General features: G+C 42.6%; 1 protein-coding gene, 1 long non-coding RNA gene and 1 pseudogene across 45 annotated transcripts; 2 read left to right on the forward strand and 1 right to left on the reverse strand.

Annotated features, from left to right (window-relative positions):
• Positions 1–15,846: 15,846 nt before the first annotated feature.
• On the reverse strand, positions 15,847–179,014 carry SLC23A2 (solute carrier family 23 member 2). Of its 44 annotated transcripts, none has more exons than XR_014831808.1 (18): positions 178,893–178,991; positions 148,381–148,482; positions 113,189–113,450; positions 82,799–82,897; positions 69,880–69,996; positions 67,247–67,404; positions 50,726–50,814; positions 49,651–49,721; positions 48,394–48,575; positions 39,380–39,500; positions 38,633–38,789; positions 34,280–34,427; positions 33,059–33,164; positions 26,606–26,735; positions 25,843–25,980; positions 22,637–22,732; positions 18,324–20,889; positions 15,847–17,452 (listed from the first exon to the last, which is right to left on the reverse strand). XR_014831808.1 is itself a non-coding variant. In NM_001435313.1 (17 exon segments), coding segments are annotated over 15 exon segments (1,953 nt in total). In that variant the 5' UTR covers positions 113,297–113,450; positions 148,361–148,482; positions 178,893–179,014; the 3' UTR covers positions 15,847–20,656.
• LOC146395165 (uncharacterized) lies at positions 110,444–118,049 on the forward strand. The gene is made up of 3 exons (XR_014832780.1): positions 110,444–112,464; positions 113,645–116,349; positions 116,617–118,049. It is a non-coding gene; the product is annotated as an uncharacterized LOC146395165 (long non-coding RNA).
• LOC110257433 (small ribosomal subunit protein eS1-like) lies at positions 155,257–158,979 on the forward strand (annotated as a pseudogene).
• Positions 179,015–288,358: the final 109,344 nt, after the last annotated feature.

The raw sequence follows: 288,358 nt of genomic DNA on the forward strand, positions 1-288,358 counted from the left end.
AGGGATCGAGTCAGGTCCAGAAAGCGTCTGGGAGGCATGGGGACCTGGGAGAGAGCCACACCCCAGAGAGGAACATGGAAGTCAGATGCAGGAAAGCTGAGGGACAGGAGAGAATCTCACAACTGGAACAAGAGGACCCACTGTGTCTCGGCCATGCCAGGGACACAAGGGAACTCAGACATCATCCTGCGGGAGCCAGGGTGGGAGGATGCTATACACAGAACCTGCATTACACTCACCTAGGCCCCCATGTCACCTCCCACCCACCCCCAGTTGCCAAGATGCCTCATAAGCCCACTGCCACCAGCAAAACTGAGATGAGACCCTAGGGTCAAAGTGGGGGTGGGGCGGGCAGAAAGGAAATTTTCAGAATTAGCTGACTTTAACCAGAAATGGCTGAGTTTATCAGAAATTAAGCAACGGGTTTTCTGCTATTGGCCAAATAGGGGCTCAAAATAGAGACTAAATTGTCCTTAAGAGAAAAATTTCATGTGTAGCATATCAGAGCATTTGACTTAAAAGTCCAGGTGAGAGAATGAGATAAATGCTTTCCACCGCTGCAGCTCCAAGGGTGGGCCGTGGACCAGGCAGCTCTGACATCACCTGGGATTTTGTTATAAACACAGAGCCAGGCTTCAGGCCGTACACAAGTTCAACATTGAGGCCAGATGCTCTGTGTGCAGGCTAATGATGGAGCCCTCTGCTTTAATCGTCTCAGGTGCTCTGTGGAAGCAGCCCGGAATGCAGGACTAGGTGGATAGGAGAAGTGGCATCTGGGTGGAATTGTAAAGGGTGAGTAGTTCCTTAGATGGAGAAGGACATTCCTGGCTGAGCTACAGCAAGTTCAAAGCCATGAAAAGCCTTGGCAAGTCTGAGAACAGTGTGTGGTCCAGTGTAGCTGGAACAGAAGGTGGGGGTGAGAGGTATTTTATGTTCCACTTAAGCAGCCAAGAAATAACATTCAAGATACTCCTGATTCCTGTGGTGTTTTAGGAACACAGCTCCCTTCTCCCTCCATAGGAGCATCGTCCAAACTGAAGGGCTTGAGGTGAGCCGACGCCACTGCTCTCGTGGAGATGCAGACTGCCCGGGAGGCGTCTGCGGGGCGAGGTTTCTTGGAGAACAGATGTGCTTCCTCTGCCAAGACACATCTAGAAAGAGCCAAGGAGGGGCAGGCAGAAGAGCCCAGCCATCATCCCATGTAAGATGCTGATCCTCTGGCCAGAGCTGGCCAAATCTCCGCGGTGAAAACCAACTTTCAGGACTTTCATCGCTTTGGGGTCTTGACCACCCCTCCTTCCTGTCTCTGCCACCCCTGTCCCCTCCTCCAGGCTGGGCTAAAGAGAGACCCCCTCTTCCATGCTCTGCCTAATTTCTTCATTAGGAGACTTCCCAACCCAGCCAGCAGCCCCACGCCTTCCTGCGGTGCCCCTGATTGAGAACAGGCCTGGACTGGCCAGGGCTTCCAGCAGCCTTAACCTCTTCCTCCCCAGACGCTGGCCATCAGGGAAGGGGGTGAGAGAAGGGCTTTGAAGGAGCTAAAGACTGGACAGAGAATGTTCATTCCAACGTCTAGCCTGTTGGCTCTTGTTCTGAGGGAATGATGAGACTGGTGCCCAGGCACATAGGCGGGAAGGTGCAGGGAGACGGGCACAAGATGAGGTGGGAGTGGAGTTCCCGTTGTGGCACGGCAGAAATAAATCCGACTAGGAACCATGAGGTTGTGGGTTCAAGGCCAGGCAAGTTCCCTTGCCTTGCTCAGTGGGTTATGGATCTGGCGTTGCTGTGAGTGTGGTGTAGGTCACAGATGCGGCTTGGATCCAGCACTGCTGAGGCTGTGGTGTGGGCCGGCAGCTGTAGCTCCGGTTGGACCCCTAGCCTGGGAACATCCATATGCCACAGGTGCAGCCCTCAAAAGCAAAAAAAAAAAAAAAAAAAAAAAAAAAGATGAGGTGGGAGAGGCCAGCTCATGCCTGCTGGTAGTGTAAGCCACCATGAATAGTTTGGGTTTCATGCATATTGCAATGGGTTGTGCATATTGCAACCAGGCTGTGTAGTGAAAGCCTCAAGAGCTCAGGAGCACACTTCATTTTTTTAATTTTTAATTTATTTTAATTAATTAATTTACTTAAATCGTGGGTTTACTTTAGAGATTAGACCTTACATCCTGATGGGAGAAGCTGGTGAGGTAACATCCATAAAAGGATCACTGGGAGATCAGAAAAAAGTACAAACCAGGAACCACAAACACCGTGCCTCTGTGATCAGTGGTAAGCCTGGGTCAGCCAGTGTGGGCTGAAAATAAAAGCTGGACCCAAAGTGAGGGGTGTGGAGTTGGAGAAAGGACAGATCTTCCATGGCATCACAGGCTGTGACCCCAAAAATACACTTCATAAAGCCCTCTGGTAGGCTTTGATAAACTGATGACTGGCCATTCTAAACCTGGTGTCCAAGTTCCAGCCCCTAAAGCCAACTGCTTACTTGACACCAGCATGGGCCATGGGTGCGGCCCTAAAGAGAAAAAAAAAAATTTTTTTTTACATCATGAAAGTATTTTAAAGTTAATTCTCTAAAAAATATGAATATCTTACCATTTAATCCCAATTATAAGTATGTGATTTTTATTTATTTATTTATTTATTTTTTGTCTTTTTGCCTTTTCTAGGGCCGCTCCCGTGGCATGTGGAGGTTCCCAGGCTAGGGGTCCAATCGGAGCTGTAGCCACTGGCCTACACCAGGGCCACAGCAACGCTGGATCCGAGCCACGTCTGTGGCCTACACCACAGCTCACGGCAATGCCCAGATCCTTAACCCAATGAGCAAGGCCAGGGATCAAACCCTCAACCTCACGGTTCCTAGTCAGAGTCGTTAACCACTGAGCCACCAGTATGTGATTTTTTTAAATTAAAATATTAAGTAAATGAAGGATGGCCAATGTTAGGACTCATAAGAAAGAATTTACACAGGAAAAAATGATCAAACTGGCACCAGACCTTTAATCTGAAACACAGGGAGTGAATAAACTGTGGAATAACATACTGATTAAAAAAAAAACACAGCAACTCAAAAAAACCTCTGTTCAACAAAGATATCACTGACATGTGAGGGTAAAAGAAAGATACTTACGGATATGACAGGCATCAGAATGTCCCGCATCTTAGGCAAACTTTCAAGAAAGAACTCTGTCCAAAAACAAATGACTCAGAAAAGACATTTCAGGAAGAGGAAATAGTGGTGAGCAATGGACCTTTCAAAATGCACACTGTTAAATCTAACAAAATAACGTATTGTGTGAAATCGTGTAATATAAATACTCAAGAAGGATTTACAAATACAAGAGACTTACTGCAAGAAAAATTCAAGTAATCAGCTAGGATGAAGAGTATTAGGCTTACAGGGTGGCAGCATTTCAAAAGTAAAAGCTTTGTAAATATTTAATCTGGGAAGATGGGGAAATGGGAAGATGGGGAAATTATGTTTGTCTCAATTTAGGAGAGAGGAGGGGAGTGGTGAAAGGAATGATTAGCGTCTTGTTTTCATAACAGAATTGTACTTGTTTAATTATGAAATATGGGAAAAGTTTAATGATATTCTTATACAACTGGACAAAGAAGGGGTAAAAATAAGGAAATTAGCACAGTTTTATCAACAATTTTTTATTAACTTTTTTTTTTTTTTTTTTAGGGTCACACCTTCAGCATATGGAAGTTCCCAGGCTAGGGGTTGAATTGGAGCTGCAGCTGCCTGCCTACACCACAGCCACATCAATGCAGGATCCAAGCCACATCTGCAACGTACACCACAGCTCACAGCAATGCCAGATCCTTAAACCACTGTGCAAGGCCGGGGATTGAACCCACATCCTCCTGGATACTAGTCAGGTTCATAAGCCACTGAGCTTAAACAAAATTTAAAGGTAAAGTAGATACAGTGAAGTAAGTAATAAACAAAATGAAGAAATAATAAAATTATGAACATCAGTTAATACAATAAGTTCGAGCAGAATGAATTATCTTAAGAAGGTCAGAAAGAGTTAATATGTAAAACCTAGCTATATAGACACAGTTGAAATATAACGACAATGACTAATGATAGAAGGATGGACAAAGAGACACAAAGTAGATACAAATACTTCTCCTCATCCTATTGAGAAAGTCTGCTAATTGTGATATGAAACATCACGAAATTTAAAATTAAAAGCACTAAATAGAATAAGGAGGATCATCATGATACAAGTCACACTTTCTAAAGAAGATATTCGGCTGCAACTCACTTTCTAAAGAAGCTATACAGCTATAAACATGTAAGCACCAAACAACATGGAAACTAAATATATAATACAAAAACTACTAGAAATTCGAGAAGAGTTCCATTTAAAAATCATTGTTAGAACCTGAATAGACATTTCTCCAAAGAAGATATACAGATGGCCAACAAACACATGAAAAAATGCTCAACATCTCTGATTATAAGAGAAATGCAAATCAAAACTACCATGAGATACCACCTCACACCAGTCAGAATGGCCATCATTAATAAATCCACAAATAACAAGTGCTGGAGGGGTGTGGAGAAAAGGGAACCCTCCTGCACTGTTGGTGGGAATGTAAACTGGTACAGCCACTATGGAGAACAGTTTGGAGATGCCTTAGAAATCTATACATAGAACTTCCATATGACCCCACAATCCCACTCTTGGGCATCTATCCGGACAAAACTCTATTTAAAAGAAACACATGCACCTGCATGTTCATTGCAACACTATTCGCAATAGCCAGGACATGGAAACAACCTAAATGTCCATCAACAGATGATTGGATTCAGAAGATGTGGTATATATACACAATGGAATACTACTCAGCCATAAAAAAGAATGACATAATGCCATTTGCAGCAACATGGATGGAACTAGAGACTCTCATCCTGAGTGAAATGAGTCAGAAAGACAAAGACAAATACCATATGATATCACTTATAACTGGAATCTAATATCCAGCACAAATGAACATCTCCTCAGAAAAGAAAATCATGGACTTGGAGAAGAGACTTGTGGTTGCCTGATGGGAGGGGGAGGGAGTGGGAGGGCTCGGGAGCTTGGGCTTATCAGACACAACTTAAAATAGATTTACAAGGAGATCCTGCTGAATAGCATTGAGAACTTTGTCTAGATACTCATGTTGCAACAGAAGAAAGGGTGGGGGAAAAATGTAATTGTAATGTAAAATGTAATTGTAATGTAAAAATGTAATTGTAACATGTAAGGATAACCTGACCCCCTTGCTGTACAGTGGGAAAATTTAAAAAAATATATATATAAAAAAATCATTGTTAGAGGAGTTGCCCCTGTGGTGCAACAGGATTGGCAGCATCCCTAGAGCATCAGGACAGTTTCTATCCCCAGTCAGCCTAGTGAGTTAGGGACCCAGCGTTGCCACAGCTGCAGCATCAGTTGCAACTGAGGCTCAGATCTGATCCTGGCCCAGGAACTCTATATGCTGCAGGGTGGCCAAAATAGATATTTTTTAAAATTATTGTTAGAGATTTAAATACAACTCTTTTTCACTTTTCCTTTTTAAAACATTTATTAATTTTTTAAAAAGTAAAACAATTTTATTGGAGTATCCTTGACTTACAGCATTGTATTAATTTCAAGTGTACCACAAAGTGAATCAGTTATACATATTAATATATCCATTCTCTTTTCCCATGCAGTTATTACAAACTATTGAGTAGATTTTCCTGTGCTATACAGTAGGTTCTTTTTAATCACCTATTTTATATAGTAGTAAGTATATATTATTCCCACCCTGCCAATTCCTCCCTCCCCACAATGGTTTCTCACCTATGGTAACCAGAAGATTGGTTTTGAACTCTGTTTGTTTCCATTTTAGAAATGTTACTTTATATAATTTTTTATTAGATTCCACGTATAAGTGGATATCATATGATATTTGTCTTTGTCTGACTTACTTGACTCAGTTGTTGCAAATGGCATTATTTCATTCTTTTTTATGGCTGAATAATATTCCTATATATATATACACACACAAATATATGTGTATATGACATATAATATATATACACACATATATGTGTATATGATTGATCTATATGATATATATGTGTATGTGATACATATAATGTGATATATTATATATATACCACATCTTCTTTATCCATTCCTCTGTTGATGGATATTTAGGTTGCTTCCATGTCTTGGCTATTGTGGATAGTGCTGCAATGAACATTGGAGTGCTCTATATCTTAACCCCTATGCTGCTTTCTAATGCTCTGGATGAGTATCACTACCATTTTAAAGAGATGAAAACAGAGGACCAGAATTTAAGCAACACGCTGAAGCCTATATAACGGATCCTTTGTTAGGTTGAAGCTTATGAATTGCGAGTCTAATTTTAATTGTTTCTTTCACTCTCTTTTTTTGTTTTTGTAAAATAAACATAACATTAAATTTACCATTGTAACCATTTTAAGTGTACATTAAGTGGCATTAAGTACATTCACATAGTCCCATCCATTTCCAGAAATTTTTCATCTTCCCAAATTGAAACACTGCCCCTATTACCACTCTTTTTAAAAATGTATAACGTGGAGTCCCCCTGTGGTATAGGAGGGTAAGGATCAGGCATTTTCACTGCAGCAGCTGCAGTGCAGGTTGGATCCCTAACCTGGGAACTTCCATAGGCCACAGATGCAGCCAAAAAATAAAAATAAAAAAATTTTAATTAAAAATTTTAAAAAAGATAAAACATACATCAATCTTTGTTGACATAATTGACATACCATACAATAAATCCATTTTAAGATATGGAATCCAACAGTTTTTCTGTATGTTCATAGAATTGTACAACTATGACTATAATACATTTTAAAACATTTTTGTTAGCCCCCAAAGAAACCCTGTATCCATTAACAGTCACTCCCCAACTCCCCCAGCCCCTAATCTACTTTCTCTCTTTAGATTTGCCTGGAATGATATGATAGGTGTCTAATAATTTTTGTTTTGCTTTGTTTTGTTTTCTTTAGGGCTGCACCCTCAGCCCATGGAAGTTCCCAGGCTAGAGGCAGAATCAGAGCTGCAGGTGCCGGCCTAGGCCACAGCCACAGCAACTCAGGATCTAAGCCGTGTCTGCAACCTACCTCATAGCTCATTGCAACACAGGATACTTAACCCACTGAGGGAAGCCAGGGATCAAACCCACATCCTCATGGATACTGGTCACAATGGGAACTCCAGTGTCCAATAACTTTAGATTATTTTTGATCTATAAAATCTCTAATACGTAGGACATAGTTTTGGGCTGCTGCAATAGAGGCCCAAGTAATAATGGTTTAAACAAGTGTATTTCTCATGACAATGCTTGGGCTGCTCTCTGTCATCCTAGGTACAGGCCCCTCCTTTCATATTTTCCTGCTCTCCTAGGTGTTGGCCTTGTCTTAATGGACCAAGTCAGCTGGCCACTACTTCTGCTTTCCAGTAATGGGAAGGAGGAGAAAGAGTGAGGATGAGGGTAAACACCTACCCTTTAAGAACGCAAACCTGAGGCAGCACCTGCAGCCTTGTTGAGAGCTCACTGGTCAGATCCCGGTCACACTCAGTTATAAAAGCAAGGCTAGGAAGTGTAGTCTTGCACCTTTCTGAAATTCCATGATCACGGAAGGATGGTCTCTGCTGCAGTGGGAAGAGGGTTTTCCAAGATCTGAGTGTGGATCTGTCTACCTGCAAAGCTCATGATCTCCTCACTGAACCACAATAAACATGACTGGGATGCTGCTTGAGGTGAAATATTTTAATTTTTCTAACAGTCTTCTAGTGGGCAAGAAGCTTATTCCTAGGAGGGCCTCTCTGAAGGTCATTCTTTCTGCTTCAAACTTGAGGCCACAATGGATCACGTGCTGTCCAAGAGGTAAAATATAACAAATAAATGATGTGTATGTGTTCGTGTGTACACACACACACACACACACACACACACACCCCTTTATAAAAGGACCTCTGTTATCTTTGCATCTCCAAAGACAGTTGCCTTTTAGGTGATACAAATTGATATTTTTGAGGCCCTGTGTCTTTGTAGGGTTGGGAGGTTGGGACAGCAATGGAAGTAAAATTGTCTTGTCCCTTAACCTAGGCCTATGTCCAGAGGTAGCATTGACCCAATTCAGGCAAAGGCTGCCTTGGTGTCTGTGTGTTGGGGGGAAGGGAGCAGTGACAGGGTGGTCACTATAGACTTCTGGGCACAACTCAATGGCAGAGGCCTAATCTCACCATCTGAGTCTTTCCTCACTGTGGTTATGTTTCCTCCTATGGACTGAATATTCTGGAAGATTTCATACAACAAACCATGTCATTTATTAGGTAAAACCTTCCTATATAGGACAAAAGGTGGTAAAAACATATGTATTAGCTTTAGCATTTTCATGTTTTTACTGAGACATATTTGGCCACATGGTTATTTTAATGTCAAGTACAATTTGAGGAAGCGCAATGTTTTATATTAGTGTTAGAGGAGTACAGAGACTTTCCCATTTCTTAAACTGTGATATTACTGAATACAATTAAAACACAATTTTAACTAGCCAGCCATAAAAGAATGAAGTTTTGCCATTTGGAACAACATGGATGGATAGACTTGGAGGGTATTTTGTTAAGTAAAATTAAGTCAGAGAAAGACAAATACTGTATAATTTATATGCTGAATCTAAAAAAACACAACAAACTAGCAAATACAGTCAAAAAGCAGATTCACAGATATGGAGAACAATCTAGTGGTTACCTGGGGGGAGAGAAAAGAAGGGAAGGGCAGAGTCGGAGCAGCGGCTTAAGAGGCACAAACTATTAGATATAACATAAGCTACAAGGACATATTGTACAACACAGGGAACTCTGCCAATATATTATACTTTATAATACGTTTTATGTTATAATAACTGTAAATGGAGTATAACGTTTAAAAATTGTGAATCACTGTATTATATACCTGTAACATATAATACTGTTCAACCATACATCAATAAAAATGATTATAATGCAATTTTCATATTTTTTGAAAAAGCATTTATGAAAGTAACTTGCTTTTTTTTTTTTTTTTTTGTCTTTTTGCCATTTCTTGGGCCGCTCCCGTGGCATATGGAGGTTTCCAGGCTAGGGATCAAATCAGAGCTGTAGCCACCAGCCTACACCAGGGCCACAGCAACTCGGGATCCGAGCTGTGTCTGTGACCTACACCACAGCTCATGGCAACACCAGATCCTTAACCCACTGGGCAAGGCCAGGGATCGAACCTGCAACCTCATGGTTCCTAGTCGGATTTGTTAACCACTGAGACACGACAGGAACTCCTGAAAGTAATTTGTATTTAAAAGTTAGAAAATATGAAGTTCCTGTCATGGCTCAGTGGAAATTAATCTGACCAGCATCCACAAGGATGCAGGTTTGATCCCTGGCCTCACTCAGTGGGTTAAGGATCTGGCATTGCCGTGAGCTGTGGTGTAGGTTGCAGATGCGGCTTGGATCCCATTATTACTGTGGCTGTGGTGTAGGCTGGCAGCTGCATCTCTGATTGAACCCCTAGCCTGGGAACTTCTCTATGCCGCGGGTGCAGTCAGAAAAAGCAAAACAAAACAAAACAAAAACCCAAAACAAACAAACAAAAAAAACAAATGGCAAAAAAGGGCCTTCTGAAGAATTGAAAGAAACACTTCTCAACAAAACAAACATGACATGGGAGAAAACTTTTAAGTAAAGTCCCTAAGATACATTTTCAGCAGACTTGAGAGGTTATTGCATCTATGAAAAGACCACATGGTGGAATATTGTGTTTTAATTTGAAATACAATTACAAAGCCAATTAACAAAATTTTTAATTACTCAATGAATTTATTACATTTATAGTTGTACAATGATCATCACAATCCAATTTTATAAGATTTCCATCCCACAACCCCAGCACATCCCCCTACCCCCTGAACTGTCTCCTTTGGAAACCATAAGATTTTCCAAAGTCTGTGAGTCAGTATCTGTTTGCAAAGATGTTCATTCTGTCCTTTTTTCAGATTCCACATGTCTGTGAAAGCATTTGATGTTGGTGTCTCATTGTCTGACTGACTTCACTTAGTATGATAATTTCTAGGTCCATCCATGTTGCTAAAAATGCCAGTCTTTTGTTCCTTTTAATGGCTGAGTAATATTCCATTGTGTATATGTACCACCTCTTCTTGATCCACTCCTCTGTCAATGGGCATTTAGGTTGTTTCCATGTGTCGGCTATTGCAAATAGTGCTGTAGTGAACATCGGAGTACATGTGTCTTTGAGACTCATGGTTTTCTCTGGATAGATGCCCAGGAGTGGGATTGCTGGGTCAAATGGGAGTTCTATTTTTAGTTTTCTGAGGAATCTCCATACTGTTTTCCACAGTGGTTGCACCAATTTACAATCCCACCAACAGTGTAACAGGGTTCCTTTTTCTCCACACCCTCTCCAGCCCTTATTGTTTGTAGACTTTTTGATGATGGCCATTCTGGCTGGTGTAAGGTGGTACCTCATCGTGGTTTTGATTTGCATTTCTCTGATAATGAGTGATGTTGAACATCTTTTCATGCGTCTTTTGGCCATCTGTATATCTTCTTTGGAGAATTGTCTGTTTAGATCTTCTGCCTATTTTTTGATGGGGTTGTTTGTTTTTTTGGTATGAAGTGGCAGGAGGTGTTTATAAATTTTGGAGATTAATCCCTTGTCAGTTGAATCATTTTCAAAGATTTTCTCCCATTCTGTGGGTTGTCTTTTTGTGTTGTTTAGGGTTTCCTTTGCTGTGCAGAAATTTTGAAGTTTGATTAGGTCCCATTTGTTTATTTTTGTTTTTATTGTCAATACTCTAAGAGGTGGATCCGAGAAGATGTTGCTGTCATTTATGTCAGAGAGTGTTTGGCCTCTGTTTTCCTCTAGGAGTTTGATAGTGTCTGGTGTTATATCTAGGTCTTTAATCCATTTTGAGTTGATGTTTGTGTATGGTGTTAGGGAGTGTTCTGATTTCATTCTTTTCCATGTGGCTGTCCAGTTCTCCCAGCGCCACTTATGGAAGAGGCTGTCTTTTCTCCATTGTATATTCTTGCCTCCTTTGTCATAGGTTAGTTGGCTGTAGGTGCGTGGGTTTAATTCTGGGCTTTCTATCCTGTTCCACTGATCTATATTTCTGTCTAACAAAGCCAAATTTAAAAAGGCAACAACCCCAAATGAAGTACCGGATCTGGGAATTGAGCTTTTGTGGCTGTAAACATCACAAAAGGAGAGACCACCTGCTCCCTGATAGAAGGACAGACACACAGTCAATTATAAAGTAGTGCTTCCCTCACCCAGGCAAAGGAATATGTTCAAAGGGATGCACACAGCATCTCCTGTAGGAAACTGCAGGACAAATAAATTGCTCAACAAATAAACGGCAAAGAAGAAAGAGAGAAAGAAAGTGTGAGAGAGCAAGAGAGACTTATCAATCAATACCAGTGGCGATGTGTGGACATTATGTGGATCCCACCTCAAACATGCATGAGACAACTAGAAATTTGAACACTAAATATTTTATCGTATTAAATAAACACTTAATTAAGGTAATTTTTGGCTTTTAAAGAACTATCTTTTAGTAGTAACTACTGAAATGTTTATAGATGACGTCTAGAATGTGAGCAAAGCAATGGGGGAGGGAAAATTGAGGGGTGTAGATGAAATAAGATTGGTAAGCAGTTGATACTTGTTAAGCCGAGTGATGGGCACATGGGGGGCTATTATGCCATTCTCTACTTTCGTGTATGTTTGAAAATTACCAGAGTTCCCATTGTGGCTCAGCAGTAATGAATCCGACTCGTATCCATGAAGATGAGGGTTTGATTCCTGGCCTTGCTCAGTGGATTGGGGATCTAGCATTGCCATGAGCTGTGGTGTAGGTTGAAGTTGTGGCTTGGATCTGGAGTTTCTGTGGCTGTGGTGTATGCTGGCAGCTACAGCTCTGATTCGACCTGAGAATTTCCATATGCCACAGGTGTGGCCCTAAAAAGACCAAAAAAAAAAAAAAAAGGAAAATTACCAAAATACATTGTTTAAAAATTGCTCTAATATACACAATGGAATACTACTCAGCCATAAAAAAGGATGACATAATGCCATTTGCAGCAACATGGATGGAACTAGAGAATCTCATACTGAGTGAAATGAGCCAGAAAGACAAAGACAAATACCATATGATATCACTTATCACTGGAATCTAATATCCAAAACAAATGAACATCTCCTCAGAAAAGAAAATCATGGACTTGGAGAAGAGACTTGTGGCTGCCTGATGGGAGGGGGAGGGAGTGGGAGGGATCGGGAGCTTGGGCTTATCAGACACAACTTAGAATAGATTTACAAGGAGATCCTGCTGAATAGCATTGAGAACTATGTCTAGATACTCATGTTGCAACAGAAGAAAGGGTGGGGGAAAAACTGTAATTGTAATGTATACATGTAAGGATAACCTGACCCCCTTGCTGTACAGTGGGAAAATAATAAAAAAAAATTGCTCTAGAAACATGAGCAAGAGGTTGGGTATTCCAGTAAGTTAGATCACTGCACAAGAAATTCTCCCAGAACTTAGAGGAAATGGAAAAACATGGGAGTGAAACTATTTGAAAGGTAGGGATACCTAGTGGATGCAGTGTGAATATAAAGTCAGAATTCCAGAAGAACAGAACCCACAGAGGACAAACAATAAACTTCATTAAGGAACATTTCCATTGCTGGTTTCTTCTCCAACCAACAAGCTATTTAGCAATATTTAATACATCCGAATACACAGATTTTTCATTTATTATTAACTTCTAACTAATTGTGTATCGTTTGGGAACATGTTCCATATGATACCTATTTTTGAAAAAAACCTGAGGCTTGCTTTAGTGCCTAGAGCAGCTTTTAGAAACATCCCCGTGCACTTGTGAGGAACGTGTGTTCTTTAACTGTTGGATGCAGAACTCTGAACACGCCCTTTGACCAACTTAACCTTGCTGTTTTGGTCTGCCTGACTGATTGAAAGGAAGTGCTGGCGTTTCCCAGTGGGAGGTGGACCTGTCCATTTCATCCTGCAGTTCCATCCATTTATACTACATGAATTTTGAGGCTATCTGATTAGGTGCATGTGTTTAAAATCGACTCCTCTTTGTAAAGTGAACCTCCCTACCCTTACCAATTTTTGTCTTAGAATTTATTTTGTCTGAAAATAATATAATAGTGGCTAGTATCTGTCCCATGTGATTTTTTCCCATCTTTTTACTTTCAATTTTGCACATTCTTATGTAAACCAGTCTCTTGTAAATAGTACTTCTAAACGTATCTGTGGTAAAGGATCATTTTTTCCCCCAATCCATTATTGGTTAAGACTTTTGTAAAATATAAACCCCATATTAATAAATTTCTAGAATTAAAGACATGCAAAATACAAACCAAGACAGTTTAGTATTAAATTCAACACATATAAAACGATTGCCAAATCGCTTAGAAACTTTCATAAAGTTTCTAAGACACAATCAACTTTTGAATATGTTGTTGCCACCTTCAACAATCCACACTTTTTTTTTTTTTTTTTTTTGTCTTTTTGCTATTTCTTGGGCCACTCCCGCGGCATATGGAGGTTCCCAGGCTAGGGGTTGAATCGGAGCTGTAGCCACCGGCCTACGCCAGAGCCACAGCAACTCGGGATCCGAGCCGCATCTGCAACCTACACCACAGCTCATGGCAACACTGGATCCTTAACCCACTGAGCAAGGCCAGGGATCGAACCCGCAACCTCATGGTTCCTAGTCGGATTCGTTAACCACTGCACCACGACGGGAACTCCCACAGCCGCACTTTTGAACACAATAAACCCGGTGAATATAAGGATTTTGCTCTGTTATCTGGTCTAATAATCTATTTAATCGGCAAGTCTGTTTATGGTTATCGGTACATTTGGGCATGTTTCTGTCATCTCTGTAAGTCTCTGCTCTTCTCCCATCACCAAGTAGATACGGCCTGGAATTATAATTCAAGCACATTATGTATATTTCTTTCTTTCCTTTGGCCTTTGCTACATTTTAATGACTATTTGTGTCCCCTCAAATTCATATGTTGAAACCTAATAAACAGGGCCGTCAGAGGTGATTAGGTCATGAGGTTGAAGGCCTCATGAATGGCAATAATGCCCTCATAAGAGACCTCAAAGAGCTTGGTCTTTTGCCTCCTCTACCAAGTGAAGACACAGGGAGAAGACAGCTGTCTCTGAACGAGGAAGCAGATCCTCACCAGATACGGAATCTGCCACGCCATGACGTCCAGCCTCTAAAAACTGTGAGAAATGTTTACTGTTTCTAAACCACCCAGTCTATGGTTTTCTCTGAGAGCAGCCAGAATGGATCAAGACACTGAATTTACCCAGATCCTAACTGCTTAGCTTTCCCTCAGTTATCTCCTACAAGCCCTCTAGGTTGGTTTCTCCTCAAATTTAAGCACTTCATCCAAAATATTTAAATGGGGACCTTCAAGTGGCTAGACATAAAACTCTTAAGTTCTTTTTCTTCAATCCTTAAAAACGTAACTCTGCAAACTGGGTTGCTGCTGGAAAATCTGGCACCCATGAAACACCAGCTCTTAAGGGCTTTGCTTTTGCTCATTCTCTCTGGAGCTTTCGGAATGATCATTGTCTTTGTTACTCGTAGATTTTAAAATTCAGTGAAGATGAATGGACTACATTACAGTTATGTACCAGTATGAAGGAATTTCACAATAGCTAGTGAAATGGGACAATACATACACTTTTTACATAATGTCCAAGAACATGCAAAACTAAAACTAAACAGTAAATTATTATGAGGTACCACTTCATACCAGTCAGAATGGCAAAGTCCACAAATAACAAGTGCTGGAGGGGGTGTGGAGAAAAGGGAACCCTCCTGTACTGTTGGTGGGAATGTAAGTTGGTACAACCACTATGAAAAACAGTATGGAGATACCTTAGAAAACTATACATAAAACTACCGTATGACCCAGCAATCCCACTCTTGGGCATATATCTGGACAAAACTTTCCTTGAAAAAGACACATGACCCACGTGTTCATTGCAGCACTATTCACAATAGCCAAGACATAGAAACAACCGAAATGTCCATCGACAGAAGATTGGATTAGGAAGATGTGGTGTATATATACACAATGGAATACTACTCAGCCATGAAAAATAAAACAATGCCATTTGCAGCAACATGGATGGAACTAGATTCTCATACTGAATGAAGTCAGTAAGAGAAAGACAAATACCATGATAACACTTATATCTGGAATCTAATATATGGCACAAATGAACCTTTCCACAGAAAAGGAAATCATGGACTTAGAGAATAGACTTGTGGTTGCCAAGGGGGAGGGGGAGGGAGTGGGATGGATTGGGAACTTGGGGTTAATGGATACAGACTGTTGCCTTTGGAATGGATAGGCAATGAGATCCTGCTGTATAGCACTGGGAACTATATCTAGTCACTTATGATGGAGCATGATAATGTGAGGAAAAAAAGATTGTATATTTGTATGTGTAATTGGGTCACCATGCTGTACAATAGAAAACTGACAAAACACTACAAACCAGCTATAATAAAAAAAAAAAATATATATATATATATATATATATATATATATATATATACACATATGACCTGACAAAGGTGAACTTGCTGGACTAAAATTTGTATTAGCTGATTTCCCTCGCCAGTGATGACTTTTAATTAGTGACAGGTGTCTTAAAAACCACCCAAAGAAGGCACGTGAACAGCAGAAATGCATCCAGAAGAGCTTTTATTTGTACGGAACAGTTTTAAAAATACAGAATAAAATAGCTTTATCTCTACTATTATTCACAACATCTGGTCCAAATATTACATATTTTTAAAATACTTAAACGTTTAATGAAGCCATGTTAGAAAAACAATATGAAAAGTCTTTTTAAAAACTCCATAAAAGAATTACACATCTCAAAAAACAACCCCACCCCAATACCCTCGGTATGCAAAATAAAAATAACAAACAAAATCCCAGAAAGGTATATAGCCCGTAGGTCACAAAACCTTAAGGAAAATATAGGTATCCCCACTGTTTTAAGAACAGTCAGAAATCTATTAACATGTTAAACAGAGGTTGTTACGAACGAACAAAAAAGGTAACTTGACTGTCAGTAAGACGCCCCACTTACTGGGAAGCGTGTTCTAGTGCTGGGAAACACAGAGAGCAATTCTAAGGAGGTTGGCTGTTACTTGTGTGGAGTGACGACGAGGCACAGTTGAGAACAACCTCAAGGGACAGGAATGTGTGTGAGGCTGCTGAAAAGGGATCCTCAATGCTTCACGGGTCCATGGGCAGAAGCTGAACGCTGGCAAAGACGGGCAGTCTTCTAGCACCACTCCACTCGCAACTGTAGAGGCGTGCAGGCTGGGGGCAGTCCTATTCTGTGTTGGAAACTTAAGCACATGAGGCCCCAGGAGATTCCCTAAAACCAAGGGGCGGCACCCTAAAGAAGGAAACCCTATGTGGGCTCAGGCTGCCACAGGGCCTGGGGGCACAGCTAGGTGTGCACTCCAGGGCCAGGACTAGCCACGCCTGGCCTGCTGCCTGCAGCTGAGTGCACGCCAGGCTGCAGGGTGAGTGTGCAGAATGCTGCCTTTCCTAGAGCCAGACAGGTTCTGGAATGAGGCTTCTGCTGCAGCTCCTTATTCGTCTCCTATCTGGCCTGGCCACTCTTGTGGCATCAACATTATGGAACTTCATGTCTAAATTGCTAGTACCAATATTTCAGCAGGGACATGAATTAAAGAAATAACAACTTAGCTCATGGTCATAAAACATATGTGTGGGTAAATAAAGTATACACACATACTAGAGATTCATCAATGGAGAAATTCTATCATCACATGACATTGTCATGAAAATTATCATTCCCTCCCTGGAAAACAGTGACTATTATCCTGGGTAGAAATGTTATTTTACTATATGGAAATACTGCAATATTCATGCATAAACCAGGTTGTCATCATGAAAGTCAGTATTCTACAGTATGAAGCAAATCCTGTGTATGAATTTGTTACCATGAAAACGGGAAACCATCAGGACCCATGGTTAAGCCACTTCCCTTGCCTTGATCAATCATAAGAAACTTACTACAACCTAAAATGTGAAACCCTCTTAAGAAAGATTCTGTATCAATGAATCTGTTTAATTCCCGAGAGAATGAGAATGAAAAGTGCCTATAAAGATTGGGGCCATTTCCCATTATTCTGTGAACTACATTAAATATTTTTTTCCAGAGCAGTGGTGGGTTCTCCCCTGCCCCAGCAGTGATACAGCAGCATCTACTGTCCTTTTTCTTTTTTTTTTTTTTTAAAGGGCCACACCTGTGGCATATGGAAGTTCCCAGGCTAGGGGTCGAATCGGGGCTGCAGCTGCCAGCCTACACCACAGCAAAGCCAGATCTGAGCTGCGTCTGTGACCTACACTGGCAGCTCATGGCAATGCCGAATCCTCAACCTACCGAGCAAGGCCAGGGATCAAACCCGCATCTTCATGGATACCAGTCAGGTTCACTACCACTGAACTACAACAGGAACTCCTACTGTCCTTATAAATAGTTTCTACTGGAGTTCCTGTTGTGGCGGAGCAGAAACAAATCCGGCTAGTATCCATGAGGATGTGAGTTTGATCCCCGCCTTCGCTCATTGGGTTGGGGATCTGGTGTTGTTTTGAGCTGTGGTGTAGGTTACAGAAGTGGCTCAGATCCCGAGTTGCTGTGGCTGCGGCTGCGGTTAGCAGCCGTAGCTCTGATTCGACCCCTAGCCTGGGAACATCTATATGCCACAGGTGCGGCCTAAAAAGTGAAAACAAAAAACAAAAAACAACAAAAAAAAAAACACCCAAAAAAACAGTTTCTACCTTCCACATCAGGATCACCAATGTCAATGTGAAGGTGGTGGGCAGGTGTTCACTGTAGAAAATTGGAGACTGAATGCCCTGCACAAGGCATTACACTCAAAACATTTTAAAACATTCTACTTGCCAAAGCATGGTGGGTATGTGGCTCCAGCAATGCAAGTGGAAGAAATACAGGCACAGGCTACGCAGGGTCACTGTGTCTCCCCAAACCTTCCCTTCAGGTGTGTGCTTAAACATAAGAAGCAGGCGAATATATTTTTCTTTCAATTACAGACTCCTTTGGTAGCATATCTTCTTGTCCCTTCCCCCACCATGGACAGAGAATCTAAAGTTGGCCCCTGTGGAATGAGAATGGTGAAAACCCTCTTTCTCAAGGGAGGTGGGGGCACAGGGCTTCTTTGCATATTTGAAGGCTTACAGAAAACATCCTGCCAGACAAGCAGATTTGAAACCTCCCAATAACCCAGAAGGATTTTCAGAAGGGATTGGGTTTCTAGACGTTTGAAGCACATAGCCTTAGTGTTATCCACTGGGAGGAGGGATGCCTGGGTCACGTTAAGCTGAAGGGAACTTGCTCCTGAATTACCAGTGGTTCAGAAGCTTTCATTTGGATGTTTGGTCCTTCTGCTAGAGAGCTAGAATCCTGCAAATCTCTGGGATGTTTAACAGTTTTCCCCATTGTTTAGAGGAGAGAAATTGGAGATGCTGAGTGAAATACAAATAGAAGAAACTAAGAGCAACCAAGGTGACAACGAGTCTGTCAGCCTCGAAGGCTAACAAGAAAATCATTAGCCAGTGTGCTTCTGGAATAACTATGTACCAAATACACTTCAAGAAAACATGCCATACAAATTTAAATTTAGAATCTAAGTTCTTTACTTAATCTGCAATAGGTCTTGGCGAAACAATGCAGTGGCTATGAAATGTTCTTGCCAGAATAGGCCTTAAAGCCCCAAACTTTCCAGGAGTCGAGGAGGCTGCAGTGACATGATAACGTTGCCAGAAACATCCCATTGTGCTGAAGCAGAGCCAGTTTTGGAGACAGAAAATTTACCGTGTGGACACAAGGCTGCCGAGAACCATGTTGTTGGATACAAGAATGCCCACTGCCATCCAAAGCTCAACCAGGTAAACAAACACTTAAGAAGCACAACCTCGTGAAGCAAGGTCACTCAGGCTTTCCCTCTGGTTGGAAAATTTCAAACCAAATTCAGTAAGTCATTTTTGTCACAAAGAACTATTATTAATTAGAACTCAATAGAAGGGGCCTGCCAGTTGCTTTTCTCAATACCTTCAATAACTCAAGAAAGGCAGCATTTGGCCAGTGGATCTAATCTTCCCCTCTGCGAAATCAAGATCCAGTACACATTCAATATGGCAACCCACAGAAAGTCTCCTTAAGCCTTAACTGTCAGATAGGAACAGCAAGAGAACTGCAGCGATTAATTTATCATGGTGCCAGACCATTCAATATGGCGGCTCAGTTTGTCACCTGCCCTGGCTTCCCTTCTTCACAAAACAAATTCACGTTTAACTTAACCCATGGTTTCTGGGCTCTGGTCCAGTAGTCAGTTTTGATAAATAGGTTACGCATTACAGTATCTACACTTTCATGGTATCAAGCAATACAAAACACAACCACAATAATGGTTACTGGCCTTCAAGAGCCATGACAACAAGCTTCCCTGATGGTGTCCACAGCTTGACAAATGCTGGTTCTTTCCTTAATTGGGGATAGAAAGTGAGGGACAGGTAATAGGGATGTAAGGTAAGAGGGTCACATGGGAAAACACTGATTCCAAAAATCTGCTAGAGTCAATAACATTAAATAGGAATAAAGTCTTATAATTATAGACACGCACAACAATAACTGACATCCACATGACAGCAGAGCCAAGACTCCCATAAACATATGCTTGGTGCCGTGTGTGGCATTCTATACCCATCACACCTGCCAGGAGTGATAAATGCCAGATAGAGTGTCTCAGCTACTAGTAAAAAAGAGGCCAGTATGAGATGTGTTGGCCCAGCTTGGGCCAGGGTGGCACCAAGAAAGTGCAGTTGAGAATCAGATACTGATTTCAAGGTCCTTTCCCTTCCTGTCCAAGCCCCCAACTTCCATTCTAATAAAATATATGTGCAGATTTGGGCATAGGGCAAGCACATCACTGTTTTCAATTGGCCCACTGCCACTTCCTACAGGAGTATCAGGGAACCAGTGAGTTGTGACAATGCAAGGATAGTGGTGCCCCTTGACCAGAGGTCTCTGTAGGTACAGTTCCTGGTGCTTCCAGAGACAGAAAGCGCTGGACCCTGGAGGTGGCTTTTAAGAAAGCTAGCACATGGTGTTAGAATGGGAGTGAAAACAAGGAATCACCATGGATTTCAAACATCCACTCCCCCAGAAGGACAGGAATTTCAAATTTAGTGGCCACTGCCAGCAATGGATGCTCTCCACGGCAAAGGGTCAAGGGCTTAAATAAGAAGAGAGATGAGACACCATATTAGACATGATCACAACCCACGACAAAAAAAGCTATTTGTAATCAGCCTTAGCTCTGGGGCGGAGAATGTAAATGCAGATATACAAACATATATGTTACTGCTTGTTACTCAACAAGGAACTAGATTCATGCCTCACTGCGGCCGGGCCACAGGGCAAGCTCCGGCTATACTGTAGCCTGTGAGTCTTCATCTGAACTCCTGCCACTGGCGCTCTTCCCGAGGCCTTTCCATGTGTAGCCGGCAAAGGTTGGGCTGATGGGTAAGTAGCTGAAGCATTTATATTTTTTAATAACGTTCATGCCAAATGGCAAGTCATAGGATTCCATGCCATCGAGAGACTTGCTCCCTTTGCCTACGCCCTTCTTCCATTTCCTGATTCCTCTTTCTTCTGGAGTACCTGCAGAACGCATACACAGAAAAACAAAAACAAACCAATGGAACGTTTGGTTAAACAGTTCAAGTGTTGAGATTCTCCACCACTGCTCTCTTGCAGATCGAACCCAATGGAGTGACAGCAAAGAGCACTTGAGGAGTAGTTGATGCCAAACCAGAAATCTAAGAATCACTAACCTCTCAGCACAACTCCACTCCAAAATGCAAATCTGACCTTGTAAAATGGGGCCCAGAGTCCTTATTACAGCTCACAAGGCCTTCACCACTTGGTTGTTGCAAATCCTTTCACCCCCATCCAGACACACCACTCTTTATACTGCTTTGCTTCACTCAAGAGGAGGTTGGGCAGGGTGCACTTATCACATATTCCCCTCTTGTGCTCCTATGAGGATGAACTTGCTCTGGCCTAACACCCCTAGCGATGCTATACCCTGATAGATGAGCTGTGGAGAAAGGTTTGGTCCTACAGCATTCAGCAACTCCTGAACTCCTCTTCACAAATCCCTGTGCAGAGAGGAGACCTGGCATTTGCTTAAATGCTAAAGCTACAAAGGAACCCTAACAATATACTTCTCTGCCTGAGCCTGGGTGATAAGTTTAGTTCTCTAGTGCGGTGCTTAGGAAACCTCTTGTTATTTTCTTACATATAAGCTATGCCCTCCCATGGGCATTGCAGTAATAAAACTGACTTTAATTTCCATCTGCCTGACTCCTCTTCCTCTCTCAATTAGAGCTGACTTAGGAGAGAAGGTGGATGTTACTGACCTCCCACAAATCTAATACCTTCCATCTAGTCATGCATGTGATTCCTTCTGCCAGCAGCCCTAATTTCCCCAGTAACCTCTTCCTGATTGAGGCTTTTTGGAGAGAGATTAAGGGAAACATCTCAATAAAATCTTCAAGCCCAAGAATAAACATCACCTTTCCCTAACAGAGTCTACCAGTGAGCCCACAGCAGCACTTTGCAACAATTACAAAGTACCTCAAGGAAGCTGGGAAGGCCACAGGCAGGGCCCACATCACATCCTAGGCCATCACCCAGCACTTGGCATAGAATGCACCCCGCTGTGAGACAAGGGGTATAGGTGTTGGAGAGAGAGCTGCCTCCACACACTTCTTGGGCACTAGTCCTGGCAATGGTCTGTCTTCAGAACAACTTGTTGAAGGACAGGCTCCACAAGAAGGAGGAGTGTGGCTTGCTGTCAGTAGCTGGCTCAGGAGTGTGTGAACAAGTCAACAAAAGCCAAGCTGTAGGGCCCCCGGGCAAGGCTAGGAGGGAAAGCAGGCAGCTGGAGTGTGTTCAAGGCATCCTGCTGTCATTTCACCATATGCAAGGAATTCACCTGCTTTCTTTTAAAAGTAATTCAGCAGGAAGGAGAAAAAAAAAAAACAAAACAACTAAGTGTATTAGCAAAAAAGTAATTCATGAAAGGTGGTTGAATGTGTCATCTTAACCACTTTAGAAAACAGTTTTCACAGAGAACTATATCCGATCACTTGTGATAGAACATGATGGAGGATAATATGAGAAAAAGAAAGTGTTTATATGTATAACTGGGTCACTTTGCTGTACAGTAGAAATTGACAGAACGCTATAAATAAAATACAATTTAAAAAACTTAAAAAAAAAGGCAAGACAAGACAGTTTTAACTAGTGATAGCTCTGAACTGATTCACTCTTCCTGCTTCCCATGTTTATTTGGCAAAAAAGTCATAACATAGCATAAGCGTACTTGATATATACCACATACCTGGGATGGTGTTATCCAAAATAAAAGCCACACAGCCTCCTACAAACATAGCAGTTGTGAGAAGAACGTTCAACACCTGATCGACTCCTGTTATCCCTAAAAACGACATAGCAACAGGTCACTACCAGTCGGACAGACCTGCCCCTGACTTAGACAGGAACAGTGGGGTGGACACCAATCACCAATCAATGCAGTGTATGAAAGTGTAAATTTCTGTTATGTGTGTGTAGATAAATGTTTGCTGGTAACATTTTAAACTACTGGAACACTTTTCAACAATAATTGAAAGTTATCTTCCTAAGAACAATACTTAACAATGGTTCACAGAAGATAAATCTAATAGAGTGAAGTTCATCCTATAATGAACTATGAAGCCTGGCAGGGGAGTGTTGTTTGCAGATTAAAAAAAAAAAAAGTCAGGCGTTCCTATTGCGGCTCAGTGGCTTAAGAATTCGACTAGTATCCATAAGGATACAGGTTTGATCACTGACCTTGCTCAGTGGGTTAAGGGCATTGCCACACTGCAGTGTAGGTCACAGATGTGGCTCAGATCCTGCGTTGCTGTGGCTGTGGTATAGGCTGGCAGCTGCAGCTCTGATTAGACCCCTAGCCTGGGAACTTCCATATGCCACAGGTGCGGCCTTGAAAAGACCAAAAAAGGGGAAAAAAAAGAAAGGAATAAAAATCAATATGAAAGATGGCTGCTCTAAGGCTGAAAAGTTTACAAAGTGAGTAACAAGAGGACAAAAATATCTACGGGATCAGCAATCAAATGAAGGACCTCAGAATTCTGAGTTACTAATTAATGCTTAGCTGGTTTAAACTAGGGGCAACGTGATTTATAAAGATGTCATCACATGAATGAATAACATTAAGATGTAAAGTTCAAGAATCTTCTTGCTATTAGAAGTTCACACCCTTTCTATATTTAAAAATACAATGATCCCCAGTAGGAAGATAACAAATGTATTTAATGAGATCGTGAAGAAAGAGAAATCACTGGAGTTCCTGCTGTGGCACAGTGGGTTAAGAATCTGACTGCAGTGGCTTGGGTTGCTGTGGAGGTGAGTTTTATTCCCAGTCTGATGCCAGTGGGTTAAAGGATCCTGCATTGCTGCAGCTGTGGCACAGGTCACAGCTGCGGCTCGGACTCAGTCCCTGGCCCAGAAGCTTCCCTCTGTCGTGACTGTGGCCATAAAAAAATAATAATGGTATAAAGAAATCACTGTGTCCCCCATACCTGTGGAAAATGTAAAATGGTTCACCTGCTATGGAAAACAGGTGGTTCCTCAAAAAGTTAAACAGAGAATGACCATATGACCCAGCAATCCTACTCCTAGGCACATACTCAAAAGAACTGAAAAGAGGTACTCAGTCAGTCCTGGTTACTGGGCAGATTCTGTTATTTGTGAATTTACCTACATACTAGAATTTATTTGTAAACTCAAAATGAATACTGTGGTGCTGTCAGTTATTCACAGGCCTGCACAGAACTCTGAAAAATTTAAGCTGCCCAACACAAATGTTCCCAAGAGAGGTCAAACAAGGTAATGAGGGAGTTCCTGCTGCTACACAGCAGAAACGAATCTGACAGGTATCCATGGGGATACAGGTTTGACCCCTGGCCTTGCTCAGAGGGTCAGGGATCTGGTGTTGCCATGGGTTGTGGTGTAAGTCAAAGATGCAGCTCAGATCCTGCATTGCTGTGGCTGTGGTGCAGGCCAGCAGCTGTAGCTCCGATTTGACCCCTAGCCTGGGAACTTCCATATGCTGCAGGTGTGGCCCTAAAAAAACAAAACAAAAAACAAACCACCACCTTCATGTTTCAGCTCTCACACTGTAGATGTCCTTTTAACAGTCTACGTAATACCACATTTTTGCATTTTTGCGCTTTTTCATTAGTTATCTCGCTATTTAAAATGCCCCCCTTGCAGTGAGCTGAAGTGCTGTCTGGGGTTGCTAAGGGCAAAATGCCATGGATGTGCCTAATGGAGAAAATATGTTAGATGAGCACCATTCAGACATGAGTTCCAGTGCCACTGGCTATGCCTGCCCAGGAGCAATGATTCAGTTCATATTCACTGTGACTTTACAGAATATAACTACCGTGAGTGAGAACTGACTGTACTTGTATACCCATGTCCTATAACAGTCAACAGGTGGAAACAACCCAGCCATCCATCAATGGAAAAATGGATAAGTAGGTTACAGTAGAGACATACAATGGAATATTATAAAAAGGAGTAAAATACTTATATATGCTGTAATATGGATGAATCTTGAAAACACTTTGCCAAGTCAAAGAAGCCAGACACAAAAGGTCACATTTGTGTGATTCCATTATATGAAATATCCAGTACATGTAAATCTATAGCAACAGAAAGCAGATTGGTGGTTGCCTGCCAGGGGCTGAGAGAATGGGGATGATGGGGATTAACTGCTTGATGGGCATGCAATTTTACTTGGGGGTGACGGAATGCTTTTGAAACTAGACAGAGGTGGTAGTTACACAGTGTTGTGAATGTACTAAAATGCCACTGAACTGTTTACTTTAAAATGATTGGTTTTATGCTATGTGAATTTCACCTGAAAAAATACATAAACATTCATATATATACATACAATGGTCCCAAATTCTGCATATAATGTCAGCAGCAAAAGCTGTTTCTTAAGATGTTTCCCATTTGTTCATCCTTCACGACATTTGGGTATTAAAAAATAATTAAAAATATCTGTAATCCCAGTTGAAAAACATGTACAGCAAAGTATACAAAGTTGAATTTTTAAAAATTATACATTTTAATATAGCATTAGTTGAAAAATCAAATTTACAGAGGCATTCTCCCAAAGGAAAGGGTTCTGGTTAAAAAAAACAAAAAAGAAGGAGAAGAAGGATGGAAGGAAGGGGAGGGGTAGAAAAGAGAAGAAAAACAACAAAGAGAAGAGGGAGGAAGGGACGGAGGGAGGGAGAGAGGGACCATGTTGTGCACATCAGTTACGTGCACGCACCACCTCACGTGGAGAGTGGTGCAAAGGGCTTCCAGATAAAACTCTGACCAATTGGGATTTAGATGAAATACATAGGTGAACATTTACCAAAACGATTCCCAAAGTTCCAAAATCCTCTCTAATTGGTGATGAGCTCTTAGTGAATGAGTAGTCACCAATCCCAATTCCCCCACAAGATTCAAGCCTGTTTTCCCTACCTGTGACGAGAGGGTTCTGTCTGAGGTAACTTGGAAGGACAAGCCCAAAGAAGATGGAAAATCCAAGCACGAAGAGGTTCCGGGAGGAATTTAAATCAATGAACTGCAGGTTAGAGAGTCCAACAGCTGTGATCATTCCTGGAGAAAAAAACATTCGACCCCAAGTTCATTAGCTCACCCATGGCAAGGATGCTGGGCACTCAGGCTGTCCCTCCAACGTCCTTTCTCTGTCCCAAGTCAGGAGACCAGTGTAGAGGCAGGACAGGGATCGGAATGTGACTACCTGGGTCTCTAATCCAAATAACTCCGGCCTAAGCACTACTTGGGCTTATTCGGGGGCATAAACATCACACTACGGCAGAAAACTAAGGACACTGGTTCTCCCTTAAAAAATCTATTCAGTTATTTCAATTACATGGGGAAACCCACCCAAATATCAGCTCCCTTATTACTACAGCTGAATGGCACAGAGATCAAATTGAGTCCCACCATAAAAATGGTCAGTTTTAAAAGGCCCAAAGAGAAAGGTATATGAGCTTAAATCAATCTGAAATGCTGACTAGAGCGACTAAAATTTAACCTGATCTTTTCCCAATTATTCTACCCAACATCAATTCAACTCAAAAAGTGACATGAGTTTTTAAGGTATATCTTTTGCATTTTAAGATAGAAATTCAATCTCATGAAAGGGATTCCTTCGTAAATGGGAAGGAAGAAAAGGCACCTGAGAAGGAAGCTGGCTATCAAGGAAAGGGAATTTTACCAAAGAGAGTACAGAAGAGGGCGCCAAGCACCGGATCTGGGAGGGAGGCGAAGAGGGCGCTGAACTTTCCGATCATGCCCAGCGCGAGCATGAGGGCTGCGCCGTACTGGATCACCCGACGACTGCCAACCTGCAGGGCAGACAAAGGGCAGAGAGAGCCGTTCACCTGTAGGTTCTCCAGCAGCACACACTTCTAGTCAGGCCACCAGGGCAAATGCGACAAAACTGAAGACAAAATCTGTATTACTCTTAACACTTTTGATTAAGAGGGATCAGTCTCATTTCACAATGAGGACAGATTCCAACACGTAATTACCACAAACGCAGCCAGAGTAAAAAGATTCCCACCGCCTTTCCTCGTTCCCTTTCCATCTGGGTCTTGCTGGAAGCTGATGCCTCTGCTCCCCTTGACTATGGGGTGGCCCAGGGCTTGGCCTTTGGGCCTCCAAGCCATGGGTAACGTCGCCTCACTGTGCACCTGCTCTTGTGCTCTGGTCCTGGGTCTCTAATGCCCACAGTCAATGGCCAGGATGACCTTCTCGAGTCTCAAATAAATACAAAAACTACACTTTGCTCCTGTTCCTCTTCTGGGTTCTGGCACCTAAATCAGACACCCCCCCACCCCCCCGCCGCCGCCCGAGCATTTCAGGAACTTCCTCTCCTCTGGGTGTCCCATGAGAGGTGGCAGAGCCTGAAGGCCAGCGTACAGGATTCTAGGGCCCAGCTCTCCGACTCCCTGCTCATTTCTAACCAGGTGATGGGCATTAGAATCTCTGGGTGGCAGAAGCCTCATCTCTGTAACAATGGCCCATGTGCTGCCGCTTTGAGGATTAAACTAAACACATGTAAAATAATCTGAACAGAGCCTGGCAAGCACTAGGGTATTTGATAGCTTCCTACCTGGGCTTGCTGCCTCTGGCCTTCCTCTGCCTACCTGGCCTTTCCACTGTGATGGAGTGACTCTTCCCTGGCCCCTCCCCATTTTTTTCTTTTTTTGGCCGCCCTGCAGCATAATGGAGTTCCCGGGCCAGGGATCAAATCTGAGCCGCAGCTGTGATCTTTAACACACTGCATTGGGCTGGGGATCTAACCCATGTCGTCCCTGCTGCTGCAGAAAGTGTCCATCCTGCTGCACCATAGCAGGAACTCTGAGTGACCTCTTTTACCACTGTGTTCGCTGTTTTAACACTGTCAGTCCCCTGCCTTTGGCATGCGTCCCCTTCTGGCCAGTTCTGACACATCCTTCTAAATACTACCCAAATGCTACCTCTTCTGCCAAAACTCCTTTGATTCCAAGGCTTGGTTCTCCCAACTTAGGACTTCGTCAGCACCATGTCCAAAGCATTTCCCATGTGGTCTCAAATTTGTTAAGCCTTATTTCTGCCTTCTAGAATTTTCCATGTAACCCACTGTCACCCAGGTAATGAGAGATGGAGCTAGCTATGGGCTCAAGAATCCTGCACTGGAGTTCCCATTGTGGCGCAGTGGTAATGAAACTGACTAGTATCCATGAGGATGCAGGTTCGATCCCTGGCCTTGCTCTCAGTGGGTTAAGGACCTGGCGTGGCAGTGAACTGCAGCATAGGTTGCAAACACGGCTTGGATCCTGTGTTGCTGTGGCTGTGGCATAAGCTGGCAGATGCAGCTCCAATTCAACCCCTAGCCTAGGAACTTCCATATGCTATACATAGGGCCCTAGAAAGCTACCCCCCCGCAAAAAAAAAAAAAGATCATGTACTGTTGGCCCCTGCTCTGGGCTGCCTCTTCCAGGGAAACATCCTGAGGACATCAACTGAATAAAAGGTTTCAGAAATGGCTGAGGTAGTGTCCATAGGGCTTTATATATGACTTATAGTGAGGAAAAGATGGCTATGTAACTAATTAAAATAAAATGAGTTCCTGGTGTGGCACAGCAGGTTAAGGATCCAGCGTTGTCTCTGTGGTGGCATAGGTTCAATGTCTGGCCTGGGAGCTTCCACATTCGGCAGGTGCGCCCCCCTCCCCCGCCCGCTCCCCGCGCGCCAAAGAAAGTAAAATTCAGTCCCTTAGTGTGGGGGCTGCCACAGGGTATAGTGCAGGTACAGAAACATTCCCACTAACTGCACAATGTTCTCCTGGATGATGTTGGGCTAGACCATCCAAAAGCTTCTCAATGGCCCAAGGGTTCAGGATAAGAGTCACCTTTACTGAGGTGACCAGCTAGAATCAGTCACAGCTGACAGAAGAGCCCAGCTTCCATTATTCTAATTTACAGCTCCTCCCATTATACCACCAAGTGCAGGAAAGTAGTGAAAACCCTCACGCAAACTGGCAAATAAGGCAAAAACGACTTATGCTTTCAGTACTACATGATAGGGAAGCCTTTCATTTACAAACAGCTCGTTTTTCAGCAAACATTTTTAAGGAACTGCTGTGTGACCAGCACTTACTAGACTTGGCGGGGGTGGGGGGGACAGTGGTGGATATAAAGTTGAGCAATGATCAAATAATCGTACTGCTGCAATTGTTATGTTGTATGGGAGTCCAGTGGGAAGAGGAAACTCTGAAAAGTTGAAGAGGGTTCCCTGGAGACGGTCTTGAGGGATGAGTATGAGTTCACTAGAGGAAGAGCAACCAGACAGAGCAAACCACCTCCCAGCAGGGTCAGCCCTGTTCGATATGCAGTGGGGAGGGCTGGGTTGGCCCCAAGGATGTCTGAAACAACCAGTCTTTTATGAAAACCATGCATAGAAGGCTGATCTGCCTTAGATGCTATCCAAAAAAAGCAAGCAAGCCATTCTTCTGTTCAACAGATATTAACCAAGTGCCTATTACACATTTCTGTTCCAAACACCAGAGACACAGCCCTAAAGTCTCTGCCCTCCTGATGTTACACAGAGCCTCACATCTCCTTTCCTGCTGCCTACTCTCTGGAATTGCCTCTCTGACTCCCTTCTAATCTCCTTTCTGAACTGTGGTTCTGCTTCTAGCGCCACCGAAAAATTAAGTGTTCAGCGGGGTGATACGCTGCAGAGAAGAAATGACCTCCCTCTGGATGCCATCAAAGAGATAGTACAGCCAGCGGGGATCATGTCTACCTGTCCTAGAAATAAACGTAGGGCTAAATATCACACAATAATATCTCTTGTTTGCTGTGTTTCTAACCATGTGCTGAGACTCTCTGCTAAGTGCTTTACATCAAGTGATTAATTCCCAAAACCTTGCAAGCTATCTTTACAGACCAACACATAGAAACTTGGAGAAGTGACATAACCTACCCACGGTTACTTACTTAGAGAGGAAGTGATGGAGCCAGGGCTGAATTCAAAGCAGCCACCTCTCTACTATGCCATGCTGCCCCTCTCTGTGGGACAGGCAACGGCACACACTCTGCAGAGAAGTCCTGCATATGGAATCCAACCCATTCGACTCTCAGAACTTTAGAACACACAAAAGGGTAGGCAGCCTCAATTCTGATCAAAGAGTTAGAACGTCCATGTTTGTCCATGGAATGCCGTTAACTAGACAAAGGATAGCAAATAGAAGACTTGCCAGGAAATGGAGGCAGAGTCTTTGGAAAGGCCCCAGATCACCCTCCTTCCACATGTTGTAGAAATCTGATACAATGGTCCAGACCACTGCTGTCTGGGAGAATTGCATATAATGATGGAAATGTTTTATCTATGCTTTCCTTTGGCAGCCACCAGCCATATGTGATCACTGAACCCTTGAAAATGTGCCTTCTGAGACTGAAGAACTGAATTTTTCATTTTAACTAATTTAAATAGCCACGTGGCTACTGAATATCAAAATGAACAACACATATCTAGATCTAGAATTGTCAGATTTCAGACCTGAGTTCTAATCAGAAAAGCCAATGTCTCAAGTCCTTCAGCTGGACAAGGGGCAGAATACAGCCTACAACTTGTGCTTCTTTTTTCCTGGGCAGAAATCTTCCATCAGCCACATGGCTCAGGCCAGAGAAATTTCTGCTGCAAGTCCTATTTTCCCACCCCAGAGCACCTGTGTAGATGGAGCAATTATACCCCTTGGTGAGTCAGGGCAATGGAAACCAATTCTAAGGTTGTTACTGCCCTCAAACAGACAAGACCTGGGGAAAGAGGGTTCAAAGGGATTCAGAGGGAAGATCAATTGGTTCAATTAAAAAATGCTGGCAGGGTGCCTTTTCAGAATAAGCTGACACCATCCAAATTATAATAATTATTCCCCGGACCATCTTAGTCATGTTTCAGAAGAAATCTTAATGACAGCACCACTTATTCCCTCCAAGAACCCTGGTTAAATTATGTGAATGATATGTTTTGAAGGGGTGCATAAAGGAAGCTGGCTTGTTAAAACTGTTTTCCCAAGAGTCCATCTACGATAATTTTATCTCTGTGTTATTCTGGATTGGTTACATGCCGTTACAGGTTCATGGCAGCAAACTGGCTTAAGAGTGAATGGCTTATGCCTTATTTGGTGCCCATATGACCTTCCCTTAGCTCTGTGTGCTCAGCATTGGCTCTTACGACAGGCAGCAACAGGATCCAGGGATCCTGGAGGAAGTGCCCCTCAAGCAGCCCTTACATGTCACGTGCCAGGACCAACAGGCAGCAGGTGGGGTCACCAGCACACCTAACGCTAAGCTCTTTAATGGCCTGGCCAACTTACATATATGTTTCTACCACATATGCCCTGCTACCTCTCACCTGGATCTGCAGTTTTAATTAACCAAACTAAGTATTTGGTTTCCTTTTATCTGGTTATATAATCTTGCAGAGAGCTAGAGGAAGATTTCTAATTTTAAAGAGATCAAACAGTTCTAAAAGGCTCCAGAGCTCACCCCCAAGTTTTCAAGATACAGGGTTCAGGAGAGGGAGACCTGTGCCATATGCAGGTCATTCCAGATGGTGAGCCAGTTCTAACAGTACCCAGCTGCACGGCATACGATGCCCAGGGCCAAGCTGCATTCCTCAACACTCGGGGCAAACAGCAACTTGCACTCTTTGGCCCAAAGCAATTGGGATATAAAATGTATCTGTTAGTAAATTTGAAAGGCCAAGGAGCAGCCTCCTTTTTTACTGAAGCTGAACTGTGTGGTGCCTGTGTTTGGAGCAGAGTGGGGAGGAGAGACAAATGGGTAGCACTCCAGACCCAGGTACTGCTTCAACCTGAGTGACTCACTGTGGCTTGTTTTGTCCACTAAGTACACAACATAGTTCATCTGGAAGAGAATAATGATGCTGCTGCAGTTTGAAAACTGAGTCAATTCTTTACTGTACGATTGACTGAAACAAGTTAATATTGTCTCTCATCTAGAATCAGTGCTATATCTTAACTGGTCTGTTTCCACTGCCTCCCTTGCATACACCACCCCCACCCCCATAGTGGTCTACTTTCATCATAGCAGCCACAGTGATCCTTAAACAAACAAACAAAAAAATGGAGTTCCCGTCGTGGCTCAGTGGTTAACGAATCTGATTAGTATCCACGAGGATGCAGGTTTGATCCTCCGCCTCACTCAATGGGTTAAGGATCCAGTGTTGCCATGAGCTGTGATGTAGGTCACAGACACGGGCTCAGATCCTGAGTTGCTGCAGCTGTTGGCGTAAGCTGGCAGGTGCAGCTCCGTCTTGATCCCCTAGCCTGGAAACTTCCATATGCCATGGGTGTGGCCCTTAAAAAAAAAAACCCAAAAACAAAAACAAAAAATCAGATGGAGTCACTCCCTGGAGGACTACACTACCCCTTCCACTCCACCTGTGACAGCCTTTAGGGTCTGCACGACCTGGTCCTCAGTTACCTCAGGAACCCCATCTGTTCTTCCTGGACCCACCCCCCGACTCTCAACTCTGCTCCTGGGCCACTGGCCTCCTTGCTGACCTGTGGCATGCCAGCCTGCCCCTGTGACATGGCACTGCACTGCCAGTGTCCCCTGCCTGAATGAATGCTTCTTCCCCAGGTACCTGTGCAGTTCCTCCCTCAGCTCTGTCAGGTCTTTGCTCAAGGTCATCTTCTCAGTGAGGCTTCGCCTGTTCACTCTATCTAATACTCACTCTCCGGATCCCCTCACCCTACCCCATATTTCTGTCATAGTTACTATGTTTACTGTTTATTGCTTGTCTTCCTCTGCTAGAATGTATACTCCATAAATAATGAGGATATTTTCGTTACTATTTATTGATCTATCCCAAGTGCCTGGAACAGCAGCCTGGCAAAGGGTCAGTGCTTAATAAAAATGTGTAGAATGTATGAAGGAAGAGCACCTAGGTGCCTGCCTACCCAGGCCAGCCAAAGGAAAAAGAGACCTCTACTAGCCTTCCAAAATCCCATCAGTGAAAAAATAACAGAGATGGGGGAAGAGATGATCTCAGAAAGGGAGGCCTTCCTTTCGGAACTCATAATGGCCAGACCAATCAATGAAATGGATCAACACTTAGAGACCCAACCATTTAATTAGAAAAATATTTGTACCTTAGTAATTCCCAAAACTCCAATGTTGGGACTGGATGAAGTAGAGCCATTCCCAGTACCAAATATGCCATCGAGAACACAGGAGAGACCCTCCACGAAAATCCCCCTAAAATGTAAAAGAATGGGGGAAAGAAAAATGTTCATTCAATGGGGGAAATACTCTGAAATGCATTCTAAATGGTTGTGACCCTGAGGCAGGCTCCACACTCCCCAGGAGGCATGTGCAATACAGAATCTCAGGCCCTACCCTAGGCCTGTTGAGGCAGAACCTACATTTTAACAGGATTCTCCACGCTCATTCAACATTGAGAAGCATGTCTTTGAACCACATATCAGACATACATTGTTTAAAAATTAATCCAAATTAAAAGATTACAGCCAGAAAACAGAGTCATTTGCTGGGATCTAAGACAAACATGGGCCATCTGCTGATTTGCTTACTTTACTATTAATAAAGAAATGGTTTGTAATTTTGTAAACACTGAAACTTAAAAGAATCAATATATAAGTAATTTAATCATATGCAACAGCTCCACCAGAGAAAGATGTAAAAATTAGGACCCTAAATTCCAATAGAACCCATACAAGAGATGCTAAGACACCAGTCCACTGGATCTCGTCACATATAATCCCTTCTGGAAGGGCAGCAGCTGGCTGGGAAAGAGGGAGTGACCTGGGCTATCTTCTCTTCTCTGGAGCTTCCAGAGGGTCCAATTTGCCCCCAGCATCCAGAAACCTGGTGTACTGAGAAAAGAGAACCCACGGCTTATAAATGTCTAGATTCTACAGACTTCATTTATTCCTGCTCTTGTCTCTCTGTATGAATTGTAATTGTGAACAGATGACTCAGCATCTACTCCTAAGAACAGCTGTGAAAACAAGAAATCAAAGGAGACATACATCCATGATCCCAAACCAAAGAACAGTAGCAGTGTTCAGCAATGAATTTGGTGAGTTTAAGGTCTGAAGTGGTCTCACAAAGAACATCTTGCGTAATTGTCACCATGAGGAAGAAGGGTAGGAATTCTGTTCCATATATGGATGAGGAAAAACGAGAGCGAAACAGGGGGAGACTTAGCCAAAACAAACAGCCAACAAAGAGCCCTGATGTTTGGTTACTTCATGCTGAAACTCTTGGTTTCTACTCTAAGATTATCCAAACCAAAAAGCAAAGTATGAGGCACTGGGCCCAATGAAGAGCTCATTTTTTCAGGAACGCACCTGTTTATTGCATGGATGGGGGGCGGTGGGGCACAGGACAGCCTTGCACAGGCGTAGTAGTCCCCGATAGACTCGATAATACTGGCAACAACCGCACTGAGCATGCCGATGACACCAGCCGCAGAGACGGTGGGCAGTCCCCACTGAACTAAGGAAGGAAAACAAGCATGAAAGCCTCATAAACTTTCTTAGCGGGCAGGCAGAAGTTATCAGGACATTGAGTCATTCAGTATCTCAGAGGACTCTACACAACCCACTCACATTTTGAAGCTCATATTTTTACACCTAAGTCATCAGTTGCACTAGATGACTGGGGATAGTTCCACCGGATGAAACAGCCATAACCAGGATTGGTCTGCTTTACTTAAAAAAAGAAAGTGGGAGTTCCTGCCGTGGCACAGCAGTTAATGAACCCGACTAGCATCCATGAGGACAGAGGTTCAATCCCTGGCCTCGCTCAGTGGGTTAAGGATCTGGTGTTGCCGTGAGCTATGGTGTAGGACGCAGATGCAGCTTGGATCCTGTGTTGCTGTGGCTGTGGTATAGGCCGGCAGCTACAGATCCGACTGGACCCCTAGCCTGGGGAACCTCCATATGCTGTGGGTGTGGCCCTAAAAAAAAAAAAAAAAAAAAGAAAGAAAGAAAGAAAAAGAAAACAAGAAGGAGAAAGTGTTTAGCTAGAAGAGGCAGGTGCTACTCTTTTTGTTTCACAGCCACACTCAGTGTCCACTAAATTAAAATTTAACACAGCAAAAATGCTGTGTTGAATAGGATTTGCATGACCAGGATTTTAGCCCTACTGTGCAAAGCATATTACAAAACAGTACTCCTGCCCAGGGGGTGGCATCAAATGAAAACACAGTGAAAAGTCACCAGCTAAATTTAAATCCCAACAGTATAGCATGGCACAAAATACAGATAACACCTCCCTAATATAATACTAGCACTTTTTGTTTTGTTTTGTGAAAATTAAAGAGTTTCCTTCAAGAAAGCAAAGCAAAATCCCCAGGTAGCTTCATTTTGAATATCCAGATTTAGTTTTTATTGGAGATTTTTTTTTTCTTTAAAAGTATATCTGGAGTTCCCATCGTGGCGCAGTGATTAACGAATCCGACTAGGAACCATGAGGTTGCGGGTTCGATCCCTGCCCTTGCTCAGTGGGTTAACGATCCGGCGTTGCAGTGAGCTGTGGTGTAGGTCGCAGACGCGGCTTGGTTCCCGTGTTGCTGTGGCTCTGGCATAGGCTGGCAGCTACAGCTCCGACTGGACCCCTAGCCTGGGAACCTCCATATGCCGTGGGAGCGGCCCAAGAAATGGCAAAAAGACAAAAGTAAATAAATAAATAAAAAATAAAAGTATATCTATTTGGGAGTTCCCATCGTGGTTCAGTGGTTAACGAATTCGATCAGGAACCATGAGGTTGTGGGTTCGATCCCTGTCCTTGCTCAGTGGGTTAAGGATCTGGCGTTGCCGTGAGTTGTGGTGTAGGTTGCAGAGGAGGCTCACATCCCACGTTGCTGTGGCTCTGGCGTAGGCCAGTGGCTACAGCTCCAATTCGACCCCCAGCCTGGTAATCTCCATATGCCAAGGCATCAGCCCACAAAATGGCAAAAAGACCAAAAAAAAAAAAAAAAAAAAAGTATATCTATTTGGACATTGAAAGCCACTGATCTTATTTAATAAAAACAACCTGAGGAACTTTCACTGTTAGAATGAATAGACTTGCATGATGAAGTACCTAGACCTTCCTTCCTTGAACCATTACTTATAATAGAGCCACCAAGTAGAAAGCACAATGAAAAAGAAATGTATAACATTCAGGGGCCAACAATGTCCTGAAGGATCAGGACACTGAAAGATCTAGGAACAGTGCAATGGTTTGACTTCAAATGAAGGCAACCCAACTCAGGTCACAATGAGTACCAGTTAGGACATCAGGAAATGGCACAGTCCCTTCCCAAGAAGGGTCTGGAGAGCAGGAGATGGGTGGAGAGGGTGTTCTGGGCGGACAGCAGCCTGGGCATCAGTGGATGGGCAGAGATGGGCAGGAATAAACTAGCGCTCATTAGAGGCAGCATGTGGCAGGGGACAGGCAAGTTTGGAATGGCTTGACTAGCTGCCTAGAGGGTTTGGCCTCAGGTACCAGGGGCAATCACAAGTTTGGGAAAAGAAAGATGACACATAAAATAAGATATGCAGAATAGGCCGAGAGAGAGAGAGAGAGAGAGAGAGAGAGAGAGAGAGAGAGAGAGAGAGAAAGTGTGTGTGGGTGGGTGGGTGTGTGTGGACAGCACTTCTCCTGCCTGGAGCTGCCACACCCCCAGGGAGGTCACCAAGGGGCGCAAAGGCAGCCCCGTGGTCAGAGCCACTAGCAACTGGCTTGGTCAGCATCTGTCTCTGGACTGGTTTGGAAGGGACTCTTCTCGTGCAGATGATTTCCTTATCAAGCAACATTTTCTAAGTAATCTTTTATACAGTTACCTTTACTGATGTAGCACCATGGTTTCAAGACACTAAAATGTGTCTTGATTTTGGGGGCACAGTTCTTATTTTATTTTACCATTTATTATTTTTCAGAAATTATCTTCTCAGTCTTTTTACTTTCCCTGCTTTCTTATTTTCCCCCTTTAGCCTGAAGTCCTAATTTTTGAAATCTTTATTCTGTTTTCCTCAACATCTCAAATTTGTAATCTTAATTTTTGGTCCCTTTCCTGCAGACTATTTATTTAAATATTATTTTAATTTAAAATCTGTTGCCTTCCTGTCATTTCATCTTTCCTCTTACCTAGAACCCTTATTTTGTTACTTCATAGCAGTGTTTCTCAACTTGGAATTGTTGACATTTTGGACCAGAAACATATCTGTATTTTATCAATCAAGTGATGCTTAGCATATTCAAGACTAAGAATATGCTAGGTATCTAGACATACAAAAACCTGTCTCTGGATTAAGCCAAACCATCCAGACTACATGAGACGGTTCTGGCTCCGGTATCCTTCTGGCTCCGGGAGTACCTCTTTATCTAGGGGAGCTGGCAATAGGAGCTGGCTGCAGTCAAGGGCTGTGGGAAGAGGAGCCGGAGAGCACTCTGCAGAGGACACTAAGGCCTACTAGTCCACTCAGTTACGCCTCCTTGTGGTGGGCCCCATGGTCCCTGGGGAAAATCTCTCTGGTCTCTCAACACAGGCACAGCTGCTTCTCGTGGACATCCCACCCTGTGTTTCTATTTGTACTCATCTTGGGAGCCGCATGAACAGGCAGAGAGGACCACCCTGCATGTGGCATGGGGGTTTCCTCCTACCTACCCTCCCACACCTCCCTCCTGACTCCCTCACCAAATGACTTTTAAATGCATTTTACCTCAGATTATATGTATATTTATGAACCATGTATTTGGGGGGGGGGATGGGTATACATAAATATGTACTTAGACCATATGATCTCAGAACGTTATTTCAGAAAGACTAAGCTTTTTATAGCATTTGCAAATGTGTCAAGAACAGACGGAACAACTTTATCACCATCACTGAACACGCTTAGAACAGTTATCTTTGACCCAATCTTGGCTTTTCCTCCTTGTCATAAAATATGAAAATGTGACTGCTGAACAGAGAAGCAGACTGGCACAACTCGACTAAGCTCAGGCTTCAATATTATCTAATAAAACCCCTAAATGCCAGGAGCAGAGTCTTCACAATACAACAAGAAGCATGTAATAACCACTGAGTTCACACAAATCACTTCTGGGGTTGGGGTCCAGAAAGCAATACACGTGAATCCATGTGACACCTCAGCTGGGGGTCATATGCCCGTGCCACTGTGCCAAGAGTTACCCAACAGTTAAATTATAACTTAAGATCCATCTTTAACCCGTTTGTGAGTATCAGTTTACCTGACAGCTGTGACCAAATAAAAGATTATAGCTACCCATTAAAAGATTATACAAATTTCATCATGCTTGGGCAGCCTGCTAATCTCCTGGGGCTCCCACCCTTCTGTTCATTTTGGCAGCTTGGTGCTGTGCAGCTCTGCACTTGACCTTTTAAGTGGCTCCCTTAAGTCCTGGCCACCAGACTCAAACTTGGCAAGAGACCCCTGGTGTCTGGGATTTCATCCTACTGGAACCGAAAGAACTAACCAGTTTATCTGAGAAGGGAGCTGGTTAGTCTCTGTGGGTAACAGTGGCCCTCTGGCAACAGCACCTCCCACCTCTGCTCTCTAATTCTCTAAGGGCCAGAACCTTAAGTCTGCCAAAGACAAAGAAGGCCTTGTAGAGACTCCTGCTAACTTCCAAATTCTCTAAGCTCAGACCCCTGTGGGATCCTGATCCCTCCTGGCTACCAAAATACTTACATGGGTATGGGACCTTAAACCACGGGGCTACCAGAAGTACCCCCTGCCTGGCATCAGTTCGAGCATAGAAGCCATACTTCGTGCTGTCAGGAGGGAAGACATCTGTTACTGTGAAGATGAAGCAGAGCAGCCAGGACACGAGGATGGCCAGGATGATCTGAAGAGGTCAAAGAAAAAAGCTGTCAGGACAACAGAGGTGGTGGTTGGCAAAACATAGGCGCCTTCCTACAGTCTGCATATCACACCCCTAAACCATCACTGTCATTACTTCGCAGAAAAACACGTAAGGGATAGGATGGAAACCTACTCCTTGAATGGAGTAACACTTAGAGAGAGTAATTTTATGCTGATAAGGTTATTTAGCCTTAAGCCTGGCTAGTAAAATGAAAATAATGGACAATGTACCTCAAGAGGCCACATGGATTTAGACCTCCCTCAGTTCCAAGGACAATCAATGCCCTCTCACGTGCTGTTAAAAGGGTTCCAGAATTGGAACCTTCTCCAGCTTTTAAACTTTAGGTCCCTGGTCATTTGGGTGGTCATTAGTACCCTGATGCCACCACACAGACATGGTCTCCCAGGAGGACCTGCTTAAAACTCCTCTCCTCACATTTTAACAGTATGAACCAAAGTCAATATAATCTCTCTCTCTCTCTCTTTCTCTCTCACAAACGCAGACACACAGACACACAGACACACAGACACACACACACACACACAGACACACACACAGAGGTGACTACTCACAGGGAACATTTTGAAAAGCTGTAACTTGTATGCAGTCCATCCTTTCTTAGATTTGTAAATTGGGAGAGGAAATTTAACATTTCTGGCATATTGAGAAAACAGTAATACTAGGAAAATTGTCCTGAGGAGAGAAAAAAAAATAAACTAGGTTAAAAGCTGTATGTCTGTGTTAAAAATAACAGTCAAAGCTTCAATGGCCAAATTGACTACATGTGCTCATTTCTCTAGAGCTACTAGTTCTCTATTATTTGGGAAATCTTATCTTTTGGAAAATGGCATTTTGAGATATTGGAACTCTTTTTCTTAGCGTTTCTAGATACAGAAATAAAATTGCCACATAAATGCTTTAACTGAATATTCCTTAATAGAATACAAAAACCTCAAAGGATGTACACGCTGATAAGAAAAGCTCATACTATGTAAGGGTAAAAGACAAAATGACTGATACAACATAATGCACAATATAATTACAACTACATATTAACTGGAAAAAAAAAAGCAACTACCACACAAGAGCATGTACACACACATGCATGCGTATATGCAAACAGGTAAGGATAGGATCCAAAATGCTCACGGGGATTATTAGCTTCAGGTGGCATTATAATTTGTGAAATTTTCCCCCATTTTCTGATTTACATTTAAGAAATATAAATTACTTTTACAAAGCAAAAAGTAAAGCTTCAGTATTTAAGAAAGCTATACACAACAGAATTCATTATTAATAATAATCCTGAGAGGTTTCCATGTGTCAGACATTGCAGAGTCTCCCTGCCTATCACCCCAGCCTTCTACAGAGGTGTCTACAATCATCCACCCACCTTACAGAGGGACAAAGCCAGCAGTCTAAGACCATGTGGCTGGAGTCTGCTGGGTAGGTGGGCAGGGGCGTAGCTCTACTGCCTGGGCTCTGACTCCTTTGCCACACTGTCTGTGAGGGCAGGGATGCCTGAGCTAGCGCCAAAGTTCCTCGACCCACATTCCTGACCCAGGAACACTGAGTGCTGCAGGACATAGCATTGGCCGGTGACCTCCCTGCAGTGGGATTCAGCACATCCTCATCCACCTGGTACCCTGTGTGTGGCAGGTGTGCGATGGCTTACCATCACTGAAACAACAGACGTACAACAACACGCCTCATCACCCACAGGGACTCACTCTTTCCCTTACAACCTGAGGTAGAGCTGGCAGAAAGAGTGGATTCTCAGTCAAGGCTAAGCTAAATTGTGCCTGGGCACAGTCCTAAGTGCTGAGAAGAATTACCAGCTCCACTGTCACATTCCAAATGAGGTGCAGACTGCAGCCAGCTGGAGAACAGGCCTGTGCCACCCTACCATCTCCCCACCTACACAGGCACTTCGCTGTACCTACCACAAAGTCACCAGACCAGCACCAGTTCAAGGATGAAAACACACACAGTGCCCAAGTTATTCCAACTCCCCCAGGGTGGTGAAGTTTAACAAAAAACAATGTGGCAAAGAGCAATACTAAAACATGTGCTTTAAACTTAGACCAACATAAAATTTTCCTGTTTTAAAAAACGTCACTGATTTTTTTTCCATTTGTATGCTGATATGCAAAAAAAGCCCCACAACTGCTATTATTGTTATTATTGCAAGTGACAACTCACCCAACAGTTACACCTGCACTGTGGTGTTCACTTTTCAAAGCACATTTAAAAAGGGAAGGGGGAAGTTCCTGCTGTGGTGCAGTAAGTTAAGGATCTGCTGTTCTCTCTGCAGTGGTTCGGGCTGCTGCTGAGGCATGGTTTTGATCCCAGCCCAGTGGGTTAAAGATCTTGCGTTGCTGCAGCTGTGGCTCAGATTTGATCCCTGATCCAGGAACTTCCATGTGCCACGGTGCAAGGCCAGAAAAAAAAGCGGGGGGGGGGGGGGAATACACACAACAAGTCCCAATTTCAGGCCCCAATTTGGCAACTGAAATTGAATAGGTGGACTGGGCAGAAGAACATTACTTTTCTATTTTTATCCTCAAGTACATCTGTGGGGCAGGTAAGACAGGCCATTGCAGAGGCAGCAGCAGAGGCTAAGAGGTGGGAGACATGCCTGAGTTCACAAGCCTTGGCCCAGGAGAGAAGGGACAGGTTCCCGGCCCCAGTTCTCAGGCCAGGGTTCTATCCACCACACCAGAAGCCTGCCATTTCATGTTCCATTTTGCTTGTTTTAACCTTTCAGATATTATGCAAGTGATGCATGCTGCAGGTGTAGAAAAATTACCAAAGGCAGATAAGCACAAAGAAAGAGGAAAAAATCTGAAGACTGCTCATCACCCCACATTAAGTGACAAGCATGCAGCATTCTGGTCTACTGATTCCAAATGGTTTCCATTCCTAGGGTTTTTTAGGGCATTTCTCTGGGTCCTGGGCACTGGGATTAGAGAGGAAGACAGGACTCTCTGACGTCATCCTTGTCCTCAGAGCAGGTCATCACCTGGCCCAAATTGGAATCATATTTACATGCTGTTTTATACTTTATATGCTGTTTCCCAGCTAAGTGTAGCCCCTGTAAATGCCATGATCTCAACAGATGGGAACCTGAGTCAGCACCTTAGTGGCTTTTTAGCATTCCACCTGGTGGATGTACCACATCTTGTTTAGCAAGCCCCTTGCAGTATGGCACTGGGAGCAACAGACACAACTGCAATGGATTGTCCCTCCCTGGCACTAGTATGGATTATCTCCTTATGACAAATTGCTAGGACAAGAACAGATCTTATCAGTGAATGCTTGATTACACAGTGTTTGATACAAACTGCAAAATAAACAGAGAAAGTATGGTTGAATTTACAATCCACCCACAGACCAAGAATGTTCATTTGCTACTCACTGCAGAACAGGATCTTATATACTTTTAAATCCCTACCAATTTCATCAATTAAAAAAAAAACCTGTATCATCATCTATTTTTTGTTTGTTTGTTTTGTTTTGCTTTATCTAGGGCCACTCCCACGGCATGTGGAGGTTCCCAGGCTAGGGGTCGAATCAGAGCTGTAGCCACCGGCCTACGCCAGAGCCATAGCAACGTAGGATCCGAGCCGCATCTGCAACCTACACCACAGCTCACGGCAATGCTGGATCCTTTAACCTACTGAGCAAGGCCAGGGATCGAACCTGCAACCTCATGGTTCCTAGTCAGATTCGTTAACCACTGTGCCACAACGGGAACTCCCATCATCTATTTTAATATTAATTCTTTTTTTTTTTTTTTTTTTGTTGTTGTTGTTGTTGTTGTTGTTGCTATTTCTTGTTTCTTGGGCCGCTCCCGCGGCATATGGAGGTTCCCAGGCTAGGGGTCGAATCGGAGCTGTAGCCACCGGCCTACGCCAGAGCCACAGCAACGCAGGATCCGAGCCGCGTCTGCAACCTACACCACAGCTCACGGCAACGCCGGATCGTTAACCCACTGAGCAAGGGCAGGGACCGAACCCGCAACCTCATGGTTCCTAGTCGGATTCGTTAACCACTGCGCCACGACGGGAACTCCTAATATTAATTCTTTAAACATGAGAATAGGTTTGTCAGAACTGTTTGCATCAGCAAATATTTTAGACAACATGAATATGAAGTGGGGAACAGTTTAATAAATTATATACTATTTCATATTACTTAACACTGTGCAGTTTTACAAAGAATGAAACAGATCTAAACGGACTGTATTGGATTATAAAACATAATGGTAAAGCTGTATAGGTGCATGTGTTTATATTTCTGCATCACAATATAAATTATGGAAGGATAAACATATTTTTAAAAGCACTAATTTGTTATTTGTATTTTCCTTTCATGGCTGTTCATATTATATTCTTCATTCATTACTCCATCAGTACTCTCTCCCCTTTAACACTCTAGGGAGTTCCCTTGTGGTGCAGCAGGTTAAGGATTTAACACTGTCACTGCAGGACTAGGGTTGCTGCTGTGGTGCTGGTTCAGTGCCTGGCCCAGGCACTTACACATGCCATGGGCATGGTCAAAAAAAAAAAAATAATAATAATTGGTGACACACTATAAATTGGGAACATTAGCCTTTCTTGCAGAATTTGCAATAAATATTTCCTCAGATTCATTTATAATTTAGTTTCACAGGGTTTTGATATGAGTTTTAAACTCATTGGTAGTAAAATCACCCTTTCTCTTTTCATATCTGCTTTGTCTTATCTATTTTACGATTAATTATATTATGTAGGTTTTTTTCTACTAGCACTTTTATGGTTTTATTTTCTATATTTAAGTTTTTAATTCAACTGAAATAGAAATGGATATAAGCCAGAAATCTAACTATTTTCCAAATAACTATCTAATTTTTCCTACACAGTTCTTCCACTCCCACTGATTTCAAACATGACTGCCATCATATACTGTCTATGAATTTTTTATTGGTTCTGTTTCTTTCCTTCCTATTCTGGTCTACCAATGTCTCTATCCTGTCCTAGGTCACAATATTTTTTGTTAAATTTTGGAATGTATTTTAATTATTGTTAATGGCAAATCACCATTCCTTTCTCCCTGCCCTTTACTGTACTGATCCATATTATTTTATTTCCGTCTTAAACATTGCTTAGCTCATCCAGAACAAGTTTAAATGATACTGATGATAATAAACATGCTCAATCTCAGTTTCTAATTTCAACAGGCAGGCCTGATTTAAGTCTTTCACCATTAAAGTATAGGGCATTAACAAATCTTATTTATTGCTGCTTACAATCCACAGTAGAGATATAGGTTGAACTTGATCAATTTTTTAAAATTTGTCACGTGGTTTTTATCAATAAAATCTACCATGGACCTATAATGAATTTTATTAACAAGTTTTCTAATATTTAATCATCCTTGAGTTCTTGAAATGATAAATACATTGTCCTTTTATTGTATTATCTGAAGCAGCATTTTCCGAAATCATGTTCCAAGGAACATTCTTTTCAGATATTTATAGATGTAGAACTTAAAAAATTAAGCATGTGCAGGGCTATTCACTAAGGTCCTTTTCTCAAAGTTTTCTACACACTTGCATCTTACAGATTCCAAGGAGCCCTACAGTAGAGAAAGATGCTGATCTTTATACTTGAACATATTTGCTCAGGGTTTTACACAACCCCAGGAAGGAAACGCTGGTCCAGGATCTCCCTTTTGCATTAGCTCTGTCAGGATTTGCCATTAAGATAAAATTATGATGTTTCCTTCCCTTCTTTCTCAAAGCTCTAGAACAGTTTTAACAATGTAGGAAGTCTCTCTTCCTTGGAGGTGCAATACACTGTCTAACCAATGAAGCACATTCTTTAAGAATAAAAGTCCTTGGAGAATAGACTTGTGGTTGCCAAGGGGGAAGGGGAGAGAGTGGGAGGGACTGGGAGCTTGGGGTAAATAGATGCAGAATGTTGCCTTCGGGATGGATTAGCAATGGGATCCTGCTGTGTAGCACTAGGAACTCTGTCTAGTCACTTATGATGGAACACGTAATGTGAGAAAAAATAATGTATGCATGTATATGTAACTGGATCACCATGCTGTACAGTAGAAAAAAATATATATATAAATAAATAATTTAAAAAAAGAGAGAGAGAATAAAAGTCCTTCCACAATACTCTTGACTTTTCTTCTCAGCGTCAAAGGTATTCATGTATTCACAGTGTACTCACCAAAGCACCTGCTCTGGGTCAGCTGGTGAGCCCGGTGCTGAGGGTGCCATGCAAAGCTGACACCCCAAGCACAAAAGAAGAGTTCTGGAAACTAAAAAACAGGAGAGTAGAAATGAAAAGCTTTACAGAAGGAGTTATAGATAAAGGTGAGTAAAATTCCTGTGAATAGAGGGAAAAAAAGATGAAGAAATTCAAGACAGGAGAGGAAAATAGGAGGACAAGTTTGGAAGGACCAACTTCCAAACTTTCAGAAGTGTCAGAAAGAGACAAGAAGGAATGGAGGAGAGGGGAGGCATCTGTGAAATAATGCAAGATCATTTCCTATGAACACCTGAGATTCCCAAGTGAAAAGGTCCAGAGTGTCAAGCCTGAGACGTAAACAGACAACCAAGGGGGCAGCAGGCAAAGTTTCAGACATTGTGATGATAAGAAGACCTAAAAGCTTCCAGAATTCTAGCCTGTGTCTTATTGGAGGAGAAAGGCTAAGAGGCCTTGAAGAGATAATGGCCAAGCATTTCATAGGACTGAAAATGGACAGGAAGGGAGCAAAAAAAGGAGCTGGAGACCAGTTTAGAAGTGGTAGCTGAGGGTGGTAGCAATGAAGACCCAGAGGACAGCCACAGGATTTATTCTGGAGGTAGGAGAGAATGATGGGCTGTAAGTGGAGCATGAGGAAAAGTGAAGAATGAAAGATGACTACAGGGCTTCTGGCTTAAGTACCTGGGCATGTGGCTGTGTCACTGAGGATGACAAAGAAGGAACTGGTTTGGGGGGCAAGGAGGGAATCAAAAGTTTGGAGCTTTCTTCTTTTGAAGTTTGAGATGTGTGTGTAACAGCAAATGCAGAGGGTGAGTCGGAGGTTGGATCTGTAAATCTGAGTTCAGAGGTCTGGGCCACAGGTCCCTATGGAAGTCAGCAGCGTAATGCACGTCTGTTGATGCCATGAACTGGCTGAGATGTCCCAGGGGAGAGCATGTGGGACAGAAGGAGGCCCAGGACCAAGCTCTGAGTAGCCCCAACATCCAGAAGTCAGGGTGAGGAGGGGTCAGTTTTGAGTATTTGTCAAGTAAAATAACTGAGAAACTACCTATTTTTGGTTTTTTTGTTTTTGTTTTTTTAATTTGGAGGAAGGAAACACAGATTTTTTTTTTCCCCTTTTGCTTTTTAGGGGTGCATCCGTGGCATATGGAAGTTCGCAGGCTAGGGGCTGAACAGGAGCTATAGCTGCCGGCTTACACCACAGGCACAGCAAAGCCAGATCAGAGCTGTGTCTCTACCTACACCACAGCTCATGGCAGTGCCGGATCCCTTACCAACTGAGCGAGGCCAGGGATCAAACCCGCATCCACATGGATCCCAGTCAGAGTTGTTACTGCTGCGCCACAAAGGGAACTCCAGGAAACACAGATTTAACTCATCCTTTTTGGAGCTGCAGCTCTATCCCTCCTTGTGCAATCATCCCTTCTCATCTTAATTAGAAGATGCCAGAAGTCTGTTCTATCTGTTTGCCATTCTCCAAAGAACCAGCTTTGAGAAGTATCACTTCTATTTGCTTCATGTTTTTGTATCTTTACCAATTCTTTCCCTGCTTTCTCTGGGCTCATTTTTCATCCTGTTTTTCTAGTTTCTGGAGATAAGCTCTTCGTGTACTTAACTTGCCTTTAAGGTTACGGCTTCTTGAAAACAAATGACTATTCTGGAAGTGTGACGAGTGCCCTTATCATCATCATTTTATAGATTATAGCAATCATGAGGTTTTGATTTCCTTTCTACACGTTCTCTTATAACAGTGCTTTCTTGCTTCCAAGTGGTTTGGGGGTTTTGTTCACTCTCTTGTTATTAGTCCCTAAGTTTACTGCATGATGATAAATACAATTTCTCCTTTTTGGAACTTACTGGATTTCACTGAGTGAACATTCTTACAGCCTTCTACATATCTATCCTGGTGTGGAGAATACTGACCAACCTTCGGTGAAATGATAAATTAAGAACAACACTGTATATTTTCCCACACCTTAATTTATAATGATATGTGGATTATAATTATGCAAGGATTCACTTTATTTGTAAAATATCTTCTAACACAGAGCACAGAATTAATTGTTTTGGGCGATGTTCTAGTCAGACTATTTGGGTTTAAAAAACCATCTTGGCCACTTACTGGCTGTGTGACCCTGGGCAATTAACTTTGCATCTTTGTCCCTTGATTTGTTTAGCTGTTAAACAGGGATAACTCTAACATTTACCTTAATTTATAATATATACAAACAGTGTTATGTAAAGCACTGATGCATAGGCTCAGTAAGTACTGCTTGTTACTGAATAATTACAGAATATTTCACAAAGCAAAATAAAAACAAGTGGAAATCTTCTTTTTTTTAGAAATTTTACTGGTTGGTAAAATTCTAAAGTCTTAGAACAATTTCCCTATGATATGGTCAACTCCTACCTATTCTATAGATACATGCAGAGAATGTGGGGTCTATCTGTGGTATACAGAATTCTGTGGCTCTAAGGACCAATATTATAAAGTCCTAGATGTCTTTACTGACATTACTTAAAAGGGGGTAAGTGGCATCTTTAGTGAACTTGAAATACTGTGCAAAGGGACTGGCATTGACTATCAGGATTGTGGCAGAATTGAGCCTCCTGACAGGAGTCACATCGCCTTCAATACCAACACACCTCCTGCAACATCTCTATCTCCTGCTAGTCTGGAAGTATTTTTGAGTCTCATCTAAAGGATTCAGATTCTCAGTATTTTATACAACTCATTTGCATGAGACTTGGCATAACCTCAAAAGTCAAGAGCTAATTGTACCGTCATCTTACTCTCTTCCCAAATTTTAAAACCCTACAACCCTCCCTCTATACATCAGTGCCAAATCTGTCTCCAGAAGACCTTGAGTGTATGTCACTTCAGGAATTCCCTGGCATAAAGCAAATAAATTTTAATGTATCAGGATAATCTTATATATATATATATATATATTTGTTTTTTTTTTTCCTTTTTTACGACCGTACCTGCAGCGTATGGAAGTTCCTGGACCAATGACCTAAACGGAACTGCAGCTAAGGCCTACACCGCAGTCACGGCCACAATGGATCTGAGCCACATATGCAACCTACACTGAAGATTATGACAATGCCAGACCCTTAACCCTTTGAGAGAGATCATGGATGGAACCCACATCCTCACAGAGACAATGTTGGGTCCTTAAGCCTCTGAGCTACAATGGAAACTCGCAGACTAATCTATTTTAAAAGTCTCCTAAAGTTTGTGTCAGTGCTCAAGACATTCACAGAGGCTGTCCCTTAGGGAGATTTTTACTGTCCGTTTCTGAGTGGTACTGGACACTTACAGCATGGCGATGCCCCAGTGCTTCCCTGCTCTCTCCCCCGCAGCCTGGAAACCAGAGAGGCCAATGAGGGCCACCGTAGGCGTGATGGTCAGGGGTCCGATGTATTTCAGCAGAGCCCCAGGCAGGCCCAGGAGGCCAATGACTACTTCTATCAGTGAAGACATGATGATGGCTCCCTGGATCTGGAACAAAAGAGGACACAGGCATGAGAGCAAGCTGCTTATACCTCACACACTCCAAATGTCACCTGCAACCACAACTGATAATCCTGGAGAGCACCAAGTTATTAACAGGCATGACATCGCAGGGAAATTCCTGGGAAACCCCAAAATAAATCAGTGGGGATGATTGGGACCTAGCAAACCTAAGTATGACCTGACTGATGTAAGAGGATTACAGAAATGGGCATTGGACACAAAGTCAGCTTATACTGATTGAGACAGACATAATTTATAATTCTCATTTAAGACACACAACATTCAAATACAAGTCTTAGAGAAACAATGCAGTCCAAAGAGTCTTTTTTTTTTTTTTTTTTCCCTGCACCCATGGGATGCAGAAGTTCCCAGGCCAGGGATGGAACCCGAGCCACAGAAGTGACAACACTGGATTCTTAATTGCTAGGCCATCAAGGAACTCCCCAAAGATTCTTGACTTTTAAAAAGTGAGCCCCTGCAGAACACTTAAAAGATAGTGTTATTGACAAAAATTCTAAAGGCATGTTTCTATTGTGCAGAATGGTCACATCTGTATTAATTCTGAACTAACAGCAAATGATCTTATAGGTTTTTGGGAGATCTGGATAAAAACTGTCCATTGTTCTTCATCCTATGCCCTGTTCTATTCAAGTGCACTGTAGCAGACAAGTGTCTTTAATTCTTTCCACCATTATAGGCAAACAATGAGGCCAAAATGAACATTTTTACAACCTATCAACACCATGGCTCCTCTCAAAGGGAGCCACGCCTCGGTTGGTTGAGCCGCAGGGTATAAGAGCACAGGTCTGCGGGTACACAGGAGAAAGGAAGACAGAAAAGAGGACATGAGACAATACGGTTGGGTCCCATAAAGCATTTCTGCATGCTTTATTTTATAGTGGTGCCTTAATTTAGTTTAACATCAGAAATGAACATGTCAGTAGCTGAAAAAGTAAAGGAGAGCTTAGTGCAAGCAACTGCAATTTACTGGGCACAACAAAAACACTGAAGCCAAGAAGAAACACAAAAAAGCCATAAGCAGACAATGCTTATCTTTTACCTCACGTATCCGGGGATACCAGATGTGTTCCGTGTGTAACAGCTCTGTTGTTCCATTTGCAACCGAAACATCTTGAAAACAAAAACAAAAGACCAAATTTTTCTTGGAGTGATACTGATGCTTCCTGGGACATTCATTTTATTCTTTTAAAGAAGAATTTCCTCCCTGTTCTATTTGTATAAATATCCATCCCTAAAATCCAAGTTACAACAGTTCACCATATTATACTGAAAGGTGGAGTCTCCATCATTAATTTAACCAACAACTGAGAGCTCCTGGCTTCTGAATAGCTGAGTGAACTAATGATACACATCGTTAGTCCCGGTCTCATAAAAAGACCAACCCTTGCAAAGCAGCTCATTGAAACCATAGCAAGGTTGCCTGACTGAGATTTTAAAAACCTAGATAAAACAAAGGCCCCTTTCCAGTTCCTAAATCAAGTCAGTGGTCACAAAGTAACTCCTAGGAGCAGGGAAGGAAATGAGGGCTGGAAAACTCTGCTCCTAGAACCTAAAAATTTAACAGTATTTTGAGAATACAACATGTCTATCTGAGTTCCTCCAATCCATTATCTGATCTTTTCCTGACCTTACTGAGTTACTTAAGGATCTTCGCAATCACTATTAGGGGGATGTGAGGGGAGACAAAAGTCATTTGCAGAAAACCAAAGCATCTGGATCCTTAAAAAGCAGAGATGTTTCAGAGAAGGGATGCTGATGCAGCAAAGAGAGTGATTATTACTGGTGGTTCATAAAATCCACTGAAAGAAAGAAGCAGAAAAATAGCACAAATATTTTTCTATTCTGTTCCCATATGTATCAATTTCATTAGCACAGAGAAGTGAGGTCCTTTTCTGGTCCTTACTTGCTTTGGGGTTAGGGATGAACGAGTGGATAGAGAGAGAGACAGAAACATGATCCACAGTTTGGAGCATTCTTAGCTGTTTGCTGATTTGTGTTTTTTGTGCCTGATTCCAGAAAGGATTCAAAGCTGCTGGGGGCAGCATGTCCAGGCCTCCCTTCCATCACCTGCATTAAAGGACCCCAATGACATATGTGGAAATAACTGCAATTACCTGTGGTGTTACATTTCCATTTATCTAAAGACAGGATGGCTCGAGCAGGGGCCAGAAATGCAAAAGCACTGGCCTGAAACAGGGGTAACCTAAAAGAAACGAGACCAAAACCATGATCACGGCATCAGGAACTACCGAGGTAGTTCACTATTTGATAGCTTAACAGTCTTTTCCATAGACAAACAGCATATGAGTAAATGCAGACACACCTGGAAGAAAGAGCCCCCGTCTGCAAGGATCTCCGCTGCCACACAGCCAGGGACACTGCTTCACCGTTCTCCCCTCCTTTCTGCTCTCCCCCTAGACAAGCCCAGAGTGGACCTCTGGGAACCCTATGGTCAGTGCTAGCACCCCAACCTGCCCCTGCCATCGCCACCTTTCCCCTTGGGGGTGGGGGATGTGGGCATACGGGTCTTGCTGAGCTTGTGAGCTCCTTACTGAACATCAGTGCAACGTCTTCTATTGTACCACTCTTCTCCGTCTCTTCCTCCTCCCTTTCAAATTTTTATTGGTTATCATAGGAAAAAAAAAACCCATTTTTGCATTTTGTAAGTCAAAAACTGCCCTGTATCACTAAGCATTAGGCATTAAAATCATGTTAGTGATCTATCTATTGAGGAAAAGGAAAGCTGTGAGTTACAAATCAACAGTAGATACAGTGTTCTGCTTAATCATATAAAATACTCAAAAGTGCTCAAACCCTTATTTTTAAAGACCCAGAAAGCTTGCAGACTTAAATTTCCTACCAATATTGTCAAACTGAATGCAGAGATCTTCAGATGCCATCATTCAATTACATTTTAGATATTTCATATTGACTTTATAAGCACTGGTGCTACTCAAATGCAAAAGATTTTGTCATTTATTATTAGAGATATACAATACAGCATTTCCACTGGAGCTGTATTTGGTGGCTCTGTGCACTAACATGGCAACTCTTTAATATTACTCTGGGGGTGAAATATGAAACTGGCTCCTTCGGTTTGCAGGGTTAAGAACTCCCAGATGTCCATATCATTCTTAAGTACTCCCAAGCAGCCTGGCATCACAGTCCTGGCCAGCAGAATGGGAACCCAGCAGTCTCCTCTGAGCTGACAGTTATGTCCTGCCGCAAGTGTCACAGAGACTGGATTGAGAAACGGCAGCTCTGGCTGTAGAACACATAGCCGCTTTATGAGTCTAGAGCATGAACATACCATTCTGAGACAGATAAGAGTCAAATATTTTGTTCTCCTGGCCATTTTCATCCTGCAATGAAGTCAACTGAGAGTAGGCAGGACAGTGGCTTTAAGACACAGAGGCAGGCTGCACAGCACAAACCAGATGCAAGCTGGTGGCTATCCCCATGGCCATGCCCTCCACAACCATTCATTAATAATTGCCTGTTGAAGGGGCCTGGTGCACAGCACTATCAAAAGTGGAAGTAAAGGTCTGCTGAAGTGCAAATGTATCATTAGAGGAAAACACTGCTTGCTCTACAAAACTTCATTAAGCACAATTTCTCAGAAATGTACTCAAAAGGCAAAGGGAGGTCAGCATCTTATCAGACATGGATGTCCCTTCAAATGGTCCAAATGGTGTTTGTTTTACTATCATTTCAGATTTCAATCAATGCCTTCGAGGGCAATACAATGTGGACTGCATTTAGAGATCTCATCTTTAGGCCCACTGCAATCAACCCTGCACAGGTGACGCACTGGATGTGTCAAAGTGAAGACTGGTTCTGGGTTCTACTCCTGGTGACATAAGCCTCAGTTCGAATCTGACCATTGCCTGGGCACCTTTCAGGGCAAGCATTTTACGGCTTCACCACAACCAAAGGCCTCGAGAGCACAGCTACAAAGAAATTCACTCACTTTCACACAACCTGAGTTCCTCTGAAAGTGGGTGCTAACAGAAAATTCCCACATGTGCTACCCCAAAACCTCCCAAGATGACCTGAGAAAGGATGCGCACACGGGCTCATGTATGTGTTCAGTGCGCAGCCACGCACCCTGCCTCCCATAGGCAGTCTTGGCTGAAGGACAAGCAGCCGCTTTACAGTAAGTATGTGTCCCAGCAGTGAAGTGTGGCTCCGCAACTGGCAGGGTAATTCACTGGCTTGACTGAATATTCTTAGGGAAAGTTGCCACGAGAGCACATTACTTCATTAAATAAGAGCTTATCTAAATCAAAGTCAACAAAGCCAATTTTCCAAGAAAGCGACTGAGGATAATAAAGCATTTGTTATTCTCATCCAATAAAAGTGCCTTTTCGGGCACTTCCTCAGCATGAAGCTGGTCAATCCTGGGGCTCTTCACTTGCACGATCACCTACACCTCAGATCCCTGGGCTCCCCCGCAGACAGGACTGTCTGCTCTATTTTGTACTGATGACTGGAAAGTAAACAAATTAGACCATGCTTTTCTTTACACCAGAGGTTGGCAAACTGATCCAAGAGCCAAATCCGGCATGCTACCTGCTTTTGTGAGTAAAGTTTCACTGGGACACAACACCCCCCCACACTCATTCAGGAGTTGTCCACACCTGCTGCCATGGGGCAACAGCTGAGCTGATTAGTCGCAATAGAAAACACAGAGCCTAAAGTATTTACTGGTTGTCTCTCTACAGGAAAAAAAGAAAAAAAAAAAAAAAAAAAAAGACTATGTTAAAAAGTGTATCTTAAATATGGGAAGATCTCCCCCAAAGAGATCTTTGCAGAAAAAAGTTTTTTAAAGTTAATAGTGTTACTAGATGTCATTAAGAAAAAAATCTGGAAATTCCTGTCGTGGCTCAGTGGTAATGAATCCCACAGTTATCTATGAGGATGTGGGTTCGATCACTGGCTTTGCTCAGTGGGTTAAGGATCCAGTGCAGCTGTGGCTGTGGCCAGCAGCTGCAGTTCTGATTCATCCCCTAGCCTGGAAACTTCCATCTGCCTCAGGTACAGCCCTAAAAGGAAAAAAGAAAAATTCTGAGGAGTTCCTTCTGTGACGCAGTTGGATAAGGGTCCAGTGTTGCCACAGCTGTGGTGTAGGTTGCAGCTGTGGCTCAGATTCAATCTACGGCCTGGGAACTTCCATATGCTGTGGGTGCAGCCAAAAGGAAAAAAGAGTCTGAGCAGACAGACACCTTTGTAGTTACATGTTTCCATGTCAGGCTCTAGCCCCAGAACAGCAAGAGAACCTAACCAGCCCCAGAAAAGTTCTTACTTTGTTCAAAACTCTGCTGGAGGTACCCCATTTCTTCCCTGGCATCCAGGTGATCTGAACCCTTTCTCCAGCCTAGTCTCCCACTAGCCACTTTACATACCACACTCCAGGCAAGCAGTCTACACTCTTGCCTCTGAGCCACTGCTCTTCTAGTCTGTTCTCAATTCATTTCTTTATATATATATATATATATATATTTTCCCCCCACTGTACAGCAAGGGGGTCAGGTTATCCTTACATGTATACATTGCAATTACAGTTTTTCCCCCACCCTTTCTTCTGTTGCAACATGAGTATCTAGACATAGTTCTCAAATCAATTCATTTCTAATACTCTATTTTTATTCACCATTTAAGGCACAATGAAAACAGCACTTCCTCCAGGCAATATTCCCAGCTGGCCTTAGAATTTGTAATGTATTCCCCTATAACTTAGAACTTCTGGCCATGATTTCTACAAGTCACTCCCCAAGTCACCAGGAAACTGCTTTATGATTCCCAGGGAGGGCTGGTTTAAAATGAAGATTTCAGGAGGTTCTGTTTTGGCTCAGTGGGGCACAAGCCGGACTAGTAATGCATGAGGATGTGGCATAGATCCCTGGCTTCGCTCAGTGGGCTAAGGATCCATCATTACTTCAAGCTGCAGTGTATGCTGCAGATGTGGTACAGATCCCGAGTTGCTGTGGCTGTGGCATAGGCCACATAGGCAGCTGCAGCTCTGATTTGACCCCTGACCTAGGAACTTCCATATGCCCTAGGTGTGGCCCTAAAAAGCAAAATAAAATAAAATAAAATAAAATGAAGGTTTCTGCAAGTCACACAGTCCTGGTTAATCAGAGTCTCAGGTGAGGTCCCTGTATCTGCGTTTTGAATAATCCCTTCTGGGAGAGACTGAGGCACCAGGCAACAAAGGTGACAACCCCATGCCAGGTAAAGGGATTTATTATTTTGGCCACTTGATAAACATTTCTTGGATGTCTGCTTGACTCAGGCACAATAATAAACAGATATGACAACAGAAAAAACTACTTCTGGATCCTTGAGGGGTTTCTGTTGTGTGAAAAAGATACCTATCACGGCTATACATGAAGGGTGGTGATCTAGTCCTACAAGATACCATCCAAGTTTGTAGCTGCTTAAAGAAAGAGAAGTGCTTCAGCCCATATGAAAGAGGTTAGTAGTTCAGACAGAGAGAAGAGCAAATGAATGCCACACAACAGACCCAGAAATCTTTGAAGAATTGCAGATACTTTACAATGGGTGAGAACTGATTTGGGAAAGGTCACAAGAGACCTACATTCTTCCTGCAGGCAAGAGGAAAACTGCTGAAGAAACTTGTTCTAAAAGGACCACTTTGGGGGGACAGGGGGATGCGAAAGCTGACCTTAACCCTAAAATTATTCTCAGAAGGCATTCTGACAGGTTGTGGCATGGCCCTTGTTTGTGGTGTCAGCTCAGATGACTAGCCTTCCCAGGTCATGTCTGCACACAGCTCAGCCTCTATGGACTCCCTTCAATAGCACTGAAGCATCTGTGACAAGCTCCTGGCTGCCAACGTGCTCATCTCCCCAGAGGGCTGGAATCTCCCTGACAGTAGAAACTGAGCCTGTCATACTCATCACTGGACTTCTAGCACCAACTCTCACTTAGTAATTAATAAATTGAAGTTGCTATTTACAAATATCCTTTGAGAAGAATTTTATTAGACTAGAAATGAGAGGTTAAGTCTTTCTGCCACATTGATTTTAACTGCAATTTTGGGAGAGGATGTTCTTTTTAAGATTAAAAGCACTGTGCATGGACTTTCAAGATAAAACCAGATTATTGCCCCCCCCCCCCCATCCAGGCCTCAGGGGCTGGCATTTCTCTTTGGTGCCATCAAGGAAAGGGTTTTTAAAAGTTTAAAAGGCAATGGCTCTATGAGCCTATGAGCAGCACCATGAAGGTATGAAATACATCTGTCCCAAACCAAAACATTTAATGAAAATGAAAACAAACACATAATTCATCAGCACAGAGAGAACACTCTGTCTGCGGCTTCCACCACCTACCAAGAAAGCAATCAAGCTGGCACAAAACCTTTCATTGCCAAATAAGCATTTACTGGAGTCCAAACTGCAGCACAATTTTAAAACATAAAGCAAGTTTGGCCTTAAAAAAACCACAGTTTTAATACTGAATCTGCCATCAGGAATGTGTGTCCCAAGTGCCTTTTTTAAAAAAGCAAAGAACTTTCAAAGAAAAGTCTTAATTGGTAACATTTCCCTTTTGTTTACTCTATATATGTACCTATCAACTGGACTGCTGGAAAGTAGCTTATAGATCTGGTATCCTTTACTCAAACAAACACTTTAGCGGGCATATCTTAAGATAAACTTATCCTTCCACATCATTGCCTGAGTTACCACACCTGAGAGGTGACATTAATTTTAATAATGTAATCTAATATTCAGGTCACACTTAAATTTCTCTAATTGGTTATAAAATTTCTTATAGCCAATCAGAGTTCCTAATTCCATCTGATGTTTAAAGCCAGGCTAAACATTCTCAGTAAGGAGACTGCTCAGACTTCTTATAGCATCACATCAGGAGGCCTGTCACATCAAGCTGTTCCACGAGGTAGGAAAGCCAGGTTAGGGTAGTGACTGCTGGAACTCTCCATTTTAAAAGTACCTTTTCTGGAGTTCCAGTTGTGGCTAAGCGGAAACAAAACCTGACTCATATGCAGGAGGATGAAGGTTCAATCCCTGGCCTCGCTCAGTGGGTTAAAGATCCGGTGTTACCGCGGGCTGTGGTGCAAGTGGTAGACGTGGCTTGGATCTGGTGCTGCTGTGGCTGTGGTGTAGGCCAGCAGCTGTAGGTCCAATTTGACCCCTCACCTGGGAACTTCCATATGCTGAAGGTATAGCCCTAAAAAGCAAAAAATTTTTAAAAAGCATCTTTTCTCTTTTGTAATGAATAAATTCTCTACAGGGTGATTCTTAGATTGTACAAATATTATATTCCCACTAGTTTATTAGCATTCTTACACAGTGGACTTAAAAATTATGGTTTTTCAATTTTATCATTCTATCTATATTCATTCATTAGTGTCCTTTTGTAAAGCCACTTTTTTTAGAAGTGTTTTTATTTACTTATTTTTAAAAATTTATCTATTTATTTGTTTTCCACTGTACAGCATGGGGCCCAAGTTACACATACATGTATACATAATTTTTCCTCCCATTGTCATGTTGCGATCTAAGTATCTAGACATAGTTCTCAGTGCTACACAGCAGGATCTCATTGTAAATCCACTCCAAAAGCAATAGTTTGCATCCGTTAACCCCAAGCTCCCAATCCATCCCATTCCCTCCCCCTCCCTCTCCCTCCCCCTGGGCAACCACAAGTCTATTCTCCAAGACCGTGATTTTCTTTTCTGTGGAAAGGTTCATTTGTGCTGTATATTAGATTCCAGTTATAGGTGATATCATATGGTATTTGTCTTTCTCTTTCTGACTTATTTCACTCAGTATGAGAGTCTCTAGTTCCATCCATGTTGCTGCAAATGGCATTATGTTGTTCTTTTTTATGGCTGAGTAGTATTCCATTGTGTATATATACCACATCTTCCTTTAAAGATTTTCTCTTTTTTTTTTTCAGAGTTATCTAAGAAATATTTTATTTTTTGTTTTTTCCTGCTGTACAGCATGGGGATCAAGTTATTCTTACATGTATACATTCTTCCCCCCACCCTTTGTTCTATTGCAATATGAGTATCTAGACATAGTTCTCAATGCTGCTCAGCAGGATCTCCTTGTAAATCTATCCTAAGTTGTATCTGATAACCCCAAGCTCCCGATCCCTCCTACACCCTCCCTCTCCCGTCGGGCAGCCACAAGTCTATTCTCCAAGTCCATGATTTTTAAAGCCACTTTTTTTGAGGAACATCACTGTAAATGTACAGGTTTGTTTTTAATTCAGTTTAATAATACACTTTCATGACGATTCCTTTTAATAATTAGATAGTCCTAAACTTGCCCAAAGCAGCTTGTTCAAGCCAGGTTCCCATTCTTTTGTCATAGCTCCCCAATACCCCTGCCTTATTCTTTAAGCAGTTCCTTGCTTTCTGACACGAGATGTTCCAGGCTTAACTTTCACTTTTCTCAGCCCTAACCCTGGAGTCAACCACTTCTCCAAGGAGTCCTGATTCATTTCAGTGGAGAATGGTATTTAGATACCAAGATCTGAGGACTAGGTGGGCTCACCATTGCTGGGATGGCATTCAATCAGCAAACAGAGAAACAACTCATTTTTTCAATCATGGGGTCATAATGATACCTCCAGTTCAAGTCAATACTACTGGATTTCTTTCTTTCTTTCCATATTTATACCTCTCCTTCTACTATACTGAGAATCCTGATTTCCAACACCAACGGAGTCAATCATATGTTCAATATGTAATACCATACAGCATAGTTCCAGAATTATACCAATATCACTACTAAGACGACCTCTAAATTCAAGATTTCTCCTTTGTTTTGTTTTTTGTCTTTAGAATATATATCCCATTCAGAGTATGCAAATTACCATACTCTAAAGTCTGTGAATTAATTCTTTTCCCTACGTGGCCAGCAATATAACATATAATTAGGTTTACTTGTTTCTGTGTGTATTCAATTTTAGGGTTTGCTTTTCTTCATCCTTAGATTTTGTTTTGCAAATACTGAATGTTTCTATAGTTAAAAAAAAAAAAATCAAACCATATAAAGAGATATACCAGGAAAGTCTCACTGCCATTCCTATCCCCTCCATCCCCAAATCACACTCATCCATCACTGCTAACCATTCCTTTTTTTTTTTTTTTTTTTTTTTTTTTTGCTTTTTAGGGCCACACCCACAGCACATGGAGGTTCCCATGCTAGGGGTCTAATCGGAGCTGCAGCTGCTGGCCTACACCACAGCCATAGCAACACCAGATCTGAGCTGCATCTGCGACCTACACCACAGCTCACAGAAACTCCAGATCCAAAACCTATTAAGCGAGGCCAGGGATCAAACCCTCTACCTTATGGTTCCTAGTCAGATTCATTTCTGCTGCACCATGATGGGAACTCCCAACTATTTCTATTAATTTCTAACCTATTCTTATTTCTCTAAACACACAAACACTTTTTTGCAACTTGCTCTTTCAATATATCTTAGAACTTACTCTATATCAGTTCATAGAGATGTTTCTTATTCTTTCTCAGGGCTACATAGTAATTCATTATATATGACTGTAGTCAGTCTCCTACATATGGGCATTTAAATTGTATTAAATATTTTGACATTACAAATTATACAACAATAAAAAAAACTTGTGTTTATTTTGCATTTGTGAGATTACAGCTACAGGGTAAATTTCTAGAAGTGGGATGGATTGCTGATAAATGTGTATGTACTCTAGATACTATAACATTCTTCTTCATAGGGACTGAACTACTTTCACTCCTGATGACACTGTGTAATAATAGCCATTCTTCCACAGCTTTGCCATCAGAGGGCTTGTCAAAATTACTTTCTGTCAGTCTGACAAAGGAGAGAAATGGTATCTCAGGGTAGCTTCAGTTTGTATTTCTCTTATTGTAAGTCAATTTGATGACCCCTTCATATGGAATAGGGCCATTTTATAACTTTTTTGTGAACTGTCTATTCATGTCTTATGCCCTTTTTTCTTATCTTGGTCCCACCCACAGTATGTGGAAGTTCCTGGGTCAGGGAATGAACCCATGCCATAGCAGCAACCTAAGCTGCTACAGTGATAATGCAAGGTTCTTTTGCCCTGCGAGGTTCATTTGCCCTTTTTTTCCATACAGTTTTTTGGTATTTTTAAACTCTGACTTTTAAGAGTTCTTTCTATATTAGAACTTATCTATGATATGTTACAGATATTTTTCTCTTTTATCTGTTTCTGCTATATTTCTACAATATAAAGCTTAAAATTTTTTAAATATTTAATGACATCAAATTCATCACCCTTTTTGTTTCTAGACTTTGAATCCTAGTTTAAAAGCTTTTTTCAACTGCTAGTTATAAAGGAATTCACCCTTATTTTATTCTAATGGTTATATAGTTTTATTTTTCTTATATTTGGATCTCTAATCCATTTTGAGTTGATTCAAAGAAAAGTTTTAACTAAAGTCAAGTGTAACTTTTATCTTCAAGTCTATGATATTCTGGTCTTACAGGTATGTATCAAAATTACATGGACTATTTCAGTCAGTACTTCTAATCAGACACACTCCTGGGGTACCTCAGTAGAAAGCAGCCCACTAGCATCTCTCCCGGTTCCCAAGAGGAGGCCTTGTTCAGACAGAGCACAGAAATTTTGGAGGGTACAATTTTGATAACCTTCTTTTCAAGCATGATAGTATCAATGATTTCATGTCAAGAGTTTATTACTTAAAAATCTAGCCAGTCACAGAGAAGCATGAGGGGATTCTTTGGGGGTGTGGAATGCTCTGTGGGTTGTGGTGGTGATTAAGTGTACACAGTCACTTAATCATCTAAGCATATACATGAAAAGGGACAAATTTTACTGAATGTCAATTACCCCTCAATAGATATGACTTTAAAAAATTGTATCTATGAAGTGTCTTTCTGGCAGGGGAAATGGGAAGAAGATAACACATTCCTTAAAATACTAGTTATGTCAAATAGATACCAAAAAACACAAAAATTTTAAAAAAATAAAGAGTTTCCCTCTGGGTGTTTGACGAGAGCTTTATCCTCTGCTTCTGGGTGGTGCTGCTTTATCCCTGTACAACTTTTGCCAGGCAGTCACCTGCCTGAAAAGGAAGGATAAAAGGGTGAACCAGTGGGCCATGGGGAAGAAAATGAGCATTTTATAGAACATGTGGGAACATGTGTGGTAAGAGGTGACAGTCAAAGAAAAAATATTTGGGGGAAGTAAATTAATCCCACATATACTAAGAAGACTTAGTCTCCTAGTCTCCCTGAAGCCTCAGAAATACTAGCAAACAGAGAAACAGCATGTTAACTGAAGGGGGAGGCCACCTAGAAAAGCTACGGCAGTGTGGCCAAAGAGCACACCCGACACCTGCCATGTCATCAAGGACAGGCTGCTCCACCTGGGGTCCCAGCCCTTGCCCACTGCACTCCCCTGCCTCCTTCCCTTCAGGAGAGTCCACTACAATAAAGAGCACCAACAGGTGGGTATGGACAGGTATTAGTCATTATCTTATTTGATGCTAACAATTTTATTATTATTATCATTTTACAAGCAATGGAAGGGGGTTTTGAGATCAGGCAATTAGCCCAGAGTCATACGGCTGGTAAATGGTAGAATGAGAGTGACTCTGAAGCCAAAGCTCCCTGATACAGCTGGTGAGGGGAGTGAGGCAAAGCTCCCCATCCTAGGTCATTACCTCTAGGTTCTCCCTTGCTCCAGTGTCTTTTATGTACTACCTAAAATTCTTCGAGTTAAAGGAACGGTAATTATTTTATGTGGGGGTTGTGGGGGGAACTGCTGAAAAAACCTACAACTTGCTATTAAGAGCCTGCTTAACCTGACAGGCTCCCTATTATCTACATAATAATTCTGGCAAAAACCTTCACCCTGAACCCATGCCTTTGGCTCCATCTCCCAGTTTACAACAAATGGGGGGCTGTGGAACAAATCAAATACCAGCACAAAGACAGACAAATTCAGACAACGAGACGACTGGCCTGGACTCTAAAAAGAAGATGATGTGGAAGAAAAAGGTAGGGGCTATTTATTATTAGACCAAAAGAAACACAAACAAATGCAACACATGAACCTGAAAGGATCCTGGTTCAGAGAGGTGGAGGGAACAGCCATAAAAGATATTTTAGGGACAGCTAGGGAAATTTAACATAGACTGCATATTAGATGACATGACTAAACTTCCGCAGGTATGTAACTGGTTACACAGGAGACCTTTATTCCCAGGAGAATGTTTAGGGGTGAGCCACCAGCATGCTACCTGCAACTCTCAAGTAATTTAAGAAAATGCACATACAATACCTCTCCCCATACAAATAGACATACAGAAAAAGAATGAAGGGGGAAATCCCAGTCTCCCTCATCTAAGCAGCACATCCCTTCATTCTTCTACATTTTATCAACAGTTAAGAGTTCAAAGCTCCAGACTTAAGACCTTAAAATATCCTGGAGCTGCTCCCTATACTTAGTGAGCAGACAACATGTACAACATGGCTCCATAAGAACCCAAGGAGATGCAAGACAGGGAAGTGTTCTCAGGAAAGGAAGGTTTTGTTTTCTACAGCAGGCCTGTGACGAGGAGAGGCTCCCAAGGAAGGGGCCACTTCACCTGCAGCTTTTTTTTTCACTGGAGAGGCCTCCAAGAGGCACTTGGAACAAAAGGCTGGATGTGGTCCCCTAAACACAGCACCTGCACACTTCAGGGAAGATCAGAGGTCAGCATGCTGTACAATGGGCAGGGTCCTGGAGGGCCCTCCTTCATACCCAGAGTCAAGGGTGGGGATTCTGGGAAGCTCAGAGCTGCTACCAAGGCTAGGTCTCTGATAGAAAAGACAATGGCAGTCAAGATGATACATTAACTGAGTCCTCCCCAGAGCCAGGGAGGTGTGGCTGCTGTGGGCAGGCTAACACCCAGGTTAGGAAGACTCTGCCCTACTCTTGGAATTTTAAAGGCTTCGTACTAATTCCTGGAAAGAGTCCAAGGGATAAGAGGGATTGACATCACAAACCAACTAGAATGAGGAGAACTGTGAAACCTCACTCAAGGGCGCTTAGCAATAAAGACCTCGTTGAAAGCAAAGGTCAAGGTCAAAGGGAAAAGGAGAGAAGGAAAACGTCAGGAGGGAGGAGAGGAATGGAGGATGCAGCTGTCACAAAACCCACCCATTCCCAACAAGCAGAGACTCTGCAAATCACTAAAGCCACAGAAGTCACACAACTGGGGCTGAGACACTGACCTCCACTTCAGAACAAGCCATGGTCTCTTGACAAAAGAAAACCACGTTCAGGCTTGGGAAGATGTGCAGTGAAGGAAGGAGGGCGGCATCAGACACCATCTGTATGGCCTGAGCCAGCCCAGCTTGTGGAAAACATGCCCCCAAAGGAGTGTTTATGACCCGGCATCCTAGAGCCGGCACTCTGAGCTTGCAAAGGCACACATCTGTTTCACCCTCACTGCTTCCATAACAATTTTGGTTATTTTTATGGAATGAAACAGCTTTCCAGGAAGAGCACGCTGCTCTTCACCAGAGTGCCCAGGAAATTCAGAGCAGGGATGATCTGGCCACCACCCACAGGATGGGAATGCTCACACAATCCTTCCTTCTGCTCTAGACCCACAAGTGTCGTCTCGGCTTCCTCACAACACCAGACCCACCCCTCAGAGGCATGGACAACAGCAGGTCTCCAGGTCCCATGCACCCACTACAGCCAATGCAGGGGACTATGTCTTAGGCAGAATACACAAGGAAATGCACAGAACTCAGACACAATGTGGTAAACCACTCAGTTGGAAAAGTGAAAATCTGTCCTAGAAATCATGAAAGCTGAACATGAACAGTCTTTCCTTCTGCAGCTCTCCACCTACAAAAATGAGTGTGAACTGTGAACAAACACACAACCCATCTGCAAATCCCTATGGCTGCGACACTGGGAATAAACCCCACTCTTGGCCACATTAGCCTTTCTCTCCCACACTGTCCCACCCTTATATTCCCTCTGACCCACTGCTTTATCTGTTTGTTTGACTCAGGTGTGATCAGGAAGTAAATGCACAAGGCTGCTAAGATGATAATTCACGAAAGTCTAAGATGAGGGTGTATGTCAGCAATAGCAGAACTAAAAGGCTTTTCATATTATTCATACTTTATAACTTTTCAAACATATTTTAGGCAGAAGTTTACATAATCTACAAAAACACAAGGATGGCAAACATAATCCACAGGACACCTTAGGAAGAGCCTCCTCTCATTTTCACAGAAGGAAACTGGGAGCTGGAGAGGCCCTCTGTCCAAGAGTCATAAGGCTCGCTAACCTCTAAAGCTCAACCTCTCATGCTCTCTTGCACTCCTGCAAGCTTGAAGGAAGAAGCAGCCGTCATTTACCACATGGCATAAGCTAACACTTGCCTGTGAACTACAGATTCTGAGTGCCCGTGGGATTACAGTTTATCATCACAATATTCAACTACTGGATTTTAACTAACACTGGCAATGCTGCTGCTCTGACAGTATGACCCTGTTCGGAGTACGTACTGTGTATCCGAGTACCAGAGGTGAGTCTCCATTCCTCTGAGGTTAGAGTGACAGCCCTGCTCTATTGGAAATCCTAGGGGAGTGGGATATTTGGCTTTAAATATTTGCTCTTTTCTTATGAAACCCACAGGAAACCGGGGGGCAAGGCTATGAGAAGTGGTTCAGCTGGAGGGGAAGCCCTGCCTCTTGGGGCACAGTGAAAGGAGGAGAATTTGAAGAAAGAGGTGTCAGAGTTTTAACGGGAAGGAGTAAGAGACAGGGAGATGCAGAGAGTGGGGTAGATGGGATAAATGAATACACAGACATGCCAAACAAACCCCAGAGGAAGTGACCAACCAGGTGAGGGGGAGATGCCTCTCACCTACCTCAGCATCTGGGTTCACTTTCACACAGCAGACCCTCAAACACATGCTGGACAAAACGGAAAAGAACATATCAATGACAGCTTCAAGCTGAGAGGAGTTGGAAACCATGCCACTGGTTGCGTTCTTGCTGTTCTCCTACCCGAAGGGAGCTGGAGGCAAGTATCCCAGACAAGAAAAAGGTGCTTTTAGCACAAAGAGGGAAGAAAAACAAAAATTAACTATGGGCCAGAAGCATGAGGGGGAGGGAGTGACATCACTGGGTGGGTGGTGCTCTGCCCTCTCCCCAGTCCAAAAGGCAGTTGTTCAAATACACTCAATCATAGAGATTCTTTAAGACAAAAAAGGCACACTCAAGGCTCTTCTTTCTGTCTAAGTATCAAAAGCAGAAACTGACAGAATGGCCACCATTAATAACAAATGCTGGAGAGGGTGTAGAGAAAAGAGAATCCTCCTGCACTGTTGGTGGCAATGTAAATTGGTACATCCACTATGGAAAACAGTATGGAGGTTCCTCAGAAAACTAAATGGAGAACTACCATATGACCCAGCAATCCCACTCCTGGGCATATATATGGCCAAAATATTCATTGAAAAAGACACATGCACCCCTATGTTCACTGCAGCACTATTCACAATAGCCAGGACATGGAAACAACCTAAATGTCCATCAGCGGATGAATGGATTAAGATGATGTGTGGTACATATACACAATGGAAGACTACTCACCCATAAAAAGAATGAAATAATGCCACTTGCAGCAACATGGATGCAACGAGAAATTCTCATACTGAGATAAGTCATAAAGAGACAGATATCATATCACATCACTTACATGTGGAATCTAAAATATGTCACAGATGAACCTATCTACAAAACAGAAACAGATTCACAGACATAGAGAACATACTTGTGGTTGCCAAGGTGGAGAGAGGAGGGAGCGGGATGGACTGGGAGTTTGGGATCAGTAACTGCAAACTATTACATTTAGAATGGATAAGCAATGAGGTCCTACTGCACAGCACAGGGAACCACATCCAATTTCTCGGGATAGACCATGATGGAGGATAATATAAGAAAAGAAATGCATATATATGTCAAACTGGGTCACACTGCTATACAACAGAAATTGGCACAACACTGTAAATCAACTATACTTTAATAATGACAACAACAAACATCCAGAATGTGGGCTGGAGCTGAATTCATCACTCAGACACACTTCAATTCCCAAACATACACACACACTCTCTCTCTCTCTCCCCCCTTGGCTACCTTTCCCACACAGTAGAGTTCTGTGGATTCTGCTTCTCTATCTCCCCTAACAGCTCCTTTCTGTCCCCACTCCAGAATCCTTGCCTGGGTCCTTGTCACCTTTCTCTTGGATTTCCCTAATCCCTGAACTGAGTTTTGAGAACTTCAGGAGCTGGCCAGCCCTCACAGCCTTCCTTCCATCAGTAGACCCTCAGGGGAGCTGCCCTACCCCTTCTGAGGACACTGCCTATGCCTCCAGCCAGAATGCCCTAACACTGTTCTCCCCATATTCTCCTGTCCCCCCAAGTAAAGTTAACCCTGAGGATTCTGACTCATTGGAAGATAGTCCATGATTCCCAAGCTGCTTCCGTTGCCCTCTGCCTTCACTCCCACTCCTCTAGCAGGGAAGGCAGACTGCCTGTAATGAAGTGAGAGACAGAACTTGCATGTTTACTCTGCTGTCCTTCTGAGGGCAGTCCTGTCCCCACAGGCTCCACCCCTTGAGTAGGGCCCTAGGGTAAATGAAAAGGCTAACTGCGAAGGGGGTGGAAGAAGGGGACAGGAGAGGACAAAGCAAGCCTTCAGGAGGAGGTAAGACAGGATAGTTCTCTTGCTGCCTATGCCAGGTCCACACCCATTTAAGCTGGGGACTGGGGATGCAAAGTGGAGCCCTGGCATCAAGGAGGGAAGCACACATCAGTGGGAAAAGACAAAACAAAAAATGACAAAGTGAAGTAAGAGCCAAATTAGAAGAACATATACAAGATGCAGGTATGGGAATTCAGATGATAGAACAGAGGCTTTGGGGAGTCAGGGATGCTTCACAAGAGGGGAGGGACAAGCCAGGACTGGAAGTCTGCAAGGGAGCACAAAGGATGGCAAGACAGCAGGGTGGGCCGGGGAGGAGCTCACCCCAGGGTGAGCACAGGGAAGGGGATGCAGGTCTCAGGGACATGGCTGGAAGGGTGGTAGGACAGAAAAACAAGGGAGAAGCCTCCAGGGTGGGCACATCCCAGTTTTTAAACAGAGTAGAGCTGTAGCCTGGCAGCACCTAGGAAGAGGCGAACACTGAATGATGGCATTGGGTAGCACACAGAGCAGGACAGAGGAGAGCAGCCCTGGGGCAGGGAAACCAACCAGGAACACAGCAAAACACAGGCCAGGCCTGCACTTCAGGAATGGGCACGGGAAGGGGGTGCTGGAGAGAACCTGCTCTGGCAGCTGTGGGATGGAAGGGGCCAAGTGACTCTGAGTTTTCAGCCTGCACAACTAGGTGGGAAATGGTGTCACCCACCTAGAGAAGACACACAGTAGGGCTGGGAGGAGGCAGGCAAATGCCACAAGCACACACCTCCCCACAGTCTTGTCAGTCCTTCTAAGCAGCCCTAGGTGGATGGCAGTGCTCGATGCCTCATGGGCACTTCAGCATCCCCAGTTTAGTACTCCAATCTCACCTGCATCCAAAAGTTGTCTGCAACAAAGTTGTGATTCCCACACAGAAGAAAATGGTCCCAATGAGCTGGCTGGTGGCCCACTGGTCGTACCCCACACACATGGCGTCGGCCAGCAGAAAGGGCACCGCGATTGTGCCGCTGAAGCAGGTCAGGTAGTGCTGTGAGTGACAGGAGACAGCAGGAGAAAGAGTAAACCTTTCTTTGTATTTTTTTCTGCCTTTACCCTAAACTTTGCCCCCTCCACACACACCCCATTGTTTTTAGAAAGTAGTCCACATGAAGAATTTCTATTTTTTTAGGTATAATCTCCTACATGTCAAATCATCTCTCTTTTCCAGCGTTTCTCCTTTCCATTACATTTTCTTGTCTTACTACTCACATGAATCCAGGCCAGCACAAAGGAAGTACTCAGTAAAAACACTGGTGAAGTTTTACTTACATAATTCTTACTGGGAATATTTACTTTTTAAAAACACTTTTCAAGAATTTTTTTTTTTTGGTCTTTTCTGTCTTTTTAGGGCTGCACCCTTGGCATATGGAGGTTCCCAGGCTAGGGGTCAAATCAGAGCTGTAGCCACCAGCCTACACCAGAGCCACAGCAACTCGGGATCCGAACCGCGTTTGCAACCTACACCCCAGCTCACGGCCACGCCGGATCCTTAAGCCACTGAGCAAGGCCAGGGATCGAACCCGCAACCTCACGGTTCTTAGTCGGATTTGTTAACCACTTGTGCCACGACAGGAACTCCCTCAAGAACATTTTTTAAAGGAGTGTATACGTATATGTATGAACGGAATCACAGTGCTGTACAGCAGAAATTAACACATTATAAATCAATTATACTTCAATTTAAAAAATTATAAAAATTTTTTTGAAGTTAAAAAAATAAAATGCATGTCAGCATCAATCGCTAAAATCATAGGTCCTTTCTCCTCTAATCTGTTAATACAGACTGTGTTGTACTGAACCATTCTTGAAACAAAACCCTAGTTAGTCATGCTATGTTTTTCTTCTGGGATTTGACTTGGCAATATTTTACATAGAATTTTACATACATGTTCTTGAGATAATTAATCTACTCTAAAAAAAAAATTCTTTCAGGTCTAGGGATTGAATTTATACAAACTTCATTGCACAAGGCGTTTTCCATCTTTTTCCATGGTCTGCCACTGTTAACCAGCAAGCAGGGAATGCTAAGGACACACAGGAGCTGTGGGACTCCTCCACAGAGCCCAGTCCACTCATCCTTTAGGGCTCCTCCCCCATGCCTTGTGGCCCTGGCAGGACATTCCAGCCCTTACAGCTCACCTCTCTTCTTTCCAGAAGCCGGCCTGTTCAGTTCCAACTTCTTTTCTGCAAACCTCCTACTTTTCTTCCCAATAGTTCCCCATCTCTGCTCATGTTTGCCAAAGTGTGCTGCTTTAGCCCATAAAGCCCAATCGTGTAACACTAAGAGGGGTTTGTTTGGTGAGGGGAACAGAGCAATTCCATCTAGGACTTCCCAGGGCTGCTCACCAGTTTAGGAAGAATGCACACTGTCCAGAAGGGCATGATGCACACAGGGTTTCCCAGTCCTACCTGAACAAGAAAGACTACTTCTAGAAATATCTATAATATCAACATTTCAAAAAATATGTTTTCTGAACCTGCCTTGAGATACTCAGCCCAAGGGAAATTATTTGCTAAGATCATTCAGCTCCTTTGATTATACTTTTTTCTTTTTTAGATACCCTTCCGTCTAGGTTACCAAGTACTTTGATACCTGAGGTGGGGGAGGGGCCTGGAAACTGGACCAAAGCATCAGCTGTCAGCAGGTACAGCCTACCTCCGAGTGAATAAACCTGTCTGGGCAATGGGACTGATTTTTCTCAGCATGAACTGATCATTCAAACTTGAGAAAGTAAGAATGGAAAGTAAGACCTCAAAACCAAGGCAAACTCAGTCCAGTGGTGTGTGTCTGGGCTAAGAGCCTTCCAGGGCACCCTCTTTCTCCTAAAGCCCCCACTTCAATCTCTAAGTGGGGAAGGAGAAGGGAGGTGAGCACCAAAGATGCAGCAGTCCTGCATCAGCTTGTGTTACCACCACCACCCCCATCCTCTCATCCCCTCCTCTGGCAGCTTCCCTACTCTGCTCCCATTGGAAGCTACGGCAGACAAAGCAGCCACCACCAATGCAAAGTCTGCCTTCCTTTAAAAACAGAACTGAAGCCTCCACATTTATGTCCTGACCAACATCACACCTCTCAGTATCACCCATATTTCATGGCAGTGTTGACAGTGACTGTGGCTTAGTTAACTAGGATTGGTGAACCCTTTTTTTCTCTCTTCTTTTACCTTTCTCTTCCCTCTATTCTCCCCTTTCCATTATCTACAACCCTTTCTCCTTCCTTCCATGTCATTTCTCTTGCTTATTCCCCGAACATTTTCCTTCTTTCATTCCATGATTAACCTACTCCTCCTGTTTTCTACCTTTCACTGCAATAAAATTCAGGTTAACAATCTCCATTCATCATTCTTAAGAGTAATTTACAACAAAGTCATCAATAGATAAAAATAAAAGTTGAATTTAAAAAAAATCCAGACAGACAATTCAAGCATCTGTTGGTGGTAACATTCCAAAGGAACCATCTTACCTGCAACCCTAGAAATATGCACAGGTACCAGGGAGGAACATCTTCTATGGTATAAATCATGTCCGATCTCTGGGGGTCTAAACTACCAGTGCTATCCAAGGTCTCAGCGAGAGAGCTCTGTGAGGGAGAGGAAGACAAATTGTTGTTTAATAAAAGTAAGGACTAAAGTTAACTCAGAATAGACCACTGTTACTGAAAAACAACTTCATAAAGGGGCTGTCACTCTCCTATAAAATTAAGCGTTGGTTATCTTTGACATAGTCTCAAGCACACTCATTTAGTGGGACAATCTGTCTTCAGGGTTTGGGGGTTCAGTATTCTAAGAGCACCCAGCTATTCAGAACTTCTCCCCAGGCCTGGGCAACCTCCTGTATGGAGAGGGATGCTCCCGAGGTTGAGACCACAGAATAATACCTTGGCATGAGCCATCCTTGGGTGGTGCCCTAAATGAAGAAATGTTACAAAATGCTAGCTACTTTCAAACAGAGTACTAATTTGCCCCTCCAACACCATCCCATCCCTGGAAGGAAGGAAGGAAGGAAGGAAAGGGAAGGAAGAAATGGAACTAATGCAAATGTCCACAAATGGTATTAGGAAAAAGTAGGGAACTGTGTGGTCAAGGGGATAAGTGAACGCTATCAGACAAAAGCGGCACTGCATCTTCCTGAGATAGACAGAGCATGTTTGGTCATGGAGGACCACGGTACTGCATTCTGTTATCACTGCATGAACAATAAAACCCACTTTAAATCTGCAAAAACAAAAAACTTAAACAGCAAGTTTTCTTTAAAAGATGACTATATTAATACTTTGATGATGTCATCTTGAATAGACTTTTTCATATTATTCTATGGTCTAAAATAATCTAAAAAGAAAGGGGGATAGTTCTCATTGTGGCTCAGTGCAAACCCATCTAGCATCCATGAGGACAAGGGTTTAATCCCTGGCCTCACTCAGTGGGTTAAAGATCCAGCACCACAGTGAGCTGTGGTGTAGGCTGGTAGCTGCAGCTCCAATTTGACCCCTATCCTGGGAACTTTCATATGCTGTGGGTGTGGGCCTAAAAAGACCAAAAAAAAAAAAAAAAAAAAAAAAAAGGCAAATTACCTGTCCTTCAAAGATTAGTGAGCTCAGAAATCAGCTTTCTTGTTGGCGCCCAAACCTTTTCAATTTCTCCTATGGTTACTTACCTAGTCTAGCACTTTTAGTCAAGTGCAATCTCTTTTTCTTTAGGAAATCATTTCCCCTACAGCAGGAGTCAGCAAACTCTTTCTTTAAAAGGCTAAGGAGTAAACATTTTAGGCTTTGTGGGCCACGTGGTTCTGTCACAACTACTCAGCTCTGCTACTACACAGCAGAAGAGCATTAGACAATATGCAAACAAATGGGAAGAGCTGTGTTCCATTTAAACTTTATTTGTAGAAGTAAGTGTTGGGCCAGATTTGGTTTGCAGCATGCAGCTTGCCAACCCCTGCTACAGTGTTTCAAACTGATTATCATAAAGTTGCAGTTAATATTATCCTATACATTTTTACACCTCTTTTCACATTGCTAATGTATATTTGTGCTTTCTCATTCTTTACTTTAATTAGGTCCACCAAAATTTAATTTCATTTACCAGAACTGGCTTTTGAGTTCTGGTAAAACACGGTAGCCTAACCACTCTGTCATCTCCTCTAACTCTGAAAAACACTTAGAAAGAATAAATATGACACGAGCCTACAAGGTCGAAGAAAACAGGAAAAAGAGAAATGAGATTAACATATTTCTGGAATACATAAAAACATCTGTAGGAATTATGACTCATTTGTGAGAGAAAAGGAATCTACAACATTGGTGCCTAAAGAAGAAAGGTATAAAGAAGCGAGCTGGCTGACCAACAGAAGCCCAGGAAAGTTCTATGTTTGGAAGCACAAGACAGAGTGGAAATGGAAAGAATATATGGGCTTTAACTCTGCAAACCAATCAACAGACACCCTGTTGCCTACTGCTATCCTCATCCTTCAAGACACAAAAATGTATTGTTTGAAGAATACAAAGACTAAGGAATACTACCCGGGATTAAATGCAAGCTGAAAAGGGGGATCCTCATCTGCTTCCAGAACGGCAAAAGCCAGGTTATAGAATCCAGGCTTACAACCACAAGAAGAGACCACAGGATTTCTTTCTAGAGGAACTGATCACCCCCAGAGACAAGCCATCTGCGAATTCCCCAGTGACAAGACAGCTTTCCTACTCAGTGGCAAGGCCGACTAGTTGACAAAATTCCTTCACACAAAACAACTCTACAATCATATTTTTTATTGCCTCACATTCCTCCCAAAATAAGAACCATACAAAGAGAGGAAATAGGGTCCATGTAATAGAAAGAAAACATACTGGGGGTAGGGTTAAGAAACCTGTATCTTCACAGAAATTTTTTTTTTTTTTTTTTTTTTGTCTTTTTTGTCTTGTTCTTGTTGTTGTTGTTGCTATTTCTTGGGCCGCTCCCGCGGCATATGGAGGTTCCCAGGCTAGGGGTTGAATCGGAGCTGTAGCCACCGGCCTACGCCAGAGCCACAGCAACGCAGGATCCGAGCCGCGTCTGCAACCTACACCACAGCTCACGGCAACGCCAGATCGTTAACCCACTGAGCAAGGCCAGGGACCGAACCCGCAACCTCATGGTTCCTAGTTGGATTCGTTAACCACTGCGCCACGATGGGAACTCCCAGCTTTTTTTTTTTTTGAGGGCTGCATGTGCAGCATATGGAAATTCCCAGGCTAGGAGTCAAATCAGAGCTACAACTGAGGCCTATGCCAGTCACAACCCAAGATGGGAGCACATCTGGGATCTACACCACAGCTCACAGCTACGCCGGGTACTTAACACACTGAGCAAGGCCAGGGATCGAACTTGCATCCTCATGGATACTAACTAGTTGGGTTCATAACCACTGAGTCACACTGGGAACTCCCAAAGATTCAGATATTTTGAAAACAATAAAACAATCAACTATATTAAGGAAGACCTTAAAATAGAAACCTAAGGACAAAGGGAAATAAAACATGACAGAATCTGATAAAATTTGGATAGAATTTGGATAAAAGAGAAAAAAAGAGAAATGAAAGGGGTAGGAACACAAGAGAGAACAGACATGGAAAAAATGTAAGAGGGAAAAAATATGAAAGTAATAGAGAAGGCAGACAAAGGAGATCCAAAATATGCTTAATTGAAGCCCCCAAATAAGAAAACCAAATAAGACTGGAACAAAAAATAAAGATATAATTCAAGATAGCATTCCTGAAGTAACAGGAGCCTTGAAGCTAAATATTGAAAGTGCCAGGAAAAACTGACCCAGAAGGTCAGCATCAAAACTCATGATATGATTATTATTATATGACATTCAGTAAAGTTACTAAATACCAAAGACAAATAAAGGATTCGTAAAAAAGGCAAAAAAAATCAAGATACTGATACAAAGGAAAAAAAAAAGACCAGCCTGAGATTTCATTACAATGTTCAATAGGAAAATGGAAGAACAGCAAACTATAAGATATGATTTAATTATTTCCTTAACATTGTATTATATAATTTTTCAAACATATACAAAGATAGAAGGAATATAAGACGCTTGCGTTTTATCTATTCCAGCTTCAAAATTTATCAACCCTATGTTCTTATTTAATCTATTCCCCATCCCATTCCAACTTTATTGGGGTAAGGGGATGGATTATTTTAAACCAAATCCTCAAAATACATAAATTTGTCCATAAACATGTTTGTCTCTTAAAAAAGAACCATAATACCATTACATACTAATCAAATGCACAATTTCTTCCTATCAACTAATACCCAATGCAATGTTTTCATATTGTGTCAAAACTTTGTTACAGGTGACTTATTTATTTCATCAGGTTCCAAAAAAAGTCCCAAGGATTTTACATCCAGCTGAACTCTCCTTCAAGCCTAAATGCCATAGATAAATTCCCATCCAAAACTATTCCCATGATCCAGCCCTTCTCTTCGAAACTAACACCATTGTTCTACTTCTCTAACTTCAGCGAACACATGAATCACACAGAAATTGTATGAAAATGGCATGTTCTGATTCAGCAGGTCGTGGTTGGGGCAGATATTCTGCATTCTAACAAAACTTGTAGGTAATGATGCTAGTGATGCTAGTCCATGGAGACTATACTTTGAATATCAAGGGTCTAAAGGAATAACTTTAGTCAACCAGGAAGTTACTGGGAAAACCAGTAAAAGGCCTGACTCAAATTAACTGTAGAAATAAAACTAAAAGTTAGGATTAGGTTGCCAGAATATACAAATGTCACGTGCACCAAAAATATTACATTACAATTAATAAAACGTGAGAGGGAAAAGGAAAAAGGTAAGCAGTAAAGTTAATTGTCATAACACTTAAATCTGATAAATCAATTACAATGATGAGCAGAAATAACATTTCTGACCAAATTCAGATAATAGAGAAAAGAGCAAGAGGCTGGAAGGAAACACACACCAATTTTGTTACTATTCATAGCAGGAAACTGAAGGACAATGAAATAAAGGATTAGGTAGTTATGATTATACAGGTGTCCATCAGAATAAAAGCACAAAGATTTTAAATGTCACAACACAAAAATAAAACAGAAAGAAATAAATGTAAATAGGCTAGGAGTTCCCGTCATGGCTCAGCGGTTAACGAATCTGACTAGCATTCATGAGGACGCAGGTTCAATCCCCGGCCTTGCTCAGTGGGTTAAGGATCCAGCGTTGCCAGGAGCTGTGGTGTAGGTCACAGATGTGACTCAGATCCCACATTGCTGTGGCTGTGGTGCAGGCCGGCAGCTGTAGCTCTGATATGACCCCTAGTCTGAGAACCTCCATATGCCACAGGTGTAGCCCTAAAAAGCAAAAAAAGTAAATAAATAAAATAAAATAAAATAAAATAAATGGAAAGAGGCTAAACTCAACTATTAAAGGAACAAATTTTAAGACTTTCTCAGAGTTCCTGTCATGGCGCAGCGGAAATGAATCCAACTAGGAACCATGAGGTTTCGTGTTCGATCCCTGGCCTCACTCAGCGGATTAAGGATCCAGTGTTGCCGTGAGCAGTGGTGTAGGTCACACACTTGGCTTGGATCTGGTGTGGCTGCAGCGTAGGCTGGCAGCTACACCTCCGATTAGACCCCTAGCCTGGGAACCTCCATATACTGCAGGTGTGGCCCTAAAAAGACAAAACACACACAAAAAAAACTTTCTCAAAGCAAAACTCAACTCTATACCAAATATAAAAGATACACCTAAAGCAAAGTGATTCAGAAAGGTTGAAAAGAATTGGTAAAGTATATAACAAAAATGCAAATAAAATCTTAATTATCTTCAAACAAGGTAAAGAGTGATAACCAAGACAATTATGAGCATGTTTTAAATAATAAAGGGTACAATTTACTATAAACATGTTATAAGTAATTTATGTACAAATAAGAGAATCATATAAAAAAATCTAAGAAATAATAGGAGAAATCTGAAAAATACGAGTAATGGGAAATCAATCTCTCAATTTATGGCAGATCAGATAGCAGGCAAAAGACACAACACAACAAGATACAAAATATAACCCATAAATATGTAACTCTTTTCAACTATCTGGAACACAAAAATTCACAAAAAAATATTCACAGAAATATAAGAAGCATTTTAATGTATTCCAAAAAGGAATACAAGTAACACTTTCTGATCATAATGCAACGAAACTGGAAATTTATAACATAAACAATCAAAAGCTCTCAATCTGTTAATTTTAAAAGCCCCTTAAAGGGCAAAGGGCAAAGAAGACATACAGTCCAAAATAGTAAACTGTTTAGAAAATACAAATTTGGGACAACTAGGTTAAGTAGAAGGCAGTGAAGAATGCAATAACTTGGAGGAAACGTTTTGATATACAAAGTTCCCAATTGAAGGAATTATTTAATAAGTAAAAGCTAAGAAATTTCTTTGAAATCACAAAGCAGTTTAAAAATAAATTGGTTGGAGTTCCCGTCGTGGTGCAGTGGTTAACGAATCTGACTAGGAACCATGAGGTTGCGGGTTCGATCCCTGCCCTTGATCAGTGGGTTAACAATCCGGCGTTGCCATGAACTGTGGTATAGGTTGCAGACATGGATCCTGCATTGCTGTGGCTCTGGCATAGGCTGGCAGCTACAGCTCGGATTCGACCCCTAGCCTGGGAACCTCCATATGCCGCAGGAGCGGCCCAAGAAATAGCAAAAAGACAAAAATAAATAAATAAATAAATAAAAATAATAAAAATAAATTGGTTAAAATAACTGTACTACCTAAAAGAGAATTATTCAACCAAGTGGAGAGTCAAGTGAATATTAACTGTTTCTTGGGTTAGTAACAGTTTATTTGTAACCTTGATTCTGCTGAAAGACAACTTTCTGTTAAAAGACAACTTTCTGCTGAAAGACAATGTTCTGTATTAATAAAAATGAAAAAAATTTAAAAAACAAACTAAACAAAACAAATTTGGGAGTTCCCACCGTGGCTCAGTTAATGAACCCGACTAGTACCCATGACGACACGGGTTCGATTCCTGGCCTTGCTAGGGATCCGGCATTGCCATGAGCTGTGGTGTAGGTTGCAGATGCAGCTCGGATTACGTGTTGCTGTGGCTGTGGTATAGGCCAGCAGCTACAGCTCCAATTGGACCCCTAGCCTGGGAACTTGCATATGCTGTGGATGCAGCCCTGGGGAAAAAAAAAAAAATACAATTTTATTTAGAATTACACATGAAAACCCACTGCTAAAGCAGTGCTTAACAGAAAATCACACTTACAGCAAACTAAGCCTCAAAAGATAATAGAAAAATAACAGGAAAACTCGATAAATAAAAAACCAGATACATTAGAAAACAAAATGCAGTTGCACTAAATAAAATTTTGTTCCTTTTTTTGTCTTTATAGATGCAAATGTGGAAATTCCCGGGCCAGGGACAGAACCCGTACAGCAGTTGTGACTTGCACCACAGCTGCAGCAACACCAGATCCTTAAACTCACTGCACCACAGGGGAATTTCCTAAAATTTAGTTCTTTTAAATTAAAAAAGACAACAACTAGCTAATCCAGGGAAATAAAAATGGAGCAATATGGTAGAAGAAAAGATAAATATACAAAATCAAAAACAAGGTAGAAATAATCACAGAAATAAAGGAATTAAAAAGCATAAAAATCCATCTTGAGCAAGAACTGAGCAGTTCTATGTATATAACTTGAAAATTGGAATGAGTCAATTTTTTAGAAAAACTACTTTACCAAAAGTGACTCCAGAAAAAAATAAGCTCAATTTGACTGATTCCCAAAGTAAAAACAGAAATTCTGAAGGGTATGTCAAAACATCTGCAACTCAAATCAAAAAGGGTGAATCTCTCCTAGAAGTCAGTAAAAAGACCGAGAGCCAATTCTAAAATTGCACAAAAGATAAGTCAGACAATATACAGAAAGGGATATCAAGTGGCTCTTAAGCATGTGAAATAGAGATGCAATCTCAGCAATGAAAAACACAAGATAAAACTACAGCATGAAAACCAAATTGAGAGACATACTACAAAATAAACTGGCCCATACTCCAAGGTAAAGAAAGACAAACAACACTGACAAGCTGTTCCAGATCAAAGGAAACTAAAGATGCACATAACAATTAAATGCACTAAGTGATACCTATTTGGATCATGGAACTAAACTTTATCTATTTATTATTTAGCTATAAGGGACATTATTGGGACAGCTGAGGAAATTCAAACGAAAATTATTAAGCTTCATTTTTAAACTGAAATTAATGAAATCAACTAATTATCAACAATAGTATCAATGTGAATATCCTGATGTCTTTGTTTTTAGGAAATATGCAATGAAGAATTTAGGGATAAAAGAGCACTGTGTCTGTAACTTACCTTTGAATAGTTCAGAATTAATATACAGAGAGAGAGAATGATTAAGCAAATGTAGTAAAATGTCAACATTTGTGCACTCTGGATGGCCGATATACAGGAATAGTTCACATTATTTTTAGAACTTTTCTATAAGTCTGAAATTATTTCACAATAAAAAGTTTAAACAGTATTTAAAAAACTATCTTGACGCTTTTCATTTACATTGGCAAAAATTCTTAAGTTTGATAACAAAATCTCTGTAAAGTTGTAGAGAAACTTGCTCTCTCATATATCCACTGAAGAATAAACTGGTGTAACCCCATGGAAGACAATTTGGTAAAGTCTATATAAATCACAAATTCATATGTTCTTTCCTCCAGCATTCTATCTTTAGAAATTGTTCTAGACTTATGTGTATGAGAAAGGACCTGTGTATAAGGCTGTTCACTGTAGCACTGATAACAACAGCAAGAAGACACAAATCCCCATGCCTACTCCCTGTCCCCCCCAAAAAGAATGCCAATCTACAGGAGACTAAATTATGGGAAGTCACTATGCAGCGTAAAAATATTAATAAAAGGCAAAAGAGATCTCTTTGTAAGTGGTAGGGAAAGATCTCAGGACATATGGTAGGCAAATAAAAAAAGACAATGCAATGTACATATAGTATTTATGGGGGGAAGAAGAACAGAAAAAACACAGATTCAAAATTGCTTATACATGAATCAAGTGCCTTAAAAAAAACCCAATAAACTAATAATAGTGATAAATTTTTTAAATAGGGGAGTGTGGGACTGGATGGATAGGAAACATGATGGAAAGGAAACTTAACTATGTACCTCCTACATGTTGATTATTTAAACCACAAGATTATCTATTTAAGATACTTAAATTAATTAAAAAAAACTTCCATATTCATTCACTAACCTGGTGAGATATACATTATGTAGGTAGGGGAGGGGGAGACTAGAGTAGCTCACATCTTTGGTACAACACTCCACTCGTGTGTGTGCATGAGTGGAGAAGGATGTGAAAAACAAACACAAGACTGCCAGCTGCCAGTTATGCTGCATAGACCAAGAACGGAGGCAGCACATTTTAAACTGTTTAATACAATTTTGGAGTGTTTACGTAAAACAAGCATGCTCAAGAGAACTTTGTTTTTCAAGAACAGCTGGTACTTGAATAAAAGGTAGCTTAAAGAGAATCTGCAAGGATCACAAAATCAAAAAAAGTTTAAAACTTTTAACTTAAAAATGTATCTCTGAGCTTCCACTGTGGCTCAGTGGAAATGAATCTGACTAGAATCCAAGACGATATGGGTGTGATCCCTGGCCTCGCTCATTAGGTCAGGGATCTGGTGTTGCTGTGAGCTGTGGAGTAGGTCGCAGATGAAGCTCGGATTCCACGTTTTGCTGCGGCTGTGGTGTAGGCTAGCAGCTGTAGTCGACTTCTAGCCTAGGAACTTCCATGTGAGGCAGGTACGGCTCTATGAAGCAAAAAATAAAATAAAAATTTGTATGTATCTCAAAATTATGAAATAAGTTTATCTTATCCTATATTTAACAAACATTGTGATAACTGCAACTGTATGGTTGAAACAATGGACAGAAAAGGACAAATAGCAGCCAAGGCAGCATAGTCAAGTGGAGACTGTAACTAGTTTACTTCCAACTATTTTCACATTTTGACAATCTCTGCTCCCTAAAAGACTTGTGCTATTTTATACACTCTGTCATTTACTTTTCACAATGGCCCTGGAAAGTTCTATGTTGTTATGACCCTATCTGGCAGAGGAGGAGCTGGTGACTCTAAGAAGAAGGTGAGTGTGGCTGAACAGACTGTCACCAAAGGCTACATCTGCCACCATGTGACACAGCCGCCCAAAAAGAAACAGAGTTGCTTTTTAGAAGTCATCAGAAACAACTGATTTTCTGAAATTATGATTAATAATGATTTGCTTCACCACCGTAACTATTTCACATACTTCTGTAAATAAATTTTGTGAAGATCTGTTCTGTAAAACAATAAAATAGCAACATTTCAATAGGACTATCTAAGCCTCCTACTTCATTGTTTAGTTTTTGTCCCAAATATCCTCATTCTCATGAAATTCAATTCCCTCAACACCCCTAATTTAAGAATCACAATATACTGAGGTCCATACTGAGTATTGGACATGAGTCCCAACATCATCCTATGGACTCATGACTGATGATTTGAGGCATCGCCCTTTCAATCTTTTCAGAAAAAAGTCCTTTTGAGAAAATTGCAAGATGTGTCTTAGAGCTAATACCATATTAACCAGCATTTACCATAAGAAGTTCTCAACACAAGAAAAGTCAAGTTTGTTTTGTTTTGTTTGCTTTTTAGGGCTTCACCTGCAGCACACGGAGGTTCCCAGGCTAGGGGTGGAATGGGAGCTGCAGTTACTGGCCTACTCCACAGCCACAGCCACATGGGATCGGAGCCAAGTCTGCAACCTGCACCACAGCTCAAGGCAATGCTGGATCCTTAACCCACTGATGGAGGCAAGAAATCGAACCCGCAACCTCATGGTTCCTAGTTGGATTTGTTTCTGCTACGCCACAATGGGAACTCCCAGTCAAGTTCTTGATGATTCAAGGAAATACATCACAATGCATAGCTCAATATAATGAAGAAATCCTATGAATATGGAGAACACACAGGACAGCCTCTTGCTCCCCTTGAACAGTCCTTTCTTATTTCACAGTGAGGTGAGCTCTCTGAACGAGAGCCTTTCAATGCCACTTGAAAAGCAAGATGGCAAAGGGCAGCATCCTCTGGTGAGAGGTTTTCTTTGTACAAATTTAAGACAGCAAAGGACCTAAATATTCATTTTCTTCACCTTTTTAACAGGGATAGTGAAAGCACCTTTCTAACAGTGTTGCTATAGGACTAAACATGACAGGTTGCTTAAAGCACACAGCCAAGGGTCTGGGACCTTAGCACTGTTCAACACACCATAACTCTTTCTCACCATCTTCACCACTTCATAAGAGAAGAAAAACGACCAGTAAAATAGGTAGATAACCTATTTCACTAGTATTCAAGGAAATACACATGTATCAATGTTTAAATGATGAAAAAAAAGTTCACCCAAAGAATAAACGTCCAGCATAAATGTGCTAACATTAGTATACTAGACATCTTTCCTGCCAACTTTCCTGCCAACAGATCAGGAAAATGTACAGATGTTTAAAAACCTGAAGAATTAATGCTCCCTACTATTCATTTCAAAAGACAGTCATCAATTCCTAGACAGTAAACACCTAAATTATGACAGCCTATAGCCTGGAAATTCTAGTGCTGCTTTGATTAAGGACCAAGTACCTGAGGACTGGATGCAGCCCAACAAGTGAGAAGCATGTGCCTCCTGGATATTGAAACCCAAGCTGGACCGGCAGTAGACCCTGCCCAGATACTGCCCTGTGGGATTTGTCCCCGCTATAGACCGTAGGCATCGAGCCACATGCCAACCATGGATGCTCCCATCTCTGTGCTCCAAGGAGCAACTCTGCAGAAATGAACATTTCAGCATGAATCTACCGTCCACAAAACTTATAACAGCTTGACCAAATAACAGCAATACTGGTCAAGACAGCCTAAAACGAAATGTCCATCTCCCAACTGGAAAAGGAAGAGAGAGAGAAAGAGAAAAAGAAAGAAATCACACTGATTATTCAAGAATTTCAATATAACTTCTTTCATTTTTTTATCACTTCAGTGATACCAGTGTAAACTTACTGCCCTGATACCCAAGCTAGGTACTATGTTTGTGCACATCAACTTCTTAGTGCCTGTTATGAGAATATGTAGTATACACTGTCTACAGTGTAATACAGTGGAGTGCTTCTAGAATATAATGCCTCATTATATAAGGTGACTAGTAAATTTTCATAGTAAAAATAAAATCTGTTTTAAACATTTGTTCAATGAAGTGCAAATGAAATTGAGAAGTCTTAAGGCTATGCTGCAGTCTGGAAATGCCATGTTATCAAAAACTTTTCAAATGTGTTAGGCACAGTGGCATACATACACACACAAAGAGAAGAGTTAATCAAGGTATCTGAACCCTCTCTGGGCAGTTCTCTCCAGGCCTCTATGAATGTGGTCTCACAGACTGACCTGACAAGAAAATAAGATGAGGGAGAAAAAAAGATTCTCCTACTTTAGTGTATGATTTCTACTACTTTGGTCAAAGATCTTTGTCCAAGGGGTTTTAACAGTATAACCTAACTACCGGTTTCACTTATTTACTGTACGCATAATATATGCACCAGGCATAATGCTAGCAATTTTATATATATTATTTCATTTAATCCTCAGAAATGCTAATATTTTTATACCCACTGTACTTTTTAATTTTTTTTTAGGGCTGCATCTGTGGCACATGCAAGTTTCTGGGCTAGGGGCCAAACGGGAGCTGCAGCTGTAGGCCTACATTACAGCCACAGCAACACTGGATCCAAGCTGCATCTCTGACCTATGCCGCAGCTTGCAGCAACACTGAATCCTTACCCCACTGAGCAAGGCCAGGGATTGAATCCACATCCTCATGGACACTATGTTGGGTTCTTAACTCTCTAAGCCACAGTGGGAACTCCCTATACCCACTTTAGAGATGAGGCAATTGATGCCTGGAGAGCTTAAGTAATTCCCTCAGGTCTGAGTCACATTAATACCCAGACCAAGCTCTTAACCGCTTCCCTATGGCATCCAGGCTGAGGTTTTCAAAAATATATAGGTAAGGGCCTCTACATGGTTCTCACATTAACTGCCATTAAAACAATTAAAAATTAGTAACTTCTATTCCTCACCACTTGTTCTATTGCCTTTATAAAGAGAACACACATACACACACATAAGTGCATGTGCATCTGCCCACTCGGGAGGTTAGAGACAAAACCCAAGAAGGGTGTACAGAATTTGGGACAGCAGTGGTGGGTGCATGGGCAGGGCCAAGGGAAGGGGGTACCTTTTCTGCAATGCCATTTTCTGTCGTGTATATTGCCATGAGTTCAGTGTCTTCATTGTCCTGTTCTCCACTGGACGTGGCACCTCCATTGATCACCACCTGAAGAGAAACACTTCATTTAGAGGCTTTTTTCACCCTTCACCACTCTGTTGTATGAAAACATTTTTCCCCAAATTAAAAAAACAAAACACATTTTTCACTTATCCAATTAATTAGCCAAGTTTTAAGTTTTCTTAAATGAAACTCGCGACAAGCGTGTGCTACACCAGTGACCATAATGTGTTTTTGATGGAGAAACATACCACATGTCCTATAGAGTGAAGCTACATGAATGTGTGTGTGTGTGTGTGTGTGTTTTCAGCTGAAGGAGACCAGAAAGGGGACATCCAAAAGAACTACAGAAACAGGAACCCCAGCACCCTCCAGGGGCAAGGGAGGCTTGACTGAGAGAACAGATTGCATCTCAGTGTGTGAGCTGCCTTGCTTAAGACCCTTCCCAAGTAAGGCCTGGTAACAACTGCTGTGTCCCTACAGGGAAAAAAAACATGCCAGTTAAGAGCAACTGACACCACAGCCCACTGGTGTGTGCACTTCCTTGTGGCACTGGGGCAGGAGCTGTCTACATCTGCAAAATCCAGTTTCTGGGCCCTCAAGGTAAAGACTAGAAGTTATCGTGAGACTCAAAAGAAAACACCTGGACAGCCAGCAGGTCATGACACCACTTCATGTCTATGCTTGGTGAGATGCAACAGAGTCACTTTAGGTCCTGGCTACTGCAGCAACAACCTTAAAATATGTTCAGTCTTTAACCTAATGACTCCATTTTTAAGAATATATCTTCAAAAAATAATAATGAAAATAATGGATAATAGCACTTTTTTTTTTTTTTTTTTTTTTTTTTTAATGGCTGCACCTATGGCATATGAACGTTCCCAGGCAAGGGATCAAATTGGAGCTGCAGCTGTTGGCCTACACCACAGCCACAGCAATGCCAGTTCTGAGTCGCATTTGTGACCTACACCACAGCTCACAGCAATGCTGGATCCTTAACCCACCGAGTGAGGCCAGGGATTGAACCCACATCCTCGTGGATACTAGTGGAGTTCATTACCGCTGAGCCACAATGGGAACTCCCGCATTTTTTTTTTTTAAATGGCCTCACCCACAACATATGAAAGTTCCTGGGCCAGGGACTGTATCTGAGACGCTGCGGCAATGCTGGATCCTTTAACCCACTGCACCTGGGCCAGGTATTGAACCTGCACATCTGCAGTGACCTAAGCCGCTACAAGTTGGATTGTTAATCCACTGCACCAGAGCAGGAACTCCCACGATTACATTTCTTAAGTGCAGAGGAAAAAAAAAAAATACATAAAAAGTGCAATTGCAATTCTGGTGTTTTAAACACAATAAGAAAAGTAAAAGGTGAGAGACAGCTTAAGAGAAAATACAGTACAACACATAACAGATGATAGGTTTCAGTAATTCAAAGGGAATATCTGAAAATCTGTACATACAAATAACCCAATAGATAGGGGTCTCTGATCCACAGAAAAGTAAAAATATTTATACCATAAGACACACAAAAAGTTGTTCAACCTCACTTAAAATTATAGAAATGAAAATATAATTTTATTTTTAACATTAATTAGGGGAATTTTTTTTTTTTTTTTTTTTTTTTTTTTTGCCTTTTTGCAGTTGTCTTTGATCAATGGGGCCATTTTTACCCATTTTCCCTTCACCTATTTTGGTAATTTTCTATAATGAGAACAATTTATTTTTACAACAGGGAATTAATTTTAAAAAACTAAAGACTAAGGCAGTCCGGAGAGATTTCTATCCACTTATTTTTTAATTGAGGAAATCAGGCCAGAGAAAATTTTAGTTTCTTATTCAAGGTCACATAAATTATATAATCCAAGTCTGAAGCCAGTTTTAAGGTATCTCAAAAATCTCAATTAACAGTACATAATTCCTACAGGATAAAATATGCTTATTTCAAACAGAGTTGCTTTTAAAACTATCTCTAAGTCATGCTATATAGCTTTTTACACAAGCCAATTGGGTTTGTGGCATTTGCCTACAAAACTAGGTGCCAGCAGGATATACATTCCCAGCCAAGTGCAAGTCTTTGTCACAAAATTCTAACTATCAGAACCATATTACAAGTCATATCACAGCAGCACTCACCCACTGAGAAGCCAAGAGGTACACACACTCAGGATGAACTGTCTTAAAACAACTCACAGACATAGAGAATAGCCTTGTGGTTGTCAAGGGAGAGAGGGGTGGGGGAATGGATTAGAAGTCTGAAACTAGCAGATGCAAACTATTACTTATAGAATAGTTTAACAGAATAGATAAACAACAAGGTCCTACTGTATAGCACAGGAAACCATATTCAATATCCTGTGATAAACCATAACAGAAAAGAATATGAAAAAGAATATGTGTGTGTATGTATGTATGTATGTATGTGTGTGTGTGTGTGTGTGTGTGTGTATATATATAAATAAATATATAAAACAATCACTTTGCTGTACAGCAGAAATCAACACGATAAATCAACTATGCTATAAAGTAAAAAAAAAGTTTATTACTAAGTCATGAGGAAAACCTAGATCTGATTTAAAGTCCTACCCCAGCTAAAACTAACCATCTACATTCATCGCCAGTTGCTGCAGAGGGAAAAACTGCTTCATGGGTATGGGATTTCCTTTTGGAGTAGCCAATATTTTGGAACGAGACAGAGATGATGGTTGTACAACACTGTGACTGAATTAGATATCGCTGAATTGTTCACTTTTAAATTATTAATTTCGCTGTATGAACTTCACCTCAATAATTTTTTTTAATCCAAAAAGTAGAATCTTGCAGGAGTTAGCAAAACCCACTCTTCCCCTGATTTAACCCATTCTCACACACACACAATTAAATAAACAGGTACTATAAAATACTGCAGATGCTCCCCAGCCTAAAACAATGCTCACACATTGATTCAACAAACCCTGTTTGAGCATCTGCTGTACCCAGCCTATCAGGATACAGTCCTGACACCCCCCAGGAGCTCACAAACAGGGTTCAACAAACCCTGTTTGAGCATCTGCTGTATCCAGGCTACCAGGATACAGTCCTGACACCCCCCAGGAGCAGTATCAGGTTAAGGACTCAACACAGGATGCAGCATAGAGTCTGAAAGGTGTGGTCAGGACAGGTGTGCCATGATCCAGTGCAGGCTTTGGATGACCATGCCGACTACAGCAGGAAAGTGGAAGTAAAGGGGATGATGATGGGAACAGAGGCAGACAGACCCTTTATGAGGTTACTCCCAGACAAGAAGGGATGTGGCCTGGACTAAGGTTTTAACACTGTTCTGGGAAAGGTGGTCTGGTTCAAGAGCAAGGATGCTTAATGCTGCCTGGGAACTGCCCAAACAGGAGCCGCAGCACCACAGCTCTACAAAGTGAGTGCAGGAGAGATACCACGTTACTTTGGCCACGCCCCAGCCCTGGACTGGGTTTTGGAGGCAGAAAAGTAAACCATCCAAGCCACTGTCCAGTTCCCTCACCTGGGCAGCGGAACAGATGGGTGGAGATGCTGGTCCCCAAAAAAATTGTGCAGAGTGACAAATTGGTACAACGGAAGTTTACAAGCCAGTTCCAAATGTGTGGATCCAGAGAAATCATCCCATAAAGCACGTTTACTTTCCCAGAGCAGCGTGGGAAGTTTATTTAACTATAGGTCATAGTATTATTGACCTATGATTTCTAACATATTTCCATAGGTAAAGCCACCCCTGGGGACCTCGGAGCCCATCTTCCACCCCAGAAGCCTAATGTTCCACAACTGAGCCACTGCCTCTCTCCAAGCCACTCTCACTCCTAAAAGGAAAATGTGCACCTTCTTCCCAGGCCCCTGCTCCAGCAGTCCATCTGCACTCCAACTGGGAATGGGAACAAACACGGAAAGTGAGAGGTTCTCAAACAAATGAGAGAGGAAATAGGTTTTTACTGAAGGGAGAGGGGGATTCACCACCAGAGAGGGAAGCTCACTGGGGCTGCCTGTCTGACCTGCTGTGTCTCCTGTGCTTAATGTACAGAGAGTAACTAAACAAGGCTGAAAGAGTAAGAGTAAAGCACTAGTTGTTGTACTAATATTTTCCCTTTTGTTTATTAAATTAGCTAATTTAATGGTCCATTTAAAAAACATGAAATTTAATTCTAAAAATTAAATCAGTTCTTCAGGAAAAACGGAGCTTTTTTAAAAAAAGATTAAAATGTTGCTGATACTATGAAAGTTCCACATTTTAGAACTTCTAAATATTATTTCAACTGGGAAATGTCTTGGAAAGCTTGCTAAACTTAATAAAAATGGATTTTCTTTTGGCATCTCAGAAATCTTCGTGTCTTTCATCTCAGGAAATTAATCAAGTTTTTATTAAGAAAATATATATCAGGAGATTATTTTAAAATGCTTCAAGAACAATGACCTTTCTCCTCCCAAAACTATTTGAAATCAAACTTGTGGCTTTAAGTTTTTTCCCCTAAACTAATAGTATACAATCACTCAATCAGAAAAGCGGGTTCTCTCTGTCTAAATTTGTCCAGTTGACTCTGTCTCCAACATGCAGGGCTAAGCTGCCTTTGCTGGGGGTGCGAGAATGTGCCTAGTGCTCAATAAATTTTGTCTTTCTTGCTTTTATTTCTACTAAGCTACAACAATGTTAAACTAATTGTTGCTGAACAGTAATTCTGATATGGTCAAATGTACAGGAAGCAAGAGCGACAGGCGTGATAGCCCAGGAATCCCATGCTGAGCATAATTATGACCACAATGCCGGTTTAAACTGATAGCTGAATGAGCCTGTGGTTACTCAAACAAAAGCAGAAGGATACGGGTACAGGCATGGGGAAACCGTGCCTTTGACCAGAGGGTTCAGGACTCAATTTATCACCTATTGGGCATCTGGTAAAATTCACCCACCACTGACTACCATGTGTCTGGTAGTCAAGTGAGCCATTTTATACTAAAATAATCATTTTTCAGAGTAGTAATGATGTTTCCCGAATTACTCAGAGCTTTCTAATAAAAAGGTAACATGTATTACCCCCCACCAACACAAACACATACAATTATTTCTTCTGATATCTATATTTATATACTATAATTAAAACGTGTTTTAGGAGTTCCCACTGTGTCTCAGTGGTTAACAAACCCAACTAGTATTCTTAAGAATATGGGTTCAGGGAGATGGGATTAAGATGGCGGAATAGAAGGACTGGAGCTCAACTTCTCTCAGAAAAACAACAAAATTCACAACTAAAGACTGAGCAATCTCCACCCAAATGGACCGGAAACCCATACCCTCCTCCAGAAGAAAAAGAGGAGGCCACATCCACAGGTAGGAGGGGTGATTTCGTGATATAAAAAACCCATACCTCCCGGGTGGGAAGCTCCACAGACTGAAAACTAACTGGCTCACAGAGACTCACCTTCAGGAGTGAGAGTTCTGAGCCCCACATCAAACCCTCACATGCTGGGATCTGTCACCGGGAGAAAGAGCCCCTGGAGCATCTGGCATTGAAGGCCAGTGGGGCTTGTGCGCAGGAGCTCCACAGGGCTGGGGGAAACGGAGACCCCATTCTTAAAAGGCACACACGGACTTTCACGTGCACTGGGTCCCAGGGTAGAGAGAGGTCTCCACAGGAACCTAGGTCAAACCTGACTGCAGTTCTTGGAGGACATCATGGGAAAACAGGGGTGAATGCGGCTTGTGAGGGAAGGACATTGAAGGCAAAGCTCTCAGGAATATTCAGCAGTTGCCTTTCTCTGGAGGAGGCCATTTGGGGAAAATCTGGCCCCACCTGTCAGTCAGTGCTGAGAAGCCCCAGGGCAAACAACAACCCAGGTGGGATCACAGCCCCACCCCTCAGTAAACAGGCTACCTAAAGAGCCTCAGGCACACAGAAGCCCCTAATCCCCACCCACCAGAGGGATTAGAATCGGCTCCACCTACCAGTGGGCAGGCATCAGCCCCTTCCATCAGGAAGCCTACAGCAAGCCCCCCATACTGACTTCAGCCACAAGGGGGGCAGACACCAGGAGTAAGAGAGACTACAACTCTATTATCTCTTAAAAGGTCACCACACCAAAAACCTATAAAAAGGAAAAGACAGAGAACTACAACTCAGATGAGGGAGAAAGGAAAAACCCCAGAAAATCAGCTAAGCGAGGAGGAGATTCTCAGCCTCCAGGAAAAAGACTTTAGACTGTGGATGCTGAAGATGATGCAAGACATTGGAAATAAACTGGAGGCAAAGACGGATAACTTACAGCAAACACTAACCAAAGAGATACAAGATATAAAACAAACAAGAAGAGATGCAAAATACAATAACTGAAATAAAACATCCACTAGAAGCAGCTACCAGCAGAATACAGGAGGCAGAAGAACGAATAAGCGAGGTGGAGGACAGATTAGAAGAAATTATGGATGCAGAACAGAAAAGAGAAAAAAGATTGAAAAAAAAATGAAGAGAGTCTCAGGGAATTCTGGGATGTTAAACGCACCAACATCAGTATTATAGGGGTGCCAGAAGGAGAAGAGAGAGAGAAGGGGGCAGATAAAATATTCCAAGAGATAATAGCCGAAAATTTCCCTAACATGGGAAAGGAACCACTCACTCAAATACAGGAAGCACAACGAGTACCATATAAAATAAACCCAAGGAGGAACACACTGAGACACATAATAATCAAACTGACCAAAATTAAAGACAAAGAGAAAATCTTGAAAGCCAGCTAGGGAAAAGAAACAAGTAACATACAAAGGAACCCCAATAAGGTTATTGGCAGATTTTTCAGCAGAAACTCTGCAGTCCAGAAAGGAGTGGCATGATATACTTAACGTGATGAAAGGAAAAAACCTCCAACCAAGAATACTCTACCCAGCAAGGCTCTCATTCAGATTTGAAGGAGAAATCAAAACCTTCTCAGATAAGCAAAAGCTGAGAGAATTCAGCAACACTAAACCAGCCTTACAACAAATACTAAAGGAACATCTCTAGGTAGGAAAGAAAAGATCAGCAACAGGAAACAAAAATGCCACAAATGACAAGGCTCACCAATAAAGGTATATATATAGCAAAGATACGAAATCATCCATGCACAATTATACCATCAAAATCAGAAATCATGAGAAGAGGTGGGTACAAATGCGGGACACCAGAGATGAACTTGCAATTAAGAGAACAACAACTTAAAACAATCTCATACACATATAGACTCTTACATCAAAACTTCAGAATAACTGCAAACAAAAAATCTACAATTGATACACAAACAAGGAATCTCTGGAGAAGAAATATATCTCATAGTAAATAAGTGCATAATCCACCATGAAGGGGGTCATTTGACATCATTCTTGGAATGCTGAAGTCTTCTTGGATCTGATTCTGATTTCCTCTCCATCAAAGAACTTATGATAATTATAATTAAATAATGCCCCTGTACAATTAAATAATACAGTTCTACAATTGTATTTTTTTTTTTTTTGGTCTTTTTGTCTTTTGTTGTTGCTATTTCTTGGGCCGCTCCCGCGGCATATGGAGGTTCCCAGGCTAGGGGTTGAATCGGAGCTGTAGCCACCGGCCTACGCCAGAGCCACAGCAACGCAGGATCCGAGCCGCGTCTGCAACCTACACCACAGCTCATGGCAACGCCGGATCGTTAACCCACTGAGCAAGGGCAGGGACCGAACCCGCAACCTCATGGTTCCTAGTCGGATTCGTTAACCACTGCGCCACGACGGGAACTCCTACAATTGTATTATTAATAACCATTTCTCTCCATGGTACAATGTAAAGTCTATAATGTCTTGTTTATCACATCACCTAGAATGGTGTAATGCCTTTATTGAAGAATCAATGAGATGGAACAAATTGTGAGGACATATTTATATAGTTACACTGTTTTTTTAACCAATTTATGCATTTTATATTTTACTTATTTTCAGAGGGTGTATTATTTTTGTTATGCTTACCAGTTAAGTTATTCTTTTTACTATGCTATATAAAATATTTAATGGTATATAAGGCTTTCTTCTTTATAAATTTTAGTTGCATAATATAACAATTTAATATAATGCTAATTTTTAAAGAAAAATTGAAATGTAATAGATAAAACTAAGTAGTAAAGATGAAAGCCATAAAATTCGGATAAAGTATAGAATAAATTTCCTATTTGTCTCAGCATATCTTCCATTCCACTTCTCCAGTGGGAGTCACTTAATCTGTTTCTTAAGATCCATGCTATAAAAATCTGAGTGAATGTAACTGTGTGTAAATATATGTATTTTATTCTGTAAAAAAATAAAAAGAATATGGGTTCGATCCCTGACCTCGCTCAGTGGGTTAAGGATCAGGCGTTGCTGTGAGCTGTGGTGAGGTCATAGGCACAGTCGGATCTGGCGTTGCCGTGCTTTGGTGTAGGCCAGCAGCTGCAGCTCCGATTCGATTCGACCCTTAGCCTGGGAACTTCCATATGCTGTGGATGCGGCCCTAAAAAGAAAAAAGGAAAAAAAAAAAAAAAAAAGAATCAGTGGTGGTTGATTTAAAAAATGAATAAATAAATAAAATACACATTTCTTTAAAAAAGCGTTTTAAATGAAAAAGATGATACCAAGATTAGTGTTTCACAGCCTTTACCCCAAGCCCCCCTTTAATTAACATAATAAAAAGATTCCACCTATCTTCAACATTATTTGAAGATTAACTATCACGAAAAATAAATCAAAATGAATATAATGCAACATATGCAAACCTCCAGAGCCCATCAATCTTAGGTTATGACTCCCCAAAAGATCTAGCTGGTAAATCTAATATAACTCTACCAACTCTAAAGCTGGCAGAGGCAGCAAAGCCCATAATCTTGTTTCCATTGCTTCTTCAAACACAGTAGCCACCTGTGACACTCTCCGCGAATGGTGCAAGCAAAACCATCAGGAGCAACCAATACTGTAGCCAAAAAGCTGGCCTCCTTGCCTTGCACTTCCCAGCTCAGGTCTTCTTAGGGCAGCTCTGATTTTCTTCAGCCTTCCCTATAAAGTCTCTGGGACCACAACAGCCAGATAATCCCTCAGAGTTTCAGGTGTGTCCCACCTGTCTCCCAGCATCAGCTGTCCTTCAAGAGGAGCCAGAAGGTGTCTCATGTCTCTCTAATGACAGTCCCTAAACCAAAGGCCTGTGTGGACTGATATGCCGTCACTGGCCCACACTAAGACCCGCTGTGCTCCTGCCCCTACATATACCCCACAACCATGGTCATCGTGAAAGCTAATGCTTCTGGGCACCGATTCATGCCAAGCACTGGGCTAGGCACTTCACCAAATAATCTTCCCTTCAAAGAGATGTTTGCAAGAGCTTAATTAAGTATGTCCCTTAGACACCCCCATCCTCTGACTCTAGCACAAATCCCAAGAGCATCTATCCAGCAGGTTATAGGCGCACCATCTAAAAGGGGCCACTGTCTTTCACTCTTCTCAGCTGCTAACACTTTATAGACAACAAGCTAAATTCTCTGATATGTAGTATGTAAGGGCTACAAACCAGCAAGAAAAAGGAGAACATTCCAATAGGAAAATAAGGAAACATAAATGGTTCCTGAACATTTGAAAAGATGTTCAACCTTATTCATGAGATGCAAATTAAAACTGTAAAGGAAAACTTTTCATCTATTAAACTGGCCAAGGCCCAATCCAGACTGACCCACTGGCAAGCCTGCAGGAAAAGAGTAACACTGCAAATGAAGATGAAAGGACCTCAACAGAGGTAGCTGTAGCCCTCAAATTACCAAGACACAAGTTCCCTGCCCCAACAATCCCACTCTTGGAAATGTGTCCTCCTAATACCCCTGAGTGAAATATCTTATGTGCAAGGATTCACTGTAGTGCAAATTCTAATAACAAAATATTAGAAACAATCTAGGTATCTAACAACAGGAAACACTTAAATAAATTACGATATATCCATTACTAAAGAATGCCCTGCAGTTATGAAAAGCATGAGGGCGCACTTTATATTCTGACATAGGTACGTACAGAACATTATCCACAATATATGTGAGTAAAGCAAGAGCAAAGCTCTAGACACAGATGTTTAGATGCACACATATGTGTGAAAGTTGATTAACAAACTATTCCTATATACAAACATATTCACAAACTATTTCTTAAAATGTAGTGTGTAGGGGGAAGTGGGGTATGCAAGACAGGGAAAGAGGCCTTTTCACTTATACCCTTTGTACTCCTAAATTTTGAATCATATAAATATATTACCTAATGTTTAAAAAATAAGTTTAAAAAAATTTAAAACTAGGACTTCCTTTGAGAACCAGTTAAAATTATGGTACAGCTACTAAGTTAAATACACGTAGTTGATATGGAGGAGGAGGCAAATCCATTTGAAGTACCACCTGTCCGCAAGCAAACACAATCACAAGGCAAGGATACTCCTTGCTTTACAACCATGTATAAAGGTGGGCCCTTTTCCTGACCTTCACCACCGGTTCCAGCATGAGAGCAAGACTCCTTCCATCTGGACCACTTTCCTTCCTGGTTTCTATGAATATGGCTACAAGGACGATCCTTCAAGGAAATGGAACAGGGCAAAGAAAGATCCTCCCCGACCTCAGTGTGACTTTCAGTGTTTTGGTCAAAAAACTTTGTCAAAGTATTTTGAACTTTTAACTAAAATACCCTCTAGTTTCTTCTTATCCTCTTATTTAAATGCACATTTCATATATGTCAGGTGCCACTGAGGCAGAATGATAACTCAGGTAGTCAGTGCAGGAGCATGGGCTTTGATGCATTCTTTGATGTGGCTATTGATTTGTGGCTTAAGGGCTCCAGGGAGTAACATTCCCCCACAGGGCTTGTTTACTATGGGGAGTGTACCTACGCCCAGATGGACATTAATGTCTGATCCTCTGTGACTCAGTCTATGGGAAGAGAAGGGCAAAGAAACCATGAGACTTATGGGACATTTCCACTCCTAAGACCCCTATTGGACAAGGACTGATACAGGTAACTGGGCAAGGCCAATGGGAGAAAACCACATCTTTCTGGACCCCAAGTTGGTAACCCCCATCTTTAAGGGATAAAAACCCCTATAGGACAATAGAGAGGGGGACTCTTCTTTCCCCTCCCAATCTATCCTGGGAGCTGTTCGTTTTCATGTAATAAAGACTTTACTTGCTTGCTGCCTGTGTGTTCGTGAAGTTCATTCTTCGGCTGCATGAACAAAAACCCGAATTCGGTAACATCTTTCCGACATGACCATGTTAAAAAATTTACATATATTTTCTCATTTTATCCTGAGGCAGATGCTATTTTTATTCCCATTTTACAGATTACACAACTGATGCCCAGAGAGTTTAAGTCATTCTTTTAGGGTCTGAGTCAAATTTGCAATGCAGACATTACTCCAGACCTCAAGCTTTTCTCCTCAATATCCTGGCTGAGACTTTAAAAATATCTAGATAACCACTCTGACATGCCTACCCTCCCTTGGCCCAGATACCTGTGTAGGCCTCTGAAGAAGCCTACTAGACAAGGACTGTTTCCCAAACCAGTTAACATCTATAAAACCATCAAGGGCCTGAGTCCCCTTTCAGACCCCCACCTGCCAGTCTGCAGGCTGTTCTCGGGTGTAAGGAGCACAGAGGAGGTGGAGGGGGGAGTGGAACAAACATTTAGTAATGGCGTATTTTGTCTATGATCTGATATTGCAAGGTGTAATCCCATTTACTTTTCAAATATCCCAGATTCAGAAAAAGAGGCTGTGGCTTCAAGGATAAGTACGGTTCTTACAGGTATCAAGAGGTAAACTGAGAGTTACACTTAAGGTCCCAAAGCCCCATCTCCCCACACAGATAGCTACTCCTACACAGATGGAACCAAATGGGCTCTCTCCCTCCTACCCTGGGGCTATGGGTGTTGACCAGCACAACTCTGGATGGCAATGCTACAGGTTCTCCCTTCAAATGCTACTGCTTGAGGCAACTGTAACTTTTAATAGCCTTGGGTTAATAGACAGCTCAACAGAGATAAAAGCGATGGGGTGGGGTGGAAAAGACAGACATTTACAAAGAATATAAATGGCTAAGAACAGGGAGGAAAAGTGTTCCACCTTATCATAATTCAAAACTAAAGCAAGGACCACATTGGAAAGGAAGAAGTAAAACTATCACTATTTGCAGATGACATGATACTATACCTAGAGCATCCTAAAGACTCGACCAGAAAACTGTTAGAGCTCATCCATGAAGTTGGCAAAGTCGCAGGATACAAAATTAATACACAGAAATCAACGGCATTTCTACACACTAACAATGAAAGAGCGGAAAGAGAAATTAGGGAAGCAATCCCGTTTACTCTCACATCCAAAAGAATAAAAATACCTAGGAGTAAACCTACCTAAAGAGACAAAAGACCTGCACTCTGAAAACTATATATGACACTGATGAAAGAAATCAAAGATGACACAAATAGATGGAAAGACATACCATGCTCTTGGATCGGAACAGCCAATATGATCAAAATGACTATACTTCCCAAGGCAATCTACAGATTCAATGCAATCCCTATCAAAGTACCAAGGACATTTTTCACAGAACTCAAACAAAATATTTTAACGTTTGTTTGGAAGCACAAAACACCCAGAATAGCCAAAGACATCCTGAACAAGAAAAATGGAGCTGGAGGAATCAGACTCCCGGACTTCAGACTATACTACAAAGCAACAGTCCTCAAAACTGCATGGTACTGGCACAAAGACAGAAATATAGATCAGTGGAAGAGCATAGAAAGCCCAGAATTAAACCCACGCACCTACAGCCAACTAATCTATGACAATCTAGTCTATGACAAAGGAGGCAAGAATATACAAGGGAGAAAAGACAGCCTCTTCCATAAGTGGCGCTGGGAGAACTGGACAGCCACATGGAAAAGAATGAAATTAGAACACTCCCTAACACCATACACAAACATCAACTCAAAATGGATTAAAGACCTAGATATAACACCAGACACTATCAAACTCTTAGAGGAAAACAGAGGCCAAACACTCTCTGACATAAACGACAGCAACATCTTCTCAGATTCACCTATCAGAGTAATGACAATAAAAACAAAAATTAACAAATGGGACCTAATCAAACTTTAAAGTTTCTGCACAGCAAAGGAAACCCTAAACAACACAAAAAGACAACCCACAGAATGGGAGAAAATCTTTGCAAATGAATCAACTGACATGGGATTCATCTCCAAAATTTATAAACACCTCCTACCACTCCATACCAAAAAAACAAACAACCCCATCAAAAAATAGGCAGATCTAAACAGACAGTTCTCCGAAGAAGACATACAGATGGCCAAAAGACACATGAAAAGATGTTCAACATCACTCATTATTAGAGAGATGCAAATCAAAACCACAATGAGGTACCACCTTACACCAGCCAGAATGGCCATCATCCAAAAGTCTACAAACAATAAGGGCTGGAGAGGGTGTGGAGAAAAAGGAACCCTGTTACACTGTTGGTGGGATTGTAAACTGGTGCAACCACTGTCAAAAACAGTATGGAGATTTCTCAGAAAACTAAAAATAGAACTCCCATTTGATCCAGCAATCCCACTCCTGGGCATCTATCCAGAGAAAACCATGAGTCGCAAAGACACCTGTACTCCAATGTTCACTGCAGGACTACTTGCAATAGCCAAGACATGGAAACAACCTAAATGTCCATCGACAGAGGAGTGGATCCAGAAGATGTGGTACATATATGCAATGGAATATTACTCAGCCATTAAAAGGAACAAAAGACTGGCATTTTTAGCAACATGGATGGACCTAGAAATTATCATGCTGAATGAAGTCAGTCAGACAATGCGACACCAACATGAAATGCTTTCACAGACATGTGGAATCTGAAAAAAGGACAGAATGAACGTCTTTGCGTAAGAGATACTGACTCACAGACTTTGAAAAACTTACGGTTTCCAAAGGAGGCAGTTCAGGGGGTGGGGGGATGTGCTGGGGTTGTGGGATGGAAATCCTATACAACTGGATTGTGATGAGCATTGCACAACTATAAATGTAATAAAGTCATTGAGTAATTAAAAATAAATAAATAAAAAACTAAAGCAATGAGATTTAACTTATGGATTTGTTGATGTTTATTTTTTTTATTTTATTTTTTTGTCTTTTTTGCCATTTCTTGGGCTGCTCCCGCGGCATATGGAGGTTCCCAGGCTAGGGGTTGAATCGGAGCTGTAGCCACCAGCCTATGCCAGAGCCACCTACACCACAGCTCACAGCAATGTCGGATCGTTAACCCACTGAGCAAGGGCAGGGACCGAACCCGCAACCTCATGGTTCCTAGTCGGATTCGTTAACCACTGCACCACGACGGGAACTCCGGATTTGTTGATGTTTAAATCTAACATCCTAGCACTGGCCTGTGTGCATATGCTGGGGGTGGGGGAGGTGCTCTCACACAGATGGTAAAAGTATAAACTGCCACCATAAGGTTAACATACTCCAGGCTATCATTTATTACAGCAAAGAATCAGAAGCAACCAGGGTCCCAATGTAAGCTTATAAGTTTAGGTCTATGATTTGCTATTATGTCACAATTTGAAAGTATGGGTTTCAATGACACTAATAAGCCAGGATATAAAGGACTTTATAAAGTTGTGTGTGTGTGTGTGTGTGTGTGTGTGAGAGAGAGAGAGAGAGAGAGAGAGAGAGAGAGAGAGAGAGAGAGAGAGAGAGAGAGAGAGAGAGAGAGAGAATTCGATAAGACTACCCAAATATTTGTTTCAAATCTCTGGAAAGAAAGACACCAAATTATTAGCGTGTAGTTTTTCTGGCTGATGGGAATTTATAAACAATTTGGTTATGTTTTCTAAATTTTCTGTGGTGAACATATTTCTTTTGTAAATAAGTTGTACAAATAATAAACTGACAGAAAAGAAACATACACGAATTAGAAAAAAGATACGGTGAAAAGAATATATTGGTTTTCATACTACTTCCATTTCTTTCCAACAACATACTTTATACCACAAAGCCTGGGAAGAAATATGTAAAACTTAAAAGAAGGAGGAGGAATGACCAGGTAATTACTACCACACAATCTCCCACAGCCTATTTTCTTCCTTAAGTACTTTATGAAATCCTAACAGGAAATTGGCTTTTTTTCCAACAGGATTTAAGGCTTAGACTGTGGTAAACAATTTACCACAGTCTAAGATATCTAAGATATCTTACTTCTAATCATTAAAGCTCAGGAGACTGCCTACCTATCTTGGGTGAATACAGCTAAGAAGGGAATAAAGATTTAGAGGTAGGGGTTCAGCAGGTATAAACACCTAGAAGAAAAAGAACTCTAAACTAGAGTAGGAATGCAAAATACACAGGCAGGAATGACAAAGAGGGGTGGGAAAGGAAACCAGCCAGGAGGCAGGGAGACCAGAGGGAGGCTGTCCTGGTGATCCAGGCAAGAAATAATGAAGACTCTTAGACGAATACCATATGCTATCATTTATATGTGGCATCTAAACTATGACACAAATTGGAGTTCCCGCTGTGGTGCAGTGGGTTTAAAGCATCTGGCGTTGCCAAGGATGCAGTGTAGGTCGCAGATGCGTCTCCGATTCAATCCCTGGCCCAGGAACTTCCATATGCATCAGGTATAGCTATAAAAAAATAAAATATGACACAAATGAACTTATCTAGGAAACAGAGGTAGATTCACAGACATAGAGAACAGATTTGTTGTTGCCAAAGGGAACGGGTGGGAGCAGGACGGACTGGGAGTTCGGGATTAGCAGATGCAAACTATTATACATAGAATGGATAAATAACAAGGCCCTACTATATAGCACAGGGAACTATATTCGATATCCTGTGATAAATGGATAAAGGAAAAGAATATGAAAAATAATAGATATGCATAACTAAATCACTTGACTATAGAGTGATTGTAAAGCAACTATACTTCAATAAATTTTTAAAAAATACCAACAAAGGACCCAAATAAAGGAGCAGCCGCAGGGACGGTGCTGATGGTGGACCTTATAGGGTAGGAAAGGCAGAAGGCTTGTGCTCCTACTTCTGTTCATTTTTGTCGCATCTGATATAGCTTAGATCAACTCTGTTAAACTGCTCGAGGCGATGACTACAGCAACTCTTATTTTATGATAGTTCATACCAAATTGTATATGTGTCCCAACTACTAGATGGGCCTTTTGTGTTACTAACACCTCTCATTTCATATAAAACTACCAAAACTCGATTCAAATTAAAAACTGCAGGGAATTCTCTTGTGGTACAGTGGGTTAAGTAAGGATCCTGCTTTGTCAGCGGCTTGGGTCGCTGCTGTGGGTGGGTTTGCAATATAAGAAACTATTGGAAACTTCAAAACCAAAGCAAAAAAATTAATTTTTAAAATATCAAAAACTCTACAAAGAAAGAAGGGGTAAGGAAAAGAATCTCTTTAACATACATAAAAACCTTCATTTGCATCCCAACTTTTCAATGCTTTTATTTCAAAGCATGTATTGATTGGCATAGTCCCTTCCTAAAATTAAAAAAAAAATTCCACACTCATATACATTTTTTTTTTCTTTTTAGGGGTCACTCCCGTGGCATACAGAAGTTCCCTGGCTAGGTGTTTAATCGGAGCCACAGCAATGCTAGATCCAAGCTGCATCTGTGACATACACCACCATTTGCAGCAACGTGGGATTCTTAATCCATTGAGCGAGGCCAGGGATGGAACCCACAGCCTCACAGAGACAATGTAGAGTTCTTAACCTGCTGAGCCACAGTAGGAATTGCCCCCTTCATACATTTTCAAACAGAAAAGGCTGCTAATTGTGGCTATTCAATTTTGACCTGTCAACATTCTCTTCCCTAAACCATGGCCAGCCATTATGCAGTAGATCCAAACTCTGACAGAGGAGAATTAAACCAATTCTCTGGGCTGGCTCCAGGAAATACAGAGTCTCTCCATCTTTTTCTTAGAAACACAAGCTCTCAATCTCAATTTCTTACTATTCTTAAAGACACAGAACAATTTCAAGACAACTATTATTATCAGCTGAGACTTTCAATTTTAAGACCTAACAACTCTGAACTCTATTTAGGAATGTATAAGAAGGAACTCCATGGCATCTGTTCATAAGAACAAGGACATGTTCCAAGCTACCTTATTCTTTTTTTTTCTTTTTTCTTTTTTGTCTTTTTGTCTTTTTGTTGTTGTTGTTGTTGCTATTTCTTGGGCCGCTCCCGCGGCATATGGAGGTTCCCAGGCTAGGGGTCCAATCGGAGCTGTAGCCACCGGCCTATGCCAGAGCCACAGCAACGCGGGATCCGAGCCGCGTCTGCAACCTACACCACAGCTCACGGCAACGCCAGATCGTTAACCCACTGAGCAAGGGCAGGGACCGAACCCACAACCTCATGGTTCCTAGTCGGGATTCGTTAACCACTGCACCACGACGGGAACTCCTCTTTTTTTCTTTTTTGGCTACAGCATGCAGTGGCTTGATGTAGGATCTCAGTTCCCAAAGACCAAGGACTGAAAATGCGCTGCAATGCTGAAAGCACCAAGTCCTAATCACTAGACTGCTAGAGAACTCCTATTTATACACTTTTGAAAAAGGACTGTTTATACCAAAAAATCTTGTGCCTTCTTTTCACTGCTGAGAATGGGCACATTCAAACCTGTCATCACAGAGTAAAGGGCCCAGGGGAATCAAAGATGAGGTTATCAAGAGGACGTGACCATTGGTTGACCCTCAAGCTGGACTCGGACAACTGGAGGCTACTCACCCCCTCCCCTGTCCTTGGAATGGACATTCTGCCCACCCCCTTCCCAAGTGGAAGCTGTTCCAAGGACACAGCCTTGAGAGAGCATGTGTTGTTGGGACCATCTGGATGAGATAAGCGACTGAACCTTTTGAGGCCTCTGCCTAAAGTTTAGGATTCTGCTGGGTGGGTGGATCTACTCCTCTTGAGGCCACCCAAGACATGCCTCCCAGGTAAGGCCCCTTGCTTATTAAATCTGCCGTCTACTGGTCTGGAGTGCTCCGGCTCTTTCTTTGGTCTCTCCCTGCCCTGCATGTTTGTGAACTAACAGCATTACATGGGTTTTTCCACCCACCCCTCCTCATGTATGCCAAGGTCACTTCTCTTACAAGAAGAAAAGAAAAGAAGTAAAGGGAAAGAAAGGAGATGGAAAGGAGAGGAAGTAGAGGGACCAGACAAGAAAAAGGAAAGGAGCATCTGTCTCCCAAACATGAGCACAACCCTGAGCTGCTTGCCAACCCCCTACAGTACACCCATCCGGCCACCACCCTAGGTCTCAAGTCTCTTCCAAGGTAGCTCACCCTCCTTCTTTTTTTTTTTTTTTTTTTTTTTTTTTTGTCTTTTGTCTTTTTGTCTTTTTTGTTGTTGTTGTTGTTGCTATTTCTTGGGCCGCTCCCGCGGCATATGGAGGTTCCCAGGCTAGGGGTCCAATCGGAGCTGTAGCCACCGGCCTACGCCAGAGGCACAGCAACGCAGGATCCGAGCCGCGTCTGCAACCTACACCACAGCTCACAGCAACACCGGATCGTTAACCCACTGAGCAAGGGCAGGGACCGAACCCGCAACCTCATGGTTCCTAGTCGGGATTCGTTAACCACTGTGCCACGACGGGAACTCCAACCCCCCTTCTTTTTAAAGCTTCTGGCCACCCCTCCCCAACAACCCCCCCGCCCCCAAGAGCTTTTTTTCATATATTTTCTTGTGCCTGGACCAGGCCTCTTTCTCTGACTTCTGTTATTATCTTCTTCCTTTTCTTTACAGACTTTCTCACATCATCCACTTTCTGCCATTAACTACCGCTGTTGGTTTAAACTCATTCCTTCATCTGAAAGACAGGAGCAATGTCTTTACTGATTGATGCTGACAAAATAGCAAAAAGGGAACGCCCTCCACTTCTCTGGCTGCTAGATTATAAAAGTGATATAATATGGCACAAGAGCATATTTACAGGGAGTTTCCACTGTGGGCGCAGAGGGTTAAAAATCTGGGCGGTGGCTCAGGTCACTGTAGAGGGACGGGTTAGATCCCTGGACCAGCACACTGGGTTAAGGATCCAACATTACCAATTCTATAATCATCCAATGCAAACATATCCTTATCTTTTAAATACTTTACTGTAGTTTCCAAATTTCCTAATGTAAGCGTAGATCACTTTTACAATCAGAGAAGGGCTTTTTTGTGTATGTCTAATAAGATATATAACTTTTGAAAAGTTCTCAAGAGCCAAATATGTCTTCAGCTATTTCATACATTTAAGTTTATTTGTAATTAAGGTGACCATGTATCATCCAAACCAGGACCGCTGTGAGCATAAACGGGAACTGTACCAACAAGAATGGACAGAAGTTCCCATTGTAGCTCAACAGTAATAAACCCAACTAGTATCCATGAGGATGCTGGCCTCACTCGGTAGGTTAAGGATCTAGCATTGCCATGAGCTGCAGTGTAGGTCACAGATATAGCTTAAATGCTGTGTTGTCACGGCTGTAGCACAGGCTGGCAGCTGCAGCTCCAAATCACTAGCCTGGGAACTTCCATATGCTGCGAGTGTGGCCCTAAAAAGCAAGAAAAAGAAGAAAAAAAAAAAAGGTATGGACAATAGACAGAAACCAGGCCTGCCCAGCAAACCCAAATGTTATAATGCCTGCATGTGTGCATGTGATCTCTTTACAACCCTCTTCCTAATTGTGAATCAGAAAACTATTTTCTGTGCTAAAAGATGTCAATGTAAATAAATAGCATTCAGATCTGATTTCAGCTGACCATTCTCAGCAAAAGCAGACCCACTTCTTGGCTAACTGACAAAAGATCTCAGATGCAAAGTAATCACTATTTTCCTGACTGTAAATGAACACAAAGCATCATAAAAGAATATAGAATTAAAGATTCTGCTCTATTAATTCATTACTTCCCTGTGCCAACTTAAAAAGAAACAAACAAAGCACCCTGTGCTCTGTTTGTGTGTATTCCACAGACCGGTGCCACCACACACCCAGGTGTCCTATACCAACCCCTTCTTGATTTCCTAGTGTATCTCACCATCTACATCCAACCCAACACCGAATTTGATCACATCTCCTTCTTTAGCATTTCTCACAGCTGCTTGTTCCTCGTCTACCTAGCTTTCTTCCTAGGTGCCCCAAGAACCCCAGTTCTCAGTTTCTTGACCTCAGCAGTTTGCCAAACCCTTTACCCAAATGCCTTTTCAACATCTCGAGCCCCAGAGACCCTGCATAAGCCTCCTCTCCCTCCGTTTCCCGCACTAGGGACCAAGCATATCACCATAATCACTCCTATACAAACCCTCACTGTCCTCTCAGGTACTCACCTGGCTTAAATCATGCAACAATCCTTACTCTTCATCCAGCTCACTCTTGCAAAGCCTTCCTCACTCGCTGCTTATATATGCAAGGAGGAAGCCATTCTCCTGCTCAATGACCTCTCTTGGGGTCTTCCCCTCCCTCCCATCTCAGCCACCACTCCTTACCTGTCCCTCTTGCCGGCACTCCTCAGCCTCCAAACCGCCAAATACTGCATCTTCTCATGACACAGCTCTTCTCCATTAGGGACACCTACCCCAGGTGATACCATCCAGTTCCTTGAGTTTAAATATCATCTCCACACTGCTAACCCTCAGTGAGTAACTCCAGCTCACACTGCTTCCCATACCAGCTTTCCACAGCCAACACCGAACTCACGGCTCCCTCCACATTGCTCCATCTCAGTACTTGGCCAATTCATCTCCCAGATGCCCAGGGGGGAGCCTGAAACCATCCCTGTCCCCCTCTCTTGCTCCTACCTCATCTAGTCCATTGGCATTCAGGTCAACTCTCCTCCAATGCCTGACCACTTGTCACCACCATCCCCAGAGCTGGCACCCTGGCTGGAGCCATGTCAGCTCACCAGCTCTGTGGCATTTGCCTCCTGACTGTGTTTCTGCTTCCCACTTCAATCAGCTTCCCACTCAGCAGCCAGAGTTAAAAAAACAAAATAAGGAGTTCCCGTCATGGCTCATCGGTTAACGAATCTAACTAGCATCCATGAGGACGCAGGTTCCATCCCTGGCCTTGCTCATTGGGTTAAGGATCCAGTGTTACCGTGAGCTGTGGTGTAGGTCACAGATGTGGCTCAGATCCTGTGTTGTGGTGTGGTGTAGGCCAGCAGCTACAGCTCTGATTCAACCCCTAACCTGGGAACCTCCATATGCTATGGGTGCAGCCTTAAAAAGCAAAAAAATTAAAAAAAAAAAAAAGTTTAAAAAAAAACAAAACAAAAACTAGACAGAACATGTCACATCTCTGCTCAAAACCCACTAACAGCTTTTCATCTAACTGGAGAAAAGCCAAAATCCTTACCTGGGCCAGGAAGCCTACATAGTCTATTGACCTCAATACACCCTCTGTCCAGCCACACCACCTCTTCAGGGACCCTCAATTGTATCAGAGTCCTCCCGCCTCAGTGCCTTTGCACTTGCTGCTCACACACTGTCGTGACAGGCTCCCCTCAACTCCTTCAGGCCTTTACTCAAATGCCATCTTCTAGGGCAACCTTTCCTGGCCGCCTGATTTTAACACACCACCCCTGGCAGTGTCTACCCCTCTTCCTGGTTTTATCTTTCCCTCGGTATTTATCAGTATCTAGCATCTACAGACTTGACTTCTTTGCAGTATACACTGCACATCTCCCCTGCCAGAATGAAAGCTCTGTGAGGTCGGGGCGGGGGGTACTATTTAATTCACTGCTGTTCCCTAGAGACTTAAACCTGCGGGAAGTACTCAGCACATTTTTAAAGGGATAAATTAATCAATGGTCTGCAAGTCAGAATGACCCCTACCTGATTTCATGTTCTATACCTCTTCTTTGATTTATTTACTTTCTTCACAGAACTTGTCACCAGCAGCAACACAATGCTTCTGCTTAGTTATTTATTACCTGTCTCCTTTCACCACCACCACATCAATTTCATGAGTAGGAACCTGTGTTCTCAGAGCCTCACATGAAGCAGGCACCCAACACATCTGCTGAAGGATGTGTATTCCTACCTTCCCACATCAGCTCATGATCGGGTCCTACCTGAACTGCTCTGAAACCCTAACTCCCCTTCCAGTCTCCAACCCATGCACTCCTGCTGTATTAGAAAAACTATTTGGTCTACCTCCTGCAGCTGTCTGTCCTTTACTACTCACATGGAATACTTCCCTTCTGACACTCCTGCCACCAAATGCGTAGGGATTTTCCTCACACCAAGCAATTCTCCACAACATCATCTAGGTGTTCTACAACTGAACTCAACTCTGACACTGTCTGCCTAGAGAGAGTGTCAGATCCTACAGGCGAAGGGCTCAGTCCCACACCACTGCTCCCACCCAACTTCAGATGCCAATTGCAAGCAGTAGGTCCCCAGCCTCACCCACAACTTCTGTCCAATCTGGCTACAAACTTGAGGTTCCCATGATCTCTTCTTAAGGCTTAATTTGCCAGAGCCCACAAAATTCAGGGAAGCACAGGCTTACCAGATTCTTAAAGAATATAATAAAGGATACGGATGATGGGGAGGGGCCCAAGCACAGGAGCTTCTGTCCATGTGGAGCTGATGTGCATCACCCTCTTAGCGTTATCAACCTGGAAGCTCTCCAAACCCTCTACTATTGGTTTTTATGGAGGCTTGCTCACATAGGCATGATCAATCAATAACTCCATTTCCAGCCCCCTCTCTCCTCTCTAGAGGACAGGAGTGTGGGTGGGGCTGAAAATTCCAAGCTTCAAATCATGGCTTGATCTTTCTGGTGACCAGTCCTCAAGGAGCATCCAGAATTACCTCATTAGAAGAGGAAGCTCCCGGAGTTCCCGTCGTGGCGCAGTGGTTAACGAATCCGACTAGGAACCATGAGGTTGCGGGTTCGGTCCCTGCCCTTGCTCAGTGGGTTAACGATCCGGCGTTGCCGTGAGCTGTGGTGTAGGTTGCAGACGCGGCTCGGATCTTGCGTTGCTGTGGCTCTGGCGTAGGCTGGTGGCTACAGCTCCGATTGGACCCCTAGCCTGGGAACCTCCATATGCCGCGGGAGCGGCCCAAGAAATAGCAACAACAACAACAACAAAAGACAAAAAAAGACAACAAAAAAAAAAAAAAAAAAAAAAAAAAAGAAGCAGAAGAGGAAGCTCCCAGTGCTCTTATCACTTAGGAAATTATAAGAGTTTTAGGAGTTCTGTGTTAGGAATCAAAGGCAAAAACCAGAGAGAAGCAGTGCAATATATATTTAATTACCTCACACCCTTACTGGGCTATAAGCAGCTTGTTACCAACTTTGTGTAGTGCCCACCAAGTTGGGGGCACTATGGGTTCTTAATATCGTAAAGCTCTGAAGACAGTACATGAGAGGAATCTGAAACAAATAATGGATTTGTATGAACACTGATGAATATTTCTCCCATGAAAAACTGAGCTTAATAAAGCTACTCCTCAGGCCATCTCCTTAATGTCTCCAGACTGAATGATCTACTCTTGGCCCCTAAGAGAGAAGATTCAAATATTCACTCAGAGCCTATTAGAAAGAGAAAAAACAGAAACATAGGGCACCCTAACCCTGGCCTAGAGCTGGGCAGTGGAATGATATGGTAAAACATCAGACCGTATTACAGATGGGCCTCTGTCCACAGTAAGTTCAAGCTATTCACTTTGTTTTCCCTGGACCCCCTTCCAGGTTCAGAAGATATAGGAGCTACCACCACAGGAGAACTGAAGAGCAACACACGACCTTTTCCTGGCTGTGCTTCTTGGCCGGTGTTGTTACAGTATGGTTTTAAGACTTTTTTTGTTTTTCTGGCTCTGATTTCTTGCCAGGCTACATTCACCCATTTCCTAGCTTCCCTCAAAAGCACACAAACTTGCCTAATAAGATTCCCATGAGATAAGGAGATTTTTTGCTATCTTCCTCCTATTTAATATCATCTCTGATCTAATTTCTATGAACCTTGAGGCTTTGCAGGTCTCTTGTTCTCTTCATTATTCTCCCTCTAATCTTTTTCTTTTTAAGTTACTGCCATAGGTTTTTGTTTTGTATAATGAAATTCTGATTTCCTCCATAGGAGTTTTTAAAAAATCAGCACTTGTGACATTTGTAGAAACAGTTATCTAACACAGGATGCCCAAATGAGACCCTTGAACACTCTCGCCTCCCAGCAACCCACTCCAGCGACCCTCCCCAAACATGGTACTGAGAACAGCCCACTTTGGTCCCCGCTGTCCCACCTTCCTGCTTCCAGCATCTGTCCTAGGTATCTTTGCAGCAGCCAGAGACCCAGCTTCTGACTCCAAAGCATACAAGGAAATAAGAGTTCAGGAAGGTCCTGACCATCAAGGGTTTTTTTGTCCTTTAGGGCCACACCCACAGCATATGGAATTTCCAGGCTAGGGGTCGATACAGAGCTGTAGCTGCTGGCCTACACCACAGCCACAGCATTGCAAGATCCAAGCCACCTCTGCGACCTACACCACAGCTCAGAGCAAAGCTGGATCCTTCAACCCACTGAGCGAGGCCAGAGATCAAACATGCGTTCTCATGGATACTGGCTACTAGTCAGGTTCGTTACTGCTGAGCTGCAACAAGAACTCCCTGACCACCAAGAAAAAAAGGAAGACTAGGGCAATTGAGGAACTGGATTTTAGATGGTATTTAATTTTATGAATTTACATTTAAATAGCCACATGTGGCTAGTGGCCATTGTGCTGGTAGCAGTAGAGCTAGATAATCTAGAGGTAGCACAGATCTAGGGAAAAAGACAAAGACATAGCTGCCCTATTGGTTACTCTTCGTGTTTACATTTTGGAAAGCCAGGATGAAGTAAGGCCTTAGCAGGCAGTGATGTCCTGGCCCCAGTGCATGTTGGCATCTCCAACAGTGAGGTCCTCAACCCTCCTTTCTTTCTATGCCAGTCTCCCCTGGCAGCCACATCCTCCTCTATGGGTTATTCCCCTGGTCAAAATTCTTGGAGAGCTTTTTTATCGATAGACTAGAAACATCTAAATTTCTTAGCCAATCATTCAGGAACCACCCAAAATCCAGGCTCCAAACCCACTGTTTTAGCACCATCCCTCCACACCTTTCCTCTTCTGCCCTGAGTTGGCTCCGGTGGACCCCTGCCTAGGCACTGACCTTCCCACTACCCTACCATGTTCCAACACTGCCTGCTTTCACTTTAAGTTCCATTTCAGCTGCCACTGCCTCCAGAGCCCAACACAGTCAGAGGTCCTCTCCTCACCTCAACACCTCCTGCCTCTACCCATACCTCTCTTTCTCTAGAGGAATCATATTTTCCATGGAAGATGTGTTTTGAGTCAGCAAAAAAGAAAAGAAAAGAAAATCACCCATATTTGAAACTACCCTAGAGAATCTCTTAGGAGTACTAACCCCATAATCCAAAATACCATTTCTCAAATGCACTGAGGGGCCATTTTATAGGGAAAAGAAAACAAAAACACAATCAGAACCACTAAGTCAGTAGGATGCTCACACTGACAAGCAGCTGGAAGAAACCAGACCTAACCTCATTTTTCACTACTACTCCCATTTTTCAGCTGGTAGCATCAACTATAGCAGTTAAATCACCATCACTCCTAAGACCATCCCCAAGAATATCTGTGATACTCAGACCTGCCATTAGGGTTACTTATGTGCAGCTCCCGTCTTGCTCACCTGGCTGTGAATGTGAACTCCTAGGGTACAAGAGCCTGTGTCATCCAACTGATATCAACTTTACTTAACTAACACATCATAAGAGCCCGGATGCTTTGGGCAAATAAATACCTGCATTTCACCTTCCCACAGAACTACGAGGAGAGTTCTAAAGCTACTTTCACCCCTAAAGATATCAGATTCTAAGAAATTAATGCATAGACCTTGTGGTTCCTGAATGAAGAACAGGGAGGGACAGATGTACGTCCTAAAAGCAGAGAGGCAGGAACCAAAACAATCCTACCAATTGCACAGCTCTAACCTAGGCCCCTACCTCTGTCTTGTCAACAAGCAAATCATTTAAAATGCTCTTCTCTCTTATTTTTCAAGTTTTCTTAAGTAGTGATTTCACTAGTGATTAAATAGGAGCAGGATAGTGTTCCTATTTTTATATTACAAAATAGTTTCTAACAAAACTTTCTACAACCCCAAATTCTATTACATGAATCATTTCTTTATAAGCATTCTTTTCTTTCTTTCCTTTACTTTTTTTCTTTTTTTTCTTTTTAGGGCTGCACCTGAGGCATACAGAAGTTTCCAGGATCAGGGTCAAGTTGGAAGTCAGAGCTGCAGCTGCCGGCCTACACTACAGCTCACCGCAACGTCAGATCCTTAACCCCCTGAGCAAGGCCAGGGAATGAACCTGAGTCCTCATAGGTACTAGTTGGGTTCGTTACCACTGAACCACAATGGGAACTCCTTTATAAAGTGTCTTTAATAGGTTTTTGTTTTCACCACTGTCTTATCTGTTTTTTCTACCTTCTCACAAGTTCTGAGGGAGCCCCAGCTAACACACTTCTCATCGTCCTTGTTCTAACTCATCCTGGTGCTTCATGTGATAACCTTTACAGCCTCTCCCCTTGATATTTCTCTCAACTCCCAGTAGCTCAATCCCATGATTCCAACTCTATAACTCCTTTTATTCTTCTCCCCCCCTTTTTTTTTTAATTTTTAGGGCCACACCCGCAGCATATGGAGCTGTAGCCACCAGCCTACACCACAGCCACAGCAACGCAGGATCCAAGCCACATCTGTGACCTACAACTCACAGCAACACCAGATCCTTAACCCACTGAGCGAGGCCAGGGATTGAACCCATGACCTCATGAATGCTGGTCGGGTTTGTTAACCGCTGAGCCATGATGGGAACTCCTCTTCTCCCTTTTTAATACTTACACATTACATTTATGTTTAACTACATATTATATCCACAGTTAGCTCCCATATACTTGTACTCCTGGTAAAGATAGTTCTGGAAATTAATGCTCTGAGGAACACTCCCTCCCAACATCACCCCTAAATAACAATTGAGTTGGGAAAGCCCCAAAATAGTCAAGGCTAAAAACAGACAAGCCTTTTAGAATACAAGAAACATAAAACAATGAATGGGTGGACACTGGGACCCACAAGGCTCTCAGCCTGGAAAACCTTAGTCAGGCAGGCTTCAGTTCTAGTGGGGAAACAGGGACTCAGGGGTCCCCACACAAGAGAGGACCAGAACCAGGTTCAGTGCTCAGGCCAGCAGGTCTCCTCACTCCTTTGTGCCATGGTCTGTACCACTGCAGGAAGAGAGGAAGTTTTCCACTGTAAGACCAGGTTCTGGACTGGATGCAGGAAGTGAAAATGCAAAACTATAGACAGAGAAGCAGGGAGAGAGAAGAAAATCCCAAAAGAAACAGAAGGATTTCACACCAGATCAAAGTAGAAAAATGGGAAAAATACTTCAAGGGCATTAGAGTCCTCAATAATTTAAATGTACCAGTATTTTTTTTTCTTTTTTCTTTTTTCTCCTTTTAGGGCCATACCCGAAGCATGTGGAAGTTACCAGGCTAGGGATTGAATCGGAGGTACAACTGCCAGCCTACACAGAGCAACTCGAGATGCGAGCTGCATCTGCAACCTACACCATAGCTCATGGGAACGCCAGATCCTTAACCCACTCAACAAGGCCAGGGATCGAACCCAAACCCTCATGGATACTAGTCAGGTTCGTTACCACTGAGCCACAATGGAACTCTTAAATGTGCCAACATTTTTAAACACATACAGGGAATTCCTAGTAGCCTAGCAGTTAAGGATGCAGCATTGTCACTGCCGTGGCACAGGTTCAATCCCTGGCCCGGGAACTTCCACATGCTGCAGGCAAGGCCAAAAATAAATAAATAAAAATAAAACAAACACATACATATGAGAAATTAAGAAACAAAAATCGGTTGATGTGAACCAAATAGAAATTTTAGAAATAATAAATACAATAATTGCAATAAAAATTCAACACAAACACATGACTATACACAAAGATTTAGTAAATTGGAAAATAACACTGGGAAATCTATCCAGAAGGTAGCACTAGAAAAAGATATACAAATTATGAGAAAGCAGTTAAAGAGAGATGGAGACTAACTACGAGGCTCTAACGTATAATTAACAAAGTTCTCTTATAGCAGATATTGACAGGACATTGTAAATCACCTATAATAAAAATTTTTTTAAAAAAGGTTCACTCAAGAGTTGACAGCAGGAATTCCTGTTGTGGCTCAGGGGTAATGAACCCAACTAGTATCCATGAGGACTCGGGTTCAATCCCTGCCCTCGATCAGTGGTTTAAGGATCTAGCATTGCTGTGAGCTGTGATGTAGGTCCCAGACATGGCTTGGATCCCACATTGCTGTGGCTGTGATGTAGGCTGGCTGCTGCAGTTCCAGTTCAACCCCTGGCCTGGGAACTTCCATATGCCATGGGTACAGCCCTAAAAAGCAGAAGAAAAAAAAAGAGGGAGAGTGGAGAGCAAAATATAGTTATTTTCAGATGTGCAAAGATAAAGGCAGTGACCCCTTATAGACCCTTGGTGTAGTTTAAAAGAAAAGTTAACAAAGAGGGAAGGAGAGAGATGTAAGAAGCCGCAGTGGATGTAAAAACTGATAACATGTGCTGGCGAATTTAACTGCTAATGCTACAATACCATAATTCAAATGCTAAAATAAGCCTAAAACTCCAGGCCGTAATGACAAGGCAGGTGGGTATACACGAGTTTTTGTCTCTCAGGTGAAGGAAGGTGAAGGTGAGTGGTCTCCTGGGCAAACGTCAACACTCAGGCACGGGAGCTCCTGCTGCATCCAACTGCAGCAGCTTGGGTCGCTGCAGAGGCGCAGGTTTGATCTCCAGCCTGGCACAGTGGATTAAAGGATCTGGTGTTGCCACAGCTGTGGCACAGACTATAGCACAGATTCAATTCAATCCCTGGCTCAGGAACTTCCATATGCTGAGACTGGAGCCATTAAAAAAAAAAAAAAAGGTCAACACCTAGGCATGAACGTCTCACTTTTCAAACATGCTCTAATTTAAAATTGGAAACCTAATTTGTTTCTTCCTCTAGAGAATCTGGGTCAACCTTAAGCCTTCAGTATAACAGAAAATTCAGTTTCAAAATTTTACTTTATAGGAAGAGAACAGTAGTGCCAGTTGTAAAGTCACTGGAACAGCTCTCCAAATTTGCAGAGTAAAAATCAAAATGTGACTGTAAATCAGGTCAACTAATGTGCTTAAAGATGTTGTGTTCACATCTTTCTTACTTGGTAATGTTGCAGTAATGAAGCAAATTCCAGGACCATATTTTAAGGAACCCTAGAATGGTATTCTCGACATTAACCTCATTTCCAATATTAATGGAGAAACACCTGAGGCAAGTTTCCCCTAAAGAGCTTTTTTCTTTTTAAACTACTTTAGGAGTTCCTTTTGTGGCTCAGCAGTAACAAATCCAACTAATACCACGAGGACGCAGGTTCGATCCCTGGCCTCGCTCAGTGGGTTAAGGATCCAGCATTGCCATGAGCTGTGGTGTAGGTCGAAGACAAAGCACAAATCTGACGCTGCTGTGGTGTAGGCTGGTGGTTACTGCTCCAATTGGACCCCTAGCCTGGGAACATTCATATGCCACAGGTGCAGCCCTTAAAAAAAAAAAGACAAAAAATACTAAAGTAACACTTTAGGTAACTTTATACACATAAATCTGAAAAAATAATAGCACTGAATATAATGAATGTGTATCTGACTGATATCACTTGTTCAGGTGAAATACCTCTATCTTGGACGCTACTGCCATAATATAAGGCATGGACACCTGGGTTCCGAACAATGTCATTCATTCTTTCTCTCATCTTGAAAGACAAGTCTGAAGTCAGGTCACGGGTTATTTTATAAGAACACATTTTGAGAGATAAAATTAAGACTTTAACATCCTCCAGCACACAGTAAGCACTGGGCCAGTTTTACAACATTTACAGAAAGGCACTCTTCCTTCTTGGAGTTAATCCCATCAGGTGACTCTAGGGCGGGGGAACAGGCCAAAACCATTGTCAGCCAACAGAGTTCCCAGATGACCCACGTGAAAAGCATTTGGTTTTCAAATGCTTTAACCTTCAGTGAAAACTGAAGTATTAAACTAATCCTATTCAATAAAGAAACTGCTTTAGAGTAACTTAAGAAAGGACAGGGAATGCTGTTACCGGAAGAGTAAAGAAAGTGGGGTGCTTTGCTTCATCTTCATATTTGCCTTCAGCTGAACTTCCGGCCTCCATGGATTTAGACGTAGTGTTCTTACCAATACCCATCATCAAGAGAAAACGAGAAGCTTGGCCTTTGGACTGAAGTGGCTGGAAGTTAAGGCTTGTTCAAGCAAGCAGTCCAGGATCAGAGTTGGCTCTTCCAGTGCTTGGAGCACCCAATTCTCAGGCAGAGATGAGCCCCATAAGTGCCATCTCTTAGCACCTAAAAAAAAAAAAAAAACAGAAAGCAGACAAATCATGTCAAGTACACAAACAGCACAGGACACACTGACACCATGTTTCCTGCATGGGAATGTCAGAGCACAAGTTATTGCCAAACATCAAAAAACCTCATTACTGGAGTTCCCATTGTGGTTCAGCAGGTTAAGAACCTGACCAGTATCCATGAGGATGCAGGTTCAATCCCTGGCCTCACTCAGTGGGTTAAGAATCTGGTCTTGCCACAAGATGCAGAATATATCACAGATGCGGCTTAGATCTGGCATTGCTGTGGCTGTGGTGTAGGCCAGGAGCTATAGCTCCGATTCGACCAGAAGCCTCGGAACTTATACATGATGCAGGTACAGCCCTAAAAAGAGAAAAAAAAGAAAAGAGAGAAAAAAAGCAAGCTCATTACTTAATTATACTGTTCAAGTACCCATCCACCTTCATTTGTAGTCATTCAGATTCTGAACTGCCATCTGGAGAGGGGACCACAAACCTGCACCATCAAAAATATCAGACTATGGTTTTATGGTATTTATCGTATAGCCCCAGCACGATCCAAGAGAACTTTCTGCAATGGCGGAAATGTTCTACATCTGTCTTGTCCAATATAGTCATCACTGGTCTCAGGCTATTGAGCGTTTGAAATGTGACTAGTGCAATAGAGAAACTGAAACTTTAACTCCACCGAATTTAAGTTTAAATAGCCACTTGCGACTAGTGGTGATCATACTAGACAGCTCAGCCAATTTACTATGACTGTATGATATTAAAATAATTCTGAATTCCCCACAGGTACCCAAATAAATGCTGGAAAGACATGCAAAAGCATAAAGAATAGGAGATAAAACCAACCGAGGATTAAATGGCCACACAGAATTCTAGGAAGGTGGCAAGGTAAGCTTTAAATGAGCTAGAATGCCACACAAAAAACAAAGCCAAAATATTTGAAATCAAATCAAATGACAACATCAACCTAAAAAGGAAATCCAAACCCACAAAGAGGGGCTGAAAGGAAGAATAAGAGATAACAAAGGGGCAGGAGGATCAAAACCATTAGCCCCAACGTGGATCTGACATACTCAGAGGATCTCAGAAAATCTGCACAGTGCTCTGCACAATGCTTTCTAAGAGAAAATCGAAGTGAGTCAAAAGCAGGAAGCTACTCAAACCTGTGTAGTTAAGTTTGGGGGAAGCAGAAGAAAATTAAAAACTCAATCTCAAACAAGTAACTCATGACTTGAACAATAAAAGAGATCCACCCAAAGATTAAGAGCATTCAGAGGTTTTTGGCCTGAAGAATGAGAGGGTACTAAGAATCCCTCCCGAGATGGACGCCCATAAAATAAAACATGCTTTGGTGTTCCTACAATTTTCACAATAAAGAAAAAAATGCCACGAGCAGGTAGGGGTGAAAAGAGACAGAGAACATTCACTGGCACTCAGATCAGAAGACGTCAGATCTTAGCACAAATTCACTTCCCACAGAAAATGAATAACGCATATAAGGTAACCTACAACTGTGAAGGCAGACCGGCAAGAAGTTTGGAAAGACAAGCAGGAAACCTTCTGTTTAAGGAATTCTCTTAGGGACACTTTTCATTCAACAAATGCATTAGATGAGCCAGAGGGAAAACTTAAATATAAACAAATAAGAAAAAAGAACAAATTAGACAAAATTTGAGAGATCAATATCCAGAGGGCAAAAAGGAACAATAAAAGAAATATGGCCAGAACATCAGGTTGCCTCAATAGAATAGATCTAAGTGCACACATCAAATTTTTTTGAGGTGGCTCTTTTGGTTTAAAATGTTCAAGTATGTTTTGCATTCTTCTTCAAATCACAGCTAAGTCTCTTTAAAGCAGTTGCTCTCAAGGAGGAGAGATATTTCCTTCAGAGGACTCCTTCAGAGGACACCTACCACTATCTGGAGGCATTTTTGGTCATCACAGCTGGGAGGGGAGCTACCGGTAATTAACGGGGGAGGCTGGGAGTAGTGCTGAACACCCTACAGTGCACAAGACAGATAATAATTCTTTGTTATGTTTGACACAACTATCTTATCCCAGGTTTTTGTTTGCTCATGAATTCTGTGAATGATCATTTAGAATTGTTTTCATTTTTATGTAATCAAATCCATTAATCTTCTACACTATAATTTAGCTACTGCTATCCATCAGCTTCCCAAGACTTGAAAAAAAAAATTTTTCAATGTGATAACAAATAAACCTAAATACAAAATCTTCCTGAAGTAGCCCTGACAAACGTTTACCTTGACCAGGAGTATGTGTCTTCCAGAAGGTAGGACAGGCAAAGATGACAGTAAAATACTCTTAGATTCTTACAATGCCATGTGCCACAGTCCTACTCAGAGGAACCAATAAGCTCCTTGTTCTACATCCAGCCACACTATCAGCAGAACTGTCAAATCCACACTTATCCACATTAACTTGGGGGGAAAATGACAGGACTTTAATGGAGATACATTTACCCCACAAGGTTAATTTTATCCTTGTGTTTCAGGCATCTATATCAACTGCAGCAGCCGACCCGCCCCATTATCCCCACCACCAGGAACAAAGGTGGACAAGTTCCATCCTGACAAGACCTCTTTTCATCAAGTACTCCATGTTCCATTTCTCTAGCAAACATGTAACTGACCCTCATAAGCTACAATGAGAGATTCATCCCTTGGCCTGTCTCTTATGGAACAGCAGCCTTCAAAGAGTCCTAAAGACAGAGACCCAAGGGAGCATGAGGTTTGGGGGCCAAAGAAAGTACCAGGCAGGAAGCTCTGAGAAAGGGCTGCAAAGCCTGAGAAGGGTGGACAAATGGAGGGAAAAAGAAGAAGGGGAGAAGACAGTGAGCATGGAAAACAGAAACATATCCTTGAAAAGTCCCAAAATAGTTGTTCCTGTCATGGCGCAGTGGAAATAGAATCGACTAGGAATCATGAGGTTGCTGGTTTGATCCCTGGCCTCACTCAGTGGGTTAAGGATACAGCATTGCCGTGAGCTATGATGTAGGTCACAGACACGGCTCAGATCCTGCGTTGCTGTGGCTGTGGCACAGGCCAGCAGCGGTAGTTCCAATTAGCCCCCTAGCCTGGGATCCTCCATATGCTGTGGGTATGGCCCTGAAAAGCCAAAAAAAAAAAAAAAAGTCCCAAAATAACAGAGCCCTGGACAGCCAAGTACTCAAGAGTGATGAAGACAGCCTCAAGGCCAGAAACCACGCACCAATTTGAAATCAAGTGTTTTATGCACTGAGCTGAACTTTTGTGTGGGGAAATGCCAAGGCCAAAAAGCAAATGCAGCAAAAAATAAAAGAGAGTGAGGTGAGGGATGAAGTTTAGAGTGTGTGCTAGAATTTGTGTTAAAACAAAAGGCAGAATCTCCAGGGAATCTGAAACAGGGCAAAGTCTGTTTGCCCACAGTGCCCAAGACCTCTCTTCCTACTCCTTACAAAAGAAAGAGATTAAGCAAGGTCAATGCTACCTTGCCCCTGATCACATGACAAGGGGAAAGGAGGGGCTGAGGAATAAAAGATCAGATTCTCCAATAATGAAAACAATAGTAATGACAGCAATTTTCCAGCTAAGCACTTACGTGTGTCAGACACGTCACCTCTCATTATATAAATGGCAATGATTTCTCCCTTGTAAACACAGTGTTACTTGATTTACACACTATCTTCACAAAAGCAGAAACAGAGCTTCAGAGAAGTTAATTAACTTGCCAAAGCACACAGAGCTATAAATTGTGGAGCGGGATTTAAACTTTAATCAGGGAAGTTCCTGTTGTGGCATAGCGGAAACAAATCCGACTAATATCCATGAGGATGGATGCAGGTTCGATCCCTGGCCTGGGTTCGGCAGGTCGGGGATCCGGCATTGCCATGAGAAGTGGTGTAGGTCGCAGACATGGTTCAGATCCCGAGTTGCTGTGGCTGGCAGTTGTGGCCCCAATTCGACCCCCAGCCTGGGAACTTCCAATATGCCACAGATGTGGCCCTAAAAAGCAACTAAATAAATAAATAAATAAACTTTAATCAGTATTCCCATCTTAACAATGTCTATACAAACAAAACATAAAACTATCCTCATTTTACAGCCAACCTTCCTGAGTGAACAGGGTCCAGCCCAGCTGGCCTTAAGCACCATCTCCACATGACTTGCTGTGTGGTTTCCGTCCTCCTTGCGATTTTTGATAGAGCTCTGAGGGGTAGAGATGTCCAAACTCCTTTCTCCAAGGCTGAAGCCTACCCTCCTCAGACCAGGAACTCCCAAATCTGTGTACTTCTGGCCACTCTGCAGCACAAGAGCCTCTTGTTTCATTTTCTCGTTCCATCTTGATGGCTTGTTTGCAGCAGGCACCTCCATGCTACAGAAACTTCCATGCCCTTAGATAGCATCCCAATTAGTCAGAGAATGACACCCAAATTCCTTAACTAGGCTGTGGGTCTGCCGTGAAGACCCCTCCCTGTGCTGGGGTTTCCAGCTTTCAGTTCCTTGGAGGTACGTGACCTCTTCTAGCCCTCAGGCCCTTGCACATTCTGTCTCTCCAAAACAGGCACCCTGCATTTTGCCCCTTCCCCTGGGGGTACCTCCCACTGGTGCTGCCTCTGAGCACCACACCTCGACATGTCTGTCCAGGAACCACAAAGATGGTTATGATACAGCAAGATAATGTCTACCTGCTTAGCCAGACAGATGTTGGACTAGAGGCAGTATCCCCAGTGTTGAACTCGGCACCTGTATTAAAGGCTCCTCAAATTTGTAGAATGAATAAATAATGCTTAAAAAAATAAAGGTACCTAATATAATGTAACAGTCATTCTTACTCAAAATTCTTACTTAATCTTGGAAAAGGAAATTAATAACCAACATCAAACATATCTACCATACAACAGATATATTAATGTCAAGGACAAACCAGGCTGTCGACATCACTGCTATCATTCAACTGACAGAGAAAGATGAAGGGAAGTGCTTGAAAGGAAAAGACTGGATTATAACTTCATAATATTAAGAGATATGAGGAGTTCCCACTGTGGTGAAGTGGGTTAGGAATCTGACCACAGCCACTTTTGCTGCTGTGGAGGTGCGCGTTTAATCCTCAGTCCTGCACAGGAGGTTAAAGGAACTGGTGTTGCTGCAGCTGCACCATGGGTCACAGCTGTGGCTCAGATTCAATCCCTGGCCCAAGAACTTACACATGCCTTGGGTGCCATGGTAAAATGAAAACAAACCAAAAAAGAGATATGAAAATGGGAGAGAGTCTATGTGTAGATGACTAGGTACAAACACATGAGCAAAGCTCCTTCAGTGTGGACTGATTCAAACACTTCCCAGATGCCTGCAGTAAGCATCTAGATCAGAAGCTAGCAAACCACTGCCTGGCCTGCTTTGGTGTGGTCCTCTATGAATGGCTATGAAAGGCTTTCACATTTTTATTTACTTATTTAATTATGATTATGATTATGATTTTGCTTTTTAAAGGGCTGTGAGGCTCCCAGGCTAGGGGCTGAATTAGAGCTGTAGCTGGTGGCCTACACCACAGCAATACCAGATCCGAGCCGTGTCTGCAACCTACACCACAGCTCACAGCAATGCTGGATCATTAACCCACTGAGTGAGGCCAGGGATCAAACCCACAACCTTACGGTTCCTAATCAGATTTGTTTCCACTGAGTCACGACAGGAGCTCCAGCTTTCACATTTTTAAAGGAAGGAACACTGAGGAAGAACATATGGCAAAGGCCATCTGGTCCACAAAACCTGATATTTACAGAAAAGTCTGCTAGTCCCAAAAGATAAGAGGATGAAGGAATCCTGTTTACACTGGCAACAATAGCATTAAATACTTGTAAATTAAACAAAAAATGAGCATGGCCTTTACAAATAAAGCTATAATATATTACTAAGAGCCATAAAAGAGATTTGAATAACCAGAGAAACCGATTATATTCTTGGGTAACAGAGATACCATAGGGTATATATTTTCCTATAAACATAAAGTATATAAATTTAATTTTTTTTTAAAAATCAATGAATACCCTAAAGAAGGAGAAAAGGATCTTGCTAAAATTCCTATAGAAGAATAAGCAAAAGTAGCCACAAACATTTGACAGAAGATTAAGAACATGCTTCATCAGATAGGGACCCTAAAGTTGTGGTCAACAGAGGAATTTAACACAAGTATAAAAAGAGACAAATAGATCATACAACAGGAAGCCCACAAACTGACAAATATGTGATGTGAGAAGCACTTTAAACCTTAAGATAAAGTATGGATTTTTCAATACAACATGCCAAGACAACCCGTTCACTACTAAGAAAATCCAGAAAAAGTAAGACCTATGGTTAAAAAAATAGTAACAGGAGTTTGCTTGCAGTGCAGCTGGTTAAGAATCTGGCCTTGTCACTGAAGCAGCTTGGGTCACTGCGGTGGCACAGGTTCGATCCTTGACCTGGGAACTTCTATGTGCTGTAGGCGCAGCCAAAAAAGATAAAACTAAACAGAAAATAATAGTAACAAAGCCACAAAATGATTACATAATGTTAGGGTAGGGTAGTGGACTCCTTTTTTAGCATATCATTAAAGATGAAAAAGAGATGGAGGCTAACAGATTTTACAATATAAATTTTTTTAGATTTCTATACGGACAAAAATCCAACCAAATCAAAAGGCAAAATAAAGCATAGGTAAGATATTATGTGTTGACATCTTTACTATTTGAAGGGCTCTTGCAAGTCAATGAACAGAAACAAAAATCCTGAATATAAAAATGGGCAAAATATATGCGCTTCTAATTACCCATTCCCCCACAAAAACAAATGGCAAAATCAATGTTCAAGGCTTGTTTAAAATCAAAAGTACACTGAAATAAGGTACACTTTTTTTAACCTACATTGTCTACAATACCATTACTGTAAAGTGGTAGAGAAATAGACAAACACTCCTACTGAAAAATAAATTTGCTAATGAGAAGGCAATTTGGTTATATGTATCATCAATCATAAATATTCACACTCACCTCTAGTATGTCCTGGCTAAATGCTACTTCTAGGAATGTATTCTAAGGCAGTAATTACAACATATAAACATTTAGTTACAAAATCATGCATGTCAACACTGTTAATAGGACTAAATGTCAAGAAAAATCTAATATCTACTAGGGAATTGAACAGTAAAAACTATGGTATGTTCACACAAAGGAATGCCACTGTAGCCGTTAGAAAGATGGCACAGAATTATTTATTGACATGGAAAAAATGTTTTCCTGGTGTTATATAAGGAAACAGACTTTTTCATATGTAAAAAGTACAATAGCATATTTAGTAAAGAAAGCCAGTGACAGGACAAATACTACATGATTCCACTTATATAAGGTATCTGAAACAGTCACTCATGGAAGCAGAGGAGGATGGTGGTTGACAGGGGCTGGTGGGGAGTTGCTTTGCAGCAAGCAGGTATGAAGTTTATTATGCAAGATGAATAGGTTCTAGACATCTGCTGTTCAATATCATGTCTATAGTTAATAACACTATTGTTCACTAAAAAGTTTAAGAGGGTAGATCTCAGTAAAAATAATAGAAAATAATAAGAAAGACGTCAATTTTCTAAAATGATGCAATGAGTGAAAAGAATTAAAGGCAATTTGTACAAAGAAAAAAAGCACTAGGTACAACAATTACCCACTGCTGGGAGTTCCCATCATGGCTCAGGGGTTAACGAATCCGACTAGCAACGATGAGGTTGTGGGTTCAATCCCTGGCCTTGCTCAGTGGGTTAAGGATCTGGCATTGCCATGAGCTGTGGTGTAGGTGGCAGACACGGCTGCAGCTCTGATTAGACCCCTAGCCTGGGAACCTCCATATGCTACAGGAACGGCCCTAGAAAAGGCAAAAAGACCAAAAAAACAATAACCCGCTGCTTATGTGTAAGTGTGCCACACATATACACACACCAAAATGCTAACCAAAATGTTTGGTGGGACAGCAAAGGACTTATTTTTTCCCTTTTATTCCTATATTACTAAAGTTACTTGACAATGAAAGCTATGCTCACTTTCTCCCCTAAGAGCCTAATGGTATCTACATCAGCACCTAGTTTTTTCTCACTGTTCAGAATCAAATCCAGAGAAGTGATCAGTTCCCCTTAACAAGGGGACACAAAGCAGTTCAGTTCTGTCTGTGAAGAGATCAGGATAAAGCTCTACAGTCACAAGGCAGTGTGGAGTAAACTTCTCATGTCTAAAAGTGAAAGTAATTTTTGTTGTCTGAAGAGAATGAGAATGGAGAAAAGTCAAGATTTTGTAAATGATATTTAGCAGGTGAAGGAGGGAAATGACAATAAAAGAAGCATACCAATAACCAAGGCTGCTCCAAGAAGTGGTCCTCAACTGTGACTCCATGTTGGAACCAGCTAAGAAAAATACTACTTAAAAATACTACTGTCTAGGTTCCCCACTCAGAGAGTCTATTGAATAGGACTATATAGCCTGAGCACCTAGATTTTATAAAGCTCTCCTACAACCAGAGTTAAAAATCACTACCTTAGAACAAGCAAGAAATCATTACAGACTCAAAAAATAATAAACTCAATAAATGTAAGCCTGACACAGCGGGGGAAAACAGCAATTTTGGAAATTCTGCCAGGAGTAAACAGAAAAGTAAAATATTCAGATCTTAAACAAGTCCTTCAATTCCCTAATGACTGATCCACCAGCAATCTAGCTACCAATAATCATGCACAAATACAGAATAACAACTCTTAATTAGTGCTTATTCCATCTGCTGTTTGGTCAGTGATCATTTCTTCTGCACTGAATTTTATCTGACCATTTCTCCCCTGTCCAGGAATCAGTGTCAACTCTTTCAACAGTGGCTTACCATGGCCACTGTATGTAGTATGATGATACCATCCAAGCAGAGGATTTAAGGGCCAAACTGCTCCTGGCATCTAATCCCAAGATCTTTTGTGTTTCCTGGAAGCACAATCAAATCCTAAGAAAATGCATCTTCTCATCAAGAGCACCCAGCAGTCCCTGGCACACAACAAAGCATTCAATGGCTAAACGAATTAATCCTAAGAGTCCTCCAAAGAATAGGACCACCCTGTGTACATTTCATCTTTATATCCAGTTCTTACAACAGAACTCAACAAATGTTGATGACACACATTTACACCAAATAGATAGCACTGAATGAGTACTTCATTGAAAACACAGCTGCACAGCAAATCCACCACTTGACCTAGATACAAAAACCTACAGTTCTCCAAAATCACAAGGCATTAGAAAGAAAAAAGTATATAAGACTCAGTGGTTCATATGCCCAAGACTAAACACACAGATGTTTTTCCACATAAATACCTGTAGAAAAATATTCAAAACTGTTTTTATTATACCAGTCCCAAATGCTAGACAAAGAAAGGTCCATCAACAAGTGGTGGGTCCATACAAAGAGATGCTCAACAGTTAGAAAGAAGCAACTACTGAGGTACCTAAAAACATGGAGAAATTGCACTAAGAGTAAGTATATAGAGTGAAAGACACAAGACAAGCTGCCCGATTCCCTACAGGCAAATCTAATCTTTGGTGGCAGGAAGCACACAGTGGCAACCTACAGTAGCAATGATGGAAGAAAGGACCCCAAAGGCAGAGGAAGGAATGAGTGACAGAAATGGTCCATATCTTAGCTACACGCTGGGGTCTCCATTTGCATGCATATCCATTTACTGTACGTAAACGAGGGCTCAGAAAAGCTGATTTTAGAAGAAAAAAAAATTTAATACTCATAACCCCACCAACTTTAAAAAAATATCCCTTTCCCCAAATTCTGATTCCGCAGACCTGCACTGGAACCTGGGAACTTACGTACAAATGTTCTGATGCTAGTGGTACTCAGATCAACACTTTGGATGGGCAACCTGGGGTAGGATAAAGCTATTTTCTGTACTTGCAGAAACCTATCTAGACATGTGACAGTATATGACCAAGAAGTAAAACTATGGGCTAAGGAAACTCAAAACCTCAATTTGCCAAGTGGTAGTCTGGTGCTTCTCAAGACACAAACAAGAATTGTCAGATTCAATGATACAGCACATTTTAAAAGTCATCTATGGCTCTCTGCTTTAAATCCCATCATTAGGGGATTATAGTTGAACTGTAGTTGCTCCATTAAATTCTGTTAAATGCTGACATTTGACCTAAGCACTTTTGATTCAAGCCAAAAGACAGATTATTGGAACAATTATCCTCAACTTGTACATGGTGAAACTCCCTTGAAATGAAATGACTTAAATGAGTACCTAAAACATAGAGTCTTATTTTGAGGCATTTAGAATTCTGACACTGAGCATAGCTAGCTATCATTATTCCATTTAAGCAGTAATGAAATGAACCTGTAAGAAGTGGTTATTATTTGATCTTATGATTACAGTTATGCTCACAGGGTATAACTGAAGGAAAAAAAATCATCCTACAGCTTTTTCCAAAACACTTTAAGAATGCTTGTTCTTATTCTTCAAACTACAAGTCACTACCCACTAGTGAGCCATGAAATCAACTTAGAATCTCAACCAGAATTTGTAGAACAATGAAATTTTAGCAGAATAAAAAAATTCAGAGCACATCTCACATGATAATGGTAACCCAGAGTTTTATGGTAAAATACTTTATATTGTGGGTCAGTCAAAAACAACCTACAAGTCAGTGATGTAAACTAAAACTCTGCCAAGTGATACAAAAGGCAAATTTCAAGTGCCCAATTTAAATCAGGTTGTTTGCTGAACTGAAGCTAGCACATTCACAGAAATATTTGCCAAGTGGTACAAGATGACAACTCTGACAAAACATAACATCCCCTTACCACAATGACGGAGGAAATACCCAGAATCATGGTCCCCTAGTGTGGTCTTTCTTTAAAACCAAAGCCCTAAGCCAAACCACTTCAGTGAATGCAATTAAGACAATCTCTGCAGCACCCCAATGAGCAGTATAAGCTTCTGTCACTGTCTTGGTTTGTTGACTTAATTCTCTTAAGAAGATAATTTTTAAAAGTCAGGTAAAACCTGAATTTCTGAAGGGGAGATAGGGTTGGCTGCCTGTTCCACCTCACAAATCACCTGCTGAGAACCTCAGGAGGTGGCAGGAGAAGCCGCAGCCCAGAGGCCTATGAGGTATCCTTGGCAAGAAACCTGCTTGCAAGGAAGGATAGGGCCTGAGAGCCAATGCTGCTTAGGAATCACCTAAAAATGGAGATGAGGTCCTCAACAGTGGACCAGAGAGGACACAAAGCCATTAGAGAAACACAGCAAATACTTCTGGAACACTTGTGGGGTGAGGTGGATGGAGAATACCATTCCTAATTGAAAGCAAATATTTTTGGAGCACAAGATGAAATGTATATAACTGATAAAATGAAACAAAAGATGTTAAAGAATATGCTCTGGATATGAGGTCCTGCTGTACAGCACAGAGAACTATATCCAATTGCTTGTGATAGACCTGATGGAAGATAATATGAGAAAAAGAATGTACATATATGTGCAACTGGAATGCACATACACATATGTATGTTGAATTGGAGCTGTAGCTGCTGGCCACAGCCACAGTAACACAAGATCCACGCCACATCTGCAACCTACACCACAGCTCACTGTTGTTCCTAGTCAGATTCGTTTCTGCTGTGCCAGGACGGGAACTCAAAGAAGCATTCTTGAGTTAGCTGTCTTTCACTTCCATGTTTCCATGGCAAACAGCTTCTTGGGCCACCTCCCCATGCGTCCACCATGTGAAAGGCATTTAAATACTAGGAGAAAACTTGGCCATTTTTCCATGGGCCAGTTAGTCCTACCACCAAAGCAAAACTTAATCCCTGCCCTCCAGATTCATTCAAGGAAACCATATGGCTGAGACAGGAGAGGAGAGACGGTGTGGGAGAGGTAGTGGAGCAAAAGGTATAGCCTGTGGGCCTGAATTAAAATATAAACAGATATTTGATGGAGTTTCCGTCGTGGTTCAGTGGTTAACGAATCCAACTAGGAACCATGAGGTCGTGGGTTCAATCCCTGGCCTTGCTCAGTGGGTTAAGGATCCGGCGTTGCCGTGAGCTGTGGTGTAGGTCGCAGACTCGGCTGGGATCCTACAATGCTGTGGCTGTGGTGTAGGCCAGTGGCTACACCTCTGATTAGACCCCTAACCTGGGAACCTCCATATGCCGTGGGTGTGGCCCTAAAAAGACAAAAAACAAAAAAAGAAAAAGGAAAAAAAAAGAAAATATAAACAGATATTTGAGAAAACTCAAGCAGAATCAAGGCAGAATTTATTGCATTTATTTCCACTGTGTAATTTAATATACCACTTTTTATACAAATGATGTGTTTTTACTGAAATACTTTTTAATGTATTGACACTATTTTTAATGTACAGGGGCCACTGAAAAGCTAATTTTATCTGGAATATTAACGGCAAGATAAAACATGTGCAAAATTGACTGCCTACCATATCCAAGATATAAACATGATTTCATTTGATCCTTATATAAAATTCCCAGAGGGGTTGTTATTATCTCTAGAGTTTAAAAAAACTGAGGAGCTCTCTTGTGGCGCAGTAGGTTAAGGATCTGATGTTGTAACTGTAGCAGCTTGTGGCACAGGTTCGACTCCTGGCCTGGGAACTTCCACATGCTGCAGGCAGGGCCAAAATAAAAAAAAAAAAAAAAAAAAAAAACGAAAAGAAAAGAAAACCCAAGCACAGACAGGTTGATATATGCTTGGACAAAATCCAAGGGCAAGTGGCAAACACAGCAATCATCGAGAGCATGAGAGCTGCGCCTATTCCCTCACAGACTAACAGAACAAGGCTCTGACGATGAACAGCCAGAAAAGGCCTGAGATGTTATGTCTGAAGGTCATCTTGGAGGAAGTGGAGGAAAGCCCCTAGTTACCATCAGGAATAGGAAGAAAGACCACCTTCACGTCTTCCACATCTCCAAGTGACCTTTGCCATTTGGTGCCTCCCCCACCTTTCCAACGTAACATCAGCCTCGCACGCTCAAGTAACTTTCAGGGAATGACTTTGCCCTGCCAACCCGGTGCCCCCTTGGTACCACCCCAGCTCCCCATCATCCTCCCTTTCCAGCACAGCTGATAACTCATCTGTCACCTCTAGCTACTACTGCCACTGCTGCTGGAGAAGAGAAGGCACTTCACATGTGCTCGAAGAAGCAGTTCAATGCCTCAAGCTCAATGGAATTATTAGCTTCCTCCCTGAAATACACTTCAAACCATACCATTCCTCTCTGGAATGTCTCACACTTCCTCGGTCCCAAGTGCCAAAACTAAACTTCTTTCTCTCACCTGCAGAGACAGGACAAGCTCCACCTTTCCCTAATTTCCTGCACACATTTCCAGCAAAACTTACCAGGTATAATGCGTGCACATTTCCTTAGTTCTCCCAACCACCTGCTTTCTTCCTACAGTCTGGAAGAAATCCCATTTGCAAATCTCTTCTGCAATATCTTTTTTCTTCATCAAACCCCACCCCACCCCTCTCCACCCCTGCTGCCCCCTAATCTAGCTCACCAAGAGTTCTGTCTCCTCCCCACAGTCTCTCCGAAGATAAGAAAGGAGTGCTCTGTAATTTCACCTGATGGATTACCTGATAACTGAATAGTGCACTGCAATTACCTGGGGCTGGGACACTGTAATTCTTCTCCAGGCTAAAACCAAGTTCACAGTGATTGAAAATAGCTTTTCCTTGACCTTTAATAAATGGGAACATTTCCCCTGACCCTTAATACCTCACACCTGTGAGTATGCTCTACATCTTTTTTTCTGAAAAAGGAGCACGTTCCTTCTAATCCATAAAAACACATACATTCAAGACAGACTGCAGTTACTTAGAATCCTATGTCACAGACGTATTGCTCTTTTTGCTGTCTAAATCAGACATTTGTACAACCCCAAACCTTAAAAGGATTAAAAATAGATGTATTCAGCTATAAAAGACTACAGTTCTCCTTGAAACTTGTTTAATATAGTTCCTTGTTGCTTGAGTATTTACTTTTCCTCAAACCCCTAAAATTCTGTATGAAAGCAAGCATAAAAGAGCACATAGGGCCTTGGAAGTCTCAGGACTGGATCTACCCAGAGAATAAGGTACATGAGTACATGAAAAAACAGTGAACCCAACATTTTAATTGTTGCAAATCATATTTTTATTGTCACCCTCACATATTTAATGACAGGCACTGCCTTCTAAGAGTGGCGTAAATGCTAATGTTCAGTATTAATATTTAAATAATGTCTGACAGCACCAAAAGACTTTGGAGATTTTCTGATAACCCAACTGGGTATATTTGAACCATAGGCTCCTCACTCACTTACAAAGACATACACACACATAGCGATATACCTGCCCAAAAAAACCCACACACACGGACAGTCACAGACAGGAGAACACAAGGTCACAAATGCACACACGTGTAAAAAGACAACTGTGGACCCAGATGCACAGACACAGGCACTATTTCTCCAAAGCAAAGCTTATGTACCAAGAAATGGTCTTACCTGCAGAAGGAAATCTTACCTTATCCCTCAAAAATATTTTGTATTCAGTGCCCCACCCACCAATTCTGCACTGGGGTCTGTTCAAGGCTAGGATCGCTCTGGTGCTCAGCATGCGATGCTTCAGATGCTGAAGGAATTTCAGCTTTTATAACCCACACAGGATCACCAAAATTGTATAACCACACCACCTAGTCAGAAATGCTATCTACTTTGTATTACACAACAGCCACCACCTGGTTACACACGGTTACTGCATGTCTCTAGTACAGTCTGTTTACCATCAATCTGGAGCAGGTTTCTAAATGGCAGGCTGGATACTCTATTGTGGAAACCAAGCAGCTGCTGGGATTATATATCTCAAACCAACACAAATAAGGAAAATTAAAACCTATCTTTCCAAATCATTCCATTCAGACGAACAAGTCCACCCACACTGCTTTCAGGGTAGTGAAAAGGGAGATTAGTTTTACTTCCTGGTGATTTTTCATTTCCCCAGTCAGAAGCCCAAAGACAACTGTTTTCAAAGCTCAAAGACTTTCAGAGATTAAAAATAGGTCTGAGGGTATGACTTCTTCATTAAATGACAGGCAGGGCCAACAATAACTGTGACACTGAAAGCTAACTGCTGGAGCCCAGCTGCAGAGGACCCTCTAGACAGGGGAAGCGCTCATGAAGACACAGAAAAGGGCAAACCAATGCTTTCACTCTAGTACCAGTAAGAGGGAAGAAGTCACGGCTACAGCCAGACTTTGTCCTGACTCCAGGTGAGGGCCTACCAGAAACCTGGGCAATGGCACCTGAAGATAAATACCTGCCTCCACCTCCCCAACAACAGACTGGACTTCCCAAATCCAGACAGAAACCATGAAACTCAGAGGAGAAACAGCCAGGCAGAAGGTTTATCTACCAGTAGCAAAGCACATTTTGGAAGATGGGATTTCTGAGATAAAGGCAGAATAAGAACCAGGACAAGGCCTAGAGAAAAGCAGCTCTAAGTGTTACTTATTCAAGAATAATCTTAAGGAAATCAGCAGTAAGCATTAGAGGAGGATGCCACCAGGGGAAGAGATACAATGGAGGCGAGGAGAAAGTTGGAAACCAAGCACCTTAACTGTTCGGGGACAAGAGATTCACAAGCACCAGTCCCCAGAACAGGTCATGCATGACACAACCAACCCATCACATCAACACGCCCAGTAAGTCCCTTGCTCCAAGGTGAGCTAACTCAGTGCACAGCCTACGGATAAAACACTCCAGTTTCTGTATCCTGCATATGAGAACTGTGCTCAGGATATTCTGTGAAGATGCAAGCCTCAAAAAGGTTCTACTTCAGGAAGCAAAATAAAAATTCAATTTGGAAAAAAAAAGAAAAGAATAAAAAAACAGAGACAGCTGTGCATCAAAAAGAGGAAACAGGATCAGACAACTATATGAAGAAAATGGGCAAAGACCAAGAACACAGTAGACTGGGATGGGAAAGAATTGTGAGGAAACAAAAAGACAAAATTAGCTTAGAAGCAATAAAGAGAAGTGAAACTGAAGAAAACAGCAGAAAACTGAAAGGTGGAGGACAAGCTTGAGAAACTCCTAGAAACAAGGATAAGTCCAGAAAAGAAATAACAATTCAAAGATGAGAACCATGGAGGAAAAAAGCAAAGAGCAGAGCCAAGAAATGAATAATCCAGTGCTTTTTAAATGGACTTGAAAACAAAAAACAAAGAAGCTAGTCATGCTGTAGGATTCCATTTATAGGAAATGCCCCACGTAGGCAAATCTATAAAGACATAAAGGGTGTAGCAGAAAGAAACAGAGAGAAAAAGAAAAACCCAGGAAGAAGAAAACGTTTGGTTTACTTAAATAAGAGCAGTAATCAAGATTAGCCCCAGATTTTCCAGAAAATATAGATCTATATTGAAGTGAAGAAAAGGTTTCTCAAACAATTTTATAACCAAACAAGTTGCCTTTATGTGTGAAAGCCAAAATTTTAATCTCAGATATTCATGGGCTGAGAGAGAAAGAGAAAAAGCAAAAAGCCTGAGGCTATATTCCAACCACAAAATAGGCAAAATTCAGTGAGGCTACTAACAGGGCTGCCAACTATGTATGCCAACCAAAACCATCAAGACATAAGACTAGCTATAAAATTGAATGCATACATCAAATTATTCTAAGCATATGCAAATTAATGTTAAAATATAATTAAAAACAAAGCAGACTGAACATGGAAATGAGAAGTTGCTAAAGCCATTCTCCCAAACAAATAGGAATGGAAAAATACCTTTAAATCTTAGCTATGACAACTGGAGAAAGTTTTTAATTTTTTTTACTCAAAGGAAAGCACTATTAAAATTTGAAAGAGACTACAGACTAAAATTAAACTTGTAAATTAGTTAAATTATAATTAAAAATATTTCCAGGTATGTCAAAAAAAAATGCCTAAGATTGACCTTAAACAAAGTGAAACAAAAATAAAGCAACACTGGAGTTCCCATTGTGGCTCAGCAGATAAGAACCTGACTAGTATCCATGAGGATGCAGGTGTGATCCCTGGCCTTGCTTAGTGGGTTAAGGATCCAGCACTGCTGTAAGCTTCAGCACAGGTCTCGAACGCAGCTGAGATCGGGCATTGCTATGGCTGTGGCACAGGCCAGCGGCTGAAGCTCTGATTCAATCCCTAGCCTGAGAAATTCCATATGCTAAGAGGACAAGTAATAATAATAATAAAGCAACATTAATGCTGCTTTATTGTTATTTTTAAATGTCAGATATAATGGAATTCATGCCAGAAAGTATTAAGAAGGGAAAAGGGAGGCATACATTGTTAAATTATAAAATTCACAATAGAAATATTATGTCAACTTCTATGTTCTGAACATTATTTCACTAAAATAAGGTCTACAGTGGTTAGCAATATAGAAGAAGGACCAATACTTTATAAACATATCTGTCTCCTAGAAGATAGGGGGCAAGAAGGTAGAGGCGTAATGAGCACAAGCTTGATCTCATGTTAATTTTATTTTTTATCAGAGTTCCCACTGTGGCTCAGTGGTAATGAACCCAACTAGTACCCATGAGGATGCGGGTTTGATCCCTGGTCTCGTTCTATGGGTTAAAGGATCTGGTGTTGCCGTGAGCTGTAGTGTAGGTCACAGATGCAATTCGGATCCCATGTTGTTGTGGCTGTGGTGTAGGTTGGCAGCCACAGCTCCGATTCAACCCCTAGCCTGGGAACTTCCATGTGCTGTGGGTGCAGCCCTAAAAAGACAAACAAAAAACCTTAAAAGTAAACAAAAAAAGCAGCAAAATAGTCTAAAGAGGAGTTCCCATTTTGATTTATCAGGTTAAGAACCCAACAGTCTCTGTTAGGATGTGGCTTCAATCCCTGACCTCACTCAGTGGGTTAAGGATCCAGCTCTGCTGCAAGCTGTGGTGAAGGTCACAAATGTGGCTCAAACCGAGTGTTGCTGTGACACAGGCCTCAGCTGCAGCTCCAATTTGATCCCTAGCCTGGGAAATTCCATATGCTTCAGCTGCATGTGGGAAAGGAAGAAGGAAGGAAGGAAAGAAAGAAGCCCTATCTTGTGCCAAAATCCAATGAGATACTTAGGCTGAAAAACCCAGAAAGGGCACATTAAAGCCAAAACCAGAAGGGAATTTGATGACCTCCATTATAGAAGACTGTACTGGAAGTTCCAACTCATACAGTAAAAACTTTTTCAAGTTCAAATAACAGAAGAGGGAGAATAAGAGAATTATCGACAGGTAATGGATACGTTTACCAAGACAATAAGTTAAAAGGTGTAGGGGAGAGGTGGGGGTGCCAGAATAAGATACTTCAGAAAGGGAGCCATTCATAAATGAACACAGGAAAAAAACTATCCCATGCACTAGCATTATCACACGATGGGCCCCTTTTAAAATAATGTATACATACATGTGCAAGTGGTTATCTACATAAAGTGGGATTATAACTGTCTTACTTTATAGAAAACTTTATGTCTTAGTTTTGTCCCTCCCAATGTATTAGAAGGCAAAATTAGCAGTAGCTCAATTCTTAGCAATTACATAAGGTTAGTAAATTTAGGACAAAAAATTAGGCAAAACAAACAAAAAGTTAAACTTGGCCAAATACTGAAAAAAAATAATTTATTCTTCAGAAATAATGCAGTATTTGAAAACATCTATTTAAATGATGTAACTCTGAATTATATTTTCCTATTAGGGACAAACAAACAATTTTTTTAAACCTAACGTATTTGGTTATTATCTGTTTCTGCCTTTCTAAATAAATGTTACGTACCAACATTTGAGTATGTAACAGTGTCCCTACTGTTGTAAAACTGAGTAAAACAACAAATGAAATTTAGAATTACTAACTTGACAATATCTACTCCAATTCTGTAATAAGATGGGGGGGAGGTTCTGTAAACACTAAAAGCAAATATATTAGTGGTATCCTCTAGTACTGTAACATTTAAATGACATCTAGCTAAGATAAGAAATTTAAAACTTACAATTTTTTTAATATTTTGGAAAATTTAATACAGAAAAGTAGATAGAACTATAAAATACATTTTAACTTCATAATCAACTGATTTCTGACTAGGTATTGTTTTGATTTATGTGGCAACTTCTCTACTTCTAAGTATTAGATTAGGAGTTCCTGCCACGGTGCAATGGAATCAGTGGTGTCCCTGCAGTGCCAGAACACAGGTTTGATCGCCTCCCCAGCACAGTGGGTTAAAGGATCTGGTTTTTACGCTGCTGTGGTCACAACTAAGGCTCAGATCTGATCCCTGGCCTGGGAACTTCATAGGCCTAGGGGTGGCAAAAAAGAAGAAAAGAAAAGAAAAGAAAAGAAAAGAGAAGAGAAGAGAAGAGAAAAGAAAAGAAAAGAAAAGAAAAGAAAAGAAAAGAAAAGAAGAAAGTGTTAGATTACCAGATGAATCCTCTGTCATTCAATTGATAACTAGTAAGAAGCATTGATTTTAAGCTGAGCACAAAATCAACTAAATTCAGGCAACATTTCCCAGCCTCTCTTGCAGCCAGATTTGGCCTTGTGACTATTTTTGGCCAACTGGCTGTGAGTTAAAGTAAACATGTCCTCTCCTTTCGCTCCTCCCACTGGTTGCAGGAACTACCTTGAGCCAACCTTGAACAGATTAATCAACACCCTAGGAATGGTGAAACTATTGGAAAAAAAAAAGAGTCAGATTATGTGAGAAAGAAGCAATTTCACATTTGGGTATATTAGAACAGAACTACACCCCCTCAAAAAAACAAAACAACCCACCTCACACACACACACACACAAACCCACACAACCCACGTGTAGAGAGGCAAGACAACACATTTGGAATAACCACAAACTTCTCAATAGGAAATAAATCAGCACATACTTCAAACCTAGCTGAATATAATTTTTCTTTAGAGGGACCAATTGGAAGCATCACAATAAAGGGTACACATTTGTGTGAGATAAATTCATTGTGCAACTTGACTATCAAAGGCTTGTTAAGTTAGCTTCTCTGGCAGAAGCTTAAATCTGGCCTTTCATTCATAACCTCAGAGCACAACTCGGAATGTGTGCTGATGGCACATGCCAGAATTCACTAATAAAAGTAAAAACAAGCTTATCCAACTCTGAAAGTAAATCCATCGTAAAGACTGCATCCTTCAAACTCAAGACTCATGTTGCAATGTATTCTGGTCAATACCCTGAAGTAGAATAGAAGGGATGGGGGGAAAACAGCACTTACTGAGAATCCAGAAGCCCATGCTATAGACCATGCATGGTGGTACAGACTATGTATGATGGTGTAAGTGCAGTAAAGTCATTATCCAGTGGGCTTCAAATGTCTTGCTCTGTAAAATAAGGGTGCTGGCCTATGTCTGTGGTTTTTGCACTTGTGGTTTTACTACTGGAACAGGTATCCTCAAAATGAATCTTATTCAAAGTTGGGAAAGAGAGCGTTTTACACAAGCAGGTGGATGATGTCATTAAACTGAGGACTCAATACGCTTTGCTGTAAAGTTTTAGTCCATACTTTGCAGAAATAAAACAAAACAACAACAAAAAAAGTCCATCCAGTAAATCAGATTCCATAACCATAGGACAGCAGAAAGAAAAATATTTACCACACCCAAATACATACAACAAATACAAATAGACGTGAAAGGAGACACTGAAGGGAACACAATAATAGGATTCTTTAATACCCCACTTACATCAACAGATAGATCCTCTAGACAGAAAATCAATGAGGCAACACAGACCCTAAATGACACAATAGACTTCATTGATATTTTCAGGACTATATACCCAAAAAAATCAGAATATACATTGTTTTCAAGTGCCCATGGAACATTCTCAAGAATTGGCCACATCCTGGGGCACAAAACTAACCTCAACACATTTAGGAGTATAGAAATTATTTCAAGTAACTTCTCTGACCACAATGGCATGAAACTAGAAATCAACCACAGAAAAAGAGAAAAAACCAAGTACATGGAGACTAAATAACATGCTACTAAAAAACCAATGGGTCAATGAGGAAATCAAAAGGGAAATTTAAACATACTTCAAGACAAATGATAATGAAAACACAACCACTCAAAATCTAAGGGATGCTGCAAAAGCAGTTCTTAGAAGGAAGTTCACAGTGAAATAGGCCTTCCTCAGAAAAGAAGAAAAACCTCAAATCAACAACTTAACACAACACCTGAAATAATTAGAAAAAGAACAACAAACAAAACCTAAAGTCAGCAAAGGAAGGAAATCATAAAGATCAGAGAGGAAATCAATAAAACAGAGATTCAAAAAACAATGAGTTCCCATTGTGGCTCAGCGGAAACAAAACTGACTAGCATCCATGAGGATGCAGGTTTAATCCCTAGCTTTGCTCAGTGGGTTAAGGATCCAACATTGCCATGAGCTGCGGTGAAGGTCTGATTTGGCATTGCTGTGGCTGTGGTATAGGCCGGCAGCTGCAGCTCGGATTCAACCCATAGCCTGGGAACCTCCATATGCTGTGGGTGCAGCCCTAAAAAAAAAAAAAAAAAAAAAAAAATCAATAAAGCCAAGAGCTGATTTCTTGAAAGGGTAAACAAAACTGTCAAAACCTCTGGCCAGACTCACCAAGAAGAGTAGAGAAAACTCAAATAAACAAAATAAGAACTAAAAAGGAGAAATCTCAACAGATACCACAGAAATAAAAAAATCTCAGGAGAATATTATCCCACGAATTTAACATCCTACAAGAAATTGAAAACTTTTCTAGAGACATATAGCCCACCAAGAAAGAATTAAGAAGAAACAGATCAAATGAACAGACTGATTACCAGAAATGAAATTCAATTTGTAAGAAAAACACTTCCTACGAACAGAAGTTCAGGACCTAGTAGATGGCCTCACAGGCAAATTCTACAAAACAAAGAACATATAGCCATCCTTCTTAAAGTTTTCTAAAAGGTGGAAAAAGAAGGAACACTCCCAAAGACATTCAATGAAGCCACCATCACCCTAATATCAAAACCAGACAAAGTTACTGCCGAAAAAAGAAAATTATAGACCAATCAATATCTTTGATGAATGTACCACACAAATTCTCAGCAAAATTTTAGCAAACTGAATACAACAACATATAAAAAAGACCATACACCACCACCAAGTGGAATTCAACCCAAGTTCACAAGGATGGTTCAACATGTGCAAATCAATCACACCATACATTAACAAAAGAAAAGTCAAAAACCACATGATCATCTCAAGAGATGCAGAAAAAGTATTTGACAAAGGCCAACATCCATTCATGATAAAAACTCTTACCAAAGTGGGTATAGAGGGAACATACCTTAACGTAACTAAAGCCATTTATGACAAAACCCAGAGCCAAAAGAATACTCAACGGAGAAAAGCTGAAAGCTTCCCACTAAAATCTGGAACAAAATAAGGATACCCATTCTCAGCACTTTTACTCAAACATAGTTTCGCAAGTCCTAGCCACAACAGTCAGAGAAGAAATAGAAATAAAAGGAATCCAAATTGGAAAGGAAGGAGTAAAACTATCACTATTTGCAGATGACATGATACTATACCTAGAGCATCCTAAAGACTCGACCAGAAAACTGTTAGAGCTCATCCATGAAGTTGGCAAAGTCGCAGGATACAAAATTAATACACAGAAATCAACGGCATTTCTACACACTAACAATGAAAGAGCGGAAAGAGAAATTAGGGAAGCAATCCCGTTTACTCTCACATCCAAAAGAATAAAAATACCTAGGAGTAAACCTACCTAAAGAGACAAAAGACCTGCACTCTGAAAACTATATATGACACTGATGAAAGAAATCAAAGATGACACAAATAGATGGAAAGACATACCATGCTCTTGGATCGGAACAGCCAATATGATCAAAATGACTATACTTCCCAAGGCAATCTACAGATTCAATGCAATCCCTATCAAAGTACCAAGGACATTTTTCACAGAACTCAAACAAAATATTTTAACGTTTGTTTGGAAGCACAAAACACCCAGAATAGCCAAAGACATCCTGAACAAGAAAAATGGAGCTGGAGGAATCAGACTCCCGGACTTCAGACTATACTACAAAGCAACAGTCCTCAAAACTGCATGGTACTGGCACAAAGACAGAAATATAGATCAGTGGAAGAGCATAGAAAGCCCAGAATTAAACCCATGCACCTACAGCCAACTAATCTATGACAAAGGAGGCAAGAATATACAAGGGAGAAAAGACAGCCTCTTCCATAAGTGGCGCTGGGAGAACTGGACAGCCACATGGAAAAGAATGAAATCAGAACACTCCCTAACACCATACACAAACATCAACTCAAAATGGATTAAAGACCTAGATATAACACCAGACACTATCAAACTCCTAGAGGAAAACGGAGGCCAAACACTCTCTGACATAAACGACAGCAACATCTTCTCGGATTCACCTCTTAGAGTAATGACAATAAAAACAAAAATTAACAAATGGGACCTAATCAAACTTTAAAGTTTCTGCACAGCAAAGGAAACCCTAAACAACACAAAAAGACAACCCACAGAATGGGAGAAAATCTTTGCAAATGAATCAACTGACATGGGATTCATCTCCAAAATTTATAAACACCTCCTACCACTCCATACCAAAACACAAACAACCCCATCAAAAAATGGGCAGAAGATCTAAACAGACAGTTCTCCAAAGAAGACATATGGATGGCCAAGAAACACATGAAAAGATGTTCCACATCACTCATTATTAGAGAGATGCAAATCAAAACCACTCTGAGGTACCACCTTACACCAGCCAGAATGGCCATCATCCAAAAGTCTACAAACAATAAGGGCTGGAGAGGGTGTGGAGAAAAAGGAACCCTCCTTCACCGTTGGTGGAAATGTAACTTGGTGCAACCACTGTGCAAAACAGTATGAAGATTCCTCAGAAAACTAAAAATAGAACTCCCATTTGATCCAGCAATCCCACTCCTGGGCATCTATCCAGAGAAAACCATGAGTCGCAAAGACACCTGTACTCCAATGTTCATTGCAGGACTACTTGCAATAGCCAAGACATGGAAACAACCTAAATGTCCATCGACAGAGGAGTGGATCCAGAAGATGTGGTACATATACACAATGGAATATTACTCTGCCATTAAAAGGAACAAAATACCGGCATTTTCAGCAACATGGATGGACCTAGAAATTATCATGCTGAATGAAGTCAGCCATACCATGAGACACCAACATCAAATGCTTTCACAGACATGTGGAATCTGAAAAAAGGATAGAATGAACGTCTTTGCATAAGAGATACTGACTCACAGACTTTGAAAAACTTACGGTTTCCAAAGGAGGCAGTTCAGGGGGTGGGGGGATGCGCTGGGGTTGTGTGATGGAAATCCTGTAAAATTGGACTGTGATGATCATTGTACTACAATAAGTGTAATAAATTATTTAAGTAATAAAAATGTCATAAAGGTCTAAAAAGAAAAAGATTAAAAGTTAAAAAAAAATTTTTAAATAAACCTATCTGTGAAAGAGAAACAGACTCATGGACAGGGAGAAGAGACTTGCTGCTACCAAGGGAGAGGGGGAGGGAGTGGGATGAACTGGGAGTTTGGGATTAGTAGACACAAACTATTGCATTTGGAGTGGATAAGCAATGAGGTCCTGCTGTATAGCACAAGAGACTATATCTAATCACTTGTAATGGATCATGATGGAGGATAATGTGAGAAAAAGAATGTGTGTGTGTGTGTGTGTGTGTGTGTATAAAACTGGTCACTTTGCTGTACAACACAAATTGACAGAACATTATAAATCGAGTATAAGAAAAAAATTTTTTAAAAAAGAAAAATACATTTATCAAAGCTTTCCAGCAGTAGCCTGCAAATGTTATGCTATACTATGCTATCTCTTTATCATTATTTGGGTACCCTAACACAGTACTTTGATTTTTTTTTTTTTTTTTTTTTTTTGTCTTTTCAGGGCCGCACCCCAGACATAGAGGTTCCCAGGCTAGGGGTCAAATCAGAACTGTAGCTGCTGGCCTACCACAGCAACGCCAGATCTGAGGTGTGTCTGCGACCAAGGCCTGGGATGGAACCATGGTTACTAGTCAGGTCCGTTAACCACTGAGCCAGGACAGGAACTTCAGTCCTCTGATTTTGTTTTTGTTTAGCTGCTCCTTTGACATGTAAGTTCTCCAACCAGAGATGGAACCCACCCACAGCAACTACTGGAGAAGCTGCAGTGACACCCCCCAGATCTTTAACCTGCTATGCCACAACATGGAACTCCACAATACTTTCATTTTTAATTAAAGGAAGAAAAAGATCATGCAAGTCAAAGGAAGGCAAAAACTAATTACTTTAAATCATTTAAAAACATAATCTGTTTATGGAGTTCCCATCGTGACGCAGCAGAAACAAATCTGACTAGGAACCATGAGGTTGCAGGTTCCATCCCTGGCCTTGCTCATTGGGTTAAGGATCTGGCATTGCCATGAGCTGTGGTATAAGTCGCAGACAAGGCTCAGAGCAGCTTGAATCTGGCACTGCTGTGGCTGTGGTGTAGGCCGGCAGCTACAGCTCCGATTAGACCCCTAGCCTGGGAACCTCCATGTGCCGCAGGTGTGGCACTAAAAAGACAAAAGCCAAAACAAAACAAACAAACTATATATATATATATATATATATATATATATATATATATATGTACATATATATATATATATATAAAATCTGTTTTCTATATTTCTTTGGGTTCAAAAATATGACATTCCTATTAGAATGGCTCAAAACACAAAGAAACAGATACAATATTGCCAGGTTCTAATAAAGGCACAGAAAAACTGGAACTCTCAAACACTCCTGATGGGTTGGTAAAACGGCACAACTACTCTGGAAAATAGTTTGGCCATTTCTCATAATGTTAACACATGCACTTACTCTAAGACCCAGCAATATACTTCTAGGTATCTACCCAGAGAAATGACCACTTTTGCTCAAACAAAAATCTATACGTAAAGGTTTAGACTGGCTTTATTTACAATAGCCCTAACCTGGAAACATTCACCTTTAACTAGTGAATGGATATACAAACCATGGCATATGCCTATTAAAATGAGAAATCATTTCATACCTATCAGATAATGCAGAAATAAAAGAGTTTAATAACACCAAGTGTTCGCAAGGCTTTGGATAAACAGGAGTTTTCCCACTGTTGCCATAAATGTAAATTGATTCAAATACTTGGGAGAACATGGAGCAGGTTGAAGATGTGTGTGCACTATGATCCAGTAATGCCTCTTCTCAGAATACTCAACCCCATTTTCACAGCACACAACCAACATATCAATAGGAGAACATAAAACTAAATTCTGGTATATTTAAACAGCAGAATAAAACAGAGCACTTAAAGCAAATGAACTCTAGCCACTTGTATCAACATGGCTTGAAAATATACCTGAATGAGCAAGCACGCTGAAGAATATATAAACATGGGATCTTTTATTAAGATCTTAAACCATTCGGAGTTCCCGTCATGGCTCAGCGGTTAACAAATTCGACCCGGAACCATGAGGTTGCGGGTTGGATCCCTGGTCTTGCTCAGTGGGTTAAGGATCCGGCGTTGCTGTGAGCTGTGGTGTAGGTTGCAGACAAGGCTCGGATCCCTCTGGTGTAGGCTGGTGGCTACAGCTCCGATTCAATCCCTAGCCTGGGAACCTCCACATGCCGCAGGAGTGGCCCAAGAAATGGCACACACACACACAAAAAAAGATCTTAAACCATTCAGTCAACAATGTACATGGGCTTATAGATATAGGAAAAAGTATGTAAAAGCAAAATTTTAGACTGCAAATTACCTCTTTTTTAAATACAAAAAGGGTATTTAAAATGTTTTACGTTCTTATTTTAAAATCAAAACAAAACAAAAAACCGACCCTAAAGCAAAGACAATATGTTTAGACTTATTAGATCTGAGTACCTGACATATGAGGGTCCATTCTTTCAATTTCTTTATATTTGAAAGTTCCCAATTAAAAACAAAGTTTTAGCAAAGAACCTCTAGAAGAATATACAAAACACACACAAAAATTGGTAAAAGTAGTTTCCTCCAGAGAGGGAAATCAGATCAGACAGCAGGGAGTCTTACTGTCCACATCTGTCTTCATGTACTTTTTGAATTCTGACTCATATATATCAATTTATTTATTTATTTTGGTCTTTTTGCCATTTCTTGGGCCGCTCCCACAGCATATGGAGGTTCCCAGGCTAGGGGTCAAATCAGAGCTGTAGCCCCCAGCCTAAGCCAGAGCCACAGCAAGGCAGGATCCGAGCTGCGTCTGCAACCTACACCACAGCTCACGGCAACGCCGGATCGTTAACCCACTGAGCAAGGGCAGGGATCGAGCCCGCAACCTCATGGTTCCCAGTCAGATTCGTTAACCACTGCGCCACAAAGGGAACTCCTCAATTATTTTTTAATTACAAATAAATTTGATCTATTCTTCACCTCTAGTCCCATCCCTCTCCAAGGGAAAAGAAATCTAAATATTTTTATTTTGAATATGGAAAAGGCCACTATGGGCGATTCCATCCCAGACAGTGCCATGAATGAGCTCTGTTATCTTGGGAGATTATTTAATCTGCACCTCTCCAAGACTTGTGCCACTTCTAAAATCATATCTTCTGTGAAAACACAAACACCTCTCCATAAAACAGAGATCAGAAGTTCGAAGTACACCAACAGGAGCAAAAAGCAGTTTTCCTATAACTCTGAGTGGAAAACTTTTAAAATCTGTTACGACAGGTCCAGATAAACCATCTGTAGTAATTGCCTCATGTTCTCTGTGGAATAAAGTGGGCAGAAATGTATACAGATAGTCACTATTACTCAACTCAATGAAGCAGGAAGTTGGGAGCTATTATCTGATGACTTATTTTCTTAATGAACTAAGGAAGAGAGGTCATGGTGAAGTAGAAAGAAACCAAGGATGAAATCTGGGAAAAGGATAAGTAAAATGACTGACAAAAAGGAAAAAAAAAAAAAAAGTCAAGGATCTAGCTGAGGCCAAAACTTATACATATATAAAGGAGAAAGTCACACTGTTATCTTATTTCTTCCAGCAGAGAGCAACAAAAAAACACAGAAAAATTACTTAATTAGGACTGTGCCACTGAGTAAAGTTGGCAAGTTCAGAACATAAGAAAATCAAAATGTCTGTGACATGAAAGTCCTGCGACTCCCTGGAGTCTACAGCAGGTAAGATGGGTCAGGAAGGCCAGAGGAAGCCACAGAACACAAAGCGCCCAAGGAACAAGGCCACTGGAGACCGAAGGAGAGCCAGGAAGGGCAGGGTATGTGCAGACAGGTTACTCCCCAAGCTCAAGGTTCCAAGGTGCCATCTGGGAGATGGCAAGGCCCAGGAAAGCTGAAGTGAACTGGAAGTACAACTGCTTGGAAAAGATAATGTAAAGGGAGGGCAAGGTTTGGAGGCTAGACGAGCCAAACCACTTAGAGATGATGTTAGAAGACACAGTGGAAAGAAACACAGCAAGCCAGGAGCCAACATACAAGGCACATAATGGCCAATAAATTGGCAGAGGATGGCAAAAAAGTAAAGGGAGGGTGGTACCACAGATTAGTGTGAACTTCAGAACTGACAGGCATTGCTGAATTGAGTCTGGAGCACACACCCTGCTAGTCTCACTATCTGGAATGCTATGCCATCTGGAGAATTCCTATTCATACTTCAGATTGCTGTTTAAATGAATAATTCTTCAGCAAACCCTTTCCAGACCTCTCAAAATGCAAATTAAATTGTTTACCTCTCTTCACTATTCCCTCCAAAAACAATGACCACAATTCATGCCAAGTAGTAGCCTTCTTTATCCAAAAGTATCTCTTCTTGAGTTCATGTAGCAAGGAATCCACATTTCCTGAATCTATTTGATTCTCTAAGTGTGTGCTAGAAAAATATAAGATTTCAGAGAGGGAAGGGCATACCCAAAAATTTATCCAGAGCTGCCAGGTCAGGAAGGCAGCTTCTCTGGCATACTAGCTTTAGGAAAACTTAGCCACACACAATTAAAAGTAGTCTACTTAGGAGTTCCCATCGTGGCTCAGTGGTTAACGAAATCTGACCAGCATCCATGAGAACACAGGTTCGATCCCCGGCCTCACTCAGTGGATTAAGGATCTGGCATTGCCATCATCTGTGGTATAGGTCACAGACACGGCTCAGATCCTGCATTGCTGTGGCTCTGGTGTATTCTTAGCTATAAGAATTCCTAATACTAAAAAGATTCCTTTTTTATTTTAATGTTTCTCACTAAATTTATGATGAGAATATAATCATGTGTAAGCTTTCTCATGAAAAACGTGAGAAATCCAAAAGAACATAAATAAAATGTATTATTTATAATTCCTTCCAATCATAATTACTAAACAATTTTTTAATGTTCCTTATTCAGGCAAGCACTTTGGATATACTGCTAGAGGGAGTAATAAGCGGCTTTAACATTTCTAGATGGCCATTTAATAACATCAATTAAATTCTCCAAAAATAAACATAGCCTTCGTCCCAACAATTCTACTCTTAAGGAATTTATCATAACAATTAAAATAGGATCAACTTTTTCATTATGGGAATGTTCACTAAAATAGTGCTCAGAATAATCCAGAACTGGAGAGGGAAATATTAATATCTAAAAATAGAAAACTGGTTGGTTAAAGTATAGATACAGTATTAGAATATTGTGGGCAGAGTTCCCCTTGTGGTGCAACAGAAACTAATCTAACTAGTACCCATGAGAATGTGGGTTCAATCCCTGGCCTCGTTCAGTGGGGCGGGGATCCGGTGTTGCTGGGAGCTGTGGTGTAGGTCATAGACTGGGCTCGGATCCTGCGTTCCTGTGGCTGTGGTGTAGGTTGGTGGCTACAACTCCAATTTGACCCCTAGCCTAGGAACCTCCATATGCCACAGGTGCGGCCCTACAAAAACTAAATAAATAAATAAATGTTTTTCTCCTCAAACCAGGGAATAAATGGATTAACATCTAGAAATACTGCTTAGCGATCAATCTACTTGTAGAATTGGCTAAGAAACATTTTCTGGGCAATGGGAAACCCCCCTATTTGACAGAAAAAAAAGAATGAGAAAGGGGAGTTTGACAGAAACATCACTAAACTATATTTTATTTATGCAGTCCTTGAATGGAAGATATCATAGTACACACACTACATATTACATACTACACACACACCCAAATCAAATACCCCCAAATCAAAAAGCTTACTTCTTGACAACTCAGTAGTACATAAAGCAATGTGGTCTTAAGCTGTGCCACCCAATGACACCTGCCCCATGTGACTGCTGAGCACTAGCAATGTGGTCAGTCCAATTAAGATGTGCTCTAAGTGTAAAATACACACCAGACTTCAAAGAGTTACCATGAATAAAACAGTAAATACCTCATTTTTATATGGATTACATGAGGTGATGATATTTTTATATCAGGTTATAAAATATGTTACTAAAAAATAAATTTTACCTGTTTTTAACTTTATTCAATGTAGCTACTAGAAAATTTTACACATTTGACCCCCATTATAACTGTAATGGACAGCATCAGTCATCTAAAGAAAGTGGGTATTAGCTGTTTTATAGTATACAACCATGGTAATTACAATCAGATCCCATTCAAAGAGTGTGTTTTGACACTTTTTCGCAAATACACATATACCCAGGCATGGGTATATACCTTAGTCCAAAGACCAAAGCCAATCCTACATCATATCCTACATAATCAACTTTGCAGCCTGCATTGTGACAGAGGGAAGCAGGTGGCATAACCTAATTTCTCACACTCACAGGACTGGGAGGAGGGAGAGAGACAGACGTGAAAAAAAGCCAAAGCAGAAATCCATGTGGTAATGAGCACAAAGGGGAGCCGGGGGCTGCTCTTGAGAAGCTCAGAACCAGCATAAGAAATCTAAATAAAACACAAGGTCCATCCAAGGGTAAACACTATTCAAATCCAAAGGGGCTGAATTGCAGGTTCTGGCTTTGCATGGTAAACATAAAACAAAACACACGTATTTAAAAGGAATTATCATTAGAGGGAATGGGACAAATGCATTGATGAGATTTTTCCACACCAAACAGAAAGTCAGCAAGCAACCAAACTTAAGACAATTTACAGGCAGCCGGTCTTAATCCTATACTAACACGCTGATTTTAAAACCTGAAAAAGCCAGAGGTGTTCTAGTACGCTTGGAATCTCTTTCATACAACCATTACACAACTCTTCCATCTTCCTTCCTTACCTTCTTATGCAAGCTCTGTAATCATCAGTGTTTATATAGGTTTTTGAAACTACCCAATTTCTCCGGTAAATATTTACTTCTCTTGTTGCTGCTGATCAAACTATAAACATAGCATTTTTATATAACATGTTTAGTAATGGGAAAGTAGGACATTGACGTCAACAGCATGCAGAGCCTGTAACCCGAAAACACCACAATTACCAGACACAGTGAGGCCTCTTGGAAATCATCCTCCAATAAAACAGAAATTTCCCCTCCTTGCTCAGTTTTTGATCCAGTTTATATCCAAGTCCCTTCACATCGGTGGTAGTTCAATCAACTTCTAAAATGCACCTGGGAGTTCCCATTTTGGCACAGCGGAAACAAATCTGACTAGGAACCATGAGGTTGCAGGTTCAATTCCTAGCCTTACTCAGTGGGTTAAGGATCCAGCATTGCCATGAGCTGCGGTTCAGGTAGCAGACGTGGCTCGGATCTGGCATTGCTGTGGCTCTGGTGTAGGCCAGCAGCTACAGCTCCAATTAGACCCCCTAGCCTGGGAACCTCCATGTGCCACGGGTGCAGCCCTAAAAAGACAAAAAAAAAAAAAAAAAGACATAAAATGCACCTGAATCAGCACCCAGTCTCCAGGCTCCAAGAACTGGACAGAGCTGGTACTCTCAGCTGTGCAGTGTACTGTCACTTGTATGCTCTTGCTAACAATGATGAAACATACTATCAACCCTTCTCTTTGAGTAAGTAAGAGCTTAATATTTTAGCATCTGTACTAAAGTCTCAAAGAAAATAGAATAAACCAATTGCTAGAAGTTCCTGCTATGGCTCAAGAGGATCAGTAGCATCTTTGCAGTGTTAGAACACAGGTTCGATCCCCAGCCTGGCAGAGTGGGTTAAAGGATCTGGCATTGCTGCAGGTGTAGTGTAGGTCGAAACTGCAGCTCAGATCTGATTCCTGGCCTGAGAATTCCATATACTGTGGGGCAGCCAAAATAGGAAAGGAAAAAGAAAAAAAAACAACTGCTGGGCTAGCTTCCTGAACTGCCACAATGGTCTAACACTGAGTGGAAATAGAGCAATCTACCATTTAACTGGACAGACTGCAACTAAGGAACCCAGCAGGAAAGCTCAGGAAAAAAAAGGAACTCAACAGGGCTTGAAACTGTCATGAATGACTTGGGAAGTGGAACTTGGGGCCAGCCTTGAAGGATGGAGAGTCCTGAGCAAGAAGCCTCCATGGATCCCAGAGGTAAGCATGAAAACAGGCTAACCAGGGAACACTGTGGGAAATGGAGGAAGAAAACCCCTCACCAGAGTCTTTGAAGTCCAATGCGAATGCAACACAGCTCTCTGATACATGAGCTTCTGGGCAGGTAGTGAGAGTACAAAGAATCCTCCACCGGATAATCAAGACAGGAGATTAAGAAGCTATTGTGTTAATCTAAGTATACTGATTTTGGCAAGTGGGACAGTGGAAGGAACAGGAAAAAGAGGGATGGATAGAGGGGGCAACTTCAAAGGAAAAAGAAAATCTAAGACTTGGTATCAAAGATGACCTCCAGGAAAACAAGAATGTCCCTCCTTTAAAAATAAGTAAGGAAATGTACTTGACAAAGCAAGTTATGAAAGAGGTATGGACATGTTGAATTTGAGGTGGCAGTAGCATGTACATTTGGCAAGTGTCCACCATAAGCCACCAGAAATTGAGAGAAACTCTGTGAAAAAACAGAGCAGAGAAAGATATTTGTGAATTGAAATATAAACACGGTAACCGAAACACTGGGAGTTGGGAGACCATTTATTTTGCAGATATCCCCAGACAGAAACTGACTTGCCCTCATCTCCCTCATGATTTACTAAGAAAACAGGGAGTTCCAGTTGTAGCGCAGTGCTAACCAACCCGCTGATCCATGAGGATGTATGTGGGTTAAGGATCTAGTGTTGCTGTGAGCTGTGGTATAGATTTCAGACACAGCTTGGATCTGGCATTGCTGTGGCTGCGGTGTAGGTCAGCAGCTGTAGTTCTGATTCAACCCCTAGCCTGGGAACTTCCACAGGCTGCAGGTCTGGCCATTAACAACAACAACAATGACAAAACACATACAATTTAATGATGATGGCTTAAGGGAAAAAACTACACAAAGAAAACTAAAAAAATGAAAGCCATACACAAAAATGTTCACAATGGTGTCATTAAGTAGAGGAGCAAGGAGATTTTCTTCTTCCTAATTTTTGTTCTTTCCCAAGTCTTATTTAATTTTTAAATAGCAAGCACAGACTTATATCAGAAAATGAAAAATGTTTTAAAATGATCAATCCCCTCGACATTTTTGAAAGTTCTTATAACTGTACACCTAGTGAATTTACTTATAAAAGTAAATAAATAAAAATACCATAATTTTACATCCACCATACCGAATAAATTTAGTTTTGACTAAAAAGGTGAGAGAATGTTTTATCTGTAAGAGTATAAATTCTTTTTCTAATTTTTTTTTTTTTTTTTTTTTTGCTTTTGCTTTTTAGGGCCACACCCTTGGCACGTGGCAGTTCCCAGGCTAGGGGTTGAATTGGAGCTATAGCCACCAGCCTATGCCACAGCAACGCAGGATCTGAGCTTTATCTTCGACCTATGCCACAGCTCATGGCAGCGCCTAATCCTTAGCCCCCTGAGCAAGTCCACGGATGGAACCTTCAACTTCATGGTTACTAGTCAGATTCACTTCCGCTGCACCACAGTGGGGACTCCAAGAGTTTAAGTTCTTGCAGCTTCTAAATTCTCAATTTGCCAGTATCTATCAAAATTTAAAAACTGGAAAATCTTATGCACTATGCCAAACAATTTAATTGCTAGAAATTTTACTTATGGGGTATTCTCTCCAAAGTATGTACAAGAAATTTCACTGCTATATTATTTGTAACAGCAAAAAGTTTTAAATAACCAAAATACCCATCAAGCTTTGGGATGCAGGAGATGGTAGAAAAAAAAGTTTAAAAAAAAAAAAAAAAAAAGGAATGTTCCTTAGTAACATATTTGTGCTTAGTCTCAATACTTAACTATTTGTGCTTAGTCTCAATACTTAAATTGATGAAATTGAAGGAACAGGTCTTCCACATCTTTACCCCCAGGCTTCACATATGTGACCCTGACCAAGAACCCCAACAGAAATAGGTACTCAAATGCTCGTGGATAAAAAATGCAAAAGCACATAAAGGAAAATGAAAATATTCACCTCCTACCTTGTAATTAGTATAAGTGGCAAGACCGTACCTGTTAGTTTTCTAGTTTAATCTACTTATGTGAAATTTGGCCTTGAAGAAATTCATTACCTTATCATTAGCATTAACCTAACAAGTATTCCCAGTATTGCCTTCAGACCTTTGCTGAAATCTGCAAAGGGCAAAGTCAAGTACGAATGAGGTCTGCCACTTAAGGACCATCAGCACAAAATGCAGAACAAAGATCATGTTTCAGACGCACCTAAATGGTGTGATGCAGACCTGTCCATCCGCTTTCCACTACAAGCTGCCCAGCTACATTTCCTTGTGCTGCTGAAGTCCAACCTCAAAACCGCATGGAGTCCTGGTTAGTGGAGTCAAGACCTAGCTAGAGAAAAATAAAAAAAAAAAAAAATTAAAATTGGAGTTCCTGTTGCAGCTCAGCAGTAACGAACCTGACTAGTACCCATGAGGATGCAGGTTCAATCCCTGGCCTCTCTCAGTGGATTAAGGATCCGGCATTGTTGTGAGCAATGGTTTAAGTCACAGACGTGGCTCAGACCTGGAGTTACTATGGCTGTGGCACAGGCTAACTGCTGCAGCTCCAATTCAACCTCTAGCCTGGGAACTTACATATGCCACATGTTCAGCTCTAAAAAAGGCAGAAAAAATTAAAAAATAAAAAGTCATAATAAACCTGGCAGGAGGCACTCAACATGACTGATGACTACAGTCTACTTTTCACTGGGCCATGCCAAGTCCTAGAACTTGCTCTATTACTTCTTCCCTCTAAAAGAAGTATCTCCAGGGTCCTAGGCAGGATTACAAATTGCACCTTCAGTCCCTTAAAAATTAGCTCTCCATTTACACAAAATATTTTGAAAGACAGTATTTTAGAACACCAGGAAAAAGCAATTTTGTATCCAATGGGCTTTCTTTTTTTTTGTCTTTTCTAGGGCTGCACCCACGGCATGTGGAGGTTCTCAGGCTAGAGGCCTAATTGGAGCTGTAGCCACCAGCCTACGCCACAACATCACCAGATCTGAGCTGAGTCTGTGACCTCACCACAGCTCATGGCAACACCGGATCCTCAACCCACTGAGTGAGGCCAGAATTGAACCCGCAACCTCATGGTTCCTAGTTGGATTTGTTTCCTCTGCGCCACGAAAGGAACTCCCCAATGGGCTTTCTTGATAATTTTTCTAACTCCATATTCCCTAGCACAAGGCCTCAATTTTCAAAAACGTTTCAAAGATTTTAGTTCTATGTGCCAGGCATTGTACTGTATATCATACATGTGAAATTACATCATCACAACAACCCTAAGGAACCACTGGGCCCACACTTTACAGCTAAGAAAACTCAGAAGGGGTGAGGCATCCTGGTAAAAGTCCTAGAGCTTATAAGAGATGTGACAAGTACAGGGGGTAGAATCCATCAGGACTATGACAGCGGAACCTTCACCTTTCATTATGACTCTACATTGCTTTCGATATCACTGCTAGAATAAACTGCATTTATGAGGAAAACAAAAGAGAAAACTTAATTACTCAAAAATCACCTTCTTTTAACGCCAACATATTAATGAGTTAATACACTGGGAGGGTGCTTCCAAAAAAGCTGGGTCATTTAATACACAATAAGATGAACATCTGCATACCTATTTTTAAAAAAGCTTGGTTTTCAATAGGTATACAGCTGTTCATCTTATTGTGTATTAAATGAATGTATTTTATACACTCTTGTACTTGCACATGCATTAAACAATAAAAACCCAGAGTCTGATCCCAGCAGTGTCTCTGGAACAGTCAGTGCAACACCAGATATGAGCCTGGCCCTCCATCCATTATATAGAAAAACACATGAAATTACTACAATTTAGCCAGATAATAAGTTCTTCACTGGGATATATTTAGGCTATGAATCTTTCAACTTCATGGTCAGTTCTAGGGCAAATTAGCATTGCCACTCACAGATGACTCTGAATAAACACACAAATGCCATCAGCAGTACCAGTCCAGCTTTCAAAGGTCCTCCAGTAATCTTGTATTTTTTTTAACTTCAGAAACTAAACACTGGCATTTTGCTATTTGGGGTAAAAAATATTACTCATTTTACATGATTAGACTATGAATACAGAAATTATGGTTTTCTCCTTCTAAAACATATTTGGCATCCAAGGCAAAAAAAAAGGGTAACTTACTTCCCCAAATGATTTTCATAACCAAAAATCTATTTTAAGCTATGTTTATTAAAATTTTACATAGTCAAAAAGGAGACACAAGTGTTCCGACTGTAGCACAGAAGAAACAAATCTGACTAGTATCCATGAGGATGTGGGTTCAATCCCTGGCCTCGCTCAGTGGGTCGGTGATCTGGCATTGTCATGAGCTATGGCATAGGCTGGCAGCTGTAGCTCCAATTTGTTCCCTAGCCTGGGAACTTCCATGTGCATGGGTATAGCCCTTTAAAAAAAAAAAAGAGAGAAAGAAAAGGAGGCAAAATGTGACATCCATCAGTGAAGATTAGTCAAGAAGAGGAATAATGGAAAGAACAGGGAAAAAGTAGCAAGAAAAGCTTTAAAAGAACATGTTATCTTAGGTGAAACAAATCATACATTTTGTACTTTGAAAAATGCAAGTTGCACAATATGTATAGCATAATCCAACTTTTATTAAAAGTATAATTATACTAACATATTTATGACAAAGGAAAGGATAAACATCAAACTGCCTTGACTGTAGGGGGTATAAGAGGCTGTATGACTTTTAAAATCTGCTTTATCCAACTGTGAGGAGTTGAAATTATTTTCCAACATGTGTACGCGTCTTTCAAAAATCCTTTAAAAAGCTAAAAAAAATTTTTTTTAAGGTTTTGAGGGCAAAGTTGCAAATTAACAAAATATCATTTAGACAAATCATAAAAAGCACTATGACTCTATATTTATTTTTGGAACGTATTTTTAAAGCTGATAGGTAAGATAAGTGTTTGGAAAGACTCACTTTTTACTCCACTGAACAACTATCAGAGATCAAAACACAGATTTGGGTCAGAGATTCTAACATCGGGGAAATGCAAATATATTTTAAAGAAAGGAAGCTTTGAGAAAAGAATCAAGCAGGAGAAACCACAAAACAAAAATAAGACTCAGTTATCACGTGAGCATCCTTGAACTTCCGTCACAGCACCACTGGAACAGCCCTCCCCTTCGTCGGTCCCACTGTACTCAGGAAATAGAAAAACCTGCCCTTTGCACACAGGCTATACAGCTGAGATCAAAGCCCAGGCTCTTGAGAGCATTTCAGAGGAAACATCACTTGGAACACAATGACACATCACCTGACCTTCCACCAATAAAGGCCACTCCGCACTCACAAGAAACTATTCACAGTGCTTCTCTTGTCTCTTAATTGGGGTGTGCAACAGTACAAAGTCTGGTTTCCAGACTTCAATTTCCCACAGAAAAAAACAGTCACCAAAAAATATGCAGGGAAATTGTAATACAGAACTGTCATTTTTGCACTTTACTGTTTCCTTAAAAGGGGATGTTAACACTTCAGAAGCAGGAAAGATACAACCCCAGGGCCAATCCCATTCACAGGCAAGAAACTAAGCAGCCAAATCATTATATCAATTCAGTCATGCCAAAAAAGACTGACAAAACACTCAGTCCCGATTTAAAAAAACAAAAACAAACCTCTTCAATTAAAATTAAAATGTACTTGCTTAATATGACAAAGAATATCTTCTGAAAGCAAGGGCAAACACAGAATACTATATACTTGCCATGCTTTTACATTTAGTTTGCATTTTTTAAAGGACTTAACTTTCAGGCACGTGTATACCTGAAATTCTAGATGAAATGAGCAATATTTTTTTAGAAAAAAAACTATTTTTTGAGACCCTGTACAAATAACAATAGGGAAAAATGCAAAAGCAAAGAATTATGCTCAAGAAATATGCCAGACCAGGACAAATTCACAGGCCAGTTATAGCCTAACCTTTCTGGTAAGAAATGGGAAATAGTTAATCTTCCCAATTTATTCTGAAAAAACTGGCATGCTAACAAAGAAAGCACAAGAGAAGAAAACTATGTTAACCACACTTGCCATTCCTAGATTTTTTTTTTAAACTTCTGCAAATTTGACATGCAAAGAATGAAATTTGGTTTCAATCCTGATTCCTTTAGTTCGTATGTCTATAATTCTCTTATGAACTATATAAATGCCTTTTGCCCTTTTTTCAGTAGGTTTGGGTTTTTTTCTTATTCATCTGTATGAACTCCTTAAAAATTAAGGATATTAATCACTGCTGTGGTGTGGGTTTGATCCCTGGCCCATGAACTTCCACAAGCCACGTGCAACCAAAAAAAGGGCTGGGGGAAGTTCCTCTGCCAAGTCCCAAGATCAGAAAAACAGTCACCATCATTTTCTAGATGTGTTTGATCAAAATCATTTCAATATATTTAACATTTGTCTCTTAAAAAATGCATATCCAATAAAATCATTGCTCTAGAAAACAACTACATGAGTATAATTATATTGAGTTGTAAAATAAATCTAAATCATGACAGTAAAATACTTTTAAGTTAAAATACTACAAAGCCATTCTGTAGTACACTAGTTGATGACATGAGAAAACAGGCATGATCTGTTACTAAGTAAAAAAAAAAAAAAAAAAAAAAAAAGGCTGAGCATTTCCATTTTTTATATTAAAAAACTACACTTACTGGCAAGCCAAGCAGTCTAGACACTTACCTAAATACTAAAGTGATCCTTGCTGGGTGTCAGATACAAGGTGATGTCATTTATTTTTGTTTTGTTTTGTTTTAGACATTACTAGTGAACATGTATTCTATTTGTGGTTAGAAATAAGTTAAAAATTCATAAATATTTATGCAAAATAAGTCACTAAAAAAAAAATGTGTCCACATACTTAAGTTGCAACTGTCTTTCAAGAAAAATAAGTTGCCTTTCCTTCACTAAATAAGTGATAATATCCCATTTCACAAATGGGATAATAAACACTTAATTCAGGAAAAACAGGGGTTTAGCCAACCTACCTAATTACCTGAGTAATGCCTATTTACCAAAATGACCAAGTTAATAACACAATCCACTGGCAATGATCACTGGTAACAGCAACTTAATCTTGGCTAACACAAATGGTTCCCTTTTTCCTAGCAGACTGTGAACGAGCATTGCCCAGCTCAACCAAGTTGAAAAGCCTGTTTTATATACCCAAAACCTCCTAATCCTTTCCAAAATGTCTAGGAATTATCACAATTAGATAATGATCAGATTAAAACTCTGGGGGTCAAAATTTTGAACTCAAAACCAGTTAAGACCTGGAGACAGTCACGCCAGAGTCCCTGACAGGCTGCTTTTGCCTATCTGTGCCCCAGAGTCTGACCCAGCACCCTGCCCAAAGATGGTGCTCAACAAAGGCGAATGAGAGAATGAACACAAACGGTTTAGAAATCTCTTGGTCCAATCCTCCAAGGGCAGGTAGGGAGAAAACCAGAACCCAGACCAGACTCATTTCTCATTAGAAACTACAGTGAGGAAAACAATTCCAGGATCACACAGAATGTGATCTCCATGCTCACTCCAAGCCCTTGCTTCACTCATTAAGTTCCCAACCACAACCTAGAGAAGTTAACATGACTAATGAGCCCTAAAATCTAGTTTGGGTGAGTGTTTCTAGAAAGCTGGGATACAAATGGAAAACAGTTTTTTGAAAAAAAAAAAATATAATTAGAGTCACATAAGGCTATTATCAAAGTATAACACAAGGGAGGTCCTATTGTGGCTCATCAGGTTAAGAACCCGACTGGTATCCCTGGTCTCACTCAGTGGTTTAAGGATCTAGCATTGCCATAAGCTATGGTATAGGCTGCAGATGTGGCTTGGATCCCCATTTGCTGTGGCTGTGGTGTAGGCCAGTACCGCAGCTCCAATTCAACCCCTACCCTGGGAACTTTCATTATGCTGCAGGTGCGGATGTAAAAAAACAATTAAAAAAGAAAAGTATGATGCAAAAGTCTCAAATTTCTTTTTTTAATAGTGCTGGAGGAAAAGTAAGGAATTAAAGGCACAAGAGCTTCATTAACACAAAAGGACATCACACATGCCTAAAGGGACAAGAACTAAACACCAAAAGTCCTAATATTTAAAACCTAAGTGGATAGAGTTCCCTGGCCGCCTAGCAGTTAAGGATCCAGCATTGCCACTGCTGTGGCTTGGGTAATTGCTGTGGTATGAGTTTGAATAATGGCCTAGGGAACTTCCACCAGCTGCAGGCCTGGACAAAACAAACAAACAAACTTGAGTGGAAAGTCTGTAAATGACATCTAGCTTCCCCTTTTGGCTGCTTAGAATAAGTCCACCCTACTTCCAGACTGTATCACTTAAAGTTCCCATTTATTGAGACCGTGGTGTTGAAAATCATCAAGTTCAAATTTTCCTTTTTAATTCAGCTGATTATCCTAAGTACTCTTTACCAAACAAGCAGATTTAAAATCTAAAAATATCTTACTTTTTATTTTTATTTTATTTTATTTTATTTTTTTGTCTTTTTGCCATTTCTTGGGCCGCTCCTGCGGCATATGGAGATTCCCAGGCTAGGGGTCGAATTGGAGCTGTAGCCACCGGCCTATGCAGAGCCACAGCAATTCGGGATCTGAGCTGCATCTGCAAACCTACACCACAGCTCACGGCAATGCTGGATCCTTAACCAACTGAGCAAGGGCAGGGATCGAACCCGCAACCTCATGATTCCTAGTCGGATTTGTTAACCACTGAGCCACGACAGGAACTCCTAAAATCTAAAAATATTTTAAACAAAATATTGTTCTGGTAGATTATTCATCTTTGAGAAAAACATTTCCTTTGAAAAAAATGAGATCTTTATTTTGAAAACTAAACCCCAAGAAAAATGATCTACAAATAAAAAAAAATAGTAGTTACCAATATCATAAAATTAAAGGACAAAATGGGCAAAATATCTATAACATTTACAAGTGCTAATATCCTGGATATAAAAAGACCTGCTATAAATCACAATGAGGTTGGCAAGAACAAGCACCTTACGAAACGTGGCAAAAAGAGAGCCAAGAAAAAAGTGGGTGACCCATTTTCTAAGAAAAATTGGTGTGATATTAAAGCACTAACTATGTTCAATATTAGAAATATTAGGAAAAAAACAGTCACAACAACTCAAGGAACCAAAATCACAACCAATGGCCTCAAGGGTCATGTGTTTGAAGTGAGCTTTGCTAATCTGCAGAATGATGAAGCTGCATTTAGAAAATTTAAGCTGATTGCTGAGATGTGCAGGGCAAAAACTGCCTGACCAAACTCCATGGCATGGATCTTACCCGTGACAAAATGTGCTCAATGGTCAAAAAATGGCAGACCCATCCCAGGTTCACAAGGATGGTTCAACATATGCGAATCAATCAACGTCAGACACCACATTAACAAAAGAAAAGTCAAATACCATATGATCATCTCAATAGATGCAGAAAAACGCATTTGGCAAAGTCCAACATCCATTTATGATTAAAAAAAACTCTCGCCGAAGTGGGTATAGAGGGAACATTCCTGAACATAATAAAAGCCATTTATGACAAACCCACAGCAAATATAATACTCAATGGAGAAAAGCTGAAAGCCTCCTCGCTCAAATCTGGAACAAGACAGGGATGCCCACTCTCACCACTGCTATTCAACAGAGTTTCGGAAGTCCTAGACACAGCAATTAGACAAACAAAAGAAATAAAAGGCATCCAAATAGGAAGAGAAGAGATAAAACTGTCCCTGTGTGCAGACGACATGATACTATACAAAGAAAACCCTAAGGACTCAACCCAAAAACTACTTGAACTGATCAACAAATTCCCCAAAGTAGCAGGATGTAAGATTAACGTGCAGAAATCAGTCGCTTTTCTGTATACTAACAATGAAATATTAGAAAAGGAATACAAAAATACAATACCTTTTAAAATTGCACCCCCCAAAAATCAATTACCTGGGAATAGAATACACCTGACCAAGGAGGTAAAGGACTTACATGCCGAGAACCATAAAACATTAACCAAGGAAATTAAAGAAGATGTAAAGAAATGGAAAGATATTCCACGCTCCTAGATTGGAACAATTAATATCCTTAAAATGGCCATACTACCCAAAGCAATCTACAGATTCAATGCCATCCCTATCAAATTCCCCATGACATTTTTCACAGAACTAGATCAAACAATCCAAAAAGTTATACGGAAGGAACCACAAACGACCCAGAATTGCCAAAGCAATCCTGAGGAACAAAAACCAAGGAGGAGGCATAACTCTCCCAGATTGCAGGCAATATTACAAAGCCACCGTCATCAAGACAGTATGGTACTGGTACCAAAACAGACAGACAGACCAATGGAACAGAATAGAGAACCCAGAAATAAACCCCGACACCTAGGGTCAACTAATGTTTGACAAAGGAGGCAAGAACATCAAATGGGAAAAAGACAGTCTATTCAGCAAGAATTGCTGGGAAACCTGGACAGCTACATGCAAATCAATGAAACTACAACACACCCTCACGCCATGCACAAAAATAAACTCCAAAGGCCTGAAAGACTTAAATAGAAGACAAGACACCATCAAACTCCTGGAAGAGAACATAAGCAAAACATTCTCTGACATCAACTTCATAAATATTTTCTCAGGTCAGTCTCCCAAGGCAACAGAAATAAGAGCAAAAATAAACCAATGGGACCTAATCAAACTGACAAGCTTTTGCACAGCAAAAGAAACCAAAAAGAAAACTTACAGAATGGGAGAAAATAACTTCAAAGGATGCAACTGACAAGGGCTTAATCTCTAGGATATACAAACAACTTATACAACTCAACAGCAAAAAAGCCAACAACCCAATGGAAAAATGGGCAAAAGACCTGACTAGACATTTCTCCAAGAAAGATATGTAGATGGCCAACAAGCACATGAAAAAATGCTCACCATCCCTTATTAGAGAAATGCAAATCAAAACTACCATGAGATATCACCTCACACCAGTCAGAATGGCCATCATTACTAAGTCCACAAATAACAAGTGCTGGATGGAGTGTGGAGAAAAGGGAACCCTCCTGCACTGTTGGTGGGAATGTAAGCTGGTACAACCACTATGGAGAACAGTATGGAGGTACTTAGAAATCTATACATAGAACTACCATATGATCCAGTCATTCCACTCTTGGGCACATATCTGGACAAAACTTTCCTTAAAAAAGACACATGGGAGTTCCCGTCGTGGCACAGTGGTTAACGAATCCAACTAGGAACCATGAGGTTGCAGGTTCCATTCCTGGCCTTGCTCAGTGGGTTACGGATCTGGCATTGCTGTGAGCTGTGGTGTAGGTTGCAGACGTGGCTCGGATTCCTCGTTGCTGTGGCTCTGGCGTAGGCCAGTGTCTACAGCTCTGATTAGACCCCTAGCCTGGGAATCTCCATATGCCATGGGAGTGGCCCTAGAAAAGGCAAAAAGACAAAAAAAAAAAAAAAAAAAAAAAAAAGACACATGCACCTGCATGTTTAATGCAGCGCTATTCACAATAGCCAAGACATGGAAATAACCCAAATGTCCACTGATAGATGACTGGATCAGGAAGATGTGGTATATGTACACAATAGAATACTACTCAGCCATAAAAAAGAACAACATAATGCCATTTGCAGCAACATGGATAAAACTAGAGACTCTCATACTGAGTGAAGTCAGCAAGAGAAAGACAAATACCATATGATAGCACTCATATCTGGTATTTAATATACAGCACAAGTGAACCTTTCCACAGAAAAGAAAATCATGGACTTGGAGAATAGACTTGTGGTTGCCCAGGGGGAGGGGGAGGGAGTGAGAGGGATTGGGACCTTGGGGTTAATGGATGCAAACTATTTCATTTGGAATGGACTAACAATGAGATCCTGCTGTGTTGCACTAAGAACTATGTCTAGATACTTACAACACAGTGTGACAATGGGAGAAAAAATTATGTATACATGTATGTGTAACTGGGTCCCCAGGCTGTGTGGTAGAAAAAAAAATAAAAGTGTGTTGAGGGAAATAACCAAAAAAATAAATTAAAAAAGTAATGGGGAGTTCCCCTCGTGGCGCAGTGGTTAACAAATCCGACTAGGAACCATGAGGTTTCGGGTTTGGACCCTGCCCTTGCTCAGTGGGTTAAGGATCCAGTGTTGCCGTGAGCTGTGGTGTAGGTCGCAGATGCAGCTTGGATCCTGCGTTGCTGTGGCTCTGGCTTAGGCTGGGGGCTACAGCTCCGATTCGACCCCTAGCCTGGGAACCTCCATATGCCGTGGGAGCGGCCCAAAGAAATAGCAAAAAGACAAAAAAAAAAAAAAAAAAAAAAAAAAAAAAGGTAATGGCACACCATGATTGAAGCTCATGTTGATGTCAAGACTACTGACGGCTATTTGCTTCACCTCGTCTGTGCAGGCTTTACCAAAAAATGCAACAATCAGATTCAGAAGACCTCTTATGCCCAGCACCAGCAGGTCTGCCAAATCCAGAACAAGGTAATGGAAATCGTGACCTGAGAGGTGAAAATGACTTGAAAGAGATGGTCAATAAATTGATTCCAGACAGCCCTGGAAAGGATATTGAAAAGACTTGCCAATCTATTTATCTGCTCCATGACTAGGCTTTGTTAGAAAAGTAAAAATGCTGAAGAAGCCTAAGTCTGAATTGGGAAAACTCATGGAAATACATAGTGAAGATAGCAGTTCTGGAAAACCTACTGGGGATGAGACAGGTGTTAAAGTCGAACAAGCTGGTGGATATGATCACCCAGTCCAAGAATGTGTTTAAAATTCAGACTTTTTTTTTTTTTTTTTTTTGTCTTTTTGCCTTTTCTAGGGCCGCTCCCGCGGCATACGGAGATTCCCAGGCTAGGGGTCCAATCGGAGCTGTAGCCTCTGCCTTACACCACAGCCACAGCAATCCTAGATCAGAGCCACGTCTGTGACCTACACCACAGCTCACAGCAATGCCAGATCCGTAACCCACTGAGCAAGGCCAGGAATGGAACCTGCAACCTCATGGTTCCTAGTCGGATTCGTTAACCACTGAACCATGACGGGAACTCCTAAAATTCAGACTTTAATGCTGATAAATAAAAGATCTTATCTGTGATGTTTAAAATTCAATCAATCACAATGAAAAACACAAACACAAGACTAGAAAAACTGGTAAAAGAAATGAGGAAGCCAAAAAATACACAAATTAGCAAAAAAAATAACTCATTAAAAAGTGTTCAGAAGTTCCCGTCGTGGCGCAGTGGTTAACGAATCCGACTAGGAACCATGAGGTTGCGGGTTTGGTCCCTGCACTTGCTCAGTGGGTTGACGATCCGGCGTTGCTGTGAGCTGTGGTGTAGGTTGCAGATGGCGGCTCGGATCCCGTGTTGCTGTGGCTCTGGCGTAGGCCGGTGGCTACAGCTCCAATTCGACCCCTAGCCTGGAAACCTCCATATGCCTCAGGAGCGGCCCAAGAAATAGCAAAAAGACAAAAAAAAAAAAAAAAAAGTGTTCAAACTCATTACTTACTAAAGAAAAGCAAAACAAACATGGTTCTACTATTCATCCAAATTGGTTTAAACAACTTTTTAAGTTTAAATATAACAATAATTCCCAGAGTTCCCACTGTGGTGTAGTGACAAGAAACTGACTGCCACGGCTCAAGTAGCTGAAGAGGCAAGGGTTTGATCCCCAGACCAGCACAGTGAGTTAAAGGATCCAGCATTGTCACCGCTGTGACTCAGATTCAATCCCTCTCCCGGGAATTTCCATATGCTGGAGGTATAGCCATAAAAAATAATATTAATTAATTCCCTATCCCAGATGCAGAAATATTTGGCATATATGTAATGGGTGTGTCAGAGCCTTAAAAATATAAATGACCTCCCTTCCAAAAACACAGTTTGAGGAAAAAAAAATTAGAAAAATGCAAAAAGATTTTCATAAAAACTGTTCACCATTGTTTTATGTTCACCACAGCAAAAAAATGACTCATAAGCTTAAACATCCAACAATACAAGGATTTGTCAAATAAAACATGATACATTCAGCACAAATGAGCTATTAAAAAACATGTCTTAAGGAACTATTTATTTAGTCATAGGCTTAAGTCACATTGCAAATTTATAAAACAGATTTTAAAGATCTCTGTATGATCTCCATATTAAAACACATATAAGATAACGTATGTGTGTGCATACACACATTTTAGCTTAAACCAGAAAAAAAGGATAGTCAATGAGTAAAATAAGCTATTTTGTGTATGGGTTTTTACCACAACCCTATTATTCCTTAACCTCTCTCTTTTTTCTTTTTGGGCTGCACTTGCAGCATATGGAAGTTCCCAGGATAGGGATCGAATAAGAGCTACAACTGCCAGTTTACTCACAGCCACAGCAATGCCAGATGCTTAAACCACTGATCTGGGCCAGGGATTGAACCTGCATCCTCATGGATACTAGTTAGGTTTGTTACCATTGAGCCACAACAGGAACTCCTATTCCTTACTATCTCTAAAACAGGACACCAGTCTTACTTCCAGAATTCTGACCGAGTTCTTCATACACTACAGGAGCAATTCTAACCATCAGCTTCAATGTTCTCCATATCATAATCCCTAAAATTGCTCCAAATTTCCTGCATACTCTTCTCAAATCACCCCATTTCCTACAGCAAAAAGACAAAACAGAAAAATTCCTGAGCAGTAAAAGACACTCTCCAGGGACTCCACTCTACCCTGCTCTCTGTATAGACCACAGACAACTACATACAACCAGGAGGAAGTCAAAAGCAAAATAATTTCTTGGAAGAATGACATTGGTGATCAAAATAAGACAAGGCACACAGACCTCTCTAATACATTCTTCACCAAAGTGGCTTGATGGATGCTTCACACATGAGGATCTCACAGTATGTTTAGTCCACTATGAAAAGTCTTCAAAAGTGGTAAATATCTGCATTTCATTTCATTTATAGCAATGTTCCTTAATCCTGGCTAAACACTGGAATCACCTGGGAGTTCTTTGGGGGTTTTTTGTTTGTTCGTTTGTTTTTTGCTTTTTAGGACCACATTCGCAGCATATGGAGCTTCCCAGGCCAGGGGTCGAATCGGAGCTACAGCTGCCAGCCTACGCCACAGCCACAGCAAGGAAGGATCCAGCCACAGCTGTGACCTACACTAAAGCTCATAGCAACTCCATATCCTTAACCCACTGAGCAAGGCCAGGGATCAAACAGAAACCTCATGATTCCTAGTTGGATTCGTTTCTGCTGTGCCACGTGGGAATTCCCCTCACCCAGGAGATTTTTTAAAAACCCCTATGCTTAGGCTATACTCTGATCAAACTGCACCCTAGTCTCTGGAAGGAGACCAGGCAGCAATTTAAGCTCCTCAGGTGATTGCAATTTGCTGTCAAGATTGAGGAACCCTGACTTGAAGCAGGTTTTTCTTTTTTTTTTCTTTTTCTTGTCCTTTTGCCTTTTCTAGGGCCACTCCCTCAGCATATGGCGGTTCCCAGGCTAGGGATCGAATCGGAGCTGTAGCCACCAGCCTACACCAGAGCCACAGCAACGCGGGATCCAAGCCACGTCTTCGACCTACACCACAGCTCACAGCAACGCCAGATCCTTAACCCATTGAGCGAGGCCAGGGATCGAACCCGCAACCTCATGGTTCCTAGTCAGATTTGTTAACCACTGTGCCACGACGGGAACGCCAAAGCATGTTTTTCAAATATCAGAAAATAACTCACTGGAGTAGAGAAATCAATTCAGTGGGCTGGGGCCAGCAAATTTTTTAACTAAAAAATAAAAGAATGGAATGAAGCAGACTAGAATAGAGGAAAATATCAGAATGCATTGCTCCTAGTGAAGACAAATATTGTCTCATGAAATTTTTCGGGTAAAAATACATAATTCTCGGAATTCCCATTGTGGCTCAGCAGCAACAAACCTGTCTAGTATCTCTGAGGATGCGGGTTCAATCCCTAGCCTTGCTCTATGGGTTAAGGATACCACACTGCTGCAAGCTACAGCATAAAGTTACAGGTGTGGCTCCGTTCTCTGTGTTTCTGTTGGCATAGGCCTCAGCTGCAGTTCCGATTTAACCCCTAGCCTGGGAACTTCCACACACCAACTTCCTTTAAAAAAAGGAAAAAAAAAAAAATGCCACCTCTGTTTTTGGCAAAAATTGATAGTTCCCAAAATCCTGATGGAAATGCAAAGCACCTAAGCTAAAACAGTCTTAAAAAAGAACAAAATTGGAGGAATCATGCTTTCCAATTTCAAAACTGAATACAAAGCTGTAGTAACTAAAATAGTATAGTACTGGTACATAAACGTAAGGCAGAATAAAATTGCAAATTCAGAAACACACCTTAAAATTTGTCAGGTGATTTTTGACAAGTGTGCCAGGAAAGAATAACCTTTTCAAAAACTGCTGCTGGGACAACTGGAGATCTACATGTAAAGAAATGAAGTTAGAACCTTACCTCACACCATTTACAAAAAGAATCAAAGATTCAAATGAGATAAACTACAAAACCCTCACAGGAAAACTCATGAATAAATAACTGTGACCTTAGAATAGGCAAAGATTTCTTAGATATGGCAACAAAAGGGTAACCAACACAAAAGATAAATGGGACTTTATCAAAGTTAAAAACTTCGGAGTTTCTAAAGGCACCAGCAAGAAAGTAAAAAGACGACCCATAAAATGGGAAGTTATTTACAAATTATTTATCAGATAAGGGACTTGTGTGTAAAGTATATTAAGAAATCTTGGAGTTCCCGTCATGGCTCAGTTGTTAACGAATCCAACTAGGAACCATGAGGTTTCGGGTTCGATCCCTGGCCTTGCTCAGTGGGTTGAAGATCCAGTGTTGCTGTGAGCTGTGGTGTAGGTTGCAGACGTGGCTCAGATCCCAAGTTGCTGCTGGGTCTGGTGTAGGCCAGCGGCTACAGCTCCAATTACATCCCTAGCCTGGGAACCTCCGTATGCCACGGGAGGGGCCCTACAAAAGGCAAAAAGACAAAAAAAAAAAAAAAAAAAAAAAAAAGAAAGAAAGAAATCTTACAACTCAACAGTAAAGACAATCCAATTAAAAAAACAAGCAGGAGTTCCCGTCGTGGCGCAGTGGTTAACAAATCCGACTAGGAACCGTGAGGTTGCGGGTTTGGTCCCTGCGCTTGCTCGGTGGGTTAACGATCCGGCGTTGCCGTGAGCTGTGGTGTAGGTTGCAGACATGGCTCGGATCCCGCATTGCTGTGGCTCTGGCGTAGGCCGGTGGCTACAGCTCCGATTCAACCCCTAGCCTGGGAGCCTCCATATGCCGCGGGAGCGGCCCAAGAAATAGCAGCAACAACAACAATAACAACAACAACAAAAAAGACAAAAAAAAAAAAAAAAAAAAAAACAAGCAAAAGATTTAAATGAACATTTCTCCAAAGACATACAATTAGCATATGAAATGATGTTCTACATCACTAGGAAAATGCAAATAAAAATCACAATGAGATAGCACTTCACACCCACTGGGATGGCTATACTCAAAGTCAGATAAATAACACATGTGGAGAAATTAGAACAGTAACCACTTTGGAAAAGTCTGACAGGTCCTCAAACTGTTAAGTGTAGAATTACCATATGATCCAGCAATTCTACTCCTTGATATTTACCCAAGAAAGTTAAAAATATAATCACACAAAAATGTGTATACATATGTTCACAGCAGCATTATTCATAATAGCTAAAATCTACAGACAGGGAGTTCCTATAGTGGCTCAGCAGAAACAAATCTGACTAGCATTCATGAGGATGCAGGTTCGATTCCTGGCCTTGCTCAGTAGGTTAAGGATCTGGCGTTGCTGTGAGCTGTGGTGTAGGTTGCAGACGTGGCTCTGATCTGGTATTGCTGTGGCTGTGGTGTAAGGCAGAGGCTACAGCTTCAATTCAACCCCTAGTCTGGGAACCTCCATATGTCACCAGTGTGGCCCTAAAAATCAAAACAAAAAACAAAACAAAAAAAAACAAAGAACTATGAACAACGTAAAAGTCCAATAACTGATCAGTGGATAAATAAAATGTGGCACTAATACTTACAACAATGTGGATGAATCATAAAATCATTATGCTAAATAAAAATCACAGAGTTCCCACTGTGACTCAGCAGTAACGAACCCAACCAGTATCCATGAGGATGCAGGTCTGGCCTCCCTCAATGGGTTAAGGATCCAGCGTTGCCTGTGAGCTGCAGTGTAGATAGCAGACATGGCTAGGATTCCACATCGCTATAGCTGTGGCAGAGGCAAGCAGCTGCACCTCCAGTTTGATCCCTAGCCTGGAAACTTACTTATGCCATGGGTATAACCCGAAGAAAAAATTTTTAAAAATTAAAATTAAAAAAAAAAAAAATCACAGAAAACCACATACTGTATGATTCTATTTGTATGAAATGTCCAGATATGACAAATCCATAGAGTACAGATTAGCAGCTGCCAAGGCCTGGAGGGAGGGAAGAATGAGTAATGACTGCTAGTAGGTAAAAGGCTTCTTTTGAGGGTGAAAAAAATGTCCTAAAATTAGAGAGCAGTGATGGCTACACAACACTAAAAACAACTAAAGCATACCTTTTAAAGGGTAGACTTTAGGAGTTCCCACTGTGGTTCAGCAGGTTAAGAACCCAACTAGTATTCATGAAGATGTGGGTTTGATCCCTGGCTTCAATCAGTGGGTGAAGGATCCAGCATGGCCACAAGCTGTGGTATAGGTCACAGATGATTCTGGGATCCCGCACTGCTATGGCTGTAGTAAAGACTAGTGCCTGCAGCATGGATTCAACCCCTAGCCTGGGAACTCCCAGGTGTGGCCCTAAAAATAAAATAAAAAATAAAACTAAACTAAACTAAAATATAAGGTAGACTTTATGCTGCGTGAATTATATCTCAATAAGGCTTTATTCTAAGGTTATTCTGTCAAAAGCACCTCCCCTATCATTCCCATAGAACTTCATGTGGGTCCTTTATCATACTATATGAATAAATAACCTTTTTAGGAGCTCCCATTGTTCTCAGCGGTAATGAACCTAAGATCCGTGAGGATGCAGGTTCAATCCTTGGCCTTGCTCAGTAGGTTAATGATCCCTCGTTGCCATGATCTGTGGTGTAGGTCGCAGACACAGCACAGATCCTGCATTGCTGTGGCTGTGGTGTAGGCCAGAGGCTGTATCTCCGTTTTAACCTCTAGCCTGAGAACTTCCATACGCCATGGGTGCAGCCCTGAAAAGAAATATAATACTAATAATAAACTTCTAAACTCAAAGGCCTTACTTCAGGGCCACGTATTTCATGACCAGATCACAAAATTGTTTGGGGTGTCACAAAGGATTTTTTTCATGAACCAGAAATTCCCAAGCTAGGGGTCAAATTGGAGATGTAGCTGCCAGCCTATGCCACAGCCACAGAAACACAGGATCCAAACTGCATCTGCGACCTACACCACAGCTCACAGCAACGCCAGATCCTTAACCCAGAGTGAAGCCAGGGAGGGATCAAACCCACATCCTCATGGGTACTAGTCAGGTTCATTACTGCTGAGCCACGATGGGAACTCCTGTAAAACTTTTTTGAAACTCACAGACACATAAACATCAATGTGAGTCAGTCAAAACAAAGTCTGGAAAGGAGTACCCACTGTGAAGCAGTGGGCTATGAATCTGACTGCAGCAGCTTGGGTCACTGTGGAGGCACCTGTTCAATCCCCAGCACTGTGGATTAAAGGATCTGGCATTGCTGCAGCTGTAGTGTCAGTCATAGCAGTGGCTGGGATTCAACCCCTGACCTGGAAACTTCCACAGGCCATAAAAAAAAGTATGGAAAACATATTTTAGGAGTTGACTGACACCTATTTAGGAATCAAAACTGTAAATACATAACATAAAAGGTGAAAATAAATTGAAAGAAATCTGAAGCCACTTTGGAGCATCACCCTAGAAAAAGTGAGTTGGATTCCATCTCTCTTTTTATTGGTTAAGTGAAATAATAAAAGACTCCCTACACCATTTACATCCTGGGGCTTCTGAGAGGATTCAGAGTAACTTCCTGCTGCCATGACATCCAGAATCCCTGCTGGAAAAATACAGGGCCTCAACTCATACTGAGTGTCAAGAAGCAGGTACAAAAAGGAAAACTTCAACAGGAAGGGGGAAAAAAGAATCAATATTCAGTTTATCTTCACAGGGATGAAAAAATAAAGGAAGAGAAACAAGAATCCGCAAAATTTCTCTAAGGGAGAGAACATTTTCAAACACTTCGAGTGAGAATCCCTGACACAAAAGATGCCAACACTGCACAATACGATAGCATGACTAGATTAGAAGCCCTTGAGATGAACCTGAAGAAAAGATAGAACTTGTATAATTCCTTCTGGCAAGAAACTTGAAGTCATCCTTAAATCAACAGGGAAACGCAATTTGAAGAATTAGTACAAAATCAAGGACAGATTCTATCAAGAATTTTTTCATATGGTACAGAATTCCAGGGTCAATGTCAAAGTAACAAACTTTGTTCGTTAAAAATACTATGTACAGGAGTTCCTACCGTGGTGCAATGGAATCAGCAGCATCTCTGCAGCATTAGGATGCAAACTGGATCCCCAACCCAATGCAGAGGGTTGCGGATTGAGCTTTGCTACAGCTGCAGTCTAAGTAGCAACTGCAGCTCAGATCTAATCCCTGACCAGGGAATTTTATATGCTGTGGGGTGGCCAAAAAAAACAAACAAAAAAACCCTATATGTGATATTGCAATCTAGTGAAAAAGACACTGAAAATAGGATAGACGCTTTAGTATCATTAAAGACTATACACTGGAGTTCACTTCGTGGCTCAGTGGTTAACAAACCTAACTAGGATCCATGAGGGTGGGGGTTCAATCCCTGGCCTCGCTGAGTGGATTAAGGATCCAGCATTGCCGTGAGCTGTGGTGTAGGTCGCAGACACGGCTCGGATCCAGCATTGCTGTGGCTGTGGCGCAGGCTGGCAGCTGTAGCTCCAATTTAACCCCCAGCCTGGGAACTTTCATATAACACAGGTGCGGCCCTAAAAAGCAAAAAGACTATACACAATAATGCATTCCAATGAATATTTAAAATAAGAAAGACTGCTATTATTTAAATCTCGCCTGTAAGTACTCTACAGTGTAATAAGTATTTAAGAAGAAAAAAAAAGACATTTACAGCTATTATGACTGTCTAACTAAGAAACTCGAGAGAATCAACTTAAAAATAAAAAGAGTTTGGTTAGATAGCATACCAGACAGAGCTATTTCATTTTCCTCATGAAGACACAAAAGGACTGTTTCCCAGCCCCCATGCAGCTAGGACAGGGCAAACAGATTTTGAGAGAAAATAATACTACTTCCAAGATAGGGCCATTTAAAAAAAAAAAAACTTTCATGCACAAAATTTACCAAAATCTAGCAAATTTCGAGGCCAGATTTTTTTTTTTTTTTTTTTTGTGGGAGGGGTGCTTCTTTATTTATTTATTTATTTTTGTCTTTTTAGGGCCACACATGTGGCATATGGAGGCTCCCAGGCTAGGGGTCGAATCACAGCTACAGGTGCCAGCCTGCTCCACAGCCACAGCCACACCAGATCTGAGCCTCATCTGTGACCTACACTACAGCTCACAGCAACACCGGATCCTTAACCCACTGAGCAAGGCCAGGGGTGAACCCGCAACCTCATGGTTCCTAGTCAGATTCGTTTCTGCTGCGCCATGATGAGAACTCCTAGAAGCCAGACTTTGAAGTCAGTTGTGTTTAAGATGGAAGGCGCCTGGAAGTTCCTGTCATGGCTCAGTGGTTAACAAACCCGACTAGGAACCATGAGGTTCTGGGTTTGATCCCTGGCCTTGCTCAGTGGGTTAAGGATCCAGCGTTGCCGTGAGCTTCAGTGCAGGTTGCAGATGCGCCTCAGATCCCGCATTGCTGTGGCTCTGGTGTAGGCTGGTGGTTATAGCTCTGGTTTGACCCCTAGCCTGGGAACCCCCATATGCCGTGGGAGTGGCCCAAGGAATGGCAAAAAGACCAAAAAAAAAAAAAAGATAGAAGGAGCCTAGATCCCCAACTCAACAATTAGGGGAGGACCACCAAGAAAAATAAGAGGAAGAAATAACTTTACTTTGATAGTACATTTTGGCTAGCATTAACTAAGATAAATAATATAGGCAGTCAGTTATAAGGTAAACAGACTGCATGCAGTATACTTTCTTTATACTTGTTTTATGCAAATTAGAAAGTACTATACCAGAGGGCCAGGACCCACCAATAGGTAGACACTACCTATCTACCACCAGGAAGCCTGCACAAGCCACTAGACCAACCTGACTTAGCAGGAGGCAGACACCAGAAGCAAGAAAACTACAATCCCACAGCCTGCAAAACTGAGTCCACAGACACAGGACAGAACCTACCCTAAGGCCTCCAACAACTGAGTGACAGGAGGGGGAGTGTACTGCTGGGACACACAGGACATCCCTTACAAAAGGCCACTTCTCCAAGATGGAGAAATATAACTCAACATTCCACATGCATAAAAATACAAATAAAAATTTGGACAAAATGAGACAGCAGAGATGTAAGTTCCAGACAAAAGAAGAAGATAAAACTCCAGAATAACAACTAAGTGAAGCAGAGACAGGCAATCTACCTAAGAAAGAGTTCAGAGTAATCATCATAAAGATGATCCAAGAACTTGAGAAAAGAATGGATGGACAGAGCAGAAAAGAATCAGAAAATACTGGACTTTTCAGTGTGGCTCAGTGGTAACAAAACTGACTAGTACCCATGAGGATGCAGATTCAATCCCTGGCCTCATTCAGTGGGTTAAGATCCGGCCTTGCCGTGAGCTGTAGTGTAGCTGCTCAGATCTAGTGTTGCTGCAGCTATAGCAAAGCCCGGCAGCTGCAGCTCCAATTCAACCCCTAACCTGGGAACTTCCATATGCCCTAAAAAGACAAAAAGAAAATGTAAAGAAGAACCAGAGTTAAAGAATACAATAACTGAAATGAAAAATACACTAGAAGGAGACAACAGCAGAATAAATAAGGCAAAAGAACAAATAAGTAAGCTAGAAGACAAAATGGTGGAAAGGTAGAAATCACCGCCACAGTACAGAATAAAGAAAAAAGACCGATAGAAATAAAGACAGTCTAAGAGTCTCCTGGGACAATATCAAACATACAAACACATTATAGGGGTCCCAGAAGGAGAAGAGGAAGGACCTGAGAAAATACCTGAAGACATAATAGCTGAAAACTTCATTAACATGGGAAAGGAAACCATCTAAGTCCAAGAAGTGCAGAGTCCCACACAAGATAAACCAAGGAGGAAGACGTCAAGATACATGTTAATCAAACAAAAATTGAAGATAATGAGAAAATATTAAAACAAGGGGAAAGCAACAAATAACATGCAAAGGAATTCCCATAATATTATCAGGTGATTTTTCAGCAAATCCTTTGGGCCAGAAGAATGAGCAAGATATTTAAAGTGATGAAAAGGAAAAATCTACAACCAATAATTGGCTACCCAGCAAGGCTCTCATTCAGATTTGACAGAGAAATTAAAAGCTTTACAAAAAAGCAAAAGGCGAAAGAATTCAGCACCATCAAACCAGCTTTACATGCTAAAGGGACCACTATAGGCAGAAAAAGTGAACAAAAACAAGAAAATTACAAAATGGAAAGCTTACCAGTATAGGCAAACACGGAGTGAAAGTAGGAAATCATCCACACACAAATATGATACCAAAATCAGTAATTGTGAGAGAATACAAACACAAGATATTTGAAACATATTTGAAATCAAAAGATCAGCAACTTAACACAGTCATGTGGGGGGAGTTGTGTGGGGTGGGGTGTGTGTGTAGACTGCTGTGTCAAAACTTCATGGTAACCACAAACCAAAAATCTGTAATAGATATATACACAAAAAAGAAAAAGGAATCAAAAATCAAAGACAGTCATCAAATCACAAGAGAACAAAGGAAAGAAAAAGGATCTACAAAAACAAATCCAAAATAATTAACAAAATGACAATAAGAACATACATATAGATAATTACCTTAAATGTAAAGGGATTAAATGTTCCAACCAAAAGGTATAGACAGAATGGATACAAATGCAAGAACTGTATATATAATGTCTACAAAAGACCCACTTCAGATCTAGAGATACATACAGGCTGAAAGTGAGGAGATGGAAAGGTATTCTATGCAAATGGAAATCAAAAGAAAGCTGGAGTAACAATATTCATATCAGACAAAACAGACTTTAAAATAAACATTTAGGGTTCCCTGATAGCCTAGTGATTAAGGATTTGGTGTTGTCACTGCTGCGGCTCTCAGTTCAATCCCAGGTGGAAACTTCTGCATGCCAGCCAAAAATTTAACAATGATACAATAAAAACTGGGAATTCCCTTCATGGCTCAGCAGTTAATGAACACGACTAGGATCCAAGAGGATGCAGGTTTGATCCCTGGCCTCACTCAGTGGGTTAAGGATATGGCATTGCTGTGAGCTATGGTGTAGGTCTCAGACGTGGCTCAGATCCCACATTGCTGTGGCTGTGGTGTAGGCCGGCAGCTATAGCTCTGATTTGACCCCTAGCCTGAGAACTTCCATACGCTGCAAGTGCAGCTCTAAAAAGCAAAAAAATAAAAAAAATTTTAAAAAAATAAAGACTGTTATAAGAGACAAAGGATTACATAACAATCAAGTACTCAATCCAAGAAAAAGCTATAACAATTGTATATATGCACCCAACATAGGTGCACCTCAACATGTAAAGCAAATGTTAACAGCCATAAAAGGAGAGATAGAGAGTAACACAATTATAGGAGGGACTTTAACCCCACTTACAGCAATAGACAGATCATCCAGACAGAAAATCAATAGGAAACACAGGCCTTAAATGATACAATAGAGCAGATGGACTTAATTGATATTTATAGAACATTCCATCTGAAAGCAGCAGAATATACATTCTTCTCAAGTGTACATGAACATTCTCCCAGACAGATCACATGTTCAGTAAATTTAACAAAATTGGATTCACATCAAGCATCATTTCTGACAGCAACACTATGAGAACAGAAATTAACTACAAGAAAAAAACTGCAAAAAACACAAACACGTGGAGGTTAACCAATATGCTTCTAAACAACCAATGGATCAGTGAAAAAATCAAACAGAAAATCAAAAAACACCTAGAGACAAATGAAAATGAAAACATGATGATCCAAAACCTATGGGACACAGCAAAAGTAATTCTAAGAGAGAAGTTTATAGTGATACAAGCTTACCTCAGGAAACAAGAAAAATCTCAAATAAACAACCTTACACCTAAAGCAACTAGAGAAAGAACAAACAAACCCATAGTAGAAGAACGAAATCATAAAGATCAGAACAGAAATAAATGAAGTAGAGGATTTCCCGTCGTGTCTCAGCAGTAACAAACCCTACTAGTACCCATGAGGACTCAGGTTCAATCCCTGGCCTCACTCAGTGGATTAAGGATCCAGCATTGCCATGAGCTGAGGTGTAGGTCACAGACACTGCTCAGATCCCACGCTGCAGCTTCAACTGGACCGCCAGCCTGAGAACTTCTATATGCCGCAGATGCAGCCCTGAAAAAAAATAAAAGAATAAAAAGAAATAAATGAAGTAAAGACTAAGAAAATATAAAAATATCAATGAAAGTAAAATCTGATTCTTTGAAATGATAACAAAATTGATAAAGCTTTAGCCAGACTCATCAGAAGAAAAAGGGGAAAGGGCCAAATCAATAAAATTAGAAATGAAAAAGGAGAAGTTACAACAAACACCACAGAAATACAAAGGACCATAAGAGACTACTACGAGCAACTATATGCCAATAAAATGGACAACCTAGAAGAAATGGACAAATTCTTAGAAAGGTACAATCTTCCAAGACTGAAACAGAAGAAAATAGAAAATATGCACAGACCAAATGCAAGTACTAAAATTGAATCTGTGATTTAAAACAGAGAAAGACATATATCATTTGATATTGCTCATTTGTGGAGTTTTAAAAAAAAAAATCATACAAATGACACTGCTCATTTGTGGAATCTTAAAAAAAAAGAAAAACAGTGATACAAATGAATTTACATACAAAACAGAAACAGACTCATAGAAAACAAACTTATGAGTACCAGATGTTAGCAGAGATCAACTTAGGAATGTGAAATTCACAAATACACACTATCATAAATAAAACACCAAGAACCTATGTATAGCACAGGGAACTATACTCAATATTTTGTAACAACCTATAAGAGAGAAGAATCTGAAAAAGACTGATTCACTTTGCTATACATCTGAAACTAACAAAACATTGTAAATCAACTGTGCTTCAATAAATAAATTATATATATAAATAAATATATATATATAATAATAAATATATATATTGCTAAAAGAAAAAAAGGAGGTCCCCTTGTGGCTCAGTGGAAACGAATCTGACTAGCATCCATGAGGACACGGGTTCGATCTCTGGCCTCACTCAGTGGGCTAAGGATCCAGCATTGCTGTGAGCTGTGGTGTAGGTCGCAGATGAGGCTTGGATCTGACATTGCTGTGACTGTGGTATAGGTCAGCAGCTACAGCTCCAATCCGATTGGTAGCCTGGGAACCCCCATAAGCGGCGGGTGTGGCCCTAAAAAGACAAAAAGAAAAAAAGAAATAGTATATATGGAAGAAGGAAGTAGGGAAATCATTCCAAATAGCAAATATTTTTAAATAAAAGGGCAAAGAGTTCTCATTATGGCGCATCAGAAATGAATCTGACTAGGAACCATGAGGTTGCGGGTTCGATCCCTGGCCTCACTCATTGGGTTAAGGCTCTGGTGTTGCCGTGAGCTGTGGGTGTAGGTCACAGACGAGGTTCAGCTCTGATGTTACTGTGGCTGTGGCATAGGCCGGCAGCTATAGCTCCAATAGGACCCCTAGCCTGGGATTCTCCAGATGCCACGAATTCGGCCCTAAAAAGCAAAGAAAATAAATAAAAATAAAATAAAATAAAGAGCAATAAATAAGTGATCTGCAGACCACTTGTTAAGGAGAATCTAGACTAATGAGAGTTATTAAATAAAGACCTGCCTGAATCACAAGATTTGTTTATAGACAGAACAATATTATTATTATTATTATTTTTTTTTTTAATCTTTTTGCCTTTTCTAGGGCCGCTCCTGCGGCATATGGAGGTTCCCAGGCTAGGGGTCTAATCGGAGGTATAGCCACCAGCCTACGCCAGAGCCACAGCAACACAGAATCTGAACTGCGTCTGAGACCTACACCACAGCTCACGGCAACGCCAGATCCTTAACCCACTGAGCAAGGCCAGGGATGAGGTCCTACTGAATAGCACAGGGAATTATATCCAATCTCCTGGAATAGACCATAATGGAAAAGAGTACTGAAAAAGAAAAAAAGAGAATGTATATATATGACTGAGTCTCTCTGCCATATAGCAGAAATTGTCACATTGTAAATAAACAATACTTTAATAAAAAATTTTTAAAATAATTTTTAAAAAATTCAAGGAGTTCCTCTGTGGTATAGCAAGTTAAGGATCTGGTATTGTCACTAAAGCAGTTTGGGTCGCTGCTGTGGCACTGGTTAGATCCCTGGCCCCAGGAAATTCCACATGCCATGGACACAGGCAAAAAAAAAAAAAAAAGAGAGAGAGAGATTTCAAGACTCAAGAGTTAACTTAGAAAAGTTAGGAGTTGTTAATGAGCCTGACTAGCATCCATGAGGATGCAGGTTCAATCCCTGACCTTGCTCAGTGTGTTAAGGATCCAGCCTTGCCGTGAGCTGTGCTATAGGTCATAGATGCAGCTTGGATTCTGCGTTGCTGTGGCTCTGGTGTAGGCTGGCAGCTACAGTTCTGATTTCACCCCTAGCCTGGGAACCTCCATATGCCCCGGGTGCGGCCATAAAAAGACCAAAAAAAAAAAAAAAAAAAAAAGTTAATCAGAATTCCCTGGTGGCATAGTGGATTAAGGATCCAGAGTTATCACTGCTGTGGCACAGGTTCGATCCCCTGGCCCAGGAACTACCACATGTGGCGGAGGGGGGGGAGCAGTCAAAAAGAAAAACATACAAACAGAAAAGTTAACCAAGCTCCAGTTCCTTGAAAAGATGTAGACCAGAACCATGTTGGGACTAATAGTAATGACCTAAAGTGCTCAGTACAGCCGATGCCCATTAGCACCATCATTACTGCATTGACCCTATCACATGGAGCTGACTGGCCAGTCTTTTCTGGGTCCCCTCTATTGCTTGGAGAGGCTCCGAGGGAAGTACATCTTTTAATTGCCCTTGAGTTCAACTTAGAAGATGGAAAGATTCAACTCTATAAGATTCACATGCATATAAATAAAAGTGAAGTAGCTATCCGGATGGGTGAGCCTCCACCGGGCACTCATTCAGACACCTAGGGCAACTGAAATAAGGAGACTGAGGGATCAGCTGCTTCAGGAAAAAACCCGTGGAAAGAACTATTGAATGAAGAAGGCTTTCTGGATTGCAGACCAGAAAAAGCCTTGGTTTGTGGCAGCCAAGCAAGCGGAGGTGTAACGCAACATTCACCTCCTCACTGAAGGAGGAAACTGACAAACGATGATTAAGGAAGAACTGGAGTCAATATCATAGCCAACACAGGAAGAGGCCGGGAGCTGCACTCTTAAACTGCTGAAAAATTCTCAGGCAGTGAGAATACTTGACTTAAGTCCTAAGTATAATCCTCTGTGAGATTATACACCATTCACCACTGCATCTATTACACTTGAATACTTAGATATTTCTGTATAGAGTGTATATGCAAATCATACACACTTCCTAGGATGTAGGAACTTGCAAGAGGTCATTTTTGATGAGTCCAAAGTTAGGCTTTCTGTGCTACCTTTAGATTCTAGGCTTGCATAACAAGAAATGGTTATGAAACAATGAGTAGGTGGAACTCGGTCTCCTTTGTGGGGAAAATTTTCAAGGAGGGTCTTAGAGTCCACCTAGACCTGAGGTCAGGAACCTACCTGCCTGAGGTCAAAGGGACAAAGGACAATGAGATGTTCCCAAGAAGATTTACATATCTATGGAAGACCTCCCCCAAACAACCACCCCCTCATTACCACGGTATTTAGTTGCTTCAGGTTGGCATGGCAACCTAACACGCCCTAAACTCCTCCTGGGGAAAGGAAGTCCACCTACTAGCCTTCTAGGTGCTCAGGCCAGAAACCTTGCCACTGCCCTCAACTCTCTTGCTCACCCCCATCTAGTCTATCAGCAATCTCTTCAGCCCTACCTCTCAGTCCAGCCACTTCTCGCCACCACCCCACCTCCACTCAATCACCCTGGTCTGACACACTATATTCAGCCTTGTACTAGCTGGTTGCCCTGCAGCCCTACCCTGCTAGCTCTGACTTCAGTCTATTCTCACACATCAACAACCAGCCCATTCCTATGCCTCCTCTATTCAAAACTCTCCAACAGCTTCCATCCTCCCTCAAAGTAAAATCTACAGGCCCTTCTTGGTACCACATGGCCCAATTCAATTCTCTGACCTCAAAATCATTCCCTTCTTCCTGCCTCAGGACCTTTGCACCTGCAGTTTCCTCCACTGAGAATGCTCTTCCCCAGAAATCCACATGACTCACTTCCTTCACATTTTCATTCAAAGATGACTCACAGCTTCCAGTTCTACCTTTCCTAAAATTTCAGCTCCCACTCCAACACTTAATACCCCCAACCCTGCCAGATTCTTCGAAGCACAAAGTCCACACAGTGAGCTCAAGGAGGGCAGGAAATATTCATGCAGCATCTAGACCACCAAGAACATTACCTGGCATACAGCTGGCCATCAATAAATGTATTAAATGTGAGAAGGCCTGTGAAAAGCATAAGCTACAAGTAGACTTCAATTATTGGAGAGCCAACAATCTAGAACCAGTGACAAAATAACAGGCCAGAAACAGCAAAGCCAGGGAGAAAAATAAAGGGTCCGTTTAAATGCCTCAGTACTAAGTCAAGAGCTTAACCTAAAATGGGAATGCCGCCAGCAAAAGAATGAAAGAAAGCCCAGACTTGGACCCTTTGAAGAGAGAATAAATGGAAGAACAGCAGGGAGTGAAAATGAATTAATGAGGTTACCTGGCATTGGGAACAGACTAGTGTATGGGGAGTTTTTTAGGTAAGGCCAGGAAACAGGTCAGGGAAGGACTGCAAAAGGTTTAAATTAAAAAAGCCTAAGAGGATTAAATAAAAATAAATGTTTAAAAACCTTTCATTTACAAGTACAAAGCACTATATAATTGCAAATTATGACTGCTGACTTTTAACTCCCTTAACCATAATGGGAAAATTCTTTAAGCCACCTGCAGTGCCAGAAATGAATCCCCCAATGGATCCCAGGTTTGTCTCTGGAGACACTCAAGAGGATGGTAATAGCCAACGCAGGATTTCCAATATCCAGCAAACTAGACTTTAGGCTACTTGAGGGCAAAAGACTGGGTTTTAGTCAACAATGTTCAGATCGACGGTACCTGTGGCTAATTAGCAGATGTACTTACAGAGTTTGCTTTTGGTACATCAAACTCATTTCTGCAATGCCAAATGGTGTGGCATGAAACCTATCAAAACCCTCTCCAGGAGTTCCCGTCGTGGCACAGAGGAAATGAATCCACCTAGGAACCATGAGGTTGGGGGTTCAATCCCTGGCCTCACTCAGTGTATTATAGATCCCGAGTTGCCGTGAGCTGTGGTGTAGGTTGCAGATGCGGCTCAGATCCTGTGTTCCTGTGGCTGGTAGCTGTAGGCTCCGATTAGACCCCTAGCCTGGGAACCTCCATCTGCTGCGGTAGCGGCCCTAAAAAGCAAAAAACAAAAAACCTTCTTCAATATTTTAGCCAGGTACCTTCATAAGCATTTTTGAAACATCCTAACCAATATTAAAAATCAACTTAATTGGCTATGCCACAGTCAGAAAACACAACTGCCATCCAAATGTGAGGGCAGGGAAGACTACTAACATGAAAAGTTCTTGAAATACCTAGTTTCTTTAAAACAAAACAAAAAAAAAATAAACCACCTGCCACTCCAAGCAAAGAAACCAAAACAGAAATGCCCTGGTATTCAAAGAAAAAAGCAGGTTACCATTTTGACAAAGGATATAGTCTAGGAAGCAGACCGCTCATGTTCAGGCAGTCAGGTGAAACAGATAGCTGGACACACTTACCCCCTTTTAACTAAGAGATGCACCAAGAGGGCTTACACTTTACACGCCCACTGCTGGTCTTATTAAAGGGGGGGTGCCCAAAAGCTATTGGGTGCGTGAAGAGACCCGTAGTGAAAAATTCACTAGTGACCCTGATAGAGTAGCCATAACGCAACAGAGAAATCAAAATTTCTGAGCCGAAAAAGCCCTTTATAAATCTCACCAGATTAAACACCTGCACGGCAAAGTCAGAGGCAAAGTGAAAAGGCAGGTACAGACAACTGAAAGCGCGAGGCCTCAGCCCAACACCTTCGAAAGAAAAATACATAAAAATTAAAATTTTTCAACCACCCCTAATTCTAGCCTTCAGCTTCAGAGAGGGAAAGACTGGTGAGGGAGGTCACATGCCAATCAATGTCAGCTCAAACCAGAAGGTCTCAGGACTCCCAGCCATGTCCTCACATTGCCCAACCATGTCTGCACACAGACACCCAAACATCATCAGGGACAGCATCTTCCCCTTCCCCTCTCCTCCCAGAACCGCAAGACTAAAAGTAGCAGCGACTGCTAATGCCTCAGACCCAGAAATCCCTTATGGGTGACTTTCTTCCACCTGCAGTCGCCCTCATTTACCCTTTGCACTGACAATCGAGAATTTCTCACAAGTCATGCTTAAAACCCTAGCCTAGGCCGAATTCCTGTCAACTACCCATCCAAAGGGACGTCTCATCAAAGGAAGGAGAAATTTCTGCGCCCACAAACTAGTCACGCTCGAAAATGTCAATTTCCCTTTCCAGGAAGGTGGCAACAAGGCGGACCCGCGACCCCCGGGGGGCTGGCCAGAGAGAAAGGCCCTGGAGTCAGAGTAGCAACTCCTAAAATTACTTGGCGCAGCCATTGTAGGAGAGAAGAAAGCAAAAATGTAAAAGACACCCCCCCTCCGCCTCCCCCCTTGATGGCCCTGCATCCGGGGGGCACGGAGATGCCCGAGCGCACCTCCTGCCGAGGGTCGACAGGAGAGCGACCCCAGGCCGCGCCGCCTGAGGGCCGAGGAGACCGCGTCGGCGGCCGGGTCTCAGGGCTGGGGGACCCCGCTCGCCTCCCCGCCGCGCGGCCTCAGGGCCCGAGCGCCTAGGGGCTTGGGCGGCGAGCAGGAGTCAGCGCCCCAGGGCCCGGCGGGGCAGCAGGGGCTAGCGGTCGCTGAACATCCCCGGGCCCCGCGGCCAGGGTGGTCCGCGGGTGCGGGGACCCGAGAGACTGGCCGAAGTGTGGGGGCGCAGGCCGTGCCGCAGGTCCGGTGACAGCGCGCGGGGGCCGTGCCTGGCCGGCCTCGTGGGCGCCGCGGAACCCTCACGGTCTGGCTTGGCAGGTGCGGCCCGCGGGCCCGGCGTGGGGCACGGGACCCCACTCTCACCTGGCTACAGCTCGCCGGGCTCCGGTCCTGCCGCCGCCTCTCGGCTCCGCAGTGCCCGCCGCCGCCTCCGGTACCCGCGACAGCCGCCTGCAAAATGGCGCCGCGGAGGGGCGGGCCGGGGGCGGGGAGCAGCGGAGTCGCCCGCCCCCGCGCCGGCCTGGACCCACCTCCCACTCTGCGCCGGACCCCCGCCCTCTGGTCTCCCGCGAGGGAGGGGCTGCATCCCCTTGCCCTCCGCGCTGGGTGAGCCGATGGGGCCCCGCCGGGATCCCCCGCGTCGTCCTCGGCGCCCCGTCAGTGTCCTTTTATTCCCCGCCCCCCCCCCCCGCCGCGTGGAAATCGCCCCCCTCCGCGTGTCTTCCAGTCACACCCGCTCCTGGGGACCCACCTGGAATGCAGAGAGCTCGCAGGGAATCTCCCCTTCTTGGTACCCACTTTTTACCCAGCCTGACACCGAGCCCCGTCATCGCTCCGTGGAGATCATCAAGCCATTTGCGGCGCCTTGGGCTCAGTGCATTGAATATCTTAAGACACTTTCACCGTTTCTCCAGTTAGGCTGTCAGGTCTTTTAACTTAACTGAGGAAGAGGTCCTCATTACGTGATACAGATTCAGCAACGGACCGAGGCTACTCAGACTCCCCTGGGGGTCGTGTTTAAGTGAGGGTTCTGATCTAGTTGGGTCGAGGTGCAGCCCGAGATTCTGCATTTCTAAAAAGCCCCCAAGTGGTGCCGCTGGCTAAGGGCAGCTGAGCGAAAAGGCTGCAGGTAAATCCCTGGCCCTCAATCCTGGGCTCTTTGCAGCCTCACTTTGACCACCTCTAGATGCACGTGGCTGGGTCCCACCCCCAGGGCTTCTGAGGCCAGAGGCGTAGAAGTGAGGCTCCGGATTTCCCTTTTCTGACAATTCTCAAGTGATCTTGTTGCTTTTGTCTGGGGTTCACACTTTGCGAGCCACTGCTAAAGCCTGAACACATCGTCAGACAAACAAATAAACAAAAACCTAATAATTAGCACTCTCATAGCACCTTCCATCTTGAAACCACTGTAATATTACTATTACAATCTAATAATAACTAATTAGTTCCTTATGCAGCTGTTGAGAGAATTAAAGAATGGCGGGCCGTGTCTGACTTTACAGGGGGAGGAGCAGGTTTTACCATCAGAATTTTCTGACCAGTTTACACAGTCCAGAGGACTAGATATGATCATCTCAGATATCAATGAAGAGGAAGAAGAGTGACCAGCAACTGTGGGAATTTTATAAAATAGAGAGGTGTGGCCCAAGTTTTTAAAAATCAATAATGTGTCATCCTATTTACGTCCCTAATAACTTATACTTTCTTAAAATACAAGTGGGATTTCCCATAGTGGCGCAGTGGTTAACAAACCCGACTAGGAACCATGAGGTTGCAGGTTCCATCCCTGGCCTTGCTCAGTGGGTTAAGGATCCGGCGTTGCCGTGAGCTGTGGTGTAGGTCGCAGACTTGGCTGGGATCCCGCATTGCTCTGGCTCTGGGATAGGCCGGTGGCTACAGCTCCAATTCGACCCCCTAGCTTGGGAACCTCCATGTGCCGCGGAAGCGGCCCTAAAAAAGGCAAAAAGACAAAAAAAAAAAAACAAAAAAACAAAAAAAAACAAGTGTTGGCTTGTAAAATTCAATACACCCTAGAAGGCCAGGTGTTTTGATCTTCATTACAGATGGAGAAAATAAGGGACAAAGATTCTGTGACCAGCACCTAAAGAAAAATCCACACTGCCCTGTCCATCCAACATCCCCCCACCATTCTCTTACACCAGAAAGAGCCTTTTCCAGCCAAGCTTTTGAGGGGGGAGCAGGGGGAGTACTAAGTGTTCTGCTCAACAAGTCTCAGATAGAAAAGGGGAGCTAACTGTTGCATTCTCAAAGTCTCCCTCTCCCTCCCTATATGTTTACAGATTTCCTCTATCCTGAAAAAACGTCCCCTGCCCTGGCCTCCCCGCCTTCCTGCCTTTCTTCCTTCCTTGTCTTCCCCATCACTCCTCAGGTGCTGTCACTCTGCTTTCTCAGACGTCACCAGTGACCTTCTACTTGCCAAATCCAATTGCCTGATTACAGTTCTTTTCTTCCTTGATGGCTCTGTAACATTCCATTGACTTCTGCCTCCTTCTTGAAACTCTTTTCCACCGATAATACCCCTGGGTCTTACATGTTGTCCCCCCCCCACCCCACCCCCACCACTTCCCTCTCAGTGATGTAAGAGTTACCCCATGCTTACCTCTAAAAATATTAGTTTTCCTTAATATCTCCTTTCTCTCCATCTTCCCCGCACTCCCAGCCCACTGCTTCTCCAAAGGTCAGCCATCTCCTCATGTTCCCCAGATGGCTCTCTCCAGACCAGACCGACATCTTTTTGAACTTCTAGGCACACAGTTCTACTTGTCCCCTAGATAACCTCCCTGGATATTTATCCAGGAATCTTAAATATGGCATCTCCACTATTCAACTCATTATTCTCCTCCCACAAACTTGTTTTTGATCTGACTTCTCACCTTTTGCCACCAGAAACTTTGAAATCAATGATGCTTGGCCCTCAGCACCCATCTCCCCTCTATCACCCATGACAAGTTGGAGTAGGGAAGTGTATCTGGAATTCTTTTCTCTGTGTCCATCATCCCAGACCATCCATCATCACTTCTTCTTCTTTAGACTGTTGAAAAAGCTTCTCTTTGGTCTCTTGACCTAAGACTTATCTCCCAAAGCATCCTTGTAACCACCTCGAAACACAGATCTGACCATTTCACACCCATCCTAGAGATTCTTCAGGACCTCCTCGTCTACAGAACAACTGGGTAAAAAGAAACAGAATATAGACTGTTTCCCAGGACAGCATTCAAGACCTATCACTGTTGTCTCCAGCTACTTTTCTTCCTTATTTTTTATGTTTTGGACAAAGTACTACTTTTTATTGCTGACAGACTGGAGTTGGCCAAGCCTGACTTCAGCCTTGCCACAGTTTTTGTGAGGATTAAAACAGACTGTTTTTTCATTTTTGGCTTCCCTGCTTCATATGGAGCTCCCGAGCCAGGGATCAGGCCAGGGGTCAGATCAGAGCCAGAGTCTCAATTTAAGCTGCTGCTGCGTCAATACCAGAACCTTTAGCCCACTGGGCCAGGCTGGGGATTGAACCCGAGTCCCAGCTCTTGCAAGATGCCGCAGATCCCATTGCACCATAGCCAGAGCTCCAGGAGATTGTTAATATAAAGTACTTATTTGGTGCTTGAATACATCCTTATTTTTTTATAATTATTTTTATCATAAATTCATCATTAATTCAAAAAATACATGAATATGTTCCTATTCATCTCCCTCTCCTTTTATTTCCTATTCATTTTCCTTTCCTGTTAGGGCTGATACAAGCAGGATTTTAACCTCCCCACCCCCTTAACTTCTCTAAACTAAAGCAGCAGATTTAACGAGAACGTTTTGTGACCTGAATAATTTGATTGAAATTTCTGTCATTTCCAGGCTGTGTTATTTTTGAGAGGTAATTGTAGCTCGGGGCTATGCCATCTTCACACAGTGCTTTTCTTTACAATATTTATTTCCAATATATCTCCGTAGTCTGGAAGTGAGGTCAGAAGAGCGTAGGCCAGAAGCGTAAGATGCCTGATAATGAATATGCTAGGTTTTGTGGGCCAAGAGGCAAAACTGAGAATATATAGGTGCTTATATAATAAAAGAAAACAAGTCTCCACAAAATTTTTATTGAAGAAATTCAAATAATAATAATAATAATAAGATCTAATATTTTTGTAATACAGGGCTACTAATTAGAAGAATAGAATGGGGGGGCAGATTTTGCTTATTTAAAGTTAGTGTCTCCTGTCATCGAACTGATTGCAAATGTTCATCTGTAAAAACTGTTCTTGGAGTTCCCATTGTGGCTCAGCAAGTTAAGAACCCATTAATATACATTAGGTTGCAATTTCAATCCCTGGCCCTGCTCAGTGGGTTAAGGACCCTGCATTGCTGTGAGCTGTGGTGTAGGTCACAGATGCGGCTCAGATCTGGCATTGCTGTGGCTCTGGTGTAGGCCAGAAGCTACAGGGCCAATTCAACCCCTGGCCTGGGAACTTCCAGATGCTGAAAGTGCAGCACTTTTAAAAAAAAAAAAAAGGAATCTCATACGTATTCTATTTTCTGTCTGTGAATTTGCCTATCCTAGGTACGCCATGTAAGAGGAATCATACAATATTTGCCCTTTTGTACCTGACTTCTTTCACTTAACCTAAGGTCTTCAAGAATCCTCTTGATTGTAGCACATATCAGAATTCCATTCCTTTTTAAGAGCAAAAAATATTCTATGTATCAGAGTTGGCATTGTGGCTCATCAGAATGCCAACTGGACTGGTATCCATGAGGACTTGTGTACGATCTCTGGCCTTGCTCAATGGGTTAAGGATCCGGCATTGCTGAGAGCTATAATGTAGGTCACAGACATGGCTTGGATTCTGTGTTTCTGTGGCTGTGGTGTAGGCCGGCAGTTGCAGATCTGATTTGACCCCTAGCCTGGGAACTTCAATATGCTGCAAGTATGGCCCTAAAAAGCAAAAACAAACAAACAAACATTGTATGTATAGACATACAATAAAATGACCTCATGACCACCAGGCTGGCCACCAAGAGAGACATAGCTGTGGTTACCAGCAGTCAGGCAGCAGTGCCCTCAAGTTACAAGGAGGGGCTGGGAGTGCAGGTGGGAAATCTGCAAGGAGGAGTCACCACAAGAAGATAAGAAGAGGCTAAGGTTGCCCCAGCAGGAGGGCTGGGCTTGGTGGAGAGATAGGGGGTCCAGGCAGTAAGCAGGCGTGAAAGAGCTGGCCTGAGGCCTGGAGGGACTTGGGCTCAGTGGTTGATCACGACAGAACACAACCCAGTCCCTCTCTGAGGTCTGGGGCCTTTATTCACCTAAAAGGAACAAAAATTTAGGCATCATTGTATCATTTTATACCTATCAGATTGACAAAGACTAATAACATCCAGGATTGGTGAAGGCAAAGGGAAACAGATCCTCTCAAAATCTGTGGAAATCTAAGTTCATCTACCCTTTTTAGAATATGATTTGGCAGTATCTGTCTGTTTAAATGCACGTATATCTGTTAAAATATCTGTTTAAATGCACACATGCTTAACTCAGAACACAAGTTCTGGGCATCTACTTGACAAACACATGCTGGAGGGATCTATGCACAAGGATGCTCAAGTGACCTCTCTTACCCAACCTCTGCTGTCAACTCAAATTCCCTGTTGGTCCATACCCCACTTGCTTCCTGCTTCCAAGAAGGGGGGGTTCAGGAGCAGTCCCCCACCTCTTCTTAACCACAATTCCTTCAGCTCTTGAGGGACCCCTCCTTCCAGCTTCTGGACTAAAGAGCCCCAAGACCTCCCACCCTCTCTTGGATGGAGGGCCTCCTCTGCATCTCAGCACTGCCGACTCCTAAATCCTGCTCTCGGGATCAAGATGGTGGAGGAGTAAGACATGGCACTCAACCTTCTCCAACAAACACATCAAAAAACCAAAAAAAGGAGTTCCCGTTGTGGCGCAGTGGTTAACGAATCCGATTAGGAACCCGCCCTTGCTCAGTGGGTTAAGGACCAGGCGTTGCCGTGAGCTGTGGTGTAGGTCACAGACGCGGCTCAGATCCCGCGTTGCTGTGGCCCTGGCGTAGGCCGGTGGCTACAGCTCCGATTCAACCCCTAGCCTGGGAACCTCCATATGCTGTGGGAACAGCCCAAAGAAATAGCCAAAACAAAACAAAACAAAACAAAAAAAAACGCCTACATGCTGAATGATTCACACAGAACATCTACTGAAGGCTGGCAAAAGACCTTAAACCTCCAAAAAGGGCAAGAAACCCTCCACATACCTGGGTAGAACAAAAAGAAAAAAGAGAGAGAGAAAAGGAATTAGGACAAGACGAGCACTCCTTAGAGGGAGCTGTTAAAGATTCAGGAACCCACACCCTGGGAAGTCACCTAACTGATGGAGAGATCAACAAAGATGGAGGGACCTCAAAGTCACAGAAAAAAGCTCAGCATGGTGCCATTGTTGGGGAGGGTGAGAGGAGGAGGGGCAGACCACCATAGGACTATCTTTCCCTGCACAAGCGCTCAACCTCTCATAGGGTGGAGCACCTCTGGTGCAGGCTATGGGTGGCAAGGCACCACTTGCACAGGGTGCCTCTGGTGCAGGCTCTGGATGGCAGAGAAACTTTTGCTCAGGCTAAGGGCAGTGGGGGGCTAAGTGTGATGCAGAGACTCTCGCATGGTCTAAAGGTGGAGAGGGCAAACAACAGCAATCATCTCAGACACCAGTGGTGGTCATGGCTCACCATCACTAGGGACCCATACACAGGTACTACCTGCAGCCCCAGCCACCTCATAGGTCAGCAAAGAGAAGGGCACTACAACTGAGCACCACCAGTTGTTGCTGTCACTCCCCTGGGACCACACCTGCCCTGCTGCTGCTATGGCCAGTCACTCTGGGCACTGTCTACTCCTCTCTGAAGACCTCTGTTACCTCCCAGGGGCCTACAGATAGGAGCAGCCTACACCACCTTCCTGTAGGTCCTTGCCAGTGGTCAAGGGCCCAGCAACCAGGCACGGGCTACAAGCCCTACCCATTGCTTCCATTTCCCTGGAAGCACAGCACCCTAAAAATAACTAGTAAGCCCTCACGAAATACCCAGGGGTGCTCATGCATACAAATAGCCCTCCAAGACTACAGTAGTTGTTTTCCCTAAACTCACAGAACAAGAAAAATATAAGCAAAAGAAGCTCAGGAACCATACCCAGTTAAAAGAACAGGAGAATTCACCTGAAGGAGCAAACAATGAAACAGATCTCTGAAGTCTAACAGACACCAAGTTCAAAAAGGACATAGTGAAAATCTGCAGGAATTAAGAGTGAATATGAAGGAATTAAGAGAGGATATGAAAAGTATGGAGATCCCGTCATGGCTCAGCAGTTAGTGAACCCAACTAGCATCCATGAGGATGCAGGTTTGATCCCTGGCCTCGCTCATGGGTTAAGGATCTGGCATTGCTGTGAGCTGTGGTGTAGGTCATAGACACAGCTCTGATCCCAAATTGCTGTGGCTGTGGCATAGGCCAGTGGCTATAGCTCAAATGGACCCCTAGCCTGGGAACCTCCTTTAGGCCGCAGGTGCAGCCCTAAAAGACAAAAAGACCAAAAAAAAAAAAAAAAAAAAAAAGAGTGAATATGAACAGTAATGCAGATTACTTTAGAAAGTAACTAGAAAATATAAGGAAGAGCCAAGAAATATTAGAAAATTCATCTGCAGAGAAGCAAGGTGAGTTAAAGTCACTGAAGAGCAGAATGAATAATGCAGAGGAAAGAATTAGTTACTTGGAAAATAGAATAATGGAAATCACCCAATCAGGACAGCAGATAGAAAAACAAATGAAAAAAAAAAAAAACACGAAAGCAATGTAAGAGATCTGTGGGATATTATAAAGCAGGCAAATCTGTGCATAATAGTGATTCCAGAAGGAAAAGAAAAAGGGGGTTGAAAATATATTGAAGAAATTATGGCTGAAAACTTTCCAAAACTAAAGGACACAGATATCAAGATACAGGAAGCACAGAGGGCCCCAAACAAGTTGAACCCAAACAGGCCCACATCAGGAAATATTATAATAAAAATGGCAAAAGTAAAGACAGGATTCTAAAGGCAGCAAGAGAAAAACAAAGCATTGATTATAAGGGAAGTCCCACAAGGTTATCAGCTGATTTCTCTACAGAAACACTACAGGCCAGAAGACAGTGGCAAACTAAATTCAAAGTTCTAAAAGGGAAAAATTTGCAGCCTAGAATACTCTACCCAGCAAGAATATCTTTTAAAATAGGAGAAATAAAAAACTTCTCAAAAATTGAAAGAGTACAACAATACTAAACCCATTCTAAAAGAAGTACTGAAAGGGCTCCTCTAAATAAAAAAGAAGTAAGAAGCAATAGGATGGAGGAAATCACAAATGGAAAGTAATCACTTAAATAAGCCAGTATACAGATCTAAAAGAAAAAAAAAACTATTGTAAAAGTGATGATAAGCACAAGGAGCAGCAAAAAGATGATGATGTAGAAAAAGGACTTCAAAATCATAAAATGTGGGGAAGGAAAGTAAGAAAATCTAAGCTCTTTTTTTATTTTTTTAAGAAAGCATTTGCACCTATATGACTATCAGGATAAAGCAGGCAGATAAAGGAAGGGTTTAATATACTTGAAAAACAGGGCAATGACAAATCAAAACCAAATATTACATTCACAAAAACTAACAAGAAGACACAAGCATAAAATAAAATGAAATCATCCAACTAACAAAAAACAGAACAAAGGAGAAACATAGAATCAACCGGGAAACAGGGTTTAAAATGGCAATGAATATATATTTATCAATAATTACCTTAAATGTCAATGGACTGAATGCTCCAATCAAAAGACATAGTGTGGTAGAGTGGATTAAAAAAAAAAAAAAAAAAAGAGCTTGCAACAATACACTGTCTATAAGAGACTCACCTTAAGGCAAAGGACACACATAAATTGAAAGTGAGGGGATGGAAAAAGATATTTCATGCCAATGGAAAAGACAGGAAAGCAGGAACTGCAATAGTCATAGCAAATTCAAAACAAAAAATAGACTTTAAAATGAAGGCAGAAGGAATTCTCGTCATGGCTAAGTGGTTAATGAACCTGACTAGTAACCACGAGGTTACAGGTTCAATCCCTGGCCTCGCTCAGTGAGTTAAGGATCTGGTGTTGCTGTGAGCTGTGGTTTAGGTCATAGATGCTGCTCAGATCCTGTGTTGCTATGACTATGGCATGGGCCAGCAGGTGTACCTCTGAGTTGACCCCTAGCCTGGGAACCTCCTTATGCTGCAGGTGCAGCTCTTAAAAAAAAAAAAAAAAAAAAAAAAAAAAAAAAAAAGAAAAAAAAAAGGAAGATAAAGGACACTATTTAATAATAAAGAGATCCATTCAAGAAGAGGATATTAAAATCATCAATATAGATGCCCCCTAATATAGGAGCACCCAGATATATACAACAAATACTAACAGACATAAAAGAAGAAATTGATGGGAATACAATAACAGTAGGAGATTTTAACAGCCCACTCACATAAAATCAGTAAGACAACAGAGATCCTAAATGACACAATAGAAATTTAGACTTAATTGACATTTTCAGGACATTACATGAAAAGAAAATTAGATGTACATTCTTTTCAAGTGTACATGGAACATTCTCAAGGATTGACCACATCCTGGGGCACAAAACTAATCTCAACAAATTTAACAGTGTAGAAATTATTTCAAGTATCTTCTCTGACCACAATGGCATGAAACTAGAAATCAATCACAGGAAAAGAAAGGAGAAAAATTTGACTACATGGAGACTAAAAAACATGCTTCTAAAAAACCAATGGATCAATGAGGAAATAAAAAGGAAATTAAAAAATACCTCAAGGGAGTTTCCTTCATGGCTCAGCAGAAATGAATCTGACTAGTATCCACGAGGACGCAGGTTCTATCCCTGGCCCTGCTCAGTGGGTTATGGATCCAGCATTACAATGAGCTGTGGTGTAGGTCAAAGATGCAGTTCAGATCTGGTGTTGCTGTGCCTGTGGCATAGACTGGCAGCTGTAGATCCAAATAGACCCCTAGCCTGAGAACCTCCATATGCCATGGGAACAGGCCCTAAAGAGGCAAAAGCAAATATAAAGAAAGATGATAATGAAAATACAACCATTCAAAATCTATGTAATGCCACAAAAGCAGTTCTTAGAAGAAAGTTCACAGCAATACAGGCCTTCCTCTGAAAAGAAAAAAAAAAAATCTTAACTCAACAACTTAACCTACCACCTAACAGAATTAGAAAAAGAAGAACAACAAAACCTAAAGAAGCAAAAGGGAGAAAATCATAAAGATCACAGGGGAAATCAATAAAATAGAGATTCGAAAAACAATAGAAAAAAATAAATAAAACAAAGAGGTGTTTCTTTGAAAAAGTAAACAAAATTGACAAACCTCTGGCCATACTCACCAAGAAGAGGAGAGAAAGAACTCAAACAAAATAAGAATAAAAAAGGAAAACTCTCAACGGAAACTGCAGAAATGCAAAAAACCATGAAGAATACTATGAACAACTATGTACCAACGAATCTGACAACCTAGAAGAAATGGACAACTTTCTAGAGACATACAGCCTGCCAAAACTGAATCAAGAAGAAATAGATCAATTGAACAGACCGATCCTAGAAATAAAATTGAATTTATAATAAAAACATTCCTTACAAACAAAAGTCCAGGACAAAGCAGATGGTCCAGCGAATTCTACTAAACATACAAAGAAAAACTTATACCCAAAGACATTCTTTGAAGCTACCATCACCCCAATATCAAAACCAGACAAAGTTAATACCAAAAAAAGAAAATTACAGGCCAATATTTTTGATGGATATAAACACACGAATTCTCAACAAAATTTTAGCCAACTGAAACCAACAACATATAAAAAAGATTATACACCATCAAAAGTGGGATTCAACCCAAGTTCACAAGGATGGTTCAACATATGCAAATAAATCAACACCATATACCACATTAACAAAAGAAATGTCAAAAACCACATGATCATCTCAAAAGATGCAGAAAATGCATTTGACAAAATCCAATATCCATTCATAATAAAAAATTCTTACCAAAGTGGATATAGAGGGAACATACCTAACATAAAGCCGTTTATTACAAACCCACAGCCAATATAATACTCAATGGAGAAAAGCTGAAAGCTTTCCCACCCAAATCTGGAACAAGACAAGGATGTCCACTCTCACCACTTTAATTCAACACAGTATTGGAAGTCCTAGCAACAACATTTGGACAAACAAAAGAAATAAAAGTATCCAAATTGCAAGAGGGGTCGTAAAACTTACTTTGTGCAGATGACATGATACTTTATATAGAAAACCCTAAGGACTCCTTCCACACAAAAACTACTCAAACTGATCAATGAATTCAGCAAAGTAAGTAGCAGGATACAAGATTAACATTCAGAGACGTTCCCATCCTGGTTTAGTGGTTAGCGAATCCAACTAGTAATCATGAGGTTGCAGGTTTGATCCCTGGCCTCGCTCAGTGGGTTAGGATCTGGCGTTGCTGTGAGCTGTGGTGAAGGTCGCAGACACGGCTTGGATGTGGCGTTGCTGTGGCTGTGATGTAGGCTGGCAGTTACAGCTCCAGTTAGACCCCTAGCCCGGGAACATCTATGCACTGTGGGTGCAGCCCTAGAAAAGACAAAGACACACACACACACACACACACACACACACAATTCAGAAATTGGTTGCATTTCTGTATACTAACAATGAAATATTAGAAAAGGAATACAAAAATACAATACCTTTTAAAATCACACCCCCCAAAATTAAATACCTAGGAATAAACCTGACTAAGGATATGAAAGACTTGTATGCTGAGAACTACAAAATGTTAATCAAGAAAATTAAAGAGGATTCAAAGAAATGGAAACATATTCCATGCTCCTAGACTGGAACAATTAATATCCTTAAAATGGCCATACTACCCAAAGCAATCTACAGATTCAATGCCATCCCTATCAAATTCCCCATGACATTTTTCACAGAACTAGAACAAACAATCCAAAAAGTTATACGGAACCACAAACGACCCAGAATTGCCAAAGCAATCCTGAGGAACAAAAACCAAGGAGGAGGCATAACTCTCCCAGATTGCAGGCAATATTACAAAGCCACAGTCATCAAGACAGTGTGGTGCTGGTACCAAAACAGACAGACAGACCAATGGAACAGAATAGAGAACCCAGAAATAAACCCTAGGGTCAACTAATGTTTGACAAAGGAGGCAAGACCATAAAATGGGAAAAAGACAGTCTATTCAGCAAGGGGTGCTGGGAAAACTGGACAGCTGCATGTAAATCAAGGAAACTAGAACACACCCTTACACCATGCACAAAAATAAATTCAAAATAGTTTAAAGACTTAAACATAAGACAAGACACCATAAAACTCCTAGAAGAGAACACAGGCAAAATATTCTCTGACATGAACCATACAAATGTTTTCTTAGGTCATTCTCCCAAAGCAACAGAAATAAAAACAAAAATAAACCAATGGATCCTAATTGAACTTACAAGCTTTTGCACAGCAAAGGAAAACATTAAAAATATATGTATATACACGACCTATGAAATGGGAGAAAATAGTTTCAAATGATACAACCAACAAGGGCTTAATCTCCAAAATATTCAAATTCATAGCAACAGCAAGAAAACAAACCACCCAATTGAAAAGTAGGCAGAAGACCTGAATAGACATATCTCCAAAGAAGACATACAGATGGCCAACAGACACATGAAAAAATGCTCAACATCAGTAATTATTAGAGAATGCAAATCAAAAATACAATGAGGTACCACTTCACACCAGTCAGGATGACCAGTTCCTCTGAAACTGTCCAGGTAAATTAGGCATTCTCTCCAAATTGCAGGATCCGGGGGATCTTGTCTGCATGCATTTTACTAGAAGTTTCTGGAGGCATTTGGCACAGCACTCCTTCCTTGGTTTTGTTGCTGCATTTCCCACTGGTTTCTTCTGTTGGTGGTTTTTCTGTCGTCTTCTCAAACTCCCTTTCCTTCCCCCGCTTCAAATACAGGGGAGAGGGTAGGGGGAGGAGAGTGTAGTTGTGTCTCATACTTTTTTCCCTCAAAAGCCCCTTAGGGTTTGCTGTTCCTTTTTCATGGATACCTAACTCTTTTATCTGGACCACCCTTGTTCATTCTTTAAGTCTCACCTTGGCCTCTCCTGGAAACCTCCTTGAACCCCTCAGCTTGTGTAAGTATACCCTGGGGTATTACCTAGTATTTATAATGGAATTATATTGCAATGATTTGTTTTTCTGTCTTACTCCCATGCCTCACTTTAAGCTTCTCCATAGCAGAGATCTTGACCTATGAAAACGGGTGTGGCCCACATTGCGTCTGCCACAAAATAGATGCTCAGTAAATACTTAATGATTTCATCTGTTGGATTGAACCAATAGGGACTGACCACTGATGGAAGGTGAGATATGAAGGGGGAGAAAGACTCAGGAATAACTCCCAGGCTTCTGGGGAATTAGAAGCTAAGAGAGAGAAGTTTACATCATGGATCAATGGAAACAAATCTGACTAGCATCAGTGAGGATGCAGGTTCAATCCCTGGCCTTGCTCAGTGGGTTAAGGATCCAGCGGTGCTGTGAGCTGTGGTGTAGGTTGCAGACATGGCTCGGGTCCCGCATTGCTGTGCTATGGTGTAGGCTGGCAGCGGTAGCTCCAATTTGACTCCTAACCAGGGAGTCTCCATATGCCATGGGTGTGACCCCAAAAATACCAAAAAAAAAAAAGCTGAGAGAGAAACATAATTTAGAGGTAAAACACAAAAGGCCTTGAATGATGGGGGCGGTGGGGGGGGGGAGAGAAAAAAAATATATATGTATATATAATTTTAAACAATAAAGGAGTCCTTTGAAACTAGACCCTCATGGACACACTTAGTCTTTGGTGAAAAAAATGGAAAAAGAATAAAAATGCATCACAAATTAAACAAAATAGAAAATAGGCAAAACTCATACAAGCTGTTCAAATTCAGGATGCCATCGCCCTATGGGGGAAGAGCGATTAAAAGGAAGGGCAAGGTGTCTTTTGAGGAACTGGTCATGTTCTTTGATTTCATCTGGGTGCTAGGCAGGTGGGCATGATCACTTGGTGAGATTTCATTAAGAGGCACGCTTAGATAAGTGCATTTGTATATATGTGTACTATGAAGAGCCTTTAATAAGTAAATGCAACAATTAGACTTAGAAAAAATACATTCAAAAGATTTATAGCCAATAAATTGGGGGTTCCCCATTTTATTAATTAATTAATTTATTTTATGGCTGTACCTGCGGCACATGGAAGTTCCCAGCCTTGGGATTGAATTAGAGCCACACCTGGCAGCCCACAAAACAGGCACAGCAACTCAGGATCCCAGCCCCATCTGCAGCCTATGTTTCCGCTTGAGGCAGCATCTGATCCGTAACCCAGTGAGTGAGACCAGGGATCAAACCTGCATCCTCATGGAAACTACTCGGGTTCTTAACCCACTGAGCCACAACGGGCACTCTGGGTGTTCCCCATTTTAAAGAACATGGTCCATCTCCAGAAGAAAGCAGCGATGAAGCCCTGGTCTAGAATGAGTTCTGGGTAAGACGGTCAGGCCCAAGAGGTGAATCGGTCCACGTTATTGTCTCCAGGAGTGTGCACTTTCGGTATCAGTGACGTGCATGTATTCTGCAGGACGTGAAGGTTTAGTTTTGAATAGTCCATTTGTCCTAGAACACATGTGCCATACAAGTCACGGAGCCTCAGAGAAAGGAAGCAGTTCGTCCCTGGCCTGTCTCTGCCTTACTGGACGACCTTGGGGAAACCATTTCACCAAACGACATGGAGGTGTCCTATCGTGCAAACTCAAGGTCATTCTGTCTGTTCCATCCATCACCCGGGTAGGTAGAAAGATTAAATGGTATGATTACCGTGACCACGTTTTCTGTAAAAGGTGTTCCTAGTCCTTAACAAATGCAAAGTCCATATTAGAACAAGAGGCCTGATCTAGTTATGCAACTGAGCCAACAATTGGTTTTGAGGCATAATATCCACACACTCTTTCTTTCCCTGCACTATGTTTACACTCCGTCTATGTCTATATTACATTTCCTCCTCTTTTGTGGGTGATAAGGTCTCCAGTTATATAAGGTCACTTGGAATTCGGGTCCTTTGGGCTCTGAGTCTTGGCTGCCCCACTCCCTCATCTGAGAGAAGTTAGTACGGCCAGGTATCACTGGTCACATGGTACCTGGCAGGTACTAGGCTAGACATCACAGACAAAATAATGGATAAGAAATTCACCTCACCTGCCCCAAGAAGCCTATGTACCAGGAAATATGAGAGGTCAGAAGAGTCATAATTGTATCCTCAATGCTTGACGGGGCTGCTGGTACCCAGCGGACTTTTGTTTGAAGACATGAGATGGCAACCAGCAAATACATAAATGCCAGGTTAAGGATCGGGCGGGTCCAGAGTTCCCTTCGTGGCTCTGCAGCAACAAATGAATCCGACTAGTATCCATGAAGATGTGGCTTTGACCCCTGGCCTTGCTCAGCATTGCTGAGAGCTGTGGTGTAGGTTCCAGACGTGGCTCAGATCCTGTGTTGCTCTGGCTGTGGCATGTGCCCACAGCTTCAGTTCTGATTCAACCACTAGGCAAGGAACTTCCATAGGTTGCAAATGCGACAATGAAAAGCAAAAAATATACCAAAAAAAAAAAAAAAAAAAAAAGTGATCCAGCCTCATTGTCACCGCTGTGGCTCTGTTTCCTGCTGTGGCATGGGTTCAATCCCAGGAAGGTCCACATGCCTCAAGCACAGCCAAAAAGAGAAAAAGGGAAAAGAAAGAAACCAGTTGGGGCGACTGGGACATGGAAGGCAAGAGGCGGAATGCGATGTGGTGAGACTGAGGAAGAGGTCATGAGAGAGCCAGATGGAGCAGGCCTTCCAAGTATGCTAGGAAGTCATTAGGGGCCATGAGCAGGGGAATAACAGGATCTCCTTTCTGTGTTAATAAGGTCATTCTGTTGCCACGTAGATAATGGACTGGAGGGATCAAGTGTAAAGCAAATAGAACAGGGAGGAGTTACAGGAGTTCCGATGGAAAATGGTGGAGTTCTTGCTGTGGCACAGTGGGATCGGTGGCATCTCTGTAGCACCAGGACACAGGTTTGATCCCAGCCCGGCACAGCAGGTTAAGGGAGCTGGCATCGCTGCTGCTGGAGCTGGAGCTCACAACTGCTGCTCGGATCTGACTCCTGGCCCAGGAACTCCATGGGCCAGGGGCAGCCAAAAAGGAATAATAATAAAGAAAGGGAGGGAGGGAGGAAGGAAGAAACAAAAGAAGGAAGGAAGGAAGGCAGACAGACAGATAGGGAGTCAGACAGAAATACAGGAAACCAGAAGGAATTATTAGGGATTTTTTTTTAAAAAAGGTTGAAACAGGAGTTCCCGTCGTGGCGCAGTGGTTAATGAATCCGACTAGGAACCATGAGGTTGTGGGTTCGATCCCTGGCCTTGCTCAGTGGGTTAAGGATCCCCTGTGGCTGTGAGCTGTGGTGTAGATCAAAGATGTGTCTCAGATCCCACATTGCTGTGGCTGTGACATAGGCCGGTGGCTACAGCTCAGATTCGACCCCTAGCCTAGGAACCTCCATATGCCGCAGGAGTGGCCCTGGAAAAGGCAAAAAGACAAAAAAAAAAAAGACAAAAAAAAAAAAAAAAGGTTGAAGCAAATGAAAGATGATGAATTGTCCCTGGGGTGAGAACAGTAGAAATGGAGATAAGGAGACAGATTCAAAATATCCTTAGAAGAATAAATGACAGGACTTGCTAATGGGCTGCATATGAAGCATAAAGGAAAGGCAGGAATCAAGGAAGGCTTTTGGGTTTGGAGCCTGGGCAGTCAGGTAGGTGAGGGGCTCTCCACAGACAGGGGATGAGTGGAGGAAGGCTGCGGTGGAGCACAGGCTTGGAGACTTCTGCCTGTGACATCTCAAGAGGGAACCGTTGATTCAGACTCATGTACGTGGGCTCAGAGAGGAGGACTGGGCTGGAGATCCACACTTAGGACTCATCAGTGCGAGGTGACATCATAAGCCAGTGGATTCAGCAGGACCATCTAGGAGGAGAGTGTGCAGATGCAGAGGATAAAGCCCCAGGGAGGAGTCTGCAGAGGCTCCTCCAGCTCAGGAGCCCCTGGAACACCCAGTGGTGGTGAGGGTGTGAGGAAGGGAAAAGCCTCCCACACTCTTGATGGGAGGGTTAAATTGGTACAACCTTTCTGGAAACCTTAGCAATATAAACAGTAAAACTTCACAAACTGCTCCCCCCCCACTCCGCCGCTTTTTGTCCGAAGCTGGGGCATGCAGAAGTGCCTGGGCCAGGAATCAAGCCAGCACCACAGCAGCGACCTGAGCCACAGCAGTGACAATGCCAGATCCTTAAGCCCCTGAGCTGCACACGGACTGCCAAAGAGTGCTTACTTGTTAATCTTACAAAAGTCTATCCACAGAATTTTGTCCTAGGTAAATAGTCATGAAGACATGCAAAGATTTGTGGACAAGGAGGTCTATTATAACGTGATTTATCATAATAAAAATTGGGAACTCTCCTACATATTGAATAAGAGGGATTGTTAACTACATTTCAGCACAAGTGTCGTGCAATCATTTTATTTCATGATGTAGAAAACTACCAAAGACAGGAAAAATTGTTCATGAAGTCTGAATCAAAGGCAGTTGGAGGGGAGTTCCCGCTGTGTCTCAGTGGGTTATGAAGCCAACTAGTGTCCACGAGGTTTCGGGTTCCATCCCTGGCTTCACTCGGTGGGTTAAGGATCTGGTATTGCTCCAGGCCGATGTAGGTCGAAGATGTGGCTGAGATCCTGGGTTGCTGTGGCTATGAGGTGGGCCAGCAGCCGCAGCTTCAAATGGACTCCAGCCTGGGAACTTCCGTATGTCACATTGCAGCCCTAAAAAGCAAACTAATAAAAATAAAAGAGCGGTTTGAAATGCGCATAACTTAGATTACTTTTGGCTGAAAAATAGCAAAGAATGCTGAGTCCTCTTTATGTGCTGGGAATAGAGACTGTAATGGAAGGAAAATGTATTCTGTCTGCTAACAAGAAGTCCAGAGGTGAGGGTGGGTTTAGGTTTCACTACTCGCTCAGTGACATTTTCAAGGACCCCACATTATTTCCAGCTTTGCCTTCTCATCATCGTATCAGTGGAACTCATGCCTGCAGCATGGATCCAGGTGTAGCATGCATTCCCAGTAATGCCCAACTGAAGAAGAGGGACTATTTTTTTTTTTTTTTTGGCCCTACCCTTGGCATAAAGAAGTTCTGTGGCCAGGGATGGGACCCATGCCACAGCAGTGACCCAACCAGTGCTGTGACAATGACAAATCCTGGATCTGCTCTCACAGGAGAACTCCAAGAGCGACTATTTTCCCTATGCATCTGGTTAAGAGCAAGCAACTGTTTTCCAGTGGCCATAATTAGAACCTAAAGTCTCCTCTCAGCTAATCAGCCCACCCCAAGGAATCACTGACAAGGTGGGCTTGTCCTTGACAAGTAGGTCAAGATGTTGGTCGCAAAAGCCCCCAGATAGGCTGAGTAGACCTGAGCCTGTCACAGCCAAATAGCCACATTCATTTGTCTAGATGGGGTGGGGCGGGGGAGGGGGTGACAAAGGTTAGGAAACAATGGCTTAGACCAAAGATTCTCTAGGGGTAATACTTAAGCTACCAGCATCTACTTGGAATTTTACTTTTTCTTTAATCTTTTTGGGGCCACATCCGAGGCATAAGGAAGTTCTCAGGCTAGCGGCTGAATCGGAGCCGCTGCTGCCAGCCCACACCACAGCCACAGCAACTCAGGATCCCAGCCCATCTGGGACCTACGTTGCAGCCTGAGGCAGCACCGGATCCTTAACTCACTGAGTGGGGCCAGGAATCAAACCTGCATCCTCATGGAAACTACTCGGGTTCTTAACCCACCGAGCCACAACGGGCACTCTGGGTGTTCCCCATTTTAAAGAACATGGTCCATCTCCGGAAGAAAGCAGCGATGAAGCCCTGGTCTAGAATGAGTTCTGGGTAAGACGGTCAGGCCCAAGAGGTGAATCGGTCCACGTTATTGTCTCCAGGAGTGTGCACTTTCGGTATCAGTGACGTGCATGTATTCTGCAGGACGTGAAGGTTTAGTTTTGAATAGTCCATTTGTCCTAGAACACATGTGCCATACAAGTCACGGAGCCTCAGAGAAAGGAAGCAGTTCGTCCCTGGCCTGTCTCTGCCTTACTGGACGACCTTGGGGAAACCATTTCACCAAACGACATGGAGGTGTCCTATCGTGCAAACTCAAGGTCATTCTGTCTGTTCCATCCATCACCCGGGTAGGTAGAAAGATTAAATGATATGATTACCGTGACCATGTTTTCTGTAAAAGGTGTTCCTAGTCCTTAACAAATGCAAAGTCCATATTGGAACAAGAGGCCTGATCTAGTTATGCAACTGAGCCAACAATTGGTTTTGAGGCATAATATCCACACACTCTTTCTTTCCCTGCACTATGTTTTCACTCCGTCTATATTACATTTCCTCCTCTTTTGTGGGTGATAAGGTCTCCAGTTATATAAGGTCACTTGGAATTCGGGTCCTTTGGGCTCTGAGTCTTGGCTGCCCCACTCCCTCATCTGAGAGAAGTTAATACGGCCAGGTTTCACTGGTCACATGGTACCTGGCAGGCACTAGGCTAGACATCACAGACAAAATAATGGATAAGAAATTCACCTCACCTGCCCCAAGAAGCCTACGTACAAGGAAATATGAGAGGTCAGAAGAGTCATAATTGTATCCTCAATGCTTGACGGGGCTGCTGGTACCCAGCGGACTTGTGTTTGAAGACATGAGATGGCAACCAGCAAATACATAAATGCCAGGTTAAGGATCGGGCGGGTCCAGAGTTCCCTTCGTGGCTCTGCAGCAACAAATGAATCCGACTAGTATCCATGAAGATGTGGCTTTGATCCCTGGCCTTGCTCAGTGGGTTGAGGATTCAGCATTGCTGAGAGCTGTGGTGTAGGTCTCAGACGTGGCTCAGATCCTGTGTTGCTCTGGCTGTGGCATGTGCCCACAGCTTCAGTTCTGATTCAACCACTAGGCAAGGAACTTCCATAGGTTGCAAATGCAACAATGAAAAGCAAAAAATATACCCCCCCCCCCAAAAAAAGTGATCCAGCCTCATTGTCACCGCTGTGGCTCTGTTTCCTGCTGTGGCATGGGTTCAATCCCAGGAAGGTCCACATGCCTCAAGCACAGCCAAAAAGAGAAAAAGGGAAAAGAAAGAAACCAGTTGGGGCGACTGGGACATGGAAGGCAAGAGGCGGAATGCGATGTGGTGAGACTGAGGAAGAGGTCATGAGAGAGCCAGATGGAGCAGGCCTTCCAAGTATGCTAGGAAGTCATTAGGGGCCATGAGCAGGGGAATAACAGGATCTCCTTTCTGTGTTAATAAGGTCATTCTGTTGCCACGTAGATAATGGACTGGAGGGATCAAGTGTAAAGCAAATAGAACAGGGAGGAGTTACAGGAGTTCCGATGGAAAATGGTGGAGTTCTTGCTGTGGCACAGTGGGATCGGTGGCATCTCTGTAGCACCAGGACACAGGTTTGATCCCAGCCCGGCACAGCAGGTTAAGGGAGCTGGCATCGCTGCTGCTGAGGTGGAGCTCACAACTGCAGCTTGGATCTGACTCCTGGCCCAGGGACTCCATGTGCCAGGGGCAGCCAGAAAACAGAAGAACAAAAGAAGGAAAGAAAGAAAAGAGAGAGAGAGAGAGAAAGGGAATGAAAGAAAGAAAAGCAGAAGGTATACTTAGGGATTTTTTCAAAAAAAAGCTGAAACAAATGGAAGGTGATGACTTGGCCTGGGTTGAGAACAGGAGAAATGGAGATAAGGAGACAGATTCAAAATATCCATAGAAGATCAAATGACAGGGCTTACTAATGGGCTGCACATGGAGCATAAAGGAACAGAAAGCAAAGGTGGGAATCAAGGAAGGCTTTTGGGTTTGGAGCCTGGGCAGCCAGGTAGGTGAGGGGCTCTCCACAGACAGGGGATGAGCAGAGGAAGGCTGCGGTGGAGGACAGGCTTGGAGACTTCTGCCTGTGACATCTCAAGAGGGAACCGGTGGATAGCTGCATCCAGACTCATTTACGTGGGCTCAGAGAGGAGGACTGGGCTGGAGATCCACACTTAGGACTCATCAGTGCGAGGTGACATCATAAGCCAGTGGATTCAGCAGGACCATCTAGGAGGAGAGTGTGCAGATGCAGAGGATAAAGCCCCAGGGAGGAGTCTGCAGAGGCTCCTCCAGCTCAGGAGCCTCTGGAACACCCAGTGGTGGTGAGGGTGTAAGGAAGGGAAAAGCCTCCCACACTCTTGATGGGAGGGTTAAATTGGTACAACCTTTCTGGAAACCTTAGCAATATAAACAGTAAAACTTCACAAAGTGCTTTTTCCGCGCTTTTTGTCCGAACCTGGGGCATGCAGAAGTGCCTGGGCCAGGAATCAAGCCAGCACCACAGCAGCGACCTGAGCCACAGCAGTGACAATGCCAGATCCTTAAGCCCCTGAGCTGCACACGGACTGCCAAAGAGTGCTTACTTGTTAATCTTACAAAAGTCTATCCACAGAATTTTGTCCTAGGTAAATAGTCATGAAGACATGCAAAGATTTGTGGACAAGGAGGTCTATTATAACGTGATTTATCATAATAAAAATTGGGAACTCTCCTACATATTGAATAAGAGGGATTGTTAACTACATTTCAGCACAAGTGTCATGCAATCATTTTATTTCATGATGTAGAAAACTACCAAAGACAGGAAAATTTGTTCATGAAATCTGAATCAAAGGCAGTTGGAGGGGAGTTCCCGCTGTGTCTCAGTGGGTTATGAAGCCAACTAGTGTCCAGGAGGTCTCGGGTTCCATCCCTGGCTTCACTCGGTGGGTTAAGGATCTGGTATTGCTCCAGGCCGGTGTAGGTCGAAGATGTGGCTGAGATCCTGGGTTGCTGTGGCTATGAGGTAGGCCAGCAGCCGCAGCTTCAAATGGACCCCAGCCTGGGAACTTCCGTATGTCACATTGCAGCCCTCAAAAGCAAACTAAAAAAAATAAAAGAGCGGTTTGAAATGCACATAATTTAGATTACTTTTGGCTGAAAGATAGCAAAGAATGCTGAGTCCTCTTTATGTGCTGGGAATAGAGACTATAATGGAAGGAAAATGTATTCTGTCTGCTAACAAGAAGTCCAGAGGTGAGGGTGGGTTTAGGTTTCACTACTCGCTTAGTGACATCTTCAAGGACCCCACATTATTTCCAGCTTTCCACCCCACCTTATCATCATTATCAGCGGAACTCATGCTTACAGCATGATTCCTGATGTAGCATCCATTCACAATAATGCCCAACTGAAGAAGAGGGACTATTTTTTTTTTCTGCCCTACCCTTGGCATAAAGAAGTTCCGTGTCCAGGGATGGGACCCATGCTACAGCAATGACCCAACCAGTGCCATGACAATGACAAATCCTGGATCTGCTCTCACAGGAGAACTCCAAGAGCGACTATTTTCCCTATGCATCTGGTTAAGAGCAAGCAACTGTTTTCCAGTGGCCATAATTAGAACCTAAAGTCTCCTCTCAGCTAATCAGCCCACCCCAAGGAATCACTGACAAGGTGGGCTTGTCCTTGACAAGTAGGTCAAGATGTTGGTTGTGAAAGCCCCCAGATAGGCTGAGTAGACCTGAGCCTGTCACAGCCAAATAGCCACATTCATTTGTCTAGATGGGGTGGGGCGGGGGAGGGGGTGACAAAGGTTAGGAAACAATGAGTTAAAGCAATGATTCTCAAAAGTAATACTTAAGCTACCAGCATCTACTTGGAATTTTACTTTTTCTTTAATCTTTTTGGGGCCACATCCGAGGCATAAGGAAGTTCTCAGGCTAGCGGTTGAATCGGAGCCGCTGCTGCCAGCCCACACCACAGCCACAGCAACTCAGGATCCCAGCCCATCTGGGACCTACGTTGCAGCCTGAGGCAGCACCGGATCCTTAACTCACTGAGTGGGGCCAGGGATCAAACCTGCATCCTCATGGAAACTACTCGGGTTCTTAACCCACTGAGCCACAACGGGCACTCTGGGTGTTCCCCATTTTAAAGAACATGGTCCATCTCCAGAAGAAAGCAGCGATGAAGCCCTGGTCTAGAATGAGTTCTGGGTAAGACGGTCAGGCCCAAGAGGTGAATCGGTCCACGTTATTGTCTCCAGGAGTGTGCACTTTCGGTATCAGTGACGTGCATGTATTCTGCAGGACGTGAAGGTTTAGTTTTGAATAGTCCATTTGTCCTAGAACACATGTGCCATACAAGTCACGGAGCCTCAGAGAAAGGAAGCAGTTTGTCCCTGGCCTGTCTCTGCCTTACTGGACGACCTTGGGGAAACCATTTCACCAAACGACATGGAGGTGTCCTATCGTGCAAACTCAAGGTCATTCTGTCTGTTCCATCCATCACCCGGGTAGGTAGAAAGATTAAATGATATGATTACCGTGACCATGTTTTCTGTAAAAGGTGTTCCTAGTCCTTAACAAATGCAAAGTCCATATTAGAACAAGAGGCCTGATCTAGTTATGCAACTGAGCCAACAATTGGTTTTGAGGCATAATATCCACACACTCTTTCTTTCCCTGCACTATGTTTACACTCCGTCTATGTCTATATTACATTTCCTCCTCTTTTGTGGGTGATAAGGTCTCCAGTTATATAAGGTCACTTGGAATCCGGGTCCTTTGGGCTCTGAGTCTTGGCTGCCCCACTCCCTCATCTGAGAGAAGTTAATACGGCCAGGTTTCACTGGTCACATGGTACCTGGCAGGCACTAGGCTAGACATCACAGACAAAATAATGGATAAGAAATTCACCTCACCTGCCCCAAGAAGCCTACGTACAAGGAAATATGAGAGGTCAGAAGAGTCATAATTGTATCTTCAATGCTTGACGGGGCTGCTGGTACCCAGCGGACTTGTGTTTGAAGACATGAGATGGCAACCAGCAAATACATAAATGCCAGGTTAAGGATCGGGCGGGTCCAGAGTTTCCATTGCAGCTCGGCAGCAATGAAGAAATCTGACCAGTATCCATGAAGATGTGGCTTTGATCCCTGGCCTTGCTCAGTGGGTTGAGGATTCAGCATTGCTGAGAGCTGTGGTGTAGGTCTCAGACGTGGCTCAGATCCTGTGTTGCTCTGGCTGTGGCATGTGCCCATAGCTTCAGTTCTGATTCAACCACTAGGCAAGGAACTTCCATAGGTTGCAAATGCAACAATGAAAAGCAAAAAATATACCCCCCCCCCAAAAAAAGTGATCCAGCCTCATTGTCACCGCTGTGGCTCTGTTTCCTGCTGTGGCATGGGTTCAATCCCAGGAAGGTCCACATGCCTCAAGCACAGCCAAAAAGAGAAAAAGGGAAAAGAAAGAAACCAGTTGGGGCGACTGGGACATGGAAGGCAAGAGGCGGAATGCGATGTGGTGAGACTGAGGAAGAGGTCATGAGAGAGCCAGATGGAGCAGGCCTTCCAAGTATGCTAGGAAGTCATTAGGGGCCATGAGCAGGGGAATAACAGGATCTCCTTTCTGTGTTAATAAGGTCATTCTGTTGCCACGTAGATAATGGACTGGAGGGATCAAGTGTAAAGCAAATAGAACAGGGAGGAGTTACAGGAGTTCCGATGGAAAATGGTGGAGTTCTTGCTGTGGCACAGTGGGATCGGTGGCATCTCTGTAGCACCAGGACACAGGTTTGATCCCAGCCCGGCACAGCAGGTTAAGGGAGCTGGCATCGCTGCTGCTGGAGCTGGAGCTCACAACTGCTGCTCGGATCTGACTCCTGGCCCAGGAACTCCATGGGCCAGGGGCAGCCAAAAAGGAATAATAATAAAGAAAGGGAGGGAGGGAGGAAGGAGGAAACAAAGGAAGGAAGGAAGGAAGGAAGGCAGACAGACAGATAGGCAGTCAGACAGAAATAGAGGAAACCAGAGGAATTATTAGGGTTTTTTTTTTAAAAAGGTTGAAACAGGAGTTCCCATCGTGGCGCAGTGGTTAATGAATCCGACTAGGAACCATGAGGTTGTGGGTTCGATCCCTGGCCTTGCTCAGTGGGTTAAGGATCCCCTGTGGCTGTGAGCTGTGGTGTAGATCAAAGATGTGTCTCAGATCCCACATTGCTGTGGCTGTGACATAGGCCGGTGGCTACAGCTCAGATTCGACCCCTAGCCTAGGAACCTCCATATGCCGCAGGAGTGGCCCTGGAAAAGGCAAAAAGACAAAAAAAAAAAAGACAAAAAAAAAAAAAAAAGGTTGAAGCAAATGAAAGATGATGAATTGTCCCTGGGGTGAGAACAGTAGAAATGGAGATAAGGAGACAGATTCAAAATATCCTTAGAAGAATAAATGACAGGACTTGCTAATGGGCTGCATATGAAGCATAAAGGAAAGGCAGGAATCAAGGAAGGCTTTTGGGTTTGGAGCCTGGGCAGTCAGGTAGGTGAGGGGCTCTCCACAGACAGGGGATGAGTGGAGGAAGGCTGCGGTGGAGCATAGGCTTGGAGACTTCTGCCTGTGACATCTCAAGAGGGAACCGTTGATTCAGACTCATTTACGTGGGCTCAGAGAGGAGGACTGGGCTGGAGATCCACACTTAGGACTCATCAGTGCGAGGTGACATCATAAGCCAGTGGATTCAGCAGGACCATCTAGGAGGAGAGTGTGCAGATGCAGAGGATAAAGCCCCAGGGAGGAGTCTGCAGAGGCTCCTCCAGCTCAGGAGCCCCTGGAACACCCAGTGGTGGTGAGGGTGTGAGGAAGGGAAAAGCCTCCCACACTCTTGATGGGAGGGTTAAATTGGTACAACCTTTCTGGAAACCTTAGCAATATAAACAGTAAAACTTCACAAAGTGCTTTTTCCGCGCTTTTTGTCCGAACCTGGGGCATGCAGAAGTGCCTGGGCCAGGAATCAAGCCAGCACCACAGCAGCGACCTGAGCCACAGCAGTGACAATGCCAGATCCTTAAGCCCCTGAGCTGCACACGGACTGCCAAAGAGTGCTTACTTGTTAATCTTACAAAAGTCTATCCGCAGAATTTTGTCCTAGGTAAATAGTCATGAAGACATGCAAAGATTTGTGGACAAGGAGGTCTATTATAACGTGATTTATCATAATAAAAATTGGGAACTCTCCTACATATTGAATAAGAGGGATTGTTAACTACATTTCAGCACAAGTGTCGTGCAATCATTTTATTTCATGATGTAGAAAACTACCAAAGATAGGAAAAATTGTTCATGAAATCTGAATCAAAGGCAGTTGGAGGGGAGTTCCCACTGTGTCTCAGTGGGTTATGAAGCCAACTAGTGTCCACGAGGTCTCGGGTTCCATCCCTGGCTTCTCTCGGTGGGTTAAGGATCTGGTATTGCTGCAGGCTGATGTAGGTCAAAGATGTGGCTGAGATCCTGGGTTTCTGTGGCTATGAGGTGGGCCAGCAGCCACAGCTTCAAATGGACTCCAGCCTGGGAACTTCCGTATGTCACATTGCAGCCCTAAAAAGCAAACTAATAAAAATAAAAGAGCGGTTTGAAATGCGCATAACTTAGATTACTTTTGGCTGAAAAATAGCAAAGAATGCTGAGTCCTCTTTATGTGCTGGGAATAGAGACTGTAATGGAAGGAAAATGTATTCTGTCTGCTAACAAGAAGTCCAGAGGTGAGGGTGGGTTTAGGTTTCACTCCTCGCTTGGTGACATCCTCAAGGATCTACATTCTTTCCATCTTTCCCTTCTCATCATCATATCAGTGGAACTCATGCCTGCAACATGGATCCAGGTGTAGCACGCATTCCCAGTAATGCCCAACTGAAGAAGAGGGACTATTTTTTTTTTTTTTTTTGGCCCTACCCTTGGCATAAAGAAGTTCCATGTCCAGGGATGGGACCCATGCTACAGCAATGACCCAACCAGTGCCATGACAATGACAAATCCTGGATCTGCTCTCACAGGAGAACTCCAAGAGCGACTATTTTCCCTATGCATCTGGTTAAGAGCAAGCAACTGTTTTCCAGTGGCCATAATTAGAACCTAAAGTCTCCTCTCAGCTAATCAGCCCACCCCAAGGAATCACTGACAAGGTGGGCTTGTCCTTGACAAGTAGGTCAAGATGTTGGTTGTGAAAGCCCCCAGATAGGCTGAGTAGACCTGAGCCTGTCACAGCCAAATAGCCACATTCATTTGTCTAGATGGGGTGGGGCGGAGGGGGGATGACAAAGGTTAGGAAACAATGGCTTAGACCAAAGATTCTCTAAGGGTAATACCTAAGCTACCAGCATCAGCTGGGATTTTTTTTTTTTTTTTTTTTTTTTTTGTCTTTTTAGGGCCGCATCCATGGCATGTGGAAGTTCCCAGGCTAGGGCAACTCTTGATCTGAGCTGTGTCTTAGACCTACAGCCCAGCTCACCACAAACCAGATCCTTTAAGTCACTGAGTGTGGCCAGGGATTAAACCTGCGCCCTCATGAATCATAGCTGGGGTTCTTACTTCTGAGCCATGACAAGAACTCCAACTTAGAATTTTTTAATTTTTTTATCTTATAGTGGAGTAGATATTGTGTTAGTTTCAGGTGTACAGCAAAGTGATTCAGTTATATATGTATACATATATCCATCCTTTCTCAGATTTTTTTCCCATATAGGTTATTAGAATATATTGAGTAGAGTTCTCTGTTCTATACAGTTGGTCCTTATTGATTACATATTTGGGAATTCTTTAAAAAGACAAATCCGGAGTTCTCTTGTGGCACAGCGGGTTAAGGATCTGGTGCCATCACTGCAAGGGCTTGGGTGACTGCTGTGATTTGGGACAGTCCCTGGACCGGGGACTTTCACATGCCATTGGTGTGAACAAAATAAAAATAAATAAATAAATAAATAAAAAGACAAATCCCAGTCTTTCTAACTCATAAGCTGGAGCCAGCAATCTATGTTGCATTGAACCCTCTAATTAGTTGCAGTGTTTGAAACCCATTAACTGTAAACTATTCAGGATTTACCCTTGAATTGGGAATACCTGAAAATGTGGTTTTGGCACATGACTAGAGAGAGGTTGTTGGATAGTTATGGTTGATACTGGGATTGGTTTTCCAGCACATTTCCCTGGACAGGGTAGGCTGCAAACTAAAGCTTCCACCCATCAAAATGCGCACGTAAGCTTATGCGTGGGAGCTGAACCACAAGGAGGAGAGGCAAGACTCAAAGATCGACCTGCTGGCGTGAACATGGCTCAGGGGTTAGGGCTCTGGATGTGGCAGCTGTGGCAGCAGCTTCCTCATTTGCAATACCGTGATTGTGGCATGGACAACAGGTCCGCCGGCATCTTAGTCCTCAGTGTGGTTTGGGGAGTTATTCTGTAACTCCTTTTTTACGGTCACATCCGTGGCATATAGAAGTTCCTGGGTCAGGGATGGAATCTGAGCTATAGCTGGGACCTACACCACAGCTGTGGTGACACTGGATCCTTAACCCACTGTACCAGGCCTGGGGTTGAACCTGTGACCTGAACCACTGCCGAGATAATGCCAGATCCTTAACCTACTGCACCACAGTGGAAACTTCTGTGACTCCTTTTATTTATTGTGGTTAAAGAAATATATCATTAAATGTACCACCTTAACAATTTTAAAATATACAGTTCAGTAGTGTTAAGTATATTCACTTCGGAGCTACAGCTGCCAGCCTACACCACAACCACAGCAGTGTGAGATCTGAGCTGTGTCTCTGACCTACACCACAGCTCACGGCAACACTGGATCCCTGACCCACTGAGCAAAGCCACTGCTCGAACCCGAATCCTCATGGATACTTGTTGGATTTGTTTCTGATATGCCACGAAGTGAGCTCCTATTCACATTGTTTTGAAGTTTCTCTAGAACCTTTTCATCTTGCAAAGCTAAAACTCTCCCCTTTAAACACTAATTCCCTCCACCCCCAGCCGTTTTCACCTTGCTTCTATGATCGATTTTTTTACTACTTTAGAAACTTCACATTAGTGGAATCATGCAGTACTTAACCTTTGTAGCTGGTGTATTTCGCATTACTTAATGTCCTCAAGGGTCATTAGCATTATAGCATGTGACAGGATTTCCTTTTTTTTTTTTTTTTTTTTTTGGCTTTTTAGGGCTGCACCCAGGGCATATGGAAGTTCCCAGGCTAGGGGTCGGATCAGAGCTACAGCTGCTGGCCTGCACCACAGCCACAGCAATGCAGGAACTAAGCTGCTCCAAACATTTGCCACAGCTTGCAGCAACATCTTAGCCCACTGAGCGAGGCCAAGTACGAACCTCCATCCTCATGGATATTATGTCAGGTTCTTAACCTGCTGAGCCACAATGGGAACCCCTCCTTCTTCTTTTTAAGGCTGTGTGTTATTCGACTTTATGTATATACCGTATTGTCTTTATCCATTTCTCTGTCAATGGGCATTTATGTCGCTTCTATCTCTTGGCAATTGTGAGTAGTGCTGCCATGAACATGGGTATGCAAAATCTCTTTAAGATCCTGCTGTGAGTTCTTTTGGATATACACAGAAGAGAAAGGTTTGACAAAATGCAGATTGCTGACCCCACCTCCAGAGCTCATGAGTTAGAAAATCTGGGTTGGAACCCAAGGATTCATCTGTCTTACTTAATTTATTTATTTATATTTTGTCCACACCTTTGGCATGTGGAAGTTCCCGGCCAGGGACTGAACCCAAGTCACAGTACTCAGGTTAATCCTTTGCAGCATGCCATGAGTTTCTTGGCTTGTCTATAATGCGATGTATCACCTAAGAGTCAAAATCTCATAGGGAAGTTCTGGAGCATAAATTATAGCCCAAGGCAAGGGAGCTGGGTGCTCATACCCCAGCACTTGTCAAGACATAAGCTCCTGTCCTCTCTGTGCTTTTAGTAGAGGCTTTCCAGTAACCCATGCAGTCTTCTAAAGAGAATATAGATGTAGACCACTGGAAGCAAAAGCACAGAGAAGCCAAGCGAGTGACATATGAAAATTAAAATCATTTACTAATTGTCTATAAGCACATAGCACAAATTTCCATATTTAAGTTACTAGTTGGTCACTTGATTTTATTTTATTTCTTTATATTTTGTTGGCCATACCTGTGGCATGCAGGAGTTCCTGGGCCAGGGAGCAAACCCAAGACACAGCAGTGTCAATGCCAAGTCCTTAACTGCTAGGCCACTGAGGAACTCCCTGTTGGTCATTTTATATTTTAAAAAAAAGCTTTATTGAGTGTACTTAATGAGTTCTAGTGTTTTACGGAGCTTGTGCATTCATGACCACAATGAATTTTTGATCATTTTCATCACTATCTTAGCAGCCATTCTCCATTTCCTTCCAACTCTTTCTTTCGGCTCTAGGCAACCACTAATCTTTCTGTCTTTATGGATTTGCCTATTTTGGACACTGTATAAATGGAATCATGAAGTCTTTTGTGACTTGCTTCTTTCCTTCCCATAATGTTTACAAGGTTCATTGAGACTACCTTTTTTTTTTTTTTTTTTTTGGCTCTTTTTAGGGCCAAAGGTGCAGCATATGGAATTCCCAGGCTAGGAATCAGAGCTAGAGTTGCCAGCGTACACCACAGCCACAGCAATACAGGATCTGAGCCACATCTGTGACCTACACCACAGCTCATGGTAACGCTGGATCCTCAACCCACTGAGTGAGGCCAGGGATAGAACCTGCATCCCCATGGATAGCAGTTGAATTCGGGAAACTCCATCAATACTATCTTTAAAATTTTAACCATTCCTGAAAGGCTTGTGAGAAGACATGGGGAGGGGCAAATTCAATCACACATGGAATGGTGGAGAAGAGAAGAGAGAGCCGTGTTAACATTTGTGTGTGTCTACCAGGTGCCAGGTGCTCCTTGCACCATATTTTTCTCACCTTCACAGTAGAAGGAAACATTATTTTCTCCCTTTTTACTCTGAGATACCAGAGCCCAGAGAGGTTCAGTAACTTGCTCAGAGCTGCACAGCATTGAAGGGGAAAGGGCTGGGATTTGAAGAAATCTGTCTGAACGCTCCCCTGGAAGAAAGCACATTTGAATTGATGCCACTCACTTCTCTCTCTCTCTCTCTTTTTTTTTTTTTTTTTTTTTTTTTGGCTTTTTAGGGCCATGCCTGCAGCATATGGAAGTTCCCAGGCTTTGGATCAAATCAGAGCTACAGCTGCCAGCCTATGCCACAGCAACATGGGATCCAAGCATATCTTCAAACTACACCACAGCTCACAACCTACACCACCACATCTCATGGCAACGCTGGATCCTTAATCCATTGAGTGATGCCAGGAATCAAACGTGCATCCTCATGGATACTAGTCAGGCTCATTTCCACTGAGCCACGATGGTAATTCCTTTCTCTCTTCATTTTTAACACCCTCATCTCCTCTAACACTCAGCTAGTTTGTCTTACTCCCCAAATTGCCAGTTACTTTCCTCTGGGGAATCTTTGCCAGCTACCCAGCTCACCAGCCCAGGCTCAGAGGTCTTTTCAAATCTCTTATCAGACCATTTCCTTGTCTGTCTTCAAAACTGGCCTCTGAGCTCTGAGGCTGAGGGACCACATGAGTCTTGTCTGTCTTTATATCCCAATAGTAGATGCTACTGCTTTATTTATTTATTTACTTATTTTTATTTATGTATTTATTATTTATTTTTTTGCCTTTTGGGGCCACACTCGTGGCATATGGAAGTTTCCAGGCTAGGGGGCAAACTGGAGCTACAGCTGCCTGCCTACGCCACAGCCACAGCAATGCAGGATCTGAGCTGCCTCTGTGACCCATACCTCAGCTCATGGCAACACCAGATCCTCAACCCACAGAGCGAGGCCAGGGATCAAACCCACAACCTTGTGGTTCCTAGCTGGATTCGTTTCCACTGCGCCACAATGGGACTTCCATGGTTTAATGAGTTAATATGAACTTATTGGGAGAGTAAAGCAATGCCTCTCTATGGTAGACTGTTAGGCACCGTGATGGGGTGGCAGCCAAGCATCGGGCCTGGAAATCATATTCTTGTACCTCTTTCCTTGACTCACCATTCTTGGCCCCACAGGCACAACCCACCTCAGTGCCTATCTTTGGCTTCTGGCTCACTCCCTGTAGGTTCCACTGCAACAGCAAATAAACCTGGACTTTTCTGCTCCCCTCTGCTCCCACTGAGAAAACCCAGAGATGAGGTGCCTGCCTTCCTTGAGCCCACGGCTGGGCACATTTGTGACCCCAGGGTAGTCTGCACCTTTTTAAACCCCAATTTTGTTTTTATTTTGTTTTTAATCCCCTAGTTTTTATTTTGAAAATTTCAAGGAGTTCCCGTCATGGCTCAGTGGAAACGAATCTGACTAGTGTCCATGAGGATGCAGGTTTGATCCCTGGCTTCATTCAGTGGGTTAAGGATCTGGCATTGCCGTGAGCTGTGGTGTAGGTCACAATTGTGGCTCAGATCTGGTGTTGTTGTGGCTGTGGTGCAGGCTGTCAGCTGCAGCTCCGATTAGACCCCTAGCCTGGGAACCTCTACATGCTGAGGGTCCCCCCACAAAAAAAAAAAAGAAAATTTCAAAACCTCGGGAAGAGTTACAAGAAAGGTACAATAAGCACTCATAAATCCTTTAACTGGGTTCTCCAGCTGAACCTCCTCTCTTTCATTCTCTGATGCTTCCCTTGACTGAACCATTTGGGAGTTACTGCAGACATCAGGACATTTCACTTCAAAACACTCCACCACAAATGTCCTATGAACAAAAACATTCTACACAGGGAAGTTCCCGTCATGGCGCAGTGGAAATGAATCCGACCAGGAACCATAACGTTGCGGGTTTGATCCCTGGCCTCACTCAGTGGGTTAAGGATCCAGCATTGCCATGAGCTGTGGTGCAGGTCGCAGACAAGACTTGGATCTGGTGCTGTTGTGGCCGTGGCGTAGGCCGGCAGCTGTAACTCCAACTAGACCCCTAGCCTGGGAACCTCCACATGCTGCAGGTGTGGCCCTAAAAAGCAAAACAAAACAAAACAAAACAAACAAAAACAAAAAAAACCATTCTACACAAACACAGTACCACTCTCAGGAAATCTAACATTGTTATTGTACTGATCTCTAACATTCAGTCTATATTTAACTTTCTCTAATTGTCCCAGTAATGTCTTTTGTGTATATTCTTCTTTTCAATCCTGAATCCAACTCAGGGTCACATGTTGCATTTAGCTGTCATGCCTCTTTAATCTTTTAATCTGCAGGAGTCTCTTGGCTCTTTATTTTATATATATATATATATATATATATATATATATATATATATATATATATTTTTTTTTTTTTTTTTTTTTGGCTTTTTAGGGCTGAACCCACAGCATATGGAGATTCCCAGGCTAGGGTTCAAATCAGAGCTACAGCTGCCAGCCTATACCACAGCCAGAGCAATATCAGATCAGAGCAGCGTCTGCAACCTACACCACAGCTCACAGCAATGCCAGATCCTTAACCCACTGAGAGAGGCCAAGGATCGAACCCACAACCTCAAGTTTCCTGGTCGGATCTGTTTCCGATGCGCCACAATGGGAACTCTTTTTTTTTTTTTTTTTTGTCTTTCATGATGTAGATGTGTTTGAAGAGTTGGGGTCACTTATTCTGCAGAATGTCCCATAACTTGGATTTGCTGATGTTCCCTCATGATTAGCTATGGGTTAAATATTTTTGGCAAGAATCAGAAATGTGCTGTTGTTTCCCTCTTAACGCACAATATCCAGAAGCCTTGTTTTTTGGTCCCATTATCAATGATGCAGGGAAATCGCTTTTTTTTTTGTTTGTTTTTTTTGCCATTTTTGGGGCCGCTTCAGCGGCATATGGAGGTTCCCAGGCTAGGGGTCGAATCGGAGCTGTAGCCACTGGCCTACGCCAGAGGCACAGCAACGCGGGATCCGAGCCACATCTGCAACCTATACCACAGCTCACAGTAATGCTGGATCCTTAACCCACTGAGCAAGGCCGGGATCGAACCCACAACCTCATGGTTCCTAGTTGGATTTGTTAACCACTGAGCCACAACGGGAACTCCAGGGAAATCGCTTTTTTAAAAAAATTCATAAAGTTTATCATTTTGGGAGTTCCTATTGTGGCGCAGCAGAAACGAATCCCAACTAGGAACCATGAGGTTTCGGGTTCCATCCCCAGCCTCGCTCAGTGGGTTAAGGATCTGACGTCACTGTGAGCTGTGGTGTAGGTTGCAGACGTGGCTCAGATCCGGCATTGCTGTGGCTCAGGTGTAGGCCAGCAGCAAGAGTTCCTATTAGACCCCTAGCCTGGGAACCACCATATGCCATGGGTGCTGCCCTCAAAGGACAAAAGACAAAAAAAAAAAAAAAAAATTATCATTTTGTTTATCCATTCATCCATCAATGGACACCTTGGGTTGCCTCTACTTTTTGGTTATTTTGAATAATGCTGCTATAAACAGCAATTTCATGAAGATTTTCCCCTATGTTTTCCTCTAGTTTTAGTTCTTATATTTAGGTCTTTGATCCATCTTGAGTAATTTTTTTGTATATGGTTGCAAGGTAGGGGGTCCAACTTGATTCTTCTGAATGTGGCTACCCAGTTTTCTCAACACTGTCTATTGAAAAGACTGTCTGTCCTTTTTCCATTAAATGGTCTTGGCATCCTTGTTGAAAATCAATGAACCATAGACTTGAGAATGTATTTCTGGGCTCTTCATTCTATTCTGTTGGTCTATATGTCAGTCTTCATGCCAGTATCACACTGTTTTGATTACTGTAGCTTTGCAGTAAGTTTTGAAATCAGGAAGTATAAATTCTTCAGCTTTGTTCTTTTTCAAGATTGGGTTGGCTGTTTAGGAAAGGCAGTTGCTTTTTGTTTGTTTTTTGGCCTTGTCTGTGTGGCATGTAGAAGTTCCTGGGCCAGGGATCCAACCTATGCCACAGCAGTGACAATGTTGGATACTTAAGTGAATGAGCCACTAGGGAACTGCTTGGCAGTTACACTTTTTGAATTGGCATCCTAGAGACGCCACTCAATATTAAGGAAGGATGATCCATAATAGTCAACACTTACACACTTTAGGAAGAATGTTGGCAACTGTGTTTGGCTTCCCTCAAAGCACCTCTCATGGGCGACAGGTTCCCAGGAGGATGGAGACAGACACCTCTCCCATCCCCCCAAATATGGCTGTTCACCCTCTCCTGGAATATGGATGCTCAAGTTGGCCAGCAAGAAACAGTGGCCTGCAGAAAACAACTGCCTGCATAGATTAACCTCCTGCAAGGATTAACTGCCCTCTGTCATGGGACTCCACCCACTACCCCTCCCTTGACCTTCCTCCCTTCCTCCTTTATTGTCCCTGCCATGAACTCCAGCCACAGATTCCCACCACAGATCCTTTATAAGCCGAGCATCTCCTCACAGTCAGAGCTGGTGCCATCTTGAGCTCAGCGCATGCCCCTCAGATGCCTTAATAAATCTCTTTTCCTTTACTAACTTGGCCTTGCATGTTCCTCCCTCAACAACCCTAATATTTGTTGCTGAAAACCAGGAGGGAATGGCAAGAGAACGGGTAGCAGGTCAGCGGTGCCCAAAACTCCTGGGTTTGCAACCCAGAGAGCAGCAGCAGGTAGAGGCAGCTCTTCCTGGGCTAAGCTCTGGATCCCACCCAGGTTTGGATATCTGATCTAGGCTCCTCCCTGCCAACCCTCTCAAGCCCACACAGGGAGGAATGCCTAACCAGGAATTCACCTTTCCATTACCAACTCTACATCTAACACTGGCCTCCTAATTCTTGAGTGAGTAATTGCCACCTTTCCGGGTCTTCCATCAGCACAGCCACAGGGCCCCGGTTCCTCTGACACATCAGAGTGCAACCCTTTCAGACAAACCCTAGCACTAGGTCAGAAGACTCCACAGCCTCTCGGCCCTGTTTCCTCTGATCCGAGGATACCCACATCGGAGCACAACCTCACTCTCTTCACAGGTCCACTATTCCTGGGCGACCATGGGGACGCCCAGCCTGAGGAGTAGCACTCCTAAAGGTGGTCCCTTACTTATTCTCTGTCCCCTTTTAGTCCTCTCTTTCCTTCTCTTCATGGGGAACCCTTCCTCCACTCCTCTGGCAACATGCCTCTTGGCTGCCTCTTTCAAACTCTAGATACTCTCGGATTAAGAGGAGACATTAGGTCCAAGCATTTTAAATTTGTAATAACAACAGATGGTGAACAAGCACATGAAAAAATGCTCAACATCACTAATTACTAGAGAAATGCACATCAAACCTACCATGAGGTACCACCTCACACCAGTCAGAATGGGCATCATTAATAAGCATACAAATAATGAATGCTGGAGGGGATGTGGAGAAAACAGAACCCTCCTGCACTGTTGGTGGGACTGCAAGCTGATAGAGCCACTATGGAAAACCGTATAGAGGTACCTTAGAAAACTACACATAAAACTACCATATGACCCAGCAATCCCACTCTTGGGCACATATGCAGACAATACTTTCCTTGAAAAAGACACAGGCACCCACATGTCATTGCAGCACTATTCGCAATAGCCAAGACATGGAAACAACCTAAATGTCCAATGACAGAGGAATGGATCAAGAAGATGTGATATATACACACAATGGAATACTACTCAGCCATAAAAAAGAACAAAATAATGCCATTTGCAGCAACATGGATGGAACTAGAGATTCTCATAACTAAGTGAAGTAAGTCAGAAAGAGAAAGACGGGGAGTTCCCGTCGTGGCACAGTGGTTAACGAATCCGACTAGGAACCATGAGGTTGTGGGTTCGGTCCCTGCCCTTGCTCAGTGGGTTAACGATCCGGTGTTGCCGTGAGCTGTGGTGTAGGTTGCAGACCCAGCTCGGATCCCGCGTTGCTGTGGCTCTGGCGTAGGCCTGTGGCTGCAGCTCCGATTAGACCCCTAGCCTGGGAACCTCCATATGCTGCAGGAGCGGCCCAAGAAATAGCAAAAAGACAAAAAAAAAAAAAAAAAAAGAGAAAGAGAAAGACAAATACCATATGCTATCACTTATATCTGGAATCTAATATATGGCACAAATGAACCTTTCCACAGAAAAGAAAATCGTGGACCTAGAGAACAGACTTGTGGTTGCCAAGGCGGCAGGGAGGGAGTGGGATGGATTGGGAATTTGGGGTTAGTAGATGCAAACTATTGCCTTTGAAATGGATAAGCAATGAGATCCTGCTGTATAGCACTGGGAACTATGTCTAGTCACTTAGGATGGAGCATGATAATGTAAGAAAGAGAATCGATCCATGTATGAGTAACTGGGTCATCTTGCTGTACAGTAGAAAATGGGCAGAACACTGTAAACCAGCTATAATGGAAAAAATAAAAATCATTTAGGGAGTTCCCATCTTGGCTCAGTGGTTAACAAATCCGACTAAGTACCATGAGGTGGTGGGTTCGATCCCTGGTCTTGCTCAGTGGGTTAAGGATCCGGTGTTGCCGTGAGCTGTGGTGTAGGTCACAGACGCAGCTCGGATCTGGCATTGCTGTGGCTCTGGCGTAGGCCAGCAGCTGCAGCTCCGATTTGACCCCTAGCCTGGGAACCTCCATGTGCCATGGGAGCGGCCCCCAAAATGACAAAAAGACCAAAAAAAAAAAAAACATTATTAAATTTGTAATACTGCTTGGACAAAATACAGATTGGATAATGGCTCTCGATGGCCCCAAAATGGCACTTGTGATTTTAATGTCTTGTGTTACCTCAATAACTTTTGTTGCCACTATGGCAAGTGGTCCCAAGTTCCCTAATTCAGGCCTTGTTTACCCTCCACTCCCAACCCTGTTTGTCTTGCTCCACCTTTCAAATTCTTCTTCATTCAAAAGATGCACAACCGCCTCCCTCTGTTTCTGATATCTCATCCTTTGATCCTGCTCCTCCTCCTCCCCGGGCAACCCTCTCTGTGCAGCCGGCTCTCCCACCAGCTCACAATCATCCTCTCCTCCGCCCTCGGCCCAGATGAAAACCCTGCCCTCTTTTTTTCTCCCTCAACAGAGACTCTCCAAAAATAAACAAATTTAGACCTTTCCTCAGTAGAAGAAAACCTTTTCTTAAATACTCACTTCATCTCTCAATCTGCACCTGACGTAAGATGCAAACTACAAAAATTGGAGGAAGGCCCTCAAACCCCACAACAGGATCCCTTGAGCCTCGCCTTCAAGGTCTGTAATAATTGGGATGAAGAGGCTACAAGCCAAAAATTAAAAAGAGATCAGGCTAGATACCAAATGCTGCCAACTGCCATTCAGGGCTCCCAAACTATAATCTCCCTCACAGAAACAACTTCCCCAAGGCCCCACCGAGCCCGACCAGGCCCATGTTACAGATGCCACAGGAGAGGCCACAGCAAGGTCAACTGTGACCAGCCCCCTCAGGGGAGAGCCACATCCTTCCCTGTGGAGAGACCCGAATCATTGAACCTCAACCAGCCGAGCCACCTTGGTCTGGCTGCAGAGGACTGAGGATGCTGGTCTCCTCAGCCCCAGGCCTATCACTCCATCGGAGCCCTGGGTTATGCTGCTAGTTGCAGGTAAACCAATCTCTTTTCTTATTGACACAGGGGTGACTTACTCTGCACTACCTGAATTTACAGGCCCCATGCACCCCTCTCAAATCTCTATTGTGGGGGTTGATGGCCTAATATCCAAACCCTTAACAACACCCCCTCTAAATTGCACCATATCAGGAACACCCTTTAGCCATTCTTTCCTGATATTACTCAGGTGCCCAACTCTCTTCTCAGCAGAGACATTTTATCTAAATCCAGGGCCTCCCTTATGCTTCTTACTCCTATCTCTTTTGCTGACCCCTCCCTTCTCCTCCTTCTTGCTCATCCAGAACCTGATAAGCTATCTCTCCCAACCTCCATTGTTGAACCCAGAGAATGGGATACCTCCACCCATTCCATAGTTCAACCTCATGCTCCCATTCAATCTGAGTTAAAAGACTCATCCACATATGCCTTTCAACCCCAATACACGCCCCTGAAGGAATTTGCTAATAGAGTCTTAGGCACAACCAGGTCCATGTCACCTTTCCATGTCTGATCTATACACCAGACCTGCACCTCTATACTATGGGTGCAGCCCTAAAAAGACAAAAAAAAAAAAAAAAAAAAAAAAAAAAAAAAAAAGACTATTTTTTTTTTTTTTTTGTCTTTTTGCCATTTCTAGGGCCACTCCCATGGCATTTGGAGGTACCCAGGCTAGGGTTCCAATCAGAGCTGTAGCCGACGGCCTACGCCAGAGCCACAGCAACGTGGGATCCGAGCCACATCTGCAACCTACACCACATCCCATGGCAACGCCGGATCCTTAACCCACTGAGCAAGGCCAGGGATTGAACCCGCAATCTCATGGTTCCTAGTCGTCGGATTCGCCAACCACTGAGCCACGACGGGAACTGCAAAAAAAGACTATTAATTGCTATGTTCGGTGTCATCCTGAGATGTTCTGTACAAGAAAGCACATGCTTTTAGAAATTAAAAGACAGTCCATGTTTGCTTCAGAAAAGTAAGATGTATGTTTTCAGCAAAGAAGGAAGGAGGAATGGAATTGCATTTTATTAAGGGAACAGAAAGTAAGTCCGTCTTATAGCTTGTTACTTTGAATGCAAAGATAAGGGACAGAATAATGTGGATACAGAACGTGATGTAAGGTTTGTAGTAAGTGGACACTGAGAAAAGAATTTTGTGCATGGTCGGGACTGACTAAGTTTAAAATTTCAATGAACTAATTTTAGAAGTAAGCTGGTGCAAAATTTGAATTTGGATTTGGTCTCTCTGTTAAAAGAAGGTATTCTTAAAATGCTGTTTTTGATAACAGAGTATGTGAATTTCTGTGCCTTTAATGTGTATTTGCTTTTGAAATCCTTTGTTACTTTGGTTGAATGAATAAGTAATGTTAAAATAATTTATGATTCTATTTGACCAGGTATTTTTAAACTTTTCCTTGTATTTTTTTTACAAACTCCCTAAGTGTAAATTATAAGGGAAACATCGTCAAATGAAAAGTAAAAACAAAATCTATAAAGATTATGGCACAAAAAATTAACCCCTCATTGTCAGACTTTTGCCATCCTGATGCCCTTGAAGCAATAGTAACAGTCTGCTCCTAAATCAGAGAAGTCAAGATAAGTTAAGGTAGGTAAATGATAGCTGTGAATCAGTCAGGGCTATGGGAAATCCAAGATGGCCGCTTGCTTCTTCCTGGCTCCCTGGCAAACCCAAGAATGAAAAAGAAATGGTTACAGAATGTGCTTTCCATTTGGGGTATACTTTCTAGAGTCTTAATTTGGCTATATTTGGTTAAAATGAGGGTAATTTTTAAAGAAAAAGATCGTTTTGATTCATATTCTAACCTATTCATGAGGTTAGTATTTACTGTCTAAAACTCACTTCCCAAACAGTTCTTTGCTGATATGTTACATTTGTAAAGTTTAACTGAATTATTAAGAAAATACTCTAAGCTGGAGTTCCCATCATGGTGCTGCAGAAATGAATCCAACTAGGAACCATGAGGTTGTGGATTCAATCCCTGGCCTCGCTCAGTGGGTTAAGGATCCAGCATTGCCATGAGCTGTGGTGTATGTTGCAGATGTGGCTCTGATCCTGAGTTGCTATGGCTGTGGCATAGGCAGGTAGCTACAGTTCCAATTAGACCCCTAGCCTGGGAACCTTCATATGCTGCAGGTGCAGCCCTGAAAAGCAAAAAAAAAAAAAAAAAAAAAAAAGTACCCACTATCCCAAGACTGTCACACTTGACTCATATGCTTATTTGTTTTACTTCTGATTTACCTTGGTGTTTCTTCCCTCCAAGGCTCTTAATTGATGTTACTAGGTGGGATGCTCTCATCTGGTCAATACCTGCTCTGACCCAGGCCATAAATGTTTTCTTTTAATGTTACTCAAGCTCAATCAGCAACAAATATCTGCAGGATTTCTTTAGCGTGGCCATGCAAAATTCCTCCCTTCTTCTCAGGGCTCCACAGCACTTCCAGTGAATAAAAATCCGCTGTCGTCATGGTCCTTCGTTCTTCATGCCTGCCCCAGGTTGGGCGCCACTTTGAGAGACCAGTTCAGCAGGATGGGGCTGAAGAATGGGTGCTGTGAAACTTAAGGAAAAAAGTTAACATAAAACAAAACACAGAGACATTTACTTTAAGTAAAGGTGGGAACCAGGGGACTCAGTCTCTCAGGGACCAAGAGCACTGCCTCAAGAAAGCACACTGCTTTTATTGTGCTCTTTAGGATTATGGCAAGTGAGGAGGGGGCTGTAGGAGGAGGATATAGGGTTTTTTAAATTATTTTATAAGTTCTTTTATTATTTTAAAAGTCACATAGCTGGTAGATGGTTAAGCTTTTACTCTGACCTTTAGGCATTTAACAATCATTAACATTTGAGGAAGCTTGGCAGAGAATCCTCACTGTGCTTCTGCAAACAGAATGCCTATCTGCGGCATGCCTATCTGTGGCAACCCTGCATGCCTAGGTTTGCATCTTGGTTCTCTTTGCTGATGCACATTCTGGTAACAACTGCTCATAAACCACTTGGCCATGAGATTCCTCTTTCTCTTATTCTTTAGAGCATATATCATGCTTGTGCAAAGGGCGTGCCAGTATGCACAGGTCCAGCGTGCCTAGACCAATGCATTATGTCCTCATTCAGCTGACCCTATGAATAACTTATGCCTTTAGGTCTTTGTTCTTAAGCTTAAGGCATTTACCAGCACTGTGACTGTTTTTCAAGCAGGAAGATGGGGTAAAGTAAAGCAGGACAAGATGGAGTTTTCAGCAAAGAGGCTAAGAAAATATTGTAGAAACATGTTTTGTGACACCATTCTAAAAAAAATATTGAAAGGGCTTCTCTAAATCGAATAAATAAATAAATAAATAAAAGGAGAGGAAGAACTAGGATGGAGGAAACCACAATCAGAAAGCAGTCACTCAAATAAGCCAGCATACAGATCTAATCATGAACATGTTTAAAACAAAATAGGAGTTCCCGTCGTGGCGCAGTGGTTAACGAATCCGACTAGGAACCATGAGGTTGCAGGTTCGGTCCCTGCCCTTGCTCAGTGGGTTAACGATCCGGCGTTGCCGTGAGCTGTGGTGTAGGTTGCAGACGCGACTCGGATCCCGCGTTGCTGTGGCTCTGGCGTAGGCCGGTGGCTATGGCTCTGATTCCCCCCTAGCCTGGGAACCTCCATATGCCGCAGGGGTGGCCCAAGAAATAGCAAAAAAAAAGACAAAAATAAATAAATAAATAAATAAATAATAAAATAAAACAAAATAAAATTAAAAAGAAAAAAAGACATCAAAATCATAAAATGTGGGCAAGGGAAGTAAAGGAAATAAATAGATTCTTTTTTCAATTTTCTTTTTTTTTAAATTTTAGTATGGTAATGAAACGTTTGAACCTACAGGACTATCAGGCTAAAATACGTAATTATAGGAAGGGGTTAACATACTTAAAAAACACTGCAACCACAAATCAAAACCAAACACTACATTCACAAAAAATGAAAAGAAAAACCCTCCAGCAGAAAATAATTGGAGACCATCCAACCAAAAAAAGAAAGGAAGAATGGAGAATCATAGAATCAACTGGAAAACGAGGTTTAAAATGGCAACAAATAATCACCTATCAATTATCACCTTAAATGTCAATGGACTGAATGCTCCAACCAAAAGACACAGAGTGGCTGATTGGATAAAAAAGCAAAAACCTTCAATCTGCTGCCTACAAGAAACTCACCTTAGGACAAAGAACACATATAGATTGAAAGTGAGGGGGTAGGAAAAAATATTTCATGCCAATGGAAATGACAGGAAAGCAGGAGTTGTAATATTCATATCAGATGAAATAGACTTTAGAATGAAGGCCATAAAGAAAGACAAAGAAGGACACTAATGATTAAAGGATCCGTTCAAGAAGAGGACATTACTATTGTCAACATATATGCCCCAAATATAGGAGCACCCAGATACATACTACAAATATTAACAGACATAAAGGGAGAGATTGATGGGAATACAATCATAGTAGGAGACTTTAATACCCCACTCACATCAATGGACAAATCCTCTAGACCAGAAAACCAATAAAGCAACAGAGATCCTAAAGGAAACAATAGAAAAGTTAGACTTAATTGACATCTTCAGGACATTACATCCAAAAAAATCAGAATACACATTCTTCACAAGTGCTTATGGAACATTCTCAAGAATGGATCACATCTTGGGGCACAAAAGCAAACCTCAACAAATTTAGGAGCATAGAAATTATTTCAAGTATCTTCTCTGACCAAAATGGTATGAAACCAGAAATCAACCACAGGAAAAGAAATGAGAAAAAGCTTACTACATGGAGACTAAACAACATGCTACTAAAAAGCCCAATGGGTCAATGAGGAAATCAAGGAAATTAAAAAATACCTCGAGACAAAAAATAATGAAGGCAAAACCACTCAAAATTTATGAGACACCACAAAAGCAGTGCTCAGAGGGAAATTCATAGCAATACAGGCCTTCCTCAAAAAAAGAAGAAAGGGAGTTCCTGTTGTGGCTCAGTGGTTAACGAATTAAACTAGGAGCCATGAGATTTTGGGTTCGGTCCCTGCCCTTGCTCAGTGGGTTAAGGATCTGGCGTTGCCATGAGCTGTGGTGTAGGTTGCACATGCGGCTTGGATCCCGCATTGCTGTGGCTGTGGTATAGGCCCGCGGCTACAGCTTCAATTTGATCCCTAGCCTGGGAACCTCCATATGCCACAGGAGCACCTTAGAAATGACAAAAAGGGAGTTCCCGTCGTGGCGCAGTGGTTAACGAATCCGACTAGGAACCATGAGGTTGCGGGTTCGGTCCCTGCCCTTGCTCAGTGGGTTAACGATCCGGCGTTGCCGTGAGCTGTGGTGTAGGTTGCAGACGCAGCTCGGATCCCGCGTTGCTGTGGCTCTGGCGTAGGCCGGTGGCTACAGCTCCGATTCAACCCCTAGCCTGGGAACCTCCATATGCTGCAGGAGCGGCCCAAGAAATAGCAACAACAACAACAACAAAAGACAAAAAGACAAAAGACAAAAAAAAAAAAAAAAAAAAAAAAGAAATGACAAAAAGACAAATAAATAAATAAATAAGAAGAAAGATTTCAAATTGACAACTTAACTCACCGCCTAAATGAATTAGAAAAAGAACAAAAAAGATCTAAAGTCAGCAGAAGGAAGGAAATCATAAAGATCAAAGAGGAAATCAATAAAATAGAGACTCAGAAAACAATAGAGAAAATTAATAAAACCAAGAGCTGGTTCTTTGAAAAGGTAAACAAAATTGACAAACCCCTGGCTAGACTCACTAAGAAGAGGAGAGAAAAAACCCAAATAAACAAATTGAGAAATGAAAAAGGAGAAATCACTGCGGATACTGCAGAAATACAAAAAACCATAAGAGAATACTATGAACAACTATATGCCAACAAATTAGACAATCTGGAAGAAATGGACAACTTTCTGGAAGCTTATAGCCTGCCAAAACTGAATCAAGAATAGACCAACTGAACAGACCAATCACTAGAAATGAAATTGAATATGTCATAAAAACACCTCTTACAAATAAAAGCCCAGGACCAGATGGCTTCACAGGCAAATTCTACCAAACATATAGAGGACCTGGTGCCCATCCTCCTTAAACTTTTTCAAAAGGAACACTCCCGGAGTTCCCGTCATGGCGCAGTGGTTAACGAATCCGACTAGGAACCATGAGGTTGCGGGTTCAGTCCCTGCCCTTGCTCAGCGGGTTAACGATCCGGCGTTGCTGCGAGCTGTGGTGTAGGTTGCAGACGCGGCTCGCATCCCGCATTGCTGTGGCTCTGGTGTAGGCTGGTGGCTACGGCTCCGATTAGACCCCTAGCCTGGGAACCTCCATATGCCGCGGGAGCGGCCCAAGAAATAGCAAAAGGACAAAAAAAAAAAAAAAAAAAAAAGGAACACTCCCCAAAGACATTCTATGATGCCACCATCACCCTAATTCCAAAACTAGACAAAGATACCACTAAAAAAGAAAACTATCGGCCAATATCTTTGATGAATATAGACGCGAAAATTCTCAACAAAATTTTAGCCAACCGAATCCAACAACATATCAAAAAGATCGTACACCATGGCCAGGTGGGGTTCACCCCAGGTTCACAAGGATGGTTCAACATATGCGAATCAATCAACGTCATACACCACATTAACAAAAGAAAAGTCAAGTACTATATGATCACCTCAATAGATGCAGAAAAATGCATTTGGCAAAGTCCAACATCCATTTATGATAAAAACTCTCACCAAAGTGGCTGTAGAGGGAACATTCCTGAACATAATAAAAGCCATTTATGACAAACCCACAGCAAATATAATACTCAATGGAGAAAAGCTGAAAGCCTCCTCGCTCAAATCTGGAACAAGACAGGGATGCCCACTCTCACCACTGCTATTCAACAGAGTTTCGGAAGTCCTAGACACAGCAATTAGACAAACAAAAGAAATAAAAGGCATCCAAATAGGAAGAGAAGAGATAAAACTGTCCCTGTGTGCAGACGACATGATACTATACAAAGAAAACCCTAAGGACTCAACCCAAAAACTACTTGAACTGATCAACAAATTCCCCAAAGTAGCAGGATGTAAGATTAACGTGCAGAAATCAGTCGCTTTTCTGTATACTAACAATGAAATATTAGAAAAGGAATACAAAAATACAATACCTTTTAAAATTGCACCCCCCAAAAATCAATTACCTGGGAATAGAATACACCTGACCAAGGAGGTAAAGGACTTACATGCCGAGAACCATAAAGCATTAACCAAGGAAATTAAAGAAGATGTAAAGAAATGGAAACATATTCCATGTTCCTAGATTGGAAAAATTAATACTGTAAAAATGGCCATACTACCCAAAGCAATCTACAGATTCAATGCCATCCCTATCAAATTCCCCATGACATTTTTCACAGAACTAGATCAAACAATCCAAAAAGTTATACGGAACCACAAACGACCCAGAATTGCCAAAGCAATCCTGAGGAACAAAAACCAAGCAGGAGGCATAACTCTCCCAGATTGCAGGCAATATTACAAAGCCACCGTCATCAAGACAGTATGGTACTGGTACCAAAACAGACAGACAGACCAATGGAACAGAATAGAGAACCCAGAAATAAACCCCGACACCTAGGGTCAACTAATGTTTGACAAAGGAGGCAAGAACATCAAATGGGAAAAAGACAGTCTATTCAGCAAGAATTGCTGGGAAACCTGGACAGCTACATGCAAATCAATGAAACTACAACACACCCTCACGCCATGCACAAAAATAAACTCCAAAGGCCTGAAAGACTTAAATAGAAGACAAGACACCATCAAACTCCTGGAAGAGAACATAAGCAAAACATTCTCTGACATCAACTTCATAAATATTTTCTCAGGTCAGTCTCCCAAGGCAACAGAAATAAGAGCAAAAATAAACCAATGGGACCTAATCGAACTGACAAGCTTTTGCACAGCAAAGGAAACCAAAAAGAAAACAAAAAGATGGAGTGGCTCAGTGGTTAACAAATTCGACTAGGAACCATAGGGTTGTGGGTTTGGTCCCTGGCCTTGCTCAGTGGGTTAAGGATCCGGCGTTACCGTGAGCTGTGGTGTTAAGTTGCAGACGCGCCTCGGATCTGGCATTGCTGTGCCTCTGGCGTAGGCCTGCAGCTACAGCTCCAATTCAACCCCTAGCCTGGGAACTTCCATATGCCGTAGGAGTGGCCCTAGAAATGGCAAAAAGACAAAAAAAAAAAAAAAAGAAAGAAAGAAAGAAAGAAAGAAAGAAAGAAAGAAAGAAAGAAAGAAAGAAAGAAAGAAAGAAAGCAAAAAGACAACTTACAGAATGGGAGAAAATAGCTTCAAAGGAGATGCAACTGAGAAGGGCTTAATCTCTAGGATTTATAAGCAACTTATACAACTCAACAGCAAAAAAGCCAACAACCCAATGGAAAAATGGGCAAAAGACCTGACTAGACATTTCTCCAAGAAAGATATGCAGATGGCCAACAAGCACATGAAAAAAAATGTTCAACATCCCTTATTATTAGAGAAATGCACCATGAGATACCACCTCACACCAGTCAGAATGGGCATCATTACTAAGTCCACAAATAACAAATGCTAGATGGGGTGTGGATAAAAGGGAACCCTCCTGCACTGTTGGTGGGAGTGTACACTGGTATAACCACTATGGAAAACAGTATGGAGGTACTTAGAAATCTATACATAGAACTATAATATGACCCACAATCCACTCCTGGGAATATATCTGGACAAAACTTTCCTTAAAAAGGACAGAGGCCCCCGCATGACATTGCAGTACTAGTCACAATAGCCAAGACATGGAAACAACACAAATGTCCATTGACAGATGATTGGATTAGGAAGACCTGGTATATATACACAAAGGAATACTACTCAGCCATAAAAAGAACAAAATAATGCCATTTGCAGCAACATGGATGGAACTAGAGACTCTCATACTGAGTGAAGTCAGAAAGAGAAAAACAAATACTGTATGCTATCACTTATAACTGGAATCTAATATATGGCACAAATGAACATTTCCACAGAAAAGAAAATCATATACTTGGAGAATAGCGTTGTGGCTGTCCAGAGGGAGAAGGAGGGAGTGGGAGGGATGGGGAGCTTGGGGTTAACGAATGCAAACTATTGCTCTTGGAATGGATTTACAATGAGATCCTGCTGTGTAGCCTTGACAACTATGTCTAGATACTTACATCACAACACAACAATGGGAGGGAAAAGTATGTATACATGTATGCGGAACCTGGTTCCCATGCTGTACAGTGGAAAAAAATAAAAAACAAACAAAAAAAACCCAAAAGGCTTGAATGATAGCTTCCCAGGAGGATGGAGACAGACACCCTCCATGCACACCCCAAATGTGGCTGTTCACCTTGGAGACCTGGGGACACCCTCTCCCAGAATGTGGATGCTCAAGTTGGGCAGCAAGAAACAGTGGCCTGAAGAAAACAACTGCCTGCATAGATTAACCTCCTACAAGGATTAACTGCCCTCTGTCATGGGACGCGACCCCCCATCCCTCTCTTAACTTTTCCCTCCTCCTTCATCGTTCCTGCCACAAGTTCCTGCCATGAACTCCAGCCACAGATTCCCACCACAGATCCTTTATAAGCCGAGCATCTCCTCACAGTCAGAGCTGGTGCCATCTTGAGCTCAGCGCATGCCCCTCTGATGCCTTAATAAATCTCTTTTCCTTTACTAACTTGGCCTTGCATGTTCCTCCCTTGGCAAACCTAACAGGGGGTTTGGTGACCCTAATGTCTATACAGAAATAAAATGCATGGCCTAGGAGTTCCCGTCATGGCGCAGTGGTTAACGAATCTGACTAGGAACCATGAGGTTGCGGGTTCGGTCCCTGCCCTTGCTCAGTGGGTTAACGATCCGGCGTTGCCGTGAGCTGTGGTGTAGGTTGCAGATGTGGCTCGGATCCCGCGTTACTAGGTTACAGAAGCGGCTCGGATTCCGCGTTGCTGTGGCTCTGGCGTAGGCCTGTGGCTACAGCTCCGATTCGACCCCTAGCCTGGGAACCTCCATATGCCGCCGGAGCGGCCCAAGAAATGGCAAAAAGACAAAAAAAAAAAAAAAAAAAAAATTCTATTCTTTCATTGGACAGGTTAAAAATAAATCATACATTCACCTGGTTCAAAATTAAAAAGGTAAAACGCTCCATGATGAAAGTCTCCACAGCATCCCTGTGCCCTTTTCCCCAGTTGACCTGGTATTTTCATTTGTATACACATTTGGGGCACAGGTAAGTAAAAAGAACTTCCTCAAATAAACAACTGAATAGCAGATGCTGTCAGTGCTCCCATGGACCTTGCCTTTTCATTGTGCTCCTACAGATTCCTGCACACCAAGAGTATGACCCTCTGCCTGAGGGCTTGACAGAAGCTGGGAAGACTGAAGCACTAACATAAGGCTGGGTGTAGGGGAAATTTCTCCTGTTGCTGAAACTAGACTTCCATCGCCATTGCCAAATAGAAGCACAGCGACAGAGGTTTGGGTGAAAGAGAAAAAGATCGCTTTATTGCTTTACCAGGCAAAGGGGGCCACAGCCAGCAAATGCCTTAAAGACTGAGCCCCTGTTGAGAGAGATTAGGAGGTGGCTCTATAGTTTGGGGAGTGGAAAATAGGGCCATAGATAAGGATCAGGGTAAAGGCAAACTTACATTGTCTTTCAAAGCTGGTGTTCAGTGGCCCCAGGACTGGTTCTGATGGTCCCCCTTTCTTTTGGGAATGAAGAATGCTTCATCAAGTAGTTTTTCCATTTGTGGGGGTGGGGGGGGGTGTTAGTTCTGCAGCAGGACTCAAAGATATGGATATTCCTTGAGGAGGAACCAGGACCCGGCCCCAAGGCTACACTATGGTCTCTTGACTGCTCCTCTCTGGTCTCTGCATCCCCTCCCTTCTCTAATTAGCAGCTGCCCTTTGGAACTCAGGGAAGGTCATGGAGGCTGAAGCTTATTTCTTAAAAACAAGAAACAGAGGAGTTCCCGTCATGGCTCAGTGGTTAACGAATCCGACCAGGAACCATGAGGTTGCAGGTTCCGTCCCTGGCCTTGCCCAACAGTGGGGTGTTGCCGTGAGCTGTGGTGTAGGTCGCAGGTGCGTCTCCGTCTCGGATCCGGCGTTGCTGTGGCTCTGGCATAGGCTGGCAACTGCAGCTCCGATTAGACCCCTAGCCTGGGAACCTCCATATGCCATGGGAGCGGCCCTGGAAAAGGCAAAAGACAAAAAAACAAAAAAACAAAAAAAAACAAGAAACAGAGGACACAGAAAGGCTTGTGTGTCCAAAATCCCTACAGGGCCCTGCTCAGTTACACTCCCACCCAGGAACAGCTCCATCCAAGTCACTCAGGAGGTGTTTCTTTTTGTTTGTTTGTTTGTTTGTTTTTTTGCCACATCCAAGGCGTATCGAAGTTTCCAGGCTAGAGGTCGAATCCGAATCCGAGCTGTAGCTACCAGTCTATACCACAGCTACAGCAGTAAGAGATCCAAGCCACATCTTCGACCTATACCATAGCTCGTGGCAACACCGGATCTTTAACCCTCTCAGTGAGGTCAGGGCTTGAACCTTGTCCTCATGGATACTAGTAGGTTTCATTACCGCTGAACCAAAACAGGAACTCCCATGAGGTGGTATCTTAACACCTCAACTGAAAGCGAGCAGAACTGGGGTTCTGGACATGAAAGCCTTTCTGTGTCCCCCATTTCTTGTTTTTAGGGAATAAGCTTCAACTTGCAAGACCTTCCCTGAGCTCTACAAGACAACTTTAAGCCCCTGCTAATCATGGAAGGGAGGGGATGCGGAGACAAGAAATACCAGTGCAGCCTGTGGGCAGGGTCCTGGTTCACCCCAAGGGATACACATAACAATACCTTTGAGTTCTTCTGCAGGACCTAAACCCCCCAACAAAATGGAAGAGGTTAAATACTTGATGAAGCATTCTTCATTCCATAGAGAAGGTCACAGTTTGATAACCTCCAGAACCACAGGAGCCCATCAGAAAACCACTTGAGGTCAGATTAAAGGAATGCAGGCCCTACCCACCCTGATCCCTATCAGCAACCCCACCCTTGAACCATTGCTATAAAACTCCTCACCAACTCTTCCTAGGCAGCCCACATAGTTTTTCAAGGTGTTAACCCACTGTGTCCTCCTTTGTCTGGCAAAGCAATAGAGCTTTTCTCCTCTCCTTCACTCAAAACTGTCTCCAAGATTCAATTTGGCATCAGTGTACAGAGACCAAGTTTCTGCAACACAATTCCCATCATCCTCTGGGGGGCAGCTCAGGGTACCACTATACCAACCTTCCTCAATCTTTTTTAGGGCTAGCTGGTATTCCCACCTTTGGACATGGAGAAGAGCTGGGCCCTGGAGCCACACAGCCTGTAAGTCACTCCTCATGCTGATGCCAGAAAGATGTTACTGGGATCCAGGTTCTTGTTCACTCAGCCAAAGAAGGAACTTCGAGAACACACGGGCAGCAAGCAAGCAAAGTCTTTATTACAAGAAAGCAAACAGCTGCCAGGACACCTGGGAGGGGGGAGAAGAGCCCCCCTCTCTCTATTGTCTTAATAGGGGTTCTTATCCCTTAAAGATGAGGGGGTACCAACATGGGGTCCAGAAAGATGTGGTTTTCTCTATTGGCCTTGCCCAGTTGCCTTTATCAGTCCTTGTCCAATAAGGGCCTTAGGGGTAGAAATGTCCCAGAAGTTTCTTGGTTTCTTCGCCTTTTTCTTCACGAATGTTAATCAATAGCCATATCAAAGAAAGCATCAAAGCTCATGTTCCCACACTAACTACCTGAGTTAATATTCTGCCTCAATGCCAGAAAAAGGACCAGACATATTCCCCCCAGGCTGGCCTACCTTCCTTTTAGCCTTTCTTATTAACAATTCTCACAGGCATCCCTCTCAGAATCAGGAAGGCAGCCCTAGCCTACCCTTCCTTCCCCCAAAGTCCCACCCAGGGTTAGAAGAAAATGAGTTTGTTTTACTATTCTCTTTTCAGGTTTTTTTTAAATTTCTCAAAAGCAGGCACAATTTTAAAAATTGGTTGTCAAAGTCAGGAGACTAAAACTGGCATCTGGATTTCATGCTTCTTTTGAAGAGTCAAAAGTCCTGGCAATGCCTCTGTTCTCATATGACCACTATCTTCAGGGCTGGACCTGAGGTTCCTTCCCACTCCCCCCACCTCCCCGCATGAGGAGTGGGGTCTTTCTGCTGCTCAACAGTCCCGCACAAGAGTTCCCATGGTGGCGCAGTGGTAATGAACCTAACTAGTATCCATGAGGATGTGGTTTCGATTGCTGGCCTTGCCCAGTGTGTTAGGTATCCTGGCAATGCCTTGAGCTGTGGTATGGGTCACAGACGTGTCTCCAATCCTGTGTTGCTCTGGCTGGAAGCTACAGCTCTGATTCAACCCCTAGTCTGGGAACTTCCATATGGCAAGGGTGCAGACCTAAAAAAAGATAGGAAAACAAACAAATAAACAGTCCCACAATGTACTCCTCATTCATTTATTGCTCCTTCTTGAATCTGAAGCCCTGGATTTGGGCCCTCATTAACACGGGCTTGAGGTATATCTAAATCATCTAAAGTCAAAATGTAAATTCCGATTCAGTAGGTCAGAATCAGGGCTCAAGATCCTCTCTTAAAAACTTCCAGGTGGGAGTTCCCGTCGTGGCGCAGTGGTTAACGAATCCAACTAGGAACCATGAGGTTGCAGGTGCAATCCCTGCCCTTGCTCAGTGGGTTAAGGATCCGGCGTTGCTGTGAGCTGTGGTGTTGGTCGCAGATGCGGCTCGGATCCCGAGTTGCTGTGGTTGTGGTGCAGGCCGGTGGCTACAACTCCAATTAGACCCCTAGCCTGGGAACCTCCATGTGCCGCGGGAGCGGCCCAAGAGATGGCAAAAAGACCAAAAAAAAAAAAAAAAAAAAAAAACTTCCAGGTGATGCTGATGTTCCTGGTCTACAGACCATTCCATGAGAGCCAAGATTCTAGTTTCTCCTCTCTCTAGTCCATTTTGCATATAATCATGCATTTATTTTTCTAGAATGCTATGTTTCACTGTTTTAAAAATCCCAGTGGTTGAGGAATATTCATGGTAGTTCTTTTTTATTTATTTATTTCATTTATTTATTTTTTATTTGTTGTCTTTTCTAGGGCCATACTCACAGCATGTGGAGGTCCCCAGGCTAGGGACTGAATCGGAGCTGTAGCTGCTGGCCTACATCACAGCCACAGCAACGCCAGATCTGAGCCAAGTCTTCTACCTACACCACAGCTCACGGCAATGCTGGATCATTAACCCACTGAGCAGAGCCAGGGACGACACCCAAAACCTCACGGTTCCTAGTCCGGACTTGTTAACCACTGCACCACGTCGGGAACTCCCCTTTTTATTATTTTAATTTTTTTTTTCTTTTGCCGCCCCAAGGTATATGGAGTTCCTGGAGATCAGATCTGAGCCTAGGCTGCACCTGCCACAACACTGGATCCTTTAACTCACTTTACTGAGCTGGGAATTGAATTTGTGTTCCAGCACTCCAGAGACACTGCTGATCCCATTGTGCCACAGTGGGAACTCCTTTTTTTCTTTTTTTTTTTTTAATGGCTGCACCCGCAGCATAGGGAAGTTCCCAGGTCAGGGATTGAATCCAAGCCACAGCTGCGACTACACCACAGCCGCAGCAGTACCAGATCTTTTAACCCACTGTGCCAAGCCAGGAATCAAACCCACACCTCCACAGTGACCTGACCCACTTTGGTTAAATTCTTAACCCACTGTGCCACAGTGGGAACTCTTAACTATTTTAATTTTTTAAAACTAAGAAACTTTTGGCTTTGAAAACACAAGGCTCTTGTTCGGGTACCTGCACACAAGGGAGATAAAATGGGGTGCAACTGAGACTGAAGCAGGGACTTGGGACCCTGCAGTTTCCACCCACCCCACTGATCCCCCAGATCTCAATGGCTAAGCCAAAGGAGTTTAAAATTGAATGGAACTCAGTTGAAAAATCAGAGACCTTATTCTGGTATCCAAGACTAGGTGAATTGAGTAACATGCTCAAGGTCACACAGCTGCAAAACACTGGATTTCCCCAACCTCCTGTGCATTCTTGTCCCAAGGCTACATTCATGCCCTTTCCTCCCAACACCCAGGCCAAATTCTCCCATTGATTTTAGGCTTTCCCCACCCTAGTCACACTTAAGACTCAGATGCTCTGGGGACAATGCCTTTACTGATCCAGCCTCTCCCCCATCTCTCTTTATCCTTATCTCTCATTCACCTCTAAGCTATTTTAAAATAGGGCTTAAGGGAGTTCCCACTGTGGCTCAACAAACTGGAATAGTACCCAGAAGGATTAGGGTTTGATCCCTGGCCTCACTCAGTGGGTTAAGAATCCCACGTAGCCATGAGCTGTGGTGTAAGTCAAAGACATGGCCTGGATTTGGCATTGCTGTGGCTGTGGTGTAGGCCAGCAGCTGCAGCTCTAATTTGACCCCTAGCCTGGAAACTTCCATCTAACATGCGTGCAGCCCTAAAAAGACAAAAATAAATAAATAAATAGAATAAAATAAATAGGGCCTAAAAGCTAGTAAGAAAAGGTCTGAGTCTTTTCCCTTCTCCTGCCCTGCAATTCTCTCCAAAATGGTGCTTTTGGCAAAAAGTGGGAGACCAGGTAACTATGGGGTTCTACCTCCTTGACTTGGCCTCTAGGTCTCCATCATGTGGCCTTGGCCTCTTTCCCAAGTAAGCATCTTGCCTTATCGTCATGCCAGAAAAATCTCCTCTTTGCCCAGTTGGTGTTTACCTTTACCTGAAGTCACCTTTGTTGCTCCCACCTAGCCTGCTGGCCCTATTCACCCTGCATATTCAGAATGTGGCATTTAATGAGGTTTTTAAAAATTACAATGAAACGTCTTTAACAAATATAACTAGGAGTACTTGAGAAATTAGCATCTCCTTCCCCATGTCTTTTTTCTTTGTTTTTGTTTGTTTGTTTGTTTTTGTGGCTGCCCCTCAGCATATGGAGTTCTCCAGCCAGAGATCAGTTCCAAGCCCCAGTTGCAACCTACACCATAGCTGTGCAACACTGGACCCTTAGTCTGCTGAGCAGGGCCAGGGGTTGAACCTGCATTCCAGAGAGGCCAGCAATCCTGTTGCATCACTGTGGGAACTCCATTCTCCATGTGTTTTTGAAGCATATCTCAAAATGAATACAAGCATCTTTTTTTTTTTTTTTTTTAGGGGTGCAACCATGGCACATGGAGGTTCCCAGGCTAGGGGTCTAATCAGAGCTGTAGCTACCAGCCTACACCATAGCCACAGCCACGCCAGATCTGAGCCTCATCTGTGACCTACACCACAGCTCACAGCAATGCCAGATCCTTATCCCACTGAGTGAGGGCAGTGATTGAACCCGAAACCTCATGGCTCCTGGTCAGATTGTTTCCCTTGTGCCACGACGGGAACGCCCACGCATATTTTTTCTTGGCGACCTTTCTGTGTCTGCTCAACCCTGCAAGGGAGGAGAGATGAGCAGTTCTACTTCTAAAACTCAGAGAGTTCTGTATGTTAAACTACACATTTGAAAAATGACATAGAGTGGACAATTACCTTGAAAAAACATCAATTACCAAAAATTGTTCAAGAAATGGAAAACCTGAGTTCTTGTGGTGGCGGAGTGGAAACGAATCTGACTAGGAACCATGAGGTTTCGGGTTCCATCCCTGGCCTCGCTCAGTGGGTTAAGGATCCGGCATTGCTGTGGCTGTGGTGTAGACTGGCAGCCGATTAGACCCCTAGCCTGGGAACCTCCATATGCCACAGGTGCGGCCCTATAAAGACAAAAGACAAAAAAAAAAAAAAAAAAAAAAACAAAGAAATAGAAAGCCAGAGCTCCTGTTGTGGTACAGTGGGTTAATGATCGGTCTTGTCTCTGTGGAAGTGCTTCTTTGATCTCAGGCCCAGCACACTGGCTTAAGGATCTATCATTGCTGCAGCTGGAACCTACATTGCAGCTCCAGCTCGAATTTCATCCCTGGCCCAGGAACTTCCATATGCTAAGGGTGTGGCAAAAAAAAAAAAAAAGAACCTGTTCCCATTGTGACTCAGCAGTAATGAACTTGACCAGTATCAGTGAGGATGTAGGTTTGATCCCTGGCCTCATTCAGTGAGTCAAAGGTCCAGTGTTGCCGTGAGCTGTGGTATAGGTCACAGATGAGGCATGGACCCTGCATTGCTGTGGCTATGACTGTGGCCAGCCGCTACAGCTCTGATTCAACTCCTAGCCTGGGAACTTCCATATGCCGTGGGTGCAGCCCTAAAAAGCAGAAAGAAAAAAAAAAAAAGACAAAAAAGAAAAGAAGTAAAGAAAGAAATTGAATCCAAATAAAGAATTCTAGGCACAAAACTATTTCACCATGTTACTGAGTCCAAGTTCATACTGCTTGCCACATGACAGGCCAATAAATTGAAAGACGAATTGTTGGGGTAAATAACAGTGACTTTATTCAAAAAGTTGGCAGACCAAGAAGATGGTGGACTCATGTGTCAAAGAAGCATCTTGCCTGAGTTAGAATTCATAATTTGATATAAAATTATTTTATACTAAAAGGGATGGAGTAAAGTCAAACACTTCCTGGTTCTGATCAGTCTCCAGAGGGAATGTGTGAATGTGTTAATTTCTTCTTTCCCATAGTCATTCACAGGTAGGCCTGTTTTCTGTGAGCTAAACAAAGGTATTTTAGCTTAAGGCTCATTATCTGGGAGGTAGAGTTCCCAGAGATGGGCCATTATTTATAATTTAGCTTACAGGCAGAGTTCCTGTGGTGGCTCAGCTGCTTAAGAACCCGACTAGTATCCATGGGGATGCAGGTTCGATCCCTGGCCTTGCTCAGTGTATTAAAGGATCTGGCTTTGCCGTGAGCTATAGTGTAGGTCGAAGACACAGCTCTGATCTGCCACTGCTGTGGCTGTGGTGTAGGCCAGCAGCTGCAGCTCTGATTTGACCCCTAGCCTGGGAATTTCATATGCTGCAGGTGAGGCCCTAAAAGGGGGGGGGGGGAGGCAGGAATCAAGCTAAAACATCCCTTTAGTGACTAACTTGTAACAGAATTCAAAGTTTCTTCCCTATTACAACCAAGCCCAGATGGCCTCACCAGCACTTTATCATTTTTACGGATCAGAAAATCTCTTTCTTACCCAAACTCAAAGATTCAACAATTTGTATGAGGCTAGTCACCAGTCACTGCTGGTGTACCCCTGACACCAAACCAGAAAAGACAGCGAAAGAAAGTAACTGATAGTTCAGTTTCATTTATATGGATATAGCTGAAACCTCACAGTTCAGATTGGAACTTGAACCCAGTTGTACCTCAGCTGGGACTGGGATTCAGCCAAAACTCTGGTTGGGACCTGAATCCACAGGCTGGGACTTGAACCCATTGTCTTTTAATTAAAATCACTCACCTGGTGTCAGAAGGTACCGAGGCTCAGGTTCTTTATGTCTCAGCACAGAAGGAATTCAAGGAAGCAAAGTGATAGCCAAGAAGTAGATTTGTTAATATAGAATGTTTGTGAAGGATACAAGTAGGCAAGCAAGAGGGCTCTGCCCCGAGAACTAAGTGGGAAAACAGGTTTATTTAGGGAGATACACATTCAGAAGGTGAGAGGCCCCTAAGTATAGGGTGGTTAGTTTTTATGAGCTGGTTAATTCCACAGGCTAATGAGTGGGAGGATTATTCCAACTATTTCGGGAATGGGGTAGGGATTTCCAGGAATTGGGCCTCTACCCACTTTTTGGACTTTTATGGTCAGCCTCAGAACTGTCATGGCACCTGTGGGTCTGTCATTTAGATGCTAATGTATTACAATGAGTGTATAATGAGGTTCAAGGTCCCCTGGAAGTCCCATCTTCTGCCATCTTGGGCCTAATCAGTTCTTATCAGTTTTTGTCTTGTCTGCAATAGCTATGTCATGCTTTTAAAGGTTGCGCCCTGCCCTTTCCCTCCTATTTCATCACAATTATAAATAAACTGCAGGCTAATCAAATGCAACAATATAGAAAACAATATTACCAAGGAGTGTTTGTCCCAGGAAGAAAAGGATATCACTTGGCCATTAGAAAATAGCAATATAATTTACTCAGCTACAGATGAAAAAAGCAAAAATCATCTCAATATATCCAGAAAATAAATATCAAATTCAACAAACATTTTATGAAAACACTTAGTCTTCTTTTGGGTTCCCCAAAGCAGATCTTCAGAATGATCCCACCAGTGGGGTGAGGGAGTCTAGTCCAGTTCCTAAGAAAAAGTCTTTGCTTGAGTACTGATCCTGGAACTGATTCCGCAGCACAGCTAGACTTCTCTTCACTGGGGCAGAGCAGCCTTTCTAGGGTTTGGGGATTTTGGGGGCGGGGGAGGGTGGGAATAAAGGGAGGCCTCAGGCCCAAGGAGGCTGATTGGTATTTGAACGTGGGCCCAGGCATCCGGAAGCTCTAAGATATGAATGGGGCACACTCAGCACACTAAAAACAGAAGAGAGGAGTTCCCGTTGTGGCTCAGTGGAAACAAATCTGACTAGCATCCATGAGGATGCAGGTTCAATCCCTGGTCTTACTCAGTGCATTAAAGATCTGCCATGGCTGTGGCTATGGTGTAGGCCGGCAGCTACAGCTTCAATTCGATCCTTAGCCTGGGAACCTCCATATGCCAATGGGTGCAGCCCTAAAAAGATTTAAAAAAAAAAAAAAACAGAAGAGAATTACTTGACTACTTTAACCTGTTTTTTGTTAAGAATTTTTCCATAAACAAACAAACAAACCTCCCCTCCAGAAAACCAAAGCAGAACAAATCAAATACACCTCATTCTCAATGGTGAAATGTTAGAAGTATTACTTTTAAAGATAGAAACAAGGACGGCCTCTGTCAGTACATCTTTTCACAGTAAAGTTTTAAAGAAAAAGAATAGTAAATGGATTGGAAAGAAAACAAATAAACAACAACAACAACAAAAAGTATTAAAAAAAAAAAAACCTGTCAATAGAGTTCCTGTCATGGCTCAGTGGCTAAGGAATCTGATTAGGAACCATGAGGTTGCAGGTTTGATCCCTGGCCTTGTTCAGTGGGTGGGGGATCTGGCATTGCCCATGAGCTGTGGTGTAGGTCGCAGGGGATCCCGCATTGCTGTGGCTCTGGTGTAGGCTGGCAGCTCTGATTAGACCCCTAGCCTGGGAACCTCCATATGCCATGGGAGCAGCCCTGGAAAAGGCAAAAAGACCAAAATAATAATAATAATAATAAAATTAAATCAAAATAAATATGTCATTATCTGCAGATAATATAATTGGGGAAAATCCAGAAGAATTTCACATATGTGGAATTGGTATGTGTATCAATTAGGTAATGCTGTGTAACAAGTTATCCTACATTTTAGCAGCTTATAACAATAAGCATTTATTATCTCGAACACTTTCTGAGGATTTGAGTCCATGAGTGACAGAGTAGTTCTGGCTCAGGGTCCTTATGTGGCTATAGGCAATTATTGGCCGAGCTATAGTTCATGAAGGGAGGAAAATCCACCTCTGACCTCATTAACACAAGAGGCTTCTGCTCTTCACCATATGAGTCAATCCATAGAGAGGGCAGCTCACATAACACAGCAATTGGCTTCCCCCAGAGTGAGTACTGAAGAGAGAAAACTCACAATGGAAATCACGAACTTCTTATAATAATCTAATCTCAAAAGTGACATACCCTCGCTGTTGCTCTATCCCATCTATTCAAAGTGAGTGCCTATGTCCAGCTCACACACTGGGAGAGGACTACACAAGAACCTGAGTACCAACAGGCAGGTTCATTGGGAGTCATATTTGGGGCTACCCACTTTAGTACATATGACTGATGGAGTTTCAAATATATAGGAAAAGGAATAGACTTTTCAAATAATGTGACTGGGACAATTGGTTATCCAGATAGAATAAGGCACCAATCTGATCCCTCGCTCATATCACACTCAAAATGAAGTCCTAGTAGATTAAAGGCTCAAATATTAAAATTAATTATTAAAGTAATTAAAATTAAATATTAAAAGTAAAACTTTCAGAAGAATATATTGGAGGATTACATTTTCTGCCTTATAGTTAGGGAAGAAGTCTTTTTTTTGTTTTGTTTTGTTTTGTTTTGGTCTTTTCTATGGCCTCACCTGCAGCATATGGAGATTCCCAGGCTAGGGGTCCAATCAGAGGTACAGCTGCCCGCCTACGCCAGAGCCACAGCAATGTGGGATCTGAGCCATTTCTGACCTACACCACAGCTCACAGCAACGCCGGATCCTTAACCCACTGAGCAAGGCCAGGGATCAAACCAGCAACCTCATGGTTCCTAGTCAGATTCGTTAACCACTGATCCATGACGGCAACTCCAGGAAGAACTCCTTTTTTTTTTTTGGTCTTTTTGCTATTTCTTGGGCCGCTCCCTCGGCATATGGAGGTTCCCAGGCTAGGGGTCAAATTGGAGCTGTAGCCACCAGCCTACGCCAGAGCCACAGCAACACGGGATCCGAGCCACATCTGCAACCTACACCACAGCTCACAGCAACGCCGGATTGTTAACCCACTGAGCAAGGGCAGGGACCAAACCCTCAACCTCATGGTTCCTAGTCGGATTCGTTAACCACTGCGCCACGACGGGACCTCCCAGGAAGAACTCTTAGTGAGATTCAATATTGTCAAATTCAACTACATTAAAATTTGGAGTTTCCACTGTGGCGTCATGGGATCTCTGGCATCTTGGGAGCACTGGGGCATGGGTTTGATCCCTAGCCTGGCACAGTGGGTTAAGGAAATGCAGCACAGCTACAGCTGTGGCTTAGGTGGCAACTGTGGCTCAGATCTGATCCCTAGCCTGGGAACTCCGTATGCCATGAGACGGCCAAAAAATTAAAAAAAAAATTCCTAAATTAAAATTTCAAACTTTTTTCAGCTTTGCTTTCATATGTATTTATTTTTTATTAAAGTATAGTTGATCTACAATGTTTTGCCAATTTCTGCTGTACGACAAAGTGACCCAGTCATGTATTAATACACAGAGATATATAAATATATAATTAGATATATTCCTTTTCTTATGTTATCTTCCATTATGGTCTATCCCAAGATATTGGATGTAATTCCCTGTGCTATACAGTAGGACCTCATTGCTTATCCATTCTATATAGAATAGTTTGCATCTACTAATCCCAAACTCCTAGTTCATCCCACCCCCTCCCCCAAAATTTAAACTTTTGTATAGACATATAAGAACCTTTTGTGTCATCATGGAAATCCATCAACAAAGTGAAAAGGCTGCAATAATGGGTGTTAGCTGAGCCTACTGTGCTAATCATTTCACAAAGCATGTAAATCAAACCACCATGCTGTACCCTTTGAACTTATGCAGTGGTGTATGTCAGTTATTTCTGAGTAAAACTGGAAAGAAAAATCTACAAATTTGAAGATGATATTGGTAATGTATATAATTGAGAAAGGTTTGGTATCCAAAATATTTTGTTTGTTTGTTTGTTTTTGGCTGTGCCTGAAGTATGTGGAAGTTCCTTGGCCAGGAATCAAACGCATACCACAGCAGAAACCCAAGCTGCTGCAGTGACTATGTCAGATCTTTAATCCACTGCACCATGGGAAAATGCCCCAAAATATTTTTTAAACCTACAATTAATGAGGAAAGGACAAACAAGCCAAAAGGAAAATGGGCAAAGAATGATTTCTATGGTGAATTAACACTTGAAACTTATAAAAAGAAGCTCAACATCTTCATAAGCAGTGAAATGCAAATTAAAACATGATGAGATGCCATTTACATCCTTCAGAGTAGCAAAAATTAGCAAGCTTGGCTATATTTCTCAGGAATGCATTAGGCTACAAGTAAGAGAAGATTTAAGAACACTAAGTTGCAGATGGAATGGTTGGTTGAACCTGCCAATGTGGTACCCAATGACGAGGAGGGCTGTACCACACCACTGCATACAAGGACTTGGGCCTCTGCGGATTTTGTTATACAAGGGCTTTTTTAATTAATTAATTAATTTATTTATTTATTTGTCTTTTTGTCTTTTCTAGTGCCGTATTTTTCTAGTGCCATATCAACAGCATATGGAGGTTCCCAGGCTAAGGGTTCAATTGGAGCTATAGCAGCCAGCCTACACCAGAGCCACAGCAACTTGGGATGCAAGCCGCATCTTCAACCTACACCACAGCTCACAGCAACACTGGATCCTTAACCCACTGAGCGAGGCCAGGGGTTGAACCCGCAATCTCGTGGTTCCTAGTCAGATTCATTAACTACTGAGCCATGACAGGAACTCCAATTTTGTCATGTAAGGGGATCCTGGACCCAAGTCCCCCACAGATATGGAGGGATGACTGTAATTGTGACCAACAAATGGGAAATTCTGCTTTTGTTTTTGTTTTTGCCTCCATATGCACCCGAGGCATATGGAGTTTCCCAGGTTAAGGGTCAAATCGGAGATACAACTGGTTGCCTATACCACAGCCACAGAAACATGGGATCCAAACTGCATCTGCAACCTACACCACAGCTCATGGCAACACTGGATCCTTAACCCACTGAGCAAGGCCAGGGATCCAACCTGCATCCTCATGGATACTATTTGGGTTCATTAACAGCTGAGCCACAAAAGGAACCTAGGAAATTCTTTTTCTCACATAATAAGAAGTCTGGAGAAGCCTGGAGGTAAGCAACTGTGGATGCCAGTTCAGTAGCTCAACCACGTGATTACAGGGTGGCTGGTGTGCCTTCAGGGATCTCCCCCAGTTTAAAAGCCAAAATCAGGGAAGAAAGAACAAAACTAATGAACCAACCCTCTTTTTCAGAAAAGGAAAAGCTTTAAAACCCTTCAGTAAACTTTTCAAACATCAAAAAAGAACAGAGAATGGTATAACTCAGGACTTACGTACCTACAATCAATTCTTGACAAACGCTGATATATTGTCAATTTTGTTTCTAACTTTTTCTTTAAGAAAACATGAGAGATAGTGTCCAGAACTATGTTACCTGGCCACCCCAAAGGAAAGGGAGAAGAGAAGGCATTTAGTTTTCCAGCATCTATAATAGAGGTGGACCAGGCAGAACAGGTATTTGGTTAGCTAACACACGGTGTCTAAACACCAACACAATCGAGTGTGGGTAAGGGCTTGAATATAGAGAAACTCTCACAAATGGTTGACAGGAGTAGATTGGCTCAATTATTTGGAAAGCAATTGGCAATATCCAGTAAATATAAATATCCGGGGAGTTCCCATCTTGCTTCAGCAGTAAAGAACCCCACTAGGATCCATGAGGATGCAGGTTCAATCCCTGGCCTTGCTCAGTGGGTTAAGGATCTGGCATTGCCATGAGCTGTGGTATAGATCACAGAGGTGACTCGGATCCCATTTTGCTGTGGCTGTGGCATAAGTCAGCAGCTGCAGCTCCTATTCAACCCCTAGCCTGGGAATTTCCATATGCCGTGGTGTGGCCCTAAAAATTGAAAAAAAAAAAAATCTAATTACAGGCAACCCAGAAAATCCTCTTCCGGGTATTTGCATTTGTGAAACTCGCATGTGTGCATATAGGTCTGCAAATGTTCACTTCAGCATTTCTTTTTTTGTAATAGCAGCAAATTGGAAACAGCCCAAATGTTACTTAATAGGAGAACTAATAAATGCATTTCACAATATTAAACCAAAGGAATAATATACACCCATTAAAATAAGTGAACTCAGCCTATACATGTCAACACAGATAAACCTTTAAGATTCAGTGCTGAGTTAGAGGCAAGTTGCAGAAAGGTACATAGAGAATCAAACTATGTAAATAAACACGGAAATACACTCAGGCAATTCCGTGTTTATTTATTCTATCATTTATAATAAAGCTGTAAATAAAATTCAGGGAAAGAAACATACCAACTTTCTATCAGCAGCTATCTCCAGGGAAGAAAAGAGAACTGAGAGGAGAAGGAGTAGATGTGGGAGAAAACTATACCTCTAATATTTTTTTAAGGAAAAAAAGGTCATTTTGCTATTTTGTAATTATTTGCTATTTTGTAATGCTATTTTGACAAATTTGCTATATCACAATCATTTGCTATATAATTATAACTATATACATGTATTTTCTTTTTCTTTCTTTTTTTTCTTTTTTTTTTTTGTATTTTTGCCATTTCTAGGGCTGCTCCCACAGCATATGAAGGTTCCCAGGCTAGGGGTTGAATCGGAGCTGTAGCCACCAGCCTTCGCCAGAGCCATAGCAATACGGGATCCGAGCCATGTCTGCAACCTACACCACAGCTCATGGGTAACGCCGGATCCCCAACCCACTGAGCAAGGCCATGGGTCAAACCCGCAACCTCATGGTTCCTAGTCAGACTCGTTAACCACTAAGCCATGATGGGAACTCCTATACATGTAGTTTCTATATATATATATAAGCTGTTTGCTATATCCTGGTTTTAGGTGGCTGAGTCAGTGGGCATGAGACTCTTCATTTCTTTTCTTTTTAAAAAATTTTTGGCCTTTTTAGGGCCACACCATGGCATGAGAAAATTCCCATGCTAGGAGTCGAATCAGAGCTGCAGCTTCTGGCCTACACCACAGCCACAGCAATGCCAGATCCGAGCTACATCTGTGACCTACACTACAGCTCACGCAATGACAAATCCTTAACCCACTGAGCAAGGCCGGGGATAGAACCCATGTCCTCATGGATACTAATCTGGTTCGTTACCACTGAGCCACAATGGGAACTCTGACTCTGCATTTCTAACAAGCTACAGTGATGGGATGTTGCTGGTTCAAAGACCCAATTTTAAGAAGTAGTGTTCTAGAAAACTCTGCCCTAGGCCTCCTGAGGTTAAAACAAGGGGCCCAGCTCAGGGGACTGGCAGCCACAGAGAATGGAGGCTGCAGATGCGGAGGGCGCCTGAGGCTATCCTGCCTATTTTAGGACAGGCTAGGAGATTGAAGTGTCCTAAAAACCCTCTTCCGCCTCTCAGTTGCCACAAGTAAGATTTTTCCACCCTCTGTACTTTTTAACCTATTCACTGATTATCTTTTTATGCATGGGTTTAGTTTCAGTTTCTTTTATGTTATTGTAAACCTTCTTTCCATGTGCTTTAGCTTTGTGCTTCTCCCCTGATTATGCTTTTTAAAACTCTTAAGCTATAGTCTTGTTTTTTTCTTTTTGCTCTCTATGGCTTCCATTTTAAACCATCACCCTTTTGTGGATCTACTTTCTCCTTTTATTTTCCCTGGCTTTCTCTCCCATACCCCCTACTTTTTTTTCCTGCTCTGCTTTTAAGTTTCTCTTATCTTCTTTCTAACCCTTTTGATTCAAGCCTTATTGTTTTAATGCCCATCAATTAAATGCCCACTGAGACAGTGGTATATCCTGGATAACAGCAGGACTCTGGCACCAGGTCACTTGAGTTCAACTTCTGCCTCCATTCCTTCTAGCTGTGGAGCCTTGGGCCAGTCGTTGAACTTCTCTGTGTTTCAGTTTCCTCACAAGTAAAATAATAATTATTTACCTTATAGGAATAATCAAATGGTTTAATACATTAGGACAGTGCATTGCTCAAAATAAGCACTACAGTCATGTTAGCTCATATTTTTGTTTATGTAATATGGTATTCAGCTTCTGAGTTTGTCCCCAGTGATCCCCATGTCCAGGTCCTGTGCAGTCCCCTCCCACATTCAACAGAGTGCATGGGGTGACCTGGGTAATGAATAGAATATCGCAGAAATGATGGTGGATGGCTTCTGCTGTTTGGCTTGTGTCATCTTGGATCATTCACCCTGGAGGAAGCCAGCTGTAATGTCCTAGAAAAATAAGGTCTTATGCCAATAGCCACATATATAAGGTCAAATGATTTTTGACATGGGGGCCAAGAACAGCCTTTTCAACAAATTGTGGTTGGGAAAATTGCATATCCATATGCAAAAAGATGAAGAAGAAAAAGAAGAAGAAGAAGAAGAAGTTAGACCCTCACCTAACACCATACACAAAATGAGCTCAAAAAGGATCAAAGATCTAAATATAAACTATAAAATAGTTTATCTAAAACTATAAAACTCTTCATAGAAAACATAGGGGAAAACTTCATGACATTGGATTCAAGCATGATTAATTGGAAATGACACAAAATGCATCAGCAAAACAAGAAAAAATAGAAAAAGTTGGACTTCATCAAAATTAAAAATTTTTCTACATCAAAGGACACAATCAACAGAGGGATATGGCAACCTACAGAATGGAAAAAATGTCTGCAAACCACATTATTTGTTAAGGATTAATATCCATAATATAGAGGGACCTCATACAACTCAACAACAAAAAATCCTGTTTGAAAATGGGCAAAGGACTGGAATAGACAATTCTCCAAAGAAGATATACAAACAGCTATTAAGCACATGAAAAGATACTCAATATCACTGGCCATTAGGGAAAGGCAAATCAAAAGCACAATAAGATGCTACTTTATATCCATTAGGATGGCTGTAACTTCAAGAAAAAAACAAAATAACAAGTCAAAAGAAATGTAAAAGGGTGCCACCACAATGAAAAATTGTATGGTAGTTCCTCAAAAAAAAAATAGAAATAGAATTACTGTGGGATCCAGTAATTCCACTTCTTGGCAAATAACCAAAAGAATTGAACACAGGATTTTGAAGAAATATTACACCCATGTTCATGGTTGCATTATTTATATTATCCAAAGTGTAGAAGCCGACAAGATGGTGGAATAGGACTTGAGCTCACCTCCTCTCATGAAAACACCAAAATCACAACTCACTGCTGAACAAACATTGACAAAAAAGACTGGAACCTACCAAAAAATATATTCTACATTTAAAGACAAAGAAGAAGCCACAACAAGACAGGACAGCACTTTTGCAATATAATTAAATCCCATCCCCATCAGAAGGGGGACTCACAAACTGGAAAATAATTATATCTCAGAGTTTGTCCCACAGGAGTGAGAGTTCTGAGCCCCAAATCAGGCTCCCCACCCTGGAGGCCTGGCACTGAGAGGAGGAGCCCCAGAGAATCTGGCTTTAAAGTCGAGTGAGGTTTGAGTGCAGGTGCTCCACAAGACTGGCTGAACAAAGACTCCACACTTGGAGGGCACACACAAAGTTTCACATGCACTGGGATCCAGGCAAAGCAGTGACTCCATAGAAGCCTGGGCCAGACACACTTGTGGGTCTTGGAGGGTCTCCTGCAAAGGTGGGGGTCAGCTCTGGCTCACTGCGGGGGCAACGACAATGGGGGACCCAGGGAATATTCATCAGCATCAGCTCTCCCAGAGGTCACTATTTTGGCCCAAGACTTGGCCCCACCCAACAGCCTGTAGGCTCCAATGCTGGGACACCTTGGGCCAAATAACTAACAGGGTGGGAATCCAGCCCTACCAATGAGCAGACAGGCTGCCTAAAGTCATCCCAAGTACACAGCCACCTCTAAATACATCCCTTGACACGATCCAGATCACGTCAGAGGAACAAGACCCAGGTCCACCTACCAATGGGCAGGTACCAGTCTTTCCTACCAGGAGGCCTGCACAAGCTCCTGGACCAATCTCACTCACCAGGGGGTAGACATCAGTAGCAAGAGGTACTACAGTCCTGCAGCCTGCAGAACAAAGATCATAAACACGGAAAGTTAGACAAAATGAGGTAGCAGAGAAATATGTTCCAGAGGAAGGAACAAGGTAATAAAACCCCAGAAGAACATCTACGTTAAAGAGAGATAGGCAGTCTTTATTTACTCTGAGTAATGATAGTAAAGATGATCCAAGGTCTCAGGAAAAGACTGGAGGCACAGACCAAGAAGATGTTTAACAAACAACTAGAAGATTTAAGGAACAAACAGAGATGAACAATACAATAACTGAAATGAAAAGTACACTAGAAGGAATCAATAGCAGAATAAATGAGGCAGAAGAACAAATAAGTGAGCTGGAAGGCAGATTGGTAGAAATCACTGCTGTGGAACAGAATGAAGAAAAAAGAACAAAAAAAATTGAGGACAGTCTAAGAGAACTCTGGGACAACATTAAATGCACCAATATTCACATTATAGGGGTCCCAGAAGGAGAAGAGAGAGAGAGAGAGCATCTGAGAAAATATTTGAAGAAGTAGCAGCTGAAAACATCCCTAACATGGGAAAGGAAAGTCGCCAAAGCCCAGGAAGCACAGAAAGTCCCATACAGGAAAAACCGAGGAGGAACACACTAAGATACATATTAATTAAACTGATCAAAAAATTTTTTTCCCTTTTAGTCATGCACCTGTGGTATATGGAAGTTCCCAGGCTAGGGGTTCAATTGGAGCCACAGCTGCCAGCCTATGCCACAGCCATAGCAACACAGGATCTGAGTTGCATCTGCGACCTACAACACAGCTCATGGCAACACTGGATACTTAGCCCAGTGAGTGAGGCCAAGGATCAAACCCACATCCTCATGGGTTTTTTAACCACTGAGCCACAATGGGAACTCCCTTGAACTGACCAAATTTAAAGATGAAGAGAGGAGTTACCGTCGTGGCGCAGTGGTTAACGAATCCAACTAGGAACCATGAGGTTGCGGGTTTGGTCCCTGCCCTTGCTCAGTGGGTTGACAATCTGGCGTTGCCGTGAGCTGTGGTGTAGGTTGCAGAAGCGGCTCGTATCCCGCGTTGCTGTGGCTCTGGCGTAGACCGGTGGCTACAGCTCCGATTCAACCCCTAGCCTGGGAACCTCCCTATGCCTCGGGAGTGGCCCAAGAAATAGCAACAACAACAACAAAAGACAAAAGACAAAAAAAAAAAAAAAAAAAAAAAAGAGAGAGAAAATATTAAAAGCAAATGGCAAAAGCAACAAATAACATACAAGGGAACCCCAAAAAGGTTATCAGCTGATTTTTCAGCAGAAAATCTGCAGGCCGGAGGGAGCAGTATAATATATTTAAATTGATGAAAAGGGACAACCTGCAACCAAGAATTCTCTACCCATCAAGGCTCTCATTCTGACTCTACAGACAAATCAAAAACTTTATAGACAAGAAAAAGCTAGGACAATTCAGCACCACCAAATGCTAAAGGAACTTCTCAAGGCAGAAAAAAAAAGGCCACAACAAGAAAAAAGGAAATTATGAAATGGGAAAGCTCACCAATTAAGGCAAACATACAGTAAAGTTAGGAAATCATCCATGCAGTAATATGATATCAAAACCAGCAGGAGTCCTCGTTATGGTTCAGCAGGTTACAAAACCAACTAGTATCCATGAGGACATGGGTTTGATCCTGGGCCTCGCTCAGTGGGTTAAGGATCTGGTGTTGCCATGAGCTGTTGTGTAGCTCGCAGATGCAGCTCAGATCTGGTGTTGCTATGGCTGTGGCATAGACCGGCAGCTGCAGCTCTGATTCAACCCCTAGCCAGTGAACTTTCTTATGCCATAGGTACTGCCCTAAAAAGAAAAAAAAAAAAAAAAAAAAAAAAAAACCAGCAATCATAAGGAGGGTACAAAAAGAAGATACTGGAAACACGTTTTCAATTAAGAGACTAACAACTTGACGTTCCTGTCGTGGCATAGTGGTTAATGAATCCGACCAGGAACCATGTTTTGGGTTCAATCCCTGGCCTCACTCAGTGGGTTGAGAATCCAGCATTGGAGTTCCCGTCGTGGCGCAGTGGTTAACGAATCCGACTAGGAACCATGAGGTTGCGGGTTCGGTCCCTGCCCTTGCTCAGTGGGTTAACGATCCGGTGTTGCCGTGAGCTGTGGTGTAGGTTGCAGACGCGGCTCGGATCCTGCGTTGCTGTGGCTCTGGCATAGGCCGGTGGCTACAGCTCCGATTCAACCCCTAGCCTGGGAACCTCCATATGCCGCGGGAGCGGCCCAAGAAATAGCAACAACAACAACAACAACAACAAAAAGACAAAAGACAAAAGACAAAAAAAAAAAATGAATCCAGCATTGTCACGAGCTGCGGTGTAGGTCAAAGATGTGGCTTGGATCCCGCATTGTTGTGGCTCTAGTGTAGTCCAGAAGCTACAGCTCGGATTAGACCCCTAGCCTGGGAACCTCCATATGCCACGGGTGCAGCCCTAGAAAAGACAAAAGGAAAAAAAAAAAAAGAGAGAGAGAAAGACACTAGTAACTTAAAATGATCTTGTATATAAATAGACTGCTATATCAAGATGTAGAAGCAACGCAAGTGTCCATGGATGAATAAATGAATAAACAAAATATGGGCATATATCCGGACAAAACTTTCCTTGAAAAAGACACATGGAGTTCCCATCATGGCTCAGTGGTTAACGAATCTGACTAGGAACCAGAGGTTGCGGGCTCCATCCCTGACCTTGCTCAGCGTCAGGTTAAGGATCCAGTGGTGCGGTGAGCTATGGTGTAGGTCACTGACGCGGCTCAGATCCCGCCTTGCTGTGGCTCTGGCGCAGGCTGTCAGCAACAACTCTGGTTAGACACCTAGCCTGGGAACCTCCATGTGCCGTGGAAGTGGCCCCAGAAAAAGGCAAATAGGAAAAAATAAAAGAAAGAAAGAAAAAATCACATGCACCCACATGTTCACTGCAGCACTATTCACAATAGCCAAGACATGGAAACAACCTAAATGTCCAATGACAGATGAATGGATCAAGAAGATGTGATATATATACACAATGGAATACTACTCAGCCATAAAAAAGAACAAAATAATGCCATTTGCAGCAACATGGATGGAACTAGAGACTCTCATACTGAGTCAGGTAAGTCAGAAAGAGAAAGATAAATGTCATATGCTATCACTTATATCAGGAATCTAATATATGGCACAAATGAACCTTTCCACAGAAAAGAAAATTGTGGACCTGGAGAACAGACTTGTGGTTGCCAAGGAGGAGTGGTAGGGAGTGGGATGGATTGGGAATTTGGGGTTGATAGATGCAAACTATTGCCTTTGGAATGGATAAGTAATGAGATCCTGCTATATAGCACTGGGAACTATATTTAGTCACTTATGATGGAGCATGATAATGTGAGAAAAAGGAATGTATATGTGTATGTATGACTGGGTCACCCTGCTGTACAGCAGAAAATTGACAGAACACTGTAAACCAGCTATAATGGAAAAAAATAAAAATCATTAAATATAAAAATAAAATAAAAAATATGGTATATATGTATATAACAGAATTTTTTTTGTGTCTTTTTAGAGACGCACCTGTGGCATATGAAAGTTCCCTGGCTAAGGGTCAAATTGCAGCTGTAGCTGCCAGCCTATGCCACAGCCACAGCAGCACCAGATCTGAGACATGTCTGTAACCTACACCACAGCTCACGGCAATGCCGGATCCTTAACCCACTGAGCCAGGCCAGGGATCGAGCCATGTCCTCATGGATACTAGTTGGGATCCTTACCACTGAGCCGTGAAGGGAACTCCCTACATGGAATATTATTCAGCCTTAAAAAGCAAGATAATTCTGGCACATACTATAGCATTGATAAATATTGAGGACATTATAATAAATGAAATAAACCAATCATATAAAGATACTGTATATTTCCACTTAGCAGTACCAACAGTAGTCAAATTCATCAAAAGAGAAAGTAGAATGGTGGTTGTCAGGGGCTAAGGGGAAGAGGGAATGGGGAGATGTTAAATGAGTAGAGACTTAGTGTTTTGAAAAGTGAAAGAGTTTTGGAGATTAGGGAGTTTCCATCGTAGCTCAGTGGTTAATGAATCCGACTAGGAACCACGAGGTTGAGGGTTTGATCGCTGGCCTCGCTCAGCGGGTTAAGGATCCGGCATTGCCATGAGCTGTGGTGTAGGCTGCAGACGCGGCTTGGATCCTGTGTTGCTGTGGCTCTGGCGTAGGCCTGAGGCTATAGCTCCGATTGGACTCCTAGCCTGGGAACCTCCATATGCTGAGGGAGCAGCCCTAGAAATGGCAAAAAGACAAAGACAAAAAAAAAAAAAAAAAAAAAAAAAAAAGAGTTTTGAGATTAGATACCAAAAAATGTGAATCTATTTAATACTAATAAACTGCACACGTTAAAATGGTTAAGATGATAAATTTCATGTTATGTGCATTTTTCTACAATTAATAGTTTTTTAAAAAATCAGCCCTAGAGAAGTCATGCAATATACTATAAATTGATTTTTGGTGAATTATGTGAAAAGAGAAATTATTTTCCTCTTCAATTACAAATCAGTTACTCAGATATGATTTATTGAACAATCTGTCCCTGTTCTTTTAGGTGATTTTGTTGAATATGCTAGTCCTTTCAAACCTTCAACTTTTTTTGTTCTTCTCTGAATCTATGAATACCTTTCTAATTCCCCAAAGTTCTTCAAATTCTTTAATTCCTAAAATCTTGGATGTAAGCACTTTTTTTTTTTTTTTTTTGTCTTTTTAGGGCTGCACCTGTGGCATACGGAAGTTCCTAGACTAGGGGTGGAATGAGAGCTGTAGCTGCCTGCCTATGCCACAGCCACAGTGATGCATGATCTGAGCCACGTCTGCGACCTAAAATGCAGCTCACAGCAATGCCAGATCCGTAACCCACTGAGCAAGGCGGGGATCAAGCCCGTATCCTCATGGGTACTAGTCGAGTTCATTACCAATGAGCCACAATGGGAACTCCTGGATATGATCACTTCCAATGATATACTTCCTGGGCACTAGTCCATTGCATCCATCTTTCCAAATAATTCATATTTTTAAAGTTTGCTTAGAGTTCCCTTATGGCCTAGTGGTTAAGAATTTGGTAATGTCACTGATAAGGCTCAGATTACCACTGTGTCTTGGGTTTGATTCCTGACTTGGGAATTTTGCATGCTGTGGGTACAGTAAAAATTAAATTAAATTACAATTTTAAAAAGTGTATTTAATAAAAGTTCATGATTTATTTTTTAATAAAAAATTTCTGTGGCTCCAACAAAGTCACTACACTTAATTCAGGTTACAAGTGTGAGGTAAATGATAATCAAATAATCTAGATGACCTTGTGTTGTATCACTCCTGACAGAATCCCTGAAAGTTATGATGCTATCATAATAAATATTATCCAACAGTGGCAAAGTTTGATCCTGCTTTAAAAATTCCCTGGTAGTGTAGAGGGTTAAGGATCTGGTGTTGTCACTGCTGTGGTGTGAGTTTGATCTGTGGCCTGTGAATTTCTGTGCTGTGGGCAAAGGCCAAAAAAATTAACATAAATATAAATGAAAAGTATATTTAGTGTTCTAATTTATTAATGTTTTTAACTGATCGATTTCTTTTGCTTTCCGATTCTACTTCATTGCTGTTATCTTAAGGTCGTGAGTTAGTTAATTTATTTTCATTATGTTTTATTAAATTTGAAAATGTTGTAAGATATGAATTTTCCTATGAATACAGTTTTGGCCTTATTGCATAAATTTTGATGTATAATCTTTTCATTTTAATTTTCTAAACAGCTGTGGTTTTTATTTTTCTTTCTTCTTTTTCTTTTTTTAATTTATTACATTTATTGTTGTACAATGATCATCACAATCCAATTTTATGGATTTCTATCCCACACCCCCCGCGCATCCCCTCACCCCACAAACTGTCTCCTTTGGAAACCATAAGTGTTTCAAAGTCTGTGAGTCAGTATCTGTTCTACAAAGAAGTTCATTGTGCCCTTTTTTCATATTCCACATGTCAGTGAAAGCATTTGATGTTGGTGTCGCATTGTCTGACTGACTTCACTTAGCATGATAATTTCTAGGTCCATCCATGTTGCTAAAAATGCCGGTATTTCATCCCTTTTAATGGCTATTATTCCATTGCATATATGTACCACATCTTCTTGATCCACTCCTCTGTTGATGGACATTTAGGTTGTTTCCATGTGTTGGCTATTGCAAGTAGTGCTGCAATGAACATTGGAGTACAGGTGTCTTTTCGATTCATGGTTTTCTCTGGATAGATGCCCAGGAGTGGGATTGCTGGGTCAAATGGGAGTTCTATTTGTACTTTTCTGAGGAATCGCCATACTGTTTTCCACAGTGGTTGCACCAGTTTACAATTCCACCAATAGCGTAATAGGTTACCTTTTCTCCACACCCTCTTCATCACTTATTGTTTGTAGACTTTTTGATGATGGCCATTCTGGCTGGTGTAAGGTGGTACCTCATCGTGGTTTTGATTTGCATTTCTCTAATGAGTGATGTTGAACATCTTTTCAAGTGTTTCTTGGCCATCTGTATGTCTTCTTTGGAGAACTGTCTGTTTAGATCTTCTGCCCATTTTTTGACGAGGTTGTTTGTGTTTTGGTATGGAGTTGCAGAAGGTGTTTATAAATTTTGGAGATGAATCCCTTGTCAGTTGATTCATTTGCAAAGATTTTCCCCCATTCTGTGGATTGTCTTTTTGTTTTGTTTAGGGTTTCCTTTGCTGTGCAGAAACTTTGAAGTTTGATTAGGTCCCATTTGTTTATTTTTGTTTTTATTGTCAATACTCTAGGAGGTGGATCCGAGAAGATGTTGCTGTCGTTTATGTCAGAGAGTATTTGGCCTCTGTTTTCCTCTAAGAGTTTGATAGTGTCTGGTCTTATATCTAGGTCTCTAATCCATTTTGAGTTGATGTTTGTGTATGGTGTTAGGGAGTGTTCTAATTTCATTCTTTTCCATGTGGCTGTCCAGTTTTCCCAGCGCCACTTATGGAAGAGGCTGTCTTTTCTCCCTTGTATATTCTTGCCTCCTTTGTCATAGATTAGTTGGCTGTAGGTGTGTGGGTTTAATTCTGGGCTTTCTATCCTGTTCCACTGTTCTATATTATCTTTCCATTTTTTTGAGTCATCCTCGATTTCCTTTATTAATGTTTTCTAGTGCTCAGCATATAAATCTTTCACCTTCTCAATCAGGTTTATTCCTAAGTATTTTATTTTTTTTGATGTGGTGTTAAAAGGGAATCTTTTTACTTTCCCTTTCTGATATTTCATTTTTAGTGTAAAGAAATGCAGCATATTTCTGCATGTTAATCTTATATCCTGCTACCTTGCCAAATTCTTTTATCAGTTCTAGTGGTTTTAGTGTGAAATTATTAGTTATGTATATATGTAGTATCATGTCATCTGCATATAATAACAATTTTACCTCTTCCCTGAGGTAGGGTTTTTCTGGGGGTTTTTTAAATATATTATTTGCAGTTATGTTTAGTGAGGCTATAAAGTGTTAGACTTGACTTTTACTCAAAATTATTTATTCCAGAGTTCCCATTGTCACTCAGCAGGTTAAGAACCTGACTAGTATCCATGAGGATTAGGGTTCAATCCCTGGACTTGCTCAGTGGGTTAAGAATCCAGCATTGCCACAACTTCGGCATAGGTCCAAGATACAGCTGAGATCCCACATTGCTGCGGCTGTGGCGTAGGCCAGCAACTGCAGCTCTGATTTGATCCTTAGCCTGGGAACTTCCACATAATGCAGGTGGGGCCCTAAAAAAAAAGTGTGTGACTTCAAAATTATTTATTCCTAGTCTTGGTTTGTTTTATGTGGTCATTGTTCTTAGCATACTAATATAAGATCCTTAAACATCTTCTGTTGAAAAATCCTGGAGGGCCTGATTTGGCATGAATGAATTTAGCCAGATGCCCAAGACAGATGCCCTTTCTTGTTTAAGCCGTTCAAGTTTGCAACCAGAGAACTCCACGTAATGGAAGGAAACACAGCGTCTTCTGGCACTGTGCTCATTTCCAGTTATGTGCTTTCTACGTCTCCTCGTTCATTTTCTCTTGCCAGTTTTCTTTTTCTTAGGCCCAGTGATTTTTCCCTCTTCACTACTCTTCGAACACCAAGTTCAGATCGGTTCAGAATATGTATTTTAATAGTCATGTGGGCAATCCTTGCTGTCTGATAAATTTCAAAGTCTGGGCAGTGGGAGAGCTTTAGGTCTGTGACCTACGCAGTGTGACCTCTCCCACTGCTGAGAGCCTCTCAAGGTTTTCTCTTTTCCTCACACCATATGTTCAGTCCATCAGCAAATCCTCTCAGCTCTACCTTCAAAATATGTTCAGGATCTAAGAGTTCCCGTTGTGGTGTAGCAGAAACAAATCGGACTAGGAACCATGAGGTTGCCGGTTTGATCCCTGGCCTCGCTCAGTGAGTTAAGGATCCGGCATTGCTATGAGCTATGGTGTAGGTCAAAGATGAGACTTGCATCAGATGTTGCTGTGACTGTGGTGTAGGCCAGCAGCCGTAGCTCTGATTCGACCCCTAGCCTGGGCACCTCCATATGCTGCAGGTGTGGCCCTAAAAAGCAAAATATACATATATATATGTATATATATATTTTTTTTTTTTCAGGATCTGATCCCTTCTCACCACCTCCACTGCTACTACCCTAGACAAGACATCCTTTTCTTTCCTTCCAATAATGGAGCTGCCTCCTGACTGATTCCTCACCACACTTCCTTTCCTACAGCTTGTTCCCCACACAACAGCCAGATTGGTCTCAAAAAAAATCGGATGCCATCCCTGTCCTGTTCAAACCCTCTGTTAGGGGCTGAATCACGACCCTTGAAAATTCATATGTTGAAGCCCTCACCTCCAATACCTCAGAATGCAACTGTATTGGGAGATAGGACCTTTAAAGTGGTAATTAAAGTGGCACAATGGGATCAGTGGCATCTCTGCAGGGCCGGGACACAGGTTCAACCCCTGGCCTGGTGTAGTGGGTTAAAGAATCCAGTGTTGGAGTTCCTATTGCGGCTCAATGGTAATGAACCCCACTAGTATCCATGAAGATGTGGATTCAATCCCTGGACCCACTCAGTGGGTTAAGGATCTGGTGTTGCCGTGAGGTGCAGTGTAGGTTTCAAACATGGGTTGGATCTGGTGTAGCTGTGGCTATGGTGTAAGGCCGGCAGCTGTAACTCCAATTCAACCCCTAGCCTGGGAACGTCCATAGGCTGCGAGTGCAGCCCTAAAATGACAGAGAGAAAAAAAGGGATCCAGGGTTGTCACAGCTGTAGCATAGCTTGCGACTGCAGCTCCAATCTGATCCCTGGCATGGGAGCTGCGTTTCTGCCAGGTGGCCACAAAAAGAAAAAAAGAAAGAAAGAAAAGAAGGTAATCCAGTTAAAATGAGGTCATTAGTGTGGGCCTGAATCCAATGGAATTGTGTCCTTGAAAAAAGAGGAAATTTGGACACAGACATCTACAGAAGGAAGATCATATGAAGCCACAGAGAGAAGACCCTCTAAAGCCAAGGAGAGAGGCCTCAGAAGAAACCCTGCTGACACCTTAATCTCAGGCTGTGAGAAAATCAGTTTCTGTTGCTTAAGTCACCCCATCTGTGGTACTTTGTTATGGAAGCCTGAGCAAATGAATATACTCTCCTGATCTCACCTAGAGACAAAGTCAACGTCCTTATCCAAACCTATAAAGCCCTAAATGACAAACTTTCCAGACATGGTGCCCACTGCTTGGAAACTCATTGTTTCAGCAAATTAGGAGGCTAAAGACTTGCCATTGTTACATGGAAGCTAGACTGACACAGTTACTGTTGTAACAGGAAAAATCTAGCATTGGAAGGAAAATTAGCTGTCAATAAATATTAGCCTTAATGATGATCACATAAATTAAAATCTCATCTCAGAAAGTTTAGCCAACTCTGCCTACCTTTCTGATCTGCTCTTCAGTGGAGATCTTGGAAACAGTTCTTTAGTTCTTCGTATATGGGGCAGGACCACACAAATCCCCCTTCGTTGTCAGAACTGGGTGTTGATGGCAGGTGAAGGGCTGAAATCGAGCAACACATGGAATTACCTCGTGGTTTATTACTCATTTCAATTAAAGGACCATAAATCTCTAGCCAGGTTGTGCTGTTTCCACTGAGACGTCAAAACGGTTGAAAGGAGACTCAGAAAGCTGCTTGGCTCCTGCCTGGGACAGGCAGCTAATAGTGCAACCAGGAGAGCAGCTGGTTCTTGTAATTAGTGCTGTTGTTCCAAATTTAAAGAGAGAAGAGAGAATTAAGTAAAGTGCTTTGGGGTGGGAGAGATGGCTGGGCGAAGAGCGTAAATGAAGGTGGGGGGGGGTGTTTCCATGGCCACCTTTGTCCTGTTTATCTACCATGTTAGTTTGCTGGAGCTGCCACACAAATACGACACACTGGGTGACTTCAACAACAGGAATGTATTTTCTTACCGCTCTGGAGGCTAGGGAGTCCAAGGTTAAGGCATCAGTAGGGTTGTTTTCCTCTGACGCCTTTCCGCCTTGGCTTGCAGATGGCCGCTTTTGCACCGTATCCTTGCATGGCCTTTTCTCTGTGCATGTGCACCCCTGGGGTCTAGGTGTTCTAAGCGCCTCTTTTTTTTTTTTTTTGGCTGCACCCATGGCATGCAGAAGTTCGCAGACCAGCAACTGAACCCGTATCACAGAAGTGACAATGCTGGACTATAATCCACAGGGCCACCAGGGAACTCCCTAATCTCCTCTTCTTATGAGAACACCAGTCAGATGGGCTTAGGGCCCACCCTAATGGCCTCATTTTAATTTAATCACCTCTTTCAAGGTCCCTTCTCCAAATACTGTCACCTTTTGAGGTCCTGGGCATTAGGACTTCAACATATGAATATCAGGGCAGAGACACAGTTCCGCTCCTGACACCTGCCTGGTGCTTGGCCAACCCCAGCAGATGTGAATGTTGGTTGCTAGTAACTTACAGCTACTTACTTACAACCTTCTCCTCAGAGAATTGTTCGAGGGTGACTGGGGTCCCCTTACCTGGGAACTTGCCCTGACACTGTTATAGAAAAGGCTGGCCCTCTTGTCTCAAGGTGAGACCAATGCTGTGGTGCTGTTCATGCTACAGAGCTCTATTTGGGATCATACTAAGGCTAGATTCCACACAAAGCCACATGCTTTTCAGCTTCTTCCTCTTGCACCTTTCTGCTCCCTCACTCTCCTTCTCCTGGGAGCACTCCCCGAATAACCCACTGTACCCGCAAAGTCCTGCCTCAGGCTCTGCTTCTAGGCAACCAGATTTAAGACAGGGTTATCTTAGACCTTCTTCGGGATTTACCATTTTTAACCCTACAAACTAAGAATGGAAGCTGGAAGTTACTGACATGGTATGTGGTTTCCTCCAGCTTTAAAAGGACTCTTTTGGGTGTTTTTTGTTTTTTGTTTTGTCTTTTTGTTTTTTGCCATTTCTTGGGCCGCTTCCACAGCATATGGAGGTTCCCAGGCTAGGGGTCGAATCCGAGCTGTAGCCGCCGGCCTACGCCACAGCCACAGCAACGTGGGATCCGAGCCGCCATCTGTGACCTACACCACAGCTCACGGCAATGCCGGATCCTTAACCCACTGAGCAAGGCCAGGGATCGAACCCACAACCTCATGGTTCTTAGTCGGATTCGTTAACCACTGAGCCACACCGGGAACTCCTAAAAGGACTCTTGACTCCGTCCCCTCCTTGCCGTTTCTACAACTGCTACCCAAACTCAGAGCAGCGTCAGCTCAGGCCTAAACAGTAGCTCACAACCATGGTCCCCGATTCATTTTCTCCACATTTTCCTCAGAGTGCCTTATTGGTGTTTTTGTTTGTATGGTTGGTTTTTTGTTGTTGTTGTTGCTGTTTCTTTTTTTTTTTTTTTTTTCTCCCTCTTCTGGGCTTCAACCACAGCATGTGGAAGTTCCCAGGCGAGGGGTGGATTCAGAGCTACAGCTGCTGGCCTATGCCACAGCCACAGCAATGAGGGATCTGAGCCACATTTTCAACCTACACCACAGCCACAGCAACTCAGGATCTAAGCCGCATCTGTGACCTACACCACAGCACATGGGCACCTGGATCCCCAACCTTCGGAGGGAGGCCAGGGATTGAACCCACATCCTCATGGATACCTGTTGGATTCGTTTCTGCTGAGCCACAACAGGAACTCCCCAGAGGTGCCTTTTTGTAAAACTACTAGGATCCACTTTGGTCCAGCTAGAAACTTTTGAATACCCACATGTCTTGCTCCTAATACCACCTCCCATCACTTACCCTTCTCTCCCTGCAGAAGACAGTCCGTATTCCTTAGCACGGCCTTTAAGGCCCCTCCCAGGCTGGCTCCACCCCCAACCTTCCAGTCCCCAGACTCATCTGACAGGATGATAATTCATGCTGCCTGCCCTCTCTACCTAGAATGAATGCTTTTTTTCTACCCTTGCATTCTCATTTATCTGGCTTTTTCCCCAAGGCCTCACCACCTGTGTGTCCCCATTATTTCTGTGCTCCTTGCCCCATTATCACAGCATACCAGGAAGGTCTGTTTCACTACCCGGTTATTAGTTGTATGAGAGGCTGCCTTTCCTGCTAAGATGTGGGCTCTTGGAGGAAAAGCAGTGGGGTTTTTCGTTTTGTTTTTGTCTTTTTGTCTTTTCTAGGGCCGCACCCGCAGCATATGGAGGTCCCCAGGCTAGGGGTCTAATCAGAGCTGTAGCTCCAGGCCTACACCACAGCCACAGCAACACCAGGTCCAAACCACATCTGTGACCTACACCACAGCTCAAAGCAACACTGGATCCTTAACCCACTGAGCAAGGCCAGGGATCAAACCCGCAACCTCATGGTTCCCAGTCAGATTCGTTAACCACTGAGCCATGATGGGAACTCCGAAAACCAGTGTTTTGTCCTTGAAGTTTCAGAACCTCACACAGGGCCTGATACTAAATTTTAGCAGATGCTCGCTAAATTTCTTATGAATTGAACTGAATATGTTCTAGGGGCAGAACGAGCCTGCTCCCCTCTCCTCCCCCACATGAAGTGGGAAGTCCCAGGATTTGGTCAGAAAAGCTGCTGGGAGAATTTTTCTGGTAAGTCTGATAAGCAGGTCTTGTCCCTAACCTACCTTTCCATCTCTTTGTGGCACGACCGCTGTCACATCTTCAAACTTAACTATTGATTAATGCCATGAGCTCCAGGATTTGCCCATTAGTTACTATCACTGTGTAACAAATATTCTGTATTTAGTGGCTGACGTGATTAACTTCATCTCCCATAGACTCTGCTATGCAGGGACTGGGGAGTGGCCGGGCTGGGTGTTTGGGGCTTAGGATATCTTCTGAGTCACTGTCAGATGTCAGCCAGGACTGCAGTGACCAAAAGACTTGGCTAAGGCTCACACTCCTGGCTGGTGAGTTGGTTCCTCTCCACTTGGTTTCTCCAGGAAGCTGATGAACAGCTCATGGCACGGAGGCTGGCTTCTCCCAGAGCAGGCAGCATAAGAGGTCAAGGCCAAAGCCAAAGCCATGAGGCCTTTTGTGAGCTGGCCTTGGAAGACACACACGTAGCACTTCTGCGCTATTCTGTTGATCACAGAGGTCGGCCTTGTTTCAAGATGAAAGGGGATGACACAGGGGTATGAATACAAGCAGGTGATTACCACGAGGACCTTCTTGAAGGGTGATGACGACAACTAGACTGAGAGATAAGCTCTATCTATCTATCTTTCTATCTATCCATCTTTCTATTTGAGTTCCCAGGCCTGGGATCATATCCAAGCTGCAGTTGGGATCTACACCGAAGCTGCAGCAATGCCAGGTCCTTAACTCACTGTGCTGGGCCAGGGATTAAACCTGCATCCCAGCGCTCCAGAGACGCTGCCAATCCTGTTGCACCACAGTGGAAGCTCAAAGATATATCTTTTTATATAATTACACAATAAAAGAAAAAACACAATTGAACCAAATGATGATTAGACTTTATGTGATGCCTTATAAGGTTGTTCCTTAAATCCTGAGGGTTGGAAAAATTGTCTTCCTGCCTAAAAGAGGGAATTTCAGCAGGGATTCTAGCTTAATCAATAAAATCAGCATTCATTAAAAAATATTACATAATTTCCCCAGTAAAAGCCAAATCCCAATACTTTTGTATGGTAATAAGCTTTCCGAATTTGAAATACCCTTGTGCACATAATTAAGAAACTGTGGGAGTTCCCGTTGTGGCTCAGCAAAAACAAACCCAACTAGCATCCATGAGGATGCAATTCAATTCCTGGTCTCGCTCAGCATTGCCATGAGCTGTGGTGTAGGTCACAGACATGGCTTGGATCCTGTGTTGCTGTGGCTGTGGTATAGGCTGGCAGCTGCAGCTCTGATTCAACCCCTTGCCTGGAAACTTCCATATGCCGCATGTTTGACCCTAAAAGGAAAGAAAGAGAGGGAAGAAGGAGAGAAAAAGAGAGAGAAAGAAAGAGAGAGAGAAAGAAAGAAAGAAAGAAAGAAAGAAAGAAAGAAAGAAAGAAAGGAAGGAAGGAAGGAAGGAAGGAAGGAAGGAAGGAAGGAAGGAAGGAAGGAAGGAAGAAAGAAAGAAAGAAAGAAAGAAAGAAAGAAAGAAAGAAAGAAAGAAAGAAAGAAAGAGGGAGGGAGAGAGAGAAAGAGAGAGAGGAAGAAAGAAATTGTGTAAATTTTCTGTTAGAGATGTCTCACATCTGTACTCTTTAAAAGTGCCCCATGGGAAACAACCCAAATGTCCATCGACAGATAATTGGATTTGGAAGATGTGGTATATATATACGATGGAATACTACTCAGCCATAAAAAAGGATGACATAATGCCATTTGCAACAACATGGATGGAACTAGAGAATATCATACTGAGTGAAATGAGCCAGAAAGACAAAGACAAATACCATATGATATCACTTATATCTAGAATCTAATATATGGCACAAATGAACCTTTCCACAGAAAAGAAAATCATGGACTTGTAGAAAAGACTTGTGGCTGCCTGATGGGAGGGGGAGGGAGTGGGAGGGATCGGGAGCTTGGGCTTATCAGACACAACTTAGAATAGATTTACAAGGAGATCCTGCTGAATAGCATTGAGAACTTTGTCTAGATACTCATGTTGCAACAGAACAAATGGTGGGGGAAAAATGTAATTGTAATGTATACATGTAAGGATAACCTGACCCCCTTGCTGTACAGTGGGAAAATAAAAAAATTAAAAAAAAAAGTGCCCCATGGAGCTTGCCTATTCAATCTATTGGCAATCAATGGCTTGGAATGAAAATAGAAGAAATGTCAATCAAATTATAAATGACTCAAAGCTTGAAGAGGATAGTACATTGATGAAAACAGCAAGTTTTAGGGCAATTCCCATGGGCTACAACAATGGACTGAACAAGTAAAAGCAAACTTAACAGAGATATGTGGAAAGGCCTATATTCAGATCCACTTAGTCAGGGGTGTAGGGAGAGGAAAACGGAGAACAGGGACTGACCTTTAGTTGCTTCTCCCAGATGTGGCATATGTCACGTCTACTCACATTTCATTAGCGAGAACAAGTCAATGGTCTTGTCTAACGTCAAGGCGACAGGGAACCGGGGGACCCCCCCCCCCCGCCCCACACTGTCCAGGCCCAGATATAAAGGAGATTAGAGATTGGTGAATAGAATCATGTCTGTGACAGGCTCTGGGTATAAGTAGAATTATGTTATTTTTTAATTGCGAAGATGGGGGAGAGGCAGGCAAAGAGAAATATTGGATTTGGTTGGTTGTTCGTTTGTTTGTTTCGTCTTTTTAGGGCTGCATCCGCGGCATATAGAGGTTTCCAGGTGAGGGGTCTAATTGGAAATATTGGGTTTTTTTGTTTTTGTTTTTTGTCTTTTTAGAGCCGCACCCGCGGCATATGGAGGTTCCCAGACCAGGGGTCGAATCGGAGCTGTAGCCGCCGGCCTAAGCCAGAGTCACAGCAACGCCAGATCCGAGCCACGTCCGCCACCTACACCACAGCTCATGGCAACGCTGGATCCTTAACCCACTGAGAGAAGCCATGGATCGAACCCTCAACCTCATGGTTTCTAGTTGGATTCGTTTCTGCTGTGCCACGATGTCAACTCCAGAAATACTGGGTTTTAATTAACTGTTTTTAATAGAAAGAATTGGTTAAAACAATCTGAACTAAAGAAATAAAATGAAAAGCAAACCTGTCATCTGGATGCTCCAACCCCCAGTTCTCTACAGGGTAATCGTGATTAGCAGTTCTCTGTGTCTCCTTCCCCCAAATTCTCTGGAAACAATCATGCATGTTCATATACATATGAGTTTGTTAAACACAGCATGTGATATATAGCATATAGAAAAACAAGAAACAAAAAACCTTGCATGTAGAGTTTAATTGGAAAAAAAAAAAAAACTCACTGAGAGTTCCCATTGTGCACAGTGGAAATGAATCTGACTAGTATCTATGAGGATTCGGGTTCAATCCCTGGCCTCGCCCAGTGGGTCGGGGATCCAGCATTGCCGTGAGCTATGGTGTAGGTCACAGATGCAGCTTGGATTCTGAGCTGCTGTGGCTGTGGTGCGTGCAGGCTGGCAGCTATAGCTCTGATCCTCTAGCCTGAGAACTTCCATATGCCGCAGTGCAGCCCTAAAAAGCAGTGGGGGGGCCCTCACCAACACCCAGAGATGAAGTAATAAAAATGAGAAGTTCCTCCTCAAAGCTCCTGGTGTGGTCCTCCCTGGTCATAATCGTCTCATTCTTGTAGGTGCCCCTGAGTCTAACATTTGCGATAGTTATTTCCTTGCCTTTAAAAAAAAAAGAAAAGAAAAGAATATAAGTAAAACAAAAAGTTTCAGCGCCTTCATATATATCCCTAACTGACATAGTTTTTCCTGTTTTTTTTTTGAAATTTATAAAAGGAAACCACGCATGTGTTATCTTTTGTGTCTTTTTCTTTCAATCAATATTTCGAGATCTTCATTTCCATATAGCTGTAGTCTTGTCATTTTTATTACTGGGTAGTATTTCATTAGAAATTTACCATAAAAGCAAAACAAGCGAAAAAAGAAACTTACCGCGTTCTTATATTTTCCTTTTGAGAGATATTCGAGTTGTTTTCAGTTGGAGGTTATTAAATGCAACCCTGCTGTGAACATTCTTGTCCATGGGTTTTGGTGCTTGTTTCTCTCGTGTGTACACAGAAGGGAAATTACTGGATTACAGAGTACACATGCCTTCAACCTTAATGATGCCAGTAGTGTTTATATTCTTACCAGCAGTGTAAGAAATTTCTATAGCTTTATCAACTCTTGGTATTGTTAGAGTAAATGACTAATTTACTCAAACCTTGCCTTAAAAACAAAAACAAAAACAACAGCTGCACTTGCAGCACACAGAAGTTCTCAGGCTAGGGGTAAAATTGGAGCTGCAGCTGCTGGCCTCCACAACAGCCACAGCAACACCAGATCTGAACCACATCTGCAACCTACTCCGAAACTTGCAACAACACCGGATCCTTAACCCACACTGAGCAAGGCCATGGATTGAACCCACATCCTCACGGACACTATATTGGGTTCTCAACCCACTGAGCCACAAAAGAAACTCCAATCTTGCCTTTTTAAAAATATAAAAATTAGGAGTTCCCATTGTGGCGCAGCAGAAACGAATCCGACTGGGAACCATGAGGTTGAGGGTTTGATCCCTGGCCTCACGCAGTGGGTTAAGGATCTGGCATTGCCATGAGCTGTGGTGTAGGTCGTGGCTTGGATCCCGTGTTGCTGTGGCTGTGGAGTAGGCCAGCAGCTGTACTTCCGATTAGAACCCTAGCCTGGGAACCTCCATATGCCGTGGGTGTAAAAAAAAAAATATATATATATATATATATATACACACACACACAAATATATATATACACACACACACTCTCGCATATATACGCACACATATATATATAAAATATAAGAATGTATCTTGGAATGTATACCATCTAGAATATATAGACATCCATTTTCATGCTTGTTTAACATTCTTAGTTATGAATAATTTTTTTTCCTCTACTCTTGAATAATCCATCATTTTTAGCATAGCAAGCTGGGGGGCAAAGATGTCATTATTCATGGCTCCCTTCTCCATCCATGGCAAACATTACTAATAGAGCATCGCACTCTTTCCCACTGAGCACAAATGTAGCCTTTAGAATACTTCAGGGAGTTCCCATTGTGGCTCAGGGGAAACAAATCCGACTAGCATCCATGAGGATGCAAGTTCGATCCCTGGCCTTACTCAGCGGGTTAAGGATCTGGCATTGCTGTGAGCTGTGGTGTAGTCGCAGACATGGCTCGGATCCTGTGTTGCTGTGGCTGTGGTGTAAGCCAAAGGCTGCAGCTCTGATTTGCCACAGTTGTGGCCCTAAGAAGCAACAAAAAAACAAAAAACAAACCGAAAAAACTTTCTTAACATGGTACCTCACTACTCAAAATGTAGTCCCAGGGCTGGCAGCATTAGTATCGCCTGGGAGCTTGATGGAAAAGCATAATATCAGACCCTATTCCAAATTTTTTGAATGGGATTCCCCCCCTTTAAGTAACAGTCCCATGTGATTCACCTGCATAAGGAACTTGAGAAGTGCTTCTTAGGCAGCCTTTGCCAAATACCAGTGAAATGTGTGTGTCCTCCCTATTTCCAGTGGCACACCGCAAGGCTCTGTCCTTGGTCCTGTCCTTCCCAAGGGCTTGTCTGTGGGTCGCATGAGAACATATGTGGCAGGCTGATCTGATGTGCCCACAGTAAGAATCCCAGAGGGGTAGCACACACACTGGATTGTAGACTCAAGATACGAGTACCCTGAGGGTGGAGTGAAAGACTGGCTCTAACCATTGGACTAGATAAAATTTGACCCAGACAAAATTTGACCGAGACAAATAAGAGAATTTTTAGGAGCACATTTGCAAATAGCAAGAGCAGGCAGTCTATGTTATGGATCATTAAAATCTGTGTCCCACAGAAAGGCTGCTTTCCAGATTAGTTTGGGCCACACAACCATGCTCTCCCCTCCTCTGATAAAGTCAATTAATGCCCTAGAAAATACAGAGGCTCTGAGGTACTCATAGTAGTCTGTTCTCTTTGTTTAATTCAGCAATCCCCAAATGACACTTTTTCTGATATCGCCTTTTTTTTTTTTTTTTTTTTGGTCTTTTTAGGGCCACAACCGAGGCATATGGAGATTTGTTTCCAGGCTAGGGATTGAATCCGAGCTGTAGCTGCCACCCTATGCCACAGCCACAGCAATATGGGATCTGAGCCGCGTCTGCAACCTACACCACAGCTCACAGCAACGCCGGATCCTCAACCCACTGGGCAAGGCCAGGGATCGAACCCGCAACCTCATGGGTACTAGACAGGTTCGTTAACCACTGAGCCATGATGGGAACTCCACTGATATCACCTATTAATATCTATAGGGCTGGTGTTCACCGCCATGGAAAAGACAAAGCTACCTTTGAAACACGTTAAGAAAAGTGGGAGTTCCCGTTGTGGCGCAGTGGTTAACGAGTCCGACTAGGAACCATGAGGTTGCGGGTTCGGTCCCTGCCCTTGCTCAGTGGGTTAACGATCCGGCGTTGCCGTGAGCTGTGGTGTAGGTTGCAGACGAGGCTCGGATCCTGCGTTGCTGTGGCTCTGGCGTAGGCCAGTGGCTACAGCTCCGATTCGACCCCTAGCCTGGGAACCTCCACATGCCGCAGGGGCAGCCCAAGAAATAGCAAAAAGACAAAAAAAAAGAAAAAGAAAAGTGCAGTTTTCTGGGCAAATGAGAGGAGGCCCCAGCTCCCTGCTGTCTGATGAGTGCTGTGTTGATTTCTTGGGGATTCAAACATCTCCAGAGACAAACACCAGGACCCTGTGAGCCAGCCACAGGTCCTGGTGTGAATGACTGTGTTAGAGCAGGTTGTCCTCTCCTGTCTCAACACATGGGGACAGAGATGAAATGGGGGTGAAATGGGGGTTGGGGACAGAAGGTTGGGGCAGTTGAATAGCTTAAGATGCAGGAGGCTCCAGGGGCGGACTACACCCCCTCTCTCTGCAGGGTCTCCTCAGTAACTGCTGGCACATGTTTTCTGGAGCATCCTGTGAAAGAGGAACTAAAGTTTCTTTGAGGGGGGATCAGAGAACAGACTTGAGACAGGTGGAAGAGAGTTACAAAAAGTGAAAAGTCATATGGGCTGTGTTCTCTGGCCACCATGCAATAAAATTTAAAAAATAATAAAAATTTAGCTGAAGTTTTGTTAACTTGGAAATTTTTAGAAAAGTTTTAAATTTTTTTTGGCTGCACCTGTGATGTTCAGAAGTTCCCATGCCAGGGATCTAACCCACACCACAGCAGTGAGCAGAGCCACAGCAATAACAACACTGGATCCTTAACCCACTAGGCCACCAGGGGAACCCATTAAAAAGCTTTCTAAATGATTCGTGTTTCCAAAAGAAATTTTCATAAACTATTCAGAAATAAACAATAAACAGGAGTTCCTGTTGTGGCTCAGTGGAAATGAATCTGACTAGCATCCATGAGGACACAAGTTCGATCCCTGGCCTTGCTCATTTGGTTAAGGATCCAGCGTTGCCATGAGCTGTGATGTACGCTGCAGATGAGGCTTGGATCTGGTGGCTGTGGCTGTGGTGTAGGCCAGTGAGGCTACAGCTCTGGTTTGACCCCTAGCCTGGGAACACCCATATGCTGTGGGTGTGGCCCAAAAAGAAAGATAAATAAATAAATAGCTACAAGTTAGCATCTTGGAGTGTGGCAGTAGTAGTCAGGAAAACATATGCCCACAAATGCACTGATGATAAAACCAGAAGGACTGGATTTATTATTTATTTTTTTGTCTTTTTGTCTTTTGAGGGCCACACCCTTGGCATATGAAAGTTCCCAAACTAGGGGTAGAATCAGAGCTGCATCTGCTGGCCTACACCACAGCCATGACAATGTGGGATCCGAGCTGCTTCTGCAACCCACACCACAGCTCACGGCATCACCGGATCCTTAACCCACTGAGTGAGGCCAGGGATCAAACCTGCATCCTCATGGATACTAGTTGGGTTTGTTAACCACTGAGCCATGATTGGAACTCCCCAGAAAGACTGGCTTTAGATGAATTAAGTTTTCCACCTAAGAAGTTATTAGCAAGTGAATAGAAAAATAAATCTAAAGGAGTATTAGTAGAAATATCTAAAGATAAAAATAGAAATATAAAAAATGAAAACAAATAGAACCCCCAAATAAAACCAAATGCTAATTAGTTGGAGGAAAACCAATAAAATAGACATGTTTGAAAAGTGTTATCAAAGAAAACCATGGAAAACAGAAATAACATTTGAACAATGATGATAAGAATAAACTATGAATATTTGAATAGATAAAAAATATGGAGTTCCCACTGTGGCTCAGCAGATTAAGAACATGACATGGTATCTGTGAAAATGGGGGTTTGATCCCTGGCCTTGCTCATTGGGTTAAGGATCCGGCATTGCCGCGAGCTGTGTTGTAGGCTGCGGATGAGGGCTCAGATCCTGAGTTGCTGTGGCTGTTCCCTAGTCTGGGAACTTCCATATGCTGCGGGTGTGGCCATAAAAAGAAAAAAAAAAAAGGCACAATTTTATAGCAATAAATTTAAAAATTTAGAGAAAAGGTGTTTCATGTTGTGAAAGAAATACAAATATACAATAAACGTGTGATATGATGGAACATATAGGAAAGCATGTTTGGTTTCATTATAAGTGATAATTTCCTAATAAATTAGAATGATCCATGAATGCCATGACCTATGTTGCTAAAGGCGGGAACATCTCAGATTCAGGAGCAATCAGGCTGATGCTTTTGCGGGGACTGGAACAGAGAAATCTCTGTGTCTTTGATTTCCCTGATCTACCTCCCTTAGCAGTGTGTCATTTTTACCAATGGCCCCAATTGTTTGGGGCAGCAAAGTTGATCTGATAATTTCCCAGAGGCCAGCAGGCAGGGAAGAGGCAGGTGATATGGACGGCTTGCCTGGACCTAGAGGAGGCCAGGAGGCCAGAACAGAGTCCCCGACTGCCACCAGCTTCTCAGGCTCCCTGGACTCATGTGGGGATACTTCTGGAAAAATTGGGTAAAAGCCAGGGCCTGTCTAATGACTGGGTTCTGGAGCAGGACTCTGACATGAAGGACAGGGAGTGACCAGCCCACAGACTGGACCACATAGACTGTGACTCACTGCTTCTTGGGGTGCGGATCATGCCCATGCTATGCCAGATACCACAGCTGAAGATCAGCTGGGAGCTACGTTGGAGGTGGGCCTACTGTGATGGGGGTGTGGGTTGCATTGGAAACCCCATCCCAGTGAGGACCAGAAAAGCAGGAGCCAAAGTGAGCAAGGGTGGAGAGAGGCCACTGAGTAGTAGAAGCAGCCCACAAAATGTCCCAGCATTGGCATTCTGCTCAGGCCTCAGCCCTAACCCCCTGCTCTGTTCTGCCCACACACCCACACTGGCTCAGACTGAGAAATTTCACAGCCTTGCTAAGTCATGGTCAGGTGAGTCATGGCCGGTAAATCAAGAAGGTGACACATCATTGCCAACCTGGCAAGCCTCCATGCGGACTGGGCTGGGACTGGCCCTGGGCTACTCTGTTGGCAAGTCATTCTTCCTTGGAGGATGCTGCCTTCCCTGATGGAGGATGTGAAATGATTCTTTGTCCTTGGAGAGTTCTGGAGCATCCCAGAAAAGGCAAGACTGGGAAGCAGGAGTTTCTATCGTGGCTCAGCAGTAACAAACCTGACCAGTGTCCATGAGGACGAGGGTTTGATCCCTTGCCTTGCTCAGTGGGTTAATGATCCAGTGTTGCCATGAGCTGTGGTATAGGCTGCAGACTTGGCTCCGATCCTACATTGCTGTGGCTGTGGCGTAGGCCGGCAGCTACGGCTCCGATTGGACCCCTAGCCTGGGAACCTCCATATGCCACAGGAGCGGCCCAAGAAATGTCAAAAAGACAAAGACAAAAAAAAAAAAAAAAAAGACAAAAGACAAAAAATTAAAATTAAAAAAAAAAAAAGAGGTTCTGGGAACAGGTAGCTTGTCTGGAAGTGATTCCAGGAAGAAGTGGGGAAGTGATAAAGGGAAAGAAGAAAACTGAAGGAAGAAAACCCTGAAGAAGTTGTCTTGACACCCCCCCACCCAGGAATCTGTGTGAAAGCAGAGCCCAGCACCTACTCAGTCACACCCCTGTTCCATGTGCCCTGAGGCCAAGGGCTGTGGCAGAGGACAGCTGGCACTCTTCCACCACAGTGGCTTCACTCATCCAGGTGTAACTGGAAAGTAGTATTTAATTATTCAGTGAGAGAAGACTTAACAAATATTTGCATAAAAGGATTTTTTTTCCTCTTGGGCAGAGAACCTGGCAGGTTTTGTTTGTTCTTACTGTTGGTAGTGCTTGCTCTGGAGCAACTGCGGCAGAGGAAAGGAAATAGGCTTCTCAGAAGATGTATGGGATTTTCTGTTTGTTTGTTTTTACTTGTTTGTTAGGCGCTGACAATGCCCTGTTTCCAGGTGAACGACAATGGAGTGGTTGTCAGGTGGTACTCAAAAATCTGAGGATTATATCCTTAGATGCCTGGTAAAACTTGGATGGTAAAAGTTGGAAGTGGATTATAGCTGGCTATATTTATTCCAGTCATTAGGGACTGTCTCGCTCAGGAAGTATGCATCACTAGACTATGTGCGCTTAATGTAGGGCAGGAGCAAGCCAAGAACGTACAAACACACAGCAGATGCAGAAGCAGATGTCAATATGTGGCGCTGGGGAACTGGAGAAAGACTGGGACATGAATATACACATAAGGATGTAAGATTTAAAATTACAGTGATAGATCTAGACAGCAAGACGAGTAGAGATACCAATATGTGCATTTAGAGAAAGAGATATAAGAAAAAATATATGGAGTTCCCGTCGTGGCGCAGTAGTTAATGAATCCGACTAGGAACCATGAGGTTGCAGGTTCGGTCCCTGGCCTTGCTCAGTGGGTTAAGGATCCGGCGTTGCCGTGAGCCGTGGTGTAAGTTGCAGACGCGGCTCGGATCCTGCGTTGCTGTGGCTGTGGGCTGGTGGTAACAGCTCTGATTAGACCCCTAGCCTGGGAACCTCCATATGCCGCAGGAGCTGCCCTAGAAAAGGCAAAAAAAAAAAAAAGAAAAAATATAAAGAGGTGTTAAACATATGAGTATTTCCTTACATATGGTGAGATAGCAGGTAGATGTTTTTTCCCTTTATGCTCAACTAATATATTCTTTTTTTTTTTTTTTTTTTTAGGGCCACACCTGCAGCATATGGAGGTGCCCAGGCTAGGGGTTGAATCAGAGGTACAGTTGCCAGCTGATGCCACAGCCACAGCAATACAGGATCCGAGCTATGTCTTCGACCTACACCACAGCTCACAGCAACACCAGATCCTTAACCCACTAAGCAAGGCCAGGGGTCGAACCCGAGATCTCATGGTTCCTAGTCAGATTCGTTTCTGCTTTGCCATGACGGGAACTTCCCACTTACCTAATATGTTCTGGTTTCCCTAAAATGAACTTGCATCATTTGCCCAAAAAGAAAGTTTTTTGTTTGGTTTTTTTTTTTTTTTTTTTTTTTTTTTGGCTTTTTGCTATTTCTTGGGCTGCTCCCACGGCATATGGAGGTTCCCAGGCTAGAGGTCTAATCGGAGCTGTAGCTGCCAGCCCACGCCAGAGCCACAGCAACACGGGATCCAAGCCGCGTCTGCAACCTACACCACAGCTCAAGGCAACACCGGATCGTTAACCCACTGAGCAAGGGCAGGGACCGAACCCGCAACCTCATGGTTCCTAGTCGGATTCGTTAACCACTGCGCCATGACAGGAACTCCTCCTGTTTGTTTTTTTAATAAAAGACTAGGAGTTCTGTTGTGGCTCAGGATTAAGAACCCAAAATAGTGTCCCCAAGGATGGAGGTTCAAACCCTGGCCTTTCTCAGTGGGTTAAGGATCCATTGTTGCCAGCCTACACAACAGCCACAGCAATGCCAGATCTGAGTCTTGTCTGCGACCTACACCGCCAGATCCTTAACCCAATGAGCAAGGCCAGGGATCGAACCCATGTTCTCATGGCTACTAGTCAGGTTCATTACAGCTGATCCACAATGGGAACTCCAGGACATTCTTTTTTTTTTTTTTTTTTTTTGCTTTTTAGGGCCCCAGATGAAGGTTCCCAGGCTAGGGGTCCAATTGGAGCTACTGGCCATAGCAACACAGGATCCAAGCTGCATCTGCAACCTACACCACAGCTCATGGCAACACCAGACCCTTAACCCACTGCGTGAGGCCAGGGATCAAACCCACAACCTCATGGTTCCTAGTTGGATTCATTTCCGCTGCACCACGATGGGAATTCCTGGGACATTCTTTTTTTAAAAAAAAAAATTTGTTGGAGTTTCCCTTGCAGCGCAGCGGAAAAGAATCCAACTAGGAACCATGAGGTTGCAGGTTTGATCCCTGGCCTCGCTTAGTGGGTTAAGGATCTGGCATTGCTGTGAGCTGTGGTGTAGGTTGCAGACGCGGCTCGGATCCTGTGATGCTATGGCTCTGGCATAGGATGGTGACAGCTCTGATTCGACCCTAGCCTGGGAACCTCCATATGCCACAGGTGCAGCCCTAAAAAAAGATCAAAAAAAATAAAATAAAAATAAAAATAAATTTGTTGAAGTATAGTTTATTTACAACGTTGTGTTAATTTCTACTGTACAGCAAAGTGACTCAGTTATATATATTCTTTTCCATATTTGTTTCCATTATGGTTTATCACCGGATAATGAATACAGTTCCCTGTGCTATATAGTAAGACCTTGTTGTTTATGTCTGAGGACATTTTTAAAGGGCTGTGGCCCCATGGCCACATATCTTCAAATCCCTCCTAACCTGCCAAACCTGCTGAAGAAATCTTTGGGCCTGGTACCAGTGGACTTGGTACCTGCCCTCTTCCTATCCCCAATTTGTCATACCTACTACCATGCAATAATCTTGCTAAAATGCAAATTTAACTGTATCACCTTCCTGCTCAAAAACCTTCAAGGGCTCCTCAGTGCCTGCTGCATAGTCAAATTTTATCTTCCTTGTTTGTCATCATTTGACACTAACCAGCTCTGGAGGCACTTGACTGCAGTCAAATCAATCTAGTCAGCCCCCCGCCTCCCTGCCTTTGGGACTGTGGGGACTCAGGCCTCTCCACCTCTGCAGAGCTGACCCAGCTTGGGGCCTACAGCAAAAGTTTTAGTAGCAACACACAGAAAAATGACTATATGGGTAGTAGATGTCTTTGCAAACGTAGGAGCTACAACGGAAAATTGCCAATGAGGGAGCTGGAGGAGAGGATCCTTGCAGAAAATATTTTCTAACTGGTGTCCTGAAAACACTCTTCCTGGAGGTGTCACTAAGTGTGATCTGTGTCCCCCCAGGAGCGTCAGAGTGTCCAGGAGTGCATCGCAGAAGTCATGTGATTAAAAAAAAAACACCTAGCATTTAGCCCAGCATTTCCCAAATGTGTTTGACTGTGGAACCCTGACTTCCTGTCACAGCTACTAGCACCTCTTTATAAGAAGCCGTTGTAGGATATGACTGAGAAACATCACTTTAATTTTCATCTATTTGTTTATTTTTTAGGGCTACACATGCCGCATATGGAAGTTCCCAGGCTAGGGGTTGAATCAGAGCTACAGCTGCTGTGCTACCCACAGCCTCAGCGATACCAGATCTGAGCCGCATGTGCGAACTACACCACAGCTCATGGCACCTCAGAATCCCCAACCCACTGAGTGTGGCCAGGGATCGAACCCACATTCTCGTGGATACCAGTCAGGTTCTTAACCTGCTGGGCCACAACAGGTACTCCCCAGAGCAGAATAACAATTTCTAAATTGGGCATATGGCTGTCAAGAATAAAGTCAGCTCTGCCCAGCTTCCCTTAGATTGTCCTCATTCAGGAGTGTGATCTCCCCTTCCTCCTCTTCCTCCTCTTCCTCCACACAGTGACTGGAATGCAGAGGGCTGGGGAGCCACACTGAGTCATGCCATTAGAAGCAGCAGAGCAGGAAGGGCAGAGCAAGAGAGAAGGAGCCAGAGCTTCTGGCAGTATGATAGAGCTGAGATGCTATACCCTTGGACCTTTTTATGAAAGAAAAGATGACCTCTGGAATTCCTGACATAGCGCAGCGGAAATTAATCCGACTAGAAACCATGTGGTTGCGGGTTCGATCCCTGGCCTCGCTCAGTGGGTTAAGGATCCGGCATTACCGTGAGCTGTGCTGTAGGTTGCAGACAAGGCTCAGATCTGGCATTGCTGTGGTTGTGGCATAGGCCAGCAGCTATAGCTCTGATTCGACCCCTAGCCTGGGAATCTCCATATGCTGTAGGTGTGGCCCTAAAAAGCAAAAAAAAAAAAAAAAAAAAAAAGAAAGAAAGAAAGAAAAAGAAAAGACAATTTCTGTTTTGGTTTTTTTGGGGGGAGGTTGTTTTTGTTTTTGCTGCCCCCACAGTGTGCAAAAGTTCCTGAGTCAGGGATTTGAACTGGCTCCATAGCAGTGGCAACACTGGATCCTTAGCCCCCTGTGCCACAGGAGAGCTCCTCTGTCTGTTTAAGGTGGTATTATTTTTGGTTTCTATCACTTGCAGCCAAACCTATATTCTCACAAGTGCAGTTACTATTTATTGTTTCTGACCAGAATAGTACCCTTATCATTTAGGAAATGCATACCCACGTTCTAACATGTGTTTCCGGGGAATTGGCAGATCCCCCCTTTTCTAGATCCGTGAGGACGTTGCAGGGATGGACACATGCTCCACACTGGCCAAGCAGAACTCTCTCTGAAATTTTTTTCTTTTTCTTTTTTTCTGTCTTTTTAGGGCCACTACTGCGGCATATGGAAGTTCCCAGGCTAGGGGTTGAATTGGAGCTGTAGCTGCTGGCCTGTGCCACAGCCACAGCAATACCAGATACGAGCTGTTTCTGCAAACTGCACCGCAGCTCTCAGCAATGCCGGATCCTTAATCCACTGAGTGAGGCCAGGGATCAAACCCACGCCCTCAAGGATACTAGCTAGGGTTTGTTATCACTGAGCCATGATGGGAATTCCTCCCTTAAATTTTTCTACCTGAAGTTGTCAGGGAGGAGCCTTTTTCTTTGCAGGTCATGAGTCTATAAGAACATGAGCCAACGTTTCCTAAATACCTTGTTCCAGCCTCCTTTGGGGACTGATGGCCCAGGTTACTGGGGCCAGGTGTTGCCATGGCTATGGCATAGGCCTCAGCTACAGCTCCAATTCAACCCTTGGCCTAGGAACTTCCATGTACCACAGGTATGACCCCCCAAAAAAAAAAAGAAGAAGAAGAAGAAAAGGAAATACAATAAAGGGATTTCCTGCAGTGGCACAGTGGAAACGAATCCAACTAGTATCCATGAGGACGCGGGTTCAATCCCTGACCTCGCTCAGTGGGTGAAAGATGCAGCGTTGGCACGAGCTGTGGTGTAGATCTCAGGTGTGCCTTGGATCTGGCATTGCTGTGGCTGTGGTGTAGGCCGGCCACTGTAGTTCCGATTCAACCCGTAGCCTCAGAACTTCCATAGCCATGGGTGTGGCCCTAAAAAGCCAAAAAAAAAAAAAAAAAAAAGTGGGGTTCCCGTTGTGGCACAGTGGTTAATGAATCTGACTAGGAAAGATGAGGTTGTGGGGTTTGATCCCTGGCCTTGCTCAGTGAGTTAAGGATCCAGTGTTGCCGTGAGCTGTGATGTAGGTCGCAGATGTGGCTCGGATCCCGCGTTGCTGTGGCTCTGGCCTAGGCCTGCAGCTACAGCTCCAATTAGACCCCTAGCCTGGGAATATCCATATGCCACAGGAGCAGCCCTAGAAAAGGCAAAAAAAAAAAAAAAAAAAAGAAAGGAAGATAGAAAGAAAATACATAGCAAAGATGACATCATCATGAGGCCATCCCAGCAGCCAGTCCCCTTTATCACCTGCACCTGATTTTTCTTAATTATGTCATTACTCTCCCACCCCCAGCCCAGCAGCATGGGGAGGACAGACCCTACCCAAGCATCCACATGGACCCTAATTGGTTTAAGACAGTCAACAGACTGTTCCTCAGATTAGGTCCAGCTTGGGTAGGAAACCCAAACTGATCTAATGGGGCCCGGAGGAGGCATCTGCTTGGATTTCCAGGAAGGAAGAGCCTCTTTCTCAGAAGGGCCAGGAAGAAAGGGTTGACTGGTGCTGCTCCCACCAGACTGGAAAGGGAAGCAACACCAGGAGGCAGAGCTGAAATGTGAAAAAAGGGAAGCTAGGCCTTGTCCCGTCTTTGAGCCCTGGATAGAAGGCTATTTTTCATAGGAGTCCTTAAGCTCCCTTTTACTATTTAATTGATTTAAGTTGGATTCTTTTTTTTTTTCTTTTTTGGCCACACCTGAGGCATGTAGAAATTCCCCAGTCAGGAACTGAACCCATGCCACAGCAGTAACCTGAGCCACAACAGTGGCAATGCTAGATCCTTAACCCACTGAGCCACCAGGGAACTCCTGGATTTTTTTTTTTTTTTAATGTGCACACATAGGAGTCTTGAATGATTCATTGACTCTTTCTGGAGGTGGCACTATTTTAATATTATTTTAAGGAGTTCATGCATTCTGAATGCTCCATTTATAAAGGTGAATTAAAAGGAAAATTTTCCTCTGGAGTAGAGGGAATTCATGTTTAATGGGTAGAGTTTCAGTTTTGCAAAGTGAAAGGGTTCCAGAGCTCTGTCACACAACAATGCGAATATAGGGGTTCCCTCTGCAGCTCAGTTAAGAAACTGACTTGTATCCGTGAAGATGTGGTTTCAATCCCTGGCCTCACACAGTGGGTTAAGGATTCTGCCATTGCCACAAGCTGTGGTGTGGATCAAAGACGCAGCTTGGATCCCCTGTTGTTGTGGCTGTTGTGTAGGCCAACAGCTGCAACTCCAAATAGCCTAGGAGCTTCCATATGCCGCAGGTGAGGTTCTAAAAGGAAAAAAAAAAGAAAAAGAAAAAGAAAAAGAAAAAGTGAATATATTTAACATTACTGAACTGTACATTTAAAAATGATTATGTGTGAGTTCCCTTGTGGCGCAGTACATTAAGTATCCAGCATTGTCACTGCAGTGGCCTGGGTCACTGTTGTGGCATGGGTTCAATCTCAGGCCCTGGGAACTTCTGCATGTGGGACGGCCAAAAAAAATGGTTTAAGATGGTAAATTTAGTGTTATATATTTTTACCACAATAAAACAATGTAGAATGTGAGTGTATACGTAATCTAAGTGCATCAAGTAAGTGCATTTTATGGTAAATTATATCCCAGTAAAATTGATTTTTTTTTAAAAGAATTTTTTCCCTATAGGGCCCCAGCCTCATGACATTCTGTGTCATAACTGATTTCACAATTACTGTCATGGGGTTCCTGCTGTGGCGCAACAAGTTAAGGATCCAGCATTGCCAAAGCCGAGTAGTAAGTGGCCGCTGAGGCTCAGATTCCGTCCCTGGCCTGGGGATTTCCATATGCTGTGGGTGTGGCAAAAAAAAAGAAAAAAAGAAAAGAAAAGAAAAGAAAGAAAGAAAGAAAAAAACTCCGAACCTGTTACTGTCAGGACTCCAGCAATGGCCCAAGCCCCCAGCTCTGTCCTTGTATGGGGAATGCTGTAGCTCAGTTGTCAACTCCCCAGGGAGAACGTGATTTGAGACACAATCATTAAATACTGTTGAGTAGATGGACCCACTGATGTGTGGATGCCTGTTACATATTCTCCTCTTCTTTTTAAAAAACTTTTATGGCCACACCTACAGCATATGGAGGTTCCTGGGCCAGGGATTGAATCTAAGCCATAGCTACAGCATCACAGCTACAGCCTGCCCCACAGTGGTGGCGATGCTGGACCTTTTAACCCAACATGCTGGGCCGGGGATTGAACCTGCACCTCCATAGCAACCCAGGCCACTGCAGTCGGATTCTTAACCCACTGTAGTATGGGAGAACTTATACATATCCTCTTACTGATACTTTTAAAAGTCATTTATTCACCCTTTCTTTTTTTTTTTTCTTTTCTTTCTTTTTTGGCTTTTCAGGGCCATACCTGGAGCATATGGAACTTCCCAGGCTAGGGGTTGAATTAGAGCTACAGCTGCCATCCTACACCACAGCAACATGGGATCCAAGCCGAGTCTGCAACCTACACCACAGCTTACAACACCACCAGATCCTTATCCCACCAGCAAGGCCAAGGATCGAACCCACATCCTCATGGATACTAGTCGGGTTCATAACCCACTGAGCTACAATGAGAACTCCTATTATTCACCCTTTCAATAGGTATTTACTGAGCAGTCACTATATGATAAGCACTGTCCTAGCTGTTGAGGATGCGGTAGTGACCAAAACAGACAAAAACATGTGTACTTATGGATTACATTCTAGTAGGGGTGATACACATAAATAAATGAGTAAACATATACCATGATGGATTGTGGAAAGTATGAAAGGAGAAAAATAAATCAGAATAAGGGATAAGGAGCATGGGGGATGAAGTTAGCCTAACTGAGAAGGTGACCGCGTAAAGACTTCATAAATGAGGAGTTCCCAATGTGGCCCAGCAGTAAGGAACCTGACTAGGATACATGAGAATGCAGGTTCCATCCCTGGCCTAGATCAGTGGATTAAGGACCCAGTGTTGCTGTGAGCTGTGGTGTAGGTTACAGACATGGCTTGTATCTGGCATTGCTGTGGATATGGCATAGGCTGGTGGCTGTAGCTCTGATTTGACCCCTAGCCTGGGAACTTTCATATGCCTCGGGTGTATACCTAAAAAGCAAAAAATAAAATAAAATAAAATAAAAATAAATAAAAGGACTTCATGAATGAACCACAGGCATCATCCTCACTGCCCTGTGGAAGAATAATCTGAGGCAGAGTAATGAGGAAATTGTACCAGGAGAAAAAGAGGATGCAGCAAGAAGATTATAATACGGCCAGAACCAGCTTTACAGGTGTGCAACCTGTATAGTTGCACACAGACCCACTCTTAGAAGGACCCTACTCTCTGCTCTCACCATCTTGACATTTTAAATAAATTTTAAACAAGGGACCCTGAATTTTCATTTTGCACTTTATTATGTAGCTGGTCTTGCATAGAGCACTTTATTCTTTTTTTGGGGGGTGGGGTTTTTTGCCACACCTGTGTCATGCAGGAAATATTTTTGTCTTTTTTTTTTTTTTTTTTTTTTTTTTTGCTTTGCTTTTTAGGGCCACACCCGTGGCATATGGACATTTCCAAGCTAGGGGTCTAATCGGAGCTGTAGCCACCAGCCTACACAACAGCTATTGCGACTCGGGATCCGAGTAGCGTCTGCAAACTACACCACAGCTCACGGCAACACTGGATCCTTAACCCACTGTGTGAGGCCAGGTATCAAACCCGCAACCTTGTGGTTCCTAGTCAGATTCGTTTCCACTGCGCCATGATGGGAACTCCAGGAATTCTTGGGCCAGGGGTCCAACCCGTACCATAGCAGCAACCAGAGCAACATCAGTGATTGGAGCCACAGCAGTAGCACTTTATTCTTTGGGATAAGCCATTCCTTCTCCTTAACACCCCCTTTAGAAGCAGAGATAGGATCGGAAAACATTAGTTATTTGCATTCCTAGTACATTGGTTCGAATTGTTTTTTTTCTGATGAGTGTTAAGTGTGTGATAGAGATTGTATCAGGGTAGGCTGGATTATGTTGCACAACAGAAACCTTTGCTTCAAACAACAAAGGTTTATTTCTCTTTCACACTGTGGGTCATTTAGGGGCTCTGCTGTGCATGAGTTTCACTGCAGGACCAAGGCAGAGCAAGTGAAAACGAGGGAAATTGTGCACCGTCTCTTAAATCATTTTCTCAGAAGTGACTCATCACTCAAACTCACATTTCTGGCCAACCTAAGTAACATAGGAACACCCAGCCTGAAGGCACAAGGAAGTACCACCCACACAGGATAGGAGCACTGGACACAGTTGTGAAATAAGTTGCTCTAACACTGTTTACTAAACATTCCATTCTTTCTCTCATGATTTTAATTGCCCATTTATCATACGAAATTTTTTATTGGTATTTAAGCTTATTTTTGGATAGCCTTTCATTCCACTCATTTCCCTTTTTGTATCTGTGCAGACAAAGCCATTTAATATCAAAGAGGATAAGTACTCCTTCAAGATTCTCCTTTTAATTTTTTTCTGATTATTATCATGCCCTTACTTTCTAGACACATTTGAGAATCACTTTTTCAAGTCCAGCTTACCCCTCCTATACAATTTTGATTACAACGGGATTATACTTGTAGACAAATTTACATCCTATTTTTCCTTTTCTCTCTCTCTCTTTTTTTCTTTTAGCTTTTTAGGACCACACCTGGGCATATGCAAGTTCCCAGGCAAGGGGTGGAATTGCAGCTGCAGCTGCTGGCCTACACCACAACCACAGCAATGCGGAATCTGAGCTGAGTCTGCGATCTACACCACAGCTCAGAGCAATGCCAGATCCTTAACCCACTGAGCAAGGCCAGAGATCCAACTGGCATCCTCATGGATACTAATCAGGTTCGTTATAGCTGAGCCACAACAGGAATTCCAAATTTACATCTCTTTGCAATGTATAGACTTGTGCTAGTTCACAAAAATCTTTAAAGTATCTCAGTAAGGTTTTATTATTTTCTTCAGATATATTGCATAACTTCTTACTAATTTGATCTACAAGTATTTAGTTTCATAGTTGGTGTGAATGAGACCCTTATTTTATTATGCTTTCTAATCATTATTCTAGTATAGTAGAAGGGCTTTTGATTTTGATATTTTGTTGTTGTTGTTGTTGTTGTTGTTGTTGTTGTTGTTGTTGTTGCTATTTCTTGGGCCGCTCCTGCGGCATATGGAGGTTCCCAGGCTAGGGGTTGAATCGGAGCTGTAGCCACCGGCCTACGCCAGAGCCACAGCAACGCGGGATCCGAGCCACGTCTGCAACCTACACCACAGCTCACGGCAACGCCGGATCGTTAACCCACTGAGCAAGGGCAGGGACCGAACCCGCAACCTCATGGTTCCTAGTCGGATTCGTTAACCACTGCGCCACAATGGGAACTCCGATTTTGATATTTTTTATAACCATCCATCCTATTGAACTTATTAAAAATCTCATTTTGGGGGAGTTCCCTTGTGGTGTAGCAGGTTAAGGATCTGGCATTGTCACTGCAGAGGCTCAGGTCACTGCTGTGGCATGGGTTCGATCCCTGGCTCAAGAACTTTCACATGCCATGGGTATGACCAAAAGTAACTCTTGTTTTTCGGAGGTTGCAATCTTTTTATTTACAAATTATTAGTCTCTCGTACTCTTAATTTTTTTAAAAAAGCCAACTTTATACTTCTTTTTTTTTTTTTTTTCTTTTTAGGGCAGCACCTGGGGCATATGGAAGTTCCCAGGCTAGAGGTAGAATCAGAGCTGCAGGTGCCAGCCTACACCACAGCCACAGCAATGTGGGATCTGAGCTGTGTCTGCAACCTATACCACAGCTCACAGCAATGCCAGATCCTTAACCCACTGAAAAGAGGACAGGGATTGAACCTGTAACCTCATGGATGCTAGTCAGATTCGTTTTTGCTGCGTCACATTGGGAACTCCTATACTGCTTATTTCTGCAGCAAGAGTGAAACTTGCTGTGTTAACAGATAAAATTTTCATTTCCTCTATTTTCTGCGACCTCATTACCACTTCTTTCCAGCAGTTAGGGTGTTCTTCACATCCTGGCTTAGAGAAAGAATGACACAGCAGAATGCTTAGGAAAAGGAAGTCAAGTTCCTGGAATTTTTAATTTCGAATGTCTTTATCATATTTAGAAGAGCAGATGTGACTGAGGCTTTGCATCAGGTTACTCAGTGTGGCTTCTGGACCACGGGAGGACCATGATGAGTTCAAAATAAATATTGAAAGCAAGCATTTAGAAACTTTTACAGCAATTTATTGTTGCCACAATATCCAAAGGCATAATTGGCAGACTCATCTCCCTAAACACAGTTTAAACCAAATATATTAGTTCATGACAGTTAGAAGTAAAACTTCACTACACGTTATTTGATTTTTTTTTTTTTTTCTTTTTGGCCTTGTCTGCAGCATGTGGAAGTTCCTGAGCAAGGGATCAAACCCATGCCACAGTAGTGACTCAAGATGCTGCAGTGACAGTGCCAGATCCTTAACCGTCTAGGCCACAAGAGAACTCCACTTTCTTTGATGTTTAGATTAACTCCTTAGTTAATGTACTTTAATGTTTCTTTAGATTAAATAAAAGGCTCTAGATTGAGAGAAGAGAGTTAAGGGAAGCAAATAGGTTCAAAACTTCAGGATGTCCATGCAACCATCCAGCTCCCCTCCCTCAGAAGCCCAAGCGCTGCCATAAGTGGAGGGTGCGGGATGCAAGAGGAGAGCTGCCAGTGGGAGAACAAGAGGTATTTTTGACTGGAGTTCCCATTGTGGCACAGCAGAAATGAACCCAACTAGTACCCGTGAGGGTGTGGGTTCAATCCCTGGCCTCATTCAGTGGGTTAAGGATCCAGTGTTGCTGTGAGCTGTGGTGTAGGTCACAGATGTGGCTTGGATTCCACATTGCTGTGGCTGAGTGTAGGCCAGCAGCTGTAGCTCTGATTCAACCCCTAGCCTGGGAACTTGGTATGGCCCTTAAAAAAAAAAAAGGAGGTATCCATGATAGACTGGGAAATCAGAATCAGAAAGGACTCAGGCCCTTTTTCTAAGTAGAGCCTAGGAAGTGGCAAGGTCATAACACCTGTTTAGGCTACAGGGAGAGCTGCATAGCTGGACTGGAGACATCCATACAATTCCCACACACCCCAGCAGGGTGGTAGAAGCAGCAGAATAATTTGACAAGTGTCCAGGAGGAACCCAAAGGCAGTGAAGAACCTTGGATATGCACAAGAGTCACCTAATGCCCTCACATGCCCAAATGGGGTGTAGAATGTGCTGAGAGACAGAACTAAAGAAAATGTGCTGCCAAGAACAAGCAACACCACAGCTACATGTGTGACCAGCACCTGAGGTTTAGACAAGACAGAGTACACTGCAGTGAATGCCACTGTGGACACAGAAGGGCCAGATCCTTCCCCTCCCTGGAAGCCCGGACACAAATGGGTACCCTCCAGCTGAGATGGCAAACCTGGCAGGAAGGGGAACACTCTCGTAATGACCAAGGGTAAATTTCTGTCATCTGGTAGAATGATGACTCATGACTGAAATTCAATGGAATTTTTTAAAAAGCATGGGGAAAAAAACTAGAACGTCTAATTCTTTTTTTTTTTTTTTTTTTTTTTTTAATGAGAGTTGCAATGTTTATTTCAGGTTCTCTCTTGGGGTTTTTTTTGTATTTTTTTTTTCTTTTTTGCCACACAGGCAGTATGTGGGAATTCCTGGGCCAGGGATTGAACCTACACTGCACAGCAGCAACCAGAGCCACAGCGGTGAGAATGCAGGAGCCTCAACCCACTAGGCCATCAGAGAACTCTAATTCTTGTAAACTGGGGTCTGTGAGCTGAGATTTGTGCCTGTTTTGCTTTAGCCAGAATGGCAAATGTTAGCGAGCACATTTACCTTGTTCCTGATTTGAACGAGAATGCATCTGGTATTTTACTCTCTAGCATTTGCTTTGATTCTACATATTCTATTTGAAGTTGACAAAAGTGTTTTATTTTCTTGTGTTATTAAATCAGGAATAGATGGTAAATTTTATCTAATGCCTTTTTGGCATCTATCAAGAGGGTCATATGATTTTTATTCTTTAACCTATTAAGGTAATGAGGTACACAATGGATTTTCTCAGTAAACCTTTGACTTGGCATATTTGTTTTAATCTACAGCTGGATTTGATCTTATAATTTATTTACATTTAAAAATACACATTCATAAATGAGATTGGTGGGCGCTTTTTTTAAGGGCCCCACACGCAGCATATGGAAGTTTCCAGGCTAGGGGTCAAATAGGAACAACAGCTGCAACTCGGGACCCAAGCCACATCTGTGCACTAGACGGCAACTCACAGCAACGCTGGATCCTTAACCCACTGAGTGAGCCCAGGATCAAACCCGCATCCTCATGGATACTAGTCGAGTTCATTACCAATGAAACACAATAGGAACTCCTATCTTTCTTAAAGATTTTGATAAAAATTTTCCACACTATTGTCCATCTGGGTCTGAAAACTTGGGGAAATAAGACTTTTTTTTTTTTGGCTGCACTTGTAACATGAGGAGTTCCCGGGCTAGGGATCAAACCTGCATCACAGCAGTGACAACGCCAGGTCCTTAACTGCTAGATCACCAAGGAACTCCAGGACCTTTGAGAACACTTTTCCTACTCTCTAGTTGGTGGGTTTATTCAGGTTTTTCATTTCTTCCTGAGTCAATTATATATATATATTTTTTCTTTTTTTCTTTTTAGGGCTGCACTCATGGCATACGGAAGTTCCCCAGGCTAGAGCTACAGCTGCCGGCCACAGCTCACAGCAACACCAGATCCTCAACCCACTGAGCAAGGCCAGTGATCAAACCCACATTCTCATGGATACTAGTCAGATTTGTTTCTGCTGAGCCACAACAGGAACTCCCATTTATATTTTTAATAATACATTTCATTTCCCTTATTAAACTCTCACATAAATTTGTACCTAATTTTCTCTTCTCTACGTGTCTACCTGTGAATCCTGGTTTCACCTGAAAGTTGTACTCCCTGACTCCAAGTTTCCCTCTAACCTCACCACCATCATGACTTTTTTTTGTACAATCTTTCCCTGTTTCTGGAAGCATCTCTACCCTGCTTCTCCTGATCCATTTTCTTTTGTGCTCCTGAATCTTTTCATGAGCCCAGTGCCTCTTCTCATCTTTACCCAAAGGAGTCTGTTTTTGTCTAGCGTCAGAGGAGTTTGATGAGCTTGATCGAAAACGAAGTTTCCTGGAGCTTTTGTTGTGGCTTAGTGGGTTAAGAACCTGACAGTCTGTGTGGCTGCAGATTCGATCCCTGGCCTTGTTCAGTGGGTTAAGGATCTGGCATTGCCATGAGCTGCAGTGTTGTTTGCAGATGTGGTTCGGATTCAGTGCTGCTGTGGCTGTGCTGTGGGCTGGCAGTTGCAGCTCCAATTTGACTCCTAGCTTGGGAACTTAGGTGGGTGTGGCGCTAAAAAGACCCCCAAACAAACAAACAAAAACATCTCACCCACCTGTTTCTTCTCCCAGGGCCCTTCTTATTACAACGAACCAGCCATAAAGAAGCCAGGCAGTTCTAGAGCCATGCCTGCTGTGTTGCCTCTTGCCACACTGCCTGTATTGCTCCATTTCTCCAGGATGCCTTAGTCATGATTCTTGGCTTGAGAGATGCTTCCTCGAGTTTTCACTTTCATGATAATTATTTAAACCATACATTTATGGCCTATGCACTTTTCTGTATGTGTATTATATATCATCATAAAAAGATTTTTTAAAGTATCTACATATTTTTATATTTGAATTTTTCCCGAAGAATACAAGGGCATACTGTTTATAAAGGAGGTCTTTAATCTTTTATTTAGTAAAATTCCATATTTAAATAAATTATTTTTCAAAGCCTGAAAATTGACCAGGTAATAGGAAAACCCCAGGCTGAACCCAGATGATCAGAGATACTATCACAGTCTTGGCTGTTTCCAGAGTGATTTTAACATGGAGCTAGCTCCTTCTTAGACCACAGACAACCATGCCTTTGACCCACTGCCGCCTTCTACCCTCTCTCCAGACTGTCAATTATGGGTTTGGAACCTCAGGAATCAATCTTTGCTAGATCTAGCTCTCCACACTCCAGGATCTCACAGAGCAACAGGACGTTCTTTAAAAAAAAAAAAAAAGGAGTTCCCGTCGTGGCGCAGTGGTTAACGAATCCGACTAGGAACCATGAGGTTGTGGGTTTGGTCCCTGCCCTTGCTCAGTGGGTTAAGGATCCGGCGTTGCCGTGAGCTGTGGTGTAGCCTGCAGACGTGGCTCGGATCCCGTGTTGCTGTGGCCCTGGCGTAGGCCGGTGGCTACAGCTCTGATTCGACCCCTAGCCTGGGAACCTCCATATGCCGCGGGAGCGGCCCAAAGAAATAGCAAAAAGACCCAAAAAAATAAATAAATTCTTAAAAAAAAAAATTCTTCAGACAAAATTTTTTTTTAAATTTTTTTTTATTTTAGGGCTGCACCATGGCATATGGAGGTTCCCAGGCTAGGGGTCAAATCAGAGATGTAACTGCCAGTCACAGCAACACAGGATCCTTAAACCCCTGAGCGAGGCCAGGGATGAACCTGCAACCTCATGGTTGCTAGCTAGTCAGATTCGTTTCCGCTGTGCCACAATGAGAACTCCAGACAAAATTAGTTCTAATTCAATTTCCCTTAAAAAAAAAATGGAGTTCCCATTGTGGCTCAGTGGGTTAAGAACATGACTAGTATTCAGGAGGATATGGGTTCAATCCCTGGCCTTACTCAGTGGGTTAAAGGATCCAATGGTGCATCAAGGTGCATTGAAGTTCGAAGATGCGGCTTGGATCTGGCATTGCTGTGGCTGTGGCGTAGGCCTGCAGCTGCAGCTCCAACTCGACTTTAGCCTGGGAATGTCCATATGTCACAGGTGCAGCCCTAAAAAGAAAAAAAGAAAAAAAGCAAAATTTTCCACGGGAGATATGTTTCAAGAAGGGGGGGAGCCATTCCTGTTTTGAAAGTGTCATAGAACGTATTTATTGAGCCCTGCTGATACAAGTCAGTAAGTGACTGGGTGCCTGTACCTCCTCATTTGGCCAAGTCAGAAGTGTGAGCAAAGGTCTAGGAACCAGGTCTAATGACCAAGGAGGAGCACTGGTAAATGGAGGTTAAGCAGCAAGTTCACTGACACTGTTGAGGACACCAAACTCATCTGAATGGGGGTGATGGGAACACAGCAGAATCTAGGCCCTGGAAGGGTTCGGGGGTGGGGGGGAAGGGAACGTGTGTACCAGCAAACAGCTGTGGTGGGGGTCCCTGCAGGAGAGTAGGAACAAGGGATAAGAAAATAGAACCAAGCACAAGAACTGGGTGAGGCAAGAGGAAGAAGATAGGGCTCAGGGAGAAGACATAACTGACTTTTCCTCCCATTCATGGCACAAAAAGGAAAAACATTTGTGTTACTTTGCTGTCATACTGACAACTAGAATCCTTTCATTCAGGGCCAATACATACCTTAGACAGGACCCCAGGCGGTCCTGGGCGAGCAGCTCATCTGCTCAGTGTCAAAAGACTGGGCAGACTCTTCCACTCTGACCTTATTCCCAATTACTAGAGAACAATGATGAACCCTGATCACAGAGGGAAAGGCAGAGGAGCAACATCGTTTTCTAGTACACAACCCTCCCCTAAACTCAGAGTACCTCTAAAGTGGGTTAGAGAGGAAGCATATATAAGTGGGCTGGCTAAAAGTCTATTTAAGAATTAGACTTGGAGTTCCCGTTATGGCGCAGTGGAAACAAATCCGCTAGTATCCATGAGATGCAGGTTCGATCCCTGGCTTTGCTCAGTGGGTTGGTGATTCAGCGTTGTCATGAGCTGTTGTGTAGGTTGCAGATGCAGCTTGGATCCCAAGTTGCTATGGGTGTGCCTTAGACTGACAACTATAGTTCTGATTCGACCCCTAGCCTGGGAACCTCTATATGCTATGGGTGCGGACCTTAAAAAAAGAGAAAGAAAGAATTAGGACTTCCTTTCGTGGCTCAGTGGTTAACGAATCCAACTAGGAACCATGAGGTTATGGGTTCGATCCCTGGCCTTGCTCAGTGGGTTAAGGATCCGGCGTTGCCGTGAGCTGTGGTGTAGGTTGCAGACTCGGCTCAGATCTGGCATTGCTTTGGCTCTGGTGTAGCCCAGCGGCTACAGCCCCGATTAGACTCCTAGCCTGGGAACCTCCATAGCCACAGGAGTGGCCCTAGAAAAGTTAAAAGATGGAAAAAAAAAAAAAAAAAGAAAAAGAAAAAGAAAAAAAGAATTAAACTTCATGTGTTCACTTTGTAAAAATACCTCAAGCTTTGGATTTGTGTACTTTTCTATATGTATACTTACTTCAATAAAAAGTAAAAAAATTAAAATGCTAGACTTTATCTCACCTCTCCAACTCTGAGCAACAAGCAACATATCACTCCCATGCCTGGAAGAAACCTGGAAGCTTGTTCTTTGGGGAGGTTTTTGAAATCAGAGAGTTTTTGCTTGTTCATTTTGTTTTTTGCCTTTTTAGGGCTGCACCCACAGCATACAGAGGTTCCCAGGGTAGAGGCTGAAGGGGAGCTGCAGCTGCTGGCCTACGCCACAGCCACAGCCACAGCCACATGGGATCTGAGCCATGTCTGCGACCTACACCACAGCTCATGGCAACACCAGATCCTTAACCCACTGAGTGAGACCAGGGATCTAACCATATCCTCCCGGATACTAGTCAGGTTCTTAACTCACTGAGCCACAACGGGAACTCTGAAATCAGAGTTTTTGACTGAGAGGTTGGAGATAGCATTTACAGTAGAGGTGGGAGCAACATACTGAGAGCAAGGAGTTAAATAAAAACTCTGTGTACTAGAGGCTAAGACCCCAGTCTTCTCTGTCAACCTGGTCCCCATATGTGGGTGACAAGCCCTGTCTGGAAAAGATGAGTCTCAGGAGGATCTAAAGTTACTGACCATTGGAGTTCCTGTCATGGCACAGCAGAAACTAATCCAACTAGGAACCATGAGGTTGTGGTTGCGTTCCCTGGCCTCACTCAGTGGGTTAAGGATCTGGCGTTGCTGTGAGCTGTGGTTTAGGTCACAGATGCAGCTCAGATCCTGCATTGCTGTGGCTGTGGCCTGGGCTGGCAACTGTAGCTCCGATTCAACTCCCTAGCCTGGAAACTTCCATATGCCACAGGTGTGGCCCTAAAAAGCAAGATAAAATAAAGTTATTGCCCATGGGTGTTGG

Source organism: Sus scrofa, chromosome 17, assembly GCF_054392235.1.
Source record: "Sus scrofa isolate SSC_HxYL_T2T_F1_AM1 chromosome 17, Sscrofa_HxYL_maternal_Yorkshire_Landrace_v2.0, whole genome shotgun sequence".
Taxonomy (NCBI): domain Eukaryota; kingdom Metazoa; phylum Chordata; class Mammalia; order Artiodactyla; family Suidae; genus Sus; species Sus scrofa.

What these genes read in the sequence shown, in the direction of transcription:
- SLC23A2 (XM_021077285.2), bottom strand. Translation starts at nt 113,296, where the DNA reads ATGATGGGTATTGGTAAGAACACTACGTCTAAATCCATGGAGGCCGGA. An exon ending in CCACTTTCTTTACTCTTCCG is followed by an intron (nt 82,898 to 113,188) that starts GTAACAGCATTC and finishes GTTTCTCTTCAG; the next exon opens with GTGGTGATCAATGGAGGTGC. An exon ending in AAAATGGCATTGCAGAAAAG is followed by an intron (nt 69,997 to 82,798) that starts GTACCCCCTTCC and finishes TCTCCCTCACAG; the next exon opens with AGCTCTCTCGCTGAGACCTT.